The 288,358-nt window shown below is 41.4% G+C and overlaps 1 protein-coding gene across 4 annotated transcripts; it reads left to right on the top strand.

Moving 5' to 3' along the window:
• The first annotated feature begins 52,322 nt into the window (after positions 1 to 52,322).
• LOC114554647 (cadherin-4) lies at positions 52,323 to 278,442 on the top strand. Of its 4 annotated transcripts, none has more exons than XM_028576607.1 (17): positions 52,323 to 52,436; positions 57,617 to 57,728; positions 141,171 to 141,194; positions 188,999 to 189,225; positions 200,526 to 200,708; positions 223,443 to 223,598; positions 230,543 to 230,687; positions 240,169 to 240,341; positions 250,443 to 250,580; positions 254,891 to 255,076; positions 255,379 to 255,632; positions 260,726 to 260,877; positions 270,737 to 270,973; positions 272,301 to 272,534; positions 273,397 to 273,536; positions 277,023 to 277,187; positions 278,236 to 278,442. In XM_028576607.1, exons 1-17 carry the CDS (start codon positions 52,431 to 52,433, stop codon positions 278,440 to 278,442), a joined length of 2,739 nt encoding a protein of 912 aa, XP_028432408.1. In that variant the 5' UTR covers positions 52,323 to 52,430. The 4 variants fall into 4 exon arrangements, with proteins under 4 accessions (XP_028432408.1, XP_028432407.1, XP_028432406.1 ...); XM_028576606.1 differs by lacking the exon at positions 52,323 to 52,436 and adding an exon at positions 52,598 to 52,695; XM_028576605.1 differs by lacking the exon at positions 52,323 to 52,436 and adding an exon at positions 56,211 to 56,499 and having other exon boundaries at positions 260,726 to 260,868.
• Positions 278,443 to 288,358: the final 9,916 nt, after the last annotated feature.

Here is a 288,358-nt window from a genome sequence, read left to right as displayed (position 1 = left end):
GATTTTGTCGCTGCTGCGTATGGTGGTTTGGAGGCATGGTGGAATATTCAATGGCAGGTTTTTGAGGCTGAATATGAGAGCCATCCCTTTGACAACATCTCACAAAGCAGATTTCAATGCTACAAATCAGTCATTCAACTGGATTTGCTTTAAGTCTGGAGCCTTTTTTTAAGCAACGGAATATTTGATTTGTCCCCTTCAGCGGCTACACAGGTAAAGGATATTCTTAAAAGTAACTTAAAAAAAAAAAAATTTCCTTTACAGAAAAAAAGAGAACAGGATATTCTTTCCTGACATTGTATTGCATTAATGGAAGGCTGGAGCCAAGATCAGCAGTAAAATAAATGCTGCGTCATTACTTCAAAACGTAATGATACATTTCAAACTTTGTCCCTCTTTCATCTCATAAAGTCATTGCAGAAAGGGAGCATTCATCCATTTCTTGCAAGAAGTCCTGCCATTCCCTACAGAGTAAGCTGCCTGATAAAGAAAAACCCCAGATAGAGGTTTTCATCACTGGAGTGTCTTCATACTGCACAACTGCTCTCCATACCCAGCGCTACAGAAAATCAATTTGCACCCTTCAGAATTAACTGTGTCCAATTCCTACGGATATGTTTATTTCATTCACTCCAAATGAGATTATGGACCAACAGAGTGACCCTGAAAATATCCATAGCAAATCCATTTCTTGATGCATGACAGGGTCTGTGTATTGCTCATAAGGTGGAGCATAAAAGCGGTCTATATACTGTATTTCACTGTGTGAGCATTAGAGAACTAAGAATGAAGGACATGTTTTAAGATTAGAAGTTCATACACATCACATAATCCCCTGTTTGTGTGATGTTTCTTCCTTTGTATTTTAAGGGATGTTGTTAGTTTTTTTTTTCATCTGCAATGCATCATGGGATGTCAGTTTGGTGAGCAAAGTCTCTACTTGATATCAATAGTTTATTGAAACCCAATAGCGACAACCTTGTTTGTTGAAATTGACTGGCTTTAGCAGCTGTTATCCATTCTAGTGGTCAGGTGCTGATTTTAATAATTAACCACTTTTCATTCTGCAAATTTACAAAGAATAATGTACAATAGTAGCTAGCAACTAAATCCTTACAACTACAGTTCAGGTTACCATAACACCTGCACCAACACTCATTTATAATTAATCCCTAAGATTAAATTCAGTCTAATATGTTATTAGGCTTGGAAAGACTTATTAGTGCGCAACATAAAGGGAGAACAGTTCTATCTAAAAAAGTGTACAGAACAGCTGAAAAGGAATAACTGACTATTTTACGATAGACGATTATTTTTGGGGGCAACAGTCTCCCTGCCAAAGCTGCTTTCATTTAATGACTGGCAGGCAGAATGAGAGTGACTATGCCTCTGGTTATTCAGAGAGTGAAAAACACTCCCACTATACCAGGAGCAGTGCAAACTCTATTTAAGTGCCAAGACCGAAGTGCCAATCCCTCAACCTTCAACTCATATTGTTTTGCATGCCGATCATATGAGTATGTATTTTATTTCAGTTAAAATGGACGCTAACATTCAGAGCACATCAGAAACAGTTTGGTCTTAGATTTTCCTGTAATTAGCTACATAAACATTGGAAATAGCATTAAAGTAATTATCAGGCAAGGTTTAAACCTCAAAAGTCAGAGGCAATTATATATCTCTGCAGATTATTTTTTTTCCAATCATAAAATGACCTCAGCTGTATGGAAACTAAACAGATGCCACAAGTCCATCAGAGCTGCAGCTTCCGAAGATTACAGTGAAAACTGCCTCGGAGAACCAGAACAGGGCCAAGGATCAATTCCTACTTCATTGGACACCAATTTAAAGTCACCCAGAGTGATTCAGGGGTAGGTCCAGGGGCACTTGTAATGGGATTCATGCTGCTTCTCCCTATCTTAAGCCAGCACTGACATCCTGGATACATGTATCCTCTACACTCACTCACACATCTTATTTGCAATTGCATCACTACATGGATGGTTTGTTTCTTCACACTTAACCAGGAATGGCAACACATATTTTCGTTAAATTGTGTCGGTGCTTACTGTCTAAGAGAATGTGAATTCTCCAAGACAGAAAGCAGAAGTCTTAGTTGTCATTAGGGTTATCTGTTATTCTAAAGGAGGGTGAGTGGTTGTTCTTCTTTGAGGCATTTTAAATGTATATAGCCTACTGTAGTCCTAAAACTTCAATCCACAGTCCAAATAACTTTTCCAGTGCATTTAAAAGAAAATAATTTGGTTTTTAGCTCTTACTTGTGGAGGTGACTCATGTGATGCAGAGTGCAGTGTGTGCGAAACTCACAGATTTGGATAACATCATTTCTACAATCATTGGATGTTGTCAAAAGTCTGGAATTGCTTGCGTGTGTGTTTGTGTGTGTATGATTACTGAGACCTGCTGAGAGCACCCCAGTGCACCCAGAGGGGTGGCAGGGGACAGATGGCAGGGAGGGACGAGAGTGGAAGCTGCCAAGCAGCATTAGTCACACCCATTACTCACAGGCTCTGTGCTGGCAGACAACAAGTGACTCTGCCCCTGACGTCTACATAGCAGGAAATTCTCATTAACAATTTGCTCAGGAAGGAACAATGGGGGAGCAATTAGAGATGAGCAAAGAGGCATTAGAGAGAGAGAGAAAGAGAGAGAGAGAGAGAGGAAGAATGAGGATGAGTAAGACCTCCTCTCTGCTGTCACTGGATGCATCATCATCATCATCATCATCATGAAACATCAGTTTGGCTTCCCCTGAGTCTTTCTGCATTAAATAACAAAAAGTATGTAAACTGCTGCCACCTTGCAGAAATATCACTAATCTATGTGGACAGTTTGAGATGTTGAAATGTTTCCAAGGTTTTGCCTATGCCCACTTTCCCGTGCCTCTTCTGTCATCCCTGAACATCTAAGGACAAACACATGCAATGCGGTGTCGATCCCTGCACACAGAAGTGAGATCTAGGCCGGGCGTCGTTTTCCCCTTTTAGAAGCCTGCTAATGAAGTCACAAACAGGCCGACCCGGTGGGACGTGCTCAGCCTCCGCCGCAAAGATGGAGGGAGACTTGAGGACTAATTGGCAGCACCCTTGTTTGCAGTGTAATTGCACTTATCTTGCGAGTCACCTTCGAGGGTCATTTAGAGGCTCTGGATTAATTGAGCAGAGCGTTGCGGAGTGCAGGAGAGAGAGGAGCCAAGCGGAGCAGATATTTGGCCCATTACGTCGATCGCAAAACTTTCTCGCAGTCTGACACGTCCGCTCACACGGGACACTTTCAATCAGTCTGCCTTAATCGCTCCTCCGCTGTGACTAACTTATGCTGGCAACAGTTTTCTTTTTATAGAATTCTTCGTGATCATTATTTCACAGCCCTTACTCCCACCAGCCCACTCTAATGGGTCAGATACACCGCTTTAAGAGCGTGATGGAGTAATGATAGTGCTTTTAGCGTGCTTATGTGCAAGGGAGTATGTGAAAAACAAGCTGCAGAGAGGACAGAGAAAAATGTTTCAGGTGGGATGTAAACCATGACTATGAGGCAGTGTGTCTGAGAGGTGCTGTATGCTGTATATCCTGTGTAGAAATTCACATTTCTCATCACATCAAGGGCACATACAGAGCCTGCCAAAATAGAACTGAGGAAACCAAAGTGTAATGAAACTCAGAGCTTGGGGAAATGGCTATTGTGTGTGATTTGGCTTGCTTTAATGACATCCTAGTAAAGGCTGAAATTCACTTTCAAGGTCACTTGTCATGTTGGAATGTGTCTGTGTAACACTCTGGCCTTGCCATGGACAGATTATGAGAAAAGGGGCCTCTGGGCCCAGGCATGTAAAAAGTCCCCCACCCCTCCTACTTAAGAGCCCAAACACCTAGACTGAAAAAGATGCAGCTGCGTCATTTGTAGTCTTTTTGCATCTCTTTCGGGTCATTTTTGCATCTCATTGTATTTGTTTTTTGTCACTCGTAGTAGAGATGGCCCGATACCATTTTTTGCTTCCTGATACCGATTCCGATACCTGAACTTGCGTGTCGGTTGATACCGAGTACCGATACGATACCAGTGTGTCATGTATTTTATTATGTTTTAACAGCTGTATACTACTATCCCTGTATGGATGTGATATGATTTCTATCTTTGTTGTCGGTCTGGCTCAGGTTAAACTCTTTGTGAAACATGAACAAACACAATCAATGAATGCCACAGAACTTTCTTTTATTCTCCAGTTTGACAGTCAGTTATAACGGAAAAAGAATTTAGCAAACCATGAAATAAAGACTGAAATGCAGGTTCAATCTTTGTAAAGCAGAGCTACTTTGCTGTCCTGATTTAAATTACTTTAATTTATTTTTTAATACAATGTTACTTTATTTTATCTTTAGCTTTAGTGTGCCATGCAGCTGTGATATGAACGGAAGATAAACTTGGTTGATTTGGTTAGCAGATATGCAATTTTAAAAGACTCAATATCGATCACAAGCAACCCAACAGAAACATGCTCGGGACAGCCACACTTTTATTTGAGCTCTGTGACTTTCCAACAAGATTGGTGAGATGAGCTCTTCACTTTTGATGGCTCAGCAGGTCAGTTTGCCACCCTCCCATAAGGTTACCACGACAAAGCTTGCAAACATTCAGTGTAACCCTCTCAATGTAGCAGAATGCAACCTCGACGATAACATTTTCCTTTGTTCAGTTGCATGCATTTTAGCTGCGAGTGCATAGCTACTGTTGAGTGCTTGCTGAACAAACTGAGGGGCTTAACCTCTCTAATGCTTTCAGATTGATGCATCTACTGGAGTTCTCCCTTTCTCGCAACTTTGTTCGTACAGCTGGATTAGGCAGGTGTCTCTGCCGTTTGAGGGGGAGATGGATGTTGATGGGCCTGACCTTTCATTCGCTTGCTTCGTCATGCATGGCACACCAGTAGAGAGAACGCTTGTCAACAGGCGGTGTGTGCGAACAATATGTCCGTGTTCTTGCTGTAATCTCTTACTAAAACATCCATAGCTTTCTTATTGAGAAAGAGGCAGAAGACAGATGAAAAGGGCATATTTGTGTTCTGCCACTTGGTGCAGCAGAAAAAACAGTAGTGCAGAGCTTTGAACAACTGGGAGAGATAAAGAGAGAGAGAGAGAGAGAGAGAGAGAGAGAGAGAGAGAGTAGGAGGGAGAGAGAGAGAGAGAGAGAGAGAGAGAGAGAGAGAGAGAGAGAGAGAGAGAGAGAGAGAGAGAGAGAGAGAGAGAGAGAGAGAGAGAGGCACATTGGCTGTAGCAAAATGTCAACATGATAAATCCAACCTTTACAAGCAGTCTGTTCTAAGCTAGCTCGTGTCCCAGAATTAATAATCAGATACATCAAATTGTTTTGGAATAATTAATTCAGCATGGTCTGTCATATATCCCCACTGTGGGGTCTATAAATGGTGCTTTAAAAAAAATGTTATGGCTAATATATACGCTGAGGGCTGCCCTGTGAGATGCCTTAGGGGGGAAAAAAATGCTTTTTATTGGCAGAGAGGATGGCGTTTGTTAAACAAGCCTCGCCAGAGCTCAGCGCGTGTCAGGCCCACGTGAAAGAGAGATCAATCTCTCCGACCTGTGTCAAGCCTCTGATAGATGAGGGTAGAGGGGGAGGGGCTGTGAGATGGTTGTTTCGGATGGTTTTACCTTGGAGACCTAGTCTGGGAAAACCCTGACGAAATTTGACATTTGCTCAGCAAGTCAGTCTGGCCAAGAGCCCATTCAAGCCCATTTCCAATTTTTCCAAATCGAGGCACCAATCACAACTGTTGAGGCGGGCTTTACACAATGACGATAGCGCAGCGACGGCGAGCAGCTTTTTGTTCACATTCAACATGACGGCCCCCGAAGTGCAGCAACCCATTGATGCCGCTGTCGCTGCTACGTCACCCGGATCGTTGCTCTGATTGGTTGAAGGACTATCCAATTGCACCCAGAGGCATTTGAGCGGCGTCCGTTGGTGACGCCCCTTTGGAAATGAGCTGTGAATGAAGCTTGCCCAGACCCACTCTCAGTTACAACTGAGAAGGGTCTGGTGTCAACCCGGCTATTGGAGACCGAGTCCCCTGGTCGCCACTGTGCAGTACACCACCGAACCACAGTGAGACTGGATGCAGAATACAATCTTCAGCACAGCTCTCAGCCAATCACTTTCATCCACTCTTTCAACCATTCCCAGACTGGCCCCCAAATACCCAGGGGATTTAGGAACATATTTTCTTAACGTCTACATCAATGAAAACACACCAGTGAAACCTGAATGTTTCTGTGTAGGTTAAAGGTCATGGTGGAGCAACCAGTTAATATATTTGTGTTAACCTGAAACTAAATCTCACAAATGAGTGAATTAGTTTGAGCTGGCACAACAGAGGTTGTGATATTTACTGTGTAGAAAATATACTGGCTTTATGGTCACAATACAAGGCTTTTGATCGAGCTAAATTGTTTGTATTGACCCGGCCCCTGTAAACCTTCCAGTATATCACTCAAAAGGCATCACTGTGTTGTAGAAGCCCAAACCACTTACTCCGATCAAATTGTTGCTATGAAATTATAATGAGGAAACTACAGCTTCAATATCTTTAGCTATCTTAATTCCTGCTCATGAAGCTATAACATTGGAATAAAACCCTTTTCCTGAAGTCCATATTGTATAAAATGAAGAAAACTCTTGTACCTTAACAGAAATACACTGAAATGCAATATTATGAAACTTGAAACAGCATTATGTGGAAATGCGCTTTTATTACATATGGAGCATTTTTAAGCTAAGCTTCCAGTTTATTTTTTCCTCTATTCTTAGTGAACTGTTGCTCAGAGGGATCTTTGTCTCTTTTCGCCTATTCTGTTGCCAGTCTGGTTGAACCATTGTACAGCGTTTTGTTCTCCATGTACAAAACAAACCCTCCACACAAAATAACATTTATTTGTAAAGAGGACTTTCTACAACCTACAATTGAAAGACCATTCAAAAATATGGAGTAGTCCTCTCTCAGCCATCTGAACATATAACCAATCAAGCTTATGTGGCAGCCGATTCCAAACTTTTGAACGGTAGTGTAGGTTTTGCCTTAAATCTTCTCAAGTACCATGTAAGTGGTACAGAGTCAGTAAATTAATTTCAAGGAGGAAGCAATTAAACCAAAACACAATAAAAAAACAACACATCTAATTTTTTTTATGTACATAGCAATTGATTTATTCAATTGATTGATAAATAACTTTGCACTGAACTGATATCGACAGACACATTTAATAATTTATAACAATTTGCTAATTACTGGTTTAGTTTTTAATTTAGATATCAGTAAATGAACTGCTGTGTTCACGCAGGTTACAGGGCTCTGTAGGTCCTCCATCGTTCTAGAGAGCAAGATCTATACAGAGCTTAATAAGTGTTCACAGCGCTGCACAGCAGGGGGCAAAAGATTGATGGCTTTCATTGAGATGAATGCAGTCTTATTACATGGCCATTAATAAAACATCATTCATTAAGTGGAGTCATAAAGCTCCCATCAGTGCTGTTGACTTCAACTGACACCTAATCAATACAGTCAGGGAAATTCCAACTTCAGAGGACATTCACTGTTAATTGTAACCTTTTGCAAGAAAATCATTGACACTGTGTAGTTATTTACTTGTGAAAGCTTTGTACCCTTGAGAGAATCTCTACTCTCCACATGTCCTCTCTAAACTTTGGGAGGTGTTGATTAAGATTGTCAGAGAGGAGGAACAAGTCACTGCAGGTATAGCTTTACGGAAGAACTGTGCGCACCGACTTTTTTGTCTTTTATTCAGAACAGGTTTACAAAGCATATCTCGGTTCTGTTTCTTCAGGCAGACTCTCAGAGGGGAACATTTCCTGCAGCATATGAAGTGGTAAACGCAGCTTACCTAATTGTACTAGGTGGGAGTGATTGAGGTTACCGCGAGAGAATAGTTCCAAAAAACGTGGGCGTATATAAGCAGACAGATTAAAAGATCACCCATTTTACCATGCACTTTTTTTAATTTAATTTTTTTTAGAGAGGAGGATAAAAAAAATAGAATTTAGCCCTATCACTGAAATACGTTTGTGGTAGATGGAATAGAATTTCCAAGTAGCTCAAGTGAATTTGGATTGAAGGTAATTTTATGGTTGACATAGCAATTTTTAGACGAATGCCAATGTCTGGTCTGAAGGTGACAGTGCCTCAGAGACAGAGAAAGAGGTTTCAGAGGATCCGCTGTTTGTCATGTCTGGATGTGTGCGTGCGTGCGTGCGTGTGCGTGTGTGCATGTGTGTGTATGCCATTAGGCAATTGTGTGTGTGCGAGTAGGCGAGTGTGTGTGTGCGAGTAGGTGAGTGTGTGTCAAATATCTATCAGTGGTGTGTGTATGCATGTGTGTTTTCCTGGGGTGAGAGAGCGAAGGAAAGTGAGAGTACATGGGTAAAAGCAATTGTGTGTACTTTGTGTCCACAGGGCTCAGAGGTTAAGTAGAAATTTTGGGTATCTATACTTTACTGGAGTAATTATTTTACAGCATACTTTTTACTTCTACTCCTTACATTTTCACGCAATTATCTGTACTTTCTACTCCTTACATTTTAAAAATAGCCTCGTTACTCATATTTCAGTTTGGCTTGTTCATCGTTCAATAACACACACACAAAAACCCTATCCAAATCGCTCTACCCGGAGAGAGTGAATGTGATTGTGGTTGGATGAGAAGTATAAACATAGTCATTCCGACACCCTATTGGTTTGTACGCGATCCATCAAACCTGCACAGACCCGGTGCCTTAACGACCGTTATCTACCGGACCGAATAGCAACGTGGATTTCGGTGCTTTATTTAGGTGCCACTTAAATGCCTGCGCTTCTCTCTGATGCTCCGAAAACGGACGTTAGAGGGAACTGAAACATCGCCGCACGGGACGCTAGTTAACACTACAGTTGGCAGCAGCTAACGTTAGCCTACGGTTAGCTAGCAGCTGGAGTAAACACGGTTAAAACGGACAGCTAAACTGTGTAAAGTGTGTCTGTATTTCACTGGAGAGGATTGTAACACCAGACTGTAGCTGCCGGTGTCTGATAAACACAGAAGAGATGTGTCACCTTTTTCAGCCCTGAGTTTGCAGGTACGATTTTAATATAACATTATTATAGTCATATGGTTTTGTCCCCACTTTTTGGGGTTAAGCTGTTGTCCTTAATGGCATTGTTTCCCCCTTACATCAGGGGTCGTCAACGTTTTTTTAAACCAAGGACCCCTTAACTTAAAGTGAGATGTAGCAGGGACCCCTTACTACATATTGTATGAAATTAAGTTGCATAAACTGGGCCTACAATAACTGTTAGGGCAACCTAAAGCCTTCTTACATACCCTTTTTTCATAAGCTATTAAAATATTAATTGTTGGCATGATTTTATAAATCATATTTTAATGTTGCATACTGTATGTGACATACTGTATGTGGCACAGTAAATCTAGGATTAACTGTATCTGTGGGCTGATATCTTAGGGACTACCTTACCTATAGGCCAGTAAGCTTATCATCAGTGGGAATTTATGTTTGCTAATAATATGTTGGAATTATGTTAAGGCATTTTAATTTTAAAAGACTCAAAGATAATAAAAAGACTCAAAAATTTACAATAATTTGGAGGCCCACCTGCAATGACTTTGAGGACCCCTGGTTGAAGATCTCTGCCTTACATTACTTTTACTTTTATACTTTAAGTAGTTTTGAAACCAGTACTTTTACACTTTTACTTAAGTAAAAAGCTTGAGTTGATACTTCAACTTCTACAAAAGTCTTTTCAAACCCTAGTATCTATACTTCTACTTGAGTAATGAATGTGAATACTTTTGACACCTCTGACAGGGCTGAAGAGAGCTGCTCTCTATAATCACTCCAAATCAGTCCTTCCAGAAAAGTTTTTTTGTGATTGTTGCGGGCAAAAATCCTTGATTGTGTGGCACGTTTTCTTAAAAAATGCGATGGAATATGCAGGATATTTATGCAATTTTATGTGATGAAATTGCGTGAACTTGCAAAAATTGCGGTTTAATGAAAAAGAAAAAAAAAAGTTAGTTCCCCCAACACCCTGCTTTTCGCATTGACATATAAAATATATAAAAGGGACCAATAGAGCCCGTTGCTCTGGACGGAGACCAGTGAAGGCTATTAGAAGCACTTTTCCGGTTATCACTAGCGTTACTGCGCAGCCTCCAACTGACAGAGACAACGTAGATGTGACGTGAGCAACGTGTCTGAAAGTTGTAAGTCTTCTGGTAGCTGTGCCAAGAGAAATCTCAATCATTCCCAATCTTACAGAGAAGGAGAGTGTAGGTATATGTAAGGAGATAACATAGACACAGGCTAATTATTGCTAACTAAAATGCTAGTTAACATTAGTCATTAAACTTAAACAGCTAACGTAAGTCGAAACTGCCTGCGAGCTTCTCCTGTACTATACGGTAATTCCTCTACTATGCGACAGTAAGTCACTTGGTTATGACACAATCGTTAGCCTATTTTTACAAAAACGTCTGCTACGGAGCCATAACGTGAGCTACAAGGTAATGGAGCCTTTTATACATTGTTGTGTTTCTTTAGAAATAAACAATGGACAAATCGAGTCTTTAAACGCTTCAGATGTAAAGTTATTCGCTGTCAAAGTGACGTCAAAATGGATGCTAGTCAGTGGAATGCTAACGGGAGGTGATCTCTTTGTAGCATCAAAATGGCGCCATAGGAGATTTGAGTTCTGAAGCGAAGCTTACCCCTTGGCTTTTCGATGATGTTCACGTCGCGTAATTACGTCACTTCGTAACGTTCCCATGGCAACAGGGGAAAATGGCTGCTTTTGTGTGAAGTAAACGCAACATGTTTCAACTTTCTGCTATGATATATGTGGCTTTTTTATGAAATCATGCAAGCCCCGCATATTTTGCGCGGAAATCTGCAATTTATGCGGTGAAAGTGACAGACTTTGGCTGATTATGCATTGAATTATGCGATTGCATAATCACGTTTTTCTGGAGGGACTGCCAAATAGTCATGCTTATGTGTTCACACTGTATCAAAAATAACCATGGACAAAGTAAGAATAGGTGAATGTCTACAGTGTTGTGACTCTGTGTCAAAAGCCCCTTGAATCAGGAAAACTTTAGATTGCACTTAATCTTGCCATAATAAGCCTCTTTGTGTCAGGCTCATAGGAGATGCAGTTTCATTGTCTGTGCTGAATAGATGACAAGATAGAGCAAAACAAATGGAAGCTACAGGAAGTGATGTCACAAGCGATAAGCCATAACAAGGACGGCATCAGACACCGAGCTACATAATTTGTCTCCATCTTTAGAAATGACTTTCTCTTATTGTCCCTGCTCTCTTCCCATAGCGTCTCTTATCTTACAGCAATAATTAAACCCACAAGGGAGTATTTTATGATGGACATATAAACCTATTTAAAATGGAATTAAAGATGTTATCACACAGACAGAAATAATGAAATGCTTTGGGGAATTACAATCACCGGGGCTCCTCTCTCTGGCTTTCTCCGCCTGAATTAAAAGGAAACAAGCCCTCCATGCTGAAGATTACACAAGCCATTTGACTTGTTGCTCTCTGGAACTTTGGTGTGTCTGTGGCCGGAGCGATGAAAGATGAATCTCTAATCATAGTGGTATTCATCATCCATTTATGCATAAGCAAGGTGTGCTCTGGAGAAAGATCATCTCTGACATTATGCTGCAAATGATCCTTAAAATGTCTCAGGTTTTTTGCAGAATTTTCCGAAACCCATGACAAAGGGGGGGTCATTTTTATAATCGCTCAGCGTGATTCATTCATTTAGTAGATGGATCAAACAGGGCACAAAGCCCCAGAACAACCTGTGATGGAGGGCTGAGCACAACAAGTCTCCATTTTATTTTTTACATTTTAGATCCCGCATAATCAGACCACTCCATTTTGGCCTATTATTCCTATTGGGTCATGGTAACCCCTCATGAAACTTGGTAGGCTCTGCTCCATTACCCTCTTTCAACACCTCTCTGATGCACAATAATGCAGTGCTGGGAGAGGGTGGGAGGCAGTGTGCTATAGTGATGACCAGTATCTCATTAACAGGAGCACATCCAGCTCTCCTGCTCTTCCAGTGAGAGCTAAAAAAAATAAGGGGGTCAGTTTTTGTTACAATGAAGGAGGAGAATTACAGTGTACTCAGTAAACTTAATACAACTTTTTTTTCTGCCACATGGCATCGTTTTGTCATTGAGTACATGCCACTTTGCAACACAGTAATACAACAGAGACCTTATTTATTGATATTGATCGATCCAACACCAAAGATTCTTTTGTACCTTAAAATAATGTTTCCAATATCGTGTCAGTAGTTCATCAACATGTAACAGGGTAGCGGATCTGTAGTTCGAATGAGACATAAGAATAATGGTAATGGTAACAGACAATTCCTCTTCCAACCTGTAGGGGGACCGAAGAGGAAAAGTGCTTCGGTGTTGCTTTAAGGTTAGCCTACTACAGTATAAAGGTGCTGGTTGACAAGTAGCTAATGCTAATGCTTGGTCTATAACCTTAGCTAATTCTTGGTGGGTAAAAGATTACGACATAGTTCAACACGCTCAGTTATTTTTAGTATGATTGTTTTGACCACGGTTAACAACTCTGGGCTAACCCACGAATTCATCAGTAACGTTAACTGTATAGATAGACAACTAATCTAATGCAGAGGTGTCAAAAGAATTCACCTTTATTACTCAAGTAGAAGTATAGATACTAGGGTTTGAAAAGACTTCTGTAGAAGTTGCCATTATTATTACTATTTTGCTTAATATTGGCTTAGCAACTTTAATTTTTTCTCCTGTCATTTCTCTGCACCTCCCTTGCGTGTTGGTGGTCGTGGCCATAGTAGGATTTGTAAATCTGCGGTATGGAGTGGGGAAGGGGGTTCCTGGATTTGATTGGGTCAGGCCAGTGCCAATAAAGAAAATTAACCAATGGGCCGCTGTGAGTTCTTTATGGGCTGGCGCAGCCAAAAAAAAAAGAAAAATGCCTATTTATATCGGCGATTCGGCCCAAAAGTGCATCGGCCCACCGGGAAAATGCCTGGTATGTCAGATGGCCAGTCCAGCCCTGGGAGTAACGAGGCTATTTTTAAAATGTAATTAGTAGAAAGTACAGATAATTGCGTGAAAATGTAAGGAGTAGAAGTAAAGAGTATGCTGTAAAATAATTACTCCAGTAAAGTATAGATACCCAAAATTTCCTAAGTAAGGTAATGAAGTATTTGTACTTTGTTACTTGACACCTCTGATCTAATGGTAATTTAGTCAGCTAGCACACCCCTGTCTGTCTGCCTCACTCTCCCGGCCCTGCAAGACTTCAGTCGGGATGAGAGCTGACAACAGCCCAGGGACACATCCACGGTCAGCCTCCAGCCAGCTAGCAGCCAGCCTAAGGTGACCAGATTTCTGAGACAAAATCCAGGGACATTTTCAGCTCAGAAGTGTAAATACCTCCAAAACAGGTAATGTTTTTATCTTTGTAAACTTAAAACGGGGACACTGCCCCAGGGGCGTCACTAGACCTAGAGCTGCACTGGGGCACAAGCCCCCCTAGGGGGGTCCATGGGCATGCTCCCCTGTAAGAAAGTCTATTTTAACGTTTAAATGCATCAATCTGGTGCACTTTGAAAAGAAATTCAGACAACCAGCAGGAGGGGTTCTATGTGTGGAGTAGTTTTGGATACATGCCTCTTTGTAATTATGACATATATTAATTTATTTTTTTTATGACAAAAAATATTCCCCCAAATTATGCACATGGCTATTTTTGAAAAGTAAGTGCTGCAGTACAACGTGTAGGGTGCGCGACTATACGTTTGGTCAAAGTTTTCTTTCTTTCATTCCAATTTCGGGTCTGTCAGTCACAGTGAAAACCGGGGACATTTCTGGGGACAGCTCCAGCCGGGGACGGGTCACCGAAACCGGGGACGTCTGGTCACCCTAAGCCTGCCTCTATCATTACAGCAATCCAAACCCAGTCAGCACTTAACTCCGGTGCTAAGGATGCTAATGGCAGTTTACTGAACCGTCAGGAAACAGACCCAGGCACCCCAGTCAGAACAGCGGCCATTCGTAACGTTACACCTCCGTTAGCGTTACACCTCCGTTAGCGTTACACCTCCGTTAGCGTTACTGGTGTTCGTGCCAAAAATCTCCTCCCGTTTAGCCATCTTTACAGTTAGCTAAATTTACCCGACAAAAGGGGTATAAAGCACCATAACGACTAATACTAATAGTAATTTAAAGATGTGGTTGCAATTCTGTCTTCTCACAGGTTCGTGGATCTGAGTGTTGCGATTTCGGTTTCATATTGCATATCGTTACAGCCCTAGTGGAGGTGAAAGTGTCTACAAAGACACACTTGATTCTATTGTCTCTACCAAGATGCAATCTGATATAAAGAAATCTGTCCACTTGGCTCCCTTGATGGTGTCTGATCCCTCATGGAGTCAATTTGCAGTGTCTCTGGGCTTCACATTTCCCCAACATTAACTGCACGATTAAAAACTCATTTCAGCTGTAATTCCACAGTTAAGCACCTTTTTCTCTCCCGTGTTAGATTCTCATAATCTTCCCTGTGACGTATGCCTCCGCTTTTCAGAAGCAATTCCAACCGGCCGCTGAACCAAATGTTTTAATTAAAAGAGGAAAAAGTGTGCTCTGGAAATAAGACACCTCTAACTGAAGTTGAGAAATGTGCTTTAAAAGTGCTGTAATTCCTGGGAAAACTAAGAAAGAGACAATGCTTTGATTGTACATTTCAATACAGAGAGAGAGAGACCTCTGAGATTTTGCTACACAAGCAGCTCACATTTACATCAGCAGAGGAGTTATCACCATTAGGGACTAAATAATGTGCTGCACTTTGCACTCAAGGACCGAGGCATCAAATATTCATGGAAACCAGTCTGCACTGGTGTTTCTTCGAGCAGCCGCTTCTTCACTGGTTCATAATTTAGTTTGAGGTTGGGTTACGCTCATCCTCACGGCCTCTTTGAACACTCCAAAGTTTACTTTGGGTTTAAAAGCATGCGTCGTGCTGTTGGGAATCTGAAAACTGGCAGGCTCCCTCCAGCAGCTCCAGCACATAACCTCAGCAGACAGAGCTATCAATATCTTCGACTTCTTTCACCATCTGATATGTTGTTTATTGTCAAGTCTGGAACATCGCTGGATCTCTCCCTTGTACGTCTGCACTTGAAGATTCATTTAACTCTCCGAGACATTGTGAAGTGTATCGTATCATCACAGGGGACTGAGAGACTGTGTCGGTGACCTTGGGAGTGTACTGGATCTTATTTCTCACTCCGTGTCAAAGTAGGGTGGTGGGATGGGAGCGGTGATCATGGTTGTGTGTGTGTGTTTGTGTGGAACATGGGGTCGAGGCGGTGGGATCCTTGAGAATCATAAAGAGGGAATTAGAGCCCCTGACAGTGCTGCTGCTCCTCCATTCATCAGATGTTTTGAAGATTTATACTTTGGATGCAAGCTCTACTAGCTGCAGTATTGATCCCTCCTAGACTGTAGTCTATAGGTAACGCACAGTGTTTGGAATAACGCCGTTTAAAAGAACGGCGTTAGGTAACAACGTTATTTTTTCAGTAACGGGGTAATCTAACTAATTACTTTTCCCGTCGTTACAACGCCGTTAACGTTACTGGACATTAAATGCGGTGCGTTACTATGCATTGATTGAATAAACTGTGTAATCCGAACGCATTGCTGGCTCACAGCCAGTGAGGAGGTGGGTTAATAACTAGGTAAGCGATTATGATTAGCTAAGGCAGAGTCATGTTTCATGGTAGCCAATCAGAGCCAGTGTTTTTACACACATGCCAGCACACTCGCCCCACACACACACACACACACACACACACACACACACACACAAACCAGCTAAACAGAGATTCGATGAAGCAACAGAGATGGCGAGTCAGGAGCAATCCGGACTGTTTGTATACCTGGAGTGGTAACAAAAATAATTTCCACCTGGGATTATTAAAGTATTTCTGATTCTGATTCTGATTCTGATGAAAAATTGCCATTTTCAAGGTGGAGATATAAGCACTACTTCAAATTCATTGTGGTCAAAGGCAAGAATGTGCATGTAATGTCCTACATTATGTCCAGGAGCGAAGACTTTGTCGACTTCCGTTATAAGCAACTCTAATTTAATGAAGCATCTCACAACGACACACGCATCTACAAAGCTAGTGGCCAAAAACACCGATAGGCTACCTCCACCACAGATGATAGCTCGCCATCCACTAGCAAAGAAGGACTTGGAGCAAAGTTTACTTTTGTTGTGAACAAAACACTTGGAAGTACAGGTTGTTTACTTGACCAGTTGTCTCAGGTTGAGAGAGCTTGATTTAATTTGCTAGAGTTAAATGCACTTTATATGGTGTAACTGTTTACTTTTCTTACAAAGATAATACTTGAAGTGCAGGATAAACCTCTTGCTGTCTGTCAACGTGCAATAAATATCGAAAGTTATGTACAAACACCTGCTGTTCTACTCATTTCAACTGACTTGTGAAAACTGCTCAAAAAAATCCAAATCAGCTATTGATTTTTTTTTTAACAGTAACGCAAATAGTTACTTTCCCTGGTAACGAGTTACTTTTATTATAGAGTAATTCAGTTACTAACTCAGTTACTTTTTGGAACAAGTAGTGAGTAACTATAACTAATTACTTTTTTAAAGTAACGTTCCCAACACTGGTAACGCATGCCCTCTCTGCAGGTCATCTTTAGCACACAGTAAAGAAAATTAACCGGCCCGTACTTTGCAAGTTAGGCCTACAGAGGAAGAACTTTGCAAATTTATTTCTGAGATGTTTGCAGAAAGCATTGCAATAAGTTGGTCTGTGTGCAAAATACACAAACTCAAGCAATGAATGCACAGACCATGCAGATGAAGAAAAAAAAAAAAATCATGAATCATTAATCATCTGACATATACCATCCAAGTTTCATCTGCAGTGCATCTCTGTTGGAGGAAAAATGTGTCTTTCCCTGCAGAAGTCTGCTAGCTGTGTGATAGTTTTATTAGCAGCAGATAAATGATAATGAAAGAGAATCATCCGAAATCATGGCGATCAGAGCTCAATGAGAAATTCTGCAGTGGCAGGACGATCATATTAATTTGCTAGGCCATGCAGACATATTGATGGGAAGAGTTCACCAGCAGTGACCTACATGATTTGAGGAATATAATTAAATATGCGTTATTACGGACCTTTCCAATGATGTTTCTGGATGCAGAAACATTTGGAAAATGTCAGGTTCTCTCATCTCTATATTGCTGATGAACCTTTCCCTAGTTGTACTGGCCCTGAAGGAACAAACACAGTCGAGTGTAGGTTAAGCCTTTAACCATTTTACCAGTCCAAAAAGCACATTTCTTTGATGAGATGAAATTTCAGTGTTCGCTAATCAATTCAATTCTATTTGGGTAGTTTAAACTTTCTGTCACTGTTTTGGGGTGGATGCAAGGGGTTTGAGGGGAGTGGGGTCTTCTGGACCTACAGCCTGCAGACTTACTTGTGGTTTGGGAGTTCCAGGTGAACTCGTGAAAGCCGTTGCCGTAGATGTACGGTAAAGCCAAGCAGTCAGAGTGTACACAGAGAGGAGGGGCTATTCACAGACGGGGTCCGTGTGTGAGAGAGAGCGAGGGAGAGCGGGGGGAAGGGGGGGGGCTCAAAGCGAATTAATACGTTACGCCCAGCTCTACAATGAAATAAGATTTTACCTATTTTAGAACAACAATACAATACAAAGATAGAAAATCAATATGTAGCTGTCAATGGCGGGCCACATATTGTTTATCCAAAATGTAGGATAGATTAGCAGTGGCTGTTATATTTCATAACAGCAGAATACCAATTCATTGATGCCAACAAGCTTAAATGGTTAAATAGTCCATTTTATGTCAATTTATAGAGACATTTTTTACTTCATTCAAACATCTCAAATGGAAAATTGGGATAATTGCATGCATCTCTTATGACTGGGAGACCATTTAGAGCCTGACATAACATAAAAAGGAAGAAAACAGAACAAAGAAGGTATGCAATGAAATAAACAAATAAGAGTAGTGACTGCAGAGGAAAGGGATTAAAATGCCCATATTATGAAAAAATCACTTTTTCTGGAATTTGGGGTGTTATTTTGTGTCTCTGGTGCTTCGCATACCAACTTTGAAAAAAACCATCCATGCTGTTTTGAGTGAGATACGGATTTCTGAATGTATCATGCCTTCAGTCTCCGGGTGAGCTGTTCAAAATCTGCACGGCTTTCTACATCACTGTCCGAAACGAGGGGCCTAGGGGGCTAAGCGTTAGCATGCAGAGTGTCACTGCATTCAAGAGTCGTGCAAGTTAACAGCTTTAATTGCACAAGGAACAAAGGAACAGTTGTACCGGTTTGTTTTTGCTCTAGGGAGCCTATATCTCTGCCCAGAGGGAAAAGGAATGAATTCCTCCAAGAGTGGGTGGTCAGAGCTTTACAAGATTGGCCGTGCCTTCTGCAAAAAAAAATCTTTGTTAGAGAGAGCTGCTGTATGCTGTCTATCTTGCTGGCCTCTGTAACAATTTCGGACAGACAACTTTTGTTTTGTACTGGAAGGTTCCCATAGAATTAAATCAAACGGGCACCCAGATAGCTCAGTTGGTAGAGCTGGCGCACAGATATAGAGGAGGGTGTTGCATGTCATTCCCCCCACACTCTCTCCCTTTTCATGTCTTCAGCTGTCCTGTCAAAATAAAGGCCGAAAATGCCCCAAAAAATTATCTTGAAGGTCCCATGACATGGTGCTCTTTGGATGCTTTTATATAGGCCTTAGTGGTCGCTTAATACTGTATCTGAAGTCTCTTTTATATAGACCTTAGTGGTCCCCTAATACTGTATCTGAAGTCTCTTTTATATAGACCTTAGTGGTCCCCTAATACTGTATCTGAAGTCTCTTTTATATAGACCTTAGTGGTCCCCTAATACTGTATCTGAAGTCTCTTTTATATAGACCTTAGTGGTCCCCTAATACTGTATCTGAAGTCTCTTTTATATAGACCTTAGTGGTCCCCTAATACTGTATCCGAAGTCTCTTTTATATAGACCTTAGTGGTCCCCTAATACTGTATCTGAAGTCTCTTTTATATAGACCTTAGTGGTCCCCTAATACTGTATCTGAAGTCTCTTTTATATAGACCTTAGTGGTTCTAGTGGACACACATTTTCTTTAGAAAATGCAAATATTGTAGCGACTACTGCTACTTGGACAGTGCAAGATTAATCAAATGTCTCTCTCTCTCTCTCTCTCTCTCTCTCTCTCTCTCTCACACACACACACACACACACACACACACACACACACACACACACACACACACACACACACACAAAGTGCAATAACTCTGGCTCCCTAACTGAGATGATACCTTCTGCAGTATCGAGTCATTTTCTCTCCCCAGAGAATCTGAAGGAGTTCACAGCCACACCCTGTCTGCAGAGATGATGCGCCGCCCGCTCTGATCACTCTTCAGGTTTCTCTCCACATGAGATCCCCTTACACCAGATTAACTCAATTTATGTTTTTCTGTTCCAGGCAATTAAATGTGTGTGTGTGTGTGGGGTTAAGTGAGATCACTAAAAAGTAATTACCAGGATTCATCACTGCAGCTCAGCACGTCTGCAACATGCATCTCTTTTTCCTTTTTTAGGTAAACCTGCATCTAGCCTGCGTCAGCCCTCTTGTCACCTGGACTAAAAGGTTACTGAAGCATCATCATTTTGTAACGTGTATGTCTGTGTAATGACTCTGATCATCTGAACATGCAGGTTCTCCTCTAAAAGGTTACTCAAGTGATATAGTATTGTACTTCCATTAAGTCAGGGAACTCACAAAAGAATGGTCAAAATCAATGCAGCAGAGGCCGAGATATCTTGACTTTTAGTCCCTAGAATGGGTCAGGCTCCAAAACGCCTGGATCCTACACTTTTTTGTTAAACCATCACTGCATTGTAAATCAGAATACTTTATTGATCCCCTCAGGGAAATGATTTAGTTGTAGTTGCTCACAGTCAAATTCAAGCTAAAATAAGAGTAAGTAAAGAGCAAGTCAATAAGTCTATAAAGTAAATAAAGTAGCATAGCTACAATAACAAATAAATAAAACCATTAAGTAGAAGTAAGTGAGATTAGGTTAAAAGTAAGATTAGGTTAAAAAAATTGTTTCAAATGGATTGTACAAATTCTATTGTAGTGCAGTGTCAACATAAATACGGTACGAACATAAATAAGTACAGTGTGAATATAAGTAGCAGCAGTGAATGAATAACACCTTTGTACATGTAGCTGATAAATTATTGCACCAAGTATTGTACATAATTGTCCAATATATAGAATTTTGAGATGTGATGTGGAGATGCGTGCTGTGAGACCAGTTTTGACACTAAGCGTGTATCACTCAGAGGGAGGAGTTATAAAGTTTGATGGCCACAGGCAGGAACAACCTCCTGTGGCACTCTGTGGTGCATCGTGGGTGTCTAAGTTTGTCGCTGAAGGTGCTCATCGGACTAACCAGTGTATTATGGAGTGGGTGGGAGGAGTTGTCCAGGATCCAAAACTTCGAAAAAAGCTCCTCCAGAGCCACAGTTCTAGTGCACAGTTCCCCAGTACACAGTACAGTTTTCGCAATTGTAATTACAACCTGGATGTTGACGCGAACACTGTTTATTTAAATCAGAAACTGGTAATTATCATATTTTAAGATAATGTTTAGGACATTTTAGGCCTTTATTTTTATAGGACAGCTGAAGACATGAAAAAGGAGAGAGAGGGGGAATGACATGCAGCAAAGGCCCGCAGGTCGAAGTCGAACCCACGGTCGTTGCGTCGAGGAGTGAACCTCTATATATTGGCGCACGCTCTACCAGGTGAGCTACCCAGGCGCCCGTAATTACCATAACTCTGATATGACATGGCTATTTTTCAAAGTTTTTCAAACATGGTGGCTCATTATTTAAGTTAAAGCTGCCCGCTTTAAAGGTTTCTCCCATTTCCTATTAGTCTCTTCCTCTGGCTGACTCTAGGCACGCATGAATGATAAAAGGGATCTTGACTCTTGGTTGCTTTTAAATATATATTTAAACTTGGACGATTTAAAGACAAAAATGTGTGTTGTCCAAGGTCCACAACTATGCCAAAATCGAAACGGACCAGTGCTGCTGCTGCTTTGCCTTGCCTGCCACCCAAGGTACGCACCACAGTGACTGTGAGTGTAAGAATAGGTAGTTTTGGAAAATGGACAAATGAATGGATGATGGATGCTCTGATTATTTCCAGTGATCATACTAAGAACACTGTGTTCTTCATCATTCTGCAGCAGCTCCAGCACACAGAATGATCAGTAGTTTGTGCAGGGAAATGACACCCTTAAAGAAACTGCTCCTCTAATAGTCGTACCTTAGCTGTACCATGACACTAAGTAGAGTCTTAGTGATGAGTTGAGTCTGGGTGATTTAAAGGTGAAACCTTGACCCGAAATAAAAGATGTGGATGAATGTGTAAGTAGAAGGTTACTGTTTGCACTGGTAGGCAGGCTTCGCCTTCATTATGCTTTTACACAGATGCTTGCTCATAGCCAGCATGCTATGAACGTCTGTTGGATTACACAATCTAACTATATAATTGTTCTGTTAAAGGTTCAATGACATGGTGCTCTTTGGATGCTTTTATATAGACCTTAGTGGTCCCCTAATACTGTATCTAAAGTCTCTTTTATATAGACCTTAGTGGTCCCCTAATACTGTATCTAAAGTCTCTTTTATATAGACCTTAGTGGTCCCCTAATACTGTACCTGAAGTCTCTTTCCTGAAATTCAGCCTTGGTGCAGAATTACAGCCACTAGAGCCAGTCCCACAATGAGCTTTCCTTAGGATGTGCCATTTTCCGGTGTGGCCTTGACCAACTGCCACTTTGCTCATTTGAAAGCCATGATGTCTCTCTCTCATGGGTGGGGCAAATTCTCTGGGCGGGCAAAGCAGAGAAAGGGGAGGTAACCTTGCTCCTTATGACCTCATAAAGAGAAGATTCCAGATTGGTCCATCTGAGCTTTAATTTTCTCAAAGGCAGAGCAGGATACCCAGGGCTCGGTTTACACCTATCGCCATTTCTAGCCACTGGGGGACCATAGGCAGGCTGGGGGAACTCATATTAATGTTAAAAAACCTTATAAAGTGAAATTGTCATGCCATGGGACCTTTAAAGCAAACAGTACAAAACATTATGCCTAGTTAACTCGGTCAGGGATGGGAGGTTGCGATTGCTGTCATGTACATATAAATAAGTGCTGCAACTAGAGATTATTTTCATTGTCAGTTTTGTCGATTATTTTCTCAATCGATTAGTTGTTTGGTTTGTAAAATGTCAGAAAATGGAAAATTGTTGATCAGTTTTCCCCAAAGTCCAATATGATGTCCTCAAATGTCTTGTTTTGTCCACACCTCAAAGATATGAAGTTTACTGTCATAAATGAGTGAAGAAACTAGAAAATATTAACATTTAAGAAGCTGGAATCTGAGAATTTTTACTTTTTTCATAAAAAAATAACTCAAACTGATTAATTGATTATCAAAAATAGTTGGCTATTAATTTAATAGTGGACAACTAAACGATTGATTAATCTTTGCAGATCTAATAAAAAAAGTAAAAACATTTTTTAGTCACTAGTGTTTATGTAACACAATTAAATATGCGGTAACACAGGTACTTATACAAAAATAATCACCCCCACTATTACAGCACAATGAGAATTTAATTGTGTGCTGTATGCTGCCCTATCCACTTGAATTCCACACCAGCCTGGCCACACAGGATTATGAATACAATTTCTGAGGAAAAAAAACGAATGAAGAAAGTGCAGCCTGATTCTCCAGACTTCCCTGTGTTGCCTGTGGAATAACAAATGGTCTGAGTAAGATGGTTACAGGAGAGCGTATTACTATTATTAATATGAGAATAATGTCTGTTCAGAGTGTGACCCACTGTCTTTATAATAGAGCTGTAAAGTCTTCTGTGGGGCTCTGAGAGTTGGCAAGTTAAACTGCAACTGCTGAGGTCAGCCTATTGAAATGCAATATTGAGTATGTATATGACCTTACTTGGGAGAGGCTAATGCTGGTTTAGGTTCAATGTGGTAATGAACCTTCCAGTCACATAGTCACCACAGATATTATCTGTTGAGTAATTGGCATGCAAAGGTCCAGTTTGTGGTGAGGAATGCTGAGCTGGAAGTGTTGGGTCAACGCACACAGATTTAACATTCAGGGGGCTGGAAATGACAAGTACTGTATGTGATAAGCTGTATTGCAATCATCGGCTTAGATATACCATGGTATATCATTATGGATCTCGTCCCATTTTCTGAGATAGGATAATCCTGCTTTAACTTGGGTCTCAGGGTGCTATCACACCTGAGCCATTTTTTTTTGTGTTTTGTTGCATATTTTGGTTTTATTTGAGCTTGAGGTGAAAGCTTATTCAAACTCTGGTGCGAACCAAACAACCGAACTCTGGTCCGCCTGAAAACGTGGGTCTTGGTTAGCTTCCAAGTGCACTACTAGAGTTCAGTTCACTTTAGGTAAGAACAGAATCTCTCTCTCTCTCTCTCTCTCTATCCTTCAGTACCATATCCCTCGTCTCCTTTAAAGAATGAACTGCTCGACAACTCTTCTTGTCAGCTGCTGAGGGAAGTGTCGGCTAAATTTATTTGGATATTTTGTCAAATAAATGAGCGGCTGTTTTGACCGTGTGACATTTGGTTATTTGGGCTCGACAAAGTGCAGTGTGATCAATAACCCGACCAAATGAAAAATGCAACAATGTTTGTGGAACTTCAGCCCCGAATCGCAATGAGTTTACAGAACTATAGGTCTAAAGGCGATCTTATTTTCATAGCATAGGCCCTCATTCCTACCAGTAATAATTATATTGGTCCTCATGCAAGAATATTGTTATATATCTAAATGTACAGTACTTACTTTATTCTGTGAGGTTTGCTGGATTTGTCAAATTCTCTACTCTAACTGCACAAACTTGTTGCAAATTGCTTGTTTCAACCTGATGAAGGCCACTAGGGACGCCACTGGTTAATAAACTCACGGTGTAATCGATTACACTGGGCATTAAAAAAAAGAAGAAGATATTTGTCTATGATGCTTAATATCTGTAGAGCGCTAACTGTGATCTCTGGTCTCTCCGGTTGAGCTCTCCCTGTGGAGCAGGTTGCAGCTGCGACATGTTTCGGCTGAGACGCGGCTGCTGGAGCTGATGCGGGCAACATGATGCCACCTTCAACGTTTACAGATAGTCTCATTGACATTATCAGGTTCCCTTTTAGCATTGGGTTTGGGAAATTGCTAAAAAGAAGTCAGCAGGTGCAAGGATTATTGACATTTCCGATGCGCACATTTTTTAGATTTACAACAAAATGAAGTGGTTTAGTTATTATGCCTAAACTGTTCTTATTTAGTCTCATCTTTTTTGCCTAGTCTGACTTTGCTTTCCCCAAAGTTGCAATAAAAATAATCTTCCTTTTAACAATTTTGCCTCTCACCAAAATAAATGATTAATGTGCTGAAGAGTGGCTTGCCTCACTGATGGCCCAAAATGCTTCTGCCATCGTAAAACAAGCTTTAAACCATCAACATAAATGCTGAGCTAGGGTGTTTAGTGGAACACATACTGTAAACAAAGATCTTGCCAACACAGAAGAAAAAAAACCTCTCTATCACTGATAATGACCCGCAGCCATTTAGAAGGGCAGGAAGCAGACAGGTTGCTCTGGCAGTAAGTGAATGAATATTCCTTAAGTGCTGGAAAGTAATTCACTAGCCGGACAAGCTGCCCTCCTTGAAGACAAATGTGTGTGCATAATGCTGGAGAACCTTAGCGCGCAGGGTTTCTGAGGAAGGACCTACTCTTTATTTAATGTAGTCCTCGCAAAGGGATTGAAACAGTGAAGCCCAGCACGGCAGCAGAATTAATATTTTGATTAGAACTCTGGGAAATGATATCCAGTAAAGTCATGTGATAGCTCCAAACTCAGCTTTCTCCAGACATATTTGTGATAAACTAAACGATGACCTGCCTCTGGATTTAGCGTTCCTCAATAAGAATATCAGAAGGGACAGGAAACAACACACTCGTCTCAAAACAAACTAAATTCCAAAACAGCTGGAGAGAAAAAATTCTTGTGACCCAATATTGCCTCAACCTCTCTTACAGATAGTACAGACCCCTCCTCTATGAACAATGAGGCCCTTAAATTGTGTGCAGTGGACCATTGTTTCCTTCAGGGACTCCTGGGAGATAACTCAATGGGAGCTAACAATATCCTCAACCGACCGGCCATCGGTTCACGCTCCCAGTGCAGGTGAAGCCGGAGTGGTGGTGAGCAGCTGTCAGAAAGGCCTGTAATTGGAGCCCATTGCACCATTAGTCCTGCCCATTAGGCAGTTATGATCGCTGTCTGTCTCCGCTACGCTTTCACAGTCACTGTCTCCGTTTGACCGAGGGCACTCCCTCCTACACGGGGACAGAGCTGACACTTAAGGCTTTGTCATGAGCCCACCTGTGACTCTCCGGGCCAACGCTCCAGCGTGACACATTCCCCCGCATGCTGTCTGATCTGTAATGGTTGTCATCTATACAGTACAGGGACTTGGAGTGTTCACCCAAAGCAAAAAATAAAACATTAAATGATTGTAGTCTGCCGTTTCTGCGCAGGCGATAGCAAGTGAAAGCCTAAGTGCCTGGAGAGAGGAAAGGTAATAGAGACTGTGTGATGGTGCGATAGGGGGGGGGGGGGTGAGTGAGACGTGAGAGGTGGATACGAAGTAGACATAAAATCATCAGCTGTCAGTGCGAAAAGTTTGCTTTACTGGAGAGCCACTTGTGCAGATACCACCATTTCCCAAACTCGTGCCCTCTTTGAACTTGCCTCCAGAGGAGGAAGTCAATGTCAACAGTCTCAAAGCCCCCAACCCAGTTACTGTGAGTGATAATCCTGAGGCTGTGCTCTGTGTTTTGTGTAGGAGTGGGAATTGATAAGATTATAAAGATTGATAAGATTATAAAATTGATAAGATTATAAAAAAATTATAAAAACTAGGCCTACACAGGTTTTCAGCAGCAACACAATTGTTTAATTTTCTCTGAGTCATCATCTGAAATGGATGGAATGAGAAAATTGGCTCTGGAGGTAGAGCATGTCTTTTAATCACAAGGTTGACGTTTCAATAATATATATAAATAAATATAATGTTATTATAACTTAGGATCTTAACCCTCATGGTTGGCTGTTTGGGAAGCAGTGGCACTTGTGCGTAGAGTGTCAAATGTTGACACTCTACTCTCTTAAATGATGCTCAAGCATATTGCTGGGGTCTCGTATATAAAACAGTGAGTAGGATCCATACTAAAAGTGTACATGTGCACAAAAGCTGAAAATGGCGTGCACCAAAAAATAATAAGATTCAGGAAACCATGCACACCTACACCTGCTGTCCTCAGTGTTGTCCTGCTCCTTCATTTAACATGTCTGCTTATTACATTCTCCCTCCCAAACTCTGTCAAAACAAAAGAAAGTCAAGCATGACTCTTGAAAATTGAATCTAATTGGAGCTAAATCCTGTTCATAGAGCCAACAGCATATCGATTCTTTCCTCTTTCGGCTGATGTGGTAGGTGTACTGAATGTATCCCTTCAGGAAAAACAAATGGTGTGCACCATGGCTTGTGGCTGTCCTAGCTTTTGCTTTAACGCCATATTTCATATTGTGGCAACTGCAGGCTTCACCTGGGGAAAGAGAAAGCTCAGATCACTGTTGGCCGCCAGCAGTATTTTATGCAGGCTTTCAATACCTTTTGGAGAAAATGTAGAGTTACTTTATACCTCTGAAAATGGAGTCAAAGTGGTGGTAATGTTGGCACAGCAGTCCCTGGAAACCTTTTTAATTACCTCTGGTTGGAATACAGGTTATTATGTTCTCTTTACGTGAGGATTTTGATAAATTAAATTTTGGCATAATGTCACAAGATACTGTATATTCATGGATGGTTTTAGAAGCTTTTGAATTGCGGGGGCAGTTTAGGGAACAGATCCAAAGAATAGGAGCACATTTTTTAAATGAGTAAAAATGTATCAAGGCCCTAATTTAAGACCAGGAGCGAGATGCATTCAACTGTGTAAACTCACATGTGCATGTGTACGCACAAAATAATGACAAAAAAATATGCATATGCATTCTTTTTGTGCAATTTTAGTGACAACAGCATCAGGACAGCTGTTATTGAACACTGCTATTTAGTGGTGTACATTGCCTTAAGTATTGTACTTAGATTTTAAGTACTTGAGTACTTCTATTTCATGTTACTTCTACTCACTGCATTTGAGAGGCAAATATTGTACTTTCTACAACACTTCTACTCCACAGACATGTAACACACTCGTTTTGTTGTGTGTCAGTGGTCGTTTTGCATTGCTTTGTGGTTGAACCTAATTCCAGGGGGGAGAAAGATTGTTGCTTTTTGAACTGAACACCCAAACAAATACACCCCTCCCAACATTGCTCCTTTATAACGTTGGCATGTGCTAGATTTACTATCCATCTTTCTCCCACTGCTTTTCTCTTTGTAAATCCATGGCACTTCCCCTGTCCTGTGCACAAGCAGGAACAGAATAGAGTTGTGTGACTCGGTCTGAACCACTTGGTTTGTTTGCCATTTCCATTTCCAGAGCTGTTTATGAACGCTGGATTTGTTTTTAGCGCACACAGAATGGATAGCTCAAGATCCGCGGAGAAGATATTTCCTGAATTTGACAAAGTGTATCGCAAACTCCACATTTTTAAATGAAACAATCATCTTGTCTATTTTGAGCGTTTAAAGATACAGCCTGTAAAGATACAGCCTGTAAATATCCAGTGTAGATGCCATGTCAGAATGTTGTGGCTGCACTTAATACTGTTATTAACACTTTCTGTTTTTGCCTTCCTGCCAACACATTTGTTACAATATTGTGGTTTGCATACACTATGATCCAGCATAGTCACAGGTGTTACAGCTTTACACTGTGATAAACAAGGACATACATTTATTGAAAACCTCAAACATTTTAGCTATGAAAAAACACATCTTTCTTTGATATTTTTCACTGGATTTCACTGCCCACACATTTCTTGAAACTTGCTTGATAATTCTTAGAAGCAGCCTTATCAATTTCAAGGACTTGTTGTCCCACCAACGCAAATGAGTCAACATCTCCCATAGTTTTATTTGATATGGTAAAACCCACTTAAACCCACTCTAAATCTGTTTATTAACTTTACTAAAGCAACTGGCAGGAGCAAAGCTATCAAATTGTCACAGTGTGTCACAATGTGAAGTGCAGGAGGTTTGACAAAGCCTGTGTAGGTCATGGAGTGCCGTGGGGAGTGATCTGCCAAATCCTCTGCTCAGAAGGAATAGTTGTTTTGATGGCGGGCATCGGTATATACCACCAGAGAGGAACCGGGCCCAGTGAGAGCCGGCCCACGCTCGGCCCCCGAGATGCACAGAGATGCTTCCTTTCAGTGTCTGACCACTCCCAGTGGCGTGATCAGTCACGGCATGTTCAGTTTGATGGCTCAGAATAACTGCTGTCTTGTCAGCTCCAGGGAGAATTCACAGCTTTGACAATATGTTTCAGTGTCCTGTGTCACTTGAGGCACCAATTAACCACTCCTCACTCCAAATACACAAATGCAGACCACATTCACACCTGCTATGACAGTACATGCAAACGCACACACGCACACGCACACATACACACACACACACACACACACACACACACACACACACACACACACACACACACACAGACACACACAGAGGCAATTTTTCACACATAATTCACTCCCGCTAGAGAATGGCCACAGGAAGTTCTCCAGCGGAAATATGGGAGTTGATGGGTCTAGACTGATAGTCGGTGAAACCTCGTCTGGATTAGTGTCCTGGCAGTTGCTTCTTGTCCCTGTTAGCCTCTTCATCCCCATTTTAAGGTTGTTAATAAGGAAATTATTGCACCCAGACCCCAGATGGCGTGTTAGGATTGCTGGCAAGCCCTCTTGATCATGGAGCAGCCAGTCATTCGGGATGAGCTGGAGATTTGTCTACAGCAGTATTCCAGGCAATCCTAAAAGTATGCTCTGGCAGCGGGACACCTTAGTTGGTTCAGCGTTTTAAAATCCCAGATCAACCTTTGTTAAATTGTTTTTTTTACACAAGAGATGGCGTGTCAGTGTCTGTGGTCATCCAAATTGTCATTCATTTCCTAAAAGCAGCCACAAAACAAGTAGTGTTTTTAACTGCTCCTCCTCAAGTGGAATCTGACTTGTTTTGATCTTGACAACAGCCCACAGCAATACTGCTGTTTAGTAATCCCCAATGTACCGGAGCTACACAAGAATTGGTTGGAATAAATAGAAGAGACATTTGTTAAACCATTTTAGGGTCAATACTTCACATCAGAGTAAAAATGCTTACGAACCAATGCCAATAATTTCCTTTGGCCTGTAAAAAAAAAAAAAAGGAATGATTTTCCTTCTTATTTGACACCATATTTTCACACCTTTGTCAAACAGCTCTAAATAGAACCAAAAGTGTGCATATGTGTATACAACATAATCCTATTATACCTTCAGCTGTTAATTATGTAAATAATTACTTAGAATTGGCATTTCTTGTACTTACACCTGTAGTATATACTGTATATATATATACATATATACAGTATCTCACAAAAGTGAGTACACCCCTCACATTTTAGTAAATATTTCATTATATCTTTTAATGGGACAACACTGAAGAAATGACACTTTGTTACAATGTAAAGTATTAAGTTTACAGCTTGTATAACGGTGTAAATGTGCTGTCCCCTCAAAATAACTCAACACACAGCCATTAATGTCTAAACCGCTGGCAACAAAAGTCAGTACACCCCTATGTTAAATTCCCATAGAGGCAGGCAGATTTTTATTTTTAAAGGCCAGTTTTTTCATGGATCCAGGATACTATGCAACCTGATAAAGTTCCCTTGGCCTTTGGAATTAAAATAGCCCCCATACATCATCACATACCCTTCACCATACCCCCATATCATCACATACCTTCACCATACCTAGAGATTGGCATGGGGTACTTTCCATAAAATCTTCTCTCAATGCAAATCAAACCAGCTATTAGGCTAACCAACATAAAACCATGCCAATCTCTAGATATAGTGAAGGGTATGTGATGATGTGGGGCTATTTTAATTCCAAAGGCCAAGGGAACTTGTCTTTACTAAAATGTGAGAGGTGTACTCACTTTTGTGAGATACTGTATGTATATATTTTAATTATACCTATACCTGCACTGCCTACTGTAATTGCTGCACATATTTCATACTGTATATCTCTTAGTGTATTCATTACACACTGTACACTGTATTACATACTGCCAATACTGTTATACTGAAAGTGGTACAGGTACACTGCCACATATGTTGTGGGCCTGTCCATGTCTAAATTCATATTGGACCTCAATGTGCTTAATGACATCACAGGAATAACCATCCCCACAGAACCAAGAAGAAACCTACTGGGCGATACTACGATAAAAGTCAATAAAAACAAACTCAAATTTATTAGAATAGCCCCGATCTCAGCTAGCAAATGTACAGTATAGCATTGCAATGGAAAGATGAACAACATTCCTGGAGTCCACATCATAGTACTCCTTTTAGATTCAAATAAGGATTTAATCCAGCCGTCACATGTGAGTCGAACATATTTCCTTTATAGCTGTTGCTGTTTTATTTTTATGTGGGCGGGACGGTGGGTGGGAGGGAAATCTGTGTAATCATATTATTGTACAGTGTTGCATTATTCTGCCCTATTATGTTACAAAATCAATAAAGATAATTTTGAAGAAAAAAATACTGTTCATACTTCATACTGTATATATCTGGCATTTTCATATCTCTCTTTAACATTTTTTCTATATTTATTCTATACATTAGTGTATACTCTGTTAATCCTCTGCACTGCACTGATTTTTGCACTTCTAGTTATATGCTGAACTGCATTTTGTTGTCTCAGTACCTGCACTCTGTGCAATGACAATAAAATTGAATCTAAGATCTAATCTAATAGTGCATATTGTAATGGCCCTAAGGAAAACCTGAATTAATGAGTAGAAAAACATAATAAATGCAACTGCTTACATAAAGGAAATGATGGGCTTCTGAAGGGTTTGCCATTTGTCTTAATATAAGCATTTGCCCTATTTTTTCAGTGTTATAATTTGTTGTTAATGGCTCCTTAATAGCAATGTCAGCTGTCAGCAATCTCATTATTTAAACACATATACAGTATATTGTTTAAGTATTACTGTCTTTGTTGACATGTGTGCTCTTGAGAGCTTGAAGATGCAGTGTAAATCCACTGACCAGTTAGTACATTGACTGTCACACTCACTTACAGTGGTAGATTTGCTTCTGTAGACACACAGAAGGAGTCTGTATCTGTCTTGCATCTGTCTCTTAGGATCAAGTGGATGTGAAAACATAGCAATTTACCGCTAATATTGGAGCTGTTTTACCCATTAAACAACAGAGAGCTAGGCATCATGGTGACAAAAAGAAAGAAATAACAAAGACGGAGCCCTTGATGACAAAGGCAATAGATTAGATTTTCAAAGGGATGCAGATATCAGCACTTTTAAATCGCTTGACCAGGCCTGGCCTCTCCACTCTCTTACCTTTCATCTCAAGAGCTGGCCCCAGGAAAGAAATGATGGATAGCTACCCAATATTCAAATGCATCCAGGCCTGACAACTTCATGCTTTTATTCAGATTTGATTTGAATATTGAAAACCCTGCTTCATAAGCACGAAATACTGGTCTGAGGAAGGCCTAATGGAAGATCCCCAATGTTAGCCACCTGAGGGAGGAATAAAAGGCCTCTTTATCCACCACCACATCTGGGATGATCTAGCAAATTGGATTTATGTCATTACAACGACCAATCAACTGAGTCTAAAAATAGTAAAGTAAACTTGCAGTTTCACCCTGGACTCAAATCTTCCTGCTTCTGCGGGGGCTCTGCGCAGAGTTTACGCCATAGCCTACGTACAGTAAGTGGCCTAAGGTTTATACTTGTGCGCTGTTGTCTGTATCATTGTAGCATATCGCTTTAAAAGAAAAATAGCTGAATTGGCACGTCTGTGATGAGGACATATTTCAACGTTGCTAAAACGCCCAGCAGACAGCCAGGTACTTTCACTTTCATTTTGGAACTTTCTTTTAACCATAACGAGATGTTTTGATTGGGCGTTCAAACAATTTGCATTCAATGTCTCAATGTTTGCTGAGTATAGACGTGGAGTGGACATCTGATCAAAACCATTTCACAGTCACACAAATTGTCAATTAAATGTTGTTGTACAATGTGAAGACACGTGCGTTTGCTTTTTCCATAGCAATAATATTATCAATACTTTCTGGTTTGTAAGAAGACGGTCCGACTGGACCATTATTGGACGTGGAAACAACGTCACTCACGTCATAACCAAGTTTAGGCCAGAGACAAGACTTAACCATCAACCAATGTTTGCTGGGATCATTCTCAGTTACTGGAGCTGAGCAGGTGGCAGCCTTCACAGCTGTGTGTGATAGGTTGTGACAGCTGTCATTCAAGCAAACATGACCCCTACATGCTGGCAGCGCGTGCACCAGTCCCAGCAAACATTTGGACGTTTAATGACCGTTGAAAAGACGTCCGTCCGAGACGTCCCGTCATGGTTGAAAAATAGTTCCAAAATGAAAGTTGAACCGACGTCTTTGACGTCACTTGGCCGTGAATTCCACGTCTTTTCTGGCCGTGAATTTCACGTCTTTTCTGCTCGTCCCTGGACGCCAGAATTAGTCTTCTTCTGGATGTTTATAAGGTGTGTTTCTGCATAAGTGTAGGCTATAAGCCTGCATATTAAACAATCATACACCCATTGTGTTAAATCGTGAACGGCGATCTTGACGTTTACACATCTAAACTTCACAAAGGTTCTAAAAAGGTCCAAAATCGGTCCAGTCATACTTGAACGTCTATAACACGTTATAATCACGTGTAGATCAAACAACACTTTACTTATACATTTAAGTTCTTAATATAATTAATTGCATCTGAATATAGGGTTAAGGTTTGTTGCATGTAATTATGCATAATTTATAGTTCTTACAGTAACTACATGTAACAAGGACACTGTAAAATAAACTGTTCTTATTTTCATTTTAGTAGTTCATTACAAATGATCATAAAGATAACGGGATAAACTAAAAAGCCACAAAATTCCAAATCACATTTATTTATTTTACGGTTTATACAATACAGATTCACCCGGGAAACAGGAAAAACGTGTTTATTACAAAACAAATTCAGTTTTAGCTCAATTCCGTTAATTTAGTTCAGTTCAATAACACTGTCACAAATATCTCCCTTTGTGTAGCATCTTCTTGCAACATCATTTACACCAGAACAGTTATTTGTTATAACCACACCCCCAGCTCTTCCTGGAGCACGTTTCAAGTGTTCCGCCATAGCCGCATCAATTTCTGATTCAGTTGAATTTGGGCTCCACCTCTTCACAGCATCTGAGGGAAGAGAATATTACAATAATAAACAAAACAAACAGTAGGAAAAAAAAAATTATTGTCTAAATGTTTTTATGGTCCTATAACTAAATAAAAAAAAATAAATGAAACAAGATTTTGCACCAGTTTCATGAATGAAAAGTTAGAAAAAGCTAAAATCTATATCCCTAACCCATTCTATGAAAAAAAATGTAGGATTACTTCACCTTAGAAAAAATAACCAAATAAGGTAAAAAAACAACAATCACGATTAACAGTACAGTGCAGCGTAGCAATTGCATGCAATGTTAAAACATACACTTTCACAACTTGACTGACTGTAACATTAAACATACTTTATACTATGGTATACCGTTGTATAAGTTCAAAGTAACTTTTAGCCTAGCTACTACCGTTTGCTAGCTAGCTAATTTTAGCCAAACTCAGTACATTTCAGTTGACAAAGTGGGCATCATTTCTTTCGGTTCATTCATGTCAAACAAGTAAAACTCAAGCACGTTAATCTAATAATACAAAATGTACTTACCCAACAGTAGATTTTTAATAATATTATCGATACAACTCAATTCCTCCTCTCTTCGTGGTTGTTCAACGTTCAAGTTACTGGCTCCGGAGTCTATGGGGAGAACGCGTTAACATCTCGCGAGATAATCTATCCTATCGCGGGATTTTGTAATATCGCGAGATCTTTTGTTACTACATCTTGGCAGCAGTTTCCCTGTCAATGGCAATTACATGTTATATATGTCAATGATTACATCCAACTCCGACATAAATGGTGACCGGATATATTTATGTTTTACATGTATGCATACATTCATTTAAAAACAAAAAACAAAGAATACATCAGGTACAACAGGTTGAAATAATGACTAAAATGCAGTGGCTTTGCAATCACTTTACCACACTGGGCACTGTGTAATTATAATTTATTTAAACCACATAAAGTAAATGTACTTTGTATACAAATCGTGTTTCTTTTTCTGTTTTGCTTGACTAGACGTGTAAAAAACGTCAGTGGACGACTAACCACAGCCTTGACTATAGATTTGTGTAAGGGCGCCAGTGGACGTCTTCACAACCTTTTAAAAACTTGGCGAATTAAATTAATTATTGCAGTATTAACCATGCAAGGGTTTAGTGCAGCTTTATCATAATTGATTTCATAGAGGGGCATGATGGACTATAAATGCACGTGTAAAGGACGTCACTTAGTGGACGTCCACTTACAACTGATTCACAACATGGTATATGTTGAAGTACACGTAGCTAAAAGTAAAAATAACAATTATACATGCAACCCCACAGAACTGTTGACATGTTAAAATGTATCTGAATGCATTTTTAGGAAATGTTCTGTGTAACATCTTTTTACCGATTTATGCCGTCCTACCGCGACTATTTTTGGCCAGGGACACAACGTTGCCGTCGGACCAATGTTTGCTGGGGTGGTGCTTTACGGAGAGCTGCAGCTGTAATCTAAAAGCTACATTTGCAATGCATGCTTTGTCATCACCATTTGCTGTCTGAGTGCTGTAAAAAGCTTAATTTTGCAATATTAGCTGAGGAAAGAACAAACAAAAATTTGCTTTTCGCTGAAGTACACTAATTCAATAAGCAACTGACTATGATGAGCATGTTATGTTGCTCCTAATGCTTTAGGGATCATGTCAAATGTATGTGTTGTGTGAATTAATCTGTGGATTCTGTATTGTGGCAATACTGTCAGTGCCACTTTGCTGTAACTACTATAGGGCTGTAACGGTTCGTAGTGTTTGTGCTGAACCGTCATGGTTCAAGGATTACGGTCCGGTGCACTCAGCCGCACACATAATACATGGTATGTAGAGTGATGCACATATTGCGGAACCAAAGTTCCGCCGGGAAACTTTAGGCCGTACGCCATTAGCAACAGATGCTGCGGTTAGCACAACAAGCTGATTTGTTATGGGAGTCATTCACACCATGGTGAGCGCAAATGAAACGCCGGAGCTGGAAGACCGGCCTGCAGGTTCCCGGTCAGCTACAACAGCAACGGAGAGAGAGTTGTGTATAAGACAAGGGCGGTGTTTCAGCGTTGCGCCACTGTTGTTGGGTATGTGAATGGAAACCAAAATCAAACATGCTAATGCACTTACAATGGCATCACCCATATGTGCAAATCACTGGCACAAGGAAAAGGCGACCTCTATTATAATAAAAAAAAATAGTATAACTACCCAAATTTGGCAGTGGGCAAAATGTTACCTCAGTCCCCAGCAAGAGGATTGTGTCTGTCTTTAACACATGCACTACTGTCTGTTCTAAATAAATAAATAAAAAGTTATCCTTAAGCATCTGGTATTTTTTCCCGTTGTACTGAACTTGCACCAAACCACTAAGGAGGATTTTGTTTTTCCATCTGCTATCTCCCTCTTCAAGTTAAGTGCAGCAGGCTCTTCTTTCCAGAACAGCCCAGTTGTGAGGGAGATACACAGTGTAAGGCAGCAGCAGTTTGGTTTACCTGGAGGAAAGCCACCTGAGAGACAGAACTAGACAGTAATTTGATTTCAGCACATGTTGTTAATAAAGGCCTTATGCTCCTCTCTGCTGCTATGATTTCATTTAGATGCATAATGCTGAACATTAATATCAATACATACACTATTGATTTTTCCTCTCTGCCTGCTCTGAAAGAGAGGGAGTTTTAGAGCAGAGAAAAGGGGGATTCAATTGCACTGAATTTAATTTGGTGGTTTCATGTCAGCAATGATATCCTGAAATTCAGACTTGTCTGAAGCCCTGTTCAGTATCCCTGCTTGACCCCATCCTCTGATTTCTTCTCCTCAGAGACAGATGCATTACTCCGAAGGAAGGGAGCTCTGATCTCTCTCACTCCTCATTCTTTTACAAATTATTTGAAGCCCTTACCCACAGAACCACAGAGTGTCTCTGAAGGGTCAGTGTTGCAGCATGTCCATGGAGAGAAAAGGCCAAGCATGTTGGTGTTCAATGGAAATTCAACACCCCAGAGTTTCCTTTGGGATAAACAAAGGGCATCTGTTATGCAAAGGTGGTTTGTGTGATTGTTTTAAAAATAAAATATCTTCCTTTGCTGGAACATTAGAGTGCACTTGCCTCAGAGGGTTTATACTGAATCCTACCACCGAAGAATATTAAGGAGTGCTGGTGGGAAGGATGCAGTCGGAAATAAAAAGTAATTTGCGATTGATGTTGAGGGGAAAGCTGGCACCTCATTCATCAGAAGAACAAACTTAATTCCGATATATTCCTCTGAATGTGTAGTCTGTTAATTGGGAACAATTATAATTAATGGATGCACTCAACAAAGAATATTAAAGAACAGATGTTTACTCAACATAAGTCAATAGTCGGAGAAACCTTCAATTATGACTCCCCTGTGGGGAACAAAGATGGATCATTAATCCGGGCCAATTGACAGTAGATTGAATTGATTACCTTATTATAAGGAAGCTTGGTTATTATTGCCATAACTCACTGCCGATTAGCAATCTTTTGCGATGCAGAAAGAGACAGCGTAAACACGATCACGGTCACATCACCAGCCCATATTCATCTTGTATACTTGATTAGGTCAGATGTACAGAGAAAGGCAGGCAGAGAAGAGAATGGGTATCAATTTCACAATATGAAAATGATTTCCAGGTTAGCTAAGTTGGTAGAGCAGGGGCACATATGTGGAGGTTTATTCCTCAACACAGCGACCGCTGGTTCGACTCCGATCTGCGGCCCTTTGCTGCATGTCATTCCCCCGCCGTCTCCCCTTTTATGTCTGCATCTGTCCTGTGACAATAGAATCAAATGCCCAAAAAATTATCTTAAAAACAAATACCATTAATACCATTAATCATGACTAAAGTAGACTAAGTAGAGCATGTCTTCAACATACACTACTGGTTAAAAGTTTGGGGTCACTCCATTATAGACAGAATACCAGCTGAGATCAGTTGCATTGTTTTTTTTTAATCAGGGCAGCAGTTTTCAGATTACATTATGTGTTTACATAATTGCAAAAGGGTTCTCGACTGTTGTAGAAAGAAGTGGCTGATATTTAATGCAATATCTACACTGCCCATTATCAGCAACCATTCATCCAATGTTCCAAAGGCACATTCTGTTTTCTAATCTGATATCATTTTAAAAGGCTAACTGAGAAAACATTGGAGAACCCTTTTGCAATTATGTAAGCACATAATGTCATCTGAAAACTGCTGCCCTGGTTAAAAAAACAATGCAACTGATCTCAGCTGGTATTCTGTCTATAATGGAGTGGAATGGACATTTCTAAGTGACCCCAAACGTTTGACCGGTAGTGTATATGCACAAACAAACCTCACAGCAGAGTAGTTATTAGCAATTAACTTAAGGTATGCTTTCAAAACATATTCTTAAACTAAAAATATCCCCACTGTCACTGTTTACAGATTTAGCAGCACTATGAGTTCAGACAGTAGGCATATGGCGAAATGTGCTTGGATTTGTGCTCTGCTTGCTGAATCGCTTGAATTGAGACGTACGCCCCTTGTGCTCTGCCTACATGATGAGGGCTTCGCATCTGAACTTCCAGCCTGTCAAGTGTGTGTTGGATGCATTCTTCTGACAGCTCTCTCGCTTTACTTTGCAACCCCACCTTCCCTCCCCAGCCCTCCATTTCACACCACAGAGGTCAGGGATTGTGTGTGTGTGTGTCTGTGTGTGAAGTAGTGTGCAAGGAGGAGAGAAAAAGAGCTGAAGCGTGTATGGGGAGAAGCTGTCTACCTTCTCAGCCCGTGGTGATGTCAGGTCTGTGGTGTTAAAGAACTCCGACAGTATGTCCCCTACCTCACCTTGCTGCAAACAGGGCCTGATATCAGCTTTCATCCATGGCACAAGTGTGTGAGGAGTGTGTGCGTGTGCCCACTGAAGTGTAACAAGTTTGCTCTTTTCTCTATGTGTTTCTATGGGTGTTTACAGTACGTACGTGTCCGCGCCCTCTTCCCTGCTCCGTATTGCTCAACTGTTCAATATTTATCTTCTGTATGTGGAGAAGACCGACTTGAAGATGACTTGTGGATTAATGCAATCCTCAAACAGAATACAACATGCCAGATTTTCACACCATCGTTTCCCCCTGGTGACCAAGATAGGATGTTTTTCAAGAAGGGGAGTGAATGTATTTACTCCAAAGCAAAAGGCAGGAGGACTGGAATCGCACAATTTTCGAAAACTATAGGCCAATCTAATAGGAGTATAGTCTGATGTTGTACACCTTTTTTTTTTATAGAAATATGAAAAAGAGCAGTAATTTACTTTTTCTAATGCGACTTACCATGCAGCCTGAAATACAGTGGTGGGTAAACCCATCTAAACTCCAGCTTTTCTTTGTTCGATATGATAGCAAATTAAATATATTTGGTCTGAGAACTGTGTTTGTCGGACATAACAAGCAAATTGTAATCTCAGACTTATGATTTTTTTATGTTTTATACACCAAAAGATGAATCAATTCATCTATAATTTTTTGCATATGAATCAGTAATGAAAATAATGGTTAGTTGCAGCCACAGCCTTTATTTCTCCATTTGTATTCTCAGGACAATGAACTTTTCTTTATATTAACATCTTTTATGTCTGCTGTAAAGGTTTACGAATCAGAGCAAACTCTAAATATCATGTTTTTTTAAACATAAAAATATGCATGTAAGTGATTTTATTGCTGGTTGTGATGTGGTGTAATTGTCACCTGCTAGAGCTCAAAGCTCATACATGTTTTCATTTACCCCCTCATCAATGTTAATAACACAAACCCTTTTGTTGTAAATCCAGCAAAAATATTGTAAGCTTCATTATGCATATTGTTCCACTCACCTGTCACTAACAGTCCCCAGAACCAGCTGCTACATTCTGCATACAAATCATGTGTCCTTTGAAGTCCCAGTAATAGCTTCCTCCTGACCTGACATAGATCTGCACACACCAGTTCATCTGTCCCTCATACATCCCCCTCATCCTCCCCAGCCCGCCTGTCCCGTCCCAGGCTGCCGCCTGACAGGCAGCAAACCGGGCCTGACAGGTGGCCGGGCAGTGTCACAGGCTCACCGCAGAGATCACTGCCTGTCTCCACTCATTTCCTCCTCCTCTGCTCCCCTGACCTGAACCCCACCGCTCTAAACCTCAGCCCACTCCACCCACCTTCCTGCTGGCAGTAACATCATGCCAAACATGGAGGCTCTCTCTTTTTTTTTTTTTTTTTTTTTACAAGCTGTTTAAACGAAGGCTTTCTTCCCCACTGCCTGGTTTTGTCTTAATGCATGTTTTGTACTGAAGGTAAAAAGATTGAATTATGGAATACATCTCTAAAGGTGTTAAGGATAACAGCTTTTTCATGTTCAAGAGCTGTATGGTATTGTCTCACCAGTGTTGAGCAGACTGAATGTCATTTCTTCCATCCTGAGGAAGTCAAGTTAGTGCTCTTTTTAGAAGATGAACTGCCTTTTTAAAACTACAACAATTAAAAACTAAAAGTCAGAGATTAAAACAGGTCCTTTGTACCGGGGGAGAGCAGTAAACACGGTGTATTCAAAACAATGAGTAAACACAAATAGAGGAGTAACATTTATTTCAACAAAAAGGATAAAACAATAAAAATTACTTAAGGATTTAAAAACTAAAGACAACTAACTAAAAAAAAAAAAAAAAAAACTAAAACAGTCCAAACAGAACGGGAGTCTTGACTTTAAAATGTCCACAGGGTTCTGCTGGCAACCAGTTTCCTCTCCTTGTGCGGCTATCCTCGGGTATAACCTGTAACAGAAAACTCCGGCCAGTAACACGTCCTTAGCAACTGCTACCACTTTATAACGTTTACCACCACCTAACACCGGTCTAAAAAGGGACTTATGCGGGAGAGAGAGAGGTTTCACACTCTCCCACTTTTTAGCGCTAGAGTCGGTGTTTGTGTTTTCTTCGCTGTAGCTTCAGGGCGCTCTAAGGTTGTTTTTCTGTGTGTCTTCGTCTGATCTCCTGTCGGCTTCGCCACCTGTTCCGAATGCTCTGTCGTATCTCAGAGTCTTCACTGGTGTGCGCTCAGTCCTCCCTCATGTTCACCATGGCCTCTCCTTTTCCCATGTGCCCCTCTCTCTGGCTCCTTTAAGGTCCTGCCCTTTTTATACAAGGGCCAATCAACCCCCTCTCACCCCCAGGTGAAAGTCATTAGCCTGATTAGGCCTGCTAAAATGCTCACTGGCGGAAGTCAACATTAAAAACACCACACATTTCAAATAAAATATTAGCAAATAAAACCACAGCAAATCCAATAAAAGCATGCTCAAATAAAAATATACTTCCGCCCCGTGACACCTTCTTTACTGTCTGCTTTGAATTTTCTGTAAAAACTTTATAATACAGCCTGCAACTTACAGTGTAATTACCCATCACTTACCGGCTAAGTCCTCTTAACTTACCCAATTCAAATTAAATTCAAATTCAAATACCCAATTGTTACTACCTTGTTTTGCTGTACCTACCTATACGTAAGTACCAGTAGGAACCGTTAAGCATTTTATACGTACTGATCTATACGACAATATCACACCGTAAGTTAAGAGGATTTACATGGTAAGTGTTGGGTAATTACACTAAGTCGCAGGCTGTGTTATACAGTGTTACAGAAATGTCCACATTCATCCAAAATGGAAATCTGCGCATTCTTTGTTGCGATAGACAAAAAAAAAGAGCGAGTGCTTGTTTAACCACTACTCATTTGCAGCAAATTCATTACGAATGAGATAAAGATGTGTTACAGACTGAGTTCCAAGTTTCAACCCGTGATCTTTACCAGCAGGAGAGCTGTGGTTTTGTCTAAAATGGAAATGTTAGTTCTATTAGACACACATTTACCAGAGCATGATTAGACGGTTGCCATGGAAGTCCTAATGAGGGCTGGGATGACAGTTGAAATTCAGACATTACTGTATAATGCATCACAGTAGCGGTCCCATGAAATTGTTCCGTCTCAAGAGAGGAAAACCCTTTGGGTCCAAGAGCGACAGTTAAACGTCTCTAAATCAGGGTTACAGTAATTTGATGTTTGATCTTCCTCACAACCTAAAACATAATTGCCTTGAATATGTGATCCTGTCCATTCAGAGCAGGATGAGAGTCTTTTGGCGGCTCAGTCTGCGCAAAGGTGTGCTGTTAGCGGGAACATTCACAGGACAATGAACAAGATGGATGTGGTGCAGTTGGCACCTCAGAGGAGGAGTGCCTTTTGTGTCTTTTTTTCTTCCCCAAAGCACTTTTCAGATATAACTGTTTTGAAAGCCCCTTTTAACAATGTGTCCATATTTCAGCAATATTAAATAACACTGCTTAATGTACAGCTCAACCCCCTCCTACACCTTTTCCAATGAGCCACTGCCAGTATTTGAGTGCATCCTCCAAAATAAGACATGCCAGTGTGAAGACATACAGAATTTGATTTCAGAGCTATCTCTAATTGCATTTTTACATTGGGACTCCAGGGAAGAGAGGGTGACCCTGCTAATGGAAGAACTCCTCAGTATCTGCCAGGGTAATTAGCCGAATTAGCCAATCCCCTCGTCTCTAAAGTGACCCCGGTGTTGGGGTGAGCATTTGACGTGCAGAGAATCTACGCAGCAATTACAGACTTCCAGCAGGGCCGTACCTGCTTGGCCTAATGCTTTGTTTATTCCATTCCGTCGGCATGAAATGAGGCCGAACAGCTTTTAAGATCAAGGTAGATGTCATGACATTTGGGTGCATTAAACAACATTAATGCTTTGACAAATAAATTAATGACACCTTTTTAATGCATTCCAGTTACTTGGCTGAGTAATGACCTTTTAAAATGTTTTAAATATTAAGCAAAATACAGCAGTAACAGTTGTCTTAGAAACAGCTCTTCCGCACACATACTCATTAATGCATGTCTTTATTATTCAGTAGTCCTCAGTCCATTAAAGGGCATATGAAATATTGCCTTTATTCCCTCCATTACTGTTCTGTAGATCAACATTTTTCCATTCACTGTTGCTTACACATTTCACCGCCACCTTCCTCTCCTTCCCGCCAACAGAATATTTAACCTTGGCGAGGCTCAGGGAGCAGATGGTGGGCCCTTATGTGTGTCCGGCATCATCCACAGCTAATGAAGCGATGTCTTCATAAACACCTGACAGTGGGTCAAACCAGCTTGGATGTGAAGATGGCCAGTTCTGGCTGTACAGAGCAGGGAAATACTGTGGCCACATTGTTGTGCCAGCACGCAACCAATTCTCCCAAATTAGGACATCCCTGCCTACTGCCGAAAGTTTGCTGATCCGGCAGGGAGTCACGGCGTTCTCTCCCGACGTCTTTACAGCGAAAATGGACGGACAGAGTCATCTGTCAAGAGGGCAAGAGAACATACAAAAAGTTGTTTTTTAAATTGATAAAACGGATTGCTTTTAAGAACTTGACAGGAGAGTGTGAAAACGTGACTAATGAAACAGAATGAAAGCAGGAATGCTACCGCAGCACAAGGGCCATCATGCCTGCAAATTTATAATAATCTGACTGGTGCTCCACTCCAAAAAAAAAAAATCAAATTTTGACATTTAATTTGAACCCAATTACAGCAGTCAGTAATTTCGAAAATGCGGAAAAATGACACATTCATCTGAGTTCTGCCCAAATAAGACTAGTGACGTTTGGGATTTCATATAAAATCTAATCCTAATTCATAGTTTTACCTCTCCGTGATTTCATCATGATGGGAAAATAAGCAAATACTGTATTAAACACAAAAAGTCAGACACAGAAATCAAGCCACCATTGAGAAAAGTCTTGCTAACGCTATGCTCACTTCTACTGTTTCTTTCCCAGGAAGATTTCTTCTCATTGTCTCATTTATGCCAACTTTTCTTTTTCTACCCTATTCAAGTGCATCTATTTGTGCACCGAGCTGCTTTTTATACGTAATAAAAAGCCATCATCATTGAGCATGCCACAGGAGCTCTACCTTTGTCCCCTTTAATTTTCAATTGGAAACAAAGCCCGGGCATAGATAATGGGCGCTGCTAACAACTGCCTTTGTCCCTGCTGCAGAATTTACTGTCCTGAGAACAGCTTAATGACAGGCCGAGTGTGTTTTTTATACCCAGAATGGTCCTACAGCCGCAGCCTCACCACTGGTGCTTCCCTTCTGTGCTTTAGAGATGGTAAGATAGGCAAGTGTACAGCAAGAAGACTATTTGTCACTCAGCAGTAGACCGCAGACTGGGGTGTATAATTACCACTTACTGCACAATCAGCTGTCTTGTCATACCCTCAGTGCCAGAACTTCACATTCACATTGCTGGAGAGAATTTTTTTTTTCCTTTCATACATTTCTAACTTTTCTTCTTCTTTTTTCTTGGCATTTGCTTATTATTATAATCCCCATTTTCATATTCTCTCAATTATTATAGGTCTTGTTGATTTAATAGCACCCCACATGATTTTTTGTTTACACATAATTTGCGACTGCTCCCTCCCTTACTAATTTACATATTCTTTCTCATGCATGCCTCCCCCACCATATATCTGCCTCTTGCGCACTCTTTCCTCTCTCCACTTTGCTGCGCCAGCACTTTGATAGCAGAGTCGCTGGGAGTGGTGGTTTAATGGGGGGTGGGGGCTGCAAGCCCAGATGAAAACAGTCAATATTTCATATCTCTACCTGCAAGGAGACACAGAGGGCAGTGTAAATTCAAATAGGGTAAAATGTATGACACCCACACACAATTTTAACTGCCTTGCCAATGGGAGATGCTACAGGAGGCTATGTGGCTGATGGCTCCTGACGTCAGAAATCCATTAATTTTAACATTTGCAAATAGAACAGGGTTTCTAAAAAGATGGCAATGCTTGCACTATGGAAACTGGAAATTGAATGCAAGGACAACAATAAAAGTGAAGTTACATTAGCATAAATCAAATTGTCAAACTTTTACATCTTTGAATGCATTGTGCGCATAATGCAGACATGGCTGGAAGTTTTGAATAATGCAACTTGTGAATAGCAGCAATTTCCCTCCCTCTGATCAAGTTTCAGGTGTGATTATGTGCTGCTGGTTTCAAAGGTGTGTTGTAATGAAAGTGGATGGCTGTAGATGAAAGGGGTGTTCCCTTCCTTGCTGCCAAGTCCCATTATTCCACCTGAACACAATCAGCCATCCAGCACCATGTAGATGGAGCTTACTGTTGGCCCGTCATATTGGTTTCCATTGCCCAGAGAATAACTCTAGAATCAGTTCACATTTCTCCCCATATCCCTCTCAGGTTGGCTACATCTGCTCCCTTTCAGGCCTCTGCCACTTGCAAATGAACCGCAGTCTTATCAGGGTCGAAATAGTAATTCTGAATGATGTGATGTGATCAATTTTAGCTTAAGAATCATGAGTGCACATGAAGATGTTAATGTTGTGACCATATTCCCCCATGCAGACTTATTTCTATGGTAATGCAGCTATTCATATGCCATTTCTAAAATGTGCTTACAGTAAATCAATGAAGGCCAATGTGCTGACTGCACTCTGCACCATATACAGAATGTTGGAAATGTATGCAGCAAACATGCGTGCATCCAACTCTTTAACAGACGTTGATTTGACTTTTTAGAAGTTTTCAGGGAGACAGAGCTCCATCATAAGACTAGCATTGCATAGTAAACTGGTTTTCTATCAAAGTGAAATAAATAGCACCTGATGCGTGCAAATGAGAGTACAGAGGATAGTGTTTATGAAGTAAACAATACAATCATCTTCCAATGAAAATTATGTTGGATACACTCCTGTGAGAGAATCACATCCAATTCTCTTCACAACAATAAAAAGAGGAGCTGAGTCTATTGTACCTGTCTTTATGTCTGGCCCTAGTCCAATGCTGCTGGATGCGTTTGATCTCTACAGAAGCATGCTTTTGGCTCCTTTGCAAGGCCTCGCCACTTGGGTGCTGAACTGCTTCATTCCGGTTGCCTGTTTGTTTGTTTAAAGCCAGGATCTGCTTTCACAACGACATAATTAAATCAAGCCTAATCCACTATTTATGCATTCTGCTTCTGAATTATTCACGCAACAGTTTTATGTGTTATTGCATTTTTTGTTTTTTTCCCAGAGACAGTTAAAACTTGTGGGGCTGCTCTTATTGAATAGAACTTCCCTCAAGATTGCTTCATATATAATTAAGCGCCCACCCCCATGTAATGCTACACAATGCAGTCATGTAAAAGCTGTGCTTGCATTTCTTTGCTTAAACAAGTATGAATTTGCCTGATGCAACTACACAGTATGTAATAAGAGTAATTATAGTGCCTTTAGAGAGTACATCAGCTTTCCAAGAATATTTTTTAAACACACACACACACACGCACACATACACACACACACACAAACACACACACACACACACACACACACACACACACACACACACACACACACACACATAAAGTTCATTCATATATAGTCTCAGTAGCTTCTCACTTCAGACATCAAAAATGTCTCGCATTGTCAGACCTTCCTCCACACTGCTGCGGAGGAAGGTCTGGCGAGTCCACACAGCATTCCGGGTTCATTGCCATTTCTTTAAACCAATCACAGTCGTCATGGGCGGCAACGGTGCCTCTGCAGGGGCATAGCACAAAATTCTGGGCCCTGTAGATAGGCATTTTCTATGGGCCCCTCCCCGCATCCACAGCTATTCATTCTAGCATCTTTTTGGGCCCTCCTCACATGAGGGCCCTGGGTACTCAGTCCCCTTTTTCCCCCAGTCCGACACCCCTGTGCCTCTGCATAATAGCCTCAGGAAGGAACTTGTTTTGGTGGAACATGTGTACGTCTAAAAGTTGTTTTTGTCGTGCAACAGAAAACTCAGATTGGACAGATAGTCTAGCTAGCTGTCTGGATTTACCCTGCAGACATCTGAGGAGCAGTTAACCATAGTACATCCAGTTTATGAGCACTGAGTTTAAAATGCCAACACAAAGAAAGCAGAAGGTAACGGACATCCGGCCGAAATAGGCTGAATTTCCGGCGGCACCTGAACAGTCGTGGATATAGAGTATGTCGACTCTAACCTTAACCCATGCTCTTGTTTCATAAACCAAACCACACATTGGAGTCAGGATGCTAGTTTTCGGTGTCAAAGTCCTGCACTTTGAATGCCCCCAACGTCCTACCACATGTCTGCAGTACATAAACAAAGTGCTTTTTACCCTAGAAACAACCGTTGCCAGGGAACATAATATAGACAGCAATTGCTTTTTTCCATAAAAATGTAATTGGAAAAGCAAATGACTAGTATAAATGACTAGTATATCAATGTTTTTTTAGTTGTCACCATGCAGTATACAGTACTTTGTCTCTGAGGACATTTATTGACGAATATGTGACAAATGCCTACGTAAATTATAAATAGTGTGTGAAATATGTTGTAGATGAGCTGCTCCAGAGTTTGTTTTTTTCTCTATGTGGCTGTGGAAGTGTGCCAAGTGGAAACAGAGGTTAATTAGGCGCAGTAGATTCTGATGTTCCGGTTCAAATGAAAATCAAGTGACATCCACTGTCATCCATCACCGTCAAGCCCCTCTCCTTGCATCTATCAGGCAATCATGGTATATTGAAATGGCAGTCAAAAGGTTAGTTATACAGGCATCTGCAGGGGCTCATCCCTCTGTGTTAAATATGAAGAACAGTCTGTAGCCTTGTGTCATTACTTTGGGACCACAGTTGTATAGTTGTTAAAGGAATTTTGATTCTTTGAGTTTTGTTAATCATTGGAACATTTTTATGTATTCATCGTGTTAAAAAATCCTCACACTGTTCACTGAGCTGTGATATGGAAATGTAGTCAGAGTCCCATGTCGTTTTATTACCTCCGGTGACAGGAACTAGGCATTTCGTAGACGGGACGGAAACACCATGTATGTGTGAACTGATGTATATGTATATGTATATGTGGGGGAAAAATACAGTTTTCTTATAGGACACAGAGGAGTGTTGCTTGAGGATTTTTGTCCAATGATAATAAAGTATTGTAGAGAGACTGTTTCCCATAGGATAAGGAGAGATTTGTTTTTGGCTGTATTCCAATCAGAAAGAATTTTTTTATTTATTCTGTGACAGTATAAAATCAATGTGCACACACTTCTCTGTGGGAGTTACTGGGGAAAACTGATCTTGTGAGACTTTGATACCTTTTCTCTGTAACTTGCATAAACTTTTGCAATATATCACTTTAACCATCTCTGTGTTCTCTGTGCTTCTGTGTTTGTATATTGAGTCCTAAAGTGCATCACTGGAGAGGTCAGTAAATCTCCATAACACAGTCTCTAATAGAAACTGACACATTGCCTATTGTTTTTACCCTGTATTCTACAGTGGAGGCAGAAGGATCTGCAGCACTGTGCTGCTAAAATATGTTTAAAGCTCACTGGAATAGAAATATTATCTAATCTAAATTAAAAAGTAATGGGTAAAAACAATTTTATATTTGTTTTACATCCTTTGCTTTTGCTTTTGCTTTTACTGATGGAGCATGTGCTTCTTGTGGTCTTCAGGCATTTCTGTCATGCACATACAGTATCAATATTTCATTCATTCAGGAGGAGCAGGTAAAAACTAAACAGCAGTTCCTGATAGTCTGAGAGTATTCAGTGTTGTGGATTTTGTCCAGAAATAGTTTTGCAGATGAATGGAGCTTACCTTCCTTTGCCTCTTTTCAGTTTCTCGGTGTGCATCAATTTGATATTCAGACACTGACAACTGCGCCCACCTCAATCTTCAGAGAAAAAAATATATATAGTTACAGCATGCTAGTCACTATACGGGATGTATTTTTTTTTTTAAGATCAAACAAAGTGTGGTAAGTAGCACTGAAATTGGCCTTTCAATACTTAAAGGCAGCGTTGGTAACATTTTCCAATAAACACATTTTTATATATATTTTTTTTTAACGGTCTTTACACCCCGACAGCCATAAATAACTTATGGGCTCTAAGAAATGGAGTGAAAATCATCTGTAGCTGCTGTAATCCTGTGAAAACTCCCACCAATCAAACACGTCATCCAGAATCACTTAATCATGCCAACAGAGGAGGCAAAACAATGTTGTGTAATCTCCGGTCCAGACTGTTTACCATTACATGTTGAACAAGATCTACAAGATCTTAATCTTATCTTAACCTCGAAACAGCCAGAGCCTCCTCACATGCATGTATGCCAAGTGTGAAAGACTCTGAGGCCTTTGAAAATACCATGAAAGCATATTTTTCAATAAAATCATTCAAGAAGCATTACTAGATATATTTAGCGCCCACAACATCTTTTTTCCTTTGGATCAAATCAAATTAAGTTTATTGTCATTTCACCATGCATCTCTGTGGAAGGCAGAACAAGAGAGTTTTTCTCTGGTATTAAGGTAGCCTGGCTCCGCCCTCCTACGTACTTACGCTCAATTTTCATTTCCCTTCAGTACTACGTCTGGGTTTGCGGTATAGTCTTGGGTTTTCCCCGGCCAAATTTTTGGCGGTCCAAACAGCGAACAAAGGGAGTGGCTGAGAAAGATGACGTTGAGGCCGTGCGCTAGTTTGAGTTGTAGTTCCGTAATGGCGGCGGAGAAAGATGCGAGCGAAGCCATTCGGTCCGTTGTGGCAACGCTGCAGAATATCCAGAAGTTAAAGCCCGAGCGAGAAGAAGTCTTTGCTGAGTTTTGTTGGTGGCCGTGATGTTGTAGCCCTCCTCCCCACGGGCTTCGGGAAAAGTTTGATTTTCCAGCTTGCTCCGTTGGCGGTGAAGGAGTTGGCTAAGGCGAACGCTAGCGATGCTAAGCCGACGTCACGACAAACGTTAACAATTGGATACGGCAGATCCAGAGTGGCTCTGTGCAGATCCAATAGTTTTTAACTTCAACAGAGTACCCGCCTTCAAGGAAGTTAACACTTGTCAATGGAGAGTGGCCAGACTCTCTGTACAAATGAAATGTACCAGAGTCTGGTAGGACCAGGCTAGTATTAAGGTGCTTGTTTGTTATAGCACTTTTCATACATATAAATTTAACACAAAGTGCTTCACAGAATCCGCACAAAGCAACACCTAATAATAACACAAATAACAACAATATGTGTTGAGTGCAAGTTAAAATAGTGCAAGTTAGAATAGTAAAAACAATTAAGATAACATGCAATTTAAGAGTCTCATATTGCATCACACCTGGGTCATTGAAAAACCTGAAAACCCTCCAAATAATTCTTCTTACTCTAACACGTTTGAAATTCTCTCTGTGTCTGAGAGAGTAAATTATTCTGGAGAGTTTGGTTGATTTTTACTATGGTGGCACACAGCTCTTGAAATGGCTGTGAAGTTTTCTCCTTGGTCAGCACAGCAGTGAGGAAAGTTTCACATTGATGGAAAGTCGTACTATTCCCCGCACAGTTGACAACAGTGCAATAGTTTCATCATCAGTGGCACAGCAGTGAGTGCTGTGGTGATGAACTCTGTTTGGCTCCATCACCTGGTGAATACGTCTGTTCAAAGCAGAGTTCACACGTACAGATTCTGTCCCACTGTGCATTCATGGGGATGACATGATGTGTACAATAGACCTAATAATTATCTGTTCAAGCGTGATGTCAATTTCTTGTTTCTGATTTGATCAGCTACATTCATCTGCATGGCAGCCTTAGTAAGAGTAATGAGTAGTGAGCTGGAATGGAGGAGGCTAATGAGAAATTATCTTCAGTAGCACCATACAACAGGCTTTAAAAAATACTAACTAGAGAAAATGTAGAGGTAACTTTTAAAGCGAAGATGTAAAAATTCACAAAAAGAAATGAACAACACTGCTTTACTTCCTTTTACTAATTAGATTCTCCTAAGTGAATGTGATCCTGGTAGATAAGATAAAGACACAGAGCAGTGAAATGCCTCAACACTGCCTGACTGGAGTGCATCTGGCTCTCAGTGATGCTACTGAGTATTCAACACCTATACACTTCTAAAATTGAGATCTGCTTCACGCCTTTGGTCCAGTGAGGAATTCAAAACATTATTAACCCTCTCGGTCCTCGGCTTTGTTTTTGTACTACTTCGTAGTTCAAAATCTCTGCATTTTTTTATTTCAGGATAACAAGTCTGTTTGAAACAGAAGAAACATTTCAATCAGGAGAGACTTTGTTGCAGATATGCTAAGGTTTATTTGTACATATACATAATATGAAATGTACAGAGTCTTTGGAGATTAGACTCCATCGTTATAAAATAATTTTTTAAAAGGGGTAGAGAAGCCAAGACATAGACCCCCGATGGAGTCTAGACACTTGTGGTGGTGGTGAAGGAAGGGGAGGAGGAGGAGGAGGGTGGCACTCTTTGCCTGAAAAGACAAAATAAACAAAATAAATCTCGGCACAATTCAGGTCGGCAGCAAAATAAATCTCAATTTTTATATCTTGAAGAAATTGATAGAATGCAGTAATGAGCCAGATTACTCTGTAGAATGTGAGAATACAAAATGACCATGAGAAGTACACCACCACCAGTTATATGCATGATTACCAGAAAATTATGCTTTAGGGATCTCTGGTTTGCCAGAATTTCTTGGACATCGGGGACAAATACAATGTACAATGAGTAGGTAGAGGATGACCATCGACCAAGTTGTTGTAGAAAAATAGATGAGATACCTGAATCAATGACCCAAATAATGCTGAGGTGAAACGTGAGCTTTGATGAGAACTTGCTTTAAATGATAGCTAAACCAAAATTAAGATTCCCAGGAGTAAGAATAATGGTGCGAGGGAGCTAGTATGAGCATTAGCAATAAGTAGTTCATCATAGATTTAAAAGAGCAGAAGAGTGTGTCTGTGCAGCAACGAAAAGTTGTAAGAGTTGTAAGCAGTAGGATTTGAATGAAGGCCAGATGCATGAGTTAGGCCTCGTTCAATGTCAGTGATAACATCACGTTATTTATGCCGCAATAAGATGATGCGTTACATTGAGCACGCCTCAATAAGAGGTCAGTTTAACCATGCTGCAAGAAAATGACAGGTTAAACATGCTGCAAAGAAGAGGACATGCTGAAATGATGAGGTCTAGTTGACCACGCTGCAATGACATCATGTAAAAGGTGCTCAGTGATGAGGACGTCAGACATGATAAGATCCCGTTATAAATGCAGTAAAGCTCCCTGCTGCAAAGATGAAATACTGTTAAACGTAATGCAGAGATGAAAACCTGTTCAACCTGCTGCAAAGATGAGTTTGCATTAAACATGCTATGATAAGAACAATGAATAACCACCGCTTTGCCAGGTAAGATAGATCTACTGCCACCATAGCTAGTATAAGGAATCCCCCCAAAAACTAAAACGAAGCACAAGTAAAATGCAAGTGCACGCATTATCAAGTTTTTATTCGTCTTCGTAGTACTCAGATACTAAGCTGACGCTAGGGTGTTAAGACAGCGAAGCAATCCGCACATAACAAGCATACGAAAAGAAAGTGAATACCAACCAGCAATCAACGGACGATGAATTGTGCCAATGAAGGTAATTCCTTAATAAGTGATTTGAATGTGTCCGGGTAAATACAACAAAATACCTACCTTTAGCGGGCATCGGCAGATATCTTGGTAAAATAGAAATAGAAAATCAGACATAGGATACTACAATTAGGATCAAAAGTGATGGAATAAGAGGTCGCGACGACCATGATGCATATACCACGCTGAGTTTGATGCGCCATGAGTGAGTCTACGCACGGTGAACGATGCATGACTAACTGCCGAGGTCAGCCATGACCGGAAAGGTGAGTAAACAGCGTAGTGATTATGAAACCAGACCTACCACCGGTTCCATGCATCATTTACCAGGGATTAGCCAGACATCGGTGATTTGCAGAACTCAGCACCGATATAGTGCTAACGTAGGAGGTTTTTAAGAGTTCTATGCAACTGGTAATATTTCAGGCCGTCCCATTAGTTGCCTTACCAGCTATGTGATATGTGATGAAGTGATTGCAGCCTGTTTGATAAGACAATTAAATATCAATTAAAATCGTCGATAGCTGGCAACGATGATATGACGTCATTGTACACAATAAACGCAATTAGTGCTGAAAATATTTCTTATATTGGCTAAGCCTAAAAACTTAAAGCCACTGAGGGGCTGCTATACGGACTTAAAACAAACTGTCTAAGGCTAGTAAAACTAGCTGCACTCTCTACCTTACACCGTTCTGTGGCCTACTACTTGAATTCACAGACTCAATAGTCGTCGTTGCGTTGATGGAAATTCATTGATCACAATGGTCTTCTAATGAACGTGCAAGAATCATGTGTCCATCAGCTCCGCCAGCAAACATTTACACATCCACATGCATTGCGGTGTGTAGCGATTTGATGCAGTCAAAAACTATTTGTGCTCCTCCAATTTACAGCACCCCCTGTCACCTGTTGAAAAGTTCCTACCTAGATAGACATCACTTGAAAGTATGCTTGTGAAACTAGTGTACAATTTGTGTCCTACAACCAAAACCAATGAAAATGCTCTTACAATTCTTGTATTGATAGACCACTTACCAGATACAATGAATATTGCACTACTTGCCAATGAGTGAGCATAAGGCACGAAGCAATATGTATGCAGGCAGCAGTATTAATATGTATGTATAATATACAGTAAATATTCGATGCAGAATATAATCCTTCATGCACACTGCTTGACGTCCACAAAGAACTACTGATAATGACTGCGATAGCTCCGAAGTGAAACTTTTAACATTGCATGTTATAAACAGTGAGTTAATTCCAGAGCAATTCACGAGTATGTGACAAAATGCATAAGAAAACTACTCCATCGCATAATCAACATACATTATAAATGTATAAAACTTAGCATTGTTGAGAGTCAGAAACTTATACCAGTTACTGCATATCAAAATATTTGCGCATGATATTTAAGGAGCTGCTTCTCTGCGATTCCCCCGAAAATAGACGGAGTGAACCACTAGAGGGCTTTTAATTTTAACAGCATCAGTTCATGTAAACAGTGGGTGGAACGCCAGTGTGTATGCTGGGGCTAAAAGGGTTGAAGTTGAGCAACAAGTATATCATGAAAATAAATCTTTAGTAGGTTAAATGTCTTCCCTAATTATGCTGGTATCAGACCTAAGTGATCGAGAACTGGTTGGCCCTAATGTATGCAAGCAGGATCATTAAATTCCCAATGAGCCCTTACAAATGTTGTGCCTTGGTGATAAATGCAATACAGAAAAACTGAGCTGTTGTAAATCTGCCGTTCTCAAAACAAAATGTGCGTATTAAAGTATTGTCCCTTAATACATTTGGCTTCTGGTGTTCAACCAGGCCAAAAAAAAAGAGAAACCAAAATATTATGAGATGCTTGAGAATAACATATAACTCTTCACAAATTACTGCACTAGAAGAGCAAAAGCAATTCAACAAATGGAAAGTAGAATTTGTCAGCCTGTATAGTCTAGGGCAAGGTGTTCCAGTAACGTATTTCCCCTCTATAAAAGGAGAACTGGGAATCATTTTGGAAGATTTGTTTAATTATTCAGCACAGCCTTAAACCAATTCACTTCAAGTGCCCAGATGGTATTTTTATTAGGCAAATGCTCGATGCTTGAGAGGAATAATTGACTTGAAAACTGGCTGGTTCTTCAGGGTTCTAATTCAGCAAAACAATAATTTCATGAATATCATTGTGTTTGTGCTGTGGCAAGATGGGTGGGCGGGGGGGATCTGGCAATGGTCACTTTATGCACTGTACTGTTGTTACTACTTAGGTGAATGGCCTAACTTCTGAATGCAGGAAATAGCAGCGCTGGCAGGAGTATTTTTCTCTCGAGGACGTGCCACATTCAGCACACTCAGTCATTTTCTCTCTGGAACTCGGAGCTCTTTTCCTCTTAACCCTCCTTCCTGTCAGCAGCTGGTCCCATGTGAGGAAATGACAGTGACTGATACAAAGATGTGCTGTTATTTATTAGAGGCATTGTTTATTGTACAAGGCGTATGTTTTAAATCCTTGTCATACAGTTCCTCTGCCAAGTTTTCCTGGATTTAATAAAAGCAAAAGCACAATGTCCTGAAGGGAGATGAGGGGAGTGTATTTCTGATATCTCTGACCTTAAAAAAATCCTGCCCTCTGGAAAGAAACACTGAGCTGTAGTCAACTAGATCAGAGTACTTCTTAATTATCAGTTTATTTTGAAGATAACGTTGAAAGAAAAAAAAACGGAAAGAAAAATAAATCTGTTCAGAGACCGTTTTTCAACATTGTAGGAGTTAGTGGTGGAAATAAAGCAGCAAAGTGAATGGCAGTGACAGGGGCCGACACTGGGCTGTGTTGATTGACACTGCAATACTGTCCTATTCCTTTTGATGGGATTAAATTGTCATGACCTCTCAGATATGGAAATTGAGCCACTGATCTGAGGCTTTGGAAATGTCAACATAATTAAATTGTGAGACCAGTTAAAGGCAAGGTTCACACTTTTCCCAGGCTTTATTTCAGACTACTGTACAGCAACTGTAAATGTATAAGTCTAAGTCTCAAATTGTATTTTTCTAAAGAATTAACTCATATCTGTCCAAATGGGGCAAGAGATTGTTCCACATTCTTCTCTCCAGCAGAGTGATTAAGGCATTAAGCTAGAGGCAGAAAATACCTCATATATAACAATAAATGGAAACATCCTACATAAGAAGTAATTATCCTCACCTGTTTAATGAAAAATATTTGAAGACTGAATAGGGAACAACATGATTTGGACACATTTCCTGTAGATCATCAAAGTTCAACTTTATTTTTCTCAGGTCAGCCCCCATGCTGCTGCCATTACTATTACAAACATACATACACAACAAGGTTCCTGAAACACTAATCCCTCAGTATAAAAAATAAGTAAATAATTGTAAAACCAAAGAGATCCCCCCACCTTACATTTTCATCCCGCAGTGGTCTATCATATAGTAAATAAAAAAAAGCTTTAATAAAAAGCTAATAACTCGGCAGCTCTTGCCGTTGTACCGCGGATCAGGGGCAGAGGGGGTAACTGGGGTGTGAAATAGACTCCAGTTAGCCGATGGACACATGAAAAGACTCGGATGGTTGGTTGCCACTCACACCGCCGGACCCGCCTTGGCTCCATCTGAAGTGAAAATATGAATCTAAATAGCCTGGAAAATGCATCCATTCCCAATCCAATCCCCCCCCCCCCCCCCCCTAAGTGCACGGGGCATCATCACAGGGAGTCATTTGAAACGCACATAGTGCACACTGCCTTGCCTGCTCCGCCGTGCGGTAGGAGGGGTTGTAGTGACGCTGTTATCCAATGGGCATCGGCTTCCTCTGGACGGAGCGCAGCGCAGCACCTCTGTCTCAGCGGCACTTTTGCGCCAGACAAGTAGGGACGGTCATTCACTCAGCACCCGAAAGAGAAGAAACAGGGATCCGGGAATTACTGAGGTGCATTTGGCGCAGGAGACTCATCTCGTTCCCTTTTTTACCCCCAACAAGCGATTTTGCAAAGATGAAGGTTGGCTGCATCATCCTGGCTTGCACCTTACTTGTGGGCACATCCTCGGTAAGATTAATTCATTTCTTCACGTCTTTTCGGCTGTAACAGTGTAGTGGAAGTGCTGCACTGCTGTTGTGCTAACTTGGGCTGTGGAGCGCGCGCATGAGCCCACGAAAGTGGCTGTGAGAGGCTCACTTTCCCCCGCAGCGTTGCGCTAAAGGCAGCGTGATGCGTGTAATCGAGCTTAATACGGCGACGTTTAAGGTCAAGAATATTTTTTTGTGTTAGTGTGGTGAAAAAAAGTCACTGGCAGCTCTGTTCGCTCGCCTCCCCGTCCTCTCGCCCTAAATAAACTGCAGTGCATTATTGCAGAGGACAGTGGTTCCTGGAGGGGCTTCTCTTTCTTTTGGCTGCGATCAACTTCGTTTACGCACCATCATTTCTCCTGTTCTACATTTCTGGGATGAGTGGCTCAGTTGACGACTTGGTTACTTAATTTAGTGCTTATTAAAGAAGGATGGTTTTAAGGAACACATCAACAACTGCGAAAGCTAACATTACTTTATTTTCAAACTTAGGCGAATAGTGCTCTAAAAACAGCTTTGCTTCCTAAATGTATGCCGTATAGCTTTGCTACATCAGCTTTGTTGATGTGCAGACAGATATTGGGTTGCTTGAATGCCGTATAATGCATCAAAGTGTAACATGTTTTCTTAATAAAAATATACATTGATATGATGAATGATGTGCATCACATGTAGGTGTATTCTGTGGAGAGTGAAATGCCTGCTGGAAGAACTGTGCCTGCAACACATAGGCTAATATTTAACCAGTATAATTAAATGCATTCAATGCAAAGGCTTCTTTCTGTGCTCTCCCTCTCTCACAGTCCAGTCAGCATGCATTAATGGATGTTTAGGTTAAACATTTCCTGCTAGCCGTAGTCATCATCTTTAAAATGATTATCATTGATGTCATTATCAGGACTTGTGTCATCATTTTTATTTCATTCAACAGATGGTCGTAATGATGATTATAATTCCACACCGTGGAGGTCCAAGTGCAGCATGCTGTCGTCTGCAGCAAATCACTCACTGTATCCAGAGAAACTGTTAGGTTCGATATTGCAAGACTGCAAGTCAATTTGCCAATGCTTAACAGCCCGACTTGTTTTATTCCTCAGGGGAGTAAGGCAGTCCAGCCCCTCAAACCCCCATGCAGACCAGGCTTCTCCCAGAACTTCTACACAGTGATTGTCTCGAGAGACGTATTGCACGGTCAAAGCATTCTCAAAGGTAAGCCTGCCGCTCGCTGGATCTCATTTATTGACTGATGATATTTTCTCTTCTCTGCCCAGATGTGTCCCCAAACCTTATAGTGTGACTGAGTGAGTAAGTGTGTGTCTACACCTTGTGTGTGTGTGTGTGTGTGTGTGTGGGGGGGGGGCTTTCTATGACACCTAAAGGCCAGAACACACTCTGGTTGTGGCTGTGCAACATAAGCAGCTCATCGTATGAACAGACATGCATATGTTCAGGCAGAAAGATCCAGCTGTGATGAAGCTTGGGTTAAAGAATCTTGGGATGTGATTAACCGTGATGGGACAGCAGGTGTTTGATGCATTCTGTTCAAGAGTTGTCATTTGAAATGGAGTTTCTTTGATGAATGAACACCTAAATTACTCTGATTGCACTAAAGGAAAACCAATGCATTTCTTCTTTTTTGATTGACAACGCAGCAGGCTGACAAACGCAAACTCATTTAAACGGCCCGTTCCCTACTCCCCAAATCTTTATTTTATTCCCGCTGTTTAGTGTAATACATGTTCCAGCCCTTTTATTATTTCTGTTTTTCGGAGGAATTTAATTCTGTTTTCGTTTGCTCCATTTCTTTTCAGAGCAGGCAGTGTACTGAATCTACTGTGAGGTGATGCTGGGGCTTCTTCAGCGTGTCTCTTCTATTTGCTAGTGAATCTGCCATAATGGAAAAAAAATTCCTCTCAATCACATCCTAAGGTTCTAATTTGCATAATTGTCAGATAAACAAAACCTTTGACGTTAACTGGATGTGCTTCTAGAACATAGAGCAGGTTATGTCTGAACCTCTAAACTACAACTACAATGTGGAGAAATCACCCCCAAGATGAGGGTGCTTCAGCATATTGCAGAGTTTCATATCTACACTGTGGATTTGGAGTAATATGGGCCCAATATTTAGGATGTTCCGCACTTCCTTCTATTTCTTTCCTCTGACCTATTCTACACTGGTACTCACACTCGCGGTCCACATCTCAACAACCTTGTACAATAAGCTCAGCTCTCCCCTGACACTTTGCTTTCATAGCCAAATATTTGTCTATTATTATGTGAAATGCTGTTTGCCAGGAGGAAATGGCATTCTCATTGTTACAGCTGTTTGAGCATTTTCCAGCCCGCGAGCAAAACAATTGACTTATTCTGGAGGTTATTTTGTTATTTAGGAGGCTGACAAGGACAGTGCAGCCGGTCAGTGGGGAGCGAGTTTGCCTGAAGGGGCTCGGAGCTCAAGGCTTCTGCCAGTTTGGAAATGGGCTGAGGCGTCCTTACTGACCCAAACGATGTTAACAGAGAGTGATGTGTCTAGACAGATAACGTATGTAGGTTCCTCCTCTGTGTTTGTGTGTGTTTTATGCACGTCTGTCTCAGGGGGTGGATGTTACACACGTGACATTTCCTGGTGTACATATTAACAACTAAAAAAGGTCACAGCAAAGCTTTGATTTGCCTTATATGCTGCATCAGCTCCAGCTGTGATCTTATATTACCTTTGCTTCCAGTCTCTGGCTTTCATTTTGTCAGTCTCTGTGTTTGTTCTTTGTGAAAATCAATCTGGGAGCAATGCTGTCCTCCCAACTGGCCACTTACAGGGACAGGGGCTGCAGCATCTTACAGTAAGTCCTCATGCAATGATGAATGTGCAGGGGCTAGCCTTACTGAAGATCTGTTTTCTATACAGTGGGATACAAAGCGGGAGGAAGCTTTTAATACTAACGCCACAATATGTATAACCTGAAACTGTCACTTTTCAAGAAAATGAATGGGCTGGGCATGAGATGAGGGAGGGTCTGGGATTCTCAAGAGCTGGCTAGGGGGTTGCTGGACTGCTGTGGGCTGTTGCTGTTGTCTCCCCGGAGAGATAGACAGTGAACGATGGGGGAAGGACTAAAGAGCTGTGGCCCAGCAGGTGCATTGTGAACCTGGCCTCTGTTTCCAGTCGCTGAACAATGTGTGGACCGCAGCTCTTTTCATGCTGAGGTGGAAGGTGGGAGTTTTTTATTCTTCTTTTTATTGTTTTGATCATGTGTGAGTATTTTGGGACTGATTAACATTTGGGATGTAAAATTAATTGTTAGAAAATGTTTCTTGATGTTCTTGTTACATACACCTTATGCACAATAGTATGTGCTTCAAGGGTAATTTCAATATTTTTTAACCTGGGCCCTATTTTCCCATACATGTGGGTCTAAGTGACTAACGTGAACAAAAGTCTTTGAAATTGGTCCTGTATTGAGCGAGAACGCTGTAACCGGCAGCCGCGAACCACACTGTGATCTAATCCTTTCGGGCAAATGCTCACCGTCAATGTACGTTCACTAAAAGTGCTGTTTTTGCCAATGACAGGCTCAGGTTGTTATTATAAGTGTCTGACTACATTATGGAAAGATGGTGAAGTCCTGAAATCTTTCGAGGTGACTTGCCGGAAGACAGCGGTGTGGAACCATGGTTGTATAGTGTGGAACAGGAATGCGAGTGGGGGAGAAAAGTGTTTCGGACAGTTCGTTGTTTTGGCGTACAGAAAGCGTAGCTTTGTGTTAGCTAAAAGATTTTCGACTGCGCATTTCTGAATTGTGCCAACAAAATGTCGAGCCACACTGATGATTTGTAATGATAGTAAATAGGTAGTGAATACACAACATTTTGCGAAAACGTCGGTATGGTCCTTTAAACATGCTTTCTTTTCTATTGTGTCCCCTGTAGGTAAAGTGAAGTGTCTGGTTAAGACTTGAAAGGTCATTTTTGAATCGTAATGCATCATTCAGTGCCCCCTTTGGTCATTCTTCGCTGACTGGCTTTAGGTTAAAAAGGCTGTTATTGCTTTGTGGTTGACCATAAAAGACCTTTGTTTGACTAACTCACAAATCTCTGCCCTGCCGCAAAGTTGTGCTGAATAAATCATCCCATGCACCCATGGAGATGTTGGTCTAAGAGCTGGGTCAGGATTGGAGGGGGAGGCTGTGGCACACAGGCAAGCAGACAGCCGGGGCCTTGAGTCGTGGTCCGTGCAGATTCCCGCTGTGGGCAGATAAGTCATGAAAAGAAATATTCCAGTGATTGCACATCGCTGTGTAAACCATCACCTCGTGCCGAGAGCCGGAACAGACACCTAGGAACACGGACAAGGGGATGTGGCCTCAGCACAAAAGAAATTGATTTGAAATACAGTTCAGTCGGGATAGTGTCTCTTTAAGTCACTGTCAACGCATATTTGAAAAAACAGCAGTGATGAGTTTCACCCTTTGCCCCCTGGCCAGTCCTGAGAGAGAGTGAACAACACTGCTCTGTGTGATTTAGATGCCTGTGTGACTGCATATTTTGCTTCATGTCGCCAAGATTATGTGACAAAGAAAATGACTTTGATGGATTTCCTGGATTGGAGAAACCTTGTTTTTGTAGAGAAATTGATTTCAGTTTCTCAATGTCAGGCTTCAAAAATGCAGCAGAGGGCAACTTTGTTGCGGGCAAATGAGATAAAAGAAAGTATTGATGATACCTAAATGTTTTTTTGGCGGACAGCATCACAAAAGATGTGTGTATTCCTTAACCAAGCATAAAAATATCTTTTCATGAAGCCTGTGTTTTTCCACCTTGACTCCACACTGGCCTTTCAAAAGGAAATGGGCTTGTTTTCATTTTCAGTCCCTGTGTTGTCTCTTAAATCACTGGAGATGAACTTGCTCTATGAAAAAATAATGCGCAATTGGGTATCTTTTTCTCGCTTTCTTCATCCCAGGGCTTTTAATTTAAAATTGGGTTTTTCTATTGCGGTTAAAAAATTGCACACACTGTACTTTAATCAAAAAGATTAATTTAAGGAGGATCATGCCTCCATCAGCTATACGCTTTTGGCATGGATTTCCTATTGTTTAATTCCATCTCTAAAAGTTACACATACAAAATGACTTGTAACATGACCCCAATTAGACTACAGCAGGGAAATCTGGCAAAGAGCCATATCTGCTTTGAAACAGCCAGCTCGCCGTTCGCTGTGTAGAACTCCTGACTCCTAACCTACTATCCAAAGTGACAGGGCTTTCATAAGTACGTCCAGACCCAAGGACTGAGGGAGGCTGGGGTGGGGGGGGGGGGGGATTACGTTTCCAGGCATTTGATAAGCGGAATGCCATTTTCCTCTGACTCACGAACGTCGCTCTTGTCCTCCAGAGAGTCTTTCATCTCTGCAGCCAGGACCTGAAGTCTGTGGCGAGCTGATAGAATACAGGTACAGAAGATGAGCCACATCATTTCTCTTTATCTCAGCTGCCTTCTTACCAAACCAAGCTACGCTCCCATATCCCTCAAACTCCCTACAACATGACATACATGCTGAGCCAATTCCATCAAGCAAGCCACCCAAGATATAGTACCTGCCACAGCACAATCCTTTTCATCCTGTTTTGTAGTCATTTCCTCAGTGGAGGTAGTAAGTAAAAAAGGGGTTTTGATAGATGGAAACCGTCTGTCAGCAGAAATATTATTGCCTCTTGTCAGGGGTTCCATGTGAATTTTATTAGTTCTAGTGCACTGATCTCCACTGAGCTCCTCTCGCTGTGTACCGATATTAGCTGTAGTCTGATGGTCGCTGGGTCATGTTATATGCTCTCATGGAGTTTCATTACAAAATAGTTTCATTGCTTTGCCTTCTGGTGCCCAGTTAGAGACAGGCATGATTCATCTCGACCTCCTTGCATGTAGACAAGGGAAGCTGTCAAGAAACGAGCCCGACGGCTAAGACTCCTGCAGCATTTTTTTTAAGTGCTGTTCATGGTCTCTGTTTGCACTCTACTGGGTGAGATTATGGTAATAGATCTACATTTCCTGACAAAACAGAGGTGAGCTAATTGTGCCCTAAATTCTGACTTTCAAAAACCTCAGATTGTATTTGCAAGGGCTAGTGGCTGTGGGTTTAAACATGGAGTGATTATAAGGGGGAACAAGAATAAACTAGATGCTTCTGATGGTGTTAGCCAAAAAAGAGAGTCCTTGGCAAGGGATTAACAGATAAGAAAGAGACTGTGTTGGAGGAGGAACAAGTGACTTACTACTGTATTTCTGGAGCGGAGGCAAGAGTAAATGTATCAAAAAAACATGCATGGACAGAGTTTAAAGTGGTGTTTCTTTTGTAATTCTTAGAAAGTGTCTGCAAATTACCGTTTAACCCTCCTGATGAATGCCTCTCTTTACATACACTATCAAAGAAAGTTTAAAAAATAGCAGTCTTTTGAAGAAATGAACACCACGTCTTCCATTTATGACCATTGATAACCTTGAATACTATTTGCATTTGTTATCGAAAACCTTTTCTCTAATTGGCTGCCCTCCCTCACAATCAATGTGTATTAGTGCTTTGCATGTCTGTGCCCGTTAACGATCGGTGGCCTTGATTAAGACTCTATTGGCTTTTTTGTTGTAATGCTGAAATGAACAATTTTCCCACCAGGAGACCTCTGCTTCACCTTTTAGCTGTAAGTGTAACCCACAATCTACCAGTTCATTACAAAGTCCCCCCCCCCTTCTATTCTTGTGGGATTTACATGCATCTGAATACAAATTAGGTCTTTAGTATTGAAGTGGTGTTTCTTCAGCTCAAATTAGTCACTTATGTTATCCATGTTTGTTTGTAATGTCATGACAGTGCACACTTCAGTGTCATTTAGGTAGAAAATTATTATTGCAATTAATAGAAAAAAGAGGAAGAGAGTGGGAGCTCAGTGCAAACCTCGCTTGTCAGAAAATAATGTGTAAAGCTGTGTTTAAACCAATTTTCCATTTCCATTATCATCAGTCTAAAATGGTGGCTTTTCAATGGCACACTAGAAATAGAATACACACAAATAAAAAGCAAGAATTGAAATATTGTGTAGAGTACGTTTTTTCAGTCTTTCATCTGTGACCATGAGCAGCTAGTTTCTCTATTCAATCTCCTTCAAACCTGGCCTGAATGTTATACTGTGTTCTATTTACCTCCGAACTCGGAAGCCGGAGAAGCCGGAGCTGGGAATGAAGTCACACCCAAGTTGAATCTGTTCCATTTACAAGTTGATTTATCATTGTGGGGATAGCTCTAGCCAGGTTAGCCATTTCTAGCAATACCAATAGTTAACGCGTTACGCTGTTTTTTGTGCATACAAACAACAAAGCAACAAGTCCACAGATGAAAGTTGGACAGGACTGTGTGTATGACTAATTTAATGAGACACAAATAAGACAGAAGTGCTAAAAACTGTATGTTACTACAGCTTTCACAACTGTTGATGCACGGGGCATCCATGTTGAATTTTGAACTCGGGGTACTCGGAGGTTGTCTGAGTTCCGAGCTCGGAAATCCGAGATCAGGGGGCGTTTCCGACTTCAACCTCGGAAAATCCGACTTCCGAGTACAGATGGAACGCACTATTCGAGTCTTCTGGGTATGTTATAATTACTGGAGTGAATTTTTTATAAACTCAGGCAGCTGGAGAGGATCCACAAGTCCTCAGATGCATCCTGTGCTTCTCCTGGACCCCAAGAGGGTAGATGGGGGAGGAGGGGAGTTGGAGACTGAGGACAGGTGGAGTTGGAGGTAGAACAAGTTACTTGAAAACTGTAATCAGCCACTCATCACACATTACTCATTAACTACATTACTTTGCATTACTCAGCAGATTACTTGTTACTTTACTGTTGTACTCAGCCCAGCTCCACCACATGTTGCTTTAAACAAGCTTCCATGCCCACTCGTCTCATCTTTTGTTTTTAAAGTGTAGAAACGGAGACATTGTGGTTTAACAAGCAGCCATACAATTTAGAGGGATTTACTAAGCTGTGGTGTTTACACACAACCACCATCCAACTCTTGACAAAACTAGGTGATTCCTAAATGTGGGCTTACCTGTGGCTAATGTTAGCCAGCTAAGATGACAACATGTAAATAAGACAACTTTGGATTTACCTAAAGCCACTTTTCTTGTTACCGAGTGACATTTGTCACCTTTTGTTAGAGGCTAACCCCCATTTTACACTGGGCACGTCTGCTCTGCGTTCTGGTTTTGTTCCGCCACGTGCCATACCACACCAGGAGCGTCTCAGAAGCGGAGCGATTTGCCTGCCCGACTCGCAGATTATATATATTTTGTTATTATTTATTTACCTTTATTTAATCAGGAAAATACGTTTCATAGATTCCTGTAACTTGTTCCAGGTAGAGGGAGCAGCAAACTTAAAGACCTTTTTCCCCAGTTCACTTCTAACCTTTGGAACAGACAGAAGGAAAAGATCCTGGGAACAATGATTGAAAGTCTCTACTTTGTACTTTACAGAACAATCACATGTTTTTTAAGCTAGTATCTACAGTACCTTCCACTCCAGGCACTCCTACAGTTAAACTCCATGCTTCTCTTTTCTGGGGTTGTCCTTATGAAAAGGATGTCTGTGGTGCTGTAGAGGAGACATAAACGATATTGTTCGCCGGGGCCCAGTGGAAAAGAGGGGTAACACCTCCATCCCCTGTGATAAGATAACACATACCAGCCCAGTCTGTCAACTGAACGCACAGAGGCTAAACTGATATTAACCCTCCATCAAATTCCTGTTGAGACAGCGAACACGCTGATCATCATGTGCAAATCTTTACAGTAAGCGTTAAATGAGGGATAAGCTGTGAGAATTTATGAGACTCTCCACCTAATCTAGCTGCCCTCTTGCTCAGCTAGGCCTTTTTGTTTTCCTCCCCGACCCCCTCTTCATTCCTGAGTCAGAGACTCAAAGTGACATATCGCCTCTCACTTTATTGATGAATTACAGCCAAGCAGTTTGACCTTGTGTTGCCACTTGACCTCTCATGTTCTCCAACACTCATATCCTCAGTCTGCAGCACTGTAGGAGATGAAAAACATGGCCCAATCTAAATGATTTACGTTTGGCTCGACTCAGCACATTGATCCTTTTGAGCTGCTGAATGCATCTCCAGAGGGCCACTCTGTATTGTACTGTACCGCCATTTCTGAAGCCACAAGGCTTTTGCTATTCTATCGCCTTAATTAAAAGACTACACTGTCAACATGCCTTTGTTCTACAAACTCTAATATCAAAAAGGTCCCTTGCCATAGAGCAGCTTGTGCCGTACTTTGTCCTATGGATTAATTCAGCCTGGAATCTATAATTGATCAGGGCGCCTGCGTGCTCTTGTTTTTACCATATTTTCTTGTTCACTTTTGTTTAATGTGTTACCACACAGTTATTTATTTATATGTGCACGGAGTATATTTTGTGCATTGTGTGTGTTTGTGTTCTCGTGTGTGAATGTGTTTGTAGGCAGCACTCCATCCAGAGAGTGATTATCTTAAATGGAGAAATTAAAGGATTACAAACCAGCCCAGTAATCCAGCTGTCAATCTCACGACTCATTAGTAAGCAAAGGAAAGGGATGAGGGAGAGAGAGATGTACAGCACACTGAGAGAGAGAGAGAGAGAGTCATACCTGTTTAGAGTGGTAAAGCTGTAAACTTGTCAATCAAATAGGAAGAAAGGTTTTCTGTATTTCCATATTAATTAACAACTTTCCTTACTAAAATGGAGGCACTGATTTTACCTCAGCAGCGGAGATGAAATGCCTCACAGTTAAATAAATACTTCCACTGTGTTTTCGCTGTAAAATTCAATAGTCCACAGACTGTTGGACCGTTTTATTATAAATTCCACATTTTTGTGTTAATATACTGAATGAAAGCAACAGGAGGCTTTGATATTTCTCATAATTTCTATTCAAAATCAGATTATTTGCACTCTTGATTGCTGCTCCGCTCTATGTTCACAAGCTAGCTGTTAGAAAAAGAAGTGTTGTCACGCTACCCAACTGCTTGGATTGAGTATATTAAACTGCATTAGGATATCCATTGCAATGTGTCTCCTTACATTACATTTTTAAGGATTAACATTGTTGTTTAACCTCTTACTAGTAAAAAGTCATATAACAAGTGCTATCAGAGTTTATTTGGGGCTTGTTTCACCTTTGCTGATATTCACAGGTTTAAATAGCAAATGAATGAGAGCAACTATAATGGCGTATACAGCTACATATAAACTATGTGTGTGTGTTGCAGATTAGCCTTGGTATTGAAAGATATACAGTGTCCCTGCCATTTTTCACCAGGCTCTGAGGCACATAAAAGAAACAGTTTGGGAAACGATGGCACCATAAAAGAAAATAGAAACACAAATCCTGACTCCATCATGGAAAAAAAAGGGGGAAATTGCATCTCCTATGGCGGGGAAGCTTTTTGGATTTGATTGTATCAATTTGCTGTCTATTTTGATCTAAAAAGTGGGCTGTATGCAGGCATATTTGCCTAGTGACTTGTGAATGCTCACCGCTGGAAACTATTTCTTATGCAGCTCATCTCAACTTATTCAATTTAAAACTCACCATTCTCTGTGTTTTTACATTTTTCACAGATTGTACTTTTGCCCATTTACGTGTTTGAGTTTGAATCTATTTCCTCCAGCGAAACTTTCCAAATAGGATTTAGAGGAAGCTGTTGCTTTTAATCTTGTTGAAATGACAAGGTCTAGGCAAGGTTTTTAGGTGTATTTCTGCTAAATGTGTGTTACCTCTTGAGCAATGATTGGCTTGCTTTATTGAAAACATACCATTGTTACTATAGCAGAGGGGACTCTGTCACACTTTCTACACACTGTCTGTTTGAAAGAGCTCATTCTGGTTGGATTCAGATGGCTGATTTAAACATCACAATACGGGACCATGCTCCATCCTGTTGTGATGCAGATTTGTCTGTGGGAGGCCGACACATCTGCAAACATGCTTTGCTGACCAGAATAAAAAGAAGATATTCTGCCGCAGAACTTTAGCACGACTCAATCCATTCTGTTTCCCTCTCATTGCCAGCTCTAATGTCAGTAAAGAATTTAATCTTTTTATGTTTTTATTGCTTACTTTGCTTTCTTACCATGAACACATTATCTCAGCTGTCTTTATGTCTGTTTCTCTCCCTCGAAACCTGCGGGAGCTCATCATTCTACCTCTGACTCCTTTATGAATCCATTTCCTTAAAAAACCTAGACACCAACAAAGCACGACTTACTTGTCTGAATATATATTTAGAGCTGCACTCACACAAGAGCAGGACTTGTATCCTATGCACACATCCACATCCACATCCACACACACACACACGCACACGCAGACACACACACACACACACACACACACACACACGCACACACACTTTAACACTTACTGTAGATTTTAATTCATTGTAGCAGAGGCCCCTGTAGGTATACACACAGATGTTAAACGTGCCAATATGCTATTAGCTTTGACCTCCTGATGCTAATCCACCTGCAGACATGTATATTTCTATAGCTCTGCTGGGGAACGTGCACACAGTTAAACTGCCAGGAGAAAAAAAAAGATGCATTTCTAAACCTGATTGTGGCTTTTGTACTGCTTTCTCACTTCTTGACATATTTGTGTGTGAATTGGATCGAGGCGTACTGTAAATACCCATGAGAAGATAATAGCCATTGGCCAGCAACACTCAGAAATCCACATGAAACATCATTACCGTGCCAAAGATGTCCCAGTTGCTCTCACAAACCTGTCTTTTGTTCCATCTGCATAACAACATGTTTAAAAAAAGAAAATATGCTTAAGATTGATGTTTGGCATCCCAGGCTTTATTTAGTAAGAAGCTGGTAATTCATAGAAGTACAGAAGAAAATCTGGGGTTGAGAACCCACTTTTTTTGAAATATGGGAGCAAATCAATAGAGCCCTCATTTTTGCTGGCAACGTGCAGACACATGCTGGTAGCATCGATCACAGCTTCAGAAGAATCACAGTTTTCTTCCCCTGCTCCACTCTGTCTCTCTGTGTGCCCACCCTCCCCTCTCCATCACTTTCTCATGTCTCTTTTCTCTTTGTGGCCCCGTATAGGTTTTCAGATAAAAATAATAGCTCTGAGAACCAACAGAGAACAGAGGCATAGAGGAGGAGGATGGGGGTGGTGGTGCTGGTGACAGTGTTTGCGCTCTGCGCCACAACCCAGCAGTAAGACAATAAAAGGCAGTCTAACTAACTGTGGCCTCTGGGAATAGAAGCCTTCTCATTGCCATAAACAGCAATTTAACATGGGTAAAAGAAAAAAACTGGATGCAGCCATTGCTGTGTCATAATGATTACAACCACCATAGGGCTGTGGCAAAGTGATTGATGGCTGTTACATTCAGGCACCTATTTTAAATGCAGCATCAAATTTATAGCTTTGTAAACCAGTCTAACATCAAGGCTAACCCAAATGATGACACGCCAGAGATGCCACAGATAAATGAAAGATGTTTGACACCAGTTCTGTAGTTTGGTGCTTATTTATTGCTGCGCCTGTGTTTGTTAAAAGCAGAGAGATTGTTATGCTGATGGAATTTGCATACAATGGCTCATGTCTGTACCTAAGCATGTAGGCTTTTGATTCGCAGCCCACAGGTTACTGTCTGAACATGTTGTAGTCATTTCGAATCTAGCCGTCTGCATTCTAACCAGAGGACATGGAAAGCTTTGAACAGCTCTCTAAAAGTATCACTATGAAGCGGAGAGTTAAATGTCCTGGTTGAATAAGCTGTGTTGCCCTGCAGGGCAATAGACTTACAGTGTATAACTCACCTGTCATGAATAAAACAATCACAATCCGTAGATATCTGGTGGGTTTTCTGATTTCATGTGGTGATTCACAGCTTGATTTGCATTTTTGTTTTTTTTCCAAGATTATATTAAACCACTGAAATACCACATGATTCTTTGACCACAGCGATAGTTCTGCCTGTTATTTTTAACTGATAGCTTTTCTTTCTTGTGTCAGGTTCAGGGCCCCTCAGAGCTCATTATTGTAGAGCTAGGTTGGATGTTGGCAACAATACAAGACCCTCTTCCACCTTCAAGCCCTGCAGCATGTTAGATGAACAAGGAGGAGTTGGAAGAAGGCCTGAGCATCAGTGAAGTCATGTGTGTAATCAACATACTCTAGCAAGCTGCATAACAGTGTATGCTAAAGAGTAAATAATTACCTTAAACTGTGGGGCAGTTCCATTTGCATTAAACATGTACAGTACTTGGCATTGGGATGTTTCCATGGCAATCCAGTACTATCTGTGATATCGCGTCTTTGTAAAGATGTTAAAGTCAGATCAAACCTGGTGTTGATGAGTAGGGATGCAACGATTATACCTTTTGTTGGTACGATTATAGCTGAAAAATAATCACAATTATTATGCATTACTTAAGTTCACTGCTAGTGTATGAAATAACATGAACACTTCAGATTTTTATTTATTGCTGCCTTTTGAAACAGAAACAACAGTAACAGTTTTGAATGTTTTGAAAATGATTATATGATCGATCATCAACCTTTTTATTTAAATTCATTTTAAAAAGATTAGAGACTAGAGGTGAATCAGTCACACCACAAACAAAGACTTGAGAAGAAGTTGGCCCTTTTTAGAGCTTGCTAGCTGGTGTCTAAAGTTGAAGGAGCTGCTAGACAAGATTCACCTGTCACAGGGAGATGCGCAGCATGTTGCCAAGGAATAAAATGTGATGGAGAGATCTCCTTGCAGCCTTATGTCCCACAGGGGATGAAGAGGAGTAAGTAAGTAACGTTAAGGGTAACGTCAGTGACACGATTGAGCTGTTGCGGAGTTTTGCCTCGTACAAACGTAACGCTATCGTCAGCTCGCTCACTGTAAATGCAAACGTCGACTTCTGACTCGTTAGCTGTTAACTGTACCGTTACCGTTAACCTTAAAAAGGCCAACGTTAGCTAACTGGTGACGTTAACAAGCTAACAAACAATGTGATGAACAATAAAGTCGCTAGCAAGCTTACCTAACTTGGGTTGAACTCCCCGTTGCAGCTGCAATAAAGTGAATCTGAATCTGAATCTGAAGCTGTCCTGAGGTCAGCGGCTGGCTCTGCTCTGTGTTTTCCTGGTGTTTGCTAACTTTATTTAACGTAAAAAAATTTGCAGCAGTAAGTTATTACACCACGGAGAGCCACATTCATATTCACACCTATCGATATATATCAATATTACACCTGGTCTGTATATCATCCACAGTGGGGCTAAATGGACGAATCATAGCTGTGGGATACTTGCTTGTTTCCTGCTTGAACATCTTGGCTTGATAGCAGGCCTGTTAGTGATAGCACTAGCATAACCTAGTCATTCATGTTCAAGGAAATGACTATATAATTATTCAGAAATTGCTGAAAGCATCGTTTCTGTGGTCATTCTTTAATTTTCATTAGATTGTATGGCAATAAAAATTAAGACAATTGCTGGTGGCCTACAGCTTTCCTTTTTTTGTGCTAATCTGATGTGGAAATTGTGTTTTGGTGGTTTGGTTATATACGAGGAGGTTTTGGGGATATAGTTTTGCATGTCTGATGGAAGCCACTTGTTTGTGCGTGTAGTTAACAGATTTAGCACTTTGTCTCATTCACGTGTATCCTGCTATACATCTTTTTATCACACAGGTAAAGAGAGCCTCCAACTTAACGGGAAAAGTAATTCTAATAAACTGCTACAAGGGTAGAAAGGCTGAAAGGTTAAGCCAATTAAATTATTGTAATAGCTGCATTTTAAGGCCTTGCCTCAATATTTATACCATTTGTGGTGTGGTGTATGTTAATGCAGTTTGGAGAAGGCCACACGGGTGCACACATACCAAAATTACGTATTACTCCTAGTTAATCCTAGTAAACATCTGAATGTCATCCGTCTCTTCAATCTTAATTCACAGAGTGTATTTTTCATTCTAATTTAATCAAATCTTAGCATTCATTTCTCAGCTGCCAACAGAGGAGAAAATGCAAAAGAATCGCCAACTTTGTTTTGGTGATAAGCATAAACAGAGGCTGCCTATGCCAAAATGTAAGATGTACCCTGCAAGTATTTGAAGATGCCTTTTTCACAGCTATTCACATGTTTAATATGCCACTTCTACATTTTAACTGTATGAACTGCATCCAAAAACAATTCAGATCGTACATATATACAGACAAATTCTTGCTTTAGAGATTGTAAACATGGTGACAAATTGGACAGAGTGACCATCTACACTGAATGTGCGCATGCACGCACACACTGACAGAGAGAGACAAGATCATTTTATTTGCTGGTGTAATTCTATCAAGCAAAGACATCATCAGTAATAGATCACACATGGATCACTCCTCTCCTCTCCTCCTGCGTTTTTATTTTCTCCTTTTCTTCCTTTTGAAAAACTTTTAGATCCAATTTGCGGTCTCTCTGTGCTTGCGTTGCCATCTTTCTCAACTTATTCAGCAGCCTGAAGCTCTGTGTGAACTTCTCTTCACACTCGGGAGATTGTATCTGTCGTTCTACGGATAAATGGAGCAAACGGGATAAGATGTTGACAGTGGACATCCTTTTTCACTATCTTATAGAACATATAACTGTGTACACACACAGACACACACACGCATGCTTAAGCTCCCCCCCATTTTCAATAATCTTACCACACACCACCACAAGTCAGAAGCAGGGCTCTTGCAGGCTGCATTCTAAATACTCTCAAGGCTGGAGGCAAAGCAACATGAATTTCAATGAATTATTAAACAAGATTATTTATTTACTTCCTCCGCACCTTGAACCACCTAACTGGCAAATCTACATAGCATTTTTTCGAACCTGTGGCACATCTGTATGCATACTTTACTCTCTGAACATTTTCTTTAGGATGCCGAGTTAAGTCTATCTCTTGTACACCTTTTGGGAATCAGCCCAGTGGACTTTGAAATGTGTAGTACTTTAATTCAAATGGCCTTTGATTGTACATTGCACTGTGCTTATCTACATAAAGAGATTGATTTTAAAATGCCAATTAACATAATTTGTTTTGTGGCCATCGAGTGCTGCCTCTGAATTTTTGGTTTGTTTTAGATTAATGGCATTGTGTGAATCAAGTGGTGTTGTTCTGGTGGGTGAGGGTGTGCCAAATGTATGTGTGTGCGTGTGTGTGTGTGTGTGTGTGTGTGTGTGTGTGTGTGTGTGTCAGACTATGTTGGCAGTGGGAAAGAGAGATGAATAAGCGAGCAGAGCACTGGAGCCCTGCCAGCCCGTGAGACTCCGGCGCACTGCAGATGAGCCAAACCTCCATCCATTCACATGGAGCGCTTCATGGTGGGGCGACGACATGCTCCCAGCGTCTGTCTGTCTGTCAGAATTTATGTGCTGCTATGTGTTGATGTGTACTGTAATTCTGTAACAGTTTTCATTAACAGTTATTGTGCTATCTTAAAAGCGTGATTAATTATCGATCTAAAAGCCTACCTAAACCAACAACCTTGGTTTTATTATGAAGTTTAAATGAGAAAATCTTGCCAATCTTATGGTAAACATCATCATGTATTTCTAAAACCCTGGCCAGGATCATTAACGGCACAGCATACATCAAACATGGCAAAGTAATAAATAGCAAACAGCCCACGTGTAACTGAAGCGCAGAGGTGTGACCTATGCAAATAGCACACACATGCAATGTAAATCAAGTTAAATGAGATGACACCTCCATTTCTGCTCTCTGAGCCGACCTGTACAGGTTTCTTTATCTCTTCATTCATCCAGTGTGATAAAGAGTGTGTGTGTGTGTGTGTGTGTGTGTGTGGGGTAAGAGACATCCGCAAGACTAACACTGCAGTGATGGAGGATGCAGCTGGAGGGCAGTTAGATTACAGCAGGATCCTCCTGATATTACTGCCAGCTAGAAATATGAATGCTTTGTATCAGGACAGAATCAGTTAATGAATGGACCCCTCAAGGCTAATAAATGCACATGAAACAGGCAGTACGATTATTGAGGAACTCTTTGTCAGTTTTACCGTAAGAGGGCTATTGAAACTTGGTATGCCCTTATTCTCATGCTGCACACATATTTTAAACATAATATTTACACAATACTGCACTGTATAGCACATAAATGTAATGGAGATACCAACTTATGCACAGTAAATATGCTCACAGCAAAACATTTTCAAGTAGTCTTTCACTTGTCAAAATCTTGATCCGGAAGTCATATTTTAAATGCAAGATCTGAAGTCAATTTTACTGTAAAAAGATATGCCAAATGCTACGATGAGAACTCAAGGGCGAATTGCTTTTGTCTGGATATAAACCCAGCAACCAATTTTCAGAGCGATCAGAAAGGCAAAAAGTCAAAGATGCCCTCCCACACAAAAGCAAACTTGTGTACAGCTGCAGCTGTACGGCAGCCACCGTGACAAATTAAATCTGCTCCTACTCTTTAGTTTTCTGGTTCTACTAAGATTTATTTTGTCATTATATACTTTATTCAATTTATTCAATTAAATTGTATTCATAGTATCAAATCATAACAAGAGTTATCTCAGGACACTTTACAGATAGAGTAGGTCTAGACCACACTCTATAATTTATAAAGACCCAACAATTCCAGTAATTCTTTATAGTATAATGATATGTTTTTTTTTTTTATTATTTTGACAGACCAACAGATAATATTGAGAAACTTCTCTCGTCATTACAAACAGATAAGTTAATATAATGTGTTCAAAATAAACATTCACGTGGTCCAGTCACAGCCTAACATGTTATATTACTACCATATTGTAGTAACTGGAAATCAATTATTTCATCATGTTTACCAAGACACTGTGGTTAATGTTTTAGGAGAGAAAATACTGGCTTTGTCCATTAGCAAAAAGTTTAACTTTAACAGTGGAAAGCTTTTAAAAGGTCTGTTGTTAACATTCTTTCAGAGCTGAGCTGGGCTTTATGGGTGACATCTACTCTGCTCTGTAATGGCAGAATCTTGCTGTGATACATACCAAGCACACTTATCTGAATTATTTAAATCAGTCATTGTCAATTTCTCTGATGACCGTAGGCTACAATGTCCTTTCATTAGGCTTTGACTCCATCTTGTTCTTGCTAAAATTAGAACAATATAAGATTCTTGTTATTACGACATAGTAACTTATTATTTTATAAAAAGAAAAGTTCTTTGTTGTTGCAAGATAAGTAAAAAAAAATGAGAAACCAATTATTTTAATTCATAATGGCAGAAATACTGCTGTAGCAGTTTGACCAAAGCGTCTTGGAACTTTCCTCTGTAATATGTTTGAATATGTTTCTGATTCATCGGACTTTCACACAGCTGGTGCAAAGCAGACCTCTGACCTCTGCTTCTCTCTGACCAGTCTGGCCAACGGGTTGCGTACCATCATCTCCTCCACATGTACAGTATGAAGTACAGTGGAACCACAGGAAGTAGTTTGATGTGTGAGCTTGGTGCTATCTCTGGCGCTGCTGAGCGCAGGGTCTGGCAGGGGCCTCCCAGGGGGGCCTCACCTCTGAACTACCCACTCCTGAATGTCTCTTTGAAGTGCTGTGGGGAAAGTTAAGGTGCCGACAGGGGTGTATAATGGCTTCCTCAGGTTATGTTATGTCGGGGGAAAGAGCTATGCTGCGTTGTCATACGTAGTCTTGTAAATGCTGCTGAGCCGAGTGCTGCAGCGTTCGGGTTACATGGCCGACATAAACATCAGAGAAAAGGAATGATTCAGACCGGCACATGCTGATGCACTCTGACATGATAGAATAGAAATGATGTCTGAGGGAAGTTGCATTAAATATCTCACAGGCGCCCTCCCTTTCATCACATGGCCACGCACTGCACCATCCACAGCAGGGTTTTAAACAGTGGAGAGCCGCACTGATGTCATGCTGTCGAGTAGAAACAGGGCGAGGAGCTGAGCTGGGCTAACATAGGCAGACAACAGCGCTGCGCCTGCTGCTTTCTGTGTGTCCAGCCAGCCTCTGTTCCACTCTGTCTTCTGTATGCATTTGCCTTTCTCTATCCCTTCTCCATCATCAGTTTTCTTCCCGCCCTGCTCTTTGGCATTTATCCCCCTCCTCATTATTCACCCCTTTCTCTTTATGCTCGTTGGTGTGGTCTCTTGTCTAGCTTGTGTTGAACCTTTTTGTGATGCTTCGGCCTATTTTATTTGTTTTACTGAATCAAGGCCACAACAGTGAGCTCTGACAGGCCTTTCCATCATGCTCGGCCTAGTGATTGATCTCAGATGGGCTTCGGGAGACTAAGGACTTACAAAACAAACAAACAGTGCTCACACAAGATGCGTGCGAAACGCCTCACACACACACACACACACACACACACACACACACACACACACACACACACACACACTTTTCCAAGCAATACTTGACATCAATGTAAAAGCTAAATAATGAAAGTTAAATGAATTGAATTTCTGTCTTGGCTTCTGTTTGATTAAGATGAAGCAATTACCAGTACGTTTCTCTGCTTTAGATGTGAGTAAAAGCCCTTTTATTCACACATATTTAGATTAGGCACCATCAGCCCATTAGCATGGATGCTGTGTCCCCTTGGCAGGAGTTCTACTTCTGACATCCAACTCAATCATTTATGCTGGCCAGTGCCAGTGTCCATGTCCAGCACAGAAAGATGGCACATGGGCAGGGGGCCGCAGGCTGCTACTCAGATGGCCTTACTACATTTGTATAAATCAGCACAGTGCTGCATAAAACACACAGTGTGTGATGTAGGACGGCATTACCATTGTCGATACAGTTTTTACAACTCTCGAAACTAGACGATATTGATTCATTAAGCTCTTTCAGTGCCATTACAAAAGATGAAAATGCCTCAGCTACCTCGGTTTGATGGCTACATGAGTGAGATGTGATCAGAACTGCACCGCAGTCCGCTTCCATTTACACACAGGGCTCCAATGATAACAAATGATAACCGTGAGATCTTGGAAGGATTACTGAGTAAAATGGTTGGCTCATTTGACAGATGACTGTGACGTGTTGTGCGGCAATTACAAAGCATTTAGAGTGAGCACTGTACTGAGAAGTATGTACTGTACATACACAGCACAGAAGGCTTGGGTCTCATGCATGTGGGACAGCAGAGGGACACGAGGAGGATCCAGGGGGAGGCCAAGATTCAAGATTCCTTTTATTGTCATTGAGCAAAACAAATATAAAAAAATATAAAAAAATAAAGCATGAACGAAATTACGAGCATGGCTCCTTTTTAGGGCTGGGACGATACGTCGATGTCATCGATTACGTAAATGCGTCGACAGAAATAATTAAATGGAGCCTCCCGTGTCATGCCCTCTCGTCTCATGCCTAAAAAGCAAATACTTTTTTGCACTTTTATTTTTGTATTCCAACTGAAAGTGACTTTATTTTGTGGTTGGATTGATAGCCTACATCTGGCTTCAGGTTGCTCTACAAATTCATTTTACTTGGAACAGTGCAGTGTTAAACTATTTTAATAAATAGAGATTTGAACCTTGCTGAAATTTGTTCTGTGTAAATTGTTAATTGTTGTGGGAAAATTATCGCTAATTGAAAAATGAATCATTAGATTAATCGAAAAATGTATTGTTAGATTAATCGGAAAAATAATCGCTAATAATAATAAATAATAAATAATCGTTTAAAAAATTATCGTTTGGGACAGCACTACTCCTTTTTAAAAACACAGATAAAAAAAACAGGGTTATAAATAGAGCTCTTTGAATATAGAAAGAAGACACTGAGATGGAGAGGTGCACAAACTGTCCCGAGATACACATACTTCATTTCTTTTCCCGTTATACTTGCCTCACTCTGCTCTATTTTCCATCGTTTAATGGTGCCCTTTAAACCTTCGCCCTACTGGCCTCATTCTTGCATAAACATATTCCATTAACAGTAAGTTACTTAATTCAGATAACTCTCAGCCAGCCCTTTAAGGTCAACTGTGTTGAACTTAAATTATACTTCTGCCAAATAATTTCATAATAAAATGTGCAATGGGGTGGTTTGTTATTGTCGTTGCCCGCTGAAATGCCACCAAATGTGACATTTAGACCATCGGAAGCTCTGTTTCATTTCTGTAAAAACGGATTGGATTTTACATGCTTAAACTGTAATAGTCATTCTCGGTGTACATACAGTATGAGGGGCCACTATGTCTTCAGGAAGCATTGAATCAAGGCTGTACTGGGAGTGGAATGCCAATTCCTTTCAGGGTGAAAGCCGTCGGTAGCTGAAACACTAAGTCATTACTCCTTAATTGAACTGGAGTTGTACTGTTTTCCTGGTTATGTGCTGGAACAACAGAATCAATTGTCATCAACATCAGCATGTCAGCGAGAGACTGAGTTTGGTGGGGCAGAATGGATGAGTGAGTGAAGTCATGAAATTCCCGCGAGCTCAGGACATTAATGAATGAGCAGAACTCGCCTGTCACTCTGGAATTGGAGCACACACACATAACAATAGCCCTTTCCCGAATGAGGAGCATGGGGCAGGATTGCTTCAATTTGCTTCTCCTCTCCCACAGAGCTTGGCATTCAGTAGAGCGTTCCTTATTCAGAGAAAGCATCCCCGGCAAAATACAACTAGTGCCATCTGCTCCAGCTCCCCTTGCTTCCCGCCACAAAGCAGATGATTATCAACTGGAGCCTGTTTAGCTTCAACGGAGCACTGGAGCATTTTAGCCAGCAACCAAAATATCAACCGAATCTGGGAACTTTTGACAAGTCGCAGGCTTCCTGTTTTGCACTTAGATTCTGTGTAATGTGCTGGTTCTCTGTACACATGATCCATTGACATGTTATGGAGTACAACACATTCTGAAATACCCGGCATAATGGCATTGGATGTACAGTAACACTCTGAATGCCGGCTTCTATATTCTCCACTGTTAGCAGAAATACCATGGTGATAATGGGCTGCTCTGCATTAAGTAACAGTGTGTGCTTTGAAGGCTGATAGTTTGCCTTTTTTCCTGCTCTGCTAGCAAGGACAGACATTAATGGCCAAAGGATAGCCAGAAACAATAGAGGGCACTAGAAAAAAAGACCACAGGGGTCCATTCATACCCTCCTGTGCTTGTCTTTATGGAAAATATGTATCTCAGCAGGCCACTGTGTCACATGCAGTGCACAGTCAAGAGAGGTGCACACTAACACACCGCAAGCTGTGGTTACACGTGCATCCTCTGATGACTGAATATGTCTTATGAGAATCTTATTTTAGATAGGGTAAGGTTATTGTTATTCTATATTTTTCTTATTATCAACAGATGCAATTAAAAGATGATAAACCAACAATGAATGGTCCTACTAACAAGTGTGGTCTGTGTAGCCAAATCCTGAAATACTGCAGCTTGTTCCTCAGTGCCATACAGTTCCACTGTTGTCCAAAAACGTTTAAAAGCACATCAGTGATCCACGGCGTTGTATTGAATGACATGCTCCCACATTACCATAACTATGGGCACTATAGTTTATTATCAGTCAATCGCACGCACTGCAAAATGCGAATGAATGCTTGTTTCCATCCACTACTGGATGTGATTATTGGGAGTTGGTTCATCGAGATAAGCAGTAGGTGACGCTGATTCTCCAGTCAGAAAACCATTATACCACTGCAGAAGAAGAGGGCGCAACAAGATGACGTAAATAAACGAGCACCAGTCAAATCCCAAATGGTGAAAAACAATGTAGAAAGCTTGATGGAAATATGATATTTCTGTTTGAATTTCAAGAATTTCACATTTCAAGAATTAGCTTGCTAGCGCACCAAGCGTATAATGGAGGCAGCACTGGAGAGCTTCGCTGTAGCAACTCGAATTCAGCCAGCTGAGCACAGACCCCGGTGATGGCCAATGGCACCAGGCGCTGGGTGAAAGTTGCTGTCCCCCCTCCCCGCTTTAATTCGGTGGGAAACACCGCACACACGTTTCATTTATTTGCTAAATCTTTGTACTTTGCTGCATGTTGCTTTTATCGATACACCAACCTTAGCCAATCGTAAAAACTAACAAACCACCCCATTGCACATTTTATTATGAAATTATTTGGCAGAAGTATAATTTAAGTTCAACACAGTTGACCTTAAAGGGCTGGCTGAGATATATAAGACTTTTTCGAAATTTCCACGCGCATAAAAACAGGTGGATGGAAACGCACTTACTCTCTGTAGCACATTCATCTCCCTCTCTCTGGCTCTTTCCCTTGGATAACAACAGTAGACCACAAATAATTTGGGAGATTCCTCAGTGCAAACATCAAATGCAGCATCATCCACTGTGGCATTCAATATGAAAGCTTTTTCTTTTATGGAAATTGGTGGCATTCTTTTTGCTTGTCACCCTCACACTGTTTGAGACAAGTGTATGTCCTGCCTGTCATTGTACATACAATGTCCACCCTATCACAGAATGGATTTTCAATAGAAAAGACTCCCTCCCCTCCGCCCTAATCCGATTTGCAGCCTATTTGTATGCCTTATAAAAGCCTTAAAGTCTGCCGCTTGGCTTGGCTAGTCTTTTTTTTTTTTTTTAACGTCACAGATCTGGGAGACAGAGATGACGTGAGGACATGGAGAGAAAGTGGAGCAGAGATAGAAGAACAGGGATGAAGACATGGAGGGACAGGATGTAACGCAGCGAGGCAGCCTCACCGAGCGAGAGCGACAAACCAATATGCAGAGAGGAAGACAAACAGCCACAGCATTCAGTAGTCTACATTGTCTCGCCACTGCTGCTGTTTTTCTCCCAGTCTGAGCTAAAGCTGAATAAGTTAACCAATAACGTATCCACCACTCATATGAAAAATGGAACACATGTCAACAGTCTATAGCACACACAGCAAACAGACAAGTGTAAACAAACAGAAAAACGGAGAAAGAGAAAAAGATTACACACAAATCATATGAGGGGATTTCACAGTGAATCAATTATCAGAGCTTCTATCCGTGTCAGGCAGGATCAGGCTACGAGGTGAGCCTGAAGGGTGGGAGGTTGAAGGGATTAGAGCCCACAGAGAGGAGCAGGAGGAACAAGATGGCCACGATAGGAGGATGACCAAGTCGTCAAAGGGAGAGTTTTTAGACTAGGTCAGGCTTTGAGGAAAGAAAGCTGTGGACCTTAAACAACATGCAGGCTTATTTTGTAGAGGCTGTTCCAATAAACCGTGACACCTTAAAACCTGTTTACGTCCTGTAATGTGCCTCCTTTGATTACACAAGGTTACATACCTGCAAACTAGTCGCTTTTCGGTGAAAAAGACACTGCTGTTTTCAATGGAAAAATGTCATCCATGTGAATCGTGTAGATCCGAAGAGTTTTCATTTTTCAAAAACCTACCTGTATATTTGGTGATACGTCACACGAGTATTTTTTTTTTAAGATTATTTTTGGGGGCTTTTCCCTTTATTAGACAGTGGATGGATATGAAAGGGGGAGAGAGATGGGGAATGACACGCAGCAAAGGGCAGCAGGTCAGCAGGTCAGATTCAAACCCTGCGCAGCTGCAGGACTCAGCCAACATGGGGCGAACGCTATTACTGGGTGAGCTAGAGGCCGCCCCACTGACATTAGTTTTGAGGTAAGTGCTGTTATCTGCCAACAATATAACTGTTTTCTCTAACGTTGTTGTTAACATGTTTAACGTTATAATGGAACAACACAGATGTTGCGTTCACAAATGTGTCACCTTTTTCAGCCCTTCTGAGTTTGCAGGTATGAGGTTAAAGAGCCCAGGCTGAGCCCAGCAAGTTTCCAGCTGTCACTCTTTGTGTTATTAGTGGAACAAGAGAGGGGATTGAGAGGAGAGTCATCTTTGCTTCAAGCCAAGAGGATGCACTGTACTGGAGCTATTTGTTGCCAATCCCTCTCCTTAACACACTGTGTGTGTGTGTGTGTGTGTGTGTGTGTGTGTGTGTGTGTGTGTGTGTGTGTGTGTGTGTGTGTGTGTGTGTGTGTGTGTGAGCATGCGGGTGATTGCACATGTGTGGGAAGACATCGCTATTTGCATGAGGTTCACATTCATTAACAGTTCATACTAGAGAGCATAATTAAAAGCTTGCTGTGTTTGTAATTACCCTGTAGCACCTGTTCCCCCACTGCATGTCTCCGATGCCCACAACACAACGCTCACTGTCACATTCTCTCATAGGTGATATGAAGGCCTCAGGGGCACGATTTATTCTTTCAAGTTAGATGAGATTCATAAAGTTGAGATTTGACTCATTAAATCAGAAGAGTCATTAAATGGGATCAGAACAAGAATAAATGGGAATGTTGGGGCAACCCAAAAGCAATGCAAATAGCAAAAGGACACAAATATTCAAATGTGGCTAATCTAATATTTATAATGTTGTTGCATGATAAAGCCGGCGGCTTAATGGAAACATAGTTTAACCAGCAGTGTAAGAAATCATTTCACATGCATACATGTGTTCTTATACCTGCACACACATGCATGCAAACATGACGTACACTTTAATTCTTTGAGTAAAAGCTATACAAGGACCATCAGCTGCATCTCTGATGAGGTTTAAAGCAGCAGCAGTGTGTGTGGGTGTGTGTGTGTGGCCTTTATACAAATATGTGTCAGGGTGTGAGACAGCTTTTCACTCAAGGGCCCCTCTGATGCGTAGTGACACCTTAGTATTTTTGAAGAAGTGCAGTACCAACAGGAGAGGGCGGCCCTAAAGATTCAGCCTGGGACTTTAGTGGACTGGTGTGTTGAGTCAGGAGCCTCTCCAGGAAAGGAGAAAAAAAGCGAGACTACTAGAGTTAAGGGAATAGGGATGAGCTGAGAGATAATGTTTCATTAGCTTAGGCATTACTCACCAGGGTTGCTATTTCTCTCAGCTATAAACCTTGTGTCTTTCCCTGTTCTAGTCAGATACAGCCAGCTGCTGTAGTCGAGTGAGAGGAAGGTTAGGGAAAGAGAGAAAAGGGAGATTTCAGGGCAGAAGAAGTGGATGAAGGTGAGACCAATGAATCAGCACAGTCTTTAAAGGGGTATTCCAGCGAGTTACGGCGGATTTCCACCAACTGCGGAACGGCTGCGGATCGGCTCCGCTGCGTGTCGGCTCCGGGCTCCACTGTCCTTCAATACCCACCGGGTCTGTATTTATTGCGGAACGGCTGCGGTCATGACTGACAGCTGAAGTCACTAGGACCCACGAGATCTCGCAAATTCACATATGATCGCGCAATATAACAGGATGCAGTTTCTATAAACAGAACCACAAAACCAACAACAGTTTGTTTCCATTCCGACTTCAGGCCTGTCTCTGCCCATAATGACATTCTCATTAACCCCTCTCTGCCTACCAAACACCAGACATAGACGTATAAAGTACTAGAGACCCAGGCTTGAGTAAAGGTACAAGTGCTCTATCCAAAAAGTGACTTGAGTAGAAGTTGAAGTGCTCTTTAAGCACCACACTTAAGTGGAATTACTAAAGTATTCAAAATGTTTTGTACTTAAGTATTGCAAGTAGTTTATTTTAAAATGTACTACTCAAGTACTGAAAGTAAAAGTACAAGTATTGTGTTACGTAGTTAAGGACGCTCACAATTCCTTTGGCTGTAGCAGCAGTACAAGGACAGGAATGTCCATCACCGGGTAGCTAGTTAGCTAGCGCTTACTGATAGCTCAAGCTGGTGTGCCATTTGTGTATTATATTTGTAACTTACCTAGATATGTTTCTTCAAATTCGACGATGGATTTTTGAAGGCCATTATTTCGCAATCTTTTGGGAGGCAGAGTATGCACTTCATTCTCTATGAATTGTCTTTCACTCCGACAAATGAAAACATGGACTCTAAGTAGGGCCAGGGGTGGTCTCCTTCCTCACCCTCACCGCCACCATCACTCAAAGTTGAAGGTGGTGTTTCTGGTTCTTCCATCTGGAAACAAACTAACAAAGCTCAAGTGTTCTCAATGCAGGCAGGCAGCAGAGAACAAAAGGCAGAACGGGAGCACAATCAATGATGAGCCAGCTTCATCATCACCCATGGATTTCAAATTCCACATCTCTAGTTTTTAACTTTCAGTTATAGATTTGTGTTCTTCAAATTATTTTATTCAGACTTTGGAGTGAGCTCTCCTAAGCCACTCTTCATGATGAATAGACTGAATCTGATGTGTAAAAGGGTGAAGGGCTCCTTTAAGAACTGACAGGGTCAGTGGTAAAGTGGATGGAAGGATGGGAATAAGGGTGGTGATTAGAAAGAAAGGAAATGAATGGGAGGATCTTGGAGAAACTATTGATTTGAATGGTGTATTGACTGCATTACTTTTAACTTCAAACCAATTCTGCCCTGTCACTGACTGACAGTAAATTATTCTAGAAACCTATAAAGTTAAAGGTAGATGTGTAATGACTAGCTGGCACAATTAACAAATGGATAATGGCTCCCACCTGCCACCTTCCTCCTGACCTGATGGCTTTGCAAAGCAAAGCCCGGTAATGACACTAGTTTCATTCAGACCACAGTGGGAATTTCTTTCAGCTGTCTAGCATGATAATGACCATTTGGCCAATTTTCTCTCTTTTATCTGGCCTAAGCTTCTCTTTTGTCTGAGACACAATGTCTTAAGGTTAAAATGTCTCCTCATGGGGTATGATTTAAGGCCATGGTCACACAAAGCTGACTACATTTTAAAACACATCTTCATTCCTCTCTCATCCACATGAAGATGGTGTTTTTCACACCCCAAAGCACCACTTTAACAGAATGGATACATCTGAAACATGTCATGTTAGTGTAGATGGAGAAAGAAAAGGCTTATCCCACCTGAGGACGTAAGCCTTCACAGCTACGGTTGGGTGCTGACACCTCCAACGCTTTATGTGATGACTCATTGTGGATGCCAGAATCGCACAATACAGGTTGTGTCGGCCACACTGAAACACAATATAAGACCATGGCGAGCAGGAGGTGACAGGAAGGAGGTTTAACCTGCTGAGACTTTAGAGTCACCGGGCCTGTTACGCGTCTTACCAGCCCATGGCTGTAATGCACAGCTTTGTTGCTCGCCACAATAAACAGGGATACAAATAGATTTATTTGTTTTTCAATTGCTTTTGTGTCAGTGTGAACAGAGATTTTTTTAAGTGATGTACAATGCTATCGGTTCTCACATGTTAACAGTGTGTACCTGTTATACTGTGGACATGGCTTAAACCACCACTTGTTACTGCCTTAGTATTTCTTGTTTGCTTCGTTGAGAGCAAAACGAGATAAACCAGGGACAAAACAGCACCAGGGGCGTGGCGCGCGAGCAAGGTCGTCAATTAAATGCACTCCCTCCATATTAGCAATTAGACAGCCACTCCCATTGTTTAAGCTTGCAGAAGCCCTGGGGTGGGGTGGGGGGGGGGGGGGAGAGGGGGGATGGTCAGGGTGAGGACTCTCAAGTTTACACAGGGGATGAATAGAAAATTTGATAAAAGCAACAAAAGCGTGACCCCACTTTATATCAGGGCGCGTTTGTCTTTCAGACTGATGGAAGAAGGTGCGGAGAGGTGCCCCGGGAGGCCACAAGAGAGAGAGAGAGAGAGAGAGAGAGAGAGAGAGAGAGAGAGAGAGATGGCGAATAGACGGGGGATGAAGCAGTATCCCCACACAAAGCACACCATTATTTTAGTGGCCCCCCCTTCTCCTGTGGGAGACTTGGCTGAATGTGCCCCTCCAGGAGCACAACTCAGTCAAGGCAACAGTGCTTAGCTATTCATTTATCTGAATAACAAGTGGAATGAGGCAGAGAACGAAGCAAAATGAGTGCAGGTGGGGAAACAGTGTCTGTACACGACTCAGATTAATACTCTGACAAGGAAAATGTAACAGATGACACTATACACTGTACTGAACATGTACCACTGCTGGGCCATCAGTCTAACCCAGCTAGTGTTGATTTTACTCAGACCAGTTAGGGGGCTAGGATTTGATATAAAAGCTTTCCTCTGCACTTTAGATCCTGTTGAAGTTGCAAATTGTTTTCGCCTCTTGGCTTGGCTAGCGTCTCCCTGGCCTTCCTCACTACCTACGTAGAGCTGGCAGCAGCACAAGAGGAGCTGTCCTACTTCTAGCTGTCCGTGCTTCTTCTTTACGCTGTGTGGCTTTGGTAAGGTGCGTCTGTGTTTTGACTTTTAACATGCACCCACTTGTGCTAATATTAGAGACATTAGGTCTGTTTGAAATCGTTCCCTATCATGGAAATAGTGCACTATATAGTGTGTTCGCCTCTTTGTAGTGGTGTTCAAATTCTCAGCGGTTAATTCCATTCCCTATATAGTCCACTATAAAATACCCACAATGCACAGCTAATTTAAGTGCACGTACGATGTACATTTTACTCCTGTATACCACGATGCAAAGTGGTCTTGTTTTCCCGGAGGAGAAGAAGAAGCAGAAGTACTCGTTAGGTCATTCCCTATATAGTTCACTGTTTTAATAAACATAATAGGAAATAGTGAGGGAGTGAATGAGGGAATGGTTTCGAACACAGCTTAAAAGTACATTCACACACCGTGTATTGTACTGCTTTGTGGTCTCACCTTTATTGGAAGATCTCATTTTGCTGATTTGTAGCATTTCTTTGAAAACCTCTCACAAAGAATGCTGAAAGCGGCACTGATTGCTGGGTCAATGTGTAGTTAAAAACCCAGGTGAAGACTGCTGAATTATTCTCTTCTAGTGCGCTCACATCAAAGGCAGATTTTTATCTGCCTTTTACCTTCCAGTCGCCTTTGGCCATGCGTTTAAGCCACGCCGCAGACAGTTGAAGGTTCTGTCAGCTGCTTGAGAACTCCATAATATCCGCTGCTGTAGCTGCATCACTCAGCCCAGCCGCAGCCACTGCCAGGAGGCTGTGCACTTGCACGCCATCCTATTGTAGCCCCCTGCCTGCTCCCTACGGCCTGGACTCCTGTTAGTACACTGGCAGGGAACAAGCGCTTTAGCCCACCTAAGAACAGGTGATCCTTCACAGATGGAAGAGGCTGCACCCAAGGGAGTTCACGCTCTATCGTTTGCATCTTTGGCTCATAAATCTTTTATAAAGGATGTCAGTTTTGCTTACACAGAGGGGAGGCAAATGCCCCTCAGGACCAGGATGAAATACAAGTACAAAAGGCTTCGGCAAGCTTTACTTGGTTTGTGTGTCTGCATCGCTTGTGTGCGAGAGAGCAACTTTATTTGTGTTACTCTTTGTGCCACTATTCTTCGATTCTAATTTGGTGCGCGTTCCCTCTTAAATGTGCTTATCATGTGTTACAGCATATTTACCATAGTAATGGCAGTGACCATTCAGATGCAAATGAGTAAAGGCTGTGTGGAATGTATCCAAATCCCCCCTCGCATTACACTGGATTCCTGAATCACTTAGTTTCAATATGTTTTTGTATTATACTTTGCTGGCGTACTATTCTAGTGCACAAAGGCAGCAGTGTGTGCGCATTATTCATTCTCTTCTCGGTGACACATATAGATCTGCATGCATTTAGCTGAGGACAAACAGAATGATAAAACACATTCCATTTGAGATGCTTAGCAATGTGCAAACACAGTATCCAGCCTCTGTCTTTCTTTTCTTCACTTCTTCACTTATTTGTCCCCCACCTGTCTTTCTTTAAAGAAAGTGGTGGTTCATGGACTGTCTGACTTTCTATCATGGCTCTAACTGCGTATGACATCAACACTGTATGTTTTGATCTAGCTGTCTCTGGCAAATGGCTTTTTCTGAGGCACGGCAGTATAAATTTACACATTTAGTACGATAACAGGACTATCAGGGTGTTGCACAGATACTCATGCAACCAGCCTGTACTGTCCACAGCTTTTCTTATTGTGTCAACACAACTTTGCTGACAAGCAGTTGGCCTTTGACATTCATTGTTATACATATCAGGAATATTTTACCTTGGTCAGCCCATCAGAAGAGTAGATGTGAATGAAACAGTCTTTGGCGTGTAGAGAATAAAACAGAGCATGTAGACAGCTGTATCCTTGTTACAATGAAATCCCACGTCATACAGATAAGAGAGTTGGACTCCGGATCTTCCTGTAAATGTCAATGTGCATTTATGCACGAAGAGAGCCGTCGGGTTCCCTTGATAATTTCCGCCACCCTGAAGTCATTGTTGCCCTGTAATTGTATTTGTGCAATTCACCTGTTTGCTGGGGGAATGATACTGGCTCTGTAAATCGAATTATGTCGTTTATCCCGCCACTAATGAGTGATTTAATGATATAAGTGTGCTGGGCTAATGCCAACCCGCGGCCATAAGAAAACAACGTCCCACTCGGGCGTACTTGCCAGCCAAATGAACACCATTATTGCTTGTGTGCTGCATGAGTGGAGATGATGAACAGGAATTAATCACACTGTCTTTTCCTCCAGACTTTTGTGTTTGTTTCTTCAGTTTCACCATCTTTCTCTGCCTGTCACACACACCCTCCTTGTCTTGACATTCACTGCGCTCAGCATCTCTCTGGCTGGATCTCCATTTCAGCATTAGTTGTCACCATTAGTCTGTCTTTCCTTCATAATTTCTTCCGTTCTTGTCCTTTGTCTTCACTTATCTGTCCATCCATCAAGATTATCTACTATTTCCATGGAATAATGTTGTGCCTTATAGTCAAGGCATGGGGCGGGGAGGTGAAAACACTTCAGCTGTATTACAGATGGACGTTACTTTGCCAGGATATTACAAGCACTAGGCTGCCCATGGCGTACAAATGAACTGCCACCAGATGAAGAGAAATGCAATGTTTTATTATCATATTTCCCTCGAGCACTTTACTCTCATCATACTCCTGTAAACGTATATTGTATTTCCACTGTATACCATGGAATGATTAACAAACATGCACGTTTCAGATCAACATTCATGCCTGAGAGAAGCTGCTAGGGTGCAACAGTTGAGCAACTTGATCAAGCACAGGGGACTAAAAAGTATTTTTTCACCATCTAGCCTTAAAGCAACAAATAGGGGCTTACTAATACATCTTTTTCTCTGTTGGGTTGAAAGGAGAGTGAGAGTAAATTACTATTGATTGGCCAGCCACAGGGTTGGGGTTCGCGGCCTGCTAACTGCTAGTCTGGCTGAGTGGCTATTATTAGCATTGCTCGGCATGTCTTGCACGATCCAGGTAAGTGGCTGTCCCTGACAAATGCTGTTTGCCAGCCCAGTCCATTATCTTTGGGGAGCAGGATGACCGCTGGGCCTCACTGCTAATATGCAAGGAGATGCTTATCAGTTCAAATTAAGAGGAAGCCCTCCCAGACACCAAGGGATGTAATTGTTTTTGACAAGCCACAGCCCCGCAGCCATGAACCCTCTGGAGAGAAAATGGATGCAACATTGGTAAGGGAGGGTAAGGGCTGAGTGAGGTGCCCTGTGAGATGGCCTCCTCCTTACATTCCAGTGGGCTGGTATTAGGGTTAATCTGTTTCGTCTGAGGGTCTATCAAAAGGATGCAGATGAATTTGTTTCCCCCCGTCAAATCAGTTACGTTGTCATGAAATGACAGGGAATTAGCTGACATTTAAGATTTCAGAAAGTCTTCTAAAGACTTTGTGCTTACACCGTTGGTTTGCGAGAAGAATTATGTAAAAAAAAAAAAAGGGATCATATGTTTGAATCCAAAGTGCTTTAGAATGTGTTTTTCTTTGCCGAGTCAGGAGGCACAAAAACTCTGCCATTTTTGAAGAGACACTCTCTACAACAATCGTTTAGGAGATGTCTGACTTACCACTTCATGAGGAACAAAATAGAAAACTTACAGATAATTTCCCTGATATGTTTATGCATTAGACAGATTCAGTGGAGCAAATACATTATCAGGACTGTTCCTGTGAATACATCTCCATCTGAGGGAAGTTTACTTAATATTACACCACACAACAGGTGACCTTTATGAATATCCACTTCATCTTTAAGAGGTTAGACATTTTTAAAATGTTATTTATGAAGCATTTAAACTTTATTAAAGTGCTCATATTATGCTCATTTTCAGGTTCATCATTGTATTTAGAGGTTGTACCAGAATAGGTTTACATGGTTTAATTGTCAAAAAACACCATATTTTTGTTATTGTGCACATTGCTGCACCTCCTCTTTTCACCCGGTGTGTTGGGCTCTCTGTTTTAGTTACAGAGTGAGGCATCACACTTCTATTCCATCTTTGTTGATAGACGCACATGCGCAGCAGCTAGGTAAGGACTACTAGCCAGTAAGAAGCAGAGTATGAGGGAGTGCCACGCTACCAGCTAGGCAAGCATTATGCCGTGTGTTACAACGTGAGGCACGTGTTTTCTGTTGGAGATGGTAAGTCCCTTTGGGGTGGACTTTGGGCTTTTTCACTTTGTAAACCTATAACATGCACACAAAAGATATACAACACAATAAAGGAAAGGGAAAAAGCCAAAAAAGCGTAATATGAGCACTTTAAATATTAAAATACAGAGTCCACATGTTATTTTAAGATAATTTTTCTACTCTGGGCTGTTTTTAGCCATTGTGCTGCTAATCTACCAAGTTTTTTTCTGTCCATCTGTTTTGTGACTACTGGAGTTATTCGCCCCCAGAAGTGTCTCGTAACTCCACTTCACTCTATATAATTTGATGGCTCATGTTTTGCTGCATTGGTAGACAGGTAGAAACTAAAGAAAAGTGAAAAGTGTCTGCACACCTCTGTGCCCCCAAAATTAACGGAGACATATGTCATCTGTCAAATGGCCAAGGAATAGTGTCACCTCATGTCATGTTAGAAGATAGAGAGCACAAAAAGACAAGAAAAAATGCAGTCAGAGAAATTATTTCCATGGTCGCATGGTCTGCTTCCAGAGGCTTGACAGCGTCTTTGTAGATCCTATGGCCTTACTGTATGTGATACATTTGGCAGCCACAGACACACTCATACATATTCTGCATCCCACTTGCCTCTATCTGCAAAATCAAAGTGCTGAGAAAGATCTGTTCGATGGGCATGAATACCTCTGACAGCCCATCCCTCAGGGAGATACAGTAGTTTACTAATTGTTGGTTTTTACTGGCTATAATTGTACACTCCATTTGCCAGTATTTATAGCAGAGAAAGACAGAGAGATAGCTACAGCTGATCTCACAGAGATGGGACATAAAGGGTATATGTCTGGGAATATTGCGCATAAGTGCTGTTTTAGGTGTTGCCTTAGAATATGCAGAGATGAACAGTAGGGGTTCACTTTGGAAGAGAGAAAGAAATGATAGACAGATGGGATGATGTAGCAGTCCATTATGACATTTCCAGCATGCACACTGCCGTAGTCATTTTTGGAATGTAACTAAGTTCATTCACTCAAGTACTGTACTTAAGGTACAAATTTGAAGTACTTGTACTTAAGTATTTACATTTTTATACAACTTTATATTTTTATTCTACTACATCTCAGCAATTTTAAAAGTTTACTTCATTTATGTGACAAGCTAGTAACTTTTCAGATTAACATTTTCATACGCTTCCTGTCCAGTAAAAAACATTTATCTCCAAATTTGGTAATTTTGAATGTTTGTGATAAACTGAAGGATGAAGTGTTCCTTTATTGGTTAAGAAGATTTTCCTACTTCTTAAAGGTCCCATGGCATGAAAATTTCACTTAATGAGGTTTTTCAACATTAATATGGGTTCCCCCAGCCTGCCTATGGTCCCCCAGTGGCTAGAAATGGCGATAGGTGTAAACCGAGCCCTGGGTATCCTGCTCCGCCTTTGAGAAAATGAAAGCTCAGATGGGCCGATCTGGAATCTTCCCTTTATGACATCATAAGGGTAAAGTTTACCTCCTCTTTCTCTGCTTTGCCCGCCCATGAGAAAGAGAGAGACATCATGGCTTGCAAACAAGCAAAGCATGGCAGTTGGTCAAGGCCACACCCCCACCCTCCACCTTGCCCCCCTCTCTCCTCCTCAACAGCATTTAAAGCTACAGACACAGAAATGGCACATACTAATGAAAGCTCATTGTGGGACTGGCTCTAGCCTGAATTTCGGGAAAGTATAGTACAGTATTAGGGGACCACTAAGGCCTATATAAAAACATCCAAAAAGCAGCATGTCATAGGACCTTTAAGCTAAATAAAGTATTTAAAACCCTCTTGCATCAGCTGGAAAATGCATTGTCACAAAGCTGAAAAACAGGGCTGTTTTTCCGACACCATGAAAAGTTAACTTTTTAGAGATATGTAGTTTTTACAGGACAGTGACGGTACAAACATATGATGATCTCATAGAATATGATGCATTGCTGTAGATTATACCCATCAGTATATAATGGAGTTTACATTAGCACAACCTTAAACATCTACAGCAGTAACATGCAACATACACATTAATGCAGCAGTAATACTGATCCAATATAATAGTAAAACAGTGACAGGGTACATTTTACTGTACAATGAATACTTTTTCTTCTTATACTTTAAAGCTTTAGCGCGTTACTTTTTGATATTAATGAACGTCCGTTACATTCAAGCCATGGCCGGTGCGCGGTCACCAAAGGCTTGTATCGTGTCATTACTTAGAATTCCTCATGTGGGCGGCAGAAACTACGCACTATAGTTTTAATTACATTGTGCTGATAAAAACATACTTTCACTAAAATAAGATTTTGAATGCTGGACTTGTAGTGGAATATGTACAGTGTGGTATTAGTACTTTAAGTAAAGGAACTGAATATTTCTTCCACCACTGGCCATAGTCATTGTGCTATGGATCATAGGTACAAAACCTCTGGATGTAGTTTTCAGCTAAAAGTCATATGGGCTATTGTTGGATTTTAATGTTGATGTGTACAGTATTACATTTTACAGTCGGTGCTCATTAGAATTCACTTTTCTTAGTCCGATGCCAGAAAAAAACAGACCCAATTTTTTTGGCTATTCCTTGGAAATCTTTGTTGAAGCTGCGTTTGCATTTGAGCCATATGGTCAGGCCCTGCTGCAAGCTGTTCAGCTGAACATGAATACAAAAGTTGGGTACCTTGAGACATCATTATGGCTGAGGAGGGGTGTTTTTTTTAAGTTTGGACAGCTTTGAATAGAACATACTTTGATGATATGTTGAGTTTTCTGCAGTGGTCATTGCACAAATCAACTACCTGTAACGGTATGTGTAGCACAGCAATCATGAGAAAATGGGCTTAACTGAGCGTAAGGATTCTTGTTTCTTATTGTTTTATCTTAAACTTAGGGTATCATTTGTCAAACATTTTAGCTGTTTTGTAAATAAGCAGAAAATGATGACAGTTGATGGGGTTCTAAATCCTATGTGTCATAACAAAACGCTCACAAATGCAACCTAACATTTATGGCATACACGCACACATGCATGCACACACACACACACACACACACACACACACACACACACACACACACACACACACGCACACCAAACAGTATCCCTAACAGTCAGTCTCGACACTGAGATCTGAAACCAATTTAATATCTGTCATGTCCCCATTAAAATCAGAGCGTTAATTACACCTTATAAAAAGCCTGTCATGTTTCATAATCCCACAAGCAGCAACAATTCAAACTCAATCAGCCACTCAGATCTAGCATTGAGTTAGCACACTGTCAGTCTTTAATTGAATGGTTGTCCAGGCCAGGCACAAGGCTGCCAATTTAAACATGTTTATTATTCCCCATCTAGACCTTATATCTGACCTTGGCGCTTCAGAGGCTCATTCTTTCTCCTGGCAGCTCGGTCTGAAGGAGGTTGTGAGCTGCCAGTGTGCCAGAGGACAAGTGCTGTGTTACGTCCGGTTGAGATGCAGATCACGTTAGCCGGCCGTGTGCTGGCTGGCTTCTGAGAAGTGACTAGTGCTCACATGTCTGACCTGGCTGTTTTACCATCAGTTCATCTGTTTGTTCTGCTCCACTGTCATCACCCACGTACTGTACAGTCCTTCTTCCCTGTGTGTCTTTGTCATTAATTTCTACTCTTGTGTAGGATAGAGGCTACCAACTATTGGGAATTTTTTTATAGTTCAAAAAAGTGAACCATCCTCCAAATCATACATGTTCTTTAATAGCTCCTTTAAATCGTAGAAGGTAGGAGAACACTGATTCCTGAATCCAGTAGACTATGTAGGCTAACACAAGAGTCTATAGCTAGTGGCTCTGTGAGGTTGTAAAAAGTGGCGCTTTAATGATAAACATGTTCATCGTTTTAGTTCTGCATGGTAGGCAGCTGACGTTTGCTAATTAGTGCTATACAAAAAGCTCAGCTGTCATTAGTTTAACAGATATTTGGTTATAATAGCAAAGTACTGGAGTGATTGACATTTTGACCTGATGGCGATGCTAGATAGCCTCATGAGACCGTCCTGATCTCGCGAGCTCCAGTTTTCCACTCGCAGATCAGTCTGGCATCTTGAGGCAGAGAAAATTTGGAGCCGTTAGCCAAACGACCGGGCCAATCAGCGTTGGTTTTGAGGTGGGTTAGGTGGTGATAGACCGATGGTTTATCCAATCAGCTAACCAGTATTATCAGCCAGCGGTAGCCCTAATTCTGTTAGCCTTCGCTAATGCTTTTTTTCTCTTGGATCCTTCTTTTGGAATATGGACCGGGAACCTGAAATGGTGCCTTTTATTCCTAAATTCTCGTTACACAAACGACAAATCTCCTTTACCGACATGTTGCTTGCATGCTGAGCTTACAAGCTATGCTTTGCCTGCAGCAGCAGTGGCGGGCTTGTGGTTGTATTTTCATACGCTTCGTGGATCTGATTGGTTGATTTGGCCCGTCTATCACCAACATAGGTGATAGACAGATGGTTCATCCAATCAAATAACCAGTATTCCGCCCCTTCCCAAAAGTTCTCCAACGGAAAGTTCCCAGATGGATATACCGAGCAAATGCGAAGCAATCCATCTGGCGGAGTCAGGTTAGATGCTAGATGCTAGAAACAAATGTTTCAGGTATTTCAGCCTGGACTACAGTGGTGGACCGACCGACAGACCGACCGACCGACCGACCGACCGACCGACCGACCGACCGACCGACCGACTGGCCGACTAACATTGAAAGCCCTAGAGCCGCTAAAAAACAACAAATAAATAAATAAAAGCAGATCTAACAAAGTGTGTGTGTGGGGGGGGGGGGGGACAGAGATGTTACTGCAGTGTAGTTTATGCATGGTGTAGAATGTTAAAATCTTGCCCCTGATCAGCGATTAGGATAGCATGAAAACTATTGGGAGGTTTTGTGTTGCAGCATTTGCTGACCTTAGTCAGACATGGTCATTCCACCTCACTGCCTTTGCAGAGCAGACTCTGAGGCTGGAAGGGATGGACCGGGAAGGTCAGTAAATGTGAATGTGCACAGAGGCAGAAATATTAAAAGAGAATCAGATGGACCACTAAGACCTATCACCTGGGTGTGACCTGCCTGTAGCTTCCCCGGCAGAGGCAGAATAGGTTATAGTTTAAGTGGCTGTCACAACGATGTCCGTGGCGGCTGCAGGAGGACGTGGAGGAGGAGGACACAAATGTCACACATAGTGACTGTGATTGACATTTTTTTCTTTCAGTGTTTGGTGAATTTGCATCATCATTGATAAACATGGAGACCTTTTGACATTTTAAATGAGCAGATATACGATTATATTGTTAAAAGAAATTCCATAGTATCAACAATCATCAATCAGTCAATCATGAAGTTTCTTTAAAGAAGTAAAACATTCCACCAGTTTGGTGAGATCCTTGTACTTGTATATTGTATTTTTTTGTCATCTTTTTAGTTTTAGCTTAGAATGTTTCCTCATTTTCTTAATGTTGCTAAGTACAACATTTTATGAGATAAGAAATGGCTTGCAAATCGTTTCATTCTCACTTGTGAATTTATTTAGCTAAATGTGAGACCAGATGATGCCAACGTTGTATGCATTGCACAGGTGTCAGCCAATATTGTGTAAATAATAATTACAATAAAAGCATGTGCAAAATAATCAGGTGATGACTGTAGAATGCAAAGAAATGCATTATAGGAAGGGTAAAAAGGCTGAGAAGTTGTCATATTATGTAATGATGTTTTTGGGAAACAGTTTGTGTGACAGTCCTATGATTGGAGATGAGAAACCTATCAGTGTTTTTTTTTTATGCAGTTTAAAGAAAAACATAATTTAAGATGTCTTAAGATGACCTCAGGTAAGAATGCATCCGTAAGGATAAGATTATAAAGTCAATTTCAAATTGTTTGGGCTTTTACAGTACACTGAGACAAACAATATACAAATGGTAATATAATTTCACATAGAGCCAAAAGCAAAATATTAAAAGTAGCAAAATTATAAAAAAAAAAAATAAGATTGAGAGATCCTTTAGCCTCCACTGGTGCATCTGATGTTATTGTGCATCCATCAATTATAAACAGAACACTGAATAGAAATGGCATTCATGCACGGGTAGCCAGGGAGAACTTTTACTGAAGGAGAACTAATTTGGCCAAAAACTCTTAGAGCACCTGGACGAACATGAAGATTTGTGGTAAGAGTAAAAAATGACACATTTGCCCAAAAAATCCCACACTGCCCACGTACAGATTGTCTTTATACCAGCACTCAAGAAGACATTTAGTGTTTTGGATGAACCGAGTCAAAGTCCTGATCTAAATCCACCTGGGAAGCTCTGGCATGACTGGCCTGGTCATGCAAGATAGCCCTCAAGCCTTCAACAAGTTCAGTGAAGAGAAGTGGACAAAATCCTTGAAGGGAGATCTAAGAGACTGATCAGTAGCTAGGAGACCTTTACTTAAAGTGATTGAAGATGAAAATGAGATGCCACACAGTGTTAGCTGGAGTATAGGCTGCATCAGAAACAGCTGTTTGTTTAGGTGAAATGCTGCGGTCGGCAGCTTTGGTTTTCACCAGACCTACTTGAATGTCAGTGAACGTATTAAATGCGTAGAACATTGGTTCTCCTCCAAGAGCTTTAATTAAGTAAAAGACACAGGTTCTAACCTCATTAAAATGATTGTATTACCGAAATTTCTTCATTTTTTCCAAAACATTCCCATTTTAATAAGGAAAAAGTTTTTAAAAACTTTGGACCAGAGCATAATATCATTCATTTGGAATGGTAAACCACACAGGATCAAAAGGCAATCTCTTGAAAGACCCAATAAAGGGCTTGCTGGCTTAGCACTGCCCAACTTTATTCATTATTACTGGGCCTGTAATATTCAGAAAATGTTGTTTTGGACAGAGGAATACCAACCTGACAGGAGTGAGCCCTGGGTACACAAACTTTGGGAGAATGACTTCGGGGAAGTATACGAGGATCAATGGGAAACAGCACTTGGCCTGATACACACCTCCTCTCCTTGTGCCAGACATAGCCTAATCCAACTTAAAATCCTCCATAGAGTACACTGGACCAGGGCTAAACTGGCCGAGATTTTTCCTAGTGTTGACCCTGCGTGTCCCCGCTGTAAAAGACAGCCAGCTGACCACATATATATGTTCTGGTCTTGCCCTTATCTCAAGACATTTTGGACAGACATATTTCAGGCCTACGCCAGAATGTTTGGTATAGACATCCCTCCAAACCCAATTTGCGCCATATTTGTCTTTACACAAGAAACTCAATCTCTTTAAGGCAGGGCCTATGCTGTCATAGCATTCAGCTCTCTGCTTGTCTAGACGTCAGATATTACTCCTGTGGAAGGAACAAACACCACCCACATTCAGTAGATGGATGAGAGACATTATGTTTTTCCCAAAACTGGAGAAAATTAGATACACACTGAAAGGTTCCATACAGAGTTTTGAGAGAACTTGGACCTCTTTCTTGACGTACTTTGAGAGCTTACAAATCTCCTTACAGGAAGCAGACTAGATGGTGACACCCCCCTCCGCCCCTCCCCTCCCTTACTTTATTATACCTTCTAATGTGTCTATTTCTTAGGACAGACTATAGGGTTTGGAGTGGATGAGGGTGGGAGGTTTGGTTATTACTATATTGCTACCACTTGTACTGCACTTTTGTACGGCCAAGATTTGAACGGCTTGTTGTTAAGAATTGTCGTTTTTTTGGCAAAAATCTGTAAAATGTGTTAAACACAAAAACACAGGCTCTCTCATGTTAGCACATATGAATAGAGAAACAGATGGGTCCAATCTAGACCGAACTTTACCCAAAGACATGGTGAGACCTCAGTTGACCCTTCACCTCTGAGGCTTGTTGAGTACTAAACACTTTAATCGGCATCATGAAAGACGGTCAAGATGCTTCAACCTTTACGAAGAGCACCATGACCACACAAAGACTAAACTACCTGGCTGTATTACATACTCACAAGGACCGGACAGGATCAAAATATCAAAGGAAGCATCAATCATGACACCATGATACAATGACATATGTGATACGAAGCATTTTTATGTGCATTTGAAGCGGTTTTGATGCATAGAACAGATTAATTTGGGCTAATAAATGCTGTCCCACAACAGATGTGGGTCCTGCAGTGGTGAGGCCCGAGAGTGATCTTTTATTGTTTGGTTTTGTTAATGATCCCATAATTTTACAATTTAAGAAGAAATCTAAAACCATTTCAATCCTCCCCGATTCTTCAGTTATGGTACATACTGTACTGTAAATCAGCAATAGAAGAGCAGAGACACCATCTTCCACAAAGAGTTCAACAGAATGCATATGTACATAATATGGTTATTGATTCATTTAAAGTTAATGACAATTTAAATACAATTTAATATAATTATCACTAAGTAAAAACATGTGCTGCAATCAAACACACAAAGGCTTGCACTACATACAGTAGGTCGGCAACTCAACAAAAAGACTAAAGCAAAAAGAAGCAGGTCGGTTTACAATATCTGCCAAATATACAGGGTTCAAAATTAACTTTTTCATCCACCAGCCAAATGGCTAGAAAAATATTCCATAGTTTTTTTGGCTGGTGAGTGAAGCAAATCTACCAGCCACTTGCATATTTTACCAGCATTTGGCTGATGGATGGTGCTAATTTTGAACCCCACAATCCTATACAAAAAATTTAACTATTGCAAAAAAAACACACCATTTATTTTTAACAATGTAGCAGTGCTCTGGTTGACAAGAGAATAATGCAAAAAATGAGTAATTCTATGACATTTAAATGACATTTAATATTTACCTGTCCTGGAAGATCCCACAACGACCACAGCATTCTGAAAAGTAGCTGTTCAGATTTGGACCTGCAGCTTCCTATCAGATGCAAACTCTAAAAGGAGACCTCACAGTTTCCCAGAGCGTAGCACAGACTTACACACAATAAATTGTGAAGCCCGAGTGATCAGTAGATCCAAAAGGCAGAATGTTGCCATGGCTTTTGCAGCACCGGGGGAACTGACAGCCAAACAGTGTATGTGTCTGTTCTTCCCTGGCCACTATATAAATATAATGTGAAACTGTAAATGTGAAAGTGGGAATAGCTGTGAGAAATCTCACCCTGCTCTGGCTTGGCTTATGTGTGAATGCACTTTCATCACTGTTGTGACAGTTATAAATTAAGGTTTACTGTAGAGAATATTCTGTGTATGGAGTGACACCAAGTTTCAACTCTCGTGGCTGACTGTGTGGGTGTAACTGCATATGTTCTCAGGAAGAAAATAAAAGAAAATATGGCTCTGGGACAATTTGACATACAAGCAGAGGTGAATGATATAGATCACATTTGTAATAAGTGGCTGCTATAATGTGCCCTGAGGAAATGTTAACACTTTTAATTGCAGTTAATATCATAGCCAACTTAATATCTGTGAGTTTCCGTTTTAATTAGTTTCAATTTCTAATAAATGAAGGTAGACATTATACATTTTAGAGAAACATTTATTCACATAGGTTCCTCTGACTTAACACTTAACTAGCTTTAAGCTTTAAATAATATTTTAACATATTACCTTACTATGACCAAGCATGTAGAATTTATACAGTATCCTGAGTGTTTCAACAGGAAATTTCATACTGCAGGTATAGATGGGGCTTTAGGTATTATGGAAATTATGACATTTAGTGCAAGTGATGCCGTTGCTACAATAGTGTCTTTCATCTTGAAGTAGTTGTTAGGAATTTATAATTGAGGCACTTACACAAGGCCGGTTTTACATGTATTGAATGGAGTTTTCATTTTCTTCAAGTGGTTGCTTCTTATATAATCCTTCTTACTAAAGCCTTTGCACACTTGAGAATGTTCAGAAGGAGAAAGGTGCTGAGAGATAATCAGGAATCAAAGGAGTCCAACGCATTCTCATGAAAAGTTATGTACACAGCACACTAAAATGTATGATATTATACGAAAACTTGGAGACCTCCGAGTAGTCACGTGACATCTGCTACAGAGCTTTGTGCTACAGAGCGGCAGTTGCTAGCAGCTGTTTAAGCTGCTACATGGCACTCCGCAAGGCGCTCCGCATGGTGCTCCGTCAGGTCAGCAGTAGGGTTGGGTACCGAAACCCGGTTCCACTATGGAAACGGTAGTAATCAGACTGGATTAGGACACAAATTTCGGTTCCGACTGAAATATTTTCCCTCTGTCGCTCCGGACAGCGGCAGACTCTTTTTTTCTTTCTCCCTTTTCTGCCAAGTGGCGCAAGTGCCCACTCACGGTGTGCAGCGCGTGTCCGCGCTATTCTCCGACATGCACTCTACAATCACTGCTTTATGTACACACTCCGAAACGGACGTAAAAATATCACACTTTCTCTATAGTCTACCGTTAGCTTTTAGGTTAGGTTTAATAATAATAATAATAATAATAATAATAATAAAACATAAGTTTTATATAGCGCTTTACATGGAACTCAAAGACGCTTTACAAACAAAAGAAAGAAAGAAAGAAAGAAAGAAACAAACAAACAAGATAAGTAAATTATGGATAGGCCAATTGAAACAAGTGAGTTTTGAGCAGTTTTTTATAGGTGTCCAGTGAGTCCGAGTTTCTGATGTGGATGGGGAGTGAGTTCCAGAGGGTGGGGGCAGCTATTGCAACGGCTCGGTCCCCCAAAGTTCGGTGGGTTGATTTGGTGATGGGTTTGAGGAGGTTTAAGTCTGCTGAGCGAAGGCATCTGGAGGGGCGATGGTGCTGTAAGAGGTCTGTGAGGTATGGAGGGGCCAGAGTATTGAAGCTTTGTAGGTGATGAGTAGAACTTTGTAATGGATGCGCTGTTGTACAGGGAGCCAGTGAAGCTGTTGAAGGACAGGGGTGATGTGTTGTCTTGAACCGGTGTGGGTGAGGAGGCGAGCAGCAGAGTTTTGAACGTATTGCAGTTTTTGTAAGACAGATGAAGGGAGACCATATAGGAGGCTGTTGCAGTAGTCAAGTCTTGAAAATATTGTGGTTTGAATTAAAAAACTCCCAAGGAACATGCATATCCTGAGTAAAAGTCTTTTTTTCCCCCCGGAAGTCCTGTGTGTTAACGCCCACCCACCCTCCCTGACCACCTCCCTACGCGGCTAGACACGTTCTTATACAGTTGCCTTCAATGTGGTGCACACAGCAACAAAAAAAAAGAGGTGTAAATCATATGAATTACAGTGCTTAACTTTTCATAGCTTTTTGAGTGTATGGTTCATGAGAACAGGCTTAGGAGTTAAACTGTGATTGTATTCATACAGTATACATACACCCAATCATGTCTGCAGGCCGGCCTGAGGCTTTACTTGATCATTTACTGTAGCTCTGTAGCCGCTAACCCCCAACCTTAACCTGAAGGCTCTCTTTTGACTGACAAAAGTGTCTTAGCAAACCTACACACTCATATGCAGACACAGCACACATACTGTACAGACACACTCGCACGGAGCTCCAATACCCCCAGCTCAGAAACTCTCGCCTCTCACTGTTAGTTGGGTTTTGTTTGCTGGTGCCAATTCACTCATGGATAAAATGAAGTACCCTGTGCTGCGTGAATGGATAACTGCCCAAGTTTAGCTCAGTCTGACAGCTTCTAATGCGCTGGTCAGTGTACTAAATGAGGTATTGAGAGATAGTGAAAGCTTCCTCTCTTTCTACTCCCCCATGGCCTTGGCCTCTTTTTCCAGTTATGCAATGAGTTCAGTGTCTACTTGATGTAGAAAATTAGCTCTTTGGTTGTAATAAAATAAAGAATTGGTGACGAGGAATAAAAATGCTTGAGTCTTAAAAACTCTGCTGCTAAATGTAGTGCCTCTGTATATTATACATACAGTACAGTGGCTAAATGTGTCAAACAGCTCATATTGGCTTTCAGTGTGACGTCATGTGGCTCGATTGATCGTGATTGATAACTTGTGGAGTGGCCTGTGGACACTGAAGTGGTGAGAGGAGCAGAGAACACGAGCAACAGAGCAGATCATTGAGGCAATCAACCCAAAGCTCTGTGGTCAATTTGAATGGACACAAAGGTTTATTTTGGGGGTTAGCCAACGTTGTTCCCAACACCGTTCTCCATCAGCCTTTATTCATATCAGGCCTCTATGCGTTTACTTCCTCCCCTCCTCTCCTCCCTTTCCCTTCTAAGAGAGCTCTATAGTACCATGTTTAGTGCTGCTGACATGAGCAATGGTACCATTGCCTCCTTCTTGCTAGAAGGAGCACCTCGACAATTCACACTGATTGTTCTCAAATTGCCCGGCTGGGAGAATCACCTCTTCTGTTTGATGCTTTAAAGTGCCTCTGATTCCACTGGGACAAGTATCTCCCACTCTCGCAGATTTTTCATTTTTCTAAACTCCCCCCCCCCCCTCCTTTTTGATTTTTAGGGTTACAGTAGTGTGGTGCTAGAATATTGCCCGTGCAGCTCAAGAGAAACAAAGCTGAGCGGATCAGATGAAGAGGAGTCTTCGTTCTGAGGCGACAGCCATCTTACGCTGAATTCAACATCACATTCTGCCAAAATCATTTTGCTGAGGAAAAGAAAAACGTTTTCTATCTCTGTGCGTTCTTTCCAAAGTACTGTTTTTCCCCGTTTTGCCATCAAACCACATGTTCAACATATTTGTGCCATTCACGTCTCACTGTAGTGGAGAATGCATTCATATTTTCCGTCCCAGTTATTCGACAAATGCTCCATTACCCAGTCCAACATGTAAACTATTGTCTGAATAACCCCATAAAAGCTACGACCACAGTGGAAGCTGCCTTTTCATCCTTTTAATGATTTCGTGCTCCAGCAGACATCCACTCTCAACCAGTTAAGTTCCTGTTGTGACTCATTATATTTGTGCTGTAAAATTAGGGCTTTTTGATTAGAGGTGAAACACTGGACGTGATTTTTAAGTAAATGTCTCAGCACCTAGCGCACAGCACACTCTATGGTAAGTTGGTGATCATAATTCATACGACCTGTTTATTTCGCTGCACAGTGATAGATGTGGAAAAATCTGGGTTCCATCTTTTTCTGACACTTCGTAAGTTGGGTGCAAACAGTCTTCATGGTTAATTTTAAACATTGTAGATAAAGTGTAACACATCTGTGGAAAACAAGTTGAGAGGAAGGTATCACAGAGAAACCGGCTTCTGTCACTAACTGCAAACCATAGTGTCCAGATGTGTGATGATAATTGGCACACAAATTGGATTTGTCACGTTCAGGGTCTAAGACAGCTTCAAACGGATTTTTTAGACTGACTTTTCCCATCTGCACATTGTACTTTAGCTGCGTTGTGATGGATGCAAAGTTGTGTGTGCGCTGTGCAGTTGGAGTGTCCAGACAGTTGTGTTGATGAATGTATGTATCATCAGAGCTGCGAGTGTGACAGGTCTGCCATTACCTGAGAATGATAGCTCAAATGGAGCACCTATAATTACTGGCCTGTCAACCAGGCAGTCCCACTCCCTATACCACGTCCACGCACTTTAATTGAAAAACACCAGCAGATTGGCATGCTGCATTAAACCCCTGCATTGATGTCTATAAAGCTATTTTTGAAATACAATATACTCCACTTACCTGTCTTTCAGCAGCAGGACACAGTAACAGAGTTGGGTGGTAATGGAATTTAGTCACAGCTAGGACTAGGACAAGGACTAGGACTAGGACTGAGTATCGTTCAAAAAATGTCGGCACCAGTACCGTGACTTCGATAGCGGTTTCTGAACGATATTTTTTTCAATACCAATTTTATAACAACATTACACATTCATGGCACACATCTTTTTTTTTCAGCTCCTGCTATGTGAGCCCCTTGTCTGTGTGTAACGTGGAGTTTTTCCTGCATGTCTCTACAACATTAGACAGCCAATCACAAAGCATTATTAGATGTTGGTAGAAGCTGGCTGCGTATTTATTAGCTCACTGATGATGATTAGATTTAGTCCTTAGGTATTGAAATTTGGTATTGAATGACGAGACATTTTTCAATACTCGATACTAAGGAGGCAAAAAAAAAAGTATTAAATTCAGTACCCAGTCCTAGCTAGGGCTAGTTTCTGAAAACAGAAACTAGATGCAAGTGCAATAACTGTTGCAAACTCGGGGCACAAGCACACATGGGTGTGACTAGAGAGATGAGTGCGATCGTGGAGCTGTGTGGACCAATGTAGAGAAGAGGCTGGAGCAGGATGAATAGCAGAAACAGTTTAATGGGATGGATGTCCATGACGGATTCTCCAGGGTATTACCAAGAAAACTGGATCCTGTGTTCCTATTCACACCAATGACAGTTGCTCACCAGACAAAAGCTGACTTGCTGATTGGCAAAACACATTTTAAGTTGCTTGCATAATACACCTGCTGTAAAATGTTATTGGGATACGTGTGCATGGCAATGCTCTTTGTGTGATTACATGCATTTTGTGTGTGTTTTTATATGCATTTAAGAGACATTTCTGAATCAGAATCAGAATCAGATTTATTGGCCAAGAATACTTACATACACAAATAATTTGATTTTGGTAGGTGTTTGGTACTCTCTATACATTCAACAAATAGACATGTAGTAGTAAACATTGACAAATAGTAAAATAGACACGACACTACATTATACATTCTGTTGCTCATGTATACAGTATTTTGCTGTTCTGCAGTCTGTGTACCGTGACATGTTTGTGTGAATGACTGATCAGCACTGCATCCACGCACACGCATGTCTCTTGTTTGACATTTAGCCAACCTTTGAACTCATTACCTCTGACAACACAGCCGCATGGGCGCCATTCCCCAGGTGGGCTTATCGCCTGCCACTCCTCACCTGTCACCTTGGCTCGCATTCAGGATGAGCTCGGCCGACCCTGGTGCTCCCGTTGACCCTTCCCCTGTAAACGAGACAGAGACCTTTCTGAAGGATGTCCCCGGCTAATCCCGACACCTCACTCTGCATCGACAGTCTGTGTTTATCAGCCGACGCAGGTTAGGCTGGAGGAGACTCTGCATGAGGGAGAAATAAATAGACAGGGGAAATCAATGTGAGCTGCATCAAAGGGCCCTCACGCTTTAAGAAACATTCATCAGCACAATAGCTCACCAGATTGTGTGTAGTTGTTAAAATCATGTCACGATTAGTCATCAGTGGATTTGATCAGGAGGGTTTAATGTGGGCATCTCTATATGATGGGATGTGCTGTGTGGTGATAAGCACTCCTGGGTATTTTTAAGCTGAATTGGACAACAAATAAAATTCAATATACGAGAGAGTTCATCAAGGTGGAAACAAGTAAGTTGATGTAACTGATTGCATTATTACGGATGGGTGAGACAGACAGACTGAAGTAGTTACACTGATTACTGACGTAGTTACATCTGGTTGAAATGAGTCTACAGTATATAATTGAGTCAGCACGTGCAAATAGGCGCAAGAACACTACTGGCCAACTTCATTTCTTGTTCATTTCTTCTGTTCTCTGGGTCTTTTTCTCTCCTCCTTGCTAAGTGTTGCTAAGACGCTCTGCAGAGCACCATGGTGTAGTCCTCTGGGCTTTGCTGACTGGGCAGAATCAGGCTAAAGCCACCATCGGTGATGTTAGGCTGCCAGTGTTTATGTGTGGCCCACAAGGCCCTTTCTCACTGAGATAAGCCAAGTTGCTGCATCTACATGATAAGCAGATATCTAAGGCTATTGGATTTCACTGCTGATAAAAAGCCGGCAATTTTCCACGTTACCGCGAAACCCTGTCGAGCTTTATGGCTTAACGCTTTCGGCCAATATCCCACCAGCACACAGCCTGAAATTATAATAAATTACAAAAAAAGCAGCAGAGTGGTAGGTTAATTGGATGTAAAATAGCTGTGTGACATGATAGATATGCTCCCAGTGGTTTGAGAGAGTCATCTCTGAGCTGGTAGTGGCACATTGAGAAGAGTGGTGGAGCTATCATAGCCAGGACAGGGTAAGGTGCATCTCTAATAACAAATTTCAAGAAATGCCCAGAGTTGAAGAGCCCCCCAACGGTGTCTTTATGTGGCCATTGGATTAACTTAGAGCAAAATGTTTATTGATCTGAAAAAAGAGCAGCTATTCAAACAGGATTTGGTTGAATACCATCTTTTTTTAAGCTGGGGCTTAATGGTGGAGGTCCATGCTATTCACAGTGCAGGTAGTTGCAGTTGTTTTCCTCTAAGCTTCTGTGTTCTGCCTCAACCTTTTGTTGCTACTCACACACTTGACGGCAAATCTGTGTTGGCGTGGTGAATGCAGTAATTGTTGCTACCTTTTTTTTTCTATCCTCGGTCTGTCTGCTGTTATCTTGGCAATTGATTGTTTGGCACACATTTCAGTTTATGTTGGTGTCTTCATCGATTACGCTTTTTTATTATGTAGAGCAAAAATACACAAGCTGAAAAAAAGCTGTAATGTTTTGCGCCGAGACTGTGTAAGGCTACATCTGCTTTACCGTGTGTGAAACACAGAACTGAATGTGTAACTACGATGACACCTTTGACTTCTCATGTAACAATGTGAGAGTTTGGATGATGTTTCCCAGCAAATCTAAAGCAAATCCAACATGTTTCTTCCTTGAAATGAAATTGAGATTTTCCAGTATCAAGCCAGTGTGCAGCGCAGCAAATGGGTACTGTTTTTAAGATGCTCTTGTATTGTGTAAAAGGGATACACCTACATGGATGATCCAAATGAATGGGTTTGGCCCGGCTTCCTTTTTAAGGCTTTTCTGATGAATAGCAAGCTTGGCTATTCTCCCAGCGTGAGGCTCTAATAAGCCCAGGGACCCAGTCAAGGCCCAAAAGAGAAGCTCGATTTAAACCAATCTAAGGGAGCAGGGAGTGTGATTTACGATGTAGGACTGACTGCAGTGCTGCTGCCTCATGCAGACCCCCTTCTGTAGCCAATCACAGCCAGAACACTCAACACTTCCTGCGGACTGACTGCGGACCCTATGTGGTACGGCTGCCTGCACTGTTGTCACCGGTTCTAATCTATTTGATTGATTATGAGCCTAATTCCTGCATTATTCTCTGCGTTTTATCTTTCGCTCTCACTACGAGGAGGAGCTACAACGCTAAATATATTTAACCATTTCTTGTGTCTTTGGTATTTTATTTGACATTTTATATTTTGTGATATATTGAGAAATTGTGACTACCTGTAAAGGTCAGATTTGGTTAATCCATGCATGTGATTTGCAGCTGTCACACAGAGTGATGAATGTCGCAAGCCAGAGTTATACATAACTCTGTGCAATTTAAGCACATGCTACTGTAAATGTAAAAGTGATGGAGCTGTCCTTGTATTATTAAATACAGGTGACCCCGAATAGTCAACAATTGGACAATTTAATGATTTGCAGCAGTGGGAAAATGTGGTTACAAAGGATAATTCCACTCGGACTATAATGGCTTGCGTCTCTCTCTCTTTTGTTGACTGTCACTTTGCGGAGAAACAGCAAGCAAGCAGACTAAGACGTGTTTTGTCTGTTTGTCCTCCCCTCCGTTTCAGTAGTATGCCTATGGACAGAGCTGCACCTGCACACACAACAAGCACTGCCGTCCCCTTGTGGCCTGGAGAAAATGGATGGAACACATCGTATTGTAAAAGGAAATTGAATGCCAAGTCAAGACGACAGGTTCTGTAATTGGGTGTTTCGGCTCTTTTGTCTGGTGTGGGAATGTCGCAAATATGAGAAAATGGATTAATGAGCAAAAATATATACATGACTTGACAAGAGTTGACCAGTCAGATTTGACTATATAAATTCTTCGGTGAGGACACCTGGCTAAGAAACATGCTCTGCTCCTTCCCTCGGGTGGGTTTCATTTCAATAATTGAAGCTAGCTAGCCTGACAAGCCAGACCCACATCCAGATGTAGGGTCTGGGAACTCACCATTGATGGAGCTCGATCCGAGGGGCGGGATAAACGGTTGTCTTTCAAATTACCTCTGCACGCAATAGGATAGCGCTACAACCAGGCAGAGCAACGAAGAAGGTAGCGGAGCTAGTTGATAGATTAAACTTTTGCCGTATCCGGTCGGCAAAACTCCAAACACATCTTCCTTTTTTAAGAATGATTTCTGTGCCGTTCTTTGTTCTTTTATCAAAGAAAAGCTGAACTCCAAGTCCTCCAGAAGACCGCTGGTCCCGGCAGCAGCATCCATTATAAGCCCGCCCACCGACTCTATACACAATGTGATTGGCCTGACCAAAATTTGGATTTTGCAGCTTGAAAGTCAACGGAGAGTGCCTAGACCCCCTCTGGCTGCCAAATAAATTTGCTGCCACTAGGGGGAGTCTAGATTTCTAGGCTAGAAGCTAGCGACTACACTACCAAAATTCCAAAAAGCAACTTCTCTTCAAACATTGCCAAGTTTTCACATAGAAACAGTATGCTTGTGTCACACTGGCTTTCCACAGTGGTCATAACCTTGAGGTGTTCCTGACATAAGTCTACACCACACGACAACTATCGAGAAGATGGCACATTGGAGAAAAGGAGTCTCGACCTCTGACCATGCAGCGTGGGCAGCGTCTGACTTTTGCTCACTGCGGAGCTGAGCTGTGTTGACACAAGTTGAGTTGAGTTAGCTATTCTGGCAGTGAGAAAAGCAGGAGTGAGGCAATGTGTTATCAGGCCAACATAGGAACTCAGCCACTCAGAGTGATAACACAGAAAACACATTCAGATTGCCTGACAGACTGCCTCGTCCCTGGCCTCCCATATCTCCTCTCCTCCTCTCCCCTACTTCCTTTGAAAAAAAAAAAAACAGTCAGAAAGTAACAAGTTTGAATTTGCTATCCTCTGTGTTGGAATGAGGTTGGAAGAAATTCTGGAAGAGAAGAGAAAGTCCCTTTGTTTGGACAGATAAGGTATGAAGGGTAAAGAGGAGCCTTTTGTGAATTTGAACACCACCACAAACTGCTTGAGAAGATTTTCTTTTCCATTAACTTTCTAACATAGTTAACATACAGAATGGTTCCCTCGGGTGAATACAAACCCCATTCAAATATCGGGGTCAGGTCTTAAGATAAATCTAAGGGGTTGTGAGATAATTAATGGAGTAGGAAAGAAGAAAAAAATAAAGTTCTGCTTCACATTTGTTTTAATTTTTTGGGACTTTTCTTTCTCTTTTTTTTTGGACAATTCGATCCTCTCTGGGAACAATTTTATGAAATCATCCGTGAAGTTTAGTGGGGAAATCACCCAACTACTCGATACCTCATTAGATTGATTTTTTTTCTACACATACAGTATATCATACATACAACCACCCACCTGTATAAAAACCCATCACCAGATATCGTTTTAACACCAGGACTATCAAGCTAAAGTAGGTGGGCGGAGTTTCGATGCACTTCATTGCTCTTATACGACAATGTCTGACTGCCTGTTATGCAGCAGTCTACTGACTCAATATCTGTAACAGTGGGGAGGCACTCAGACATGAAAGCAGCAGTATTAAAATGCTTCTTTAAAAAATGGAACAAAGTCACTCAGTGTCTCATGTCTTAAGCGGATTGAGAAAAATCCATCTGCTTTACTGTCAGCTGGGCTGTCTATGGAGTATAGTGAGTGGCAGGCTTTGTGGATGGTGACGTTAGTGAAGATTGGACCCCAACTGTCAGGGAGAGGGGAAGGGGGCGGGAAAGAAAGTTTTTGTATGGTGATGGGTGTGTGGCTTAAAGGCCAATCAGAAGCACAGGTGTGGCGGGGTGATTGGGGATGCATGGCCTTAAGCGCACTCAAGGCATGAGGATTTTAATTGGTTGTGACAGAGAGACATGACAACCTTTTTGCTTGCCTGTCACCATTACTACGTATTAAAAAAAAAGCTTATGGAAAACGTGCCAGAGCTCTTTGAAGGCATGACACATTACCCTATTACTTACACGTGAGTCACAGATGTAATTCATAGGGTCCACTAACACATGTACGTGTAAATGTGGTTAAAGGGCTCAACTTAGGCTACATCCACACTAATACATTTTTGTTTAGAAACACAGATCTATTGCTACATTTTCGCCTCACCTCCACTCTACATCGGTGTTTTCGAGCCCCTTAAAGCGAGATGTACAGCACGTCAGTCAGACTGATCGGTTAGGTATAGGCTTACATACCTTTCAGTAACAGCTCCACCCTATCCTTGGACAGTCGAAGCAAATAAATGTGATCATGTGATATGCGTTGTCAGACGTGTTAAAGCTTTAGTGCGTAACTTTTTGATATTAATGAACGTCGTCGTCCATTACACTCAAGCCATTGTCAAATGACTTGCTACAAAGCTAATTAAGACCATCAGCTCCACACAACTCTCTCTGTATTTCACAGTATGGCTATGTTCAGAAGATTGTGTTGTGCGGTGACTTTCCCGCGCTGAAGCTCGAGTGAAGATAATTACCTTTTCTGAAGAGTCCATCATGTTTTTTTAATCGCATACTATTAAGTTATTAATCGCATTCTAGCTAACTACTAATACTAACTGCGTGGAGGAGGTGCTGGGGCGCGTGCGCGATCATAGACGGCTGTATCATGTGGATGCGCTGACAGTGTTGTTGTCATTACTTAGAATTCCTCATGGGGGAGACAGAAACTACGCACTATGGCTTTAATATGGATTGAGAGGCGAAACGCTTGTGTTTTGTTTTTTTTGTTTTGTTTGAAAATGAAAATGTACAGTAGTAGTGTGGACGTAACCTTAATCTCACAATCACATCACGAATGCTTCAGACATGACGTGGCAACATTTGCTAATATACAGTATATCATAATTTTTGGACATGTTGCAATTTACAAACCGAATAGCTCTTAATCTTAACTCTATCTTCTAAGGAGTTACTGCAAAATGCCTGTTTGGATAATGTACTCTTAAGAAAAACACAAAAGAGTGAGGTACAGTTTTCTGAGCTGTCTCTAGCAGTTGGAAGCGACTAAGCACATTTCTTTGCCAAGGAGCTGAATACATTACAAGTGCCAATGTAATATGCAAATTTTGTTAAAGGAAATGTAATTTTCCATTCCCCTTGTTGATTGCACTTAATGCAACTTGCAAAGTGATAGTGATTTAATTGAATCTCTGAATGTGACTAATTTAAATCAAGGAGCGGATTATTCCGCAGCCATTGTAATATGTTATGCAAATATTTGAAGCATATGCCATTAAAAGCTTTTATTAATGAGATCTGCAGGGTGCCACTGTCACATGAAGGTAGAAGAAGAACTGCAGAAACACTGCCTGTGACAATTTACAAATGAATAATAAATAATAATTTATAAATAATAAATGTATTGCATCAGTTGCACACCAATACCGTCACTTTTTTCAATAACAATTTTATGAAACAAATATAAATTACAACATTACACATAACTGCACAAATCTTTTTATCTATTTTTCAGCACCTACTACGTGAGCCCCATGTCTGTGTGTAACATAGAGTTTTTCCTGCGTGTCTCTGCGACGTGTAACGTTAGACAGCCAATCACCAGCATGAATAGATCTTGGTAGAAGCATGCTGCATGCTTATTGGCTCACTGACGCTGATGAGATGTACTCCTTAGATATTGAAATTGGGTATTGAATGACGAGGCATTTTCTGATACTCAATACTTTAGAGGCAATTTGGTCGGTGCCTAAAAGTATTGAATTCGGTACCCAGCACTACATACAGAATCAAACTCTGGTTTTACTAGAAATGTGTGTGAATAAAGGTTTTCTTTCTCTACATACTGTATATGGATGAGCATGCTAGCATGCATAGAGAAAATAACCAGCTTTATGTTTACTGTACATAAAGTTAGTCCTAAACTATACAGTCCAGCTGATTATAAATTCAAATTAACAGAGTAGAAGGAGCAGAAATATTAACAGCATGTGATGGGTGTCCTGCTGTAAGTCTGGCCTAGCGTATAATGTGTGTTAATGTTAGCTGAACCTCCTGGGCTGATCTAGTATGGGGCTGAATTTTCCCTCGGGGATAACCAACTTATTTCTACCATCCTTTGCACAATCTACCGTATGCTGATGCATTATGTTTTTCATTATCTGTTGCCACTTTTTTTTCTCTCTCTCTCTCTCTCTCTCTCTCTCTCTCTCTCCCCTCACTCACACCTCCCACAGTGCTGGACAGCATCTAACAGGATATGGCGATTAAAAGAAATGTCAGTGCATTCATTAATAATTCCACAGGGTACCGCTGTGCTCACTGTGCTTATTCAGTCGTATCGGGCATCTTGGAATTGTTCAATTGTTGTATCACATGGCACTCTCCTGTGTTGTGTATGTTTAATATGAGTGTGTGTTCAGGTGTGTCTAACCTTTCGTCTTATTTTATGGGTTTACTCTCGATAGATTGTGCAGTGTTACAAGAGAGGGAAACAGCTTCTCACAGCTGGTCAGTCACTCTCTCTCTTTTACACTGCCCTCCCCACCACTCACCCCACCCCCCCATCTCTCCACCACTTTTTCTCTTTTGCTTATGGCGATGGACACAGCTGGCCAGACATCCAGGCAGGGCGATGCCTGAGGGAGCCCCATGCAGCTGGCAGATAGTGAGGTGCAGTAGTCGAAGCTGGGGTGAGGCGAGGGGTGTGTGGACTGTGCTTGGGTTTCATGGAGTACTGTTGATTTGAAAAACAACAATGGTTTTTCTACCATGTGAATACATCTGTTTTTGATGGTTTTAAAATATGACCAAAGACCTGGTCACACCAGAAATTGGCACAAAGGATATTCGCCTTTGTGTCTTTGGGGAAATATGTGGTGCTAGAAGCTTGCTAACGTAGGGACTACTCTTCAGACGAGTTGGTGAACTACTTTCGTCGGCTAGCTAAATCCTGCATGCTAGCTAGCAGGGAACGCGCTATAGCTATTCAGTCACACTAGCTCCCCAAAATCCTTTCTATTTTCACTGCACTGTACCGTTTACACCCCCGTCATTTTGTTTTAGGGATTGTACGTCACTTAATTCAATAACGAGTTATTGAAGAGCTCATAGTTAGCAAGTTCTTATCTTAGTTGCTTATCGGACAATACGTTCACACAGTTAATTGAAAAGATACTTTGTACCACTGACCTGTTTTTGCTGTCGAACATTCCTCTTTTGTGGAGCAGTTTATACTTGGACAGAGGAGGTTAGGTAATAGTGGATAGTGAAACACAGCTCCCTTTTTAATGATTGTGTACAAAAAGTAATGCTTTTTAGGCCAGTGTGCGCCAAGTGATGAACATGGAAGTTGCATTACCCAGTGTCGCCACTATGGCAACATGGCTTCAAGCCGCAGCTTCTTTTGGGCTTGTTTAAGAAGGGTTGGGAATGATACATAATTTTATGTCAAAGTTGAACTCTAAGCAAGAAATTAGCATGGAGCAAAGTGAATCCAGTAATTGTAATATCGAATAATTTGTATAACAGTCAAAACAGACAAACAATGCTGTCCTGCTTAGCCAAATGAGGAAAACACACTTATGGGTGGGTTTCGAAGGACCTATTTATTAGGGGATTAGATTAGGGGATTTATTAGAGATTTCTCGTCGAGGTGAAAAGTTTACATATTGTGTTCGTCTTGTCTGTCACTCTTTTGCCGTTTATTATTTCCGCAGGAAAACCAAAATGTTGCCACACAAATGATTTAAAAGTGGCAGGGGGATCTTCAATAGTAATTCCATGCTCCATCACGCTGACATCACATCGCCTCACGAGACAACTTTTCACCTCGACGAGAAATCTCGTCTCGTTCTCGTGAACCCAATCTCGTGATGTGTCTCGTCTCGTGGAGTAAGCGTCTCGTCACACCCCTACTATTTATGTATTTTAGGTGTAAGTAAAGATGTTTGTTCTATATAAATACAATAAACAACCCACTGGGAAGGGTTGAAAATAAACATTATTTGACAGTAAATCTAAGCCTGAAGATTGACTCCATTTTCTCATTCAATTTCTTGTGAGCTGTAACAATGCTGTTTCCGTCCTGGCATGTTCTCTCCTCTCCTGCTTCAATTTAGTGCTATTTCTGGTAGGCACATCTCGGTTTGGTTTTAATGAAACACATCTTTGAGCTGTGTGTCAGGGATTCAGTTATTAATATGTTATTTTATTCTGATCCTCCATTGTCAGGCAGGGAAACAGGCCAATCGCACCATCTTGCAGAACCAATACTGACAGCAGAGGTGGATATAAACAGCAAGGGGTAGTCGATACCAAATCCTTGCACTGCAGAAATTAAAAGTTTGTTATGTGTCAAAATGTTCCTTTATCTATAAATAGTTCAAGTGACTATATGTTTTGCCCTAGGGATTATAGTAGTTACAGCTTCAGTGATGAGCAGGGGTAGGTATGATTCTGGTGAATAAGAATCTTTACTAAAAGCTACATTGTATCAGTCAGTTAAAGTTGTAATTTGCAACTTCTTGTTTACCTTTTCCCAGTTTCCCAGTTCTCATTTGAGCTTTACAGGTAAGTGCTCATTGCTGTTGGGTTTCCGCACTGATCTTGTCTTGTCAGAGTTCTAGAATTCAAAAAATGTCAAAAAATCTATTCTTCAAATAAAGTTAGTAAATAAAGTTAGTTAACCACGACAAGGTGAGGCAGGTTTATTCACACATTTTACAGACAAGGCAATTGATGTTGCTTTACATAGGCACAGTACATTAAAGTCACAGAGACAATAAAAAAGCCAAGATTGGGTGCTGTTGCAATCGCTCAAGGAGGGCCATTCAAGCTAACAGCCAATCGATTGCTACAGGACATCAATGGTCTAATCATGCCTATTTTTTATTTCCCACAGACCTCTGAAGGCTTGATGGGACCATATGGCTCTCTGAGAATGCCAGTAGCATCACATTTTTCACATTGTTTGAGTTTCTGTAAGTTAAAACAACAAATGCAAAGTTGAGGTTCAAAGTTTAGTCTGGACCTCAGAAACAGCAGAAAACGATCTCACCATCAAGGTCCATATAATAGTGACTTCTGGAGCTTTTCAGTCAGCAGATGGAGTTTGCCAAGTTCTCACGGGATTGCTGATGGAGGTCAAGAATGAACTTTTGCTGCCTTTAGGGCAATGTGGACATGAAATTAAACCCTATTTAGCTCTCTAAATATTAGGCCTTATTCATAGAACTAGAATCAGAGTAGAACGGACATTGAACTGTTTGCCCTGGTCATATGAATATTACAGTACTTTGCAACGGCAACAGTACACATAAAAATGGCCGCCGCTCTGACCATCTTGCTATGCTGATTTAAATGTAGTCTTACATTGCCAGACCTTCCTCAGAGATGCTTCGGAAGAGGGTCTGGCTAGTCCACACAGCGTTCCGTGATAAAGGAAAAAACGTCTTTTTTGGCATTTCTGTAAACCAATCACAATCGCACGGTGACACTGCAAAATAGCAGGAACTTGTCTTGGTGGAACATGTGTACGTTCAAAAGTTGTTTTAGTCGTGCAACAGAAAACTCAGATTGGACAGATAGTCTAGCTAGCTGTCTGGATTTACCCTGCAGAGATCTGAGGAACAGTTAACCACAGTCCTCACAAATCCACCGGAGTTTAAAATTCCAACCCAAAGATAGCGGAAGATAACCGACATCAGGCTGAAAAGAGTCCATCCGGCGGAATTTCCGGCAGCAACGGACCAATCCCAGAAGTGGAACGTCGTGAATATAGAATATTTTTTATGGGAATGTCTGTTTTACTCTCACTCTATTTCTATGGTTTTATTGGTAGTGGCGATGTCCACCATTCCCGCACCAGATTCAGATTGCCTACCGTAGAATGAGGGATTTACAGCAAAATGGTACCTTCATGTAATCCTGCAAAACTGTATTTCTTTGATAAGACCCTCACTCTTGACTGTTCACTCCTTTTACACTGAGCCACAGCTGCATTGTGTCACTGCAAACCCAACATTTGCTACTGCCGCTGCTTCTTAACAATAAGGAAAGGTTACTGTGGCTTTTATTGTGAAGCAGCCACAGGATGATTTTGGCTGATTGCGATGGGTATTACAAAATATGTCAATAAAGTGAATCATAGTTGTATGTATTATTAGTTGATCGTAGCAAAATGGCCCTTACAGTAAATGGAGTTTATTTCCTGATCATCAACAGTTATGTTGACTAGGGAAAACTGAAAGAAAAAGTGATGAAAATATTTAACCAGTTACAGAGAAAAAAATTATTATGGACAGCACAATGGTTAAAATCGCCATCTACCACATTAATTATTCTCCAGTTACAATAACTAGCATGTTCAGCTCCACAGTCTGTAAATGGCAAAAGGGTCACGGTGTGCCTCCATGTACAGCGGGCCTGTATGAGGAGGTGATAGGGACTTGGTGCAGGCTGGGGTCTCTGCTTCAGAGCGAAGGGAAGGCATCACAGGAAAGCCTTTGTTGGCTGCCTGCTGCCTCGCTCTCAGCTGGAATTCCATTTGTTCCCTTACCGGAATGAAATTGATTGTTGGCTCAGATGTCTGGTAGGACGGAGGATCTGGAGGATCTGGTAAACAAGGGAAAAGAGGAGAGAGGGAAGGGGATGCAGAGAGAGATAAATCAAGGAAGAGGCATATGGACAGGGAAAGAGACAGTCACACAGAAATATTGAACAAAAAGATAAGCAGGAGCGAAAAAAGAGAGGAATGCAGGAAAAGTGTGAGGCTTCTGCAAATCTATGATAGGACTTTAAAGAAAGAAGAACAGAGAGAGGTGGGAACATGTAGGATAAAAGCAGGGAAGCTGGGCATCAGTGCCATGTAATCAGGTGGTGTCTGTGGCAGGCTCATCCTCAGATCCTCCTCAGTGGGATAACTCATCAGCATTCCTACCTCAAATTCAACTATTATCAGAGAGTGGAGGAAGGAAGGGACCTGGTTGCTCAGACGGATTAAGTGCTTGCTGTGTACTCATGACATCGTAGCTTTGAATCTTTTTCAAATACTTCCCGTCAATTTTTCCTTGAATACTATCTAGAACTACTACTATATATATATATATATATATACTATCTAGGAAGTTAATCCAAGAAAGCTGTACTTACTGTAAAATAGAATCAATCTCATTAGTAACTGACACCTTATCACTAGAGTGCATGGTTGATTTAAGGGTGATGTCTCCCACACATACTAAAATAGATATAATGATTGTGTCCTCATATTGTCTACTTAGTCAGTGTAAGTGAAACTTTATTAAGAATAAAATACTTAGAGAACAGAGCATATCAAGTAAGACAATCTGATCTACTCAGGTAAAACTCTGTGTTAAGCCCGAGACACACCAGGCCGATAATCGGCCGTCGGACAGTCTGGCAAGGTCGGTGACTCGAGTCTGTTCGCTGTGTTCCGTGCTGTCGTCCGTCCGAGGGGCCGTCGGCGTTCATTTTGGCCGATTTTACATTTATAATCGGCAGGGCGGGCACTGCCGGCAGTCAGACTCAAATGACCCATCTGATTGGTGGAGAGCTAACCAGGAAACGGGGAGCGGGATGAGCGTGACTAGAGTCTCTCAGAATCTGACAAAAATCTTTTAAAGTGACCTTTGTTGATCTGAAATGAAGACAGATTCAGCAACTGCTCGGCCTATTTCTCTCTTTCAGAAACACGTTTCAGTGAACTATTTTAGTAAATATGAGATTGTATTCTGAACGAGCCGCCATGACAGTCTGGCTTTGAATTTCCGGAGAAACCAGACCCACGTAACGCGTTTGTCCAATCAGCTGCCGGTTTTCATTTTTGGGCGTCAGTACAGATTAGCGCCGCCTGCTGTTATGGAGACGTATTACGTCTCGTCTCTTCGGTGTGTTCTGTGCAACATGGCATCATTACTTTGCGTAAATATACACGCCACTTTCATAAAGCAAAATGGCGTGTTATTGTACGCATGCCTACGCTGTATACAGCTGATGTAAACATACCCACCACGTGGCCTCGCCACATTGCGTGTTATCGCGAGAACGCGACGTACTATACTATCGCGAGAACTACGTCACACGCCTGTTAAAAAAATAGAAAAATAAAAGGTTGGGTTTAGGAAAAGAACACAGGGAAAGGCTTTAGTAACAAAACAGTGACAAAAACTCGGAAAATAACGACAAAAACACGCTTAGGAAAACAATAAATGGTTGGGTTTAGGAAAGAAACAATGGGTAAGGCTTATTAAAAAAAAAAATCGGCTGAAAAATCGCCACACGCAGGATGCAAACCGGGGTCTCCCGGGTGAAAGTCCTGTGTTTTACTCAATCCCCTGTTTCTTTATACTACGCACTCCGGCGGAAATTGACTTGCAATGTAGGTCAATGGCAGCCGATTTGCGTTGATATACACGCAAAAATGCAATTATGCGTCTTGATAACACGCAAAAATGGAATACAAATTGGCCAATTCATGAGATCAGTCTGGTTCTGAGGCACTTTTTTGACCAACTCAGGGAGACTGATCAGTCCGACTGCCTTTTCTGCCGAGGCTTTCCTTTTCGGCCGTCTCGTCGGTGTGTCTGCAGCTTTAGACTGTTGAAACTGGAAAAGGGAACCAGGAGAAAACCAACAAGACCTGAAGCAACTGTGCTTTTCTGCTTAAAGTGTAGGCAAGAGTCTGTGCAAGTGCACTTGTTGCCCTGGGTTACGCAAAACCTAACCACTGAGACTAATATCAAAGCCTAAAAGATTAGAGCTGAGGGCTGCCTAACAGGTCATATTCAGGGCAAGAATATCCCCAAACAAAATCGTGTTCCCTCTCAGATTTGACTCCTGGAACGCTGTCGGGTGTGTTTTGGCACAGTTCCAGCTCTGGTCACTCCCCAGCCGAGGATATGAAGGATTTTTTAACAACACAAAACAGCAGAATATTCATCCATTAAAAATCACATTTTCAAAATGTATTCTATCACTCCTTAGCTCAGCATCCTCTCTGCTGCTGCTCATAGTGTAATACAAGCTTCCAGACGCTCCCCTGGGGAGACATATTTTGTTACTTTTTTGTAAATGTGAAAGGCAAATTCAGCTGAGCTTTGAAGATGTCCTATTGTGTATACATGCAGGCAGCAAACAGGGTGTTTCAGCTTACAGAAAACATGCAGAAGGGATTCTATAGAGGGGAAAAGCCTGTATAGAAGACATCAAAGCAATGTGGTCAAATGTCTCTGCTGGAAAGCGTAGCTCTACCTTTACCCTGCAACTATCTCTCTCTCTCTCTCTCTCTCTCTCTCTCTCTCTCTCTCTCTCTTTGTTTCTTCTCTCTGTTTGCCAGTCCAGACTGTGGCGTTTCCTCCCCTCTTTTCTCTAGGGAGATACGGTTGACATGCCGCGGGCTAAAGGGAATTTGTTCTGCACATCAAGTATGCATCATGTTGCTGTTTCTGTGGACTGCACCTCCAGAAAATGTGAAACCGACAGAAAAGCATAGCCTTTTTGAAGTGTGGCCATTCTTCCTGTTACAGCTATGGCAAGTTAAGGAACATCGCCAGTGTCTAGTAACGAGGGCGTTCCACATATCGTTATTGGACTGAGCAGGATGAAGAGCTCTCTGATCAATTTGCTGTGCCACTGGTTTTGTTGGACAAATAAATGTCCAATGACGACACTAACAGAGCAATAAGACACAGGCTCATGTAGTCGTCTGAAATATCACCCACATAGACCATAGCACAACCAATAACAACCTATTTACTCTCTGAATCTGACAAGTCCAGCTACATGTGCATCTCCACATGGATCCGTACGTCATATTATGTGAGCATACATGTCCAAATTTGTGTGTGAGTAAGATATTTGATCAGGACACCGAGTGCCTAATTACATTAAGAGAAAGAAAAGGCATGTGTGAGAACCTGATGGCTCCACTATGCGTAGGGGAAAAAAAACCTTTCTCCCGGTTGGAACAGGGCCTGGGACTTTAGATGGATTAATAATGAACTGTGCATTTATAATTCTGCTGACTCTTTCAAACACAGTGGAGTTGCAGCAGGGGGCAACATCTGTGGTTTAAGTAATTTGTTATTTTTTTCCTACTCTGGAAATACATTTTTTTCAGGGGGATTAGAGGAGGTGGGGGCAGAAGTAATAAAAGAAAAAAAAATAGGAAAGAGGGGGTGGGGTTATTACAAGGTCAATTCCATTAAGAAGGCCTCAGCATGAATGTATGGCCCAGTGCTGCTGGACATGTTGGGGCTCGCCTTTCATCAATCACCAGCTCTTATGTTTCGGCCATGACACAGGAAGCCGAGGGGAGCTGATTTGATCATTGCCATATTTCTGAAAGAGTTCCGTGACTGACAGCTTTGGAAAAAAAATTAACTGCTTGGGTTTTATTATTGATATTGTTAACATAGAATATTTAGAGGAAACACATTCTAAATGCACCATGATTTGTGTTTTGTTTTTCTGCTGAACCATTGTCTTGAAGAAAAACCTCGGTGATATTTTAGATTTGTTCTTATTGTCAACAAATGTCATAAAAAGAACAACAATGAATGTGTTGTACAAACAAGTGCTCTCTGTAAAGCCAAGGCCTCTTCCTCTACATACAACAACCATCCATTGTTAAAACGCATCAATGAGCCTTATGGTTGCACTGGGTGTAATGTTTCTCCATATATTATCTAGCAATGCAAGCTGCAGGTATTCTAATTGACATTTTCTGTATATCTTACCTGTATCTATAACACTACCTGTAGATGCAGATATGAAGAAGAGGGTTATGCATGTCCGGCATAAAAAACTAAAACAGAATGACTTTACAAACACATGACAAAACAAAATTATTCTTTTTCCTTTTTTATCTGATTTGATTTTTATCTTGCAGCAAACCCAGACTTTTTAGACAACAGAAATTAGTTAGTTATATTAGTTTCCTGTCTTTTCACTATTTACATTTTTTTTTTTAAACTGGATAAATTTAAATGATAAATGCACTTAAGTAGTGCTTTTTTCATCTTAGCAGACAAAACGCAATTTCCCTATCTGCAACTTCTCAGCACAGGTCGTCAACGTATGCTGTGTGAAGAGCCCAACAGAGCCTGAATAGGAAAGGAAATGTTTTCTCATTTGCAATCTAAATCCTCTGTTAATTCAGTTGCCCAGTGCTGGACTTGTGTCATTATTCTTCTCTGATTGTTAACAAGTTGCAGAGTTTTTTTCTTCTTCTATTGACCCAGCACTATCAGTAACACATCCTTCCTTCTCCACTCGACCGCCCAGTGGAACCAGCGAGACTCCAGGGAGAAGACAACCTCTCCAACGGCCAATTACACCATTAATTGCTTATCAGATCCAATTTGTGAATGCAGTAAATGAAGCAAAGTGTTCTCTGCTGTGTGTGTGTGTGTGTGTGTGTGTGTTTTAGTGAGTGAGGCTCAACACAGTGTGTTGCCCCTGTCATTCCCAATCAGTGGAATTGAAACACCTAATTGCAGAGCTCCCACTCGTTTGCCTTCCAAAATATTCTTTTGTTTGTCTAATCACGCACATGCACACACACACACACACACACACACACACACACACACACACACACACACACACACACACACACACACACACACACACACACACACACACACACACACACACACACACACACACAGTGTTAGATACTGTGGTACACCTGGACTCCATTGTGGATTTACTTCCAAATTTCCACATACTACACATACAAGCACATCACTGCTTACTACAGGTTCACTTTTAGAGATATAATGTGGAACATATTAAAAGGAGAGCAAACAGGTACATCTGCTCTGGTGAGAGGTGGAGTTATTGATGAAGGTCATTTAGTTTTATGGCTGTTGTCATTTCTGAATATGCTGACACATCGTTTCATTGACAAAGTGGCATTATAGAGCCTCTTGGCTAAGCCTCCATTTCCTGACTTTTTCTGTGGTGCTGGATATCCCTGACACGATTAGATTCACCTTTTATTTTGCCTTACTTTGGTATTTAATAACTAGTTTGTTTTCTTGTTTTCTTTCAGTTCCAACTCTTTCTAAGTTCCTTTCCTTTATTCAAGAAGTTCTTCTCGACTTACTTACTTGATAAATGTTTAATTTAAAAAAACAAAAGAGCTTGAACTCCTATTGATCCTCCTCATCCTGTACCTGTAACTCACTCTATCTGTAATCACCTGCTTGTGAAGATTAGGTTAATTAGTCCATGGCAGCTGAAGAATTCAGGTTTACACACACACACACACACACACACACACACACACACACACACACACACACACACACACACACACACACACACACACACACTGCTTGGCAAGCATAATAACCTGGCTGTTGTATAAGATGTGTCATTATACCGGCAATTGACTTGTTGGAGACATAACCGTTGATGCATTCAGGGGTGTTGTGTCAGTTTTTGATAGAGTTTCCGATTGATTTTTCTTTCTCGAGGAAATTGAATCGATGGAAATCTCATTAAGGTAGAAGGTAAAGGTCATAGCAGATGTTTAAATGAACGCACACCAGGTTCTTAACACAGTCTCTATATAGTTTTGAAGATGCAGGTGACTTTTGCACTGCTGACAGCAATGACGTAAACCAAACTTTGCAGAGACGGGAATCGAGTTTACTGAGAATGGACAATGCTGTCACCTACCGTACTGTCACAGCTATGATTGCACACAATGAGTCATATAAAGTGTATGATCCATTTTATATGTTGAGTAGGAACATTGTGAGCCATTTTTATCAGTATTGATTTTGTTTTAATGTCTCAAAAAACAAGTGCTGAACAGCTCACGTTAACACTGACAGCAATAAAGTCAGAATTGCTTTAAAGCTGCACTAATCATTATTTAACAACTTAAAAAAATGACCCCATGTAATGTGGAAGTGTCACCTGACTCTGCCGTCCCCCCCCAGCTCTACAGAGCATCCTGGCATCTTTCAGCTCATTGTTTTGGTTTTACGTGCCATAATTTTACTGTTTTGGTTCTGTCTCACAGCTCTCATGTCCAGCCACAGCAGACATATAGATAGATATATCGCTCTGATAAACCCACTGTACACCGTCTGCTCAACACCAAACAGCCGACTGGCAACGTTAGCTACTAGCTGGTGGACATAAGCCTCTTAAGTAGTAAGTAGTTACAGGAACGTAGTTATAGGAACAGTCCACTTCTACTAACTACTCTCCCCCAAAACCGTTTTTGTCATTTGCATTCACACTGGCCAAGTGGCCATAGGAATTGACCTTTTGTTATTATAACACAGCCATCTAACCACCACTATGTAGAAAAGGGAAAAGGGAAAAGACCCTGCCCTAAAGTAGGAGCTAAAAGAGTTACAGGAACTGTGGCCAGAGGAACTTAATAATCCCCAAATTGGTCCAGTCGGAACAGGAGAAAAAAAGGGTTCTAGGAACGTTATGTTCTAGGAACTGCAAAAATCCCTCCGGTCAGAAAACGGCTATAGAGCATTTAATGCGAAGACAAGATCACTTTCTCAGACGTTGGTAGAGTGAATATTGGGCTAGCAAGAACCACGACTAAATTAACCTGTCTCTGCTAGATGTGTAAATAGGCAACTGTTAGCTGTTTATGTCAGCTCCCCTGCCAGACAAATTATGAAAAAAAAGTGTAAATGTGTAAGGTAAGATAAGATAAGCTAAGACGCTTTATTATAGTCAATGCATAACACAACAGAATTTGGTTTTACAGTAATCCACTTAGCTAAACAGCACATATATATATGCAATATATGTGTATATATACATAAGTATATTTAAATTACAGAGCGACTAATTCAATATTTACAAACAGAACAAACCACAGATACATGTCTTTAATGGTGCCTAAAATTGTGGAAAATAAAATGCTATACATGGATGTAACAACACAGTTTCACAGTTATGTCTATCTGACTGGCAACCTGCGCAGATTGTTTTGCTGTCATTTGTCAAATGCATGCTGGGATAGACTCTGAGACGCAACCCTGAGAATGAATGCGTCAATGTAAATGGTAAATGGAATGCACTTATATAACGCCTTTCTCCCTTACCAGACCGAAACACTTTACAATTTACATTCACTCACACATTCATAGAGCTGCTCCACAAGGCGCTGACACAAGTGGGCATAGAACACCGATATAGAAAAGTGAGTCAAGCTGATTGTCGCAAAGCTGCATTTCTCAATACGTAATATGTGTTTCTTCTAAGGAGAGCGTGTTCTTCTGAACACAGCCACACTGAGAAATACAGAGAGAGTTGTGTGGAGCTGACAGTCTTAATTAGTTTTGTAGCAACACTTTTCGCAATGGCTTGAATGTAACGGATGTTCATTAATATCAAAAAGTTACGCACTAAAGCTTTAACTGTTTTCATCATGTTGTTCAGATACTCAAATCGCAGGGAATCTGCAAACGTGAGGAAATAGCATCAGCTGGCACTTACATGGCAGCTGCTGCGTGTTTCAAGGCAAGACTGCTTTTCACTTTTTTGAAGTGTGTGCCTCTCCGTATGGTATCGATATTATATATAGTCTTTCTTTTCTGGCGTAAAATGCGGTGAGGTCTCTGTGGGAGTTTAGCGTGTTCTCAACTGTTGAACGACCTCGGACCTCGATAAGTCCCAGCGAGCTCTCGTGGCAGTGTGGCAAAGTGAGCAATGATTCATATGGCGTGAGTGCAGAACGGAGCACATTTCACATGTCTTGTGAGCGCAACTGACGTCGCACCAGTGGCCCCCCCCACCACTCGCTGCCAACACACATCACACCCAACAACACCCCCTTGCACACACCTTGCTTTTGGATGGTTGCGAATTTTATTTCAGTGGTGTGATGCCGGCAGAGGAAACAAAGGGAGGGAGAGAAAGCTGGGATGTTTACACAGATCAGATAAATGGCTGTGCTGTTTGCTTTAAACACCAGACTGAATGCAGAGACACATGTAATTGCTTTGATGTTGCTCTGATGGCTACAAATAATGGCACTCTCCGTGATTATGGAGTCAGTTAGGTTCTGGAGGCGTACACACACGCGCGCCTGCGTGCACAGACTTGGTGCTCGTACACGTAACTGTACGTGAGAATTCCCCCGTCCCTCACCTCCCTTTAGTTTTTGTCTTGGTTCCCTCCCCCAAGGGCTTGATTTAGATGAAATGTCACTTTTAATGGAAAATTTGATGGAAGCAAAACAACAACTTGGAATATTGCTTGTGTAAGTAGCAGGAAGGGAGGCAAGTGCCAGGACGATGTCTGCAGCAGGGGTTGTTTCTCCCTTGATTGTACTCTTTAGGAATTCATTGACTGCCTGTATGATATTAGTGTTGTAGCAAATGTAGCCCTGAGGCAGGCAGGGCAGCCAGCACGCTGCTGCTCTTTATAGATGAGCGTGTCAGGAGGAAGTGCGTTTGCAGCTCGGCCCTGCTGTGGACTCACAGTTGAACAAGTGGAGGGGGTTTGGACGGTGGCGATAAGTGCCACAGCAACACATCATATCTGCCCTTCCCTTGTTTTCATCTTGCTTACGTCTTGTCCTAATTGCTTTCATATCGTGAATTTGTGTGAGTTGCACTCACATTATTGAGACACAAACCTCCCTGGCAAGCAAACGTACTTTTTTTTTTTTTTTTTTTACGATTATTTTTTGGGGCATTTTTCGGCCTTTATTTTCGACAGGACAGCTGAAGACATGAAAGGGGATGACATGCAGCAAAGGGCCGCAGGTCGGAGTCAAACCTCTATATATGGGCGCCTGCTCTACCAACTGAGCTATCCGGGCGCCCCCCCACATTCCCTTTTGCTCGATTGGCTTCAATAACTGCAGAAACACTACACTTATGTCTCTCCTCTAACCAGCTGCTCCTCTGCATCAAACCAGTGGGTATCTCTTTGTCAGCGGTGCAGCAAATGATCATGGCATGTCACGGACGACTCCAAGACCTCCCTTGGACCCTGTTTGTAGCAGTGCAGATATTAGCTTCAAAATAATTTTTTTGGCCTGGTGTGCAGTTTTGTCGTGCCACATAATTCCCATTTGGCAGCATAGTAATTAATTAATCTCTATTGATCTCCTGTATCCCTCAAGCCTTTCAACAGGGTGGCCTAAAAGCTGCGTTGTTGATTGAACGCATGCAGTCTACCTTCAGACGCAATCACAAATCAGTCCCCATAGGGGATTAGCTGGGAGCGGGCCAGATTATGTTCTTTCATGCTGCAGTGGTAATGATTCATTTCATCGTGCAAGACACAAGTGCCTGCTGTAATTGCAGGTTTGGTATGGGCAACAGCCTCTGCCCTGCTCGTGGTCATGTAGACTGTCCTGACAAAGACTCAACTGCATGAATAGGCACTTAGAGCACAGCATACCGTACATATTAGACTGCAGATAATTCTCCGTATTTTACTTTTGGTGCATTTTGGCGTAGATGCTTCAGGTTCAGACATTTATAATAAGCTGTTCCTGCCAGCTCCCACCACAGTCTGACATTTACTCAGAGCAGGGCAAATAACGATAGAGAAAAATAAGGAATATTTGCCCAAGGACTTTCAACTCCCTTCTTCTTCTTCATATTTTTTTCGCACACAGACTTTTTACATTTCAGGTATTATGTTTCTTCTGTACATCTTTGACGAGCAGGAGGCGCCCCTTGCGAACAGATAAAAAGAGATTATCTTATAGACCTCTCCAAAACATCTCAAGTCCAGTGCTGTGCATAAACAAATGTTTGCATAACAACTATTGCATTCATTACCCACACAGTTATGCGGAGTAAAAATCTCAAGTAGTGAACCTGCTTCAGGCCATTGGGAAAATAGAAACTTAAAGGAACACGCCGACTTATTGGGAGTTTAGCTTATTCACCGTAACCCCCAGAGTCCATACCTACCCTTCTCATCTCCGTGTGTCGTAACTCTGTCTGAGGCACCCACCGCTAGCCTAGCTTAGCACAGATCCTGGAGGTAACCGGCTCCATCTAGCCTACTGTATATTACTATGTACTATGTATGGACTTATCTAACTCTGGGGGTTACGGTGAATAAGCTAAAGTCCCAATAAGTCGGCGTGTTCCTTTTGACTTGTTGTCATTTGGATGTCAGTGCTTCTATCTCTTCACTTATGTCTTCCATCCTATCCCAGGGGTGTAGCTTTGGGAAATAAATAGCTATCATTGAAAGGAAAATGAGACAAAAGGCGGAGAAGAATGATCGGGGCAGTAATGGTACAAGACAACTCAAGAGGAATCAGAAAAAGTCGAACTTAAAGCCGCAGAAGACGGAGAATGGAAAAGAAGTAATGATAGCTCACCTTATGTCAGGCTCTGTGACAGAAATGACTTGGAAATTTAGAGACTGGCGTCGTCATGGAAACAGATTTTTGTACTGCTGAGACGTGGGTGGTCTCTTTGTGTTTTTCCACTGGTTGACAATGCCCGCCGATAAAGATGTTATCCTGAGGAAAATAGGTGTTGGCCGACAATGGTCCTGAGTGCCGGCATTGCCTTTGCTGAAGCTGTTACTGTCCTGGGCAGTCCACTGAGAATTCTTACGGCTCTTCTAGTGTATCTCTATTTTATTTGAATGAAGAGTGTTTCCCACAGGGCCTTTTTAAGATAACATACTGCAGGGCTTGAGATGTGACTGTGGCGAAAAGATACAGTTTTGCTTTTCATATTTGATGATGTGTGTGGAATGCGGAACAACTGAGCAGTGTGAAAAGCAAAAAAATTGAAAATGCAACTAGCCTTTCATCATGAATGCAGTCCTTGTAACCACAGAACTAATATACTCAAGAAGAAGCATAATAAAAGTCATGACTATTGGATCAGGATTAGAGGAAGGATTGCTCTGTAATCCTTCTACCAACACTCACCATGAGTCTTCCAGAATATTCCAGGATCTGTGTTAATGATCGTCAACAGCAGTAATGTGCTGCGTCTTGGATCACACTTTGTCCTAGTATCCTCGCACGAGTTTGTTTGCTGGAGGCAAAAGTCCTGTTTATCATGTCCGGGCTGTTGTGCATGGGGGCCGCAGTTTTAATTAAAAGTCTTTGTATCTCTCGCTCCAACATTGGGAGGTGTGATCACTGCCTGTCACTTCAGCTCAACAAAAACATGTTTATTTTGGGTCCCAGATTCATTTAATGGGCTTGTCAAAACTGATGAAAATTAGAGGAGGCAGAGGCGGCTGATAAGCCCCACTGTTATTAGATGGTCTGGAGCTGTTGTTTGTCTGCCTTAGTTTATCCTGTGTTGACACATAAATGCTTGTGCACGGCTGGCCAGCAGAATGAAGAAAATACACGACCCTGCACAACTGCTAATTCATTCCGAGACACACTAAATCAGATGATTAAAGTTTGCTTGGATCAAACTTCTAAGAACAAATAAAAGATTTGACACATTTGACACTACGGAAGAAGCCCCGCAGTATTCAGCTGTGCCGCTTCACTGCAGTCAACCCAGTGTTTTCTGAAATGTAGAACAGCAGAAGTAAATAGACATGGGAGCAGACCAACTCCTGTTCTTATTCACTTGAGGGGTTTCTATCTTTGCTGTCTATCCTGAACACAGGAAAGAAAGCAAAAGTTAGATATTTCGAACTAATCCTCCGAGGGGCAGAACAATGGTGCACCAGTGCTGCATGGTGTGCATCAAATAAAGATGTGCATCAAATAAAAAATAGGACTTTTATATCTTTTATATATGTGTATGCAAGTGTCACTCCAGAGCCACATGATGTCAACTGTATTTCTCATAATGACACAATATTGAGCCAGTTTCTTTAGTTGCATTGGAATAGATCAGATTGTAGTTTATAGGTACTATACAAGACTGAATTGGGATGATTATGGAATTTTACTGCTTCCTTGCCACCCATAATACAGTGCGATATATTTGATTCACAGAGGGTGTTTTTTATTGAAAACTTCTTCTCACCGAGGGAATGCAGACAGATGACAGCATGACATATATGAATACAACCATATGCTCCCTATGTGGGCTTTATAAAGGGCATAATTGCATAGTACTTTTATTGTGTTTGTTGTTCAAGTCAGTAGTCCTGTATTTGCATAAAAATGCAAATACAGCACATATGGAATATAACTGAGCACAAATGAAATTTCAGTCCTCTCGGACCCCCGGTGCAAAATGCAATAAAAAAATAAATAAGTTTCTATAAATAGAAAAGACATAGAATAAACAATCAACAATTTAACATGACATAAAAATAAACAATCAACTATCAACAAGACGTACAATAAACAATCAACAATCGGACTCACAATCAAGGCACTTGAGTATTTAAAATAAATAGGATAAATAAAAAACCCAAAGTCAAGCCTTTTAGCGTAGTGGCCAAGGTCGGAATTGCAAATCTGGTGATTAACCTGACAATAAACAGTATCAGATATACATGCATGACACCACTTACACTTGCTAAAGGCATATTGTTTTTATTATTGCTGATGATACCCTGAATGCCACGGTGGAAGGATTTCCTGAGTGTGTGTATCCAGCACTTAACAAACCCACTGGGAATGAACAACCTCTTAGATGAGTGAGATTGTTGAGCTGAAGAATCTGGAAACTTGCAGTGAATATAAATGTCATCTAGGGAAAAGAAGTACATTTCTGATTTCTTCTTTTGTCATACTGTTACTGTTCAGACGTTTGGTGCCTAGGATAGTTACTGTAACCATCCAGTAGGTGCTTCCTCCATATCAGAAGCAAAGGCTCTCAGGGAGTCATGACTACAATTATACAGAGTAAAAATACATTTTACGTATTTGATTTACTTGAAGGATCACACAATAAGGCCGGGTTGGCTCAGTGGGTAGAACAGGCATACATATACTGAGAGGTTTATGCCTCGACGCAGAGGTCCAGGGTTTTGAATCCGACCTGTGACAATTTCCTGCATGTCTTCCCCCTCTCTCTCCCCTTTCTCACCTAGCTTTCCTATCAAATAAAGGCAGAAAAGTCCAAAAAAATCATCAAAAAAAAAAAGGATCACACAATAAAACTATAGACATAATTGTGTTACGTAATGTTGCGTTAGCTATATTTTACCTAACTGTATTAGAGTGGTGTATGTTAAACTGGGTCTTGAGTGCTCCTCCTTCTAAACAATGTAGTACTCTAATGTAAGCCATAAAGCCCTTCCATGCACTCACGCACGCACGCACGCACGCACACACACACGCACACACACACACACACACACACACACACACACACACACACACACACACACACACTTGAAATGTTTGGGGAGGCCACACCAAGTTCTTAAAAGCAAATGCCCCTAAGTGCTGCCTTAGTCCCTCACAAGAGAGATTTAAAGTGTGTTGTGTTCCCTGTCCACTTAGTGCCTTCACATATCTAAGCTTGACCTTCTCACTGTCTCAGTGCCCAGAACTGGGCTTATCACCTCTTATGTGACCCACTCTCAGATTTGCCATTTTCCTTAAACTATAACAAAAGACACAGAAATCGATGTTGAGCCACCAAAAAACTTAATTAGTAGTATTTTGGTTGGTTTCATTAGTTGGTCCAATGTTGAGAACAGCAGTAAATTGCAATCAATTAATAAACAGTCCTGAAAAACCCTTTTTTTAATCAGTTTTTGGACATAAAGGAATTATTTCATGACTTACTGTGGAAATATGATTCCGATTCATTCAGTTGTTGACAGGTCCATTCATATTTCATGGGCAGTGGTGGCCTAAAGGTTAGAGAAGCGAGCTTGTGACCGGGTGGTCGTCGGTTCAATCCCCAGACTGACCAGATCAAATCTGGGTGGGGAAAGTGAAAGAATAGTGCTGTCCTCATTACCACCACTGATGTTGAGCAAGGCCCTTAACCCCAACTTCTCCAGTGGAGTTCAATCTTCCTCTATAATACCATTCAAATTCCATTTGATATTTTTTTTAATAATCAAATAATATTTGAATACTTAATGCTCAATATTAAAATAATATGTACTAGCTACACTATTCAGGCTTATGCATTGTCAATGGCATTACAAGCATGTGGTTGTTGTTACACGTTCCGTCCACTAGAGGGGCTTCCAACATTAGCCAGGCCTTGAGGGGACCTGCACGCAACTTTGTTTACATTCATTTTCCACAACGAGCACACAGCGACAAACACAAATCAACAGAGAACTCTGTAAGGAAACATTATCAACAAGTGTAGTGAAGCGGCTCTGTTGTAAAGGCTAACAGTGCTCGGTTAGCACAATGACATCATGTTAGAAAGCATATCCGAAACATTTTGTCATAAACTAACTAGGTAACTGTCATGTTGAAACTATTTCCCGTCCTTCGTTACGATTTCCAGCCGCAGCCTGTCACTCCCCCGTGCACTAACATTACTCAGTACTTAACGTTAGCTCCATAATGTTGCACTAACAGTACTCGGTATGTAACGTTAGCTCCGTAATGTTGCACTAATGTCACGATACCTTGTGTTTCTCACTCCCGCTAAGTTATTGTTCATAAGACGTGACATGACTGACACATGCGGGTAGGTCAAGATGAGAAGAGGGATATTAAATAACGTTAGCCAGCATATTTATAAAAAAAAGTCCCATTCGAATAGTAATTTCAGAATTCGAATAGTATTGTTTTTTTTTACTATTCGAATTATATTCAAATTTCGGCATTCGTTTCAACAGCCCTACAGGGAACTGACGAAGTGTCTACATATCGACATGCATCTCATAATGTACTTTACAGCTCCTCCAGCAGACACACAATAGGCCCTTTACAGACCCAAGGGAGATTGTTAAAATGGCGCGGCAGGTTAGCTAAGACGAGCAGTGAACTATTCCCATGTGGGGATCATCAAATAGATACCTAAGGGATTGATGGCAGCCTTTAGGCGCCTCCTAATACTCACATTTTGGACAGATATGACTGCGAGGATGAGTCCCTGGTGGATGTGAAATACTTCACAGCACCTGTTAGCTGCTGGTTGTCAGTAGAAACCAGTGAATATGAGGGAACTGAGGTGGGCTGGTTACCTGGTGAGCAGGCAGCAGTGCTCTTTGTTGGCCTAATGGTTAAATAGAGTTTGTTGGGAGCTGGGGTGGGGGTGGTGGAGGGGGTGATAAGCTGACACAGAGCAAATTGTGAGACTGCTCGGCTGCAGTCCCCTCTTCTCTCACAATAACAATTTAGCTGCTATTTGCGCTTGTTTTTTTACCTCTCAAATCTTTCCCAATACGTGCAGCATGTGACAAAGGTGAAAGACAAAGAAGTGATACAAAACCAGAGAGAAGCTGTAAAGCCCCTTCTTCAGTGTCCACTTTTGCCTTCTACCCTCATCCCCTCCCCGCCTCTGTGGATCCACAGGGTCTAACTAAGCACCTTCTGTCCTGCCCAGCCTACCCGACTCTTGATCTCCCGAGGCCCTCCGCCATCCTTCACTGGTCTTAATGACAGACATTTATTTAATTCAAGCTACTGGGAAATGAGATTAGTTTCGATAGAGGAAGACAGGGGGTGCAGACAGTGGAGCCAGAGGGAACGAGAGGAAGAAAGAAAGTGAGATTGCGTGTGTGTTATCCCATCACCCGCCACCTGCCTGCCTCTGCAGTACATTTAAAACAACACATTTAATGCATTACAGTCCATTGCTTGTCATTCTGTCACTGACTCCATCATGGCTCACTGTAGCTTGCCCAAATGAGCCAGCAGGAACACAATGACAGAGATGATGTTAATGAAGATGATGATAGTAGTGATGATGAAGATGATGCTGCCGTCGGTTGGTAATGTGATCGCATCCACAACATGTTCCTGATTGTTTCTTCGACGCCGCTTCTCACTTCATTATATTTGCAGTAGCTCTGCCATTTGGATATTGCTCTCCACCAAACAGCAGCGTCAGACTATGCATGCTAGTGGAAGCATTGAGTCAGCAGTGTGTGTGTGTGTGTGTGTGTGTGTGTGTGTGTGTGTGTGTGTGTGTGTGTGTGTGTGTGTGTGTGTGTGTGTGTGTGTGTGTGTGTGTGTGTGTGTGTGAGCTCTGTATGACTGTGTGAGCTTGTGCAGTGTATCACCCTCTAGCTCTGACACAGTCCACAGAGAGGAAACTGCGACAGGAGACCTTGGTTCAAACATATGTTCTATTTATCACTCTTTACACACACACACACACACAAACATGGAGGCATGCACACACACATGCAATTGATAGTTCTTTAATTTACTCTGAATTGCAAGGTGATTGCATACACGCCCGCACAAATACGCACACTCAGCCAAATGCAAATCACATTAAATAAAGCATACACACACACCCCCCCCCCCCCTGCCTACAGAGATATGAGGCGGCTACAGTGGCGCGCTAGGCTGCCTAAAGCCTCCCGAAGCGCGTGTCAACTCCTCCCTCCATCCCACATTGGAGCTCTGCATTTTAACTAAACAGCTGGCTTTGTCAGCACCAGTTTGTCACAGCAGGGACCCCCCCGATCCCCCCCACCCCCACAACCCCCTTTTTTGCCTCTGTGTTGGTCTGTACATGTTCTGTGCATTGTGATTCATGGTGGTTGGATGTTTATGAGTGAACGTTGTGCGTTTACATTCATTTGGATTTAATCATCAGGTTGAGCTTGCTGGCTGTGACTGGACAAACATGGGTGTCGAGCATAAAAATACTTGCCAAAGTTCACCCACAGGTGCCAAACGTCCTTACACACAAGATATTTACATGCTGAAATAAAACCACCTACTGGGCTACAACAATTATTCGGCTGCTGCCTACAGCACATTAACATTAAGGTTGAGTCACCCCATTAAAGGTGTTTAGCCTCCAGGGAAAGCACGTTAACGTTGAGAGAAAGTACAAATAGCTTGGAACAAGCCGGAACCATTTTATATTTAGGGTCTAACAGCATACGGCATAGATTAATGCAAGCACTCTGCACAACAGGACTGATTTGGCTTTTGAAGCTGTTCCCCATGAAGGTTAAGTCAGTTATTGTACGGCGCCCTGACATTGTAAAGGGAAGGGAGAAGTCATACCTCTATTCATTAAACACTCGCACCGGTGGGAAGATTTCACCAGGCTATATGCGAGGGTGATTCTCATCAAAGTCAAGCTCAGTGTTTAGTTTCATTCAGCTATACTATTACATTTCTGAGTAAAATGATTATTTCATATTAATCATATATGTGATTATTAATGCCACCAATCAAAAAAGTTATAATCTTCATTTCTGCATAGTTTACCTCTGAGTTTTGGTCTAAAACCCCAAAAATGTGTTCTTCCTCCATCATCTATTTCGTCTTTCCGGATAAAGACAGAATTGCTTTCTCATCTTGTTAGTATTCCCAATGTGGATTTTATTGAGTTACTGTCTTTTATTTCGCCGAACACGAGAGCTGATACAATTGACAATTCTTGAAAGTGAAATTAAAAAACAAATGATGCTTTTTAAATAACAAGCCCAACACTGACCATGTTAAGTAATCCTCATGTCTCTGGCTCACATTTTTCGACAGAGAGAGAGAGAGAGGACTTGCACCCAGCTGTGGAAATTAGTCCTGACAGACTTCTCATAGACGATATGGCAAAGATCTGTTTAGACTTGTGTATTGTGAGTGAAGACATGATGTGTAAACGTGAGCTACATGTTTTTCCATTGTTAACAGGGTGAATTCTCACCCAGACCCACTGCTTGTCTGTAACTAAGGCGGTGAAAAACACAAGTCGTATTCAGAAGTTTTTATCAATACATCCCCAGTAGTTTTGAGTGCAGTGCACGTAAGCAATGCTTATCTCTGAAGAAAGGGGGCCTTTAGGGATTACAGTGTATTGACAGTTGGGTGTGTGTAACAGCAGTCTCCTGAAGTGCCCCATTACCTCTGATTTAAAGTGTGTACAGAGCAACAGGCCAGGCAATACAGTCCCTCCTCTGGCGCTACCAATGGTATTTTTGCTCTCGGACAGAAGGGCTGCAGAGAGAGCGAAGCAGGGAAATTATAGGACTTAAAATGAGTCATATTCACAATCATATAATCACATTATCTACCAGTAATAACAATTTTTGCATTTATCCCTCTTTATATCTGCATTCAGTTTTTGGCTCATTAAAAATCTTCATGTTTAGAGACGTGCATTAGAGGAGTTTAACTGAAAAGCTTTCTACTTTGATTATCAATATGTACATTTTTATTCATGCGGCATAAGTCTAAGTAGTTACAGACCTCAGCAAATTGTGCTTCAAAGCATGTACAGCTTACTAAACGTAACTAATTAGGTATTTCTTTTGAACTGGAAACATCTTTAACTGATTAATTAAAGTGAATAATTAAGATACCAGCAAGAGTGCGGTCAAAACTGACAAGGGCACTTTTACTGTAACTAAACTGTCCTATTCATCTGGACAGAGAAGAGAGAAAAAAGACATATATCCCCTAATTTGCTGGCTGGTATCATTAATCATTCCTTTTTCTGCAACAGAACACACTCCACTATTGCTGGCCTGCCCCATATCAAGAGTGAAAGACCCGTGGTTACCAAAGCAGCATCTCCAACGCATTTACCTGTTTGACTCACAAACGATAGCACTCCACTGGCTCTCGCCTTTAAAGCTATATTTTCTCACAATAAACACTCGATTCGAGAGTTTTGGCATTCCTCACATTTCCGGCAACACTAGTGGAAAAAATACAATTTTGAATTTACTTGAGTTACTGATAGCATTTAATGCATTTATTCCCTCCACGCCGCCAGTGCATGGAGCTCCCTCCTCCCCCGCCAGCAAAAGTCTGCCAGATGATGCAAACTGCCATTCATCTGCATGTACTGCCCACGCTGCAATGACACAGTGCCGATTGAAAATCAATAATCAGATGCACACAAATTTCGACAGTGTTTTGCACATCTTTCATATATCCCATCAGGCATGTTTTCTATTATTTGTTGACACATCTCATTGAGATAGAAACTTGACAAAGAATTGCTGATGAGCACATACAAGGACTGTTAGCATTACTGTGTGCAGGACCATGGATTAGGCAATCTTATCATATGGAGTTGTTGGTCGAGTTGCATGTTGGGAGCCAAGAACACATGCATATCTGTTAGTCTAAACTTTTTCAGGCAGTGGCCATGGTTTATGTGTTGCATTGAGGGTTGAATATACGATCGCTCACTCCACAAGGGCCCTATTACTACAAAATGTTAACGCTCCATGTCATTGTGCTTCCATTCAGTCACTTTAGTACAATAATTAATCAAAATAAACATACAGCGCTTGACAATAAGGCTTTTATATTCGGCACTAATCAGACAACTCATTAGGCAGTAATGAGCCGACTCTGCCTGCTCTTGTCGTGTTTGGGGGAAGTTTGGTGCATGGGGAGAAGTGTTTTTTGTGTGTGTGTGTGTGTGTGTGTGTGTGTGTGTGTGTGTGTGTGTGTGTGATACACATAGGCACACATGCACCCACACATACACACATATACACACATACCAGCCGGCACTCCTGTAGTCCCACTCCAATTATGGCAGCATTTCACCCGGGAAGAATCCCACTTACCCAGCATTCACTTTATGAATAATTGATTGTTTGTGCCAGTGTTATATTTGTAAATACACGTTTGCTCTCTGATTAATAGTTTTCTAGACATACTCATTTGTTCAATTTGATTAGAGTCTTTAATATATTATTTATTAGTTGAAAATGCTCTCCGGTTATTAGTCATCACAAGGGCAACAAGAAGATTTGGCATAAGGACACATCTGCATGCAAACAGACGTGCTCACATCAATCCACACTCACTCACATGGCAGGTGGCAGTGTGTGTGTATGTGTGATTTAACACGTTGCTCAGATGTTGTGAACATTTTAACAGCCTTTCAGCATGTGTTAGTGCATGTCTTTTAGATTCACAGCGATTTTTTTCAAAAGATTCCCTCCAGTCAAAAATGTGTTTGTCCCCTAAAATGTTTGACCTGTACAAAGTTTTTCTTTAGAGAGGTGTTTTCACATTCCTCTACTGAAGGGGGAGATGTCTGTGCATCTGTGAATCTGAGATTCAAACGTGTGCCGGGAAAGCTATATTTGGTACATCACAGATTCAAAAGCCAATTGGTGTCTAATATGCAAATGCCGGCAAAGAAAGCTGAAACCTTCGGCACAGAGCGAACGTTTTCAGTACAGAGAGCGAAAAACGCACGGTCATCGTAGCTGTGTCATCCACTGCCGGTTACAAGCTAACAAACAACATTAACTAATAAAAGATGCTAACTACTGTACACTTACCATTCTGATGGTATGATGTTCAGCACGCCAAAACTATCGCTGCAGGATGCGAGTAGGCCGTGGGGTTCCGGCTGCTGCACATCCTGTCTGAACAGCCATTTTAATGTAGAACTAAAGATCATCTTGTGATGGGTTCACACCATGCCATATCGGGCCAGGGGCGTAAAGAGGTGGGGGGGCGAGTGGGGCAATGGCCACTTCCCTTATTCCTACCTCTCTATTTCCGGCGCCCTTGCTCAGACCACATTTTGCCATTAAGACACACACACACACACACACACACACACACACACACACACACACACACACACACACAGTATCTCAAGGTGAAAACAACACCAGTGTTGCGGCTGGTTAATACCACAAATTTACCATTTACAATAATACAGTAAGAAAGTGCAGAGAGGAGGGTTATCAAACAGACTGCAGATGTAATTTGGTGCTTTGTGAGAGCTCAAAAAGTTTTCTTCATGTCATTGATAAAGGAAACGAGAAACTGTGACCTTTTGGGTGAGTTTGTAATATGTGGGAGTCTGCATCATCACTTGCTTTGACTGCTTCTTTTCACAGCAGCTTTATAAAGAACCTAGTCAAATGTGTTGGATGAATTGAAAAGAAAACTAATAGTGTGGCACAGACAGGAATGCAGGACGTTTGTCTGACAATTTTCACTGGAGAGCAAAGACAACACAAGCAGCAAAGATCTGCTACTGTATATGTACTAAATATAAAAAAGAACATTGATATAAAAAAGGCTTACTGTTCATGATATTTATGTAATTGTCTCTCTATCTTTTTGTAGTCACTGTACAACTCCTGAGGAATTTGGAAGGACGTGAAAATGAAAACAGGTCACGTCTAAATGATCTACAATACAAATGTATCAGTTTATCCATCAGCAACAGATCAGTTTGTCCCACTGATGCTTTCGCAATGACTGGGGGATATGCAAGCTTTAGCTGGGTTTCTTTTTTCTGCCTCCAGGAAGTGCACCATAGCTATCCTAGATGTGATCCTAACTCTGAGTGTGTGCAGTCAACACAAAGGATTACTTTCCATTCTGTGGTAAAGCATACTCGTAGTCCACCACTAAATAGAGGAAACGCTCTACCAGACCTGGGTATTTGTTGACCAGTTTCCCACCATGCAGTCAGTTACACCATGGAAGTTTTTTTTCTGTCTTTTGTTGTTACTGCCAGCACTACCAGTGTCATTGTGTGTGACAAAAGGGTACTTAAAAATAAAGAGTTACAAGAACAGGAACAGTTGACTACTGTAATCTACTGTAAACAGACCTGTGACATCATCATCCTAATTCACACACACACACACACACACACACACACACACACACACACACACACACACACACACACACACAGAACCAGCCTATATGCAAAATTAAAAAATAATGTAGTGTTTATTTGCATATAGAGCGGGGAAGTGCCATCAAATCACATGGTCACTCCACATGCATTTGGAGACACATTCTACAGACAGGTGTGAACACACCTGTGCTTACAGCTGTCCACTTGTGATCGGATCACTCAGGACAGATTCTGAAAACAGCCTGTTGTTCAGTTCCGCCTTTCAGGTCGGTAAAGCGATAAAAAAAAATAGTGTTCTCACAGTTTGATGACCTCAACAAAGTTCTAACATTGCTCTAACCAACTTTAACCAGAAAAGAGGTGTAGTGAGCCAGAATAAATGAAAACTCCTTTGTAGGTGTGCGGGCCCTTAACGAAATACACACTGATGTTCACATTAGCAGCAAATGTTTCCCTAACACCAAATCAGACATTTTCGAATTATCCCGTATTGTAAAATGCTGGATGTGACTAATTTGGCTGTTACAGCATGCACAGTGCTATTGTAGAAAACCTTGAAACCTGTTGCATAGAGGTTGTGGACGAATGCCCAGCAACTCAATCGGGGAGGCTCACTTACAAAACTGACAGACATGGTGCATCATTAGTGTGTGTGTGTGTGTGTGTGTGTGTGTGTGTGTGTGCGTGCGTGTGTGTGTGAGAGTGCGCATGCCAGTGTGTGTTGGTGTGCTCCTCGGGAGTGCTAGCAGGCCAACTGAAGAGAGAAGGAAAAGCTGCACTGCTCTGCACCATATGCCAAATATGAGCCTGCCTGCCAAGTTATGGGGGATACTGGCAAGTGCTAGCAAAGCTGAATTCTTGACAGAGGGAGATGAATAATTGAACATGTGTGGAGCAAAGTTCTGTTAGGATAGAGTGGGGTGCCTTTAAACATGGAGAAGGGGAATGGAGACACTGACTATGAGCAAAACTCTCATTTAGATAGTGATGTGTTTGCTTTTTGTAAACAAGTCAGAAAGTTTTGGCATTTATGCATTTTGAACAACTAACAAACCAAAGAGGCCAACAGCTTTCATCAAGCTGCAACCACACAGTAAGGAATGTTTCAAGAGACTGAGTGTTTTATATTCAAATTGTGATAATTTAGCACACTAAATATTCAAATATTCAAATTGTGATAATTTAGCACACACTTCAATCCAGATCAGCCTCTAGTAAATGCAGCAGAACAAGCTTACAGGCTCTTATTATTGACACGTAGTCCTACCAAATCTCGTGACAACAGATATTGATAATTATTGATAGCTTGGTGAACAATGAAATGCCAAAGGGATATACATTTTCAGTCCATATGTTTAAAGCAGGCATGTACAGTAAAGCCACTTTTCAAGTTGACTTTTTTTAATGATTGAAAGCAAAAAAAGGGGCACACAAAGTAGCACATCTAACTAAGGCAGGTGGAAAATGTTGTTAAGCACAGCTCCATCCAACATATAGTAGCTGGTGTGTGAGAAACTATTCATGTTTTGCAGGTTCCCATTTCATTTGGTGTCATCATTTTGTTGTCGTCTTTTGTTGGCTCACTTTTACTCACAACATGCTAACTGGCAACATAGGATTCCATTCACTACGCTAAGCTAACTAGCGGCGGCGCTGCCGGTGTTGCAGCGGACTAAAACAATGCATGCACAAAAAATGCATTGGCCCACCTATCTACAGCTAGGGGAGACTGTGATAAGCCCTATTTCAACAAACGGTGACATATCCCTTTAGCACTTTTTTTCCATCACTGGGATGCTGTGATTCATAATAAAGCATGATGTGCTGAAAATAGAGTTCCGAAACCAGGTTGATATTTTTCTCATTGTCTCAGTCAGCTTTAAAGGCTTTCTAGATTAATAATGTAGCAATAAATGCAAAAATAAGCCATGGAGATTGCTTCTGATCAAATCGGACTAAGCAACTCTGCTTGAGGACACGAGAAGGGCAGGCCACCAGGAGAGAGACGTCAAGAGCCTCCACGGCTGCCTTTCCTCGTTCTGTCAGCCAGCTGTGGTGCCAAGGTCTGAATAAATACCGCCCCCGACCATGTACAGCAGTGTGTGCAATATGCATATGCAATATCCCGCAATTCTCTCGTGTTTCATTGAGCGAGCACAAGAGCAATATAGACATCACAACAAGCATTTGAAGATAATGATGAATCCCACAGCTTGAGGCAATGACAAGAAGTATAAGAGAGAAAACAAACTGCATTCTGGTTAAATGGTACTGCCTGGATAATAGACAAAGACAAATGAAAGTGACTACGCAGTTGTGACAGCACATTTTCTCAAATAGTAGCCCTACGTTCTGTATACAGTATGTCACTGTCCGGCTATTTTCTATGACTTTCCATTAATCCTCAGAAATTGATCTGTTTTCTTCTCTTGTGACTTGTAACAGTGACTTTAGTATTGTGATGCCACTTTTGCTGAAGCCTATTAAGTTCTAATCATCATCCTCTGTCTCCTCTTCCCTTGCCCTTTTTCTCCCTCTCTCTATATCTTTCTCTGTGATAGATACTACCCTGTCCAGTGAACGTGGTAAGTACTGCCGCCGCACCCTCCCTTGATTTAGAGCCATCTGTGCGTGGACCGGCAACAGCGGATTGGCTGTTTGCATTGATGTGGAAGGAACCATTCTCAGATGTTAGTCTTAGTGGGGGAGCGCTGAACCACGAACATCATTTGCATCACCAGGAAGCTATTTTCCTCTCCATCACATTGCATGTCACGGCAAATGTTGATACGAGGAGAGAAATGTCAAGCCGAGGCAATTATGAAAGCAGCATCCGCAAACACATGTGGCCAATCAGAATTTCTACTTAGCATATTTTCCCTGCACGCATTTTGCCTTGACCTACTTAGTCATTTTACCCCCTTTTGACTCCAATAGTATTCAATAAAGAGCCAATGAGTGGTATCTTTTTACACTTTGTCTCATTCCAGCTTTAGTGGAACTCATCTCCATGTAGTCTAAATAGAGAGTAGATGGATTCCCCCACTGAGGCAGCCTCTCTTTCCTTTTTATTTAGAATTTGGCTCCCCTCTGTCGTGCTGATATTAATGGCTTCCAATCAAACAGGTTGAAAGAGAGTCCATCTGCAGTACTGGCTTTGTTTATATCTTAGGTTGATTAAGTGTTTGTGTGTGTGTGTGTGTGTGTGTGTGTGTGTGTGTGTGTGTGTGTGTGTGTGTGTGTGTGTGTGTGTGTGTGTGTGTGTGTGTGTGTGTGTGTGCGCGCGCGCGCACCCGTCAGCCACTCTTCATCTATAACACTGCTTTGTGTGCTCTAAGTAGATGTCCCCATTGTATATGTTAACACCAGAGTTTTAGTATGACGCTGAGACAAGAAGTGGTCCTGCTGAACTCGCTCTCCGCTTCATGTAGGATGATGCTTTGGGGCGAAATTGTCGAGTTAAATTGGTGTGGTAGCATCACACGGTGTAGACAAAACACCACATGCTGTTTGTCTGGTCTTTGAAACCTCAAAGTGGCGAGAGGGAAGAAAAGTGGAAAGTTGTGGTTCAGATCAAGCACTTGAGGTTTCTTTTTTTTCCGTGTGCCTGGTTAAGCCCAAACCGCTAAGGGAGGAGACGGTTATCCGCAGCACGCAGAAGCTTCATTTGCTAGTTTCATTGCCAAACTAGCAACAGTATGGCACTTTTCTTTCAATACAGTTAGGCTTGAGCAAAGAGCAGGCAGTAAGAAGTCACAATAGGATTTATATTCATCCCGAGTGTTATCCTTGATTTTGACCTCATCTCTGCCTTTCTTAACTGCTCTCACATTAAAACACACGCATGAGTTCTCTTTCCTCCCACACCTTCTTTCCTGTTCTGTACTTTTAAGTAGTCGCATAATGTGAATGATGTTCCACCATGAAAGGCAGAAAAAGAGAAGGGAAGTAATGAATGGTTTTAAAGGCAGGTGGGAGAGAGAGGAGGCAGTGTTAGGGCAAGGTCTGTGACCTTGGTCCCTTGATGAAAAGCCAGCCAGCAGGCAGCCATCCAGTAGACTGCTCATCACTCACCAGAGCATGCATCATTGATGAATAATTTTATTTCGGTTAACATAGATGAAAGAGACAATTAATTCCAACAATTTGCCACCATTGCTAACCGAAAAAGGAAAAGGCTTATTCATGCCTATCCTACAATCCCCATAGAATCACTCAGACCAGAGCCAACAAAACTAAATGAAACTAAATACTTCAGTATAATCCCAGTCATTTTACATTTCAATCAAATTACTTCATAACCTTTAAAGCTGTTTTGAAACTCAACAGAGACGCACACATTTTCAACTGATCATTAAGTTCATTCCATAATTTAACCCCCAAATGTGAAACACATCTATATTTTACATTAGTCCACACTTTCCGTTTCAAAGACAGAGAACCGTCTTAAATTATTCTTTTATCATTCATGCCATTCAATTCCTGTTTTCATGCATTTTTGAAAGAAGATAAACTTAGTATATACCTGCAGTGCAAAAACAGTACATACTGAAGCTCCATCCCTGTGCCTAACAAGCTCCTCTCTGCCTCCTCTGCAGTGATGGTGTGTGTTTAGAGTCGTCTGTTAGGCCTCCTCAATGTGAAGTGGCTCCTGGCTATCCTCTCCTAGCTTAATTGGCTGTACCTGAGGCAGTAGGGCAAGGTGTAATTGCGATAAGAGAAAACGCTGTGCTTGGTTGGTTTTAGGGCCCTTATCTATAGTCTCTGGATTGATTATGGTTTTTCTGCCAGCCGTGCAAATTGTTCAACCCCATCAACTTAACTGGAAACCACCTTAACGCTGTCTTGGCCAAACCGCAGTGCACATTGGCTAACTATAAACCAGACAGTGCATGTACTGCTGATTAGGATACAATATTCTGACCACTGGCTACTACTGGTTGGGTTTCACACTTTCTTTCTTTCTTTCTTTTTTGCTGCAGGGATTTCATTAGAGACGGACGCTACAGTTTAGCATCTGCTGAACGATATGAATGTATTTTTATGGTCAAATGAACAAGGCTATATTACATCTCCCTGCAGTTACTTTTATCTCAGTAAGACAATTTAAAATTAACATTATTCCACTTACTATGCAGCTAAAGCCAGTAGCCGTTTAGCTTAGCTTAGCATAGAGACTAGGAATAGGTGGAAACAGCTAGCCAGGCTCTGTCCAAGGGTAACAAAATCAGCACATCTAAATCTGTTTAATCTGTACAAAGAATCCAGGAAGTCACTGCACCCTGGCCAAGTGGAACCCTAACCTAATACCGCAGCTTCTCATTCATACACAGTTCTTCTACGGATTAAACAAATAACTAGTGCTGTCAAACGATTAAAATATTTAATGCCGATTAATCGCATTAATGTCATAGTTAACTCGCACATTTTTATCTATTCTGAATGTCCCTTGATTTCTTTTTGTCCCATTAGTTATTTCTCATTTTAATGTTCTTATCAACATGGAAAAGTGGATCGGCTTGCTTTGTGCTCTTGTCGCCTGGCTTTGACGAGGGGGCGGAGAATTCGCATCAGCCGTGTGCTTGGCCATCAAGTGGTGTTTCAGACTGGCGTTAACGCCGTTCATAACGCGTTTAACTGACAGCACTACAAATAACATATAATGCGTTTATCAGTGAGCTTCAGAAGTGCTGGTAGACAGATTTTGTAACTGTGGGAAGTGGCCAGACTTGCTGTATCCACCTGCTTCCAGTCTTTATGCTAAGCTAAGCTAAGCTAACTGGCTGTTGGCCTCAGCTAAATATTTAGTATACAGACATGAGAGAGGTATCAATCTTCCCATCTAACTCTTGGCAAGAAAGCCAATAAGGACATTTCCCAAAATGTTAAACTATTGCTCTAACTATAGATTATATTTTCTAATCTTCCACATATAAAGTTGATACCTCCGCACCAGATGCACCTACTGAAATGCTTTATGTATAGTCTTTCACTGTGTCTGTGTCTCCCCCACCCAGTCCTTGCTTCCCCTGGTTTTGAGTAGTGGTTGGGGCTGAAAGAGCAGCTAATGGGCTGTGAAATGTCTCCAAAGCTATAGCAACAACAGAAGCTAATGTCTCAAAGCCCTTCTGAAACAACACGAACGGGAAAAAGAACCCTGACATTGCAAAGAGAAGAAAAGGGAGTGGTGCATCGCTGTATTACTCCGACGTGTCAGAGAGACCATTTCTGTCAGCCTAATTGTAGTGAAGCTTTCCTAGTGGCCTTGGTGAAATGGCGTAGTTGCCTGCTGGAATGGATCGGACTGCACTGTTGGCTGCAGTCTGTAGAATTTCCTTTTCCCATGTAACTCAAGATTCTGAACGCAATTCAACAGTGTTCTGACATTTGCTGTTTCAATCTTTCTAGCTGCAGAGCACAATGCTTAGGAGGGCAAATTCAAGGCTCAGGGATATTGACAGGGCAGCTTGAAATATTACACTTGGCAATTTTAGCCAGACAAGTTGATTTACCTGTATGGAACCTGAGAGCTATTGCACCAATTGAACTAAGGAATGTAGTTTTACTGCTTGCCTTATTGTTGCTAATTTGAACATGTGTTCATTTGGAAGCGTAGTCTACTTCTAAGCATTTATGTGTTTTATTACACAAAAGGGATGCAAAAAATAATATCTACCTGAAGATGTTAGCATTACGTTACTTTGCCAAGGAGAAGAATGCAATTCTTGATAATTTGCAAGCCATCAAATGTGATGAAGCGTGTGACCCCCTCTGCTTCTCTTCCCCCCTCAGTACCAATTAAAGCTGTTTTTCTGCAGCAGATCTTGAGCTGATGAAGACAGCCACTAAGAGCTCTTGAAGCAAAGTCACACAGGACCTGTATGGCAGATGGTTTGTGCAAGAGTATGTGCAAAGAGAGAAAGAAGCAAAGAAAGAAACAAGCAAGCATAAAAATGGCAGCCTGTCTCCAGCAAGGAGCTCCTATTTTCTGCCCAATTTAAGACTTACCATTTCCAAATTTTTCTACTTTTCCTCAGAAATGCTGTCAAGCCTAGGGGATAACAAGGAAAACATGCAATCCTGTTCTGTGGAGAATTTTGAACACCATCTTCCAAAAACTATTGAGACAACTCAAGTATTTCTCAGCGTTAAAAAAGAAGCTGGGAGCTGCTTGATCTCATGGCTTTGACCAACTCTCCCAGCTGAATGGAAATGAGCTTTGTTCTGGCCTTTCCCTACAAAGGCTGAGACAGCGGAGAGTCAAGGCCCAGAGGACAGTGCCTAATGGCTACAAGTCTGGCTTTCCCCAGTGTATTACATGTTACAAAAAAGACAAGGATTGATCAGAATTTTTTGAAGAAACGTGCAGATTAGAGCAGACATTGTGTTGAGGATCAGAGCAGAAAAACGAACCATTATCCTTCTTGTTAAGCTTTTGGACTCATGTCTATCTCTGCATGGCTAGCTGCTTACATCTACATACTGCATCTTTATTATTTCAGCCATGGTGTATACTCGACCAATTAGTTCACAGTTCATTTTAACACCCGGACTGGGACTAATGAAGCCTCATTTCCTGGGTTTAATTATACCAACATTATGTGATATTATGAGGAACAGGAAATGGCCAAGCACACTTTAGTATCTCTCCCTTCCATCATCACCTCACGCTGTGGGAGACTTTTCCATCTCCAGCTCTCCCTCCATCCCTTTACTGTATATATCTCTCCTCTCTCCTACTTTCTGGCATGTCCTCCCTTTCTCCCAGCGACGAGGCTGGATAGCACAGAAGCATTAAGGACCTGTGAGTGAGATGAAGCTGGTTCCCCACACAAATGAATGTGTAGACGCCATTATTAAAGGCAATTACCACTGCCTGCTACCAACAGTTAAATTACAATGTCTCTTGTACAAAGTTTTTATTACCCCCTTTTTCCATCTCTGGCAGAGCTGTGCACTGGAGCGAGTGCAACTTTGGATCTGTCATCCTTCAAGATCTGGGGTGGAATTATAATGTACTATGGAGCTGACATACGCATGAGGTCTGGGCCTCAAAGAGGCGTGCTCATGATTGGCACCCCGGTTTGCACAAAGAGCATTACGTTTCTTCGTTGCGGGAAAAAAAAAAAGCCTGATATTTTTTCCAAATGTTTCACCTCAGATGCTTAGCTTCTCAGAGGCGCACAAAATACTCAAGTTTGCTTTCATCTGAAGTATACTGAGGCGATTTCTGTGGCTGCCTTTTAACTCCTGCAATTGGTTCTTTTCTCTGTCAAATGGGTATTTTAAGCTAGAACGATTTGCCTGTCAATCACAACTACCTCTATGTGTTCCTTACACATGCAGATTACTTTTCTGCTGTGAGGATGCACTGAATTCTGTGTGCGCAAATGTGCATGCATTATGTTTGTGTGTGTGTGTGTGTGTATGCATGTTATAAGTACTAATCTGCCGCTTCTGTAAGATTACTGCTGGAGCTGACTTCATGCGGCGCATGTCAACATCCCAGCTGACAGAACCTGCTGAGTTCCTGTTTCCTTGACGTTTATTCTAACTTCACTTCCCTCCATGTTACCAAATTACTTTAATCAACCTTAACTTGACACATTAATGTCATTTAAAGTCTCTCTGACTCATTCACCGCACTAAATCTTTCCTATTTAGGGGCAAATTTGATATGTAGAGCACACCCAGTCTCACCATTAACAACATTACTGTATACGGTTGTGTAATTGTTCATCTGCACTTGAAAGCAGATAGAAGCTAAATGGTTCACTAATGATATTGCTACAGTTAACTACAGTCAAGTTATTTTGTTAATGTGTATGTGTTAACATGATCGATCCTTTTGTTTTATAATTATACCCTCCCAGAAACTTTTTGGGGACTTTTAGTTTCTGTATATCATGTCTGGCTATGAGAGTCAGTACTTTAATGTTCAGTTAATGTACATCAGCTGTCTTTTTTTTTAATAGTAAGTCCACCAAACTCAGGATGTTCCTCTTTATCTTGAGGGCTTAGACACTAAAATAGCTCCTGGACTGCAATGTAATGCAATGCAAATTATTGCAAATGCAATGCAAATGCATTATTATTACTCGTTTTTTACGGATAGAGAGGAAGAATCACAAAACTGTCACAATCACTTTCTACTACCTACTAAAGTACTTGCTACAGTTTTCTCCCACATCATCCCATAAAGCAAATTCACCAGTCAAGCACGCAGGTCAGCACCTGGCCGTTAACATTTTGTGAATAGAAGAATTAAAGATAATAATCTGTCACTATGGATCCTCAGGGATATATTGTCTATTTTCATTTAAATTACACTGAAAACTGTCTTCTAAGGTGTTTATAAAGTAGATGCATCATACGGTTTGCCATTTTCAATGAATATTTGAAAGTTGTCCTTTTATTTAAGCGACTTACTGTAGTAGCGGCCTTCATCTACATCTGTGAGTGATTTCCTGCATTTTTCCGCAATGCTTTTTGACATCTCCAGCACTTTTCTATTCAGATGTGGTTTGTATGTGACCAGAGTAAATTCAGCTTCATACTTAATATTTATTGTTGTCATTTTGATGCTACACAAACCAACTCATGACATGGCTATGGATGGCAATGTCAATCGGTTGGACTGTCAGTCAGTCCACCACTTTGGTCCAAGCTGAAAAATCTGAACAAATACTGGATGGATTGCCGTGACACTTTTTAAATGTCATCCTCATGTTTCCTGAAGATGAATTCTAATGACTTTTGTGATCCCCTGACCTTTCCTCTTGCGCCGTCATCAGGTCAAAATTTCTCAATTCTTTGGTTTTTGACCAAATACTTGCTAAACTAATGTAATTCCCATCAGCCTCAGCTGTACTTTTGCTGGATTCCAGACAACTCAGAACTCAAACATTTTTGACCTCCTACTAGAAAAAATATGATACAACCCACTTAAAGTCTGAGTTCCTACTTGTAAACTCGGGGCAAATTCATCTACCCCGACTTCACGAAGAAGCAGTTGTCTGACGTCACACAATGGCATCACCCATTGAAAATGGTACACCATCAACTAAAAGACAACATACTGTAAAGTATATTTGCCTGTATTTAATTGGAATGATACATACTATCATGGAATACAAGAAAGAATGGAATATTAAGAATGAAAGTGGCATACAATAAAATGTATAATGGCCTCTGTTACCTCATGTGAAGTCTATATCAACAATGTTTAATTTCCGGAATTGTTCAGGTGCCGCGGGAAATTTAATTTAAATTTTGGCATTTTAAACTCAATTTATGAGTATGAGACTAAGACATAAGACTATGGTTAACCTTTTCTCAGATCTCTGCAGGTTATATCCAGACAGCTAGCTAGACAATCTGTCAAATCTGAGTTTTCTGTTGCACGACTAAAACAACTTTTGAAAACAAGTTCCTTCCCGAGGCTATCTGGCAGAGGCACTGTTGCTTCGTCCAGTGCTTAGCGCTGCCCAAGACGATTGTGAAATGATTAAAGAAATGCCAATAAACCAGAGCACCTTTTTCCCCCATCCTGGAATGCAGTGTGGACTCACCAGACCCTCCTTTGCAGCGCTGTGGAGGAAGGTCTGAGGAAGCAAGACTACCTCATGTGTTGTTTTTCCTCCTCTGTTGGAAGTTGGAAGTTTTAAATGGGAAATTCAGACCACCGGCTTTGACTGGATTGCTGCATTAGTGTTCAGTGAATTAGCTAGTGTTAGCTTGCTAACATGCTAATCTAAGATGATGAAAATGGTCAACATTATACCTGCTTAACATGTGTTGCTAGCGTGTTGATGTTAGCATTAAACTCAATCTGCATAGTTCACTTATCTTATTGGACCTCTTTAAATGATATTGATATAAAATGAAAGACCATCTTGCAATAAGAACACACCAACTGCGACGCAAATCTCGGCCAAGGGACGTAAAGTCTGGGGGCCAATGGTCCCTTCTCTACTTTCTACCCCCCTACTTCTGGTTCCTATGGTTAGGACCACACTCATTCTCAGTTTGGTTAAAAATAGTTAGCTCTCTTTGCTTTCCATTGAACACTGCGCAACACTGCAAACTAGAGGCCAACACGTGCTGGTGCAGATTGCATTGTTCATATGGTAATATGGATTGGTATTACTTTTTGGTATTACTTCTAGTTTTTTATTAAACTTCCTTACAGGTGATGGAGTTTTGTAAACTGGATTTTTCTTGTTAAACAGCTCATATTTGTAAACTACCCAAAACGACCCTGTTTCTATTCTTTTAGCATCCTCCATCATTGTTTTTTATGCCCTATCATTTCAATGCCCCAATTCATTATGAATTGATTGAACTGTTCCGCACCACTGACGTTTTTCATTTTAGGGCCGGAGGAAAGACAGCATACTGCTGGCTCAACCTTTCCAAACAGCACCTGTACAAACTGTTTTTATTTGCCCCACTCCTACAGCTCCATCTTCTCGCTCTCACCCACTCTGTAGATTAGGGCTGCACTGTGCTCGTGGAAGAATGAGGCCAGCTAAAATCAAACATTAATCAGCTGCTGTTTTATAAGACAGAGGGAGCGCATGCCCTCCCTGGGTCTCCCTCCTTCTTGCCCTTAGCCTGCCCTACCACAGAATGTTAATGTGACTGCTATTACTCATTTATGAGCTGCCCGCTGCTCGCTGCCCAGAGCCTGGTGTCCGGGCCTAGGCTGGCATGGCAGGCACACTGCTGGTGGATGGCCGAACTGCTGAGTGCCCTCAGCGGTTCTAGGGCCAGGTTTGTTTTAAAAAAAGAACATGGTTGGGTGAGACAGGCTCTGTCTGAAGTAGGACTCTGGTGTTATTGGAGAGGATGGCAGTTGTGAATATGGTGTCCTATTTACAGTAAGTGATATATAGAGTACGAAGATACAATTAGAAAACAACACTGTCATCAAAACTGAGAGGATCACTCTTTCACATAAGACCAAATGCAAGCTGTCCAAGTTTTTATTCAGTCAATGGGCAATATGATATGATGTATTCACATTTGGATGTTTGTAATTGGACATAAATCATGCTAAATTGCCTCCATGGTGAGACTAAGTACCTCGATACGTCCAGCAGGCAGCTTTGAAGAGTTAGAGCTGAGTGGTTGTTCTTGGTATCCAGGACACAGAGCGCAGCAGGAGTCATTCTTTTTCCTAGTAGTGACATCAAAAGAAGCAAGTCTACACAAGGTGATACACACAGACTCTCTCTCCTGACAGTGTGTGAAGAGTTTCCATCAGTGTCGGGCTGTTTGGCAGAAATTAATGAAGTAGGGAGGTGTGGGCCATGCACACGTGTGTCTGGAACTGCTGTATGTGTGTAAAGAAAGTAAAGATAAAGGGTGATAATTAGGATAAAAGGGAGGAAGGTGAAGAATGAATTTTGATTTGTGTAGTAGGTTTTTTTTTCTTACCTCTGTGCTGCTGTGAGCTCGTGTGCAGCAAAGACACTAAAGGTCTTGCTTAGTGTTAACTGTAAGTGGCTGATGATCCAGGATCCCACAGTTTGTCACGCAGTCCTGTTTTCCCAGATGGCTTTGCTCTTTGCCTCACCTTTTCCCCTTGCTACTACTTCAATAGAACTAAGTGGATACAGTCCAGTGAAGCCTTCACTGTTTCCATGAATGTTTAATGCCTGCACTAGAGTTACAACGGATGGCACTCTCCGGCACACTTCAACATTTTTGGTGTTACTGTTTACCGCGTTCCCTGCTTCATACAAATGGGTTCCCTTTCGAACATAACGTGGAGCTTTGAACAGTGTTACAGACTGAATATTTTAAATATAATCAACCAACAGTGGAGTAACTCAGCATATAACTGTCACTGTTGCGGAGGAAAGGGCACAAAAACAGAGTTTCATGTTTATTTTAAGAAAACTCTGCCAAGGAGAATGTCTTATCCTTCATCTCTCTCTTGCCCTAGCCTCATATATTTGTGGCCTTGGGGGTAGTCCCAGCATGCAGCAGAAACAGGAAGTTTGTAGCCTGTGGCTAAAAGGTAGATACTGCTCCTAGAGTGTTACACAGTGCACATACACACATGTATACTTCTCTACTATGGGAGTGCTAATCCCCAAGAGATGAGAGGAGACTCCCACTGCTCTCTGATCCCTGTGTCCTGCTGCTGCAGTTCATTTGGTGCCTGGCGGAGAGAGACCGGTCCAGATGATGCTCCCACACGTGGTGTCCTTGACCGAAGCCCAGACGTGACTTAGGCCAAGCCCCACGCTGATCCAGAAAGTTCCCTTTCAATTTCGAAATCGATGGCCATTCGACGCCCCTTGCATTCAAGCACTCTTTGTGGTGTGTGTGTCTCTATCACCATGGAGAAGGGAAGAAAAAGGAGGGGCAGAGAGAGAGACAAAGAGAGAGAGAGTGTGTCTGCCTTTATGCATACTGACGACCCCTTCACCCCTCCCTGAACCGTGGTGTTCCTCATGGGAAACCATGCGTTAATGCTGATTAACTATCTCCTCTTCATTGTAGGAAACAGAGTCCTCTGCTCAACCTTGATGCTTTTAAGTGGTGCAAAGGTTAACTCAGAGTCCATTGACCATGTCTGCTTGTGTTGTGTGTGTGTGTGTGTGTGTGTGTGTGTGTGTGTGTGTGTGTGTGTGTGTGTGTGTGTGTGTGTGTGTGTTTGTGTGTGTACTCCTACACCTATGCAGGAGTGCAGGTGTGTGTATATGTACATATATGTCCAGCCAGTATTTACCTCTGGACTACAAGCATGACAAAGAAAACGCTTAAATAAATGCCTTTCAATGTCATTAAATTGGTGGAAGAAATGGGAATAGTTCCTAGCAGAAAGCTGCTCAGTAATAGCCTCTACCCATGTGCATTCATGTCCACACAGAGCTTCTGCGCCTGCTGACTGATGTACAGTAGGTCTTTGTTGTAGTTCACCTCAACGTCATGAATTTTAAAGAACAGATAATAAACCCCAAGGGCCCTTATTCAGCACAACAGCACTTAATAAGGAAATTGCCAACCTATGTCCTCTACATTTAATCACAAATTCAGTCCAGATGGCTATCTTCAGTTCTGATTACATCCTTAATTCTCTGCTTGACTGCTAGCCTAAATGGGAACCTTCCTTCAGAGAATGAAAAAAAAAAAGAATCAGCAATAAGGGATTGCTCAAGTTGTCTCAAAAGGTCTCTGTTCTTTCCTGCAACTGGATCACACGCTGTAGCCCAGCTGGTTTCATGAAGCCAGACGTGCATACAACCTCATAGCACAGTATTTTGTACATGATCCCCGAAGAGAGAAAAAGAGATGAAGAGTGAGAAGACTGTGTGCCAAAATGAAAATGCATTTTCCAAAATTCACCTCAAATCTTTATAATGTTCGCATGGACTCTTTTACACCCTTACACTAATGTGTGAAACCTTATTTGGCACATAGTATTGTTACGGTCACAGTTCCAGCCGCTGGTTTTTGTCAACACATTTCCCGACACTGGATCTAGTTTTGTGGGCAATCTGCTGGATTGTTTTATGTCAAGTTTCTTTTATGGGCTTTTCCTCAATGTTCTTACCTTTAAAAAGAATTGTTCCACATTTTGGGAAACATGCTTATCCGCTTTCTTGGCATAAGTTAAATGAGAAGATCAATTACCACTCTCATGTCTGTACAGTAAATATGAAGCTAGAGCCCGTAGCCTATACATACTGGAAACTAGTCCGGCTTTGCAAAGGCAACAAAATCGTCCAACATAACCCCTGTGAAATGGCAGATTATCCTTTTTCCACGTTGTTTTTGTGCGGATTAGACATACAAGATATATTAGGGGTAATTAGTGAGCTTAAGAGGTGGATTATGTTACCTTTTGTGAGAGCCACGCAAAAGAATATGTTTCTTCTGTTTCTAATCTTATGCTAAACTAAGCTAACTGGCTGTTGGCTCCAGCTCCATATTTAGTGTGCAGACATGAGAGTGGTATTGAGTTTCTCATCAAACCCCTGGCAAGGAAGCAAATATGAATATTTTCCCTAAAATGTTGAACCATTCCTTTAAAGCAAACACTTGCAAGGATTTTGCAACAGGGGGGGCCAGACCATGGCCAGACTCATGGAAACAATCATGTTGATCATATAATCTGTAGTCTTTATTATATCAATTATCACTATAACGGGGCGACCTCTAGCTCACCCAGTAGAGTGTGCGTGTGTGCCCCATGTAGGCTGCGGCAGCAGCCGCAGGTTCAAGTCCGACCCACGGCCCTTTGCTGCATGTCGTCCCCCTCTCTCTCCTCCCTTTCCTGTCTTCAAGCTGTCCATAGACTATAAAATCCCCAAAATATAATCTTTAAAAAATCCATATATATATCACAATTTTATCACAACAATATTTTGCTATTTGAAAGAGCTCCCCGTAGCACCTCAAAATGAGTCCAATAAATCTGCTGTTGGAGTCTAACAGCTTGCAGCCTAGTTTAAAACTTGCCGAGTAGGTTAGCTCCACTCAGGTACCTCCAGTTTCACCTTTGCAGAACACATTGCACTGTACTTTAACTTACTGCTAAAACAGGTGGCACATGGTCTCCGTGCAAAAGGACACCTTTGCGAGCTCATAAATAACAATGGTGAATGTTCGGGCCGCGTAGAACACACGGGGGTCACCTCCGCCCAAGTAGGGCAGTGTTGTCCGTGGAGGATTGGGGCGCATCCTCCCTCCGTCTATCTAGAAGTGGCTACCATCAGCAGGTTTAGAGCAGGAAGCACCTGGTTAATATTTAGGACGAAGCACAGTGAACATTAGTTTCCCCCCAGGCTCTCCTTTCCTTTCTCTCTCTGGTGCCAGCTATGCGACAGGTGTCTTTTCAGGCCAGGATGTGATAAATGAAAGGCTGTTTGTTTGAAGCAGAAAATAAAATGCACCCTGTAGGGCAACAAATAAAAACAGGGCTCCTTGACATCTTGAACTGGATTAATCAAACAGTAAAAGGTGCTCTCGTGAGAGCCGGTCTGTATGCCCATTTATGAAAACAACTCGTGTATTAGTCACTCATTAACAATATGATTAAGTACCACAACATCACCTTCCAAGGTGTGTGCAGTTTGGTGCAATGCCTTTTCTTCAGTGCATGTTTATTGACACTTTTTACAAATCCTGCTGACAATTTGTAAACACATTGCCGTCATGAGTTTTCTCAACCGATAAACTTCAATGTGATGTCTTTTTGTGTTGACATATATGTACATAATGTATGTTATGTAGCTTCACATTCATTGTTGTCTCAACACGTGGAAAAGTCACTCAACCTCATTACACGAGTGTGTGTTTTTGTCATCATTACTATTAGGAGTTAATGATGCTGAGAGAGCAGGGCACTGCTCTATGGTGGCTGGAGGGACAGAAGACATGTACATGCCTTCTCCTGAGACACTCATTAACCAGCACAGTGTTCACATCCCATCACATCACTGCCTGCGTCCACAGAGGGCTACATTAGCTACCTATTTATATTTCATTGCATGCACATGTGCGCATTTGCCTTGTGGGGCTCAAAAGCAGATGCCTTAGTAGTCATGTAAAAAAAAATAAAAAATACAATAAGCACTGTTGCGCCATAGACGGCTCTGAGCTGGTATAGGATTACATAGTAACCAAAACTGAATCAGCTACACTCACAGACTCCCAATTTTGACTGATCAAATTGGACCCACAATATATTTCTCTCGTACGTCTCTATTATGATGTTGAGGCCATATTCTGAACATCATACCCTTTTGTAATTAGTGCAGAATTTCCCCATTTTCTTTGAAAAGTAACAATCGCTATGCTTTTTTGTCATTACAATTGCAAAATTACAATTATGAAAACATTTTGGCAGGGCATTTTTCAGACATCACATACATTTCCTCACACAGCGATGCACACACAAACACAGCTCGTTACCCTGTCCACCCCCACACAAATTTACCTGGTAGAACAGAGTGACCTCGTTCTGCCAAAACCCTTCAGTCATCCTCAGTTCACGTACACACACACACACACGCACTCACTCACTCTCTTGCCTCTCATTCAGCAAGCACGCTCCCTCAGCGGACCTGTTAAGTGGCACACAGTTCGTACACAAGAAAAGCCCATACTGTTCTATACTGCTCTGATGAGCGAGAGATTAGCTAGAGACTGGAGCAGCTGATGATCTCATCACCGACAAGTTAGTATACAGTATTTTCAGGACACTCAGTGTTTGCTGAGAGGTCTGACAGCCTGTAGGGACCCAAAATACAGTGAAATATTTGGCTGACTGAAAATGTTTGACTGAGCGCGTCAAGATTCTGAGATGAACATATGATTATACCATGTCAACAAAAATTGCATGATTGTGCATATGCGCATGAGCTGTAATACGTTCAAGAAGGTGCCTAGGCAGTTTTTTTGTGATCATATTTTGATGCAGACATACAATCAGCAATGCAGCAGTGGCTAAAAGTTTTAAAACAAAACACTAAATATGACAGACCCATAAAAAGCACACATATCTAGCCACTCTAATGGCGCTTACCCACTGCTAGTACCAGTTCTACTCTACTCGGCTCGACTCGGCCGCGGTGCCCCGTCCTCCGTTTTCCATTACAGATTTAGTACCATTGCGTGGCTGGTTGTCATAGCGATGCCGCAGTAAACTGCCGTGACCTAACGCGACACACACACGCAGAACGTCGACGGTGTGTTGTGTTTTTACTCCCGGCAAGAAAAATGTTGTTTCAAAAGAAGCTGAAGGCAGCAAAAAAAAAAAAAAAAAAGTCAAGCAGGTTCAAGTAATGGAAAAACACCATAAGACACTATAATTGATGTAAATGGATAAACACGGCCAGACGTACATCTAGACATACATCTTATCATATAGCTGCCTATGGAGCTACAGTATGTGAAGTAGACATTACAACATCATTATATAAGACGGTGGGTCATGTGTGCAGCATTTGAGTCCAAGACAAATGACATACATATATACACATAACATATACCTACAGCAGACACAGCTCACCCACAACCTATGCTAAAAAAAAGTTAACATACAGTGTACTCATATGTCTGCAGTAGTAAAAAACAGAAAGTGATAAGAAATAATATAAATGGTAGTGACATAAGCAGCATTGCTTCAACCCTTATACATTGAGCCAGTATTATAACACTGACAGATGTCTACAACGATTTTTAAAAGAAACCATTTAAAGCCCATACAGGGAACAAATATTTAAGAAAAGACTCACACAGAAGCAGCACCAGAGGTGGATTCATGAATACAATAAAATAAAGTTAAAGTGCACCGACATTTAAGGTTGTTTTTCTTTTTAGCGTAATTCAAAAATGTGCATCCCCGTTGCACTGCCTCTATTGCTCCTTCTGATGTACAGACACACACACACACACACACATCATCAAAAAAAAAGCTGATGCATGCAATGTATTTAACCCACCATCTAAAACAAAAGATACAAGAAGATAGAAAGACAAACGTCCTTATGAAAGATTATTCATTGGTGTAAAACCAGCTTAGCAAATGCTTCTGCTTCTCTCGCTGCCTTGTTTCTGTGGAGGTCACTGTCACTATAAACAATGTGCATCACCCAAACAAAGCTTCGTTATAAAGCTACAGCACTTAACCTTAGCTAAACACAACAATTAGCCTATGTTAGTGTTGAGCAACTTTGAGCTCCCAGATATGCAATAAAATGTGATTAAATCATAATAAACAGTTTATTTAGTGTGTGATCATGAATACTGGGGATTAGTTAATGCTACAAATGTTCTCATATTGTAGTACACACAACAATAATAGGATGTTTTTGCCTGCCTGCCTGCCTGCGTGCGTGCGTGTGTGCGTGTGTGTGTGTGAGAATGCACACATCATGCTATTTTGTAGGATGCATGTTTGTGTGTTTTTGTATTTTAAATGTGTGCGTATCTGGCTGTATTTATCTGAGTGATTTATCTCTGTAACTAGAACCTTCTGTCACTGAAAAATGGGAAAAGTCCACTGCTCAAACGCACAGTATGTCCTTTCTGCTGGTAGGGGCCTCTGTCACCACCCGATGTGAGTCGAGTGGAGATGTGATGGTGCGTTCATACCACCTCGGAATAACAGGCACCGCCCCCGTGGTTACGTTGTTTTTCCGACTGGCAGCGTTCACCTGGTCGGGATGCGTGTTCTTCTTCTTCTGTTATATTGCCGTTTGGCATAACAACTTTTTGCATGACTGCGACCAACGGTTGGCCGTAGCCTAGAGCATCAGGTGTGTGAAAACATGGAGGCCACAATAACAAAAGATTTTCTGCTGTTTTCTTATGCGAGCATCCAAACAGCACATCGCCAGGTGTGTGTTTGTGTTATCTGCAGGACAACTAACGAGAAAAGACACAGATAATGTGTTGTTTTTTTTTATACCTGGGCCTATTTATGAATCATTTTAAACATATTATGCCTGTGCATGTTTCTTGGCAGAGGCGTTTGTCCACAATAAACAGTTTATGGTCATTGAAATATGTTCAGTGAACCAAAGTCGTCTACATCAAACGTCAGTTGTCAATAACGCGTCACCAACTGGGAAACTCGGTTAGCAAAATCTAGCCCCAGTTTCCCACCTCTGATTCCCACAGGAAGTTAAGTGACTGGCGACAATGACGCTCCCCCTCCTCACCAGCCCCACACAGGTAGGCTAGACCAGATTTCACGCAGATCTGTTTTGCTGTTAGCCACAGAATAATGAGATAGGTACATTACATAGCAGTCATTTATTATTTAGCGTTTATTACACGGCGTGATCCCTGATGTCAGTTCTAGATTAGAGGCTGGAGTAGCCCACAAGAACCTGCTAACGAGAGACTTCTGTAATGTCAATACAATAAAAATGGACCTACATAACGAAGATCGTTCACTGCTGGCTACAACTTAGCAATCAAACACAACAAAGGCTGTCACTTCAATGGCGTTTTGAGCTAACGTTAGCAGTCAAACAATCATAGATAGGTAAAACATTTGCCAGATCTGGATCCCTTGGCGTTATGCCGTAAACTGTTTAAATATGAGCATGCGCAACTCACATCTGCACTCGACTCACATCGGGTAGTGACCAAGGGGGTGAGCTTCGCTTCAGGACTCGAACCTCCGATGACGCCATTTTGTTGCTACAAAGCGATCACCTCTTGTTACCATTCCATTGACCGCCATTTTTTTTTTTTACGTCACTTTGACAGCGAATAACTTTACATCTGAAGCGTTTCAAGACTCTATTTGTCCGTTGTTTATTTCTAAAGAAACACGACAATGTATAAAAGGCTCCATTACCTTGTACCTCACGTTATAGCTCCGTAGCAGACGCTTTTATAACAATAGGCTAACGATTGTGTCATAACCAAGTGACTTACTGTCGCATAGTAGAGGAATTACCGTATAGTACAGGAGAAGCTCGCAGGCAGTTTCGACTTACATTAGCTGTTTAGTTTTAATTACTAATGTTAACTAGCATGTTAGTTTGCAATAATTAGCCTGTGCTTATGTTATCTCCTTACATATACCTACGCTCTCCGTCTCTGTAAGACTGGGAATGATTGAGATTTCTTTTGGCACAGCTACCAGAAGACTTCACACTTTCAGACACGTTGCTCACGTCACATTTACGTTGTCTCTGTCAGTTGGAGGCTGCGCAGTAAACCAAGAGATCACCGGAAAAGTGCTTCTAATAGCCTTCACTGGTCTCCGTCCAGAGCAATGGGGTCTATTGGTCCATTGTATATATGTCAATGGTAGTGACAGCCTCTCAATCAAAACAATTACAAAAGACTCACTTTGATTACATTGTGAAGTAGAGTGGGATTATGGGAGTTGTTGTCTTTACTGTTACACACCTATCATTGTCGACGAAAATCTATCTGACAGAAATCATGTTCATGGACAAGGTAATGTATTTGTAATGTTTATAATGTTTTATTCATGTTACATTTAGTCACGTTTATTCACGTTATGTCATTTCATCCTAATGAAATGGCTGCAAGTAAAGTTAACTAACGTAACGTTAACTTGCTCACTTAGCATTAGATGAGTTGACTGGCTATACAGCTACTGTAGCTAATGTTATGTGGCGAATTCAATCTTGGGGCAGCCCAGTGCTGTTATCCCCGGTCAAAACAACAACCAACCGTCACCGTTTGTGCTTTACAAGGACAGCTTCGGCATCTAAACGCTCAGCAAACGGCAATGAATAATTGTGCTCCATCACGAGCAGTGTTGGGAGTAACGCGTAACAAAAGTAACGCAATTACAGTAATGTATTCCTTTTTGCTGTAACGCAGTAATATAACGCATTACTAATTCAATTTCGGTAATGTTATTACCTGTTACAATCTCAGTAACGCGAGTTACAACACATTTTAATGCAACATTTTTTAAGAATTTCCCAACACCGCGAAGCATTTGTTCACAGGAAAAAAAAAAGCCGCGAGTATTACTTCATAACATCTGTGTCCCAACAGGTGACGGTACGACAGCTGTGTGTCCGAGCCGCTGACAGATTTAAACATGTCGGGAATTAATGTTTGGGTTGTTACCCGTAAATCTTTGCTGTTTATCAGCCGTGGAGAGTAACTCTGCCTGTAGTGGAACTGCTTCGAATGACGACCAAAAACGCTTGTCTTTTACTGTGACCATTTACTGTTCAATATGTTGCTGTTATGAACGGTAATAATTATAACAGTTGCAGTTTTACAAACAAGAAAGTGAGCAACTTAGCTTGACGGACATGTTGCATCTCAGTAAGCTAGCAAGAGTACACAACAGATGTAGGCTACTTCAAAATAAAAGCACTTCCTGTGACGGTTCGCAGTTAAACTAAATTACTGTTAAAAAAAATAAGGGTGTGGACCTTTTCACATATCAGCTGTAAATCAAGTACTGTACATAATGTAAATAGTTAGTTTTAATCACACTATAATTGACCGTTTCCTTTAGACTGTTTTAAACTAAACAGCATGAATTTCTTATTCAAGTGCTTTAAACAAACATTTTACAACAATGCCGTACTTCAATACAACCATAAGATACTTTTAATTGAGTATTTTCATTTTCTCCTACTTGTATATTGTACGTTTTACTTATCTATTTTTTATAGCTTTAGTTACTTTGCATATCCATATTAATTATACAAAATATTATGAATAATCTATAATGTATCAAAGTGGATAAAGAGGAGACACGAGTGAGCAATACAAACGACAGTGACAATAGAGTGGCTCGCCGACTTCCTTCTCACTCTCTGACATATCATAATTTAATAAATTTATACTTATATTTATTCATCCCCAGTGGGTAAATTACAATTTACACTGTTTTTTGTCAGAACACACTACACACCTGAACCAGGCCTGAAGTACACACACATGCCCAGGTTCTTTACATGCACAAATGGAGAGATGTCAGAGTGAGTGGGCTGCGACTGCTGGACAGGCGCCCTGACCGGTTTGGGGGGTTTGGTGCCTTGCTCAAGAGCACCTTGGCAGTGCCCCGGAGGTGAACTGGCATCTCTCCAGCTACCAGTCCACACTCCGCACATTGGTCTATTCTTGAACTAGCAACCCTCCGGTTCCAAACCCAACTCCCTACGGAGTGAGCTACTGCCGCCCTATATCATCTGGTGTTTCCTGTGTCTCCCATGTTTCCCTGGGAACTTTGGGCAACTAGAGGGCATCAAAGTTATATGACGCCATTGACAGGCGACCAAATGTATCGAACCGTTACCTTGTATAAAATTACAGATTTCTCTGGGTTGGAACATTGCTGGAAGTATTTGGGATAATGTAAGTACACAACTGACTGAAAAAAAACAACTCTTTAGACATTTTATAGCAGAAAAGTACATTATTATACATTTAAGTGGCGTTACTGCAGCCAGCATTCACCGCCTCTTACATCGTCGCTCTTTCAGTGGAGAGCCATAAAGCATTACGGTCTGTGTTGCACAAGGGTAAAGCTTGGAATGTTAACTATTTAAATTTCAATTTTTTTTATCTAACTAATTATTTTTTGCCAAGCGCTCTCATTCCAGCTCTCCACTCTCTGTATTCCACAATAACAATCTTCAGTTAATGGCCGCAGACTAGCAAGCTCTTTTTGCCTTGAAGCTCTCACAGTAGGGGCTGTGTGCTTCAGATTTAAAGTTGTGTATTATGTACAGGAATGAAGAATAGTGAGAGCTACAGTAAACGCTTACTGATCATGTGTTAGAAAATTTTTGATTTACATACTTTTTCTCTTGTTATTATTAAACTGTTTGCATAGAATATTACTACTCTAATTCAAGATAACGTGGAGCCATTGCGTGTCCTTGTCTGAGCACGGTGTGATGCTGAGGAAAGAACATGCGCTCCCTGACCAAATAAGGGAGACGTCATCGACTCTGACAAGATAACAACTGACGACATCAACTCTGTATTATGATTGTATTTCATACATAAATAAGCTACTGTTTGAGGCTTACGTTAGTCACTTTCTGTACTTATGCTGTGAGTGCTGTAAACTTGACTCTAATTGCAAGTAAAAACTAACTTTAATATATGTTCAGTGGTTTCTGTCCATCTCCTGATAAAGAATTATTTTATACTCATTTCTTGTTAGTGCTAACATAATGCATGCCATTTTATTCAGTGGTACATGGGAACATTAGTAGCCACTACACCAGAACTATTTGGGTCTTGAAGTCGACATTTCACCATGAACATGACTCGCCTCTTCATCCCTCTTTCTTTCTGTCTGTTCTTATCTGATCACAAGCTCCCCGGCGCCCTTGCTAATTCTCATGCTTTCTCCTTTTATTTTCTTTCACTCCCTGTTCCTTTTTATCTCCCTCACATCTATTTTACTTAATCCTCCCCCGTCTTTCTGTGTCCTCTTTGCTTTTCATCTGCCTTTTTATTGTTGCCTCCAAAGCGCTGTGACGCACCATGCAGGCTGCAATGGTTTCCTGCGTTGAGAACTGTGGCCTATTAACTGACAGCGATGTCTCATGGGAGAACCACTTGTCCTTAAATTATACATGATCACTCTCTCAATGTGTTCGCCTCTCTCTTCCTCACTATACAACTCTCTCGCTCTCTCTCTCTCTCTCTCTCTCTCTCTCAAGTCATCTTTCTCCTTATTTCCCTGACTAATCCTACTGTGTACGGTCAGCAATATCTCTTTTTCAAAGGTTATAGCAGTGATAAAACAAGGATGGGAAGGAAAGGGATGAACACATTGGTCCACATTAGATAATTCTGTCTAGCAAGTGTATTTATTGTGATATGCTTTGGTTCTGCTGTCACGTCCCTCTCAGATAAATGGATAGATAGATAATAATTAGAATTGCTTCACAACACTAGGAAGGTAAAATACTTTTTGAAGTCTATATTCAAACAATCTTAATTAATTTGTATTTGTAGTGATCACATTGTTTTAGATTTAATTAAATCCTGAAATACATAGTGTTAAAAAAAAAAAAAAAAAAAAAGGACTTGTTCATTTTATTTTTGACATAACCTGCAATTGAGCAGTGTTGCCCCTGGTAACTTTTCTGCCACAAAACACACTTAATTGATTTTCACATTATTCTGTTCACAGCAGCAGCTACATTTTTTCACATATTCATTCATTTTATTCTGTTTGCATTGTGCACACACATGAGGTCTCACACACACCTCAAGGACATCAGCATCAGTTTGTTAGAGCTCAAAGAAACACACAGTTTACATGGAATGTAAACTTACTGTAACTTTTATTTATTTACAATAAAATTCCATAGAGCATGTTCAACCTGTGTCAGGTCTACAGGGCTGCAATCCGTTCAGTATTCAGACGCTGCAGATGGCTTTGCTATCGTTATACATTGAATACTCTCTATATCCACCATGTTCCACTTCCGGGATTGCTTCGTTGCCACCAGAAATTCTGCCGGATTTCACTCTTTTCATTAGAGCTGGGCAATATATATCGATATTATATCGATATCGTGATATGAGACTAGATATCGTCTTAGATTTTGGATATCATAATATGGCACAAGTGTTGTCTTTTCCTGGTTTTAAAGGCTGCATTACAGTAGTTAAGGGATGTCATTTTCTGTTGACTGTTGTTCTATTATTTGCCTTTACCCACATAGTCATTATATCCACATTACTGATGATTATTTATCAAAATTTTCATTGTGTAAATATCTTGTGAAAGCACCAATGGTCAACACTACAATTTCGTTGCAGTATCGATATTGAGGTATTTGATCAAAAATATCGTGATATTTGATTTTCTCCACATTGCCCAGCCCTACTTTTCGGCAGGATGTCCGTTACGTTTTGCTTTCTTTGTGTTGGAATTTTAAACTCTGGTCGATTTGAGGACTATGGTTAACTGCTCCTCAGCTAAATCCATACAGCTAGCTAGACTATCTGTCCACTCTGAGTTTTCTGTTGAAAAGGACCGTTCGGTATTTATGGAATGGACCACCGGAGGGAATTTTATGTAAATTTTTTGCGTCCTTGCGTTTGTGAAGGTCATTATAGCTGACATAATATCATAGTTTTGAGTACGAGAACACTCTTCAAGTAAATCAATAGTAGTTTCAACAAAAACCAGCTTGCAGGCATGATCTTTGATGTTGTAGTTTGTGTGGGCGTGTCTTTGTGCAGAATGAATAGAGCAGAGCAAAGCAGTAGCAACACCTCGCCTCTCATATTTCTGTAGCAAAGGAATGTTTGTGTTCATTTTATGCAGACTATTGCAAGACGTAGTGCTTGATCTCAACCTACTGCTGGAAGCCATTTACAAAAAGCTGATTAGATGCAATTTATATATAGGCAATTTTATTAGTTTTGACCAAAATCAATTTTTAGCCTTTATCTTATGTGTATAAGTAGCTTGTCATACACCCACAGATGATGCTACTGGTATTGTATATGATTCCTTTGAATGTGTCGGCAGTGCTGAAAAAAAAAAAAAAAACAGTATAAGGCATCATTAAATTTATCTTGTGGTTATAGTTGTATAATAAAGTTTTTTTTTCTCAAATAAGAAATCTTCTTGCTTGAGTGCAGTAATAACTCTCAAGTTCTAATCTGAGTACTTGGAGTAATCCTGATATGCATAGTAAATATGGGCCCAGATGTTTATTTTTTACCTTCCAGAACTACACCTGTACACAAAGCTCTCAATTTACTAGTGGATTTACCTTCCAGCCCTCCGCTATATCATTGATTAGTGACTAATCAAGGGTAAAGTAAAATGAGGTGTTGGTGATTGGGTGTCTGGACTCACACTAAGGCACGGCTGATCAGCTCAGATATCCAAAATCAGCTCACTAAACAGAGCCAGTTGAAGTAATTTTTTGCAGTAATTTTTGGGCTTCCATATGCCTCGCTCTGTGGAGGTATTCTGGGCACACCCAACTGGGAGCAGACCCGGGGGCAGACCCACACAACTGCTGGGAGGGATTATACATCCCATTTGGTCTGGGAACTCCTGGGGATCCCACAGGAGGAGCTGGAGGATGGGCTGGGGAGAAGAACGTCTTCACTACAACCCAGACCTAGATAAGCTGCAGAACAGAGAAAGAAGGAAGGATGAATTGGAAGGACCTAAAGTAAAAGCATTGTAACATAAAAACAGTAATTCATGTGGAGTTAAAAGCAATCATCGAAATAACATTTAAAAATTGTATCACTGGAAAAGTGGACAAGACAACTATCCCTGAAATTAAAAAATGAGCAGAAACACTTTATAATAACCATCACTAATTAACGGTACATTTTTATAGTGAATTAAACTTAAGTTAATAGTGAATTTAATGTTAACAAACAATACATTTATGATTTGTAATGGCTAGGGCTGTCAATATTAATTTCGATAATAACGAGTTAACGCAAAATCCTTTTGACCCGCAATTTGTAACGCGGGGACTTCGGTTGAATTTACCGAATTTCGCCGACGTGTGCGCTGACCACTTTCTGCAAGTACATGACAGTGGGACATTGACCATAAAGTCAGCACACTGACTACTGACGCAACATGATTGCAGCGGCAATTCAAAACTGTTTGAGCATATGCCTTGCGTTGCACATTGCCTCCACCGAGCCATCACAGTTTCTCTCACACTTAATTTATTTTAATTTTCCATGCTGTTTTGATCCCACTTAGTAGAAAGGGTTGTTTTTGAAAGCCGAGGTCCATTGTTTTGTGTTGAGCTGCTTAAAATGTTTAGTTAACCTTACAAGTGTAAAGTGGGACACTACATTGTGTTAGTATTACCAAGTAATGTTACACCCAGGTCAAAATGCCCGTCTGTTGTTGCTTGATGGACTTGAGTTTGCAATATTATACTTTCAGCATACACTATTTCCGAGCATACAGTACCTTTGAGGTTATTTTGGAGTATATTCTAGACAATATTTGTCATTGTTTTGAATTGTTGCAATACTAGCAAACATTTGCATAAAGCAAGCATATTTGTCGGCTCCCATGTTGATAAGAGCATTAAAAACTTAAAAATGATCCCTTTTAAAGTACATTTAGAACAGATGTAGATCAACCTGAGATTTACTTTGTGTTTAGAGCTAATTAGCATTAATATTAGCATGCTAACATTTTATGTTAAACATTTTAAATGCTAAACATCAGCATGTTAGCATTGTAAAGGCCATAATCTTGGTATATATATATATATATATATATATATATATATATATATATATATATATATGTATGTATATGTATATACTGTATTTTTTACGGTGGCCGAGACGGTTCAACACAAATACAAAAGCCACACCACAAACACAAAAACTAAAACACAAATACAAAAGCTACAACACAAACGCAAAAGCCACAACACAAACGCAAAAGCTACAACACAAACGCAAAAGCCACGACACAAACGCAAAAGCTACAACACAAACGCAAAAGCCACGACACAAACGCAAAAGCTACAACATAAATACATAAGCTGGAAGCAGATGTGGTTGACAAACGGAGCCGGAGGAGGAAAGTTCTTGTTTGTTTGAGAAGTAAGTGAAACATGGTTCCTTGCTCATTATGATTACTGTCACAATGTGTTTGTCACAAATAAGCAGCATTGTTCAATATCTTTTTTTATTTTCATATGTACTCTGCTATTTAGGCTACGAAGCTACAGCTATAACGTTATCTAAATGGCGCCCAGCGTCTTTACCCATGAGTCCCACGTTTAAAGTCTATAGGCTAGTTTGTCACGTTTAGTGAAGCTGTTTAAATCACACAAATATTATATCCCACTGTTACATGCTTGTAACTTGTTAACCGTATATATCTGGTTAGCGATCAGATCCCAGTGGCAAATTCCCTCGATACTGTTGGTTTGGAAAGTGTGTGTGTGTGTGTGTGTGTGTGTGTGTGTGTGTGTGTGTGTGTGTGTGTGTGTGTGTGTGTGTATGTGGTTATGTTTACTGTAAACAGATGTTTAAAGTGAATGCTAATTGTTTTACCTTCAATATGCTGCCTATTATAGTGTTAGGGGCGTTATATGTCCTACATACACACATACATGGGTTGGTCTGAATTAAATAAACCCAGAAATTTAAAAATGACCTTGCTTCATGCTTACTAATAAAAATAAATAGAATTCAGACTGTGGACTCCTGTGTTTACACTGTGTTTAAAGCCATATAAAAGGGTTTGTTCATAGACTGTATATTACCATTTGTACAGTCTATGGTTTTGTTGCATGTCCTTAGTCTTACCCCTACAAATAGGCACACACACACTTTCCTTTGTAGCCTAAATGGAGAGTACATACATGAAAATACAAAGATATTGAACAACATTGCTTATTTGTGACACTCACATAGCAACATTACGGTAATCCTAATTAGCAAGGAACCATATTTCAATTACTTCTCAAACATGCAAGAAATTCCCTCCTGCTCATACGCTGACTTCTGTTTTCACTCACTTTTGTTGTGGCTTTTGCATTTGTGTTGTAGCTTTTGCATTTGTGTGGTAGCTTTTGCATTTGCATTTGTGTTGTAGCTTTTGCATTTGTGTTGTAGCTTTTGCATTTGTATTGTAGCTTTTGCATTTGTGTGGTAGCTTTTGCATTTGCATTTGTGTTGTAGCTTTTGCGTTTGTGTTGCGGCTTTTGCGTTTGTGTTGCGGCTTTTGCGTTTGTGTTGTGGCTTTTGCGTTTGTGTTGTGGCTTTTGCGTTTGTGTTGTGGATTTTGCGTTTGTGTTGTGGCTTTTGCGTTTGTGTTGAACCGTCTCGGCCACCGTAATTTTTGGTTTACATTGCTTTGAATGAAAAAGTAATCCTTTATGTTGTTATACGGACCGGAATCCCAAACGTCAATCTTCGCAGAACCAGATATGATCGTACACACCAAAGCCACAGATAGTCCAGACGTTGCTGGCTGTCTGTCTGTCCGGCCAAAATGCAGACGTTCGCTCTTTTCATAGCAGAACGATGCATTTTTAATGAGCCCGTATCACCATTCTGAACGAGGGAGAGGAGAAAGCGGTGGAGTCGCTCAAGTCAATTTCAATATTCCTGGATCACTGTCTCTGCCTTGTCCTCATCATATCTTCATTATCTCCCCGTCCTTCAATTTATTTTTATCTGCGAGTAACCAAAGGACCAGTTAATGAGGAAAAGGAGGGAAAGAATTCCTTCTTGCATGCATGGAACAGAGAGTGGCACACAGACAACGGGAGAGAAAATTCACATACCACAAAGAGTGTTCGCTTCTGTTTACAGCAGCGATGGACTCATTCTTTCTTTTGCTCGCTGCATCTAGCTTAAGGCAGGAGAGAATGGAGAGAGTTTGAAGAGCTGACACAATGAGTCCGAGTGAGGCGAGAGTGAGTGTGACGGAGAGGGAAGGGCGGTAAAGGTTTAGGCGTCTGCACCGACAGCTTTCTCCTGCACTCTGACAGAGCTTAGTTGAGGATCCAGGGTTTCACCGCTGTTGCCGCTCCAGGGTTTCACTGATATTGCTGCAGCAGTAAGCGCCCGGCCCGGCCCTGACCTTTTCATGCAAACAGTACAAATATCCATCCTTCACATGGCAACGACTTTTCCACGACCTACCCCCGTGTGTCTGGATCCATGTTTATGAGAGAGAAAAGGAGGTTGAAAACAGGCAGTCGTGTGTTGACAGATGGCCCACGCTGTCAGTAAAACGTCATCCCAGACCACATCTCCCATGAGGCGGAGCGGTGGCGAGGATGGCCATTGCCATCTGTGCCCCTGCAACAGATGCTGCAGACAATACAGAAGCCACATGTGTCACACCATGTTTCATACACAAGGCTGACTGTATTGCCCCGTGCAGGGTATTAGTTTGGGTGTGTCAGCACTGTGGAAATTGGTTGATATTTTGCTGCTGCAGCCTGCAAACTAACTCTGACATATTGGAGCTGTAAACCCTATTCTGTCTCTCTCGTTTCTCCTCCTCTCTGCCTGTCTGTCACTCCATCATCTATCTGTCTATTTCCCTCTCTCCATCTTCCTGCCTGCTGTCTCTCTCACTCTGCTGCTCCCTGACTGTAGTTAAGAGAGAGCATGAAAAAAGGTGAGCAAACACGCTGGCTGCCTCGAAATTCATTTGCAAGCCTCACACACTCCCCCACATCTCCCTTTCCTTACACCTGCAATATTCCTCCTGCGCTGCTGATTTGACTTAGATGAGAAATGTATTGTTTCCTTCATTCACTCAAGTAAAAGAGTAATTGAGTTAATCAGTGTGGCTTCTGTCTGTTGGGGAGCAGCATATATTAGGGCCTCTGTTGGCAGAGATGAAATCACTGCTTTAAAAGATCGCCGCATCTTTACTGACAGCTGGCTTGACATTTCCCATCAAGCTTTTCGTAGGAATTACTCATTCAGAATTTTTTTTCTTCTTCTCCCAGTTCAACAGAGGGAAATGCCATGTCGTTCCGTTATTTCATCGTGGGATGTCTATAAAACGATAGTTACGTATTGTAACTCCAGATTCTATGAGTATAGGCTTCGCCCTCTAAGAGCTGTCGATATTGGGTTTATCCCTCGCGCATGCGCAGTCGTGAAGATTTCTTTCGCCCTGCACGGGCCCCTCTTACGTATGCAGATACTGTATATTACAGCTGCGAGACCAGAGATCTGCTCCCAACATCAGCATTTTTCTTCTGCCAATGTTAGTGAAGCAGGTGGCCTGGATCTTAGTTACGTATTGTAACTCCAGATTCTATGAGTATAGGCTTCGCTGTTGCTATTGGGTTAAGGGAGAAGTTTATGTAGTCAATGCCACCTGTGACACCAAAATCCATTGGCAGATAGCATAGACTAGCTCCTCCTGCCAGCCCGGCGAACGGGGCCGAGACACGCCTCGCAGCTCGGGTGGAGATCTGGCAGCAGGATGTAGCCGGTTCGTACAATCGGTACACAGGTTGACACCGCTGTTCTTCGAAGTCTTCAAACTGCTTGTTGCTGAAGAAAAATAGGGAGCGGATCTCTGGTCTCACAGCTGTAATATACAGTAACTCTGGACGTAAGAGAGGCCCGTGCAGGGCACAAGGGTGCGAAAGAAATCTTCAAGACTGTGCATGCACGAGGGATAAACCCAATCACATTAACTCTTAGAGGGCGAAGCCTATACGAAATAGAACTTTTATGAACACCTACCAACTGGTACATTTTTAGTTAAAGTTATCAAATATTATTATAAAGATTTCACTCTTTTCTTTACTTTTTTACTCTAGTGTTTTTGTCATTGATCACAAAATACGTAAAGGTATTTAAGATAATGTACTGGAATCTTAATGGACAGAATGATCCGTTTTTAAAGCAAACAGTAGGTGTAGATTCAGGCACTTTAATAAGCATCTTTATATATCGGCATCATCGTGTAGGTGCCTTGGGAAAACTAAATTTGTCTTCATTCTAACACAAGCTAGCTAGATTATGTTGATGCAGAGATGGATATTTGTCGTCTCTCTCCACATCCAAAAACCCTGCAAATTTGCCTGTGTGTGCAGGAATCTGCTTATCCTACCTAAACGGTACCCATGCCAACATAGCAATTGTGCCTAATGGATTTCACTGCACCGTTATTGCTGAGCACGCAAATAGTTATGGGCTAAATTAAAGCTTTTTTTCATGTGCACAGCAGAAAGACTAAGTTCAGTTTTACAAGTCCCGCCAGAATGATTGGAGTTTGTTTTCTACAGATAAATGTTTTTTATGCTGACTGTTTGGAAGTGAGCACACTACTTCATGCTGCTCCAGAAATCCTGGTGAATATTTAGCTGATATGGCAACATCATCAAGCCACAACATTTTATCCATGTAGACCACATAGTAAACATGTGACTAAAAAAGAAGATCTCTTTATAGGCAGTTACACACCAACCAGACGGCCAACCCTCGGCAGAAAAGTGCCTCAGAACACACCGATGAGACGAGACGTAACACATCTCCGTAACAGCAGGCGGCGCTAATCTGTATTGTGAAAACCGGCAGCTGATTGGATGAACGAGTCACATGGGTTTGTTTTCTCCGGAAATTCAAAGCCAGACTGTCATGGCGGCTTGTTCAGAATACGATCTCATATTGTACTAAAATAGTTCACTGAAACGTGTTTCTGTAAACATTTTAAGCGAGAAATAGGCCGTGCAGTTGCTGAATCTGTCTTCATTTCAGATCAACAAAGGTCAGTTTAAAAGATTTTCGTCAGATTTTGAGAGACTCTAGTCACGCTCATTCCGCTATCGAGATAAATCCAGAATGCACCTGAAAATAAAACCAAGAAGTAATGTTAAATTAAATGTTGTGAACTGGCTAGCAAATCTATGCTTTACAGTAGGTTTGGCTAATTTAAAAGAATACTGCTACGTCCTGATACCATAAATAAAATTGAATTGAATTAAAATAAAACGATAATGCAGTTTAAAAATAAACTTGTTTTTTTAATTGTCACAACAGAACAGAGGAACATCAAAATATATTGATGTTCTGATAAATAAAATGTATAAAAATACAAACTTAAGGTATGAAACTTAAAGTCAATTACACAATAACAACAACAAATATCTAAGTTACTAGTATTAATAGACTTGGTAAGCTTCATAAAAATAACTTTGAATAAAGAAAAATTCTGTTAAGTTCTATAAGGTCTGATGAATAAAAACAGTCTCTCAGTCGTGGATAACTCGTTCACTCTGCCCGACTCTGGCTGGATCAGCTGGTTGTAGGGTTTATGGCGTTCTAAACACGAGTGGTGCCAACAGGGACGTTGTAGAGCGCCCTCTGGTGGACTAACTATGCAACGCCAACACTCATAACATGGTTGAAGGGTGTTTTGTCCGTTTTTATTTTATTTTTTTAAATATTCATTTATCGGCCATTATAAATTTTTGGAAAATGCCTAATATCGGCCGATAATATCGGCCCGCCTATATATATATATCGGTCGGGCTCTACAGGATTCACAGCTAGCCTGGCTGTGTCCACAGCAGAATCCTCCTACCAGCCCCTCTGAAGCTCACTGATTAACACATCACATGGTATTTGTTTATTGTGTAGTGTTGGTACTAATAACCATAATAGAAATAGTACCGCACATAACTTGGCAAATTGGCAAATTGACATTTTTTACACTTTTAGTTTTTTGTAAGGATTAAGCAAACAAGAAATATAGTGTTTTAATAAAACAGTTATTGCTCTAACTGCTTTTTAAAGATATTCAAATGTCCGTATTGTTGAGCATGGGGTTAAGGTTCACATTGCTTAAAGTGATGGTTCGGAGTAATTTCACTCTGCACAATGACCTCGAGCCAAGCACCCCCCCAGAAGCTTTTTTCAGCTGGGTCGAACATTGGGAGAGTTAGCGTAGAGTAACATTATCAGCTGAATAGCTTAGCGCAGGGGCTAATGGACCCAGGTTTGTATCTCGTAAATGACCCCACTAATAATGCCCGAAATGATACCAAACTTCTACAGTTGTACATATAGGTTATGCACTCATAAAATGATGGATTGGAAAGTTTGTAAGTACACCAGAAGTTTATGTAAATAACACTTGCCTGCTGGCTTCTGCTCTCTGCTATTGTTGTTGCTGGTGCTGCCGGCAGTAAGACGAGTGCTTAGGGACGTCTACAAATTGCAACACCGAAAAGAGATACAACAAAAATATTTATTAATTTAACTTTTTTTTTAAATTAAGTGCTGTAGTATAACTAGCAGGTTGTTGTTTGGCTCCCGGTCATGGTGCAAAGGACCCTAGGGTGAAATTACTCCGAACCATCACTTTAAGTCTATGCCTAGTCTATATCCTTGACGTTCCACTTCCGGGACTGCTCCGTTGCCGACGGAAATTCCGCCGGTTTTCACTCATTTAGGCCAGATATCCGTTGCCTTGGGCTTTCTTTATGTTGGAATTTTAAACTCTGGTCGATTTCTGAGGACTATGGTTAACTGCTCCTCAGATCTCTGCAGTTTTCTATTGCACGACTAAAACAACTTTTGAACGTACACACGTTCCACCAAAACAAGTTCCTTCCTGAGGCTATTTTGCAGCAGCACTGTGGCTTTTCCCGGTGCTTAGCACCACCCAAGACAATTGGGATTGGTTTAAAGAAATGCCAATATACCAGGGCATGTTTTACTCCCATCCTGGAATGCTGTGTGGAGTAGCCAGACCCTCCTACGCAGCGCTGTGGAGGAAGGTCTTGCCCAACCTTGGCTTCCATATTCAAAATGCCCCAGACCAACCCCAGGACATGAGGTTTGTAACCAAATTCAATCTTTCTGTCTGAGCACAGCAAGGGCTCTTCAGTGCCAAGGCTTGTGCGTTTAGATTCTGCAGATTTTCTACTGGCCTGTTCAAAGACTCAGATAGAGAGGAAACATAAACTTAAATAGATAACAGTAAAACTTAGCTTAAAAAAGCTTAAAGTCCAAGGTTGATTCTATTCAGTAAGTGGAAAAATGAGAGAGAGCAGCACGTCTCTGGGTACATCTGAAGTGACGAGCGAGATTAATGCCATGCATAGAAACCACTATACATAGTGAAGCATCTAAGAAGATGAGCACTGGCCACCTGAAGACAACAGTGCATACCTTCAGTGGTACCAGCACACAGAGGTAGATGAAGGAGGAACAGCTCCAAACCCCCTCTGTCTTTCTGCGTTTCCCCTGCCTGACAGTAAACATTTGTTTGCCTGAATCTCAAATCATCTAGAAAATTATAAAGAGCAGTGAATAGTTAGCAGTTATTTAGCCAATCCTGCACCTCCTGTCTGGCTCCAGATACATCAGCATTTTCTCTTCCTATTCTCTGGGTTTTTCCTCCTGGGTTTTTGACAGTGATCAGGGGAGTTGGAGCAACGCTGAGCTGAACAGTGCTGACAAAGCCAAAAGGCTCTGCACTTCAGGCTCCGGAGTGGCTGGATCGATGTAGTGCCATCACCGTGGCCTGGGGGAACAGCTGCCACCATCCTTCATACTGCACTGGATGTCCTCATCTGCCTCTCTGTCACCTCTCTGCCTGTGGCAGGACGGAGATTTATGCAAAGCAGACAGCTCAAGTCCAAGCATACGTTATAGGTTAGCGAGCTTCAGCGCATGACACAAGCAATACTGTTGGCTAGCTGAGATAGGGCTCAGCGCCTGAAACATTCACTGTAAGGAAAGTTTAACACCTACACTGACAAATTAGTGCTGGCAAGAAAGTCAAACTCAGCCACAGATTTGGCGTGAAAAGCTTAGCAATTCACTTGGCATTGTAAAACCTGAAGCTATGATTGCAGCACAGCTGACTCTGTTGAACACATTCTTCCATCACAGACTTTGTTTAAATGGTGATTTGCATGTTTAAATATACTTTTCACACTCGAGTTTATTGCCTTATTTTTTTTATTTGCGCAATATGAATTTTTGCCCTAAAGGTATGTGAGCATGTGAAATGTGTTTCTAAGTAGTAGGAAACACTTAGTAAATGAGAAAACAACCGATCAGGTGATTTTATGTTCATCCAGGTGACTATGATAAAGTGGGTAGACTTCCTGCTAAGTACTGAGAACTTTATTGGAGAGTGAAGAACTGTGTGTTTCAAGACTGACATTTTTGTGCGTATGCCAGCATTGGTATATTTGCTATAGATTCACTTGTGCATTGCACACACATGCCGCAGCTTACACATACTGTATATCTGTTTAGTCAACATTGTTGCTTTTAGAACCGTTTGCATTGAATCTGTGTTTTAAGCCTGATTTTCATTCTGCACACATAGGCGATGTGTTTTTGCTTTTTTCCTCCAGTTGGGGCCTGTCTCTAGAAGCAGAATAATCATGTTAGTTGAATAAAGTAGAACCAAGAACCACGAAACCTCACCAAAGACTGAAGTAAAATAGCTACTCCGCCTTTTATTCGGTGCTGTTAAACTGCTAATTTAATAATCCTGCTTTGGGAGACAGACCCTTGGTGTGCTTTTGTGTTGTGTATTCAGTACAGCTATTTCTGGTCGGGTCTTCGATACTCCAGCTTTACCTCGAGTGAAAACAAAATTTAGCAAACCTCTCCAGGGCCCCAGAGTAAATTTTAGAAGCGGTTTGCCAGGCTGGCAACCAGCCATCAGCTTTTGGTTGCCAAATCGACAGAATGGATAGTGATTTTTAATTGTTTGTTGTGGGAGTGATAATGGTTCTGTGTGATTATAGGCTACATTTAATAAATGAAAAATTATACCAAGAATGATTTAACATATTTTACTTAATACAAACTTCTCTCGCTGTCTTTTTTGGTGTTACAGACAGACACACATGCACGCACACACGCACACACACAGTATTATATCTAGTAGGGGAAATTAAAATAGGTGGAATAATTAAACCAAAACACCCAAAGTTGTTAGTTTGTCAGTCATGTCAAATAAGATAAGATTAAAAAATGCGTCTTTGTCAAGCGCACTGAACATTGTAAACAAACGTCAAGCGGTGGAAACAGTTGCTGGCATTTCCTGGTCTTAGAAATAAAATGGCGCAGAACCAACCGTATGGGTTTTCTGGTTTTGCTTTTCATCCATCCATCCATCCATCCATCATCCAGTGTTTCTAATATTTTAGAAGAACATGTAAGCAGCTGACAAGACAGCGAGTGAAGGAAGGGCGGGCCCTGATGAAAGAGATAGATGATGTGTTTTAACACAGACAACGAACGATGTATTGTTATAATAAGTTATAGAAAGTTATCTTCCTTAAAATCATATAACTCCATAAATTGTGTACAAGGTGGAAATTGAAGGCTTTTAAATGTACTGTTTGGGTTCACTTCCTATATTTGGATTGGATCATGTTCTCATCTAAAGTGAACCTAACTCTAGTGCACTTGGAAGCGACCCGAGGCCCCCTTTTCAAGCAGACCAGAGTTTGGTTGTTTGGTCCACACCAGAGTTCGAATGAGCTTTCACCCTACCCCAAACGAACTGGACGATCCACGGTTGAAACGGACCAAACAGCTCAGGTGTGAAAGCACCCTAACATTCATACAAACACGCATCAATGATGGAGCTTTTCTTCCTACAGTACGTTCGGTTCCAATTGGTCCTGTACTAGTCTCGCTTTGCCAGACCTTCCTTCACAGAGGGTCTGGCGAGTCCCCACAGAATTCCGGGATTGGAGAGAAAGGTGCTCTGGTTTTTTGGCATTTCTTTAAACCAATCACAAAATCGTCACGGGCGGCGCTATGTGCTGGACGGAGCAATGGTGCCGCTGCAAAATAACCTTGGGAAGGAACTTGTCTTGGTGGAACACGTGTACTTTCAAAAGTTGTTTTTGTCGTGCAACAGAAAAGTCAGATTGGACAGATAGTCTAGCTAGCTGTCTGGATTTACCCTGCAGAGATCTGAGGAGCAGTTAACCACAGTCCTCATACAGACTGATCTCATAAAGTGGCGTATGTATGACACGCCAATTCGTATGCCATTTTGGCGTGTTATCAAGACGTATAATTGCTTTTTAGCGTGTTTATCAAAGCAGTTCGGCCACCTTTGACCTACATTACGTGTGAATTTTCGCCGCAGCGAAGTAGTATAAAGGGACGTAAGTCCACAGAAGGAGGTTGGGTGGGGTGGTGGATGGGTAAAACGCAGGACTTTCACCCGGGAGAGCCGGGATTGTGTCCCACATGTGGCGTTTTATTATTATTTTTTTTTTTTAAGCCTTCCCCAATGTTTCTTTCCTAAACCCAACCATTTATTGTTTTTCTAAGCGTGTGACGTTGGTCACCGTCTTATTTTTGTCATTTTTTTTCGTTTTCGTCGTTTTTTTGTGCTACTAAACCCAACCTTTATTTATTTTTTTTACACGCGTGTGATAGTTACGTCACGTTCTCACGACGCCACGTGGTGTGTATGTTTACATCCGCTGTATAACAGCGTAGACATACGCGTGGATAGCTCAAAATGCGTACAGATAACACGCCATTTGGCTTTAGGAAAGTGGCGTGTATGTTTGACATGTCAAGTCATGATGCCATGTTGCCTCATAAATCCACCGGAGTTTAAAATTCCAACACAAAGAAAGTGAGAGGTAACGGACGTCTGCCCGAAAACAGTGTCATCTGGTGGAATTTCCGGCGGCTACGGAGCAATCCCAGAAGTGGAACGTCGTGGATATAGACTCGTCCTGTACATACTGTATACTGGCCAATGCTAAACCACATTGCTCGATGACAGCTAAACGTCATGGATTCAACTTTGCTCCCAAAGACAACACATAAACCACTTCCACTACATATAATGACTCGCTTAAGAAGGGCAATTAAGCCTATTCCCATTACTTGTGTGATAACACATATACCCATTCTCACCTGATAACCTAAACAGCCGGATTCTTTATAGATTAATGACTTGTCTCCAGATAATGTATTTTTATCACAAGGTCATGAGTGATGCATTATCAGTTAATGAGAAATACAGAAATGTGTGGTGTGAGAGAGGCGAGGAGGGGGTAAACACTCACACACTGAGAGACACACTCATTTGACCTTTCAGAAGGGTTTTTTGTGCCCTGCGGCGAGTTGTCCTGCAGTGATAAGAATAATGGTTTTGGCACCATGGGAGACCGACCTTCCGTTCCCTCCCGGTAGATAGTCGAGCAGAGAGAGTCAGCCTATCCTATTGTGCTTCCTACATCTATAGCAGACAATGAGGCTTAGTGCTGGCCACTTAAGGGACAGCGGTATGATCGTATTAAGGACCACCGGCAGATCTCTCTGATAACTTTTCACTTGGCGACTTATATAGGAAATGTAGGAGGGGCAGAGTGGTGGAGGAAAAAAGACATTTGATTATTTACAAGTCACCCCGACAGGAAAATGCCTAAAATACAAAAGAGGACATTCACAGGGTAAAAATTTTGTACCATTTGTCTGATGAGGCTTTTGAGCCGTGCTGGATTTCTCTCACGTCAAGTGTTGTATGAATAACAGCACAGTAGGAGTCCACTGATATTCTTCATTATTTCATTTCATTTTAGGTGGGAGCTTCACTTGAATCAGCGAATAAGTGTGAAAGGGTCCTTGTTGAAATCCTCCTGTCACTATCTCTGTGATCTCAGCATTACGCAGTGTTAGGCAGCGGGGGACATCAAACGCTCTAAAGAGGAAAAGTGGAAAATGTTCGGTGCAAATGTATTAGTCATGTTTTTAATTGATTTTCTGGAATAGGCCAGAGTGACTTCAAAGCAACTAGCTTTTGAAAGGAACTCAGGTTTGTTGCTTTTAAGAGAGGGCTGCACTCTCAAAGGCTCTTTTTTTATTTTGTTATTCAAGTACGTATGCATATCTCAAACTGGCATTGTGTAAAGGCTGGTTACACAGGATGACATATTTTAGCTACAGTACGGTGTTACTGATTTGATCATACTTACATATGATATGCGTTGCTATTTACAACGCAATATAACATACATTTACTGTACATGTGTATACACTATGTGACTTTGACTTAAAGCTGCACTCTTAAATATTTTATATTAACAAACAGACAGTTAGTGACTAGCTGGTGAACATAGTGGAGCATTTAGCAGCTAAAGAGCCTGATACAATATTGTCCTCAGGCGTTGATGAAGACTAAAACAAAGCTAAATTAAGAATGGCCAGAAACTCCAAACGGATGTGTTTCTCTGTGTCTGCTGAATGTGTAAATTAACAACTGTTTGCTAACACAGTCACTAATTTTACTTTATATGAGCTAGTTTAATCAATAATGCAGCATGAACAATGTAGATTCTAATTATTCATGCATGTCTGTTTTTCCTTTATATATTTATGGGATTTTTTTTTTCTTCAACATTTTTGCAGCATCCATTTCACTGAGGTATGTCTACACAAACACTGTTCCTCTAACTATACTTCAGTGGGCTTGACACTCAATGTAAAATGTTTCCTGTTCGGACCTAAAGTAGTATGCATTGATTCCTGTTTTGACTTTCGCACCGCGCCTTATGGCTCAAGGCTGCTAGTTTGAGAAGTAATTATCTTCAAAATGACAACATCAGCACCCGGCTCACAACAATTTGTCCCTATAGTCCACGTAGCTGTGCTCTTTGAGAAAAACCAACCTAAACCCACTTTTGTGTGCTAGTTGACAATAATGAGACCAATTACTTTCATCAATTGCTTGGCTGATTGATTAGTAGAATGACCTTTGCGGCTTCAGATGGCAGAAATCTGACTGAACAATTACTTCAACATCACTTCGACGGCATGTTTCCATCTCAGAGTCTCCCTCCTTAGATTAGATAAGTGAGAAAGTGACCATCTGGTGGAAAGGCAAAGATCAATATTTAAACAGCAAGTACATGCCCCAATAAAGAGTAAAAAAAAAAAAAAAAGCGTGGCAATTAGATAGGAGTCGGTGTATCTGACCTCTGATCTCCTCCTAGAGAAAATACGGATGGGTTTTGTCCCGGGTCTCGGAGCCTGGAGACTAATGGCTGGCCCTGACCTATCGCTTGCCCCAGGGGTCTTTGGAGTAGAGACAGGATTAGAGAGAAATGGATGAGAGCAACGGATACTGAAGGAGATCTGTCTTAAGTCTAATCATTGGCTTTAGAAGTCATGATCTGGGCTGCAGAGAGAAGATAAGAGGAACGTTTCTTGTTGTGATTGCACCTTTTATCACGATTGAAAGAGCCAATAAGTTGTCAGCCGCTCAGTGCTGTTTTTACTCAGTTAAAGCAAACGCGCCATTCATTGATTTACATAAATGTAGTGAGAGTGTAGTTTCAGCAAACCTGGATGAAACACCTCATTATTAAGACGCAGTGATACACCTTTTATCACACAGTGTTGCCTTTTCCTCTGGCCTCCAGTTCCTTAAATTAGTCTGTCAGGCATAACAGATATTTCTGTTTCTCTCTAAGTGTATATTTGTAATGCTAATTAGGCCAATTGTAGGAAATCACATCAAGATGCTGAACACAGCAGCTAAACAATCACCATGGATAGATGCGGACACTTTTATGCAAATAACACAAGAAGAGGAAAAAGACGGAGAGAAGAACAAAAAGAGACGGAGAGAATAAAGGGCTGCGGGTGTGCTCAGTGAGTGGGTGATGGAGAGTGAGAGGGTGAGAGAGAAAATAAGAGAACGTAAGAGGAAGGGGGGAGAAAATAAAAGTTGATTACCTTGAGTTAGTCTTTGGTTTCTCTGAGGATGGGACGAAGCCTGTTTTTAGTTTTGTAGTATTTATTAAGGCCAGTCTCCAGGGTAATCAAGACCAGCTAAAAATAACCAGCTGAAAGGGTGCTGCAGTCATAAACACTGGACACAGACTAGGCTGCCTTATGTACTGTAACCAGACTCATTTACTCACCCGGTCATAACATCTCTGCACCATGTCAGTTTATAAGATAAAAGTGTACCATTATCTTAAACCTGAAGTTTCTTCTCTACATTTTGCAATGGTTGCAGAAGGGGGAAATGTTATTCACACTGAAAAAAAAAAACTTACTTGAGAATAATAGGTTTTCATTACAGTCATTACACGGTTGAGTGAAAGTCACGGCTACAAGTCCCCTGTGTCCCTTGATCCTTGCCCCTAGTTTGCTCACATTCCCCTCTTTGTCACTGTGGCCCAGCTGAGGTCCTACCACTTGCTTTGGACTATGTGAAATTATTATATTGCACTGGGAGATAACAGACAGTGTATAGCCTTGAGGCAGTTTCTTCGCTTCACCTCCTTAAAAAAGATATTGCTGTGATAAAGCGCAGCTCCTTCTCTGCTCACGCTAAATCGAAGGGGAAGCCTTGAAGGCATGGTCTGGTGAGTGGGAGCCAGATGAAAGAAATAAAACAAAGAATTGGTTGATATGTTTTGTGCAGCTTGCTGTGTTTCAAAAAAGGAATAGTTTGCATTATCATAAGGCTGTGGCTGGGGCCACCAGCTCAGTTGGGGGAATTGTCGAGGCTTGTTTCCTGCCTTGATGCCAGTTTTCTGCAGACGGTGGATTGATTGGGAGCCAGATTTCACTGACTTGGCATGGTCTGAAATTAGTGGGAAGCTGCTGATGAGATGGTCAGCCAAACAGCATGCAAAAAAATAAATAAAAAAATGCAAGGATAGTGGGTGTTTGTTAAAGTTCACAACAGTGTGAACCTGTGAAGTTTAACAACATTTTGTATGCCATATTTTAAGACAGTCTAGTTATGAATTACTGTTCTTTTAAAAGTGTTAAAGCCAGTGTTTGGTAAAATATCCTTACTCTCATGCTTTCACTTTTTATCGGCAGAATATAAAAAAGTTTCTTAATTTGGATGTTGGATTGTATTGTCTCCTGAACAAACTAATAGGTCAGACAGGGACAGATCATTTCTTGGTCACCAGGACTCCTGACCTTAAAAATGGTTAATCCTGGCACACCTGAGGGTAGCACGTACTGAGACACACTGGTGCCCCCTAGCTGCGCTATGCTTAGAAGATAACAGATTCCCAAACAAAACCCCACATACACACTACACACGAACATCCACACAGAGAGGAGAAAAGCTCCTGGGCTGAATAGTGGTGTATTAATCACAATGACGCCTGGCACTGCGATCTGTGACCCAGTCTTTTAATTGCATCCGCTCTGCTTTGCTCCAGCTCTCCCTCTTTATCTTGCCTCTTTCCCCTTACTCATTCCTCAAGCCTCCTCATGCCCATGCCCACGAGAGGAGGCTAATGCAGAGATAAGAGGGAAGGCCAGGGATGTGCAAAAAACCCAATTGCTCACAGGACGGCGAATACTGTATGAGCACTGTAGCAACGAACGCTGAGATCCAAGCTATAACGTGGAACCAAGCTTCACTGTAAAATGAGATGATGTGCAAGTGAGGTGGTGTGCAGAGAAAACCAAATATCGTTGAGGAAATCTTCATAATACATGAAGTACTGTGACAACCTTTGAAAAAAAGCCACCCAGCATGTGGCCCACACAACATCCTGAATGTGTACGGTTACATTACAGACAGACCTGCAGTGTAAAGACACTCTCTGTATCCTGACAGGCTTGAAGGGCCTTTTTATTTTATTTTATTTTTTCACAGCTGTTCCCCCATACCTGCAGAACGAGGGAGGTGACGGAAGGAAAACAAAAGGTGTGATGGGGTGGGGGCGACGGGATTGTGGGCGGATGTTGACCATATACGTAACAGTTCACTACCAAGGTGACACGGTTTCGTATTAGGTTTCATAAGTGCACCAGATAACAAGCGCATGGTGTTTAAAAAGTAAAACATGAGCACTGACACACACAAATGCAGGTTGACAGCACCTTCTCTCCCACATACACCCACACACACACACACAACCGAGAACGCAGGGAGTCAATGACACCCGTACCCATTTATGCGTCAGCTGTAATAATCGTATATGCAAAGAGCTGGTGTCACACACTCCCACTCCAATGTCTCTCTCCTCTCCCTCTCTGTCTCTTTATTTCTTTCACTCTGGGTCCCTCGCACGCATAAGCACAGACAGCGGCACAGACAGCGACACACACACACACACACACACACATGCACACCCACACGCCCCCCACACACACACACTTGAGTCGCAGTGGTTTCCTTTTGTGAGAGCGAGCTGTCAGAGAGAAGTGTTTGGGCTTTTGTTAAAACAGGGTACTGCAGAGGCAGAGAAATTCATTTCCAACTGCGGCAAAAGAAAGAAGTCTTTTACAAAAGTCACATTGTACCTGCAGTGTTTTAAAAACAGCAGCACGTAAATTGAGCTAGTTATAGGCATTCCTGTGGGGGCACAGTAGGCTGGATTTCAAAAGCGTTTCAAGGGTTTTGGATGGACTGCATGGGAGGGTGGAGGGATGGGGGGGGCACAGGTTTGACTACAGATTCACATGATGGTGCACTTAGTAGTGATAAATGTCACAACGACAGAAAGTATATTTTACATCCTTACTTGCCAATCACGCCAGCTCCACTGCAGTTACTTCACCGCCCACTGAAAGGTGCAAAGAATATTCTCAGACTCAAACGCTGTATGACTTGTATGTTTAGTCTTTCTTCATGTTCAGATACTGGAGGATCACATGCACTTTTGTGGGTCATTTTAGTTTTAAAACATTTGAGTTCCCCAACGAGAACATTTAAAAATGCTTGGCAGTCAAGCTGGAAACAAGGCTGTTTCTCTTCCGTCCTAAAAAGCTGACATGTTGAGTTAAGCACAAGATTTTTTGACAGGACTCAGACTTTTTTTAAGTTCATTGCTGCATGTACAGGTGTCAGCAGTGGGTTTTCATGTGGAGGCAAAGGACCTTATCTCATAGTTTGCAAAGTAAGGTTTTGTGATTTGTTTCACAGAGCCCCATTTGAGGCAGTTTATCATTAAAACAATAATTCAGCTTATTGGGAGTGACACTGCTTATCAAACTATTTAAAAACTAAATGCTTGAGCATCCTAGCATTCCATTAATTGTTCAGTTTGAATTTTTAATACTGGGGAAATAAGATTTCTCTTTTTTAATGAATCAGAAAATATAAAACCAAAAAAATTGGCAAATAACCATGACATATTAAATAACTTCTAACATGCATACACAATTCTAACTACACTGAAGTTATGTAAGGGGTAATGTAGAGCAAGCAAGTCATTACTATTAATTAAACCTCAACAGGGGGATACAGGACGGTCTTTAATCACCCCGTAAGGGGTTAAATTCCCTATGATGACGAGCTTGCTCAGCATTATCCTGCTTATTACACAACTACGTACTAAAGAAGTTAATAATTTAACAACATATTAATATAACAAAGATTTTATTGATTTTAAATGTCCTCTAGAGTCCATGATCAGAACTGCGTCCATAGCAGATATTCAGAAATAACGGACAGTAGAATTCCGTAATTGACCAATCAGGAGCCATTATTCAACAAAGCAATCTAAGGGATAATGCAGTACTCTTCAAAGCTCCTTGCATACAGCATGTTCTGTATTTATGTTCGTTTACTCGTCAGCGGGCTCCGTGCTGCCGTCTATCAAAGCCTCAGCCTGGCAAAAATACAGTTATTTGCAAATTGAGTGGGTGGCGTTGATTTTCCCGTTGGCTTGAGAAAAGCAGCAGGGTGCCAGAGGGAATGTTTACTTAGCACTGTGCTACAACTGCGATAAACAGCACCTTAACAAAAGGAGCTCCATATGCTCAGTCTGGACCTAACAAGTATGCCACAGTGAGACTTTTAACTTTAACTTCTCTTTACCGCTGTGTCAACTACATAAAGGGGGATATTTCATGTCCGACATCAACCCATTTATGTAAAGTGTGTTGCTGTTCGACGTCTATTTTTAGCTGTTGTAGCTGATATGATTATCTATATTTATACACCTTTCAAATCACAAAGAAGAAGAAGAATTTTATTAAAAACAGATCAAATGAGCAGTAGAAACAATACATACAAGGTGAGACATGCAGGATAAAAGCAAAAAAAAATCATTAAAGGGAGGCTAAGGCAATAATAAAGGTTGTTACATAAAAGCTGGTCTATAAAAAGATCCATCTAGTCTTAAAAATGAACTGCAAAATCAAATAATTCCTTCTAAAACCAGCTAACAAGTGTATAAATGCTTGCAAATCTTAACCTTTTTGTGGTGTCTTTTTTTTTTTTGCACCTCTTTTAGGTCTTTTGTGCCATGCCTTCAGCTCACTGTAACAATGGTAATAACTTAGCCACCAGGGTGTTGGCTCTCCTGGTTTGCTTCGGGGAGAAAGTGCATCAGTCTGCAGGAAATACGATCGGAGGGAGAGGAAGATGGAGGAGGACAGGTGGGGGGGGGGTTTAAACAGGGGGAAAATAGGGACAGTAAGACGTAAGAAAGACAGGGAGCTGTAACACTGGAGAAAAGGGAAATGGAGGAGACAGGGAAGAGACAGTGACAGGAAACAGAGAGAATGGCGGGGAGGAGAGAGGAGGCGTGCACGGTCGACAGGTGAACATGGTGTAGGCGGAAGCAGAGGGATGAGGGAGGCTCTGTATGGATGCACAAAGCAGGCTGTGCAGGGTTGCTACCTGCCATCTACATTATGCACATGTAATGTTTCCACACAAGAGCGAATTTTGGCCTCCTCTAGGGTATTGTCGTGGATCTACAAGCAGGAAGAGACAAAGAGCATAAGCGTGTCTCTGTGTGTGTGTGTGTGTGTGTGTGTGTGTTCGGTGTGTGTGGAGAACTTGGTGGTCGCCAGTCACGGCTGCTTGCCTGCTCTGTTTTAGCCGCGTCTTTGCTGCGCTAGCCGCTCTGTTGGACAGCATGTTCACTGCCGTACGACCCCAGAGAAGAGCAGCCGAGCAGAATGACACCAGCCTCAGCAGCCTGCCAAACACCGCTGTGGATGGCAGGACGCACTAAAATATACAGAACACACTCTGACACACACACACACACACACACACACACACACACACACACACACACACACATGGAGCAACCCGCATGCACACACTGACAAAATACACCCAGAGAAGCTCACACAGGGACACAGACGCAGACCAACACACACACATTTGCACTTATCTAGGCTACAAAATAGGAGAACCGAATGCAAACACACACTTACACACGCACTTGTGGTTTAATACCCCTGACGTTTTCCTCCTGAACCAGTGGAAAGCACAGGGACATACTGTACACACATTGATACACTCATAGACAAATAAGGCGATTAACATGAAACAACCACAACCATAACCAGCAAGGCACAAAATTGTCCCTTCTTTTATACAGTTTACACTGTTTGTTGATTCGGAACTGGCTAGATGGCTGTTTGAAGCAACACCATCAGCCATCCCATAGAGCGCATTAGCCATGCCCGCACACTTCATTATCAGCCATGTGTATTTTATACTACTACAGTACGCAAAGATTATACAGTCGTTTCATCACAATAATTCACATTTTAGTCCATGCTGTTTGCATGTAATATGTTCAGAAACTCATTCAGACTTCATTGAACACAGAGAGATGCATGATGGGCAAACAAGGCCACCCCATGGCTTGAAATGTGCTATCATGGTGTCTCCTATTAGATATGTTCTTGACCCTTTAAGACATGTTGAATGAGTTGTTAAAATTAATATGTTCAGGACTTTTCAAGCCCGCTGACAACCACACACAGCACACAGTAGAATATGGATGTGTTTTGTCTTTTAATTGAAGAAGGACTGCGGGTTTACTGACCTTCAGGGCCGTCAGCCGGAAGCCTCATCTTCGTTTATTCATTTCAAGTTCAATTTTTCGTATATAAAGGGAGGCCGTAGTTTGCCAAGCGTAACGTGGCAAAACGAATGACATGCACTAGAGAACAATAACAAATAAGCACAGATTAGTTATCAGCAGTGTTAGTCTTCTCACTGGTTCTATTTCCATTATGATGTGACAGCAATGAATAATCTGCATTGCTTCGTTTCCTCATTAGCTTCTCTTGTCTTGAAATGGAACTTTAAACTAAAGAGTTTTTTCAGAAGGCTGAGAAAATTGTTCCAATTACGGTTTTATTTTATATAGTTTCTCATTTACCTTCATCTGTTTTTTTATGTGTACTAGAGTATCTGCCCCTCCCGCCTTTCCTTTTATCATACCATCTCTCTCTCTCTCTCTGTCTCGCTCTCTCTCGCTCTCTCTCGCTCTCTCTCTCTATCTCTGAGACACACACACACACAGCATAGTGTCTTTATCAGTATCTAGTCTTAGCATCTTCTTTTTCAGCTGCTTTCATCTCCATTTAACAGCGTGGCAGATCAGATTCCACCACCTGATTTGAATGTACTTTGTGAACAGGTTTTCTAATGAATAGCAACGCATTTCTGACTATCTTCACACTAAGTAGATGTGTTAGGAATCAGGGTCATGGTCCCAGCCCCTCGCGGCTATACACCAGTAGGGGCTGAATGGTAAACTGAGAAATGGCCCGTTTCCCAAACAGAAAATCAAAGACATTCCTCTAACAATGCTGCACAATGGCACTGCCTCACAGACCACACGTGTGTTCCCATGCCAACTGGCACGACCACAGCACACAAGGCAACAGACCCACCCTCGGACACCCCGCTGGTTTTATTGTAGAATTAACATCGAAATTAATATATGCAACAGCTGAGGATAGATATTCTCAAACTACCTGTCATTTGAATTTACTCTTACGCGTATTCACACAAGGCAGGCATTCATAGCAGCTTTGCCGTGTCCTTAAGTCTCACTTCTCCAGCTGCACCACAAGGGACCTTTCTAAGTGACAACTATTAGCCTGCTCAGTTCAAGCTAATTGAAGTCATTTACATAATACATGCCTGCCATCACAATTCATCTGTGGACAATTCAAGCAGGCCTGTGTGATATTCCCCCCCCTCCTTGATAAATGATCCCCAAAGTAAGGCAATCATTTTACACAAAGGTTATTACTCACAAAAGGATTGTTCTCTACTGGGCTGTATGTTTTTAATAAAATTATGGATTGCATTTGGTAACAGATGCAGACAAACTGTCTGAACTGTGTTTACCATCCGTCCCATTACGCATGCAATTACTCCGACATTGCAAACAAGCAGCCTCGTTTGTGTGATGCTAAACTGAAGTGGCCGAGGAGTTCTCATGCTTTATTAGCCTGTTGTTTGGGAGCTGCTTTTGACAGGGAGCTGGGCGATAAATTAAATAGATGGCTTGATAAAAAGCTTGCTGTGCGGAATTTTTCACGTTGGATTTTGAAAAATCACGCTGCCGTAGCTCATAAAAGGCGATCTGTTCCCTGGGTGATTTATGAAATCAATTTGTCTTGTTATCAGCAGCCAGAGTTTGTGAGATAAGATCCAAGCACATGCATTTCAACTTGGGGGTAGAGTGGGAGTAGACGGAGGCACAGGTGGTGTGTGTGTGTGTGTGTTAACATAATAGACATGTTGAAAACAACAAATCAGTCATTCTCAGCATTCATGCCCTTGCATCATGCTGTACATTGTGGGATAACGATGCATTGAGTGTTGATTAAATTTGGCAATTGGAAGAAAAAGGATTTTTCAAATACTCGTTTCTGAGACTGTTGGTTTCTCCTGTGTTTGGGTGGTGTAATGGCAGATTCCTGTCACCTGTCACCAGAGAATCTGCACTGATGCACTCAAAAGCCCAACACCATCTCTCTGCCTGTCTCTCTCTGTGACCTTTCGCTCATATGAAGTGGAAAAACTGCAAACACCCCCTATACCCAAACCATCCTTCCATATTGCTCATACAGACACACATGAGACGTTACTCTGGAAACAGGAATATAAGTTTGTGTGTGTGTGTGTGTGTGTGTGTGTGTGTGTGTGTGTGTGTGCGTGCGCATGTGTTTGTGTGTGTGTGTGTGTGTGTGCGCAAACATGAAAGTCCTCACAGCTCCCTTTCTTTGGTCTCAGTCGAGCAGAACCCTTCAAATGTCATTCAAGACTGTGCTCCATGTGCCTGGCAGCAAAGCATGGAGCGCAATCAGCCCAGTCATCCTAATGTGCTTTAGACCTTCTCTTCATGCTTTCCCTGGAGAATCTGAGGGAATGCTTTTTTGACATCGCTATCCGTCTAGTTTGGAAAAAGAACGATATGAAAAAGAATTAGGTTGCCCCCGTGTATTCCGGTTCAGGAACAGATAAGCAGTTTGTTTTGCCAAAGACGTCAAAGCGGGGAATCAAAAGTGACAGCGGAAGGGATGAGATATTTCAAGATACGTCTTGATGGATGCAGGTTAATCTTTAACCTGCCAGATGTGTCACGGATTTGCGAACACCTCGCCGAGTAAATCTCACTGTGCTGCTCTCTAATTCTATAACCCCCTCTCCTCTTTATGTCTGTCTCTGCAGTGAAGTTTGAGGATTGCCAGCGCAGCAGAGAGGTGGGCTTTGTCAGCAGTGACCCCAACTTCAGTGTGAGGCCCGATGGGTCGGTGTATGCCGAGCAGGAGCTGGCCAACCTGTCAGAGCCCGTCCAGTTCATGGTGACGGCCCGAGGGCTCCATGACCCACACATCTGGGAGACCACCGTTAAGCTAGCCCTGGCCGGACATCCTCATCCTTTAGCCCTGACAAAGGTAACGAGGAAAAACACATTCAGGAACGCATAAACACAAGAGCAGACCAATGGGACCACTGTAATTGTTTCCTCCCGACTACATTGCCAATTTAATAAGCTATCACCATTACCAAACCCATTTTATACTGCTACATTTGTTCTTTGGTTGTTTTAGTCTCGGGCTCTTAGAGCCGGTTCCATTTTGGATCTGATTTGCAGAGTTGTTAAGCTTTGATGCTGCAAATTAACCTGACTCCGCCAGATGGATTGCTTCGCATTTGCTCGGCATATCCATCTGGGAACTTTCCGTTGGAGAACTTTTGGGAAGGAGCGAAAATACTGGTTAGCTGATTGGATAAACCATCTGTCTATCACCCAAATACAACCACAAGCCCTTGCTGCTGCAGGCAAAGCATAGCTTGTTAGCTCAGCAAGCAAGCAACATGTCGGTAAAGGATATTTGCCGTTTGTGTAATGAGAATTTACGAATCAAAGGCACCCTTTCAGGTTCCCGGTCCATATTCCAAAAGAAGGATCCAAGAGGGAAAAGCATTAGCGAGCGGCTAACAGAATTAGGGCTACCACTGGCTGAAAATACTAGTTAGCTGATAGGATAAACCATCTGTCTATCACCACCTAACCCACCTCATAACCAACGCTGATTGGCCCGGTCGTTTGGCGAACAGCTCCAAATTTTCTCTATCTCAAGATGCCAGACTGATTTGCGAGTGGAAAACTGGAGCTCACGAGATCAGGGCGGTCTCACGAGGCTAGTTGCAAATTGCTTCACAAACTTTTTTTTGTCATTAGCAAAAAACTTTGGTAACACTTTACTTGAAGGTATCGACATAATCGTGACATGACACTGTCATAACTATGACATGACACTGTCATGAACGTGTCATAAACGTTATAAACAAGTCATAAACGTTTTGGACTTCTGTCATTAAGTGTCATTCGGGTTTTGTCATGACAAGTTGGTTTTGAGTTGTCTTGATTTTGACAAGTTGACATTAATCAAAGTGACAGTAAAAGCATGGCGAGGTATGTACAAACAGGTCGCACTGAGGTAAAAGCGCAAACTGCCTGTTGCGGGAACTGAAAATGGCAAATTGCGCTTTTCCGTGTCATGCATATGCATTCATGGGAGGGTCAAGGGGACAGTGGGAGTTTCCCATAAAGAGATGGGAGGTGAAGCGTAAAGTGCGCCTAATTATGTATTATATTTGTATGTACAAAAACCGCCCGTGAAAGCGCGCCTCTATTTTGTGATGAAAATTCTCCGCCTCTTAAAAGCAGGTGTAAACCAGGATGCGGATTTCATCGCATATTCCTCCTGGTGAAATGGCAGCAGTAATCCGAGCAAGACGAAGACATAAGCCAAGGAGACGAGTGGAAAGGAAATCAAAGATGACATTGAATCTCTGACTCAGTGTTCACATTCCATTTCAGCAGTTGTTAAACTCCTTGTTACATTACAAATATTGTCAAACAGTCATAGCATCAGCAGTGGGAATATCGCAGTCTGCACGCTTTGCTACAGCGCAATTTACGGTATAGTGGGCGGAGAAAGGCGCTGATTACCCGATGAACTGCAGGTTTGGTAAATACAACGTAAGCTGAAGTATCACAGCGTGCACGTTCTGCAGGTTGGCCATGGCGCTGATAACTTTATGTTTGCAAATGTACGTACATTTGGTCCTGTGTGTTTTTGTAGTTCAGCAAGACAGAGTGGACGTGATCTAGCTGGCCGGGTCTTTCAGGAGAATTTAATGCATATCATATCAATATTTTAACCTTGGAAACCTAATAGTTCTGCATTGGGAACGCCACTATTCAGAGCAAGCTAGGGAAAAATAGGTTGTAGAAGTAGGTAAGTATTACAATGTGTCAGATACATTTTATTATGTGATTATTACAGATTTTTGTTTTAGATATTTTAAACTTTAGTTGCCTCCAAGGGTTGAAAGCTAAACCTAATTATATTTGATGAAAATATTCAAAAAAGGATTTAGATTTGATTAGATGATTTGAAACTGGATTTGTTTTCAATAAAATGCTATTAAAGCCGAATCCTAGGTTGTTTTCTCATAAGATATGCTTCACTGTTTGTTGCAGAAAAAGTAAAGCCGCTTCTAGAAAGGAACTGATCAAAACCATTAATGCCGTCTGTCTTTCAGAGTTCTTCTTTTAACATTTACAGTAAGAACACTTTTCTGAGACTCTGTGTCTCTCTGACCCTGCATGTACACACAACGTTCACAGTTTTTTTGTGTTTCCAAAAAAGCCGAGATTGTATTGTGCATGCACTGCAGTTAAGATGCAGTGCTTCTTTGTATGTGACAAGTAGAGACATGGCCCTATTTGCTGCCTAGGCTCTATTAGCTAACAGAGACTGTAAAACTACACAGGCCCAAATGTATGGCCACTGTTATTGACTTACACCACCGGGCTGCACTTTGTTGAGCGACAAACCCATTATCATTTTTCCTGCACTACTTGTTGAACGCCATTGGGCTTAATGTTCAGTCATGTTTCTAATCATGACAAAAAGCCTGAGACTCATGTAGCTAAAGCAATTTTAGAGTGGGGATTAAAATTCTGCCCACTCCTGGCAGTGCAATAATGGAGACTGGGAAATAATTGACATTGATTGAGCTAATGTTCCACTCTAGCGGAGTCTGCGAGGACCAGGTGATGTAGTTTCCGCGTATAGTTATGTTCCCCACATCATGGAGCTGGAGAAATATTCAATAATTGAACAAGAAATAAATGTGTTTTCTCTAATCACATGGAAATTTGAAAACCAGCTTTTATACGTACAGTACAGTATGCATTTCTGCCAGAACAGTGTTAACATGTGTTCTTGTCACTCAGATGATATAAATACGTGCTAGTGCTGCAGTCAAATTTAGTTCCAATCTCCTGATATGGCCTGAGGAGACATAAAAATGAATACCTGTTTCATTAAGCCATAGTGATTAAAAAATGTAATTATTAGAATACAGTCTGTGCTACAGGATAATGTGAAACAGGAGCATGGCTGAAGGAGATTTGAGGAAACAGAAATACACTCTAGTTTGTGGTTGATTTAATTTAGTTTTTGCTTGTTACATACTGTACAGTCCATTACTACCATTTCTGACCGACTTGCATTCAAACTAGGGATGCACCGATCCAACTTTTTCAGTCCTGATACCAATACCGATGCCTGGGCGTTGTGTATCTGTCGATACCCGATACCGATCCGATACCGTTGTTGAATTAATAATACACTGTATACCTTCCACCTTATACCTTCCTTCCACCATGTGGAAGAGACTAAACGCACCAGACTTTCCTTACTAAACATTACTTTCCTAACTAAGACAAAATAACAGAGATGTAATGTATTGAATTCTCATTTATTTATACACTCAACTCTTGCAGCATGTGACACACGTGTGACAGAGGGAAAAAAATTAACAAAACTGGATCCGTGTTCTGGCCCGTGGATCTGTTAATTTTTCCGATCCCCGATCTAGCTATTTTGTCAGTAACGGGACCCATATCCGATCTTAATATCGGATCGGTGCGCCCCTAATTCAAACTGTATAAAATTTGAGTGAAACATTGAGTGACAACCTCCACAAGGCTAAATAAATCAATGTTTAAAACATTTTGTCCTCACTCACATCTACTATTTATGACTTGAGAGGGAAGGATGATCACAGTTTTGCTGTCTGACTAATTTATTTATTACGTTTTGAACCCTCCAGAATGTAACATTTATTGAAATTTTCCATGTCATTTGACATGGAATACGCTGAAGGTCAGTCCATATAGAGCAGCAGAATCTGGTTTGAATCTGTGACCTGCTATAATGTCAAACAGCCCTGCAGACAAGGCGCTGACTCCGTGGGCGAGGTCATGTTGTTCAGTCCATCTGGACTTCCTGTTCCCTTCCCTGTCTCGCTCCTTCAGTTTGACAGTTTGTACGACTGAGAGAAAAAAACACTAAAAGTGAAATAGAAATATAATAGTGTCAAGGTGATTTTGTCTGACTTTGTCTGAGAAAAATAGCTCAATAACAATGTTTTTTAAATTAGACTTTTCTATTCCCTGAAAAGCAACAATTCTGGACATACAAGGTTTTCGCCTGACAGCGACGATATGTGAACCTGATGGTGACGCTAGAGGAAAAAGCAAGTTCACAAAAATCTGTTGAAAACACCATCTGGAGACCAGTGTTGTAGTCAAGGCCACCTAAACCGAGACCAAGTCATCACCAGGACCAGAGTGTATCGAGACCAAGTCAAGACCAAGACTCTGAGGGGTTGAGACCGAGTCAAGACCAAGACCAGACCAGTGCCAGACAGCCAGAGCTTCCCCCGTCTCCTGCGTTCACTATCTCAGGAGTGCATGTTAAGTGGGGGCCGGAAGAGCAGGTTAACAGTAAGAAATGAGTCAAGTTATTGGTTGCATTTGAAACAGGAAGTTTTACATCATAAAATGAGACAATGCAGAGGCAATTTAGTGATATCCCTGCAGTTGTGGTCTTGTCCGGTCTTGACATACAAATCCAGAGTCCTCTTTATCCGAGCCCGACTAAAAATGCGGTTGATTCCGAGACCAGACCTTCAAAAAGTGGTCTTGAGATCGGTCTTAAGACCAAGACCGATCTCGAATACTACAACACTGCTGGAGACCATGAATGTCTGTACAAAATATCTTGGCAGCTGTTAGTACTGTAAGCAGCAGTGAGTTAGAAAACTAAACACTCCCATATCTGTTCTCATTTGATATATGGCATTATAAACTAGTGAATGCTGTAAGACAGTTGAACAGGAGGGTGTTGTGTGCAGTTTAATGCAATGACATGATTTCTTGGAATTAAATTATTCCTTTTCCAGTTCGGCAAACAAACACAGAGGCGAGTAGTTGATCTCTGAGCCCATCTCTTTGTTCTGAAAGTCAATAGTTATTTTAGAGAAGAGGTTATCATAATCGCATCACCTAACCGCAACCGATCTCTGCGTTATCAACGTGGCAACAGAGGATATAAACAGCTCAGGATATCCTTTTCTTCTCAATGGTAATTAATAGACAGACAGCTCGAATACTGGCTCATTTTACGTAGAGACAGATAATGTGTGGAGAGAGGTGTTGTAGTGTAACAAATTGTATGCTTGGTTCATCTCTACTCTGAATAATTGGCTTCAACATAGAATATACTGTGGCTTTTTTTTTTTTTTTATCTTGCTATGCTCGCTTTGTTGTATAGCACCAGTGAGAGTGCATTGATTTGCTTTTAATAACTGGCTTAGTTTCTCACTGTGCTGTTTTAGCAGTGCAAATTAGCATACTTGGATTGTGCTCCATAATCAACCACCTCATGTGTTTTCGGGTGTACAATGCCACAGCAATTGAAGTGTAGAGCATGTTTGGCCTGAGAGCCCTTTCCTCTGTGTCTATGTACTCAGGCTATCGCACCTCACACAGGTAGGGCTTCTCGTTGAGTGCTCTCCAACTCGTACTGATTTCATGGCATGTTGGTTTGCCTTCTCCACCAGCTTAGAGGACATCAGTTTTGCACCACTGGATTTGAGTCGACTGGTTGCCGGAGTGGGTTTTAGTGCTTATTTGATTTGCATTTTTACCGCACTCTCTCGAGCCAGCCTCACCTGTTCAAGGTAGATTACATAGACGGCCGGCAGCAGGGTGAAACGTAGGACCCTGGGGGTCCACTGGTCGTTGAAAAGCAGCACCGGCAGGGTTGGATGGTTGCGCTTTTCCTGTGTGCTTTCACTTTGTGATTATAGCCTGATAATGTTGACAATCTACACTGGGAAGCTGCAAGTCTCAACAGGGAAATATCAGCTATGAGAAGTTCAATACTTTTTTAATATACAAAGTTAGATTTAATTTTTTTTTTTCTTTAGTTTTTGAGTGAGGATCTCATGAGAGAACATTCTCCTTACTGAATACTAGCACTGTGATCTCTCTCTTTTTTTATCATAGCGAACCAGCAAAGGGAACTGCAGCACTAAAGACATTAAAAAATAACATCAGAAGACCTGAATCAAATGTTTTCAGAGCCACACTGAACAGAGAAGGGGAAATGAGCACACACTCTTATTGTATTGTTCTGCCGTTTGTCAGACTGATAACCTCCAGATGTCAGCTGCAGGGCTCGGGGGCTTCAGGCCTAAAGAATGCCCCAGCAATGTGCAGCCTGCCTGGGAGCAAGGAGCTGCCAGCTGGCCCCGGCTGCCTCTGGGTTTCAGGAGCCCCGGGCGCATCAGGGACACACTAACTGACTCCTTGTCATGTGTTCATGCACATACACACACAGACAAAAACAACCGCACATATGTTCATGCATTATTTTTACTCATTTGTATGTGTGCACACATGCCTGCATCAAGGCCCGCACACATGATTTGCCATATGTGTGCACAGGCATGGCTGAACACACTACACGTGCACATATTGTATTTATACACACACATTCAGACAAATATCTCCCCAAAAATCCCCAAACCCTAATAAGCACAGAGTTTCCTGGCAGCCCATGGAGAGCTTTTTCCAGTTTTCTTTCTTTCCTTTGTAATTCTGGTATCGTCATAACGCCAACAGCCTGTCATCTGCGATGCTCTTTGAAAGTGACAGTCACATGCAGCCGCTGATATCATCCGCAAGCAGACTTACAATAAAGGACGTCTCCCTTTCATTGTCTCTCTCCGTGCCTGTCTCTCTGCCTGACTGTCTCTCTTCTTCATTTATATTTTGGCAACATTTCCAAAGGAATGTTGGGGCCTGACCAATCGGATGCTTTAACCTTGTTACCGTAAGGCCTGATGGGCTACCTACGTGGGTAGGCTGATATAAGTATACTGTAGGCTGTATACTGCAACTATTCATTCATTGTGTTTTTCTGCAGATAGCCGGGAAAGGCAGATAAGTTCTTTATCATGGTAGCAGCACACTGGACTGAGCATAGCTGAAGAGGAGCAGTGCCGTGGTATCATTTATGATATAAGTGTCCATATACGCTGACATAGAGACGCCGATTTTTTATCATCTGCCACAGAGAGTTTTGTTTATGCTCTCTTGCAAGTTTGTTTTCTGCAACATGGTGTTTGTTTTCCCTGGTTTGTTTCAAATGAGCATCCGCAAAGATACACACAGCCTCGGAAACACATTTACAGACAGAGACTAATTCCACCTGCCGCCCATGGAGGGGGCTGGCAGCACCCTGCCTCCCCCGTGCCAGTTGGTACCTGTGAGTGTTTTGGATGAGTGGAGCCGGAACGAGAGTTATCTTATCTGGGAAACACATCTGGTCCCCTCGTTCCTCTTTCTGTCCCTACGCCGTGGTCCTGCCCGGATAAGCCTTCCAGCCCCGGTCTACAGTGCTCCTGTGAATGTGTGAAGAGTTAAAACAAAAGATGGAAATATATGCTGCGTTTGCTCAGGTGCAGCTTACAGTCTGCCTCTCTCACAGGCAAAGCAGGCTTATAATGATATGATGAACTGCTGGCCTGTGTTTGGCGTGGCAACGTGTTCGCGCTTGCTCGTGTGCATATAACGTTGCCTGTGTGACTGCGTCGTGTGTGTTCCTGGTGGGATGAGCAGACAGATTTCCACTTTGCTTCAGGTGACAGCGGCACACTGCCAGTGTGTGTGTGTGTATGTGTGCGCGCGCGTGTGTGTGTGTGTGTACAAGTGGCGCTGAGACAACAATAGGGATTAGGTGGATTACAGCAATACAACCACCTTACACAGGAGGACACCATGGAGGATTGGGGGAAAAAACTGTCTTTAACACACTCTTCTAACCCTCATTTCACCAGGCAAGATGGGTAAGAACACAATCTTCTCTTGGCAGCTGCAGCTGAAGGGAGTCATTGCAGAGGGTTGTATATACCCTTACGCTCCTACAAAGGAATTGCCCATAATACCGTGGTCCTGTATGATGTCAAAAGTAGCTCAACATCAAAAATATGAAGTAGAACACTCATCCAAACACCAAATCGTTCATCGCATTCTGGACTGAAGGATTCTACGGTAATCCACAAGTACTCCACACTGTGTTTTTAACATTTCCAATGAAATAAAATTGCGATTTAATTGTGTTTTGAGTCTTGTAAGTGCTTGCTGCGAGGATAAAATCAGCAGTGCCGTTTCCTGTTTTTCTCCCCTCGTCATTACAATGGTATTTCTTCATTACCTGTTTTATCTGATGATAGGCTTCTGTCAGGGCAAAGTGTCACATTGTTTTCCATCTTCAGCAGGGACAGAGAGGACAGGGACGGGCAGAAATAATGTCTGCTTGAGGAATCTGTGCAGTGATGCAAACAAAGCACAGCACCTCAGTGGACAGAACCCAGCTATGAAGCCTGGGGGAGGTTTCACTTTCTTAGCCAAGGGCTTGGGCAGGTGAAGTGTGTTTTGCCAAGGGCCTCATAAAATGTGATGCGACAGCATTAAGTCAAATGTTTATATTTCCTTGTGTTTGCCGCTCTGTCACTCTTCCAAAAATTGGCTTATTTTCAGCGTGACAACCAGTATTTTAGTTTCAATTCAATTCCGGGGGGAAAACACTTAGATTATATATATATATACAGTGGGGGAAATAAGTATTTGACCCCTTGCTGATTTTGCAGGTTTGCCCACTTACAAAGAATGCAGAAATCTACAATTTTAATCATATGTACATTCTAACAGTGAAAGACAGAATCCCAAAGAAAATTCCAGAAAATCACATCATATGAATTTATTAAAATTGATAACCATCTGATGAGGAAAAACAAGTATTTGACCCCCTGGACAAACAGCATGTTAATATTTTGTAGAAAAGCCATTATTGGCCAGCACAGATGTCAAACGGTTTTTATAGTTGGTGACAAGGTTTGTGCACATTTCGGCAGGGATGTTGGCCCACTCCTCCCTGCAGACAGCCTCCAAATCATTCAGGTTCCGAGGTTGTCGCCTGGCAACTCGAATTTTAAGCTCCCTCCAAAGATTTTCAATCGGATTCAGGTCTGGAGACTGGCTAGGCCACTCCAGAACCTCGATGTGCTTCTTCTTCAGCCACTCTTTTGTTGCTTTGGCGGTGTGCTTAGGGTCGTTGTCGTGCTGAAACACCCATCCTCGACCCATCTTCAGCTCTCTCACTGAGGGAAGGAGATGTCGGTCCAGAATTCCACGATACATGGCCCCGTCCATCCTCCCCTCAATACGATGGAGTTGTCCCGTCCCCTTGGCTGAAAAATACCCCCAAAGCATGATGTTGCCACCACCATGCTTGACGGTGGGGATGGTGTTCTTTGGGTTGTACTCGGTGTTCTTTGCCCTCCAAACACGACGAGTTGATTTGAGGCCAAAAAGTTCTATTTTGGTCTCCTCTGACCACATCACCTTCTTCCAGGCCTCTTCTGAGTCGTCCAGGTGGTGAATGGCGAACTTCATGCGGGCCTGTACATGTTTCTTCTTGAGCAGGGGGACCTTGCGTGCGCTGCAGGATTTCAATCCATGACGGCGTAGTGTGTTACCAACCGTTTCTTTTGTAACTGTGGTCCCAGCTGCCTTCAGTTGATTCATCAGTTCCCCCCTTGTGGTTTTGGGATGATTCCTCACCGTTCGCATGATCAGGGACACCCCACGAAGCAAGATCTTGTGTGGAGGTCCAGACCGAGGGAGGTTGGCGGTGGTGTGGTGCTTCTTCCATTTCCTGATAACTGCACCGACAGTTGATCTTTTCTCTCCAAGTTGCTTTCCGATTCTCTTGTAGCCCATCCCAGCCTTGTGCAGATCAACAATCTTGTCCCTGATGTCCGTAGAAAGGTCTTTGGTCTTGCCCATGGTGGTGATGTTGGAGGCTGGTTGTTTGGGTGTTGACAGGTGTCTTTTATACAGGTAACGAGGTGAGGAAGGTGTATTTGATGTCGATAATTGGTTCGGATTGGGGCTGTGTCTTAAAGAAAAACTAACTGGCTTGTAGGAGCCAGAATACTTGCTCTTTGTCCAGGGGGTCAAATACTTGTTTTTCCTCATCAGATGGTTATCAATTTTAATAAATTCATATGATGTGATTTTCTGGAATTTTCTTTGGGATTCTGTCTTTCACTGTTAGAATGTACATATGATTAAAATTGTAGATTTTTGCATTCTTTGTAAGTGGGCAAACCTGCAAAATCAGCAAGGGGTCAAATACTTATTTCCCCCACTGTATATATATATACACTACCGGTCAAAAGTTTGGGGTCACTTAGAAATTTCCATTCCACTCCATTCCAGACACAATACCTGCTGAGATCAGTTGTATTGTTTTTTTTAACCAGGGCAGCAGTTTTCAGATTACATTATGTGCTTACATAATTGCAAAAGGGTTCTCGACTGTTGTAGACAGAAGTGGCTGAAGAAACACTTGAAATTCATGCTTTTTGGTCTAAACGTCATACCCAAATTAAAAGTGGTACAGCTCCCATATACTTTGACACTCAGGGGTATGCCTGATATCATTGGAAAGGAAACATCTCAAGTTTTTGTTACAAGTGTCAGGGTGATTCTAGGCCTTACTGACACAGAGTTACAGAGGCTAGAATGGAGATTTTTTATTTCTGTCTAAGTTATAAATCTGTAAAATTATTAAAATACACTGCTGTAAACACATCTGACAGGTGACAGACAACACAGCATTAGCCACGTCTCAGCTTACTACAGAAAAAAAATTTATATGAATTCTTTTCTACAAATATGTCTGTGCGTTTTTTTATGTCTATTTGAAAAGTGCAAATAAAAAAGCCAAAAAACTACAAAATACAACACTTCTCAAATACACAAACAAACCCACATCAATCACCTTTCCAATGATATCAGGCACACCCCTGAGTGTCAAAGTATATGGGAGCTGTACCACTTTTAATTTGGGTATGACGTTTAGACCAAAAAACATGAATTTCAAGTGTTTCTTCAGCCACTTCTGTCTACAACAGTCGAGAACCCTTTTGCAATTATGTAAGCAAATAATGTAATCTGAAAACTGCTGCCCTGGTTAAAAAAAACAATACAACTGATCTCAGCAGGTATTGTGTCTGGAATGGAGTGGAATGGAAATTTCTAAGTGACCCCAAACTTTTGACCGGTAGTATATATATATATATATATATATATATATATATATATATATATATATATGGAAGATGAATCTATATATATATATAGATTCATCTTCCAACCTGCAGTGGCAAAATTGCATTCGTCAAATGATAACATGCGCAAGTTATTCAATGTGAGATGTGGCACAATATAATATGTTTGGCTTTTTCTTTTCAGGGTGGCATTGAAGAAATGCTGTCAAGAGTCTGGGACTCTCAACCCAGAGTTATCAAGTTTCCTCGAAAACATCAGAGGAGCTCCTCTGCCAATGGGCTAAGGCGACAGAAGAGAGACTGGGTCATCCCGCCTATCAATGTGCCTGAAAACTCCAGAGGACCCTTCCCCCACATGCTTGTCAGAGTGAGTGACAGTTTGTATCATTTCAGCAAATACCACACATGATGTGGAATGTCTTCATCATGTCTCTGCACCACAGAACTTTGCAGAGAAAGCCAAGATAGGTAGACAACCTATGTATTGTTTTAGTACTTACTCAGGTCAGGCAGGAGAGAAGAGTGGGGAATATAGAGTAATATCTTTTACGATCACCATGAGGCCAAGAGACATTCTGGTATTTTCTATCAAGCACACCCTGCAGGCGAAAAGCACTGCTCTTGTCTCCGATTTAAGTCGTGATGCCAGGTGATTTGTCTGCTGTGCCTCTGGGCGCCACAGACACGCAGACGAAGAAAATAATCCTTGCTTGGAAAGCACACAAATATGCTCTTCATGCTTGGTCTCAGAAGAATAGTTCTAAGGATTACTCAGAGGCATTCTCTCGCAGTGGTGTTCCTACAGCTGTTAATATAGCAGGTGAACTATTTTTCACATCACAGTACATCACTTTGCAGATTAAGGCACATCCTAATTGATTGGTGATCATGATGACCGTATTGTTCTGTCACTTTTGGAGATAGTTTGTTAAAGGTCCCATGACATGGTGCTCTTTGGATGCTTTTATATAGACCTTAGTGGTCCCCTAATACTGTATCTGAAGTCTCTTTTATATAGACCTTAGTGGTCCCCTAATACTGTATCTGAAGTCTCTTTTATATAGATCTTAGTGGTCCCCTAATACTGTATCTGAAGTCTCTTTTATATAGGCCTTAGTGGTCCCCTAATACTGTATCTGAAGTCTCTTTTATATAGACCTTAGTGGTCCCCTAATACTGTATCTGAAGTCTCTTTTATATAGACCTTAGTGGCCCCCCTAATACTGTATCTGAAGTCTCTTTTATATAGACCTTAGTGGTCCCCTAATACTGTATCTGAAGTCTCTTTTATATAGACCTTAGTGGCCCCCTAATACTGTATCTGAAGTCTCTTTTATATAGACCTTAGTGGTCCCCTAATACTGTATCTGAAGTCTCTTTTATATAGACCTTAGTGGTCCCCTAATACTGTATCTGAAGTCTCTTTTATATAGACCTTAGTGGTCTTCTAATACTGTATCTGAAGTCTCTTTTATATAGACCTTAGTGGTCCCCTAATACTGTATCTGAAGTCTCTTTTATATAGACCTTAGTGGTCCCCTAATACTGTATGAAGTCTCTTTTCTATAGACCTTAGTAGTCCCCTAATACTGTATCTGAAGTCTCTTTTCCTGAAATACAGCCACTAGAGCCAGTCCCACAATGAGCTTTCCTTAGTATGTGCCATTTCTGTGTCTGAAGCTATTGAGGAGGAGACAGGGGGGGAGGGCAAGGTGGAGGTGGGGGTGTGGCCTTGACCAACTGCCACTTTGCTCGTTTGAAAGCCATGATGTCTCTCTCTCATTGGTGGGCCAAATTCTCTGGGTGGGCAAAGCAGAGAAAGGGGAGGTAACCTTCCAGATTGGCCCATCTGAGCTTTCATTTTCTCAAAGGCAGAGCAGGATACCCAGGGCTCGGTTTACACCTATCACCATTTCTAGCCACTGGGGGACCATAGGCAGGCTGGGGGAACACATATTAATGTTAAGAAACCTCATAAAGTAAAATGATCATGCCATGGGACCTTTAAAGGAATGCTTTTGCGTTTGCATCTGTTTGCACACACAAAAAATAGCTATAGTGCGTAGTTTCTGACGCCCCCATGAGAAATTCTAAGTAATGACAGCAACACTGTCGGCGCGTCCACATGATACAAGCCTTCCGTGATCGCGCACAGCCCCCCACCCCTGCTCCACGCAGTTACTAGTAGCCAAGGAGGACACGGAGGATTAAAAAAACATGATGGACTCTTCAGAAGAAGTCATTATCTTCACTCGAGCTTCTGCGCTGGAAAGTCACCGGACGACACGATCTTCTGAACATAGTCATACTGTGAAACCCAGAGAGAGTTGTGTGGAGCTGATGGTCTTAATTAGCTTTGTAGCAAGTCATTTGACAATGGCTTGAATGTAACGGACGTTCATTAATATCAAAAAGTTACGCACTAAAGCTTTAATATTCCATCAAAATTAAATTCAATGTAATAGTAATTCAATAGTAATTAGTAAAGTAATTAGTAATCAAGTAATTAGTAATTCATATTATTAATAGTTTGATGGTAACCAGCGTTTCTGTGCGTATGCATCGTTTATACATCTGGCCTCAGGAAGCAAAAGGATTTATTTTTGCCCTGCAGCTCAGCTGCTATTCACAGTTCTGTCGTTCTCACAAAAAATAAATACAAGTTTAATGAATATGTACTACTAACTACAACCAGTGGTACTAACTACAACCAGTGGATGACAACACATTTAGAAATAAGGAAAATCAAAAGCAAGTTTCCCATGTCGGCATCATACTCTCCGCTCTGTCTTGTCCCTCAATGCCTCTTATCAGACACCCAGACAGAAATGCAGCTTTTTGCTGGCATTTCTGACACAACCACACACACACACATATATATATATATATATATATATATATATATATATATATATATATATATATATATATATAAACATACACACACACACACACACACACACACACACACACACACACACACACAAAGTCCCTTACGCCCATTTGTACAGGGAGGCTTACACTGCCGGATTACGGAAATCGCCTTTCACCAATGTGTCGGCAAAAGGGCAGATTTTCCACCAAAGCACAGAAAACAGTCACCCTCACAGAAAACACACACAGCAGGGCCGTGGAGTGCCAAGGGAGGAACCAAATTGTGCTCCCCTGCTGGAGAAATGGACACTCTTTATCCCTTTTTCACATGTTGGATGTTAGATGGTTGGATTAAATCTCAAGGGCTTCTTTTGTGCGTGTGGGGCCATGTAGAAGTCGAAGTTGGCTTAGTGTGTGTGTGTGTGTGTGTGTGTGTGTGAGTGAGGGAAATATCTTCCAGCTATACTGTATGCGGACATTAGCAGTGGGGGCAGGTCTGTCGGAACAGCAAGGTGCATGTGCTGCGTGTTGTAACACATCTCTGCTGTGTGTGTGTGTGTGTGTGTGTGTGTGTGCACGCAGCGCGGGCATCGCTGTTCAGAATCCCGTCTATCTTCCAAAATGTAACACTTGTATCCAAACGAATTGCGCTTGCAGGCCATCCAATTATAACGACCTCATCCACATTGTCGAAATCATTTAGATATTGAGTCATTACATTGAAAATCTTTTAGATAACAGGAGCCTATGATTTACTGTAGTCATCCTAACAACACACTACCTGAATGCCTTTTTCTAGTCTCCCGTTTCACTCTCAACAACGCTGTCTTCGCGCAAAAAGTCACATCGTGAGATCGATAACAGTTAGCTAGCTAGCCGGTTTATGTTTCTTGTAATGTTAGCCATAGTTATTTATTTCTTACCTTGATTTTGGTGTCAGCGTTTCAAAGTCATGTCCCACGGTAACGTTTTTGGTGGAGCTTTAATTTTAATAGTCGACTCGTAAGAAAGCGAACGTTTTGACAATAAACTACATCAACACAACAGTATGTGGAGTTAAACTGGACAGGCCCAATGACCTCTGAATAGTTCTATTTCTTGTTAAATTGCAATGTGAGCGACAGCCAACGGGGGGGGGGTGGGGGTGGGTGCATTATGTCGGCAGGATAATTTAAAAGGCAACCGCGACTATGGTGCGTCTGCCCTATTTCTGATAGCGTGGCGGGAGAATTGTTTGCGATGGCGCACCGCCACAATAAAATCAACATAGAGGAAACACTGCAGTGCATCATGGGGGATGTGACCGCGACATGCCATCCCCGGCTCTCTGCAACACAACTCTCCATTGTGACAGACAGGCAGCCGAGGAGAGGAGCGGTGGGGATTTCGTGCTTTATCTCGCTGGTCTCAGAAGTGGCCAAGAACAACCTTTAAAGCTTACACATTTTATTTCAGGACACACCAGCTCTGCTGTGGAAACTCGATGAGTTTTCTTCACCTGTGTTTCTGCACTTGAGCCTTCTCACAGTCAGGTTCACTAGGTTTAAAAAGACCAATTAACCTTAGGAGAGTAATCACAGCTTTGCAAGCATCAAATGATGCAAATGACATGCCCAAAGAGGTGTATGGTGCAGCGGTGGTGGTGGTAGAGAGTAGTCCCCCCCTCCTGAAACGCTTTGAGTGTCTATAATAAGGCGCTATATAAATGTAACGAATTATTATTATTATTATTATTATTATTATTACTACTACTCAGGTTTCCGTGAAATTGTGTCGCACATTTTAACTAAAATTCAAGAAAATCCGCAAAACAGCATGCAAATGAATGCTTGTAGAAGACAGAACCAGCCTGAATAGTCAAACCCTGCTCTAAAATGATTGGTGTGAAACAAACAGATTTAAATTCTCTTTGTAGGCAACAAATCTTGCTTAAAGCAACAAGCATTTTGGCTTCTTCAGATCATGTTCTTCAGAGTGAATTTTCTCTGTTGCCATTATGACGTTGTTATAGTTTACCTGCTTTTACAACTAATCTGCACTCTTCGCCAATTCTTTTACCCCTTCAGCAATTTGACTTTTAAATGGATAACTACTCTCTAGGGTGTAGGCCTATATGTAGGCTTGTGTGCTGTATGAATGTGTGTGTTGTCTATAGCTGCTCTTAACTTATAGCCTGTCTAATATATTGTCTTTTTTATGGTAATTGGCCTATGACTGTATAATATTGTTGTGTGAGTAATGCATTAAATGTGTGTAATCAATCCTTTGGTAAAAAATGTTTTCTTAATAATCGCAGTAAGGGCAATATTAGCAGGGCTGCAGTCAAGTCCAAGGCTCTGAATTTACTTGTGTTACTGGAAAAAAATATGTAGAAGAGAGACTTTATTTGTTTTCTTCAGGAACAATAATATCTCAACTATGTTAGGGCTTCATGTTAGGGCGTCATCAATGACATCATTTGTCTTAAAGGTCCCATGGCATGAAAATGTCACTTTATGAGGTTTTTTAACATTAATATGAGTTCCCCCAGCCTGCCTATAGTCTCCAGTGGCTAAAAATGGTGATAGGTGTAAACCGAGCCCTGGGTATCCTGCTCTGCCTTTGAGAAAATGAAAGCTCAGATGGACCAATCTGGAATCTTCTCCTTATGAGGTCATAAGGAGCAAGGTTACCTCCCCTTTCTCTGCTTTGCCCACCCAGAGAATTTGGCCCACCCACGAGAGAGAGAGACATCATGGCTTTCAAACGAGCAAAGTGGCAGTTGGTCAAGGCCACGTATGTGCTCACGGAAAACAGCCTGGATTACTCGATACCCGCTCCGAAGCCTAAGCACAGCATCAACATCACTACAAATGAGACAAGAATTATCTCGCTAGCGCAAAAAAAAGAGCGGTGGAGCCCTTTCAATATTTTATCAACCCCAGGCAAATCCAATTCCATATACTCAAGAAAGCCTTGCTGATTTAATTGTAAATAATGATTTATATGAGCATAATTCTTTCATTTCTTCCTTTATTGTCATTGTGTAATGTTTATGGTGCTATTGAGGTTATGTTCCAGTGCATTCTCATGTTACCACCATCATCATCACACCCCTTGTAGCTCAGATGGAAATATTCTGGATCAGCTTCTGAAACCTACTTTCACTTACTTTGAAACAAAGAGCAAATGTTCTCACACACACACACACACACACACACACACACACACACACACACACACACACACACACACACACACACACACACACACACACACACACACACACACACACACACAGTGTAAAAGAGTGCCATTCTGCCATTCCACTGCTGGCCATTTTCACCTTGACATGGTGCAGCTTTGATGCCATTGATTTACTATTGTGCTCAGATGGAATATGCTTCCAAGCTTTCGCTGTCAAATTATTTGACATGATGGATGTAGGTGCAGTGGAAATGGAGAGGTTGAAAAACAGCAACAGTTAAATGGATACTGAAGTAGATGGTGAGAACTGCTCCTTTTGAGAAACTGAAAAGCAGTAAGGGTGGGAGATGGAAAAGGGAAAACGGGGGACAGGCTGCGATTGAAAAAGAAAAAAAGAGGGAGTGCTGTAAATCTGCAGGGTGAGGGAGGCCAACATTAGTTTCAGGCCATTTGTGGCATTCTCATCTAAACCGTCTCCTGCAGCACCTACACTGGGGCCAATGAGGCAAAACTGATGGAAAGCAGTCTGAATATGGGAGACAAAAGACCCACCTTTCATTTAACCAGGCCTCAAACACTGGCTCCCTCCCTGACTGAGGGTTAGGACAAGGAAACAAACAATATGAGCTGGAAATAAATGAGCACATTCTAGACATGTATTTTATTTATTTTTTTGATTTCACACCCAAGGGAAGAAAAAACAAAGACTCCATGTCCTTTCCATGGAGCTAAATGAAACTGTGGTATCAGACATTCACATTCTTGCGCACAAAAATGAAGGTCTTACAGTTTTTTTTTTCGATTTCTAAATGACACTGGTCACAACTGAAGCCACATATGCAAAACCCTAACTACAGTCTGCACTACCAACAGTCACCTGAGCTAAACAGTTCACATCACCTGCAAAACTCATTCCAAGCAACACAACTCTTCACACACGTCCCAGAACAGGCTCAGTGCAGCCAAACACTCCTCACTGAGATAACACACACTGTCACTCAGAACACACTGAGAGTAAAAACACTCAGACACAATACAGAACATACCAACTTCTCATCTTTACAGTTTGAATAATTTAAGTGACTTCACCCAAACAATATTTTCTTCAAGAAAAGAGTGAAATTCTTTTCTTTTCTTTTTATTTTATACCAGTAAACAAGGTACACAAGAATGAATGAAAATCCTTAGTTTGCTTGCCTACACTATGTTACAGTAATAGATATACATTTTTATTTTGTATGTAGTAATTTACGTAACTACTGGAAATGTTACAAACTAAAGGTACGTAATTGTTCAGAAGTTTTACAAGTTTTTTTTATCAGCACATTGGATGTCTTCTCTTGCCATGGACTACATTATCTATACAGTAAATACCAATGACTGGGGTGTTCCCATTGCTTACATCTCCATTACTTTGTGAAAAACAGCAAGTACACAGTTATACTATAGTAAAGGAAGTGTTTTTCACATTTTCACAACTGTGTATGTAACGTCAGACATCTTTCCTGGACATATTGGTATCTTTGCTCTTTTACCTGTTCAGTTTCTCTCAAACAGTGCAATGTGTAACTATTTCCTTCTTATTTGGTGTTTCTTTATTTCCAAATTCCCTTTCCCTATATATAGTATATACAGTATGTGTTCACTAACAAGTCTAAAACAAGACACCTGCTTAGGCTTTCAGCTAAAATTGCAATCAGCAGTGTTTGAAATGCACCAGACTGAAATCTATTCTGTTTTGAATGTGTGGTTATCAGTTTTGACAGCAGCAGTTAGCATTTAAACAAAGTGCTGTAAATCTACAGTGTTGTGCAGGTTGTGGTTAGAGCTGTGGGATAAGTGTGCAGAGTTTTGAAAACTGTGTTCAAGCAATGAGAAACATGGTCCACATGAACTGCTGCTGTGCAGACTGTAGTTAGAGTTTTGCACATGTTACTCCAGTTGCGCCAACTGTTGTTTAGCGGTTGAAAAAAAACTGTAAGGTGAATAGGTGATCCGGCATATTAAAGTGCATCTCAGTATTAGGGTTTAATCCCGGGAAACGGGATTCCCGGGAAATCTGATCAAAACCATTTCCTGTTTCCTGGGAAAGGTTATGACGGGAAACGGGAAATAAAATAAAATAAAAAAAAGGCAAGGAGGCTCCCTAAATCATTACACAGGCTCAATACATTCATTCATTAAATATAGGCCTGTCTTTTTGCAGTGCACACTGCACACAATTGTACATTTCTGAGGATCATTTTCTTTAATTTTGTTTGGCCCTGCCCTATTAAAGAAATATTTGGTTAACTTTGAGTGATTATTCCTGTTTGCAGCCGTTTACACATCCTCAACAGCCACAGAATGGATTTTGATAACGTAATGTTACATAATCATTCAGTGGTTTACTTAACCATATTTAGTTAGTTTTTCTAAAAGATTTCTATAAAACATTGATTATATAAGGGCACGCAGCTCACTTGATCACGCAGCAGAATTGATCATTGCAAACTGTGTTGATGATGGACATAAACTGTGTTCTTTAGTCCTAAAAATGATACAAATAAAATAAAAAATGTCAGTTTGGGATTTTGGGAACGCATATTTGAATGATATCGATACATTACTTGGGCTAAAAACAAACCCAAAAAACACAGCCATTTCCCGGCCATTTCCCGGGATTCCCGGAATATGGGCTGTCTATTTCCCGGGATCTGATTCATCTCATTTTCGGGAAAAATATTAAACCCTACTCAGTATGATTTGGTTTAGCTCATTATTTTGAATAGCCCATTATGGTAGTGCTCATGGGTAATATAATAAGGTACAGTGTAGTGTTAAATGCGTTACAGTCAGAATGACTCCTCGTTTAGAGAGAGTTTCTATCAAAAGCAAACGGAAGCACACCAACTAAAACAAATGTTGAAGTTCGCCCACCACTCGAATTAACTTTCCACACTTTGGCAGAAGAAAACTTGACACTGTGTGCGTGTGTGTGTGTGTGTGTATGCGTGGGAGCAAGTTAGCTCAATATTGTAATGTCTGTACTGCTGTTTGCTCAGTATTAAAGAAGAAAACACGGCGGTTTATTTACAATCTCATATTGCACAGTGTTTTTCATTACAGCTCATAATGAGCTCATAATATGCTTTTTGGATCCGATTGTTTTGTCTGCTGTTTCATGAGGGATGCACCTTTGTGCATTGAAATACATTGTGTCTAGTTAGTGTGCGTGGGTGGGTGCGCATGTGTGTGTTTTTACCATCATATGGGTTTCGCAAGGTAGTAGGACAAAATCTATGCCATAATATTACATAATTCAAGACCAAATTTATCTAAATGTAACACTTAATTCTCACCCAAAAAAGGCAGGCAGTTTCCAGGCAGTGAGGGATAGTGTACGCAGTACAAATCCTAAGCACATGTAGTTTTACTGAACTGTTACTACTTCCTCGTCTCATGTCTAATGCCACGTAATTGATTGGCAGGAAGTCGTAACTCATTTATTAGCTACTTAGAGTTTCAGTAGTTGGGGAGCCAAAGGCTTTAATCAAATTTTCTTTCTCTAACTTTAAGTAGTACTTTAAGACATCGGATGATTTGACTGGTAGCACTCTCTATAAGGAAAGTGCTAACATGAGTTGTCAGCTCACCCTAGGTTATTCTCACCAAGGGGACATTTTGACATTAATGTCAGAACTTACAAGATATCTGCGTGTTTTCCCATAGGTGTGAAAATCTCAAAATATGAGGAGTTTGACTCTGCTACGGCAAAAATGTGGGAGTTTAATTGGGTTCAAGCTCTTTAAATGCTTCAGTGGTTCGATCGTGTGGTAAAGTAGTTTCTGTACTCTTCACTACTCTAACAGAGCGCTGCCTCCTTGGTAGCTGTTCCTTGGTGATGTGTCACATTTTCTGTCCAAATTGCTATGCCACAGCAGTGGGTCTCTGTTACATATATAATATAGTCACAATTTAATCAAGCGGCAAACACAACAATATATATGTGTAAAGGTGAGGCCACAAACTGCTTTGTACTAAACTACACCAATCCTAATGACTGAGCTGTATGATTTGAACATAGTCATTTCCATTATCTATTGACAGCAGGTAAAGATTGTCATTTAAATAACCATAACCATTTCAATACCTCAAAATGACTCCGATAGTTCAGTCTCTAACTCTTTATTACATAGCAGTTAATACCGGTAGAGCCAGTTAGCATTGGTTCATGCACTCGGTTCATTACAAGTATATGTGCAGTGTCTGTCTGTCTGAGTCAGTTTAGGAAAGAGTTTGTTGACATGTCTCGGTTTAAATCAGGACACCCCTCACTCCCTTTTCCTCTAACACCTCTTGCCTCTGATCCTCACAGCGCGTCCTAGAATCCAAGAGTTTCTTCTTGCTGAATCATCCACAAAAAACAAGGTCTCCAGGAATAAAGTTCCCTTTAGTCTTGTTCCACATATTTGACTTTTTCACGATGGCAAAGTACTGTCTAACCAGACTCCTGCACAGGAGATCAGATCTTCAGATCTTCCAAATACTAAACCTGACTCCATTTAGATTCTAGAGTACATGTCCTCTTGTTGGAGTGGTCCAGAAAGCACAATGCAGTTTTCAGCTCTAGATGATGATGTTAGAGGCTCAAGACGGTAACACTCTCTCTCTCTAAATTGACCGCTGATTGGTCAAAGTCTCCCGTCACAGGATAGATTTACTAAAGCCTGACAACAGTCTAGTTTTCTCTCAGACCCCTTAAATTAGAATATGCTGAAAGATTATTATGGAATTTTTGCCCAACGATGCCAAAACAAACTGCCTGCCTTCCCCCAGCTTTAAAAAAAATGGAGTAAATCATTTTAATAGTGACAAACCAACAGAGAATCATAACCCAACTCTGCAGTTCCCTTCAGCTCTACAGAACATTTTAGCGTTGTTCAACTCTTTGTTTCGGTTTTATGGCACACTGATTTTTTCACTCTTAGCTCTCTCTCATTAACTTCCTTTCCAGCAGCAGACGGCAGCCTTCAGCAACAAAAAGGAAACGCTACACTACCTACCAAGCACCAAAAAGCTGTCAGACAAGGTTAGCAACCATGGTGAACATGGTGGGTAGCAATTGGTGGTTAGCAAATATATTCGGATATTATACACACATAATGTAACACAGGTGTATTATATAAATTAGCCCGAGGCCATTGCTGTTAATGGATGTGCAGATCAGTGCAGTCTCACATACTGCACCTTGTGAGAATTTCCCATAAACACAAATCTCTTTCAGGATAAAAAGAGTGTAAACATTTGTGCACAAAGCCTTTTGTTTGCTGGTTTGTGCTTGTGTCTGTGAGGATGCGGGTGTGTATCTGTGTATTTGTGTGCATCTCTTTGTATTGTCTGTGTATTTGAGCGTATGTGTCCGTTTGTCATTCTCTGCATCCCCAGTCAGACAATTAGAAGGTGACAGTCCCATTAGAGCCGGCCCAGTAGTACAAAGGCTGAGTGCTGTTGTGAGTGACACAGAGCTCAGCCACTCACTAAATAACTGTCAGTCTGCCCTCGTCCACTCTGACCCCTCTGGCGGCCTCCCTCTGAGCCACTCAAACGCCCCTCTGGACTCTCATTGGCAGCCTTTGCAGCTCCCTGAGCCAAGCACGGCCCTCCTTTCAAGCCTGGCCTCTAACCGATTGGTTGGACCCCACTAGCCTTAGGCATGCCAAAGGGCTTTCATATGGCCTCAGGGTGCTGCTGATTGGCCAGGCTGTTGGGGACGCATGTCCCCTATGAGAGTGTGTGGCAGCAGCTTCGGTTTAAGGATGCAATTTAGCAATGGCGGTCGGTGGAGAGGAAAAGTGCAAGAGCAGCAGAAAGCTCCGCGCTGCCCCCTTCCTCCATCTATAACTCTGTCTATCTACTGTATATCTCTTTATGCCGCTGTCTTTCCCTTTAGTCAACCTTCCAGCAGCCAACCATGTCTTCACAGTAATTATCTTGTGGGACATTTCTCTGTGCATGGAACACCTATCGTCCTTGTATTTGGAAGCCTTGGGTAGAGCAGGAGAATGGTGCCATTTAACGAGTTGATCGTCGAGTGGTCTGTTGGGGGTCCGGTAAGACAAGAACGGCGGCCTCTGCCTCTCCCATTCCCATTGCAGAATTAAGGATTGCAGCTCTCGTTATAAAGGAGACAGAATGGCTGTAAATGCTTCTATTGTTCTCTCCTCGCAGTGAATCAGGGGAATTAATGCCATTGTTAATGCAGAGAGACCGCTGGTACATTTCAACAGGATTCTTGCCTCTCGCAGAGCTCATCTAAATTGCCTGGCTAATGCTGTAATTGGGTTTGTGAGTCACTTCTTAACTTCCATTAATATTTGTTCTCCTTCTAATTGCCCCTTTTTCCGATCCTACATTTCATTCCACCGTCTGGTTAATGGTCTGAGTTAAAGGCAGTAACGTGCACGTATGCTTGAGAAAGCATCTAATCTATTTTTGAGCAGATACAAAATGCGAGAACATCTTTTTTATTTTCGTCTAAAGACTTCCTATCAGTTTTTTCAAAAGAGAGCCAAACATTTTAATTTATAGGTTATTTATTGAATATGCCGCTGGCATTCAGAATGCTTTCTGGTGTTCATTAAAAGAGATATTTCTTGACGATTTCTCTGCTTTCTCAGATGTTGCCTTTTAAGCTTTTTCCCTCTTTTCACACCCACCTATAACTGGATTGTCTTTTCCTCTTATACATCACATTAAAACAGCTCCTCTGGAGGGAGAAAAACATCTTCCCCAAAAGGTTTCAGCTTTGTTTCCTTAAATTGTCAAGAAAAAAAAAAGTCTCACTCTATTATCTTTAAATCCAAATCCACTTCACACAAGCATTACCTTAGGAAACCTTAGGAACTCAAAGGATTCAATTCAGTTGACTGTCTTAGAAAGTGGAGAAGAATGGCTGAATAGCAATGTCAGAACCAAAGGAGCAGACAAACCCTCCTCAGGTGGCGACTCCTGCTCGTTTGTATTGATGGGACTCTTGCTGCTTCCCTCCCACTGGGAGCATTGGGAGGAGGGAGTGCCGGAGAGACAGAAAGAGATAGACAAACTCATATGGCAACACAAACACAGACATAATGGGAGAGCACATCGAATGAAAAGGAGCTGTATATGGCAAAAACTAATATTTCTGAGCTGCATGGAGCTTGGTTCATTTCCCATTCAGTTTCCGATCCATTATGGACTAGCAAGCCTGTGTGCCGAGGCCCAGACATGGCTGTTCGGTATGAGTATCAGGAATAACTGTGTTCGACTGTGGCTGTCAGGGGCTCTCACTTGAGAGATATTAAACCTGAGCTGTCTGCAGCTTCTCTCTCACAGACCTCCTATGTGGCTATTTTTAAAGCCATCCGCACTATTCCCTTCTCATGACGCCACTAAATGGCAGGTTTTACCCCTCTTTATCACCACATTCTCATGTGTAAGGTTATTATATTTTGTAGGAAGGAAAGTTTGAAGGCTGGCAAAAACTTGAGGTCCCACATTTTCCATAATTGGAAATTTTGTTTCCATTTTGTCAGCCCATCTCTCTCTCTCTCTCTCTCTCTCTCTCTCTCTCTCTCGTTCTTTCATCCTCTGCCTCGTATTTCCTCCTCTGTCATTTTGTTGGATGTTTGTGTGGATGGCCTATCAGATTATTTGAATTCCTCTTCCCCATCAAAAGCAGGGCACATCAGCTTTGAAGAGTTACAAGCACACAGCAGGAGGGATCAAAGCAATGCAAAACTGAAATTTAAGAGAAAGTTAAAAAGCATGTAGTTTTGCCATTTCCCCCACGTACAACAAAGAGAAAACAGGTACTGTATAACAGCAGGGAAAGATGAGACATTATCAAACACAGCGATTTTCAAGGATGCCTGTGTAGTTTGCAGATGCACAGATGCTTTTGATAATGCTGTTTAACATAGCAGTTCACCCATTTGCAGTGACTCATGTAAGCAGCCATTCCAGCATTGCCACAAATGCAAAGGTTTATAGTCAGAGCTGAATATTTTAAACCCAGTGGTGACACTGAAGTCAAATATAGGAACATCAGTAGTCTTTTACAGCATGGCAGTGTCATTTTTCTTCTCTTTAAAACCACTCACTAAGGTGCTAGACCTGCTGCGAATCTGCAATGGAAACATACAAAAACTCAAAGCATATTTTAAAATCATTTAGTAGCTTGCCAGCAATTCCCCAAGTCGACAGGCAGCAGCGTAAAAAGGAGCAGTAAAGCAAATAGAAATTAGAAATATGAGCTTGCAGTTGACATTACTGGAAGAAGAGCATCAGAGAGCAAATTAGATTTGGTTATCTCTAAAACCCTGTTTAAAAATGTCAAAAATCTTCAGATTTTTTTCTGCTTAAACTGAATCCACATGATGATCCGACCATCAGGTGCTTCAACAGAATACTTAAAACTAATTCTGACTCCAAACACATTACCCCATTATTTAAAGGTCCCATGAAAATTTCACTTTATGAGTTTTTTTTTTAACATTAATATGCGTTCCCCCAGCCTGCCTATGGTCCCCCAGTGGCTAGAAATGGTGATAGGTGTAAACCGAGCCCTGGGAATCCTGCTCTGCCTTTGAGAAAATGAAAGCTCAGGTGGGCCAATCTGTTCTGCCTGCCCAGAGAATTTGGCCCACCCATGAGAGAGAGACATCATGGCTTTCAAACGAGCAAAGTGGCAGTTGGTCAAGGCACCAACTGCCCCACCCTCCACCTTGCCCCCTCCCTCTCTCCTCCTCAGTAGCTACAGACACAGAAATCTAGGCTCTAGTGGCTGTAATTCTGCACCAAGGCTGAATTTCGGGAAAGAGACTTCAGGTATAGTATTACGGGACCACTAAGGTCTATTTAAAAGAACCCAAAGAGCAGCATATCATAGGACCTTTCAATTTTGGACAATATAAAGTCAGAATCATGCTTTCATCCATATTTAATAACCATATTATTATTTCTTACGTTCTTGTGTGCCAATTTAACAGGCGGTTCAGAGGAGACTGAGAGAGTCTAAAAGCAGAGCTGCCTTGTGAGTATATGAAGCATCCAGTTACTAGTAGTCTCTAATAAAGGCATCCAGATATTTGGCAGACGCCGTCTTAATTATGGTTGACAGCTATGACAGCTAAAGCGTGACTAAGGCCCCCAGAAGGGCTCAGTCGTAGCCTGTCTGTGCCCCGACTGTTCGGCATCACCTCCTCCCACAATGCACCTCACCACGGAAATGCCATTAATTTGAATTTACTGCATATTAACCGTCCCTCAAACTTACATACTTATAGCCCTCATTCCTAACTGTTATAACTTCTGTGCAGTAGGCGTTTTCCATATTTGGCTAATGGCACATCAGTGACATTTATTGTGCCACACAGTAATATAAATAGCTAGGTTTATACTGCTTCTCTCCCTTTATTTACTCTGTTATACAAATATAACAGTATTGCATATATCAAACATATCTTTATTGGTTTAGCGACAAGAAGAACACAATTAATAGAGCACCAGCTCAAAGAAATCTATTTAATATTAGATTAGAATAGCTAGGATAGACGAAAGAAAACAATCATAGGTAAAGAGAGAAGAAAAACAAATCATCCTTATATAATTTACAGTACATTTAAACCATCATTCCACATTTCCTATATTCTGTAATATGAGATACACTGCATACATTAAAGGAACATTTTAGTATTTTTCAACCTGGGTCTTTTTTTTTAAAAACAATTATAATTGTGTCTATTCTGACTATGGGTCATGCTAATGTTGCACTTGCCACAAGCTTTAAACTTCAATTTTACATAAATCAATTCAAATCGGATTTGAAATGAATCAGGATTAGCTATTGTCGAGTCTTGTATAGGCTAATGAAATAGTAGCAGTAAGTAGGAGAAAACTGTGTGCAATGGTCCAGCAGACTAGGAGGCTCGCACTGCTACTACATATTACTTACTATATACTACATACTACTACATATTTTGCCACTGAAGCCTTTTCAAACGTATTCAGCAGGTGCTCAGAGACAAAGCAACCATTTATTTTCAGAGACATGACCTTTGCAAAGCAGGTTAAATGGACAGGACCTGGTTGAATTGGCTATATCCAGACATTCAGAGACTAATTCAACTGCCCCCATTGTGCATGCATGTGTGACATTTACACATCTTTAACCTACAGTGGCAAAAAAGTGGCATCAACTTGCAGCATTGTCCTCTTTATAGTAGTGTGGCTGAGTGTTTGTAAATGTATACTGTGTTGGATAGATCTGTGGTATTGAATGATGTTTCCTGGTGTGGCTCTCGAGCCTGTGTACTCTGTGGGGGGTGTTTGATGTGCCCGAAAGGCAAAGTGAGGTGTCTGAGCCCATTATGAGCTATAAAATAAAGAGAGGGGGAGAGAGAGAGAGAGAGAGAGAGAGAAGCGAAAATGCGCGGATGTGACATAAAAGAGGTCATCAAAGAGTGTAAACTACAGATTCCCATTATTGTGTGACATTAGCCTATAGCACACAGTAATGATCCCATGGGTGCCCGCAGCACACTGTCCTTTAATGACTTCCTGGTTGGATGATTGTTGTTTCCTGGAAGCAAAATACTGCCAGGGAAAGAGAACAGCAGCTCCACTGCTTGTCCTTTGCATATATGCGGCTTTGTTCATTTTGCTAGACGTAAGTCAGACATGAAGTGAACAGATGAAATGCAGAGTACCATCAATAAACAGTGAATTAGTCCATGTTCATGTAGGCATCAAACTATTCATGCAGATAGGGTGATCGTACAGGGTTGGATCAATTAAAGGAGATTTGGACAGACTGAAACTTCACACTGCGCTAATTAGGCAGCCAGCCGCTATGCTAAATAAATGGAAATGTATTCCTTTCCCTTCCTTTCCCTCTATCTGTTTATGTGTCTTGCGTCACCCCGAGGAGTTTAACAGAACACTAATTCTTCATCTAATTTTCCCCACTCCCCATTGCTTTCCATCCCTGTGTCTCTCTGCCTCCATCTCTCTCCATCTTTCTTCTCACGCTGATAGCTTGTCCCACAGGATCCCAGTAGTTGTCAGTAATCAAGGGAATCACTCAGAAAGCTACAAATAGGTCACTTATCTGATGCTGGTCTGATCTGACAGAGACAGACAGCCAGTTAAGTTTCTTTGCATTTGCCTCTCGCTGCTATCTTTAGCGTGATTAGTAGCCATTCTATCTGCCAGAAGGTACTGAAGTTAGAGGGAGAATGAAAGATAGCGATAGTGAGAGAGAGAGAAAGAGGAGGGCAGGAATCCTAGCTTTTATCATTAGCATTCTATTCAAATGGCTCAATTGAGCAGTTGTCACTCATGGGATTCCCAGGACTCCGGGAAGCCGTGCTTCTTCATTTATTCAATTTATTGATATAAAGACTCTTCATTAAGAGACACCAGCAAATGTGACATCTGGTCTCAGGTGGCCTTGATATGGAATTTAAGCAGGCGTGAAAGCCGAGGCCGCACAACGTGTAAGAGCTCCTTTGTCTTCTCTTGGGGCTATTCCACCAGTGTGTGGACTACACGCGGTCTGCTTTGAAGTACCAATGAAAAGACAAGTTGACACACACAATCAGACACGCAAACACGCACACGTCCAGATGAAGAAGCACAGACCCGTGGCGGGTGAAATTTTCACGTTTCCCACGTGACACCCTTGTTAATTAATGAACTGAGTGGGTCCTTTTGATCCTCGCTTTGGTGTGCTTACAGAGAATCTCTTACCTGTCAAACACTTCACTTCACACACATATATGGCTACAAGCTGCCTCTAATGCAGCCAAGGAATAATCGCATGCAGAAATAGATGCAAGGTGATGGATTTTGAATTCTTAAATTTCAATGTTTTTTGTATGTTCCCGCAACTTGAGCAGATGGGACTCGTTGTGGTGTGCCTCAGTTAATTTCTCGTTGCTTTGAACAGTGAGGCCTTAAGATGTTTGTCGCTTACACAGATAACAGAAAATTCCGCAGGCATGTTCTCATTACTGAAATGCATAATCCGTCTGTTCTGCACCGTGTTACTTGTCTAATGACACTGATGATGAGAGTGAATGATCAAATTATGTTATTATATATGCCATCATTTCATCCTGCTTTGATTGGCAGATGATGGGCATCTTACAGTAGCATTTTCTCGCTACAGTGATTACATGTACACCAAGAATAGCCTGAGCGCACTGATTGATGGAGTAATGCAACACTTTACATTACACCTGAATCTGCAGCATCCACACGTGGATCCTGTGTGAAAGTGAGCTCAGGAAATGAAAATTGCTGCTGTGAAGGCTCGCTGCGGAGTGCTACACTGTCAGTGTGGGAGGACCACGTTGGAAATTAAGAGAGAGGGTATCATGTTCAAACAGAGAGATGTTTTATGCAGAAGCCGCCGTCACTGCTGAACGGATGAAGTAATTTCATTTTCATGCATGATCTGCAGCCCCACAGACCAGGCAAATTGCATAGGAGGGGAAGAGAAAGATAGAGAGAAAAAAGAGCCCAGCCTTCCTTTTTTTTCTATTTGACTCTGTGATTATTCCCTCTGACTTGTAACCATAGTGATGGTTCAGTCCCAATAAAGAAAAAGAGTCAATGCAGTGTTAAGAATCTGAAGTCGAGTTTGGAGGAAAAGATGATATGAAGGTAAAGCACGCTTGTCCATCATCCATAAATCTATACAATCAATCCGTAGTACTGGGTTTAAAGGGGTGATAGAATGATTATATAAGGTATTTCACACTGTTCCTTGTGGTTTCCTAATGGGGTATGTAACATTGGTTGGGCTGAAAATAGCCTGGTTGATATTTTATTGGCCCTTATGCATCCCTGTGTTTTGGCCGTATTTGTAACAAGAGCTTTTCTTCCAAATATGGTATGCTCATGAATATTTACATGAGTTGCGCGCTGATTGGTTGAGTGAATTGCCATACGCACACATTAGAGACGGGCGTTGATTGGTTGAGCGAATCCCCTATACACACACATTAGAGACGCGACAGAATCACTTTTTTATGCGAGAAATCAACTATATAAAGCTCAAATATGGGCCGTTTTACGAAAATGTATGGCTAATTGCAAATTTGGTAAGACGTGTCGGACTTTAGGAGCTCCACACAGTCTGACGAGAAAGCGGCAGCCTGCTGGGCTCCATACCCAGGGCAAAGTCACCCTTTGTGGATACTGCACTACCAGGGCTGCCGGCATAACTATAATATATTTACGGTTTGAATTTTGTCATGCTATTTATAGAACATCTACCCCAATGTCTTATAAAGCTAACCGTTGTGTAAGATTGTGTCTTATTAGGAGGAGCAGCAAGCTAGCTGTGTGTCCCATTGAATATAATGGGAAATGATTGCGACTAGCTAGCTACATTTTTGGCATAACTATAGTATATTTACAGTTTGAATTTCGTCACGGCATGAATATTACAGGTTCCCCAAGGTCTTACAAAGCTTAGCTAACACTTGTCCGATTTCGGATTTCAATTGAATGCATTTTTGTGAATGTCAAAGGTCTCGTTAGGAGGAGGCTAGCTAGCTCTCATTGATGGACTCCAGCTCACCGCGGGCTCTATCAATGAGACTCGCAGACAAGAGACGTTTATTTCCCCAATTGTTTGTTTAAATAACTCAACACACCTATCCATTATAAGATTAACTGGAACCTGCGGGCTGCGGTAAGAGATTGCGGGCGTAACAAGCTCGCTGACCGCGCTCTCAGTCACTCACCCGGTAGCAGGAAGAGGGGAGGGAGAACAGCGAGCTGCAGGCCCTGGAGCTCTGTCAGCGCAGCGGCGTTTGGTACAGGGCGGCGATGTAGCAACCCAGGCAGCACCAGCCGCTGAACTCCGACACAGTCGGACAAAATTTGCAATTAGCCATCCATTTTCGTAAAACGGCCCATATTTGAGCCTTACATAGTTGATTTCTCGCATTAAAAAGTTTCAGAAGTGAATTTTGTAATGGAATAGCAGAGATCTGCGTGACCTAGATTCAGAAGACTACCTGATCTCAGGTCAGTTGTGTAGCCTATTGGGGCGTGACCGTTCTCTTAATACACCCATGGGAGTGACAAAGTTACAGGTCTTGGGAGGTTGACGTCAACTTCCAGCTTTGTTGAGATTCGCCCGTTTTCAGTGGCAGTTTCAAAATATGAGATTTTCATAGTAAAGGGGTGTCAGTGGGACTTTGAGCTTCTATGTATGTCCTATTTACCCACTGAACTGTCGTTATTCAACTATGACAGGGTAAAATCGGTTTTGCATTTTATCACCCCTTTAAAGAGTCATTGGCCACTAGTAATCTGATCAAATTAATCCTGTGAATCTCATTACTGAACATGAACACAGTAATCAGATTACAGCTATGTATACTGGGTTGTATTGTACTGTAGTTTGTTTAAGACAGTGATTCCCAACCACAAAGGGTCACAAGATGAATTGCTGTGGTCGCAAAATACGAAAACAAAACCTTACAAGCCTTACAAAATCCTCTTAATTTTTCAGACTTTATTCAAATGCATTTCTTGTGATAATTCTGTATCATTATACCTCTATTTTTAGATCCCTAAACATTTTTCAAATTAAACAGTGAGGATGGAAAATCACTCTCAATCACTCCTGAACTGAAGTGCTCAGAACTAAAAGTCATGCAACCTGTGAAGAGCAGTTGCAAGTAGACATTGATTGACTATTAAGGGGTCACAAGCAAAAAAGAAAATAAAGTCATGTCTTTAAGCATTATGGCCATAGTTTACTATGGCCATAAGTATGCACGATAACACAACACTATGTAATATGATTTAAAAGTTAAAGGAATAGTTTTCTAGGAAAGTATTCTGAATGTTCAGAGGGGGCAGCCTTTGTATGAGTAATGGTAACACTTTCAGACCAACCAATTTAAGTAATGTCACATTGATGCATTGTGTGGTGACCATTGGTGGTGAATCCTTGGAGCCCATTGAAAATCAATGCCACGGAAAGAAATGCTTCAATTCCATCTCCTTTTGTCTTATTTAAAGTCTGCAAGGTGCTGAGCAAAGTATGGATATTTATTATTGCTGTGGCAGCTCTATAAATGTCACATTTTGAACTGTGTGAGAAATAACAGCTGAGGTGTTAACGGTGTGTGGAACAGGCACATTGAGACATTAAAGTGGAAATGAAACACTAAATAGTTAGCATAATTTACAAGATGGATTCCCAAAATAGTATAGGTTTAACACTGTCAGTGAAACTGGATTAAAATAATAAGTAATCTATATTTCATTTTTCAAACAAGAGTAGCGCCATCTTGTCCTAGCATAGCCTGTGACGTCATGAGGTCGGTTGGTTTGGAAGTCCAAATTAACTAGTGACAGCACTGACAAGCACTGACTAAATGGATAATAAGGAACCCCAAACTAAGAAGCAATGCAACGGGCCACTTTGTACGTACTTGTATTGCCCCTGGATGCAGCAGTATATTCTATAAAGTCAAAAACCCAAGGAGAGATTTCCACTGTCATGCTTTACCTCTTAATTAGAAATGAGAGACTTCTCCAGTTAGCCATGATGCTAGTGTTTTGTAATGAGCACTTTGTTGTCCTCGTTTACTAAGTGCTTGTTAAAAGTTGAGGATAAGGTCTTTTTTATTTATTTTTTGGGGGCATTTCTGCCTTTATTGGATAGGAAAGCTGAGACATGAAAGGGGGAAGACATGCAGGAAAACCATCACAGATCGGATTCGATCCCTGGATCGTCTGCGTCGAGGCATACTGGTGGTTCGAGAACCAATAAAAGTCCGAGGCTGCTTCGTGCTTGACTTTTCCTCTTTTAAGGTTGGGTGGACAGACCACCCATCACAGTCTACTAGCAAAGTAACGTTAGCTTAGCTGTGCACCATCAGGAAAGCCAGGAAAGTCTTTTTTCCGATAAAAATCTTTTTATCACTACATAAAAGAAAATTCTGTATTACATGTATAAATACTGAAAAAATCTATTTTCCATATCCATTGTTTTATATATATCAGGCTATGATATGTGAACAAACCCCTCTGTAAGAACCTTCACAATGTAAATATAAATAAAACTGGAAAGTTTGGTGTATGTAGGTGCTGCTGAAGAGTTTGAGAAAAAAAAGGCATTTGGAGAAAACAGCCATTAAAAATATGGATTGTAAAATTCAATACATTTTGCAAGACACTACCGGTGGATAGGGTTAAAAATATGAACTAATAGATATCACCATGCAACTTCCCTACTTACATTAAGACAATTACAACTTTTTGTATTACAGGTTTTCTGAAATGTTATGTTTAAATATGCAAATGAGGCATTATCTAAAGTTAACTTTTGGTGAATTTAGGAAAAATCTTCAGTCACAAATAAGACAGAGTTTAGTGAAATAAACACCTAAATGTGTATTATGTTTTCTTTGCACTAGTTTGAAAGACATGTTCTGGAAGAAAAATAGCCCAAAATCTCAAAGTTGACCAGTGCATGAAAAATCAATGTTTTTGCCTGTAGTGTCTCGCCTTAAGCGCCAGTCAGACATGAGTCATTTTCACATCATTCAGGCAGGTATCTGTCAGAAAACCCATCATAGCTACCAGTAAGGTCCTTTTCAGTCCTTTTACACTTGTTCAAGGTTTGCTAAAAAGCTGCCATGAAGGTAAGTAGACTCAACAAAAACTCAACAGTTCAGACAAAATCATCTGACAGTGGCTCTATTTCCTTTACTGCAAGTTGTTCAATTTCAATTTTTACCTTCAGGCTGTAGGTTCAAAGCGTTAGCACAAAAGAAAGATGGCATCAATGTTTCTATCAAACATCCCATGTTCTCTCACTCTTCTCTCAAACTTTTGGTTGTATTTCACAATGCGGGTTTTTTTTGTACAGTATGTCTCTATGCTTTGATCATTTTGTGCTTTCTGTTGCAAGTGCAGGAAAAGCTAGGACTAAAATCAAAAATGTTCCCCTCTGTTAAACTTGTTTCTCTGGTTCTGTTCTCAGATCCGCTCAGACCAGGACAAGGCTGTTGGCATCCGCTACAGCATCACGGGAGCAGGCGCTGATCAGCCCCCGAGCGGGATCTACAACATAGACCCCATCAGCGGCAACATGTTTGTCACGCAACCCCTGGACAGAGAGGAGAGAGCCTCATTCCACGTAATAAGAAATGCGTCTGTCTTGTCTGTTTTTGTTTTCCCCTCTAGCTCCATTTACTCATTATCTCCTAATTATCCCTGTGGATATGTGCCTCGCCTGTTCTCTTGCCCATCTCCCTTTCATTCTAACACTAACGTTGCCTGCCGAAACAAAACCACAAGTCGCAGCGCATTCAGAGAACTGTACAGTACCTTCACACCAACATCCCCAGGTTCTGATTAATGCCGGAGCCGGCAATGAAAGGATAAAGGCCTTGACAAAACACAGCCACTTCAGCTGGCTTTTATATTGACGTTTAACTGCACAGAGGAGCGCAAGATGGATAGAATGGAGGGAAAGAGACAGAAAAAGGTGGAGTGCAGGAAAACGGTTGTCTTGGTTCTTCCCATCAGAGCTAATGAGCAGGTGCAGCTTCAAGTGTGTGCGTACATGTATGGAATTCTGATTGTTACATGGTTTGTGTCTATACCATAAGCAGGGCTGGGTCTCTCTTTTCCCCCGTTCTTCTTACTTTCTGTATACAGTACAGGCCAAAAGTTTGGACACACCTTCTCATTCAATGTGTTTCTTTATTTTCATGACTATTAACATTGTAGATTCTCACTGAAGGCATCAAAACTATGAATGAACACATATGGAATTATGTACTTAACAAAAAAGTGTGAAATAACTGAAAACATGTCTTATATTTTAGATTCTTCAAAGTAGCCACCTTTTGCTTTTTTTGATAACTCTGCAAACCCTTGGTGTTCTCTCAATGAGCTTCATGAGGTAGTCACCTGAAATGGTTTTCACTTCACAGGTGTGCTTTGTCAGGGTTAATTAGTGGAATTTTTCTCCTTATTAATAAAAAAGCAAAGGGTGGCTACTTTGAAGAATCTAAAATATAAGACATGTTTTCAGTTATTTCACACTTTTTTGTTAAGTACATAATTCCATATGTGTTCATTCATAGTTTTGATGCCTTCAGTGACAATCTACAATGTAAATAGTCATGAAAATAAAAAGGAAACGCATTGAATGAGAAGGTGTGTCCAAACTTTTGGCCTGTACTGTATATCACGATTATTTTCAGTAAGGATCACAATCCACGATCTTATCACAGAGCAATTAACCGGTAGTCCAGTGGCATTGTTATCTTCACCTGTCTCTCCTCTGCTCGCTCCATGTGGAATAATAACCAATAACAGACGGTGGCATAGTCTGAGGGTTTGCGATCTGTAATCCTTGCTCGCCCCCGACTCTCACTGCTTAAATAAATTGCGTTTGGGGAGATTTAGCAGTGGCGCCGCTGTATGCAGGGAAAACACTGGAGCCATTGAACTGCAACTGACAGAATGGGCACTGTTGTACAATACTAACAATCTCTCTGTAAAGGCAGATCGTGGAGACGCTGTAATCGCTCACGATCTAATATCGTCATATCGTACACCCCTATGTGCTTTCCACTTTTCTGTCTTGTACTGCTGCCCTGTTTCACTTCACCACCCCCACACGTTGTTCGGCGTTGTGCTGTTCAAAGATGCAGGCTGACGCGTTATTATGCAACCCACGCAACTTCTAGGCAAGACACGCCCATCAATAGCATTCACACAATACTATTACACACTACGCACAGTAACTTCACCCGATTTGTTCAGGTCCTATCCCCCGACCAGTCGGCTATCACTAACCTTTAGGGCTGCCACCTCTTAGTCGATTAGTCGACTAATCAGTCATTTTGGTCTTAGTCGACTAAGATTTCTTTAGTCGATTAGTCATTTTCGATGCTTATTCATGCTTAATTACTTATTTCCAAGAAACTTCTGAGCACATTTATGGTAAACACAAGATTTAAAGTGGTGCTTTTGCAGGATTAATTGTGGAGAAACTCAGTTTTACAGATGGTTAATTAACTACATTTATATTGTGCTTTTCTAGTCTTAACCACCTCTCAAAGCGCACAGCTCTGTCAATTAAATCATCTAATCGATTAGTCGACTAAGAATTTCTTTAGTTGAGGACAGCCTTACTAACCTTAACCACTCGAGGTCAATGCCTAACCCCAACCAATCGAGCTGCTTCATAGGGCGGGACTTGCCTAGAAGTTACGTTGGATCCATAATATCACCGGGCTGATAGCTGTACAGTTTGCTTGGATATGGCCCATAGGACTCCGCGCCACACACACACACACACACACACACACACACACACACACACACACACACACATTCGAGTTCATGACTGGCCCCTGTGGAACCTCGGGTTAAACAGCTTCGCAAATGTGTGAATTAAATATGCAGACCACATGAGACTTGTGTTAACGCTAGGCCATTGGTTCATATAGACACATTACAGGTTTCAGTTTATATCAGCAAAGACTAACACCTCCACTCGAGGTTAGCGCTGGTGTCAGTCGCAAACACCCGCGTGCCTGTCAGCATGATAGATGGCTGCGCTGCTGATAGAGCTAATTCGAAAGCATGCCGCTGTCTCAGAGGAAGAATAGAATAAAGGAGAGTGGATCTCTTTGGTGTCTCTGTCAGCTCATACTCAGAGCAGTATGCACACATTATAAACACCAGTGCGCACACACACACAGGATGTGCGATGACTACAAACAAACACAAAGCTCTAGATGATTGGCTTCTTGATTGGTTTGTCTCTTCTGTGTGTGTGTTCCATTTACTTTTAGATGAGCCTCTTATTACCTTACCTGCGACGTTCAGGCCCTGGACATTGCTGCATGTACTGTATATTTGTTGTCTCTCCATACGGTCTGCTCTTACACTCAACCAGCAAATTGGGATCAATAAAGCAGCCAGGTTATTCGTTCCTGGGAAAGGACAGCCGCTCAGTAAACAGTTCTTATTTGACACTGCCTGTAGTGAAAACAGCATGTTAGGTTGAGGGCACTTCAAGTTGAATGTGGCTCCTATTTAGGCTCCCGTGGACCCATGCTGCTTGTGATGTGATATATGATTTAGTGGAGGAGAATATAGCCATAGTTTGACTCAGGGGAAATTTAGTCCATTGCTTACTTTCTTTCAACTTGACAGGAAGTTCCCAGCACTGCTGCGCTCTCCCAGGCCAAACTTTGCTTGTTAGTTTTGGGTTCAAGTGAAAAGAGAGACGAGGCTGCTGTTTTTGACAGACTAGCACCAGGGGGAAGTGATCTGCGAGGTGAGGAGAGTGGGTGTTAGCCCGAACTTCAGTTTTGTCAGACAGATCTGCTGTGAGTCAGCCGGGCACAAGGAGAATTGGACAAATATGAGATAGTCTGCGTTTTTTTGTTTGTTTGCATGAATGCATGTACAGTGTTTGTATGTGTGTTTTACACCGATGAAGATCAGCTCATAGTGCTGTTGGGACATTTGTGTTAATTTCGAGGGGTCGCGTTGTTTACATCCTTTTCAGTTTATGGCACCTCAAAATTGCGCAATGTCCTCCACATTCTTCATATATGTGTGTATATATATATATATATATATATATATATATATATATATATATATATATATATATATATATATATACATATTATTAATTATCCTTATTGTTTATACTGTAATGCTATTTATTTAGTCTTTTATATGAATATTGTGTCACATATTCAACGTATTTGTGCACACAGCATATATTGCATGTCTGTCCTGGGAGAGGGATCTCTCTTTAATTACTGTTCCTGAAGTTTCTCCATTTTTTCCCTGTTAAAAGGATTTTGGGGGGAGTTTTTCCTTATCTGCAGCGAGGGTCTGAGGACAGAGGGTGTCGTATGCCGGAAAGGTTGTAATGCCTCTTGAGGCAAATTTGTGATTTGGGATAATTGGCTGCTGGATCTTGGATACAGTGGTGGATCTCGAAGGCAATTCATATGGGCAGTCCTCTTCTCTGAAGCGTCACGTGAATACGTCAGCTGTATGGGCGGAGTTAGCAACGGCTTTCAGCTGCACGGCTTCCAGGAAGGCTGCTCTCGTGTATCCTCACTCATAGCTCCTCGATCCTCGATCCTCGATCCTCGATCCTCGATACTTGATCCTCAATCCTCAATCCTCAATCCTCGATCCTTAGTCCTCGGGGCAGGAATAAGAGCTTTGAGACGGCCATCAGAAGGGAGGGAATTCCGGTTCAGCCCAGGACCGAGGAGCTATTAAATAAAGGAAGTGAGATGAACCTGAACAGTCTACAGCCCAGTAACTGTTATAAAAAATGGAAAATAAAGTATAAAATAAAAAAAGTCTACAGCCCAGTGGTGCTTTGAGCTACATGCACACGTCAGAATGCTAACATGCTGATGTTCAGCAGGTATTATGTTAACCACGTTCACCATCTTAGTTCTGTATGTTAGCATGCTAACATTTGCTAATTAGCATTAAAAACAAAGTACAGCTGAGACTGATCGGAATGTCATTAGTTTTGAAGATATTTGGTCATAAATCAAAGTACTGGACAAATCCTGATGATGGCTCTAGATAAAAAGTCAGGGAAAAATGAAAGTCATCAGGATGTATTGTCTGAGCATGATGTATCCTACAAAATGTTGTGTGTTGTGTTGTGTTGTGTGCCAATCCATCTAGTAGATGCTGAGGTATTTCACTGAATAAGTGAAAACGTTGACCTTCTATCTGCGCTAGAGGAAAAATCAGAGAAAAGTCATTCCATCATGAAAGTCATTACAATTTACCTTGACCTTGAATATCTTCAATTTTATGGAAATCGGTCCAATCATTGTTGAGACATTCCAGTGTGGACCAACCAAGTGGCGGTGGGCTTATCGACTGACAGACAACATTGCCATCCCTAGAGCCACGCTGCTAGCTTCTTTTTTTGAAAAATAATAATAGTTATAGTGGCCTGTCTGGTTTGTACATTTAAACCCCTCAATGAGTGTATCATAAGAAATAGAGATTTTGTATTTGGGAAATGTCCATTGTTATACATAGGTAGTTGGCATAAGCAGCAATAGCTACAATATTTTTACTGAGAAAGAAGAAAGCGCCACATATAGTCCAGAATTGTCAAGGATTTCTGTAAGTACCATGCAAGTACTGTTATATATTGGGTAAGAGGACCAATGGGCCAAATACAAACTGTATTTCTCCTCTGTGGTTGGTCCAGTCATACTAAAGCTCACCCTGCAGAATACTGATGTTGGTTCACACACATTTGCAGTCTGCAAGACGCACACACTCCTCCAGGCCCTTAGATCACATTTCCAATTCCTCCATCGAGCACACAAACACAGACACACATAAACAGACTCTGATGCGCTCACACACACACACACACACACACACACACACACACACACACACAGGAAGACACACAGGAAGACGCGCATAGAGACGCAAATACAGAGATATAAACAAATGTAGAAATATGAGAAATTATGCAGGGATGTACAAACACAAATCCACAGGCAGTAAGGACAAAACATACACACACAAAAACACAGTTTAACACAAACAAAAACACACAATCATAATTGCACATTCACACATACACACACACACACACACACACACAAAGCACACACATACACTGAAACAGTCACACATATCACAGACGTACATATCACGTATCACTCAGTGTGCAGTGTTCACAGCTGAGAAAACAGATTGGGCTTGTTTGTTTGTTGGGTCTCCTCTCCATGTGTGTTTGCTGTGCTTCAGCCAATTGAAAACTAGCATCTTGAGGATCATTAAAGAGGGCTAAAGTGGCTAAAGAGGGCTCTTTTGATTGGCTGTCTCCCCAGCATGTATCTGTGCACTTTTCATGTTTAAATGCGTAAACATGTGTTTGAATTGGTGTTTGGATGCGTGTGTGAATGCTCAGGCGGACTTGTGTTAGGGTATGTTTTGAAACATCCTTGTCAGGCAGGCACAAAAGCCGACATGATTAGTTGTGTTTCAGTGAAGGCACGTGGCGCCATTTCGTCTTTCATGTCTCCCCACAATACATCCCACCTTCCTGTAAATAGGCAGATAGCAGATCCTCCTCAACTGTGTTGTGGCAGAGACAATATTTTGTTGCCACTGTGTTAGTTTTAGCCAGAATGAGAGCCCTTCACCTCTTACCAAGCCAAGCTGTGATTGAATATAATTTTTTGCAGGAGGATATGGATCTCTAGGCAATTGAATGAGAGTAATGTAAGTCACAGTGAACAGTGCTGGTTTGGTTCCAGGGCTATTACAAAGCTTTGCGTAATGTTAGATATCATTAGTGGGGATTGGTGGGGAGTGGAGGGTGTGTAACAGCAGCGGTGGAGATTAAGACATCCCACTATAGATGATGATTGCTTTTGTCAGTCCTCCCTGTTCAAGCCCCCACAACCCAACACTGCCTCTTTGTGTTTCCATCTCTCATTTACTTGCACAAGGCTCAGTCACTCTCCTCCTCTCCTTCCCATCTCACTTTTCCCTGCTCCGCCTTTTTTCTTCATTCTCTTCCCTTTTGCTCTCTCTATTTTCACATTGACTTATGTGTGAATTTTCATGGAAACACTCATCAGTCACAGACATCAATCCAAATGGCTACCTTTGTCAAAACAAACATTCACAGCGCACAAAAAGAAGCCACAGCTTGAGCAGAAACACTTCTCTGATATTTCTTTTAGACCTCTGGCTGTGCTAACAACAAAATAGGTGCTGTTTGTGTGTCTGGAACATTTCCTTACTTTGCCCCTGTCTGTGTTGTTGGGGTCCATGCCAAAATATCAACCGGCTACTTATATGCAGCTGGCAGAGAAGAAACAGGATATTTGCCAGTTAAATGTAGTTGCCACTTAATAAAGTCAAATAAAGTCAAAGACACCAGTCCAGACAGTCTGCACAGTTTCATATCAATCAAGCCAGGGTCCTGTTGTCAGTCAAACTACATTTGGAATATTTTTTCAAGCTCATACTCATCGTTGAATGCAAATGATCCCTTGTTTCATTGTGTTCATTTATGTGTATTCACAGCTGCGAGCCCATGCAGTGGACATGAATGGTAACCAGGTGGAGAACCCAATCGATCTATACATTTATGTGATTGACATGAACGACAACAGACCTGAGTTTCAGAACCAGGTGTACAACGGCTCGGTGGCTGAAGGGTCCAAACCAGGTAAGAGTTACTTCTACTCTTCATAGACACAGCTGCATGTTATACAGCGCAGTAAATGGCACCTAAACAACAAACCACCTGGTGTTGCAAGAACAAAACTAGATCATGAATTGATATGTTTCAGCCGTGGGTCTAGTTAATTGGTTAGCAGCTTAGAGTTGCAAAGTCAACACCTTTATTTAGTTGTATGTACTGGATTGATCTGAACAAAGAGTCCTTGCAGAGAAGGCCAGGCTTTGGTCACAAGAAACTTCTCCTGTTGTCAAATTTGACACGTTTACAAAAATGTTCTATATCACAACTATGACACAAGAATGTTGAAAAAAGTGACAAATGTTGGAAAAAGCTAAAACAAAAATGTAAACGCTGAAATAAGTGACAAAAGAAACCATCAAAAACATTGCAACAGGTGACAAACTTGTTAAAAGAAAGTGACCAAAAAAAGTTAAAGAAAAAATTTAAAAAATGCCAAAAAAAGTGACAAAAGAATTGGAATAAAAGTGACAAAAACATTTGAATAAAATCGACAAAAACGCAGAGAAAAATGTGGAAAAAGAAACAAAATGTTGACATTTCGACCCAGAAAAACACAAAGTTGCATGGTCGACAGGAAGACAACACAAGGGTTAAGGTTACGTGCTTTTGCTATAAACTACAAACCAACTGTGAGCAGATCCATCTTAAATGGAGGTGGCAGCTCTTCAAAATAGTATTTTTCCAAATTGTTGTCACGTTCCTTTCTTTAAAGTGGCTTTAAAGCTAAAGTAACTTTCAGTTTGTGTTAATTGTAGCGGCCCTTTTGGACAAAAGCGGTAGTGTTTTTACCACGGCTGCTGTCCTAAAGATCTGTGTTACCCACTGTATTACTGAGTTAGCGTTACCGGGAGGTCATATAGTTGCAATGAATGTTTTGCTCAGACAGAAAATCCTTCATTTACAAAAAGAGAATACATTACCGATGCATTGTTGCACAACTGTAGCATAAATTAGACCGGCTACACACTGGCTGCGTGGCGGCTGCGTGGCGTTTTCTACGTCTTTACACACCAGAAACGTGTCTGACGCGGCGCTGCTGCTGCTAGCCTTGTCTGGACACATGTATGTTTCCCATTGATTTACTGCACTCAAGCAGTAGTATACTTCATGTTAAACATAAATATATACTGATCTGATTACAGCAAAGACAATGTCGGCAGTATTGACGGCAAAATAGGCTACAGAATATTTCGTTTTGTATTGACAGGTGTGATATTTGAAAATCTATTTTTTATTTTTTATCTGCATTTATATCAAAACCTAGAGACTTTCAAACATCCAAATGTCATTTATTAATATGTATCTGTGTCAAAATGACATATAAACATCTTTTCCTGTTTTATTTTGCCTGGAAACGCTTTCAACACGCTTGCGTGTCGCGTGAAAAATAGGTGTAAGATGGCCCTGCCCCAGTATCAGCCATAACTATAACAGCTAACTTCTAAAATAAAATTAAAATACAATTAGGCCTATATATATATATATATATATATATATATATATATATATATATATATATATATATATATATATATATATATATATACATATATATATAAATCTCCTGCTACCTTTTAACTGGCTGGATCCTCAAACATAGCCTTTTCTGGTGTTACACTGAAATCTGTGACCCGTCAGAATGTGTTACTGTAGAGCGGGTGTGCCTGCCATAAATCATTTTGTGACTTTGCGGGGAAAATCGGACCCGGGCAGAGGCATTAATAAAAACCATGTAAAAATAGCGTTCTTTTCACTGTTAGTCTAGTTTGCTGTTACAGGTCATTTATGATCATCAGATGGAAAATCAAACCGTTTAAGAACCACTTAAAAAGTTACTTTAACACAATTATAGTTTATTTTTGTGGACAGCTATCATCAAGATAATTCATTTAGGCAAAAAATACACAGCAAGCTATTCACACAATACTTGGATAGTGTTTCTATCATTTTTATTTTTACAAAGGTGAAGGAGATGGAAAGTAAAACTGAATTGATTCCATTGTTGGACACTGTGAGTCTGAAAGAATACAAGCAATAATCACTATGCCTTAATGCAGTGTTCACAATCGTTTGCGTTTATGAAAAGAAGCAGTGTCCACTTGCGACCCCTCTTCACAGGTTCTTCTTATTTCCTTTCTTTTTAGTCATTTTGAGACCCCTCAGATTTATCTTTATGACCTGTTTGGAGGGTCCTGACCTCTGGGTTGGAAACCACCACATTAGAGGATGAATACCCGAACCGATTTTGTTATTGGAGGACGATATGAGCTCAAACTGCACTTTTTGTTCTGTTTTGAATGACTGAATCATAATGGAAGCCATAAAATACCTATAAATACAAACACAGAATCATAGTAACAATTCACATGAATGCACAGAAGATGCAATAATCTTAAAGCTGTGCGATTTAGACTGATAAATGAATAGCTAAACGGTTTTATTGTATTGGTTTAAAATACTAAGAATTGCGAGAAGAAAATGACTGTATTGCACAGCCTCTTGTTGCTTAATGATCCTGTTCACGTCTTTGACTCTACTTCAGTCAGTTTGACCAATCAGATGCTCTTTTCTCTCTTTTCCGTCTTCAGAGGGCCCTTCAGAAAACCTTAATGTTTCAATCTTACTTGCAGTATCTTCGAATAAGCTTGGACTTAGGACCAACCAACATTTTGAGGTTTGAATTTGCCTTGGCTCTTGAAGTATTTGGGTTTCTTCAGATGAGGGCGAGTTCATGAGATATTTGTGTCACAGTATCTTGGCTCGATGCATCATTATCAGATTCTGCAGAGCGTGGAGAGATGTAGACCTTCTCTCAGAATCAGGGAACAGAGCTGTGGTCAGTGCAAAGCCAGAGATGAGAAGAGGAGAATGTGCAAGTAGCTTTCATGTCTCGACTGGAAGAACTCTTGTTCTAACAATCAGACCCCGAGGACCCATGTCTGTCTTCACAGTGTACAGATATTGTTCTGTTGCAAAGTTTATTCTCAGGGGAATTTGTAAACAATATAGGAAAGTGTGTTTGTGTGTGTGTGCATGTGCATGTGCATGTACCACTGGTTACCCCTCAGTGGAGCGTGAGTCCATATACAGAGCTCCTAATTAGCGAGGGCAACCAGACATTCCAAAAACGACTTTCTTCGTTTTTCACTCTGATAATCTCTGTTTACTTTCAAAATAGAGCATGCAGCGACAAAAGTCTTTTGAATAAAAATGTGTTTTAAACAGAAGTTAATCTGTGATACTTATTAACTAGAAATAAATAATACTGTGTACAGTATAATTGCTCTGCTCTTCATTAAGCAATCACTGCCAAGTAACATTTATTCAGGTGTTGAGAGTTGTGTCAAAAAAAGCATAATGGGTGTGGAGCTTCCTTTGTGTGAGGCTTCCTTTTGCTCAGTCACTGGTCTCTGAATTGATGAATTTTAATTAGGAAAGTAGGGTGCAAAGCCGCGTTGGCCTAATTGCCTGTTTAGTCGAAGAAAACAAGAATGACTGCGATTTATCTTCAGTGTAGGTTCAAGGAGACATGTTTCTGTCCCATTTAAGCCGTTATATATCCTCCGCCAGTTAAATTGTTTACTCACTAATAATGGACTCAGCTTAAACCTCAAGTGTGCCACACACAGTTTTGCTGAAGTTGTTTTCGGGATACACGGCCAACTTTAAGATATGAATAATGTGTGCATAATAAGGGTGTGACGAGATCTCGTTTTACGAGATCTCGCCAGATTAAAACGTGACGAGATTTCTCGTCAAGGTGAAAAGTTGTCTCGTGAGGCGATGTTATGTCAGCGTGATGGAGCGTGAAATTACTATTGAAGATCCCCCTGCCACTTTTAAATCATTTGTGTGGCAACATTTTGGTTTTCCTGCGGAAATAATAAACGGCGAAAGAGTGACAGACAAGACGAACGCAATATGTAAACATTGTAAGAAAACAATGCCGTATACCGCGGCTAACACGAGCACTATGCAAAAACACTTACAGCACCACCACAGCTCTCTACTAACTACTGCACCCGCGACGAAAACATTAAAAGGGCAAACAACTCTAAAAGCCTTTGCATCTCTGCCACCGGTAAGTGCAAGAGCCACGGCAATAACGAGGGACATAGGCGTTTTCATTGCAGCTGATATGAGGCCATTTTCTCTGGTGGAAAATGTTGGATTTCGGCGACTCCTCCACACACTGGAAACGAGGTACGCATCCCATCACGCCAAGCATTTAACTCGCACTGTAGTCCCAAACCTCTACAAAGAAGCCAAGGTCAGTTGAATAAAAAAACTATTTTCCATTCATATATTTCATCATTGAGGATTTCTTTAAATTTTTTTTAAAAATCTCGTCTTGTCTCGTTCTCGTGAACCCAATCTCGTGACCCAATTCCGCCATTTTTATTTATTTTTTAAAATATATATATAAATAAATATATATATATATATATATATATATATATATATATATATATATATATCACAAATATATATATATATATATATATTCACAAATATACAAACAACAGATCTACGTGTTGAAATCAACCGAATTCTACTTTAAATCCATTTGATATAGGAAAAGTATATATATATATATATATATATATATATATATATATATATATATATATATATATATACAAAACTTCAAATTAATGTACTGATGGCTTGTAGCTAATGCTCATAAGGCATATTTATCACCCCTTCTAAACAGAAATATATGTATATAGTGTATAAGACATTTCAAATGTTTAAAAAAAAGATTTTAAAAAATCTTGCAGTTGCACTTTCATATGACTCTTTGTAGTTTGGGTTATTTAAAGCTAATCTACTTGATATTGTACCTTCAAGGTTTAAAGCACTTAATTGGAAGTCATTTTGGATAAAAGCGTCAGCTAAATGACATGTAATGTAATATTAGTAATATTTTTTCTTAAATGTATGAAAGAGCAGCAAGCCTTTATTATGGCTAAATCCTCGGCCCCTATTTTCTTTTCTAAATACAAAGCAAAGGGGGGGATATGTGTCAAGCTGCAGTAGTATCACATTCTGTATCTACAGACCCAGATATCAAAGGATCTCTGAAGCATTACAACACATCTTCACATGAAGCGCTGTGTGAAAGCCAACAAAGAGGGAGACCTACAGGGAACCGCCCTTATCACTGTCACCAGATGTTACGTAGGGAGAGATCCGATCAAGCCGTCAGCCAGGATCAGTCTGCAACGGCTTCATTTGTCACTTTCTGGCACTGGGCCCCTGCTAAGCACCATATGAACCTGTGACTAATAGAATTTAATTTGTGCAGGTAATCAGACATAGCAAAACAGTACATGCCAAAATGAGCTATCTGATCACATTCAGCTCTTGTTAATGAGGAATAAATAGAATTCAAGGATTATCCCGGGGAACCTTCTAAACCTGTTAAATGTGTGCAAATAGGATGTTTTGGATAGTTCTCATTTTGTATCATACAAAATAATGTTTGTGCGGCTCAAGAGCTATTAGCTCAGGCTAACATTCACTACATACACATACACTGAAAAAATACATAAAAACTGCTTTTCCAAGGTCCCCCAAATGATCTGAATTATTATAAATCCAGAAGACTTTGACATGAGACAGTCCTTGCATTGTGTTAAGTAACAAGCGCACGTTAACACGGGCGCGCAGTACCTAGTATGTAATAAGCTGTTTAAAATTAAAAATGTTCAATGTCTTTATGATGAGCCCGACCCCAACCCGAACATCATTTCTAATCGGGTCGGGTATCTATCCTCTAGTCCACACAGCATTCTGGGATGGGATAAAAAGGTGCTCTGGTTTATTAGCATTTCTTTAAACCAATCACAATCGTCTTGGATGGCGCTAAGCGCAGAGCGGAGCCACGGTGCCGCTGCAAAATACCCTCAGGAAGGAACTTTTTTTAGTGGAACATGTGTACAAAGGTTGTTTAAGTCGTGCAGCATATTGGACAGATAGTCTAGCTAGCTGTCTGGATTTACCCTGCAGAGATCTGAGGAGCAGTTAAGCATAGTCCTCATAAATCGACCGGAGTTTAAAATTCCAACACAAAGAAAGCAGAAGGTAATGGACATCTGGCCGAAAAGAGTGACATCCGACGGAATTTCCCGGCGGCAACGGTGCAAAGTGGAACGTCGTGGATATAGACTAGATAGATAAGTGGCTTCAGATAAAGATCTGCTGGCTGAGGCTGCAGTGTACTCAGAATATCTGCCCTGTGATGTTCTGTCCTTCTCCTTCCCTCCCCCTTCTCCCCGACTCTGAAAGCAAGTTGTTCCCCTTTTATGGGCCGTCTTCCTCAAAAAGGCCTTCATAAATGAGAGTGCAAGATCCAAAACCAGCAGCTGAGTGCCTTCTCTTGCAGTCACTTTGCCCTCCCAATGGGGGGACAGGGGCGCTGCGTCTTACTGCTGTCCTGAAGAGTTTGCTAACAGTTGCAGATTCAACTGTGACATGATAATGTTCCGCAGAAACGCTTCTCTGGCCATTATTTTTTGCACCATAACCGGCCATATAGCTCATGAACAGAAGGGGAGATTGTGACCATATTTCACATTTGGTCAGAAATTGAATTGGTGACACTAATCTTGGCTGCCCACCTTGAAACTGTGGTGATTGTAAAGATATCACTGCCTCGCTGAAGATGTGTGTAAAGAAGCCACGTTTCACCAAAAAATACACTTAATACCTTTTATTAAATTCCTTCAAAGTAATTGACTGGTTGGCAGAGGCGTACAACCGTCGGGCTGTAATTCTAGTTCTCACCTCATTCGTAGTGGCTTTTTTTGAATGGTTGGATTGTGCCCTTGTGTCATCGGAGAGTATAGAGCCTCGATTAGAGGCTCTTGTGTGAACACTGTGTTTCCTCTTCATCACTTGCCCCAAGATTCACCAGGTTTCAACCTTTTATCTTGCCTTACCTCTCAACCTCTACTTCTCCTTCTCCCTTTCTATCTACTGTATTGCGGCCACAGTACTTTGATCAAACTCTATCTTCCCTGCACTGATGAGAGTTATTATCCTCTTACACGTCCATCTCCAGCCCTCTTGGTCCCTGACTTCCCCTTGTACTTTTGCTGTTAGTGGTCTTTATAAACCCTCTCACCTCTTTCCGCGTCTTCACTTTCTTTTTCAGCTTTGCAATTTCCTCCTCTGCTTCCTATCTTTGCATCTGTGTGTGTCTATCTCCCTGTTAGTGCTCTATCTGTCTCTATCCAACTTATATTTTTTTCTCTATCTTCCCTTTAATTGGGAGGCAGATGTTGACTCTGGCTGACTAATGTTTCAGCAGCACATAGACCTCACCGGTGATCTCAAGTCACGTGAGCAAAATGACCAACAATATGTGTGCCTGCCACCAGTTAAATTTTCAGCTCCAGTGATTTTGGCGGAAAAGCAATTAGGATTTGGAATTAGTGTTCAAATTAAAGAGGAATTAAACAGGCTCAGAGATTAACCCTTTCAGGCATGGCCACCCCTCTTTGGATCTAAAAACGCACCATCATCATATCACTAAATCCTCCTCATTGAAATGAAAGGTAGCAGCACCGACATGTGATTTAACTTCACGTCCTCTCTCCCTCCCTACGGGACTGGAAAGGTTGATCGTGTATTGACGCTGTCCTCCGTGGAATAGCTGTAATTGTTTTTCTTCTTCCTGTCTTTCCCTGGACTCTTTGCTTTTCCTTGCTGGACAAAGTGTAAAATCCGGCTTTGAAACTTAATGACGTTTGAAATAGAATTTGAGGCTACAATTATCCCGTCCATACAGGCTGTCACTGGAATGGTGGTGCCATCTAGACACAATCATGGGAATAGAAACATCTGTAACTTCTCAGATCCACAAGGGACTGCCGAATCTGCCACGAGTCCAGCAGCTCTTCTGCTTCAGCTGAGGCATTAATATTTATGAAGCAAAACTTACTTCTGCTGTACACTAAAACATACACGCTGTGTTTTGGGATTACTCATTTTGTTTGCTTTTGATGTGATAATTCAACGTTATTGGTTTAGTGTCTGCTCATCCACCCACCGCCCGTATGTCATGCCCACTGCCCACCAAGGTAACATTAGCTGCTGAGAAACTTTTTGGTGCCCACTGACAGTGGTATCTTTTATTAAAAAAAAAAAAAATACAAAATGTTAGTGAAATTACAGAATGTAGGTGTTATAATTACCACTCTCTCTGTCCTCTGTTTCCCCGTTGGCTTTTTATGCTTCAGCTCCTATGTCCTTGTCTCCCTACTTTTAAGTTTTTATCTACTTGCGTTGTCTTCTCATTCAAGCATGTTAGTGCTCCAGCTGTCTCTTCTCCCTGCTGTCCCCCTCCTGCGAGCTGAAAATCTTTTTCTGTCTGCAGCAGAAACTGCAGCAGCCTGTAAATGGCTGCCTGATGGAAAGTGACATTTTCACGGAACCCTGTGAGAGAGGCGAGGTGATCTCTCCTCTTTCCGGCACAAAGTGCTCCTAATTGCCTGGTCGCATTTGTGAGCCGAGCTGACAAACTTGTGCAAATCAATAATTCTGCTTGGGTAAGATGCAGGGACACAGGGCCTCTCACCCTGATACGTGCTGTGAAGACACACACACACACGCACATGCATACAGATGCACAGATGGACCTGTAAGTAAACGCAGACATACATAAACTCTTTACCCACACACGCACTCCCTCCGCCTCACCACCGCTGAGCTGTCTGCCTTAAATGGCAGTGTTTATCCGTGATTCTAAGACAAATAGGGAGAGAGCATCGGAGCATTAAGGGCAGCCACAGTGCCGCTGAAGGCTGAAATAATGGATGGTGGAAATGGCATAAGACCCAGTGCTGCTCATTACTAAATGGACTCGGAAGACGTGGAAACTTTGCCACACTAGCTTGCTATATACAGATGACAAAACAGCAAAGCTTAAAAAAGGGGCTTATTTAACAGATTTATATTGTGTTTTGTACTCTGCTCAGTAATGACTTTCACTCTAAAAGTTGCTTGCCAAGGAAAAGAGAATGTCAAAGCAATTTGCAAAGTCGGATTGACTTGTTACTAGTTCGTGAGTGGGTTTTGTTGTCTTGAGTTTTCTCTGAGCGCTCTTCTCTCTCTCGTCTTATTATGTATTTTTCTAGATATTCGTTAACAGTAATGGGAGACGTTCGTAATGCCATATGTATTTTAAAATGTGTACAAAGCACATCTTTGTATTTTTTTTATAAATGGCGACTGCTGATTTTTCTGACTTTTTTCTCAACTTGACCTCCTCTAGTGCTGTGTGTACTGGTGCATCATCTACTTTTCAGATTATTCTACTTGAGTGAGCTCGCACAGTAGCGCTGTAGATGCGTGCTGAACCCAGTGGCGAGCTCAGCGCAAACCACTTCGGTCTGAAAGGCCTCTTAGTCTCCCTAGCTAACTAACTTTCTTTCCACAGGCTCGTCTGTGATGCAGGTGACAGCCACCGACTCGGACGACTCCACCACAGCTAATGGCATGGTGCGCTACCGCATCCTCTCACAGACTCCCCACACGCCCATCCCCAACATGTTCACCATCAACAGCGAGACTGGAGACATAGTTACAGTGGCAGCCGGCCTGGACAGAGAGGTCAGTGTCAGCTGTATGCATTGTTCCCCTGTTACTCTCATCATTTGATCATTTTGCATCTCATTTGTGTCTACCCAGCCATAAAATACAATCCAGTGATGTATTATTATTCTCATCTCTTCAGCGGTTTGGTTGATACATCCAGGGGTTAAAGTAGGCCAGGGCCAGCCTGTCAGTCCAAAATGAAGCTCCGCTTCAACAGGATGGGTAACATACAGGAAATGTCAATCACTAAAATGAAATGCACTGTCTATGCTTTTTTTTCTTAGTCTGTGGTTAATTATATGGAGGCAGAAAATGAGGAGATAAAATGAAGTACCCTATGCAACAAAGCTGCTGGTAAAAAGATTTGTTTTACCTTTGAGCGTGGCTTTTTCTAAAAAGTTTTCCCCAGGTTTCAGTCTTTGCGCTAAGCTAAGCTACATTTTTTCCTGGCTCCAGCTTTATACTGAACGGACCATTATGACAGTTGTATCAATCTCTTATCTAACTCTCGGCAAGTATATTTCCAAAATGTTGTGTTATTTCTTTAACCACCCAGCCACCAGGATACTCATAGTTACTCTATTTTGGACTAACTTGATTTACCCTGGTAGCCAGCTACCGACGTACTCGCCCATGTGTCACCCACTAAAGCTCTCTTCAACACAGGTGTGTAGTGCTTCATGAAAGCATCAAGTCCATCAAATGCGGTTTAGCCACAATACAGGTCAGTTGCCCTAACAGATTCTTTCCAAGTCTTGGTCTTTATCTGGTCTGCCTATTTTGGCCATCGTTTAACACAAAAATATCTGATTATAAGTTAATTACAATTACCCAAATACATCCTTTATTTTCCCAAGTTTTTTTAAAGTTCAATTGTGTAATTTTTTTGAGTTGATTCTTGGCAAAAAAAAACTTAGTTCTTTCACAAATATTGCATTCATGTGTAATTACTTCAACCAACTAATCAAAGTATTCTCGTACGTGTAGAATCTGCCATCATTCAGAATACATACGAGCGAGTCGCTCGAATGGCGGCAGCCATGTAGCACCTCCATCTTTAAAATACATTAGCCAAAGAGGGACATACCTCCGCCTTTCGCGCTTTTACACTCAGTGGCACCATGACGAAGCAGATTTGAAAGCCTGTTGAAGATGGAGGATCACGCCTATTCTCAAGGACATGTAACGGAGTCGCCAAGGAAGTTAAAAAGAGAATTTAAACGACAACGCAACAGGCAAAGCAACGAGACCAAAGTTAATATTGGAGTGGCTTTTCCGAGATGGAAAGAGCTCGTAAGGAGCAAGGATTTTAAAAGGGACTCTGAAGTTGCCTGCTTCTTCTTCTGATTCGAAAATGTTATAGTTGCTTGGCTAACTATAGCATGGTTGTGCATAACGCTAGAACGACGTCTAGGATACTTTTCCTCACGTCAATGATGAAAAAGGATTGTCTACCTTGTAACATAAACGTCATCATATGTGATTTCCCTGGCAGACAACTCACGTAATGGAGTTGTAACACAGACTAACTACAGCTAGATGGACATACTAAGAGCTAATTTTGGCTTCATTGACATTGTTCATACTGCTCAGAGAAATATATTAAAAACACAAACGTCCGTTGCTTCTCTCCAACGCTGTAAACATTGCCTTAAACTATTAATCTCGTACAATATACAGAATAACGATAACACTAATACCTTACTAACATTAGCTTGCATATGTTTGGGAACCTGATAGCTGATGTTAGCAATGAAATGGTACCAAAATAACATAAAACTATTATTACACTGGAAGGAACACTCACGGATGATGTCGTACTTCTTCAAATAATGGGCAAGAAAGTAATATTCAGTTGGTTGTCATATACAATTTCACCGCTAGATGGGAGAAATTCTTACACGATGTAGCTTTAAATAATGAACTGAAAATCCTATAAAAAGGTATTTTTTCCCAAGATCCATTTACCATCAGCTTGCTTTTTCTGAATGCACAATGCTATGAAATTCCAGGGCTTCCTGCCTCCTAAGTCCAAGTTTTATCCCTGGATGTAACTAAACCTTAAAAAAATCAGGATCACTTTCAGCAGCATTTGTACTTTCAAAAATGTCAAATAAAACAAACCGGGCACAAAATGAATTCATTCGTTGCAGTAATTTGCCTGTTTTCTTATTGTGTAGAACTATGAATGACGTAGAGCAGGGCGGCTATAATAGCCGCGCAAATCCAGCAACTTTTTGCTGACAAGGTTGCGGGAGCTTTCTCTTCATTGCTGTCTTTTGTGTCATCCAATGATGGTGTGTGCGTCTGTTCATCTGATATTGTTTGCCAACCCACACACCACCACCACCACAACACGACTCGTCTTGCGCTCCATCTTATTCTACTAATGAGGGAGGTCACGCAGGGTCGACTTTTGTTTATCCCAAGATGCATCAGGTGACTGTTGGCAGTAGTGTTAATATGACCTTGTTCATCCTGCAGCCTTTCTCTCACACACATACACACAAACATTGTCTTATCTCTCTGTGGTGCAAGGTTTGAAAAAAAAAATACAACTGGCAAAATCAGGGAAACGTTCAAATTCATTTGCCACCATTATGAGGATAATCTCATCTTCGTAATTTAGTTGGCTGATTTTACTACCGACAGTAAAGCACCCTTGAGTGTGTCTCATAATGTTTATATTCTGAGAAGTCCCACTGCTCCCTCTCGGCACTAAACCTGGCCAGTCAACACTTTGGAAATTAAAACTGGATTTTACCAACAGTAAGGCGAGCGTATTTGGAGAATAATTACGGTTAAACTATCAAGAACAAAACCAGCTTTTGACCACAGAAGAATACAATACATCAATGCACATTCTTTATCCAAATTCTTTACGGAACTGGCATGGCATGATAGTGTCATACATTTGTGGAACAATATAAATGAGTCTTGTGAATGTGAGCCAGCTCTGTGTCCCTGTTTCCAGCTTGGCCCAGGCGGCAGCAGTAGCAACTGATGTGAGTGAGAGAAAGCTCATTAATCTGGACACATCAAGCCAGGCTCAGTTCCACCTGCCTCTGATCCTCCCACTAAAACTGGGACACACCTGGGAGTTCACTCACCTGCTGTCAGGGTCATCAACAGAAACACACAAACACGCTCAGACACATGGGCACGTGTTCGCATACACACTCCCATGCAGTTCTGTTTGTTGTTTAGATGCATTAAGGCTCACACAGCGTGAGGAGTAGCCGCGGATATGATGAATTAGATCCATGCAACCGGAGTGGTGTATACACATGCTGCTACACAAAAACAAAAATATGCACACTCACTGTATGGACACTGAATACCGTACAAACACTTTTGCAGCACATACTTTATATTCTCCGTCTCCTCTCCCAACTCTCTCACACTTTTAGCTCATCCTCGTCCACCATGCCAGAGTCTAATTAGAATATTCATGTGCTAATTAAGGGGTGAAGCAGGTTCTCTCGTGTCGAGGAGACCAGGGGGTACATGGAGGTTAGGCTGGTATCACTTACCTCTGACACCGCTGAATACCAATTATTCTCCCTAACCGCCTGCAACCCCCATCTCCTCCTCTGACCTCACATGCTTCCACGTGCTCCTGCCCACAAGCTAACAAGCTGGGCTAAGTTATATACATGTGTGTTTGACGCCATACATCCTAAAGTATAACATGGCTATGTAGCCTAAATACTGCATTAGACAGATTTCTGATTGCAGTATGTGGTGGTTTAGTTTATACAGTTTTGTGTATGTTTATATGCTGTACTGAAAATACACTCGTCTATCAGTCGTAGGTAGTCAGTATATGTAGAAATACATTTCTAATGAAGTAGGACTCTGGTGCAGCAGGTAGCAGAGTGGGAGATGACAGGGTGCCACAGCTGGCATGGATGTTCGTCCTTTGTGCCCTCTTTCCATGGCTCCGGTACCACTGGCAGGCAGAGCTGTTGTCTTTCATTACCCCAGGCTGTCTTCATCTCCCACAAGCCCTGGATTGGAACGTTCTGGCGTGGCATGGTGTGGCCTGGCGCCAGGCTGTCCACCAGGCTGAAGCCAGCTCTATGTTGGACTGTCTCGTTGATGATTAGGACATCGCCTGGACTGCCTCGAGGACATGAGTGCCACACACAGCCTGGCTCTATTAGGATCTGCAGAGCCTGACTGGGGATACAGGCTGAGAGCAGGCATCCTAAATGGTTGTGGGGCTTTATTGTCTCTGAGACCCTGAGTTATGTTAACTTTCCAGGTAGCACCTCCTCTCGGATGAATATTCACTACTAAAGCAAAACTTTGATATTAAAAGCAAAAAAGATATTTGCAAGTTCATTATTTTGTCTTTCCCGTGGAAAATCCCGTGATGACTTTTTGACACCAGCCTATTCTTTAAAGAAACTTGATTTAATGCATTTACAATAGAACTGTCCACAAATGTTGGACCTTATTAGGACCCTTTGGAAGGATGATTTGAGGGAGGAAATACCAAATGATCTTGGTCACATAGTTTCCATTGTCCAAGACATTCACTTATGCAATGCAAAATTATGCAGTGTACCTATTACTGTACTCCAATGTCTGGTTATCTCAAATATATAACATTTTCCCTTACATGTGATTAATGTCAGCAAATTCGCTATAGAACTTATACACGTATTTTGACTATGAACACCCTACAGTAACCACTGGACAGAGATTTTTAACACTGTGTCAGATATTACTGGAAAAGCAGTTGTGCCGAACCCTTTCACAGCTTTATTCGGGGTCTCTCCCTTTCCCTCTCTTTCTGTATCTAGACATGATAGCTTTTGTCACTTTGTCAGCAAGATGATTAAAACAAATTAATCAGAAGTTCAAATATCCCCCATTTCATTCTCATTGGATTATATACATTCTTTATGTCCTTAAATTTTTCTGGCTAAACATTTTCCCTTTTTTAGCCAAGCTAGTGGCAAGGCTCTAGGGATGGCAATGTTGGTCAGTCAGTCAGGTCACCACTTTGGACTTTGAAGACATATGGTCCCCAGAGAATGAATCTTATAGATTTTGGTGCCATTTCCTCTAGCAGGTCAGGTTTTGCACATATCGTGTGAAAATATATCTCTATATTTATTTAAAGATTTGGCACAACATTTGCTGCAGACATTCACGGTCCCCAGACAATGTATCCTAATTACTGGAGATATTATTATTGGAGATATTCTCGATAATGCCCTTCTTCTAGAACAACCATGAGGTTGACATTTGTGGTTTTTAGTGAAATGTCTGAACAGCTATTGGATGGATTGCCGTCATTGCAATAATGTCATTAATCCAATGACTTTTTCTCTAGCATCGCCATCAGCTCTCTCATTTGTATTTACTGAGCTGGTAAACTAAGATGTGAACATGGTAAACATTATACCTTAACATCAGCATGTTAGCATTGCCATTGTTGGCATGTTAGCATGCCGATGTTAGCATTCATTTTAAAGCACCGCTGTGCATGGCTGCAGACTCTTTTGTTTCATGTCAAAAGGGTTAACTTTCCACATAACCTATATTAGGAGATTTACAGGTGATTGCTGTTCCTTTTTCTTCTCTCTAAGATGTCATTTGAGCATGCGTAGCGTGCTCCTGACTAACATTTCCCTTTCTTTCAGCTGGAGCCAGCAAGTCTGGCAACAGCATGTTCATCATGCTCAGATTTGCTTAATCACGTCCTGTCTATTGTATTTTGATGCTCAGTTGGACGATTAACTAAACCTCTTGCCCAGTCTGCATGTTTTTATTCTAGCAGCTTTATTCATATGTGACTCACAGCCCAGTACTGACTCTGAGCTGTTTGCGTAAATGTGGAGGCGTATCTAATCAAGGGGATTCTGAGTTTATATCGCAGATTTACAGTACCTACATATCTCTACAATGGGATTCAGGGAAAAGCTTTCAGAGAACAGTGCGCTAGCTTGTGTTCTCTTCAAACTAGCGTTGAGCTGTTTGTGTCCTCAACACAACCTGAGAGACATCCCTGCAAGGGTTGAAGAGAGGGCTGGATGATGAAGATGGAGACAAAATAGACTTCTCTGCATACTTTTGGTACTAACTAGGAAATGATGTGAAAATAGAAAATAATTTTATAGTTTTATAGTTTTTCATTGGCAATGTGTACGTGGAAATGAACTGAAATATACTGAACTGAATTAAAATCTGATGAAATGAAGTCGAATTGCATCAAATAAAATTAGGTAAATTTAATTGAAGTGATCTCAGCTGAACTGAACTGAAACTGTAGTGGCAGTCACTGACACTGAGGGTCGCCAAGGTAGAGAGAGAGCGTAGTCAAAAGAAAGAAGGGAGTTTGTCATGACAGTTTTAGCCACCAGTACTGGGCCGTTTGAGACAGATTGTAAGTGACAAGCTAATGACTGTGGCCACTAGGAGCCTGGCAGGCCGGAACTCAATCCACAAACGACACAAGTAAGAGCAAGTCTCTCACTCTTCTGGCCTCTCCCTCTTTACCCTCTTTGAGTGGTCCTTTGCGGGACGCCTAGTGAAAATGCACACTCAGCTCAGGTATAATTAATTCACCACTGTACATGTTTTGTAGTTCTCTGCATTTTCTTGTTCGAGATCGCCTTACATGTTCAGACCATTATTTCGACCTACTTTGTTCTTGCTAACAAAGTCTCACTTGAGAACAAGTCCATTTGCTTAACACCCATTAGCAACCAGGTTTTTCCATCTGTCCCGTCTGCTGCTTGGCTTGACTTGTCAAGTAGCTTACATTGATAGCCTGAAGCCGTTTTCCTGTTTCTTTCTTCAGTCTCCTGGATGGTAAACGACCTAATTTGGTCCCTGTGAAAAAAAGGGATTGTGTTTTATTGTTGAGCTCTGTGTACAGGTGTTTCTGTGGCCTCTGATGGCTTTCAGCTCCTGCAGATTAAGTCTGTAAGGCTCAAGGCCTGTGGGGGAGTCTGGGCTGTTGCTGTTGGTCGTGATACAAGAAGCTATATTTCCTGCCAGCGCTGGACCCTAATCTAACAGAGAGATTTTCTGTTCAGCACTTCTGTAGGACTCATTAGAGAGCCCTTTACTGGCTTGTTCGGGCAGCCACTTTTGGACAGCAGAGTGCGCTTGGCTCTGCGTGTGTGTTTGGTGTGCACGTGTATACCCAATGTAAGAGTGTCCCACCTGTTCCCACTCACTGGAGCGTAAGCGGATATGTATGTGTGGACTAGAAGGGCCATAAACTCACAACTACTCTCAGATGAGTGATGTAACCCTGCAGGATAGGACACATCAGCCACAACTCATACTGTGTGAGAGCTCCACCTGCTGGCTCAGCTCCAGTCATTTCTCTTCACCTTACGAAAGAAAAAGGCGTCCATCAAAGCTTAAGCCTATTAGCTTCTAACAGCCATCTGGTGCTATTTCTAGATTGATGTATGTGACCGGATCTAAATGAGTCTGCAGAGAGACACATTCATTGGAGGCTCTATTTACTAACGTGTTCTGTGAGGGGAGATGGTATTGATATTTCATTATGAGTCTAATAAAGGGCAGCCAGTATTGAGTTTTCATTAATAGGGCTGGTTTGGTGCAGATTAACATGTCTGCGCTGTTCATAATGACTTGGAGAGGTGCTAAATGACTCCTGCTGGGTGTTTTAACTGGCCTCAATGGTTTGACTGATCTAACAATCAACTGCATCCTTCACGACCGAAAAAAAGAGCGGGAGAAAGGAGATGTAGAGATACACAAAGACGGGCAGAAAGACAGACAGAGAGATAGACAGATAGAGAACCGACAGGCAGAGTAGCCATGATGCGTTCAGAAAGATAGGGAGAGATCAAAAGAAGCACAGAATGTGAGTTAACAAAGAGAACAAAACACACCAGAGGAGGAAAAAAAGGAAAAAAGCCACGACTCACAGAAATAAAAAAGCTAAGAAGCAGCTTTCTGAGCAGAAAGCAATAACTCCCCCGTTTATACTGACAAGACCTCTGCCTGGGTTTGTTCTGGTTCCTCCAGGCAGTCCCTGACATCAGTGCCACTGGCTGTCTAATACTTAGAAAGCAAGACCCCTGGGTGAATATGGCGAAACTAGCCTAGCAACAAACGAACATCAGACCATTGATAGGACCCATTGTGGGTGCTCAACAAAGTAGCAGGCCCTGTGTGCCGAACACTGGCCTGTCCTTGACGTCCATTCTCTCTCTCTCTCTCTCTCCCTCTCTTTGCTCTGACACAATGGAGGTTGGAGCCAAATGGATTAATAGGAAGAGAAAGAGACCACAAAGCAGAAAGGCTTATACTGTCAGGATGAAAACACATACACACACATAGGGCCCTATTTTAACGATCTGAAACGCAAGTATGAAACGCAAAACGCAAGTAGCTTTGTGGGCGGATCTCGGGCGCTGTTGCTATTATACCGGCGGGATAAATGACTCTTGCGCCCGACGCAAATCTAAAATGGGTTGGTCTGAAGTAGCTAGGTGTGGTTTGGGCGTAACATGAAAATAACCAATCAGAGCGTCATCTCACATTCCCTTTAAGAGCAGGCGCGCTTGTTCCATGGCGGATTGCTATTATGACGGCGGATTTGCCTGACGCACGCCAGCGGGAGCTGTCTGGGATTCGGCAAAGTAATAAATGACCGTCTTGACCGGGTGGCGATGTCGCTGCGGCCTCTAGGGCGCATCTCCTCAAGTCTGGAGAGGATTGCTGCAGCCATGGAGCGTGGGCCTCCAAACGCACCACTTGCTCCTGTTGTGCCCCTTCCTCCTCCCCCCACTCCATCTCCGTCCACCAGCTCCACCAGGAGCGCATCGCGCATTACTCCCGGACCAGATCCCGCCGGAGTGTCCAATCCCACCGTAGTTTAACATCACGTCTCCTTAAGTCCTCTAGTATTTCCTCATTTATGTCATCAACACATCCATTGATTCATGGAAATGTTGTGTAAAACACAAAAAGCCACAAAGAATGCTGCGACTGTTTGAGGACTGCACTGTAAAGTTCCTCCTGATCTATCCAAACACCTGAAGCGCATTTTCAGTAATATTTTCCTTTGTAATTATGTATGGTTTTCAAAAATGGGAACTGCTGCGTCCGTTTAGATGAGAGAAGTGTATGCGCGTTGTGCCCACGCTACATTATGGCCAAGCATGCGCCCCTAAAATAGCGTCTGAATAACGCGCTACTGACTTTAGACTAGCGCCACTGACTTTAGACCAGGTTTTTCCTGAATTGTTTTCTGAAACTGCAAAATAGCACCAATAACGTTAGCGCCGGAACACGCCTCCTCTTTTCGCTGAACCGCCCCGGGAGCGCCAATACATTCCCTATTTTACCGACGTGCGTCTGTGGAGGGAAAAGTCCGCCGTGCGTCGGGTGCAAAATAGGAATGATAAATGCGTCGGTGTACAAAGGCAATTGCGCTGAGTGCAAGATAGGGCCCAAAGAGTCTTCTTTCCAGTGGTGAGTTTGGGGACAGACTGAACTTTCAGCACCATGGACAGTGTCACGATGTTGGAAAGTGGATGCACTGTCTCTCTGCCTTTGTTTTGTGGTTGTGTCCCAACCAAGCCTAATGTTTGATGGTGTTTCTCGTCATGGCACTGTATTATTGCAGAGTGAGCTGCATTACACTCTGATGTGACTCTTCCTCACTGTAACTGGACTAAATGAGGCCCATTCACCTCCTGGTATTATCTGCAGCACCGTGGCGCATCTTAAAGTGTCAGCGCCTCCATTACAATGAGTGATGATCCTGGTCTGTTCCCACAGCAGAAAGCTAAGACTTTTAGGCAATAATGGATGGGCCTTTTACCAATACAGTGCTCCTTCCCTGCAACTTTGTGTATGTCTGTGTGTGTGTGTGTGTGTGTGTGTGTGTGTGTGTGCGCGCGTGTGTTGTTTATTGGACAAATAAGGTGTTCTAACAGACTTTAGTGAATGAGTAGAAAGAGGGGAAGCTGTTAGTTGAGGGGATTTTCATTTATGCATTCACTTATTCACTCACTGTCATTGTCACATGGCAAAAATATTTCTTTGCTGATTGAGTCCTTTGTCCGGGTTTGTTGCAGCATTTGATATGTTTTTTGTTTTTTTTTACAGAAAGTGTCCCAGTATACCATCATTGTCCAGGCCACTGACATGGAAGGCAACTTGAACTTTGGCTTGTCCAACACAGCCACAGCCCTTATCAGCATTACCGACATCAACGACAATCCCCCAGAACTGACAGTCAGAACGGTGAGTCCTAAACTTCGTTTTTCCTCATCAAAATCTGCAGCCTCTTCCTGGTTCACTCTTTTGGTGGCTGTCATAACCATTAATTTAACAGCTCCCTACTTAACAACTAGAGAGTGGCTGTATTTTCATCATCTTTGGTGGAGGATATTGATAGTGTTTTCTATGTCAACGGGTTAGAATGAAACATAAGATTCAGCTACCCTCCCCACCCCAGTACTCTTCATACAGTCCCTATAAATAATGCAATGCCTATATATCTAAACAGGGAGGTCAGACTCCACCAAACAATTTTGCCTAAGGGCTTGACCCTGTATCTGTCATTTTAACAATTGCTTGTTTAATCGCTATGCTACCCCACTGTCCCATAAAGCCATTATGCTACATATAGCACGAGGGTATATTATTCTTAGGCAGTTATAAAGGTCTCCGAGGGAAAGACTGCTCTTAGATATTATTAGAAAATATGTTCCCTGCCCAAAGACAACAGTAGCTTAACTGAAATCTGCATTCAGAGAACAGTGAGATGAAGGGAATACAAATACAACAGCTGAGAAAGACGTAGCATAAGGGCATGTATGTGAAGAGTTTAAAACAACACAGTGATGGATAAAGGAACCCATAAAACAACAAGGTACTGTGACTGAAAGTGAGATCGAGATCAGTTTTCTCTCTGGGTTTTATGCCAGCGGGGCCTCTGGTGGCCAGGGTTTGTCTGCAGGCATCTGGCCCTAGTCCCTGATACCTCCACATTGGTCCGACAGGAAGCCACGCTGGCCCACTTTGCTATGGCAGTGTGTGTGGTTAGGTAGGGAGTTGTTCTTTTTTGGGAGTGGGGATTACTATATGAAAGGCTGTTCATGAGGAAACAGCAACTGGAAGCAAAAGCTTTTTGCCCCATATGTAGCTAGCTTGTATTCTCTGCTCTCGGCCTGGTCATGGAACAGAATTAAATGCTGACCGCCGCCTGACAGACCTACAGGATTGTAGCTTCTCCTTATGTGAGCGCTTTGATTTCTGAGATTACAGAGAGAGACAGATGCTGTCTGCAGCCGAACTCAGAGGCAGAGCGAGCAGTGTGTCAGCGTCACACACCGTGATCCCTGTCTCCTCGGTGGGGCCGTCGTCTGCGTGCATGCCAGTACAGTTCCAGCCGCATGCTCTGATAAAAGCTCCCCAGCTGTCAGGGCTAGAGCTCACCGTACAAGGCTGTGGCTCCGCTCAGAACTACTCTGTCCCCATCTGTGGTCCTGGCTCTGTCACCTCTCTTCACTTGTGTGTGTGTGTTTGTGGGGTGGGGGGGGAGGGGGGGGGGGGGGCATTGTCATTGGGGGGTGATGGCACAGTGGATATGACACATGCCTTTGGTGTGGGAGACCCGGGTTCAATTCCCACTGCAATACAACAACCAATGTGTCCGCGAGCAAGACTCTTAACCCCTAGCTGCTCCCGAGGTGTGTTACCTCTGATATATAACAATTGTAAGTCGCTTTGGATAAAAGTGTCAGCTGAATGACATGTAATGTAACATATATACAGTACACAGTGATGTATGCTCACATACACTATGATAAATGTACAGTATGTCATCTCTATAGGACTGCATTACTTTCCTTGCAACCCTCCAGAGTAAATGACTGTAGATTTGCCTGAGCTTGTTAGTAAAGGAGCAGTTGGCTGTATTTTGGTGTGTGACGCAGAGGTGGTAGTGAGTAGAAATTAATAAAAATGTTTTGGCTTTTGTCCTTCACTTAGACACAAACAGCGACATAGTCTCGCATGAACATCCACGGCAAAGAAACCAGATGCCATTTCCGCTGCTTTGTTGATCTCTACTTTTTTTTTTTTTTTTTGCTTCCACACAAGCAACTAGACTTGGAGCGGATCAGTAATTATTTGTGTATGACAGACACGAGAAGAATTTATTGCTCTCTACGTGAGGCATAGAGAAAACATAAGCGTGCTAATTAAGTGAAATTGCTAGCGGGGGTGTAAACCAAGCTGATATATACCGTTCATCTAATTTGAAAAAAAGCCCAATGTTTTATTCATTTCACAACATGGGCCTGAAAACGCAATGTGACTGCTATATGTGTCATTATGTGATAAACAAAAAGACAACGGTACTTGCCACAACCTATCTAATCCAGTGTATCACATCCCTGCTAAAGTGTACCCAGTGGTTATTCATTCACCGAACAATGATGAGGAGCAGGGGAGTAGTTTAGAAGACGTGTGGGGTTGAAAGCTTGAACTCCCAGACACACAGGCTTACAGATCTGAATAGAGTGCTATTTGTGATTCACCTGTAGACCTGCAGCTTCTAAATAGCTGAAAGAGTTGGAGTGCCAGAGATATAAAATAAATAAGACCAAACTGCTAGGAAAAGCAGCTTGATATGTCTGTGACAAGAAAAATAAGTGAGGGTAGACGCCTGTTGCCATTAGCTATATCTTTATTACACTAGTGAAGACATAACAGCTGTCTTAAGTGGGCTGGTTGCAGTCTGATATTAGTAGGAGTCTGTTTTGGGATATTTATTTGTACGTAATGCTGTCATTACCGTTTAGTGTTTTTTTTCCCCAACACCCCATGAAGGAAAAGGAAGAGCTCATTTAGTCTTTTTGAGTTGGAGCTCTGCTGTCTGAATTGGAACATTTTCAATTTTAGATCCAGTTTTCAATAAAATTGCAGTAGATTTCCCCTGCTGGGCAGTACACCTTGATGCAGATTTATTTTCTAAAATGATTTGGGGTGTGTACAGCACTGTATGTCCCACTGATTTCCCCTGGCTGGACTGCAGCTCAAATGTCTGAAGGCTAGTCATGTTTATAGACAGTTTTAAATAAAGCAATAATTAGAAGTGATCAGGTATAAGTGACTTTGTATTAGATGGGTTTTGTGTAGTGCTGACATTCATGAAAAAAGACTGACATAATGTGTCAATGATGATGTTTTTATTTTATATTCACGTGCAAAGAAGGCTGAGGTCCCGTTTAACCATTACCTACAACTGAATCATATTTGCCCTGCTCTTTTTCCCGTCTCTTTATAACTACAAAATCCTTCAGAAACTGGAAGTATGTGTCTCTAGAGGCTTATCAATGGGTCCACATTGCATTTTAGTGAGAGTGGCCATTTTGGAAGCGTCCTCTCCTACATTCAGTGCCATTGTGTATGCCTCTGCGAGAGCATATTCCATTTGGCCGTCTGACAGCGCAGCCCAACAAGCCTGGAAGGTTGTGGTGGTGTTTGTTGCTAAAGCTCCGGGTGAAAATGAAATGGAGGAGCCCACACACAAGAGCCTTAGAGTGCATATTTAATTTGTTCTGTGCTTATCAGTGTGGTCATACTGCAGGGGATAGGAGAAAAAGGGGGCAAGGATGGAGGGAGGGAGGGAGAGAGGGAGGGAGGGAGGGAGGGAGGGAAGAAGAAGAGGAAGAGTGCAATCTGGCGGTTTGGATGCTGCTTCAATCCCACAATGATGAAGCCATTAAAATGAACAGCAGCTGGCAGACACACCCAATAAACAAGTTAACGCTTTACAAGAGGAAACACGGATTATCATCTGACAATGAAAGCTTTTTGTGTGTGTGTGTGTGTGTGTGTGTGTGTGTGTGTGTGTGTGTGTGTGTGTGTGAGAATCCCGATGGAGTACATGTATCCTATTGTGCAAATTTATCTCCAGGTTCTGCAGCTGTAACCAAGTTTCCTCCAGAGTTAGTTCAGAGGGGAGTTGTTTCAGATTGCAAAATAATGAAGATCATTAGCCAAAGATTATTCCTACCGCTGCCTTAATTACAGTACTTATCTAATTGCTTATTAAGACCTAGATTCGGGGAATGCACCGCATCTAAATTAAATGGGTAAACACTTAATTGAACAAATCCATTAGTTCAAATAAGAGTTTCATATGAGCAGACATGGCGTGCAATAAGGGACAGCATCAACATAATGAAAGATATGATTCTTTATTATCCACAGTTAAACAAATATGTCTCCTCCTGTCTCCCTCTCCTATCTTTCTAATTTCTCCCCCCATTTGTTTTGATACCACTTTCAATCTAATGAGCATTATTGGCCTGACCCTAAAAGCAGTTTGTTTTTATACGTAATTACAGTTATGATAAATGCTAAAAGATTGATTATGACACAAGCAAATGTTAAGGATCTCAATAAATCAACTTTATTAACATGAATTAGCCGAGTGCTGGAGCAACATCAGCATAATGTTATCTGTCCCATCCTCCCTGCTGTCACCTCCCCTCCCTGCTCTCTCCATCACTCCCTCCCTCCCTCCCTCCCTCCTGTAGTTTTCAGGGGAGGTGCCAGAGAACAAGGTGAATGTGGTGGTGACCAACCTCACGGTGGTGGACAGGGATCAGCCCCACAGTCCCAACTGGAACGCTGTCTACCGCATAGTCAGCGGAGACCCCTCTGGACACTTCACCATCCGCACCAACCCCATCACCAATGAGGGCATGCTGACAGTGGTCAAGGTAAAAATTAAGCTGTGCATGTGGCTTCTCTATACAATTCCTGATGTCTGCTTTTTAGCTTTGTTCTCCATTATTATTCAACACTGCATCTTGTATGTTTCCACCTGCTCTGAAGTGCCAGATGTTGATAACTGAGTACTTTGGTCCCTCATTGTTTTCATTGAATTATATGTCATTTCTCAAATTGGAACACAGTTAGAACTAATCTTGCAATCAGCTACACTCATTTCCCTCCCATCTGGTTTCCTGTATCTCTCTCTCTCTCTCTCTCCTCTCTTCCACATGCGTGGTTCTTTTTGTAGCCGGTGGATTTTGAGATGAATCGTGCCTTCATGCTGACCGTGGTGGTTTCCAACCAGGCCCACCTGGCCAGCGGCATCCAGTCTTCTCTTCAGTCCACAGCAGGAGTCACCATTTCGATTCAGGATGTGAACGAGCCGCCCGTCTTCCCCGTCAACCCCAAGATGATCCGCTTTGAGGAAGGTGTGCCAGCAGGGACCACCCTTACCGTGTTCGCTGCTCAGGATCCTGACCACTTCATCCACCAGATTGTCAGGTACTTTAAGCACACCACATTCATTATGGAGGGTTCACTTATATGCTGACTCTAATGGTGCGTTCTTTGTGTCCACCGAAGTCGGTTTACGAGTCGTTTTCCGGAGTTACGAACCGGAAGTTGCAAAAAGAACGCCACCGAGGTCGTATATATACGACTTGTCAAGTCGTCTGAACTCAGAGGACCCCGAGTTCACTTTCAAAGATGGCTACGTCGTGCATCACACGTAGTAAACATTGTGGTTTTCTACAATTTTAAGCACTTTTGTCGTTATTGTAACCAAATGAAGAAGTCGTACACATGGCTATATACTGTATACTGCTACCTATAGGCATGTCGCTACAGTCTTATTATGAGTTAAATACCACCTCATTAGTTATTTTGTAGCTTGTGCAGCTGAAATTGGCTAGAGACACTCGGTTGCTATATGACAACAATGGCTTTAAGCCGAGTCTTGAGCAGAAAGCAGAGCAGTAGCCTAACGTTAACGTTAATCAAAACGTAATTTTCATGTATCAAACTGTGAAATATATGTGTGTAATATGTCAATAACTGGGTGAATAGAATCCTAAATGTTACTAAAAATGTTACAAAAATCCATCTTTTTTCCGACTCATAGTATTGTGTGACGAAAAGAACGCAACAACCCACGGTTATTCGTTTTTCGACATGGATTTGACGTCACACTCGAGCTACTAGTCGCGATTACCAGACAAAAACAACGCACCACAAGGCCCCGTTCAGACCAAAAAAAAGTAATCTGGCAATTTTCCGCAGGGTAGTGTGGTGGTGGGAGTGTCACTGAAACGGCCCATTTGTGTGACGTCTTGTTGTGTTTTTGAATCCCCCCCAATGTAGCACAAGTAGCCACATATTTTACAGTTACTGTTTTCCGTCAGATCGTTTATGGATCTTTGACGTTTCCAACCGCACTTGAAGGCAGCTTCATTTTGACAGCAGCTTAACCTGAAATGCCAAAATTCTAACAAATTCAAACACAAGCTAACACGACGTACCAGTTAGCAACAGTTGCTTTTTTACACATCCAGCAGGAAAACAGCAAAATTACCATTCATTTGGAGTCATATCTGTGTCCATCTGATTAATGTAAATCCAATATTCACCCTCCTTTTTGCTCTGTTTTGGTCTCCACCAACTCCTGAAGGAAATATCTGCTTCTTTAGCTGTATTACGTTAGCTAGTCAAAACTCCTATTAAGCTCGCTAAAGGAAGTTAGGGGAACTGCAGTCTGGTGATATTTTTTATGTGTGTTTGTCTTAAAGAACAACCCCTTTCACTTACATGCAGTCAGTTATATACTGTACTGTACATTTCAACACTTCAGATGTTTTTTGTTAAGATTATTTTTCGGGCCGTTCCGCCTTTAATTTTTGACAGGCCAGCTAGGTGAGAAAGGGGGTAGACATGCAGGAAATCGTCACAGGTCGGATTCGAACCCTGGACCTCTCAATATATGTGCGCCTGCTCCACCCACCGAGCCAACCCGGCCACACTTCATATGTTTTCTTATCTAGTTTCCAGGTGTCTTTATAAAAAATATTATACCGTCTTCTATTAAAAATGCATACAACTTTCAAGGAAACAAATTACATTAAGTGACTTAAATAATAAAGTAAAAGGGAACACATTTAATGTGTGTAGACATTTAATAAGGAAAGTCGAAATGTCAGGGAACACATGTTTGAAATGACAACGTGTTTAGTACAAACCACCATATCATTAATCGTCATTAATTTAAATGAAAATGAAGATTCTTGGATATATTGGCAGTTAAGGACTCACATTACAGTGTTCCAACAAATAACTAAAACTCCTTAAGGACAAAGACACTGCATAGTGAGACTATAGTCTGAGTGCTACTATGTATCATCCTTTCAATATGTGTGTCACCAGTGTTAAATCAGTGGTGAGTAGTTTCTCCGCAGTTTCTCCCTTCTCTGTGACATTTTCAACCGACCCTCCGCCCACAGCCCGAGCTCCAGTTACCTCCTCGTTGCCAGGCGACTGATGTGAAGAGGTCATCCTGTAATGAGTTGGACACTGTCTGTCTGCCCTCTTTAAATCCCTTATCTTCTTCTCTTCCTCCACATTGATCTCACCCTCCATCCTTCCTAACTGGGGTGACACACGGCAAGCATTGTGCCATCCAGGCATCGACCCTGTGTGACAGAAACTCCCACATGCCCACTAAGGTCCAGCGGCACCGTTCCACTCCAAAGCCAGCTCCAACAAGAGAGATTGATTTTTCTTAATGTCAGTGAGACGTACTTTTCCACTGAGTGGAAATGTTACTGAATTGATAACAAGGGTGGGAGTGGGATATGTACTCATATATCAACTGTACAGAGGAGTGAGCAATATCCACATCTCATGGTTTTTTTTCCTAAAAAGACTTGTCATGCAAACTAAGTGGGTTGAGCTCCTCTGCCCTTTGAGAGAAGTAACTCCTCTTTTACTCTCTTTTCTCTCATCCCTCCCTCCCCCCTGCTCCCACTGACCCTGTCACTTTCTTCTCCGTCAGTCTGCGTGTCTGTTATTGATGGGAGCTCAGAGCTGCTGTCTTCTCCAAAGCCAACTTGCCAGCAGACACTGAGCTCATGCTCAGACAGCCTCATCTCTGCTGCTGCTGCTGCTGTATTCCCTTTAGGTGACCTCTCTTGAACCCTTGCTGAAGCTCACACAAAAGACATAGAAATGTAAAGCCATAGACTCACAAACACACGGGAACATGCACACGAGCACCCACAGAGGATGAGTGAAAGCCCTGTGCATGAGCAGTGGATGGGAGAGGAGCCAGCTTGAGTTTTTTTTTTTTTTTGTTTGTGAATTTCTTCTGCTTTTTTTCTCTCTCCGGCGGAAAAGAATGGGGAGATACAGTATGTGAGGTCGAGTTTTTGTGCCAGTTGATTTTACTGTTAGATGTGATTTAAGTGACAGCATGAGCTAATATATGTGTGTTTTTCTGTCCTCGTTAGTATTAGAATGTTAGCCCTGCAGAGTCAGGACAATTTTGGTCATGTTGGTTGGACTTACAGTAACTTCTAAAGGTCTTAGTTTAGGGCTTGCGTTTAGGATTAGAGGGGAACTCTGGCAATTTAAAATTGCACTTCCACGAAGTTGAGAGACTCACGAAAGACAAAAAAAAGAATAGTCAAAGACATTTACAGAATGTCTACGCAGCCCACGCAGTGTCTACACGGGATGCGTTCACGCGCGGTATTGAGTGTACAGTACGTCGCCCACGTTTTGGCAGCGCTCAGAGCCTTCTCAAAAATGTGCTCTCGAGTTCCAGTCCAACTCCAATATAGGTGGATTCTACAATTCCCAGTGTAACATTTTCATTAGATGCTCCTCCTAAAAGACCACATTTTTCAAACTTTTGTAATCTGTGTTAGAATCATTGGAGGGCCCTTCAAGGTTAGAATTACTATTGAGTTCAAGATAAGAGTTCATGTTAATTAGGGTTTGGATTAACCTTTATGTTTTGTATATTTTACTTCCTCATTGTTTGAGGTCCCACAGATACTACCTAACAATAACAGCAGCAACATTTTTAAACATTTCCTTCACATGTTTATCACATATATCACATGTTTTATCTTTTCTTCTAATCTTATTGGAGGCCCAATGTGCAACAAAAAAATACTGGAGTTGTTACCCTTTTCTTTGCCACAAACTCGACTCAATTTGTTGGTAACAAACTGTTATAAAACTCCAGTAACGTAAGTGACATTTGGAATTTGGGAGGGGGAGTGCTCAATAAGAAATACTACCAATCACAGATATAGAGAATTAAAAATCAATCTAACCATATTTTACAGCTCTGGTCTCTGAGACGCCAAAACAAATTAATGTGTAATTTTTTTCCGAGAGGACTTTTGTCATCAAAAATCGTGTTTGAGCAATTCTTATAGATTTTGGTAAAGTCATGAAGTATCAAAGCTGATTAAACAATAATGTATGTTTTTGAGCTATTAAAGAGGGCACAGCGTCTCCAAGACCCCGAACAGAACATTAGGGGTTATGGTCTACAGCAGTTGTCAGTATGGTTAGACACTTTGGTCTGCCAGCTGCACATGAAGACAGCAGGAGGAGACAACTTGTTGGCACAGGATGGAGATCAGAACAATCAAACACCAGAATCTAACCTGCAGGCTAACATCAAATCCTGACTAACACTGCATGACAACCTCTTTCACTTGAAATTAGATTTATTTTCATCTGGTTTTTTTTCTCTCATGAAGAAAATGTGAAAGCTATGATGGAGGGTGTCTGTTAATATGTCCCTCTGTCTGTCTGTCTGTCTGTCTGTCTGCTGAGTGTGTACCAGCCTAGAAGGTGGAATTAGTTTTCTCCATGCCTGCGAGGCTCTGGCAAACCAGTGTCAGCCTCCAACGCACTGCTTTAATTAAGCCCCGTTTCCTCCTCATGGCATTTTCTACCGACCATGCTTACATTTAGAAACACGCCTCTGTTCCCTTTCACTTTTTCTCTTTCTGCTTGTGTCTTCCCCCTCCACCTCCTGTCATTACCTACCTACCAGTGAGACTATACTCGCAATAAACCGTTTCTCATTAGACCTCAAAGTGAAGCGCTTCCTCCATTCAGACAGTTGTTAAGACTCGTCATAATAGTTATAGGATTTATAGATTTTAATTGCAGCTGTCACTTTCCACTCCGTTGACATATCGACCAGTGACAGCGATGGGAGTTGCTGTGGCGGCTGTGTGGGTACGAAGAGAAGGAAAGTTGTTAATAGCGCTGCTTGGCTGTTGTGCACATGGGTTCAGGTTTTCATTCGTCTTCATGCTAATGAGCTGCTGCTATGATAAGCTTAGTGAACATATGTTCCGCTCCCCATGTCACTGTGATATTTCAAAGGTGCTTGGCTGGTATTGCTTATTATGGTAATGAACATTCAACCTGATAATGGGTACTTTGGATCTACAAATAAAAGATTCAGAGCTGCTGGAATATATGTGTATGTAATATGTGGAATATGGTTCCATATATTTGTGTTTGGATTAATTAAGTATATGCCTTTCTGTCTCTGTGGATGTCTGTGTGCACAGGTATTCCAAGCTGTCCGACCCGGCTAACTGGCTGAAGATCAACAAGACCAATGGTCAGATCACTACCATGGCCCTGCTGGACCGAGAGTCCATGTACGTTAAAAACAACGTGTACGAGGCCACATTCCTGGCATCCGACAATGGTAAGTCCGGTAAGTCAGGATGACTGTGTGTTTTGATAAACAGAAGGGCACATACAGCACAATATAGGCACTTTTTTGCAACATTAGCAGCATGGCTTTAGGGATGGCAATGTCCGTCGGTCCACCAATTTGGTCTAGAACACAAAATCTCTACATCTATTTGATTGCCATGAAATTTGGTACATACATCCATGGTCCCCAGAAGATTAATCCTGAAGACTCTGGTGAAAGAGCTCAAGAAATATTAGATGGATTGCTGTGAAATTTGGTCAGCCTCAGGATGAATTGTTATAACTTTGGTGATCCCTTAACTTTTCATCTAGTGCCATCACCAGGTCACAATTCTACTTTGTCCAATACTTTGGTTAATTACCACATACATGTATTACTAATAACATTCCATCAGCCTCAGTGGTACATTGTATTCAGTGCTAATTAGCTGACAATATGCTATTATTATATCAAGACGCACACACAACCAAGATGACATTACACCTGCTAAACATCAGCATGTTAGCATTGTCATTGTGAGCATTTTAACATGCTGGTTTTAGCATTTAGCTCAAACACCGCTATGTCAACATACAGCCTGATATAGCCGCTAGCACGCATGTAGGCTCATGATCTTGTTTTTGTCATTTTTTTTACTGTGAAAAAATTGCATCATCTATATTTTAATGCCGATAACAACACATCAATCATCATCTGACTGAAAAGGAAGCTATTTGTGATCTTTTTTCATCATCAGAATGAAAGTGTTGTAGCACAGGAAGGGCATGAATGTAGTGGCTGTCATAATGGGCCGCATTATTGTATAAAGTCGATTGTATAAAGTCACTAACACAGGTCTATTCGATGACAAAGGTTAGCTCCACTAAACTCTTTATGACAAAACTGAGTAAGACTTCCCGTTTTATTTAATATTAAAATATTTTTTTTAACCAAAGCTACACAAACGCAGCGTAGACAGTTTTTGGGCTATAATCCCATGAATCAAAGTTTAATGTGTTAAATATGTCACACTTTACTTTCCTGCCAGATACCCTATAGTGTGTGTGTGAACTGTGAATGCGTGTAATGTTATGTTCATATACCGTACCATTTTAAGTATACTATACATAAATACGCACCAACCTTCATTTCGCGGTGTCTAAAAAAAGGATTCAAAATAGGATCTGTCGATGAAAGTCTTAAATATCAGCCTAAGCTGCCACAACATGAAGCTTAAAAATAAAACACTACAAATAGAGGTGTTTGCTCTCTGTGTACGTAGGAGGGACCCAGGTGTTTTTACTCCAGTGAGAAATGAGGGGATTGGTTGCCCCGAAGCACACCAACGTAAGCTCAAAGTGTTGACTCGCTATTGATTCTGTAGCCTAGTGTCAACAAGGGGATATATTCCACTTTGATTGAAATTCTCTTTACTTATTCTACTCAAGCGAAGCGAAAAAGAAACAAAGCACCCAGCCAATCATAACCGACAGACCGTCAATGGGCCTTGGGGCCTGAGGCAACAGACCTTTACATAGTATGCTGAATGCACCAAGTTACTGTCTGACGAGGAAAAAGTTGAACCACAACACTGATGAGGTACCGGGGTAAACTCTATCTATGCTACATTGCATCAGGAGTTTTGTTAGGCTTGCTGACAGTCTGTGTACAGGGGTTTGTCAACTGAATATCAAGGCCTCAATATATCACTGCAGTCTATTTGTTCAACAGAGCTGCGCACATACTTTCATCATCTGTAGTTTGGGGTTGTTATGATATGATCAGAAATGGTATCGTTGAAGAATGATAATGGAAGAAATAATGAGTTCCTTAGTAACCTGCATTCAGAAGTACGTACAAGTTCAAGATATCAGCATTAAAAAAAAGAGAAAGAAACGTAGGTTACATTTACAGTGCTACGTTTAAAAACAAATTTCTTTTGCTACGTTTACACCTCGCATTCACACTGCTCTGGCGTTTCAGTACGGGGGCCCGACAGAGGCAAACGCACTGCAACTTAAAAAAAAACCACACAAGCCAATTAAGAAAACATCTTCATTCATTTGACAACACATGCGCAGCATTTAGCAAACGCGGTGCAAATACACACAACACAACCAAATACAGAAACGCGCTGCAAATACACAAACGATGCAAAATGAAAAGCACACAAACCCCCGAAAAACGCTGCATCCAGTTTACACAACGTAAGTTTTCCAGGCCTCTAGGGGGAGCACTAAGTGCTAAAACAGCTTAATTTTCAACACGGAGGGAGAGAGAGAGAGAGAGAAGAGATGAGAGGTTTGTTTTGGAAACAGTAATAAAGAGGCGACACAAAAAGGTGCATATTAATTTTTATGTTTGGCCCTAGTCTTTTACAGTATTATAAAAGAGCAACAGGTTTAGGTAGCTACCGTGTTAGAGACTGACTTCTATAAGAGCTTGCTAGCTAACACTAGTTAAAAGCCCATGTATGTTACTGAAAAGTACAACAATTATTAAAAATCTAATAAAAAAATTATGAAAACAAAATATTCACTCTGTCTGACATAACCTTGCCTTACGTTGTGTTAACTGGATGCAGCAGTTTTTTTTGCATTTGTTTTCGGGGTTTGTGCGCTTTTCATTTTGCATCGTTTGTGTATTTGCAGCGCGTTTGTGTATTTTGTTGTGTTGTGTGTATTTGCAGCGCGTTTGTGTATTTTGTTGTGTTGTGTGTATTTGCAGTGCGTTTGCTAAATGCTGCGCTTGTGTTGTCAAATTAATGAAGATGTTTTCTTAAGTTGCATTGTGTTGGCCTCTGTCGGCCACCGTATTTCCGAGCCCCTAAACCGGAGAAATTTGAATCGCTTCTGGCCCTGTTTTGGTTTGGAATCTGCGGGGTTGTGTTGCATTCTCTACGGCCGCAAACGAAGACCTTTGGCAACACCAACACTGACGCCATATGTTTCGCCGCCTGATTGGGTCATGACGTCTCTTTCTCTGAGATTAAGCTACTAACATTACCATGGCAACTACCAGCAACAGGCGGAGTATACGTGCTGCCTCCTGTTTACCCCGGCACTTGCATGCCCAGTATACCTGAATGGTCATGAGATATGCGGTTTTGGCGTGTTAGTTTAAACACAGATTAGTTCTTCTACTTGAGCTAAAAACACTTGTGTGCTAGATCGCTTTTGGCTCTAAACTCCACTTTAAAACCAAAACGTAGCAATGTAAATGTAGCCGTAGACTAACGGTGTTCTGTACACTAACAATGTTCCGTACAGTTGACCTTTTGCTGCCAATCCCTGAATAAACACTTCCAGGTCATGAATTAAATATATATAGGCCTACTTGTCATCTTAATTTTTTCCCTCTCTCACCCCCGATCGCCAACGAGACACCCACGGCATTTGTTCCTGTGTGGATTTACTTTTAGTTTGGCTAGGTATTATGGAGCTAGAACAGTCTCAATAAAGATAAATGCACACACAACATTCACATATGCACACACAGGATTCATACATGCACACACATGATTCATAAATACACACAAAGGATACACAAATGCGCACAAAATTTACAAATTCACACACAAAATCTTAAAAGATTCACAAATGCATACAAAATTCATAAATGCACACACAATTCAGAAATGCAAACAAAATTTACAAATGCACACAAGATTCAGAAATGCACAGGACAAGATTCAGAAATGTATTTCTGATGCACACACAAATATATCTTGATTTACAAACTGCTTGCGGTCTGTGAGCTGTGAAGAATTTGTGTGTGAATTTTGAGACTCCCCTGACGTGCCTCAACTCACAAATGCATTTTTTTAAACAGGGAATGATCTGCAACCAATCAGATATCTCCCTTGTTTTAGCCAATCACAAGAACGCACCCCACGTGGGGGATTGTTTACTTATAAGCCAATTGAGAATGAGTAGGTGTCGTCAGGGCACAGCGCCCCGCCCCTTCCTCCATTTTGAACTGCTCATGTTCATTGTTTATGTTGGTTGCTGAGACGTCTGATTTATCGGGTGGCTGCAATTAGAAGAAAGGACTTTACTTTCGACCTAATCTCCTAGTCGATGAGAGTGTGTTCTCTGCATATTAATTTGGGTAAGTTCTCTTAAAATGTGTTTATGTTGTCGGCTCTTAAAGCCACAAAGTGCACCTAGCTAAGTTGTTGCCTAGCCTGCTAGCTAACTACAGCGATAGCTAAGCATAAGTGAACACACCCATGCTAATCATTTAACATAAGGCTGTTAGCTGGGTCGCTGTCTTTTGTGCCATTTGTGTTTGTAAAGTTTAATGTCCGGTGGCATTTTCATCTCTTTTTATAAGCAGTTACTGTATATGGGTAACGTTAGCAGTGATTTAGAAATGTGTGTTTATCAGTTGTAGCTGCAGGATGGGAGGTAAAGCTGCACCTTGTTTACTTCACTAGCAACGTTAAATGAAAGCTAAAATGTATAAGTAGTTTCCCATGTGAAGAGCATTCATAACGGTAAACATTTGTCTTGTGTTTGCTGCTGTCTTTTAACAGGGACTAAGGAACAAACGGAGGCTGCACTAGCATCACCAGAAGGGAGAGATGAGGAGGAAAGGGAAAGCAAAAGATGTTGAATAGATTATTTGCTATATTAGAGATTGCCATTCAAAAAATAAATGCATCAAATTAATTGATTTGTCTGTGTCTTTAAGTTTTTGGGCATATATATATAAAATGTAAACAGTTTTTCAATGTCTATCTTTCCATCAAATTGTGACCTGGAGACAGGAAACTTCTAGCTGAATAATTATACTCAGATGCTACCTGTTTTAATAACTAGTTAGGTATACAAGCTTTTAAATGACATTAACGAAACGTGTATCTTTATTATAACATTTATTCAAACATGACTATATACTGTACACAAGTATATTTAACATGAAGCGACGATCAGACTCAGCTGCCGATGATGGGGTTGCTTCCAGACTGCAGACAGAAGGAGAAAGCTTTAGGTTAGTCCAGTAGTTATCCAACCTGTCCTGGTAAGATTAGAATTGTATCACAAGTATATTTAAGCATACTGTAACATTACTGTACTTCATGTAACTGTGTAGTTTATTCATCATGGTCTTAACTGGCAACTGTTGACCATTTAACACACTTAACAACATGTTGGTTATGTTGGTTGTAGCATTGTAGCTTGTGCGTTTACAGTACTATTTAACCTTTCTCACTTGCAGTTTACTGCATATCATACTGCCTGTGGCAACCTGCATTAGCTGGTAGCGTTTACTTTGTTGTAGTTGCTGATCATATTTTGCACTGCTTTTGTTTGAAAGCTAGAAGCTACTCGACAATGAGCTAATGTTACATACATGCAGTAAACTACAAGCTAGCTAATGTAAACTGTTAGCTACTGTAAGCTTAATGTAATTTAGATTAATTAATGCAATTCTCCTTACCGGTAAGTGTTATGACAACTACAAAGTACAAACATGAACGTTTGAAAAGTTTTTAATTCATTGACATGGGATAAATAAGAGAAAACGATAGTATATCAGTGTTGGTAACATTACCTACCTTCGCACATTGCGGCCAAAGTTGCCGACAGAATATTCTCCTCCTGCAAGCAGACTGACGCTGATTCACTTTCTCCATCTCAACAAAACAAATTAAACAGCCCAGTTCACAGTTCCACATCCATTTCTTCAAGTGTTTTGAAATGCAGCATTCACACTGTTGCCCCCCTATACAGTCTATAGTTGCCCCTGGTTACCAATAGTGTAGGTATGCCAAAAAGGTGGACGGGCTCAGGCCATAGGCTCAGGCACAGGCACCTCCCAAATCGTAACGTATGTCACGTGGGGTGCGTTCTTGTGATTGGCTAAAACAAGAGAGATATCTGATTGGTTGCTGATTATTCCCTGTTTAAAAAAATGCATTTGTGAGTTGAGCCACGTCAGGGGAGTCTCAAAATTCACACACAAATTCTTCACAGCTCACAGACCGCAAGCAGTTTGTAAATCAAGATATATTTGTGTGTGCATCAGAAATACATTTCTGAATCTTGTCCTGTGCATTTCTGAATCTTGTGTGCATTTGTAAATTTTGTTTGCATTTCTGAATTGTGTGTGCATTTATGAATTTTGTATGCATTTGTGAATCTTCTGTGCTTTTAAAATTTTGTGTGTGAATTTGTAAATTTTGTGCGCATTTGTGTATCCTTTGTGTGTATTTATGAATCATGTGTGTGCATGTATGAATCCTGTGTGTGCATATGTGAATGTTGTGTGTGCATTTATTTTTATTGAGACTGTTCTAGCTCCATAAGGTATGGCCACAGCGCCTGACAATAAAGGGTGGGGAAGCTGAGGTTTCCGACTCCAGCTTCAGAGGGGAGATGACTAGGGCAGCGAAAATGTACATTTCGACTTAATTTATGCTTCTCACAGTACTGTATTTTGTATGAAATGATTATTGTGTTATCACAAGCTGTTAAATATTACCTTTTGTTGAAGAAATGCTTTGAAATGGGCATTTTTAACATCAATACCAGGAGATGACCGCTTGGCGCCACTGTCCCAGTGCAGCCGGAGCAGCAATTTAGATTTTTCATTCTTTAACGGATGAAACAATTTGCGTCATTGATGCGAACATCGTTGGTCGACTGTTGTCACCGTTGTGCTTTTGGGCTTACGAGTCAAAGGCGGCGGCGTTACTTTTCCCCGCTTTTCTTGAAAACTATAGGACCAAAAGACATCAATCAAAGTGTAGACCAATCACTGGATATTCCCCCGGAGAAGGAGCACACAAACATGCTCGTTTGGCTCTTATCAACAGAGGAGTGCTCGCTGAGGTGCGCTGACGGGCAAAAAGTGTACGGAACATTGTTGGTCTACGTTACATCGTTTGCTAAATTACTCTTTTTAGAATGGTATAATTAACTGTATATTATATTATTGGTGAATTATTACTGGTTATTACTTGTGATGAAAAGGACTTCAGTATTATCCTTTATCAACTTTCAGAGGAATTTTATTGTGACAAACATATTTTGTTATAGTACTACAATATTGAGAAAATGATTCTGAGCATATTTTAATCATACACGTCCAAATTAGTTACCGAAGCTCTTGATTTGCATGTGTAAGGAGGCTTGTCGTAATGCATAACAGTGGGGCACAGTTCTTTACATTGGATGTCAGTTTTCTTATCTCATTTGTGATTTTGCATACATTAGCTGTTGTGGCATATGTTGTTATTGGGAAAATACATATCATGATATTGATTTTAACCATATGACTGAACCCTACTAACGCTTTAACTGGTTGAGGTGAAGCTAATTCCTTATGCATTTTTGTGTTTCCTACTTCAGTTTTACTTAATTATCATATATAAGAAGCAGATATGTTTTGTAACTAGTAGCTATAGGGGTCACATAAATGTCATGGAGCGCATAGTTCCCTCTAATCTAGTAGCTAGCTACTATCAATTAATGATGGCTGCATCTAATTACTACTGGCTTTCTGAAGCTGCAGAAAGCAAATCCAACTCAAATGGTGTGCTGTTGGTTTTAAATCCCACTGGAGTCTGTTTTTCATTTAAACCCTGCCCATATGTTTATATCAGTAATTTAAACCACATCCCATTGAAAACAAACACTTTTAAATGAAAGAGATTATCATTTATGAGTCTTTCTTTTGTTGTTTTGTTCTGCACCGTACCCATGCTTCTGCCAGTGCTTGGATAAGTTAAAGCCGCTCAACACTTCACATCTTAAAGCTGTAATCTCGAAGATCTTCATTTAAATAAATGTCTGTTAAGTCACTATCTATCACTGAAGGAGGTAACACAATGGTGATTGAGCTTATAGCCCACTGATGAAAGTATTGCAATATTGTTATATTTGTAGTACTACAACCTGGGTGTCTGGCGGGACATCTCCCAAAAAAAAATCCTGTATTCGTTTTTCTCCATTATATACACACAAAAAATGGAAATATGCACACAGTTCTGAAGACTTGAAGCTCATTTACCGACAACAACTGCAGACCATAGAAATAGAATGAGATTCATTCTACTTCTGTGCTCCAGCTGAACTTTCAGCATCATGTTTTCACTCAGATAGAAATTCTAAATCAACCAGTACTGAAATCTTAAGGATTGCCAGTTTAAATATTTCCCTATTACATTAAATGTGAATGACTAAATAAGAAACAATCAAAGTGGAACTTTGGAAGCTTTTCTAATCAGCTTGATTTGGACTGTTTGTGTGTGCTTTAATCAGAATTTATTGAGAGTAGGCTGGCTGCATAATTAAACAATCCCATAACTGTCTAAATCCTCATTGGTGCATATAATACATATTGGTCCACATATACATCAGCAGAGACGAGAGATGTTCCGATACCGATACCAGTATCGGTATCGGCTCCGATACTGCCTAAAACGCTGGTATCGGTATCGGGAAGTACTGGAGTTTATGCACCGATCCGATACCACGTAATAAAGCCATGAAGAAAATCTATGTTAAATTAGTTTTTTTATGTTCTTTTTCCGTTATAACTGACTGTCAAACTGGAGAATAAAAGAAAGTTCTGGGGCATTCATTGTTTGTGTTTGTTCATGTTTCACAAAGAGTTTAACCTGAGCCAGACCGACAACAAAGATAGAAATCATATCACATCCATACAGGGATAGTAGTATACAGCTGTTAAAACATAATGAATGAAACATATATGACACTCTGGTATCGGATCGGTACTCGGTATCGGCCGATACGCAAGTTGAGGTATCGGAATCGGTATCGGGAATCAAAAAAGTGGTATCGGGCCATCTCTAGGCAGAGACTTATCTGACATGTGAAATAACCAAAACCTTTAGCAGACTTAGCAGTCTTGTGTTTATGTAGGACACCATCGCTCAAAGTAACAAGCTGATTGAGAAAATGTGTTTTACAATATTAATTTCAAGAAAAACAATTAGATGCATTGATGTGTGAGGACCTTACGACGTGATGTTTGCCATTTTTAAAATGTCATTCTTTACCACTTTAATCCCAAGACTTAAATGTTTAACCTTATTACAAATGTTTTCACTGTTTTCATGTTGCGCAGCTTTAGACAGAACAACAAAACGACAGCAAGCAGTGCTCTGAAAAACTAACGAGGCGCGTATTCCCAGCACCGTGTTGTGCAGCACCAGAAACCAGAAACAGTGTGGCAGAAAAGCATTTCTTAGTCAGTCTGTAATGTGCTGTAATCAAAGCACATTTGCTGTTAATGCATAAAACATCAATGTGTCTCTCAACCTGATGGTTCTGTTCTGGCAATAGTGAAAATCCCTGAATAAGTTATGATGAGCTTGAGTTGCTGGATGTAGTGAAGGTTTAGTGTTAGAGTCTTTTCCCAGTGGGCTTCGGAGAGTGCAGATAAGCGCAATCTTTATGTAAGCGTTGTCCCCTCCAATATGAGTCTCCCCTCAGCCTTTTCAGAAAGCAGCCAGTTCTAAACACAAGGCCTAAAAAATGTATGTGTCCTTTCATTTGTTCTGGCAGTTTTGTTTGGGTGCTCTGTACAAATGTACACAGCGTTGCCCCTCCGCTTCCAGCATCTTAGTAAACAAAACAGATTTCTTCCCAATTGTTTCTTTGGCTGCACGCCTCATTTTCTCACTTCCACACACGTGTCAGTTCGAAACATTGTAAGTGAAATGGAAGGATTGTTTTTACTGTCTCTCAACTCCCCTTCGCTGCTTTTTGCTCCATCTCCAATCATTTCATCTTTACTCCTCTGCCTCGCTGCCGTTCACTCCTTTCTCGATCACTACCTTGTTATCTCACCATCTCCTCCTTTGATCTCTTTGCCTCCTCTCTTTCCTTTCACCTCCCCTCAGGCTCGCCTCAAGCGAGCGGGACAGGAACTCTCCAGATCTACCTGATCGATGTGAACGACAACGCGCCGGTGCTGATACCCCGGGAGGCCCAGGTGTGCGAGCGCGCGCGCCCCAACTCCATGGTCAACATTACAGCCTCCGACGCTGACGCCGACCCCAACGTAGGGCCCTTTGTCTTCGAGCTGCCTTCTTTTCCTGCAAGCGTTCGCCGCAACTGGACTATCTCCCGACTCAGCGGTAATTAAATGCTGTTCATTGTCTTAAAGTGCCCATATTATGAAAAAATCACTTTTTCTGGGATTTTGTGTCTCTGGTGCTGAGTGAGATATGGTTTCTGAAAGTGTCCTGCCTTCAGTCTCCTATTGAGCTGTTCAAAATCGGCTCGGACTGTGACGTCACGGTCCAAAATGAGCTGGCTAACCGCAACCGTTAGCTCGTAGCGTTAGCGTTAGCATGCTACGGTAGCATGCTAACGCTAGCATGCTACGTCGTTCTCAATAGCAAAGCACTGCTACAACACACACAAGTTCAGCATAATCTCCAAAAGAACTACTTACATGTGCGCCCTCATTTAGAAGTCTCCCAGCTAATCCTGCCTTGTAACTGACCAAAGTTGGAGAAACAGGCTTTCTTCTTCTTCTTTCTAGAGTTAGCTAGCTGAGATGCTCTACATCTGAGTTACTGAGCATGTGCGAGTGCAATCAAAGATAGTACAGAAGAAGAAGATGAAAAGAGGTCTCACTCTGTAGCTAAAACAGAAACCAGGTGAAAAGAGGATCTGCAGAAGTGAGAGAGAGCTGTGCAGTACAACAAAAACAAGGTGTTTTTTGAAAATTAAACCATGTAAACCTATTCTGGTACAACCTTAAAATACAGTTATGAACATGAAAATGAGCATAATATGGGCACTTTAACTGTAGCTACAATTCATATTGCAAATATCTGACCTACCCTTGTGTATGTAAAATGAATGAGGTACAGTGTGGGAATGATATATTCAGCATCCCCAGCAGAATTAAACCATAAAGGTAACAGATGGGATGCAAAAGCCCTCTGCAGAATAACTGGCGACATCAATCAGGGAACCAGGGATTGCTGTAAGCTGCGAGAGAAGTCCAAGTTTAACAAAATGTCTCACAAAGCTCACAGTGAGAGACGCGGGTGCCATCCAGTGTTGACGTACGATCTATCGTTTGTGACAAATGAGATCCATTCATCTCTCCGTCCCCCAAGCAGCCGATCTGTCACCAAATCCACCCAGATGGATGTATCACAGCAGTTGTCTTGAGGACAAATCTGATCACATACCTGGATCCGTCTCCCACTGAGGCCCTCTTTTTTCCTAGCTTGACTGAGTGATAGATGCTGAAGGTTATACATTGTTTGTGTTTTTTACTTTTAATGCCTCCTCTCGTACAGACATGTCAGAATGATTGCTGTGCAGTTTGTTTGGGCGCAGCTTTTATTTGGTATGCCATTCTCTCGTACCCACGCACATGATGACATGATATTCTGCAGTAAACAAAATGTCATTTCTAATGTCCAATCTTATTTTCCTCCCCAGGTGACTATGCTCAGCTGAGGCTTAGGATTCCTTACCTGGAGGCGAGTGTGTACGAGATCCCCATCATCGTGTCCGATTCAGGGAACCCTCCTCTGTCCAACCGCTCTGTGATTAGAGTCAAAGTTTGTCCCTGCGACAATAACGGAGACTGCAGCGCCACAGGGGCTGTGGCAGCCGCCGGCCTCGGCACCGGGGCCATCATCGCGATACTCATCTGCATCATCATACTGCTGAGTGAGTACAACACAGTGGAACGATCAAACTTACACACTGTTGGGTTATTATATGTATTGCATCATGAAAATGACTAGATGTGGTTGTGTCTCAGTGTTGTAGTACTCAAGACTACAATAGAGAGCCAAAGTCCCGCCCTTCTACTTCCGGTCCATGGGACCTATCTTTCAAAAAAATATGAACGAGGGTCAATGGAGAGATAATAATAATTTTTTGATCCAGTTTGAATTGAGCCATGGATTACAAATATGATGTTCGTCAATTTAAAACATTATTTTTCAACCGAAGAAAGTCTCCGTTTATTGTTAAACTGTTGAAGTATAAGACTGTGAAAATACGTAATTAGAAAGACTACAAACTTCATGGATGACGTCTCTCTGAAGCTACGATGTCTGTGTGTATCGTACCAGGGATGTAACGTTACACAAATGAGCAGAGGATCTCGCTTGTTCTTTTGCTTCTCTGCTGAAAACACTTGACTGGATAAAACACAGCAGTTAAGATAACGATACGTGTGTTGTGGAACAGAGCTAAGCTAGCTAGCTAGCGAGCAAACCAAGCATCAAGCTAGGTGACGTAGATTGTGTGAAACGGGAGATGTAGTCCACTGAGCGGTTTCACACAAAACTAAGTGGTCATATGACAAACCTACGGGTAACTGAGACTTTCTTTGGTTGAAAAATTATGTTTTAAATTGACGAACATCATATTTGTAATCCATGGCTCAATTCAAACGGGATCAAAAAGTAATTTGCATCTCCCCGTTCACTACCGTTCATATTTTTTCTGACTTAAGGTCCCATGAGGTCCTCTATGAACACCTTTTCTTTATGACAAAAACTACTGTTTCTGTTTTTCACAGGCATGGTTCTGCTGTTTGTGGTGTGGATGAAGCGCAGAGAGAAGGAGCGGCAGGCAAAGCCCCTGCTGATCGACCCTGAGGACGACGTCAGAGACAACATCCTCAAGTATGATGAGGAGGGAGGAGGAGAGGAGGACCAGGTATCCTTTGACAATCATACATACAGTATATACATAATTAACAAAAGTCAAACACACATCTTTTGTTTACAGATGGTATTTACAGTCTCTTATGGAAGGTCAGGGATATATTGTAGATTAAATTAGATAACTTTATTAATCGCCATTAGGGAAACTAGTTTGGTTACCATTGCACAGTGCCAGGAAACCAAAAAGATACAAGTCAAACTAACACATATTTTAAGAGGACATAGTAGTTCAGGAGCCGACATAGCCACAGAATAAAAAATAAAAACAATGTAGTTTATCAAATTGATCAATCATTTATGGCTGTAACTAATGATTATTTTAATATCGATTAATCTGCCGCTTATTGAACAATTTATTGTTGTATATATGAAATGTGACACAGTTGGACAAAAATAGTGACACTGGCCCCATAGATGATTGTTTTATTGAGGGTTTCCGCGGAGTCTTAAAAAGTCTAAATAAAGTCAAAAATTATAAAATAAAAATTGTAGGCCTTAAAAAGTCTTACATTTGCAAAAGTATTGTGTTCTAGGTCTTAAATAATTTTAAACAGGTCTTTAATTTAACCTCTGGGCTCGCGGGTAGCTCAGTTGGTAGAGCAGGCACCCATATATAGAGGTTTACTCCTCGACGCAGCGGGCCCGGGTTTGACTCCGACCTGAGGCCCTTTGCTGCATGTCATTCCCCCCCCCTCTCTCCCCTTTCATGTCTTCAGCTGTCCTGTCAATAAAGGCCTAAAAATGCCCCAAAATAAATAAAAACTTTAACCTCTAATGCTCATTGAGTTGTTTTAGTTCTTTATTTTGATAGTCCAAATATAATTAGCTGTAAATGTACAGATCATTATTACTCCGTGTCACTTTTATTCAATTTGAATAAATTGATTTACTTTGCAAGTACTTTTGTGACTCTGCATTTCATTGTACTTTTAGGTTGTGATATAGGTCTTATTATGCTTTTTGGCTATTCTCTTTCCTTTATTGTGTTGTATATCTTTTGTGTGCATGTTATAGGTTTACAAAGTGAAAAAGCCCAAAGTCCACCCCAAAGGGACTTACCATCTCCAACAGAAAACACTGTTCACAAACTGCTCCAAACAGCTCTATTGTAGTCCAACGAACGTGCGCCACTTTGTAACACACGTTATAATGCTCGCCTAGATACTAGCGTGACACGCCCTCATACTCTGCTTCTGACAAGCAAACAGTACTTACTGCCTATGTGCGACTCCCAACAATGGTACAGAAGTGAGATGCCTCACTCTGTAGCTAAAACAGAGAGCTCAACACACAGGGTGAAAACAGGAGCTGCAGCAATGTGCAGTACAACAAATATATGGTGTTTTCTGAAAATTAAACCACATAAACCTATTCTGGTACAACCTCTAAATACAATTATGGACCTGAAAATGAGCATAATATGAGCACTTTAAAATTCATTCATAGAGGTCTTAAAAAGTCTTAAATTTTACTTGTTGAAACCTGCAGAAGCCCTGTTTATTTTACCATCAGTCCAAAACCCAAAAATATTCAATTCAATGAAAAGCTGACATCTGAAAACACTTACTTCTTACGAAAATTATATTCACTGAAGCTGAGAGAGTACAGAACATTAGTTCATCTACCACAATTGTAAATAACAATGAAGATTGGAAAAGCCTTGGTCAGCTGGACCGCGGACAGAGTCGAGAGAATGAAATATCCTTTTTAAAAAGGGAGTTATACTTCAATCTGCCCTCTGCCGTACAAACAAGTGCTGGGGCTGAAAATACTGCTCGGTCCACCACCTCTCCTTATCTGATATTATTTTATAAATGAAAACCTTCAACAATTTTAAGCTCCAACAGCTTTGATTAATTCGGAAATGTATTTTTAATTATGCCATCTTTAATACTTGCTATTTTCCAACACCCACACACACCAGATATCTAGCTCATAAACACACGCTAATATCAGATGGCTGCCGTGTTTATACATGCAGGGATCATTTCTCTCTAAAGTACTTGTCTGAGGATTTATTATAAGATCTTTGGGGTTTTGCCATTGGCACTTTTGGCTGAGCTAAACCAGGCCATGCTGATTTTCATTTCCTTTACCAGATTTAGCACGCCGAGCTGTGCCCGAGATGGTTTTTTTCCCCGAGTTGGGCAAAAGCTCACATATCCAAGCAGGTTGCGGTGACTGCGGCCAACACGTGATGACCCCCCTTTCTCCCCCTCAAAAGTTGCGAGGCTCAACCTAACTCATGTCTTTGCTGGAGTCCAGAGAGGTTTTTAAAAGCCTCTGTGTGTTCAGCTCTCAGTATTTGTTTAGCTTCTAACTGAACCTCTGTGATTAGAAGTTTAGTTTCTCGTCTGCGTCCCTTTTTATACTTTCAGCTACCTAAAACAGGGGGATTTTATTGTGAAGCATTTATGGGAAATTAAATGTTTATTTACCGTTTTACAGCCGCTACTTTTAACCACTACAGCCATGGATCAGCCTGCTGCGCAACCGCGACGCACAGCGCTCCAGAGAGCCGGGGGGATGAGAGCGGGCGGGTGTCAGATCACAGACACATCACCGACAATATCATAACAATCTCCAAAACACAAGATTTCTCTCTCAGTGGTTTCTGTGACATGAATAAAAACTTTCAAAATACTAATGTTTAGAAATACAAAAACAGCCCAAATACACAGTGAGCTGCCATAGCCCCGAAAAGTCACGTCATGCCACTGAAGACACCTTCAAGCGGGTAGCCCTGTTTTAATAGAAATTCAAATCCCTGCCGTACTGGGCCGTCGAGCCAAACCAGCACATGTGCATGGAAAAACGAAATAGAGTGCATGTTGACTAGTCAAAGATGTCACCTGACTGATCAGCGAACACGCTATGAATTTAACAATACATATTATCAGTCATGTTAAACCACAGCTGCCATCTGAATAGTAACATGTTCTTGCAAGCGCTTTCACTATTTATTTTTTTTATTCTTTCAGACTTCCCTTAACATCCTTGTTTCTAAAGTTAGACCTTTATGAATTTCCTCAAGCAAAGACGGCAGCACTGCAGATTTACAAAAGGGCTCAAAGGTTAGTTAGAAAGCCCTGTAGTACAGATTTCTCTGCAGGTCAGCCCTGAGCCCTCGCAGACTTAACAGGAATGCACATCAAAGTCTGTGAGTCTGTGAGGGCGGACAATCAAACCAGGCCAAAGTAAATGTACCAACTTGGAAACTGAGCTTATTTCAAAACACAATGCATCTACACTACTGTATTTAAAGAATCCCTACATTAGAAAAGGGTTAATGACCTTGCTAAGTGACCCTATTGAATGCTTTTGTAAAAAAAACACATTTTATCAAAGAAGCGGTAGTCAATAAATCATAAACAAATATGTAGATTTAGCAAAAGTAGATAAAAGGTAGTGAATTACCAATTAAAAGGACCAGAAAATGAGGATGAACTAACATTTTCCCTCTGTGGCCTTCATCCAGGACTATGACCTGAGCCAGCTGCAGCAGCCCGAGTCTTTAGACCACATCATCAATAAGCCGGCGGGGGTGCGCAGGGTGGACGAGAGACCTGTGATTGCTGAGTCACAGTATCCCGTCAGACCCAGTCTGCCCCATCCTGGAGATATAGGAGACTTCATTAATGATGTAAGTTCAAAAATGAAGGGATAAAATGTTTTGGTGTAGCACTGGTTCCTTAACAGTTTCTGTTTATAAGCTGGACAGTGTAGCGATGTCCACAGGCCTCATCGATGTGACTCATGCAAGAGTTTACACAACATGAAGAGAATTCCCTTTTATTTCCTCCAGAACTGTGTTGACATCAGCAGGGATACTGCTAGAAATATTTTTCCCCTGTACACAGCTCAGTGTCTGGCTCTGAAACCGCATTCAGACCATGATGATAACATTAAAACCCTTAATGGGTGGCTGAGCAAGATGAGAAGGGGTTTATTGCAACTTTTACGGTCTGGCCACCTGAACCTTTTATGCTGTGAAAATTAGGGTTGGGTACCGAAACGCGGTGCCAATAGGGCACCGTTTCCGATGTAAACGGTAGTAACGAGACCGAATAACAACGAAAATTGTAACCGTTCGCTAGTAGCTGGATTAAACACAATGGTTAAAATGCTGACAGCTTACGTTAAGCGGTGTAAAGTGGGACTGTATTTCCCTGTAGAGGATTCCAACACCGGGACGTTAACAGTCTGCAGCTGTCGTTGTCGGAAAAACAACACAGACGGTGCGTTTACTTGAAACTCGCCAGCCTTGTGGTGCATTCAAAGTTATTGTAAAATACCCTTTTCCCATCTGGTGCTTGTTTTTGTCGTTTATCATTTAATTGTGACCATATGGCCTAGCAATAAACAAGCCGTTCTTTAATGTCGCCAACTGTCCTTTTTTCATATTTTATATTATATACATTATAAATATTATGATATATGTTTCGGTTCAGGCACCGGTTCAGGCACCGGCACCGTTTCAAAAGTATCGTTTTAGCACCGGTATCGGAAAAAACCCAAACGATACCCAACCCTAGTGGAAATTATATTGTTGATGGCCTATATCCGGTGTTGCTAAAAGACCATCCTGATACACGTTATAGGTCTAACCACATAGAACAGGAAATACTGTAACTGTAGAGAGGTTGAATATCTTTACATTTTTTTGAATCGGTCTGTCATTGTGCCTCCAGGGTCTGAGGGCGGCAGACAACGACCCCACAGCTCCTCCCTACGACTCCCTGCTGGTGTTCGACTACGAGGGCAGCGGTTCAACCGCCGGCTCCGTCAGCTCGCTCAACTCCACCAGCTCAGGGGACCAGGACTATGACTACCTCAACGACTGGGGCCCTCGCTTCAAGAAGCTGGCCGACCTCTACGGGGGAGGGGACGATGACTGAGAGCGGAGCGGGGGGGCTGGGTGGGGCTGCGGCAGGGGTCGGGAGAGGCGGGGTCGGTTGGACGGACGCTCCTAGAAACCACTGGCAGGGGCCAAGAACATGACGCAGTCCCCATGGTAGACGTGTGAGGAACAGATCCTTACGTGAGCTGTGTTAGTTTGCTCACAGGGACCGAAACCCGCAAAGATGAAGTTCCACTGCAACGCAACTGTATTCTGGCTTTATATTTTGTAGTGGCGAGTTTGTAGTGTGATGTTTTTTTCTTCTTTTTTTCCTCTTTGTTGTTCTCTCACCGTGCTGGACCCGGAGCTCTCTGGGGATGAATCAAGGCGGTCGTGAGAGACACGAGTAGTGAATTTGTGCTTTGATTGATTTTCAAAACGAAACCATCTCTTGCTTTAGTCTCACGCTGAAGAGAATGTTTATGCGAAGACGCTCTCTGACTCTCTCTTTCACTCTGTCGACTTGAATTTCCTTAGAACAGAAGCACTGTCTTTTTATAAAGTGCCTTTTGTGGTGTGTTTTTGTATCAGACTCCTGCTATCTCAGGATCGGTTGCCATTCGTGCAGTACAGTGGAGGCGTGTTCTCTTGTCGCCCCCCCTGCGCTCCTCAAACCAGCCCTGCCTGTCTAATTCCTTTCCCCTTTACAGTGGTGCAGATTACAAACCCCAGCAGCCAGTCCCAGGAGAGAAGGACACATCCAGGGCAGACTTTCGGACATCATAACCCAATGAATTATGGCCTAAAAGAAGCCAATAACAGTTGTTGTTGTTGTTGTTGTTGTGGGGAAGACACATTCTTCTCCAAGGACCTGCTCAGTTTGACTTTCACAAGCATCACCTGTCGACACACTGACATTGTGTGAGACCATTTTATACATGTGGGGGTTTTCTAATTTAGTGGAGAATGCCTGCCTTTCCTCTGTGGACTCATGCGTTTAGGAGCCTTTATGTTGAGATGCTTGCCTGCCCTGTATGGTTTTGTGTTGCTTTCTCCACAGTGTAAAGCTTATGGCATGATCTGATTAGGTCAGACAGTTTGAGAAAGTGGAACTTGAAATGACTTGGAACAAAGGCATCTAAGAAAGGAATTTTTTTTTGTCGCCTTGAACATTCCCGTTTTTTATAGGCCAACAAAACTATTAAAAGGTGCATGATTTTTTTTTTCTCAAAATGTTTTACTCAAAGCACTTGTTACTATGTGGTGAGAATGTGAAAATAGTCAGCGGAAACTATATGAATATACTCTGTATAAAGACACTGAGAAAATAAATTAAAAAAAACCTGTAAGATACCTATTTTTGAAGTATTGATGACATAACAGTTGCTGCTCTTTCTCTAGCTCTACATTGGGCTTAGGGGATTTTTTGGCCCGTTCATTTTTAATATGTGGATATTTTTTGTTTCTTTGTCTTCTGTTGAAGCATAATTCCATTTTTAAGATGCCTGCTTATACATGTTTTGTTTCAGTTTTGCTCTTCTTTTCTTCTTATGAGATTGTATTCTTTGTTATACTCCTTTTATATGTGAAAACACAGCCCAACCCTTTTCACTCTGTAATGTCTCTGACAGACGTGTTCCTTCTGTTGGCCTCTGGCCTCGGGGCAGTGGAGGGTTCATTAGCCATGCCTGCTGATAGTTGTTCTATTATTCAGTGTCCTGGGATTATTTTATTCATTCATCTAGATACTGGATGTGTGCTTCAGAAAATAAACAAAACTTGTTTTGAAAATCTGCCATCTTTTTTGGAATATTCCCTACATTCATTATCTTCAGGTGTATGCTGTATGATGTATTTGTGTGTCATTGAAAATATAATGTCACTCAAAGCTTTAAAATAATAGTGGGCCTCTGTGGTCTTGTTTTGAAAATCATTACTTAAAGGTACAATGTGTTAGCCTAGAAATCTAGACGCACCTTAGCGGCAGCAAATGTAATTTGGGGGGTCTAGGCACTCTCTGTTGGCTTGCGAGCTGGAAAAACCAAACTCTGGTCAGGCCAATCACATTGTGTATAGAGTCGGTGGGCGGGGCTTATGGCTGCTGCTTCTGCTGGGAACAGTGGTCTTCTGGAAGACTTGGAGTTCAGCTTTTCTTTGAGAAAAGAACAAAGAACGGCACTGAAATCATTCTTAAAAAAAGATGTGTTCGGAGTTTTGCCAACCGGATGTGGCAAAAGTTTAAAGTTTAATCTATCAACTAGCTTCGCTACCACCACACAGTTCAAAGTACGTACTACAGCTACTGTAGCTTTCACGCTTTTTTCATTATCCTTTTTATTTTTCTGGGCGAAGAAGAAGACTCCTGTTCCTGAAATTTGGATTGTGAATACGTGTGGTCCTCCGTGTTTCCTTCTTCAAACTTGCCGGGGTCGGGAAGCGACGATACCCGTTGGCAGCACCTGCGAGTTTATCATGTGACAGCGAAAACGCAAAAGGCGGAGCGGTATGTCCTTTATGTCCGTCACCAGCTAACGTATTTCAAGATGGCGCATGAATATGGAGTGTCTACCCCAGTTTATGCAAACGCAAATGTAAAATTTCAAGCCAATAGGAATTGATGGTGGTGGTAAATATTCATGAAAAGGACACGGTTTGTGAACGGGCAACACAGATTTTGAGAATGAACAACTAAAAACGTTACACACTGGACCTTTAAAGGAGAAATCCGGCGCAAAATGAACCTAGGGGTTAATAACACATGTCCAAGTTCGACCGTTTAGTTTAATCGCAAACCGCTAATTAGCTTATAACGCTAGTCGTCGGGGCAGAGGAGTAAAAAAAAATCGCTATTTCTGTACCACTAATAAGGCTCACTGTAGCACCACACTTCCACAGTAGCATAATGAGAGTCCCTACATGTAAACCAAAGCATTGAGAACTTTGTAAATGTACAGACAGTTTATTAAATAGATAGTTTAGAAAGACAATACCGTTCATGTATACATGCAGGCACCATCTTGGGAACGACGAACGCCGTGCAACGTGAGCTAAGTTGTCACTTGACATCTCCCATGGTCCGTGGTTTCCCTGTGGATTGATAGGAATTACGTTTGTGAAATGTAATTACATGGAAATGCATGAATTATATCTGTTTATTAAAATATATGCACAGCGTTCGTCGTTCGACTGATCATGACTCTTTTCCCAAGATGGCGCCCGCCTGTATACATGAACGGTATTGTCTTTATAAACTATCTTTTTAATAAACTGTCTGTACACTTACAAAGTTCTCAATGCTTCGGTTTACATGTAGGGACCCTCAATATGCTACCGTGGAAGTGTGGTGCTATTTTGAGCCTTGTTAGTGGTGTAGAAATAGCTATTTCTTTTAACTTTAGCCATGCCCGGATGACTAGCATTATAAGCTAATTAGCGGTTTGTGATGAAACTGGTCACATTCGATTAGCATGAAAACATATCCAAGAGAACGGTCAAACTAGGACATATGTTATTAACCCCTATGTTCATTTTGCGCTGGATTTGTCCTTTAGTACAGCTTTATCTCAACTAGCGTAGACTTAAAGCCGCTGTGGGAATTTAACATTTCTGATGTTTTCGCCCCCCATTGGTAGTATTAAAAAAGATACCCCACCACATGGATTAACCAGGAAATACTGATGATGAATGATCTGAAAGCAACACAGAGACTGCATCAGTTTTCACCAGGATTGAGTAATTTTTCTGGAAAATGCCATCAGAATAATTAGCTAAAACATCATAAAACTTCCACACATAGTGGCTTTAAATTCACTGCTTTTCCCCCTTTTTTGTTCATGAAATGATTGGTTTGTATTTGCACTCGGACTGATTGCACCTTCTTTATATTATGCAGTGGAATAATGTAATTTTAAGTGTTACAAACTCCCTTTGGAATCACGCAGTTAAGTTTTGACCCTATTGTTTGGATATGGTTTTGATTTCTAATAAAACACCCACTATCCGTCCTTTTATCGCATTTCAGAAGAAGAAGTAGGAGAGGTCAGGAAATATAGTTGTGTCCATTCCTTTGATTTCAATTAGTCAGCTGAAGCACCAAAAACCCTCTGGGGACTTAAAGGGATATAATCCTCTCCGGCTGTGTGTCTATCAATTAGCCACACCATTAATCCCCACGGCTTAATCTCATTAGATAGAGCGCCTTTAATGAGACACCCGGAGAGAAAGCAGTAAGGCAGGCGGTAAGAGAGAGGGTGAAAAATGAGGCGGTGGCAAGATGCAGGTAGGCCGTGTGGAGAGGTGATTACTAGGATGGAAGAGAGGGTCAGCAGAGAGAGAGAGGTATTCAAGCACAGCAGGGACAATGCATAACATTTAGAAATGGTTTGGGGGAAAAAAGGTTAAAAATGAGGTAGTGAAATAGAGTGATACTTAATCGTTTGTTGTCCATTATGGCCAGAAATTAGAGGAGTTGGCAATGGAGAGGGGGAGAAGACAGTAGAGGTGAACAGAGCTGATGGAGCATAGTGGACTAGTTAATGAGAGGTGCTTTTATTACTCATCTAAACTAGAATGTCCCAGTAATGAGAACATCCGGTAATAAATCTAAGTTCACCTTTACTGTAGTGAATAGTGATTTTGCTATTTACCAGGCAGAATTGTGGACCTATGTTAATAAGAGAGTCATCAGAGGTGGGCTCCACTGCTCGTAAATAATAATCAAGTTAGTGAAAGGTCGTCTTGGGCATAGCCAGTCGGCAGATAAAGAGATTAACTTCAGAGAAGGTTTCTTCGATGGGCACTTGGTTTCCCTGTGGCAGACAGGCGCAGTGAATGAAGAAAGCAAACTGAAGTTGCCCCCTTGATAAATGGCGTATATACTGAGAGCTTTGCTGCTGGCTTTCAGCCAGTGCCTTGTGTGTTGCAAATAAAGTTCTCGTCTTCAAACATGTCCAAGTCTGGCTCTTTTAATTTCCTCTTTATATAGCCAGTGAGTCTCTTGGGTCGGTGCTGGGAAAAAGTCCAATCTGAAAACCCCCACCGGATGTTGGTTCTGATGCCGGCTGTGTGATCAACTGTTCCTAGTTTAGTGTTGATGTTGCTATTCAGCAAAGGTAGCGCCCAGGATAGGCGGGCTCTGCTGGCTGCTTTTCTGCTGACAGCACTCTGAGCATCCTGCTATTTCAGGGCTCGGTCTAAAACGAGATCAAAGCAGCAGAATACATTTGATGTTCCTGCTGCAAGTGGGGGAGAGAATATCTACTGTTTAACGACCAGCCATTTATGATATGAATGGCTGGTCCAGCGGAGGCACTTTGCTGTTGCCAAGACAGGGTTTTTATATCCGTCAGGGCTGAAACACTGTCTCTGCATTATCAAACAGAATTTGAAAAGAGAATTTCCTGCAAATCATGATTGCTTTTTAGTGGAGTGTCTTATCAATAAAAGTCCTTTTTACTCCCCTCCATTTATTTGACAGCTATTGTTACTGTCAGCGAAATAAATGCACTCAGTGAAGCAACTGTTATATTAGCAGTTCGTAGTAGTATTGTAGAAAGACTGGATAATCAACTGGGTAAAGCAGGTATGCATAGTGATGAGGTAATGTATTTATTTCTGGCTATGTAAGATAAATAACTAGAATATGACCATGGTGAAACAAAGTCGACTTTGTTTTAGCCACCAACATAAATTCTTATATTGATGTATGTCTCGCAATGTGTTTTTAATAAATAAAATAGACGTATTACATACCTGCCTAGGAGAAAGAGGGCCAATTCAGGATCTGTTTTGAATCATTTCAAATCCTGCAATTCTCTCTATCTGTCAGAGGACCGACCAAGGTTGACTCGTCTTCTCGCCCGCGCTCGATCTCTGCCCCATTGGCATTTTTTTCGTTCTTCGATCGGTCAATTATTTTCTTTTTCTCTTTGTTGATCCTGACCCAGTATCAGCCATAATAACCACAAAATATAATGTCAAAAATAAAAAATCTCCTCCTGCTTCCTTTTAACTGGCTTACGTACTTCTCACTGCGAAACTTTACCTAGGAAAATGTAAACACAGTCTCTGCGTGACGTCAGTCCTTTCGTCTGATTTTGAAGGGGAATCGGAGCCAGTGACAGGCATTAAAGGTCCCATGGCATGAAAATTTCACTTTATGAGGTTTTTTAACATTAATATGAGTTCCCCCAGCCTGCCTATGGTCCCCCAGTGGCTAGAAATGGTGATAGGTGTAAACCGAGCCCTGGGTATCCTGCTCTGCCTTTGAGAAAGTGAAAGCTCAGATGGGCCGTTTTGGAATCTGCTTGTTATGAGGTCATAAGGAGCAAGGTTACCTCCCCTTTCTCTGCTTTGCCCGCCCAGAGAATTTGGCCCACCCATGAGAGAGAGAGAGAGAGACATCATGGCTTTCAAACGAGCAAAGTGGCAGTTGGTCAAGGCCACACCCCCACCCTCCACCTTGCCCCCCCCTCTCTCCTCCTCAATAGCTTCAGACACAGAAATGGCACATACTAAGGAAAGCTCATTATGGGACTGGCTCTAGTGGCTGTAATTCTGCACCAAGGCTGAATTTCGGATAGAGTGTTAGGGGACCATTAAGGTATATATAAAAGAGACTTCAGATACAGTATTAGGGGACCACTAAGGTATATATAAAAGCATCCAAAGAGCACCATGTCATGGGATCTTTAAAAATAACTATATAGAAATATGCAATATTCTCGCTAAAGGTCTTGTTTGCTTATGTAGGTCATATAGAGTATTAAATTGAGACTATTTCATAACCAGTGAAAAAAACAACTCCTCGTAGCTGCTTTAATGTTGTTAAACATGCTTGTGCCTTTTCTACTCTGACATGTCAAAATGGCTGCTGTAACAAAGGTCTATTTTGCTCTCACATTTCATATTCCTAAATGAACTTTTTTCAAACAAATGAGCAAGCAGTTGCTAACACACCGCACTATTATTCCAGCACGGAAGGACTGGTTGATTTCTGCATCACTGGGCAAATAACTGAGCTGCTTACCAGTTAATGTATTAATAATTTATAACACTGAGAAAGGATGTATGAGTGCTTTCACTTGTGATACATAAGTACATTTTGCTGCTTATACTTATGTAGTTGTTCTTCAGCAAAATTCTTGAGGGGGCACTCCACCTACTTTACTCATGAAGTTCAGTCTAGTGAAAGACACTATTGTGTTGTATAATGTGAAATGTATTGAGTGCTTTTGGAGTCCGACCCAAACTGAAGACACAAAGTAAGGCTATCTCGGCCTCTGCCATTTCTTTTTTGTAATGTTTTTTGTGAGACCCCCGGCTGTATGGAAGTGCAATATTAATCTTGGACATGTACTTGATCATTTTCACATTGTGATTGTGATTGTGTAAATGATCTGAATACAACTTCCACTGCTGACAACTGAACCCTCTAATTATGAGTTTTAAAACTATGTTCACACAACTGCTTAAACATACTTGTCATATACAGGAATATCTATGATATAATCACTATTAATTATGCGTCATGGGATTGCCATTGTGTTATAAGCCCATGAAACCTGTGGTGCTGCTGCTGGAGCTCTTTCAAAATCGACTTCCATTGTGTGATTACATGCTAGAGTGCAGTTGGAAATTCAAGCTGCATCCTCGAGCAGAGCGGCTGCTCTAATCAACTGGATGTAATTCTTCACCTTAGCCACAGGTTAAGTGCCTTCCCCGGGACACTGGCTACATGTCTAAATGTTAGGAGATGATTCCTTCACAACCAAGTCAGTCTCTGGTGTCCTTTAGGGTGCAATCAAGCTTCCATTCCCATCTGCCCCTTCCATTTCCTTCTGGCAGCATCACTTCAGGAAGTCAGACCAAAGCTTACCATGAATAATGGATATATAGCACTCATTAGTATAAATAAATAATTGACCGCCACACGTGTGTAACAGAATTAATCTTGTAAATGTAATGATGATATTACAATAACATGACAGTTAGGAACAACAATCTACGTTATCTGACCATGTGCCCAATGTAAGCCGATTAGCTGCAGCTTGATGACTTTGTTTGTGTCTTACAGTATGTACATGTACACCGTATGTATATAAACTCCCGTCTCCATCTTAAGAGCATCACTTTCATATGTTTAATAGTGATTACCCATGAAAGACATAACACCTTTCATACATAATTCATTTTTGTCTTAAAGGTGCATCAAGGTGAGGTGAATTTCTTGGCCCAAGGCTGGTCATTTATATTCCTTTTTAACATTCTTTTGTTAGTTAGTTTGTTTATTCTTTCTTTTCTCACTAATAGTTTGTATTGAGAAAAATAAAAACATCATTGTTTTTACATCATAGACCTTTCTCATCATTAGTCTTTCATATAGTTTTGCAAATATATGAGCACAAATTAAAATATAAAAAATATTAAAAAAATAGTGCAAAGCTAAATAAGACGTGTAAACAGACAAGCAAACAATACAAAAGGGGGAAAAAGTGTTTTACTCTGATTCAAAATTTGCAGACATTTTATTTAATGTGGTTTATTATTTGGGTGAAGCGATCGGTCAGTCCAACTCTTTGGTCCAGACTAAAATAACTCGAGAAACGTTTGAATGGATTACCATGACATTTCTAGTGATCCTCTTGCTTTTTCCTCTAGAGCCACCATGAGGTTGACATTTTTGTTTTTTAGTGTCTTAATGTCTTACCAACTATATTCTTATGAGTTTTGGTTCAGATATTCATGGTGCCCAAAGGATGAATCCTAAGGTCATCCCCTGACTTTTGCTTTGAGTTTTCACTTATCCTGAGAAATACCTCAACTGCTACTGAATGGATTCCCACTACCCTTTTGGTGGCATAATCAGTTTGTCCAATACTTTAGTTTATGACAATAAAAACATGCAAAACTAATGACATTCCCATCAGTCTCCCCTGGTAAATGTGATCATGCTAACCCGCTAAGCTAAGATGGTGAACATAGTAAAGATACCTGCATTTTAGCATTGTCATTGTGAGCATGTTGCCATGCTAGTTAGCATTTAGCTCGATGTACCGCTGTGCCTAAGTACAGCCTCCCAAAGCCACGTGGCTGTAGACTGTTTTTCAATGTGTGCCCTCCAAAGTGTAGCATACTACCACACTGGACACTTACATTAGTCAAGCAAGTTGTTAAAAAGGTTAAAGGATAATAGTAAGATCAACTCGCTGATTGTTGACTACACTTAGTGAGATCAGTGGGTTAAAATGCAAAAAGCCGTTTTGACTTTTACATCAGCCTGTGTCATGTAGAGTCTGGCACCTAGCTTGCTCGTTCCTGTGTGTGTCTAAGTGCGTGTCACACATTTCTCTGTGTGAACCGCAGGTGTGTAAGCTCAACACATTTTGGTGCCTGTCCGGCCTCATGCAGGAGATGACTTTGTAAATTGAGATGCTCTTCTCCTGTGGGCTGACAATGCTTGCTGCTTGACCTGATTCAGCTCCATTAAAGAGGCCAACAGGCTATTAACCCTTGTGTCAATACCTCACAGGTTTAGCCGCGCTTACAAACCCATTTCAGCAGCAGTCATAAACACTGGCCTTATTATAGTATCTCCGGGCCAAAGCAGACTGCCCTGGTCGACCCCGTAACGAAAGAGTCCTAAAGTCAGCATTAACCTGGGTGGAACAAGGGCACAGGCGCACAGGAAATGGACTTGCAAGGAGGTAAAAACTAATGAACTGTTGTTGCATGCTATATTTCAGGGTGTGATTATTCAGGAAAGAGCTGAAAATCATTCTCTTTCATTTCAGGATAAAAGTGGTTATAGGCTCCTGGATTTGTGCATCTTAATGAATGATAAAGTGCGGTGAATGGATCACAGTGTGCCACATCAGTTCATCCAAATCACATTCTCATGTTCCTCCTGGGAGAGTTTTATTCATAAGCTCAAAGCTTAATCAACAATATGCAAGGAGGCGTTGAAAAGGATCAAA

Source organism: Perca flavescens, chromosome 4 (genome assembly GCF_004354835.1).
Source record: "Perca flavescens isolate YP-PL-M2 chromosome 4, PFLA_1.0, whole genome shotgun sequence".
Taxonomy (NCBI): Eukaryota; Metazoa; Chordata; class Actinopteri; order Perciformes; family Percidae; genus Perca; species Perca flavescens.
Note: the sequence above shows the minus strand (reverse complement) of the source record. Positions and strands in the feature narration are given on the sequence as shown.

Bases quoted from the DNA above. Each gene is read 5' to 3' on its own strand.
- LOC114554647 (XM_028576604.1), top strand. From the start codon at position 56,248: ATGGGCATCGGCTTCCTCTGGACGGAGCGCAGCGCAGCACCTCTGTCT. The intron at 260,878-270,736 runs GTAAGTCAGGAT...ACCTCCCCTCAG, and splicing joins ATCCGACAATGGTAAGTCCG to GCTCGCCTCAAGCGAGCGGG. The intron at 273,537-277,022 runs GTATCCTTTGAC...GCCTTCATCCAG, and splicing joins GAGGAGGAGAGGAGGACCAG to GACTATGACCTGAGCCAGCT.